At 58.9% G+C, this 232090-nt stretch overlaps 17 protein-coding genes across 40 annotated transcripts; 10 read left to right on the top strand and 7 right to left on the bottom strand.

Annotated features, from left to right (window-relative positions):
• Positions 1 to 1112: 1112 nt before the first annotated feature.
• LOC139602249 (mucosa-associated lymphoid tissue lymphoma translocation protein 1-like) lies at positions 1113 to 8712 on the bottom strand. Its single transcript, XM_071451912.1, has 17 exons — positions 8465 to 8712; positions 7636 to 7777; positions 6881 to 7047; positions 6250 to 6380; positions 5994 to 6141; positions 5483 to 5661; positions 5276 to 5372; positions 5082 to 5129; positions 4952 to 4987; positions 4372 to 4575; positions 4045 to 4222; positions 3681 to 3755; positions 3122 to 3249; positions 2908 to 3054; positions 2491 to 2648; positions 2268 to 2402; positions 1113 to 2182 (listed from the first exon to the last, which is right to left on the bottom strand). The coding sequence occupies exons 2-17, from the start codon at positions 7770 to 7772 to the stop codon at positions 1928 to 1930; spliced, it is 2223 nt and encodes a 740-aa protein (XP_071308013.1). The 5' UTR covers positions 7773 to 7777; positions 8465 to 8712; the 3' UTR covers positions 1113 to 1927.
• Positions 8713 to 9713: 1001 nt separating this feature from the next.
• Positions 9714 to 10835, bottom strand: MRPL54 (mitochondrial ribosomal protein L54). The gene is made up of 3 exons (XM_071451607.1): positions 10610 to 10835; positions 10118 to 10274; positions 9714 to 9846 (listed from the first exon to the last, which is right to left on the bottom strand). The coding sequence occupies exons 1-3, from the start codon at positions 10833 to 10835 to the stop codon at positions 9714 to 9716; spliced, it is 516 nt and encodes a 171-aa protein (XP_071307708.1).
• APBA3 (amyloid beta precursor protein binding family A member 3) lies at positions 10558 to 17747 on the top strand. 2 transcript variants are annotated; one of them, XM_071451921.1, is made up of 10 exons: positions 10558 to 11973; positions 12340 to 12379; positions 12785 to 12930; positions 13070 to 13156; positions 13713 to 13871; positions 14215 to 14394; positions 14601 to 14813; positions 15772 to 15891; positions 16623 to 16763; positions 16858 to 17747. In XM_071451921.1, exons 1-10 carry the CDS (start codon positions 10834 to 10836, stop codon positions 16927 to 16929), a joined length of 2298 nt encoding a protein of 765 aa, XP_071308022.1. In that variant the 5' UTR covers positions 10558 to 10833; the 3' UTR covers positions 16930 to 17747. The 2 variants fall into 2 exon arrangements, with proteins under 2 accessions (XP_071308022.1, XP_071308021.1); XM_071451920.1 differs by having other exon boundaries at positions 10561 to 11898.
• A 225-nt stretch (positions 17748 to 17972) lies between these two features.
• TJP3 (tight junction protein 3) lies at positions 17973 to 29375 on the bottom strand. Of its 2 annotated transcripts, XM_071451915.1 has the most exons (21): positions 28540 to 29370; positions 28058 to 28157; positions 24973 to 25140; positions 24758 to 24882; positions 24453 to 24555; positions 23860 to 24274; positions 23468 to 23571; positions 22422 to 22581; positions 22246 to 22333; positions 22003 to 22067; positions 21797 to 21872; positions 21502 to 21658; positions 21193 to 21301; positions 20537 to 20756; positions 20032 to 20228; positions 19733 to 19828; positions 19466 to 19536; positions 19053 to 19364; positions 18660 to 18929; positions 18386 to 18429; positions 17973 to 18278 (listed from the first exon to the last, which is right to left on the bottom strand). In XM_071451915.1, the coding sequence occupies exons 1-21, from the start codon at positions 28731 to 28733 to the stop codon at positions 18179 to 18181; spliced, it is 3174 nt and encodes a 1057-aa protein (XP_071308016.1). In that variant the 5' UTR covers positions 28734 to 29370; the 3' UTR covers positions 17973 to 18178. The 2 variants fall into 2 exon arrangements, with proteins under 2 accessions (XP_071308016.1, XP_071308014.1); XM_071451913.1 differs by having other exon boundaries at positions 17973 to 18429; positions 28540 to 29375.
• A 200-nt stretch (positions 29376 to 29575) lies between these two features.
• PIP5K1C (phosphatidylinositol-4-phosphate 5-kinase type 1 gamma) lies at positions 29576 to 82447 on the top strand. Of its 6 annotated transcripts, none has more exons than XM_071451923.1 (19): positions 29577 to 30019; positions 55193 to 55224; positions 58007 to 58093; positions 58396 to 58526; positions 59139 to 59256; positions 61354 to 61506; positions 64040 to 64339; positions 64857 to 65062; positions 66546 to 66629; positions 67128 to 67176; positions 68115 to 68199; positions 71051 to 71212; positions 71372 to 71401; positions 72161 to 72299; positions 72585 to 72617; positions 74938 to 75042; positions 75289 to 75421; positions 79533 to 79616; positions 80456 to 82447. In XM_071451923.1, exons 1-19 carry the CDS (start codon positions 29920 to 29922, stop codon positions 80456 to 80458), a joined length of 2034 nt encoding a protein of 677 aa, XP_071308024.1. In that variant the 5' UTR covers positions 29577 to 29919; the 3' UTR covers positions 80459 to 82447. The 6 variants fall into 6 exon arrangements, with proteins under 6 accessions (XP_071308028.1, XP_071308024.1, XP_071308023.1 ...); XM_071451922.1 differs by having other exon boundaries at positions 72158 to 72299; XM_071451927.1 differs by lacking the exons at positions 79533 to 79616; positions 80456 to 82447 and adding an exon at positions 75889 to 79526 and having other exon boundaries at positions 29576 to 30019; positions 72158 to 72299.
• A 1933-nt stretch (positions 82448 to 84380) lies between these two features.
• Positions 84381 to 90062, top strand: CACTIN (cactin, spliceosome C complex subunit). 4 transcript variants are annotated; one of them, XM_071451919.1, is made up of 11 exons: positions 84381 to 84648; positions 84709 to 84804; positions 85323 to 85824; positions 86676 to 86771; positions 87151 to 87296; positions 87380 to 87542; positions 87647 to 87764; positions 87946 to 88138; positions 88466 to 88588; positions 88698 to 88990; positions 89388 to 90062. In XM_071451919.1, the coding sequence occupies exons 1-11, from the start codon at positions 84521 to 84523 to the stop codon at positions 89876 to 89878; spliced, it is 2349 nt and encodes a 782-aa protein (XP_071308020.1). In that variant the 5' UTR covers positions 84381 to 84520; the 3' UTR covers positions 89879 to 90062. The 4 variants fall into 4 exon arrangements, with proteins under 4 accessions (XP_071308020.1, XP_071308019.1, XP_071308018.1 ...); XM_071451918.1 differs by having other exon boundaries at positions 84381 to 84677; positions 84708 to 84804; XM_071451917.1 differs by having other exon boundaries at positions 84381 to 84804; positions 88722 to 88990.
• A 1777-nt stretch (positions 90063 to 91839) lies between these two features.
• On the top strand, positions 91840 to 98849 carry TBXA2R (thromboxane A2 receptor). Of its 2 annotated transcripts, none has more exons than XM_071451667.1 (3): positions 91840 to 92509; positions 97111 to 98020; positions 98433 to 98849. In XM_071451667.1, the coding sequence occupies exons 2-3, from the start codon at positions 97214 to 97216 to the stop codon at positions 98682 to 98684; spliced, it is 1059 nt and encodes a 352-aa protein (XP_071307768.1). In that variant the 5' UTR covers positions 91840 to 92509; positions 97111 to 97213; the 3' UTR covers positions 98685 to 98849. The 2 variants fall into 2 exon arrangements, with proteins under 2 accessions (XP_071307768.1, XP_071307767.1); XM_071451666.1 differs by lacking the exon at positions 91840 to 92509 and adding an exon at positions 92521 to 92934.
• A 185-nt stretch (positions 98850 to 99034) lies between these two features.
• Positions 99035 to 101804, bottom strand: GIPC3 (GIPC PDZ domain containing family member 3). The gene is given in 6 exon segments (XM_071451672.1): positions 99035 to 99349; positions 99607 to 99688; positions 99817 to 99929; positions 100359 to 100820; positions 100823 to 101012; positions 101457 to 101804. Coding segments are annotated over 6 exon segments (1248 nt in total). The 5' UTR covers positions 101706 to 101804; the 3' UTR covers positions 99035 to 99197.
• A 187-nt stretch (positions 101805 to 101991) lies between these two features.
• HMG20B (high mobility group 20B) lies at positions 101992 to 111681 on the bottom strand. 3 transcript variants are annotated; one of them, XM_071451668.1, is made up of 11 exons: positions 111543 to 111681; positions 109256 to 109529; positions 108313 to 108373; positions 105982 to 106081; positions 105542 to 105745; positions 105234 to 105354; positions 105073 to 105125; positions 104722 to 104797; positions 104316 to 104531; positions 103810 to 103942; positions 101992 to 103120 (listed from the first exon to the last, which is right to left on the bottom strand). In XM_071451668.1, exons 3-11 carry the CDS (start codon positions 108348 to 108350, stop codon positions 103108 to 103110), a joined length of 954 nt encoding a protein of 317 aa, XP_071307769.1. In that variant the 5' UTR covers positions 108351 to 108373; positions 109256 to 109529; positions 111543 to 111681; the 3' UTR covers positions 101992 to 103107. The 3 variants fall into 3 exon arrangements, with proteins under 3 accessions (XP_071307769.1, XP_071307770.1, XP_071307772.1); XM_071451669.1 differs by having other exon boundaries at positions 109273 to 109529; XM_071451671.1 differs by having other exon boundaries at positions 109293 to 109529.
• Positions 111225 to 121541, top strand: MFSD12 (major facilitator superfamily domain containing 12). The gene is made up of 10 exons (XM_071451665.1): positions 111225 to 111711; positions 116359 to 116569; positions 117395 to 117518; positions 117733 to 117930; positions 118180 to 118272; positions 118357 to 118449; positions 119136 to 119306; positions 119539 to 119633; positions 120299 to 120429; positions 121007 to 121541. Exons 1-10 carry the CDS (start codon positions 111423 to 111425, stop codon positions 121099 to 121101), a joined length of 1500 nt encoding a protein of 499 aa, XP_071307766.1. The 5' UTR covers positions 111225 to 111422; the 3' UTR covers positions 121102 to 121541.
• Positions 121542 to 123098: 1557 nt separating this feature from the next.
• LOC139602227 (GRAM domain-containing protein 2A-like) lies at positions 123099 to 127078 on the top strand. 6 transcript variants are annotated; one of them, XM_071451870.1, is made up of 12 exons: positions 123124 to 123885; positions 124209 to 124402; positions 124496 to 124571; positions 124773 to 124946; positions 125038 to 125136; positions 125263 to 125334; positions 125411 to 125470; positions 125731 to 125794; positions 126038 to 126139; positions 126243 to 126345; positions 126545 to 126652; positions 126718 to 127078. In XM_071451870.1, the coding sequence occupies exons 1-12, from the start codon at positions 123148 to 123150 to the stop codon at positions 126731 to 126733; spliced, it is 1806 nt and encodes a 601-aa protein (XP_071307971.1). In that variant the 5' UTR covers positions 123124 to 123147; the 3' UTR covers positions 126734 to 127078. The 6 variants fall into 6 exon arrangements, 4 of the variants coding, with proteins under 4 accessions (XP_071307973.1, XP_071307972.1, XP_071307971.1 ...); XM_071451874.1 differs by having other exon boundaries at positions 123761 to 123885; positions 124203 to 124402; XM_071451871.1 differs by lacking the exon at positions 126718 to 127078 and having other exon boundaries at positions 123101 to 123885; positions 125416 to 125470; positions 125926 to 126139; positions 126545 to 126651.
• Positions 127079 to 128201: 1123 nt separating this feature from the next.
• Positions 128202 to 153225, bottom strand: FZR1 (fizzy and cell division cycle 20 related 1). Of its 2 annotated transcripts, none has more exons than XM_071451594.1 (14): positions 153066 to 153225; positions 141454 to 141593; positions 140959 to 141084; positions 140672 to 140735; positions 139367 to 139494; positions 138870 to 138952; positions 138256 to 138439; positions 137991 to 138056; positions 137502 to 137604; positions 135711 to 135895; positions 134117 to 134350; positions 133430 to 133534; positions 132188 to 132280; positions 128202 to 131161 (listed from the first exon to the last, which is right to left on the bottom strand). In XM_071451594.1, exons 2-14 carry the CDS (start codon positions 141520 to 141522, stop codon positions 131120 to 131122), a joined length of 1482 nt encoding a protein of 493 aa, XP_071307695.1. In that variant the 5' UTR covers positions 141523 to 141593; positions 153066 to 153225; the 3' UTR covers positions 128202 to 131119. The 2 variants fall into 2 exon arrangements, with proteins under 2 accessions (XP_071307695.1, XP_071307697.1); XM_071451596.1 differs by having other exon boundaries at positions 153062 to 153188.
• Positions 153226 to 156431: 3206 nt separating this feature from the next.
• Positions 156432 to 159325, top strand: LOC139602213 (uncharacterized). The gene is made up of 2 exons (XM_071451841.1): positions 156432 to 156851; positions 158013 to 159325. Exons 1-2 carry the CDS (start codon positions 156657 to 156659, stop codon positions 159129 to 159131), a joined length of 1314 nt encoding a protein of 437 aa, XP_071307942.1. The 5' UTR covers positions 156432 to 156656; the 3' UTR covers positions 159132 to 159325.
• Positions 159326 to 160127: 802 nt separating this feature from the next.
• On the top strand, positions 160128 to 163871 carry DOHH (deoxyhypusine hydroxylase). The gene is made up of 5 exons (XM_071451842.1): positions 160128 to 160275; positions 160581 to 160909; positions 161284 to 161360; positions 161533 to 161770; positions 162784 to 163871. The coding sequence occupies exons 2-5, from the start codon at positions 160636 to 160638 to the stop codon at positions 163098 to 163100; spliced, it is 906 nt and encodes a 301-aa protein (XP_071307943.1). The 5' UTR covers positions 160128 to 160275; positions 160581 to 160635; the 3' UTR covers positions 163101 to 163871.
• Positions 163872 to 165704: 1833 nt separating this feature from the next.
• On the top strand, positions 165705 to 166280 carry SMIM44 (small integral membrane protein 44). The gene is made up of 2 exons (XM_071451605.1): positions 165705 to 165945; positions 166066 to 166280. The coding sequence occupies exons 1-2, from the start codon at positions 165705 to 165707 to the stop codon at positions 166278 to 166280; spliced, it is 456 nt and encodes a 151-aa protein (XP_071307706.1).
• A 1240-nt stretch (positions 166281 to 167520) lies between these two features.
• On the top strand, positions 167521 to 168917 carry SMIM24 (small integral membrane protein 24). Its single transcript, XM_071451844.1, is given in 6 exon segments — positions 167521 to 167538; positions 167540 to 167576; positions 167579 to 167737; positions 168131 to 168248; positions 168363 to 168401; positions 168516 to 168917. Coding segments are annotated over 6 exon segments (468 nt in total). The 3' UTR covers positions 168613 to 168917.
• Positions 168918 to 169538: 621 nt separating this feature from the next.
• On the bottom strand, positions 169539 to 213944 carry NFIC (nuclear factor I C). 5 transcript variants are annotated; one of them, XM_071451837.1, is made up of 11 exons: positions 213406 to 213944; positions 194545 to 195076; positions 184542 to 184613; positions 183993 to 184067; positions 183733 to 183856; positions 183096 to 183220; positions 181293 to 181421; positions 180994 to 181178; positions 179506 to 179665; positions 177847 to 177932; positions 169539 to 175663 (listed from the first exon to the last, which is right to left on the bottom strand). In XM_071451837.1, the coding sequence occupies exons 1-11, from the start codon at positions 213406 to 213408 to the stop codon at positions 175646 to 175648; spliced, it is 1509 nt and encodes a 502-aa protein (XP_071307938.1). In that variant the 5' UTR covers positions 213409 to 213944; the 3' UTR covers positions 169539 to 175645. The 5 variants fall into 5 exon arrangements, with proteins under 5 accessions (XP_071307938.1, XP_071307937.1, XP_071307939.1 ...); XM_071451836.1 differs by lacking the exon at positions 213406 to 213944 and adding an exon at positions 211156 to 211715; XM_071451838.1 differs by lacking the exons at positions 177847 to 177932; positions 213406 to 213944 and adding an exon at positions 211156 to 211715.
• Positions 213945 to 232090: the final 18146 nt, after the last annotated feature.

The following is a 232090-nucleotide window of genomic DNA, read 5'->3' as shown; positions in this document are numbered from 1 at the left end:
CCCCAGCACCCTCACCGACGGCAAGGGCCAGCATGGCCCCAGCACATGGCTGAGCCCACAGGGGCTTTGAGGTGTTAAGCACAGCTGGGACAGCAAGACAGGGGGGCTTATCCCTGGGTGAGTGGGTGCCCCGGGTCCCTGGGATGCCCTGAAGTGTCCAGGGTTCCTGGGGTGTCCCAGTCCCTGGAAGAGCCAAACGAGGGACAGCCCACCCCCCACCAAAGGTTTTCTCCAGAAAATCTTCCCACTCGGGACCTGGACAGAGTCTCCAGCTGCATCCCCCCGCGTCCCCACCGCGTCCCCCGGCCCAGACCCCGCTCAGTGCCCCCAGCCCGGGGTCTCAGCCCGATCCAAACCCCCCCGGGCCGGACTCTGAGGTCTGCAGAGCCCCGGGGTCGGGCGGGTCTGCCCGGGATGCCAGCGGGCCGCGCGAGGCACTGACCCCGGCGAGACCCTGCTCCTTGTGCCCCGTCCCCCGGCTGCTGCTGCTCGTCTGTTTCGTTAGCGACAATTAAACCTTTAACAACCCATTAAACGCATAATCGATGCTCCCCGGCTCCCCGGCCCAGCTAATGGGGCGAAGCGCCCCGGCCGAGGCGAGCTCCGGCCGGCAGATAATGAAGCAACGGCTGCGGAAGTAATGGGGTTTGATCCGGGGGACGGGACGCGCTCAATGGGGGCTGCGCTTTTCACATGACATAATTGCCGAGGCTGGCGCCAGCCCGGGGCACCCCTCGGCCTCCCGAGCACCAACAAAGGCCGGCTGGCGCTGGGAGCGGCAGCGCCGCACCCCCGGCTCGTTTGATCGGAGCCTTAATTGGGGCGAGGGTGCTCCGGGCCGGCCCCGCCACCGCCGCCCGGCAGCGCGGAGGGGCCCCGGCGGGAGGATGGATGGATGCGCCTCCCCATCCTTGGGGCTGGGGGCTGTGTGAGTGATGGAAATGAGCTGTTTTCCTTGGGGTGGCACGGGGGATGTCGGGGTACCCGCACTTGGTACCCCCCTTCCCTCCCGTGGGTGCGGCCGGTGCTGCGCTGCATCTCCTGCAGGAAGGGGCAAGATTTCTGACCCCAAAAATGCCATTTAAACGCAGGGAGGACGAAGAAGCACTGAGCCGCCTGGCCGGACCACTTTATTGGTGCTTTCCCCAATGGATACCCACTGGAGCCTGTCCCAGCATGTGGGAGTTTGTGTGGGAAAAATTCAAGCAAAAAGGGATTTTTTTCCCCTTAGATCCCAATCCTGTCCTGAAATCGCTCACTGCCCAGATGGGGCTGGTTCCTGTACTGTGAGGAGTGGGTGCTGCTGGCAGTGCTGGGGGTACCAGGGGGTGCTCCCACCCCCTCGTGGCCGAGCAGGAGCCCTCCCGCTCCCACCCCTGTAATCTCCTCCCGCGGGATTTGCCCCCTAAGCTGCTTATTTCTCTCTATTTCTCCCAGGCCTGAACGAACCTAGCCCTGCCCTGGCACGACGCCTCGAGCCTGCTGAGCCGTGGTCTCTGGCACTGTGCCCCTGCACTGCCTGGTGGTGGCCTGGCATGTGGGGCTGGCACTGCTCAGGGATGTAGGGGTGACACTGCCCAGGGGTGTGGGGTGACACTGCCCAGGGATTGGGGGTGGCACTGCCCAGGGATTGGGGGTGGCACTGCCCAGGGATGTGGGGCTGGCACTGCCCAGGGATGTGGAACTGGCACTGCCCAGGAACGGGGGGTGGCACTGCCCAGGGATGGGGGGTGGCACTGCCATGCCAGGGACGTGCAGCTTGGGCCCACAGTCCCAGTCGTGCTGTGCTGTGCTGTGAGACCTGTACCCCTTGGCACAGGCCAGGGTGGAGGCCGGCCTCTGTGCACCATGTCCATGCCCTGGTGCCCCAGCAGGGCAGGCACGGTGCCAGGGGGCTGCGGTGATGGGGTGGGGCCTCACTGTCCCTCTACAGGGTGTGGGAGCTGGGGCCCTCGGGGCTCAGGTTCTCCTCAGGGGTGTTGACCCATGAGCTCTCCCCTACCCCCCAGCTCCCGGGGGCAGAGGGGCACAGGGGGCTGTGGGCTGGGGAGGGGGGGGCTGCCCACTGCAGGTTGAGCTTGGCGATGAGCGGCCGCCCCACGTTCACCCGCTGCCGCTCCTCCACAAAGTCATCCATGCCCTGGTAGCGGTACTGCAGGCACACGGTGAAGGCCAGCTCCTGCTGCAGGGACACCAGCACCGTGGGCTCCTGCCCTGGCACGGCCATGGTCACGCCGTGCCCCGACACCGCTCACCATGGCTCTTACCCGCAGCTTCTGCAAGCCACAGATGCGGCTGTAGAGGCAGCAGGAGGGGCAGCCGAGGCTCCAGACAGGTGCCAGCGGGCTGCCCAGCTCCTCTGGGCTCTCCTTGTTGGTGCACTTGAGGTCCACATCCAGCTCCTGCCATGACAGCACCCACGTGAAGACCACTAAGCTCCCCCCCATTCCCCAGCATTGCCCTGGTGGGGGCTTTGGCAGCTGCTCCCACCTCGGGAATATCAGTGATCCGGGCCTCACACTTGGTGATGTCCTTGGGGGCAGCCACCACACGCGTGTAGATGATCATAATGTTGGAGAACTCGGCAGCGAAGCCCAGCTGGACGGTGACACCGCAGTCAAAGCAGAGGTGCCGGCTCTCTGGCAGCACTGGGGAGGGGACAGGGAGCACAGGGCTGGGACCTGCAGGGGCTCAGGACTCGAGCTGTACCCACAGGTGAGGCAGCCACTGGGTCACCCAAGAGCAGGGCTGCCAACATGTTGTTGCTGTCTCCAGGCTGGTGGCTCTGTGCCGGCAGTTTCTCCTCCAGGTGGGAGGAACCAAGCAGATGTTGTTCACAGCCCCTCTCTGCTCCTGGGGCTGTCCCCCCTCAAGATGCCAGCTTGGGACAGGCTGGCCATGACTCACCGTGAGCCTTGGCCCACTGCAGGTTCCTGGCAGAGGACTCGTCCTGGCCCGGGGGGCGGATGGGGTCTGTCAGAGCCCGTCTCTCTGAGAGGTTGCTGCGGAGCTCCAGTGCCTGCCGGCCCCGCGTGATCTCCAGAGTGCCCATGTCTGCAGGGGCACAGGGGGTTGGCAGGGGCCACCAGGGGGTCATTGTTCCCCACTGCTCCTCACTCACCCTCGGCCACCTTGTCCAGCAGCACCGTGATCTTCTCATCCTCCAGCAGCCAGCGCTTGAGGAAGGTGACGAAGATGCCGTTGGAGAGCTCACCCTGGCTCAGCTCATAGGCTTCGGCATCTGCACACCTGTGGGGACAGGGCAGTGGCTGGATCTGTCATGGGGTCTGGCACTCCCTGGGAATTGGCCCCCAACAGGATGACAGCCCTAAGGAAGCCAGAGCTGGGTGCCCAGCACTCTTCCTGCTCCTATCACACCATCTGGCCACTGTGCTGGGCACAGGTGAGAGAATGGCCAGATCCTGGATGCTTAAAGCATCACCAGCCCAAACCCCTGTGCTCTGGAGGAGTCTTGGAGCTTCATGCCTGCAGGTGCTCCCCAAAGCCAAGCAGTGCCATGGGCACCTCCCTGCCCTGTGAGGGACTGGTGGCTGCTGTTTGCCCAACCCCTCCAGCATCAAGGGTGGAGGGATGCAGCTGTGGGGGTCTGAGCCCCTGAGCTGGGCAGGGAGACTCAGCCCCACTCTGCCTGTGCCAGGGGATGGTGGGAGGGGACCCACGTGGCATAGCCAAAGACGATGTTGGCCGTGACCTCCAGCACCCCAACCTGCGGGATGATGTCATCATTGAGGTTCCTGCAAGAGAAGACAAGCTCAACAGAGTGAGAACCAGTCCCCCTCCCAAAACCCACCCCAAAGCACACCAGACCTTGAAGGCTGCTCTGTGCCCCTCTGCCCACCCACTACCGCATTTGCTAGCTCACAGGGGCAGTGAAGTCTTGGGGCATTTAGACAAAGACAATGGGTTTAGATGGGACCCTGGGGGTTCCCCGCTACCCACTCCCAGGAGCCACCACCAACAGGTCCCTGTGCTGGCTCTCCCTGAGCAGCAGCTTGTCCCCAGGTGGTGGCAGGGCCAGGTCACCTCTTGCGGCACATGTCAAGCAGGAAGATGTTGAGGCCGGTGCGGCGCTGCTGCATCTCCTGCAGCACCCGCTGCACACACAGGCAGTGCTCTGACGTGTAGGCGCTGGGCGCGTCGATGGGCACCATGAAACTGTTGCCAAAATTTTCATAGCCGTGCCCGGCGTAGTAGAGCAAACCTACTGGGGAAACAGAGGGCAGGTGACATGGTGACATCCCCTGACCTGCCAGCACCTGCCTCTTGCCTGGCTGCACCCCAAGACTCCACCAGCATAAATCCCCCCCAGCTCCCCCTGGGCTGGAGCCACCCTGGCGGGTGCTGTCCCACCATAGACGCCCTTGTCAAGGAGGAGGAGGAACTCATCGACGGCCATCTGCATCTCAGCCTTGCGCAGGTCCAGCAGTGACACCACCTTGAAGTCGAGCTGGCAGAGGAGGGCACCAAGGGCGTGAACATCCACGATGGGCGCCTGCAGCTGCTTGTGGTGCAGGTAGTGCATGTTGCCAATCAGCAGCGCCACTTTGTCCGTGGCTGCGAGGACGGGAGAGGGAGGTGTTACAGAGTGGGACACACCTGCTCTCCATGCTGCCCACAGCCCACAGAGGTGACACCCAGCTCTGGCCAGCATCACGGTCCCTGGGTACCAAGGTACCCTATGGCATCCCTGGCTCACTGATCCCTGAACCCTCAGATTATGGGTAAGGGCTAGGGTTGGGGATTTGGGTTGACGGTTAAGGTGCTGATCTGCTCTCCTAATTCGGGTTGGGGATGGGCTGCTGTTTCACTCTTCCAGTATGCTGCATCCAAAGCATTCCTGGTCTAGTAAAGCCTTATGGGGTGACAGTGGTGACACTGGCTACAGTCAGAGCCCCCCAGGGCCACCAGCCCCTCCTGGGCAGGCTCTTACCATACAGCTGTCCAGGGCTGCCATGCTCTAGGGAGCCTGGGAAGAGAGAAATGCTGTGCCATGGTCCTTCAGTGCCAGGGGAGCACGGCGGGCAGAGCAGCACAGACCTGTCCGCTCTGCTCCCACCTACCTCCATCCCCCTCCTGCCAGGAGCCTCCAGAGGTGAAGAGCCGTGGGCCTGTGGCGGAGGGAATGGTCAGGGACCCTAAGTATGACATCACCTCCCAGCATGGGCTGCAGTCCCCCCAAAAACTGTGCAGCCATGAGGGCTTTGCTGGGAACAGAGCAGGTGGGGGGTCACAGAGGTTTGTCTGGGGCTCTCACCAATCTCCACATCCACCTCCTGGCTCCACACCTCGTGGAAGAGGTTGAACACATGGCAGGAGTAGCTGCCCCGCTCGGCCGTTGTCACCAGCTTCACCTGCCAGCAGGGCAGAGCAGGAGGCTGGGGCAGTGTGCCAGACCACACTGCACCATGGCAGGCTGTGCCATGCTGTACCATGCCGTGCCATGCCAGAGGTCCCTCCATACCTGGAACTGGGGTGCCTGTGCCCCTTCCACGGGGCGCCGGTTCCTGAACCACTGGTACTGGGGCGGGGGGTTGCCAATGGCTCTGCACTCCAGGACCAGCGTGTCCCCCTCGGCCAGGCGGCACGGCCGCGGCTGCCGCAGGATCTGCAGCCCTGCCATGCTCGGGCAGTAGCCACTGCCTGGGCAAGGGAAGGGTGGGAAATCAGGCACCCAGCCATGGAAGCATTCTGCAGCACTGCTCCAGGCCCCACGTTCTGCAGCCACAGGCCCTGGCACCCATGGATGGCATGAGGCAGCAGGCATGAGGAGGGCATGTGACTCCTCTGTGGGTACCATCACCCCAGCAAGCCCAGAGACCTTCACAGCTGAGCCAGGGCCTTACATGGCAAATGATACCACTCAGGATCCATTCCTGTCCTGATGGGGCAAGAGGTGCCCTGCACAAGATGTCCCAATCAGGCAAGTGGTGCCCCATAGCTGCCAGCCCAGGCACAGAGATTTCAACACCCACCTGAGCTGGGGCTGCTGCTCTTCTCCACCTGCACATGAGCCCACCTGGAGAAGGTGAATGTGGCCCCACAGTTCACCCGGCAGATGTACCACTGGCCCGCAGGAGTGGCTGTGTCAATCACCAGCTCTGAGGATGTGGCTCCAGGCACCTACAAGACAGGAGGAGGCCAAGGAGTAATGTGCTCCCTCACCCATGCAGGTCCCTCACCACAGCCAGGGTGTGGGGCCCTGATCAATGCGGCACAGTGGGACCTCACCTCCTGCCTCCCACAGAACCACTGGTACATGAGCCCTGGCGGGCCAGTTGCACAGCAGGTCAGGGACACCTGTGTCCCCTCCGCCACCACCTGCGACTCTGGCTGCACCGTGATGCGAATGCCATCCTGGACTGCGGGAGAGGAGAGACCAGCCGGGGTTGGCTGAGTCCCCTGTTCTGCACCACCCCATACCATCCAGTGCCATCCTATCTTGCCCCACCCCCACCCACCACAGATTCTCCTCTCCCAGCCCAGCCCATCCTATCACATCCCACACCTCTGTCCTGTCCCAGCCATCTCATCCCACCTTGTCCCATTGGCATATTCAGTGCTATCCCATCTACGCATCTCATCTTGTTTCAGCCTATCCCATCCTACTCTGCTCTATCCTATCCCATCCCATCCTATCCCATGCTGTCCAAATCTGTCCTGTCCCATCCAATCAGACCACATCCCATCCTATCTCATCTTGTTGCATCTATCCCACCCCACCCTGCCTGCCCAGCACCTCGCAACCAGAGCAAGACCCCCAACAGGAATTGCTGTTCTTCACCCCCATGCCCATTTCCTCTTGCTGAGCCTCTGCCCTCCGTGCTCCCCTGCATCCCTCGGTCCCTCTGTCCGTCCCTACCGGCGGAGCTGAGCACCCGGCAGGCCTGTTCGTGCCCCATGCGCTCCAGGCAGCCCAGCAGGTAGCGGAGGGTGCAGTCGCGCTCGGCCAGGAGCTGCAGCAGGCACTGTGTGGGGCTGCCGCGGGGCTCCAGCACCTTCAGCGAGCACATCTCCAGCTCCTCCGCGCTGCAAGCGCCCGCAGCCGTCAGAGCCCCTGCCCGGGCCCCAGCCCCGGCCCCATCTCCAGCCCCGGCCCCATCTCCAGCCCCGGCCCCAGCTCCAGCCCCGGCCCCAGCTCCTACCCCGGCCCCAGCCCCGGCCCCAGCTCCATTCCCGGCCCCAGCCCCGACCCCAGCCCCACCCCCAGCCCCAGCCCCTGCCCCTGCCCCAGCCCCAGCCCCGGCCCCAGCCCCATCCCCAGCCCCGACCCCAGCCCCACCCCCAGCCCCAGCCCCTGCCCCTGCCCCAGCCCCAGCCCCGGCCCCAGCCCCATCCCCAGCTCCGGCCCCAGCCCCTGCCCCGGCCCCGCACCCCCCCCGGCCCCTGCCCCTGCCCCGGCCCCTGCCCCAGCCCCAGCTCCAGCTCCAGCTCCAGCTCCAGCTCCAGCTCCAGCTCCAGCTCCAGCCCCAGCCCCAGCCCCAGCCCCCTCCCTCGGGGCGGATGGAGCCCATCCCGGGGGCAGCTGATCCGTGCGCCCTCGCTCAGCCCCCGGCAGAGCTGTGCCCACGGTAACCCGGTCAGGGACAGCCCCCGGCGGCGCTCCTCCAGCCCTACCTGCACCTGAAGCGTTTCTCGGCCCCGGCCAGCTCGGCCAGCTTGCGCCAGCCCCGGCCGGCGTTATCCAGCAGCTCACACAGCCGGGCCACCACGTCCTCGCCCAGCGAGCCGATGGGCATGCTCCAGTCCCCCATCGCTCCTGGGGACCCGAGGGGACCAGCTGTCAGTGGGTGACTGATGGGGTGCCAGGCCCCCGTGCCCCACCGGAGCCCTCTGGGCACAGGGTGACTCAGAGGGGAGAGCAATGAGATCCCTGGTGCCAGGAGCCTGAGGAGGTGCTGGGACCTGGCTGGATCTGGCCACCGGCAGCCAGCCAGGTGTGACACACATTGCCACTCTGCCAGCTGGGTGGCACAGGGGACTCCACTCACCCCCCAGCCTTGGGCGAGGAGCCAGGGCACTTTAGCCTGGCCCCAGGAAAGGGACCTTCATGGAATGGGGTCTACAGAACTAGAAGGAGGGATAGCTCCCGTCACCTTCCCTGTCCTTTCAGGTGACACAGAGAATGGGGCCCCAGTACCCCTTTTCTTCTGGCAGAGATCCCAGTGGGGCAGCAGCAGCCCCCCCTTGCTGTCACCAGGCCTCTGCATGGTGGCTCTGAAGCCACCATGAGTGGCCTACAGAGGAGTCAGCATAGGGTACATGGGGGTCTTAGGACTGTGACCCAGCTCAGCTTGCCCTGAATCCTGGGAAAGGTTTGTGTGACACAAACCATCTGGATGGGGCAGTTCCCTCCTCCTCCCCTCAGGTCCCTTCCCAAGAACCCACCCCAGAAGGACCCTTGTCCCCAGGACTGAGCTGCCCAGAGCAGCTGGGTGACACTCACCCCAAGCAGGGGGCTCCAAGACAGAGGACAGGGACCCAGGTGCTCCGTCTGCTCACCTGCTGCTGGATTTGGGATCTGGACACACTGGGGGTGGTGAGGGGAGGGTGAGCTGCAGGCCTGGCAGGGATGGGCACTCACCGCAGGGTTTGGCCGAGCCCCATCAGCTCCCAGGCTGTGCATTGACCCCACACAGAGGAAATGAGGGTTCAGCCCAAAATCTCCCCCAAAATCGCCCCCGCGCTGCAGCACAGCACTTCTGCTTCCCTCCCTCTTCCTTCCTGTTGTGCAGCACGTGGGCGCAGAGCTGCCACCCCCCGCCCACGGCCCCGGGGGAGCTGGCACAGCCCGGCCGCGTCACAGGGCACAGCCTGTCACAGGGCACAGCCTGTCACAGGGCACTGGGGCCACTGCCAGGCCAGGCAGAAGCTGCACTGTCCCTTCCTCACTGCAGGAACCCACAGGCACCTCTTTTCCCCAGAGCCCAACCCAAGCCCAGAAGGAGCTGCAGGGCAGTGAGTCCAAGGTGGAGGTGAGCTGAGGTGACTGTGGCACCTCTCAGCCAGTTGTGTCCAACACACAGCCAGAACCGAGGCCAGGGGAAGCTGCTGGGCTTTGCCAGGCTGAAGCTGCCCAAGGAGAAGCAGAGTTAGAGCAGTGAGGCCCCTGTTGCTGTGGGGAAGACCCTGCCTTCACTGTCCAGCCCAGTCAAGCCCTGGCATCCCAGCACCACTGCTCCTGCTGCTGGAGGAGGAAAGGAGAGCATGGTGTCGGGGTGGCACTGCAACAGGCCACCATGTCCCCTCCCTCACCCTGCCTGCTGTTCCACAGCACTGCCAAAGCCTGGCCTCCATCCTTCCAGCCCCAGGGAGCACAGGCTGCTCAGGCCCCGAGATCCACTGGCCAGGGACGCAGTGACACGGGTGGGTCATTCCCCACCCCACATCTCCACAGAGCCCTCAGCCCCAGCCACCGTGGTACAGCAGCAGGACCTGTGTGCAGTGTGGGCTCTCTCTATGACCCAAAACCTGAGCTTCTGTACGTACAAACACACTGAGACCTCGTGGCCTGTGCTGCCTCAGCCCTCAGCATGAGCTTGCAAAGGGTGTGGGGTTGTCACAGCCTTTATAACACATATCAGCCTCACCAGAGATTTATTTTTTATTTACAGCAAGGAAAAGAGACCAAAAGCCAGGGCAAGTTCCAGTGCCACTTGTGCTGGCACACAGGGAAGCCCCCAGCTCAGCAGCACCTACAGCTTCTTGCCCTTCTTCAACCTGTTGCGCTGCCATGTGTTGTACTTCCGCAGGCGCCTCCAATACTCGAGCGAGTCAGGGTCCAGCTCCTCCAGCTTCTTGGGGGGCCCGAGGTGGATCTTAAAGAGCCTGGGGGTGAATGCAGAGGGTGTGAGGCTGCGGGAAGGAGGACAAAGGGACAAGCACAGGACGAAGCAATGGACATGAGTGACCAGGATGTGCAGATCCCTCACCCCACATCCACAGTGCACCCATTCCTGTCTCCTGACCCTGGGGAAGGTGTCTGGGTTGCAGAGGGGCAGTCTGCCTCCTCACAGAACACTTCCCTGTCCCTCTTACACAGCTCCGTGCCCCTGGGATGGCACCTCTGGGACACAGAGGGGAGTGGGGCAGCACGCACCAGTCGGGATACTCGGACTCGGGCTTCAGGGCCACCTCTGGACCCTCCTTGAAGTAGTTGACCCCCATGGCGTGGGTGGCGAGCATGGTGGGGTCGGTGCACACCTCCGGCCCCTTCAACGCCTCCTTCGGCACACCCTTGCCTTTGGACTTGGCGGCTGTGGGGAAAAGGGCAGGGTGAGGGCAGGGGGTGTGCCGGGGGTGAAGGACGCAGGCAGGGGAAGGGATGGGGACTCGAGGACAAGGGCATCGCGGGGCGCTAACAGGGACCGGGGCCGGGTGAGAGTGGGGGGCACGAGGAATGGAGCTGGGCCGGCGGCACCACCGGGGAGGGCCCTGGGACCGGGACACGGGGCCCGGAGCGTGGGCAGGGCCGGTACCAGGGACGAGAGGCGTGGGACCAGCGCACGGAGGGATGGGAGGACGGACGGGGGAACACACGGAGCCGGGACCGAGTAGCACAGGCCGCGGCCGGTGCCCGTGCGGGCCTCACCGGGTTTCTTAGCGTAGCCGCGGGCCGGGGCTCGGAGCGCAGCTCCCGCCACCCGCAGCAACCCCCGGGCGGCCATGGGCGCGGGGCACGGCGGGACGGGGCGGGGCCGCGGCCGCGCCTGCGCACGGCGAACGGAAACGGCGGCGGGACCGTCCCGTCCCGGCTGGAGGCGCCGGTAGTGACCGAGTCCGCCCGGCCTGGGCCCCTCCCGGGCCGCCGGCCCCATGGACACCCACACCACCATGGACTTCCAGGCGGCCGCGCTCCCTGCCCCCGGCGGCGGCAGCGATGAGAGCGCGGAGCCGCGGGCCATGGACACGGAGGACGGACCGGACGCCACTGGGCGCTGTGGGGGCGGCGGGCGGCCGGAGGAGCCCTCCCGTAGCGCCCCGCAGCCCGGCAGCAGCTCCGGGCTGGAGGGGCCGGGGCCCGCCGCAGCCCCGGAGCTCGCGGGAGGTGCGTGCGGACGGACCGAGCTGTGCCGGGGCTCGGTTAGGGCGATGGAAGCCGAGGCGGTGCCCGAGGCGCCGCAGGGCTCTGCCCGCTGGGAGCCCGACGCCGGGATGGCCCCTCGGGACACGGGGCGCCCCCGGAGCCCCAGCAGCGCTGACCCCGCGGGCATGGAGCTGGATGAGACCCCCGAGCCCCGCGCCCGCCCCGCACCGAGGGCCGAGTGGACTGAGGATGTGGAGGACGAACCCTCGGAGATCCAAGGGCTGCTGGCTCGGCTTGAGACCCTCGACCCCAACCTCCGTGACTGCCCGTCCGCCTCAGAGCAGGGCTTGCCATCCCGCTCAGGCGCTGGTGCCCGGCGGGGCCGCGGGCAGTGCCTGGGCCGGTGCCGGCCGTGCCCGCTGCACGTGGCCACGGGCCGGGGCCTGGCGACGCGTCCCTGCTGCCCGCAGCACTCCGCCTGCCACCGGCCCTGCCACGGGCTGCTCTTCGCCGAGGCTGACCGGGAGGACTTGCTCAGCCTCCTGTGCTACGAGGGGGGACTGCCCGAGGCTGGTGCCGAGACCCCCTTGGCCCACTCCAATGTCCTGGCTGGGACCAACCTGGACATGCTGCAGGCTCAGGAGGAACCAGCTGCTGTGGAGAAGCCTGAAGGGCTAGGGAGGCCAGAGAGCTCAGAGGAAGAGCCTTCTGGCAGCTGGTGTTACAGAGAGGGGCTTTGCGAGGACGATTCTGCCTGCGAGGGTGTTCGGGAAGGTTCCCCGGAGCCGGCGTGGGCAGCCCTGCCTTCCGCTCTGGTGCCCGGGACAGAGCAGCCAGCTCAGGGCGCTGTGACCGTGAGTGCACCGTGCCTTGGGCTGCCGTGGGGCAGCAGGAGCCTGGACATGCCCCTTGGCTCTGATCCCTTCTGGGTCTGGGATGGGGGCAAAGGAGAGCCAGGGATGACTTTGCTCAGGTCTTACAGGGCCTTGTGCTGCGAGATTGCCCATACAAGACCCTTGGTACCGGCTTTGCCCTGAATGCATGCTTGCATGGCTGGCTGATTCACGTGTGCTCTGGGGCAGAGGCTGGTGGGTCCGAACAGCCCCTCTGGTCCTGGGATTCTGTGCCGTCTTTCCCTCCAGCCCCTGTTCCTCTCTGTCCAAACCTGGGACCCTATGCCATTTCCCCCATCCTCAGGGACACTCTGCCTTTGCTGTCCCACTGCTCCAGGGCCAGGCAGGCTGAATCCCTGAGGTCCCAGCCACAGCCTCACTTGCTCTCTCATTGCTTTGCAGAACAGGGAATCCCCATCATCCTGCCCAGCCTTCAAAGAGGGTAAGTTGCTTCTGTTCTTGAGCAGCAAGAGCATCCAGGAGTCCTGCCCCACCTGCTCTGACCCTGAATGGGCGTGGTCCGGGGTCCTGATTAGGGAGGGAACAGCAGCTCTGCACCCACCCAGAGCGGGTGCACCAGGCTCCACATGGCTTGTTTGAGGGTTTGCTGAGGAAATGGAGCTGTGTCAGGGATCAGGGAGGGGATATACTGGGGGAAAAGGATGCCATGTGTTGCCAAGGGAAGGGGGAAGCAGCCCTGGTCCCCCGGTGATGCCAGGTGCCCATGTACAAGCACTGAGCTGCTTCATTGTGTGTAGGAATGCAGCTAACAAGGCAGCAGGAGTTGGTAACCCCCAGTTTCAGAGGTGGGGGAGCAGCCTCTGCTCAGTCCCTCCCAACGCCTCAGTTCCAGGCCCTTGTGACCCAGAGGACTTGCTGGATGGTGTGATTTTTGGGGCAAAGTACCTGGGCTCCACGCAGCTGGCCTCAGAGAGGAATCCCCCGACCAGCGTCCGCATGGCACAGGCCCAGGAGGCCGTGGACAGGATCAAGGTGCAGGAGGGATGGGGGGCATGGCTGCCCTGAGCCTTGCCCCTTGTGGGTGTGGGGCAGTGCCCAGGGTCTGCCTGAGGGCACCTGGCTGTGGGGCTGGGTCCCAGCAGGGTCCTGTGACCTCTCCATCATTCTGCAGGCACCTGAGGGGGAGTCCCAGCCCATGACGGAGGTGGATCTGTTTGTCTCCACACAGAGGATCAAGGTGCTCACTGCTGACACTCAGGTGAGCAGGAACAGCAGTAACCACGTGGCTCTGTGGATGCTTCAACATTCCTGTTTGGTCTCAGGATCTCAGTTTTGCTCCCACACCAGCAGGGTCTTGCCCAGTGATGGCTTATGGATGAGGACACATGTCTGGGAGGGGACATGTCACTTCATAGCCATCGTGTGTCATGTCCTTGCCTCTCTGTGTGGCTGCACAAGGCTTCCCATGTGACCTGCACCCTCTGGAGCTGCTGGGAACCCAAACTGAGATCTGGGGAACCCAGGCTGGAAATCTGGAGAGCTCTTTACCTCAGGATTAGTTTCTGCATTATAGCAAAAGGGAAGAGCTGTCCTGTCCCCTGGCGACACCCAGGGACACAAATGAGTCCTTGATGAAGGATCTGTTTGTACCTTTTGGCACAGACATGGTTCCTGGCCAGCATGTGCTGGGCAGCTGTGCCACATCCCAGCACCGTAGCCAAACCCTTCCTGCTTGCAGTGCCAGCAGGCTCACGGTGCCCGTGTGGTCTGACGGCCCTGAGGGGGCTGAACTCTCTGCGTGTTCCCCTTGCCAGGAGGCCATGATGGACCACTCCCTCCAGACCATCTCCTACATTGCCGACATTGGCTCCCTCGTGGTGCTCATGGCGCGCCGGAAGCTGCCGCGGCGCTCGGAGGTGGCAGAGGAGAAGCGGCTCTACAAGATGATCTGCCACGTCTTCCACTCGCCTGATGTGAGGCAGCACACGGGTCCCTGGCGTGGGCGGGTGGCCCTGGGGACCTGAGTCCCATCCCAGTGTAATAACTGGGTGTTCTGGGCTGGGTCTGCAGCAGAGACCCCTCCCTCCCCACTAGGGAGAGGCAGAAGCCCAGCCTGAGCATCTCTGTGCCCTGCAGAGCCCCAGCGAGCAAAGTGGATGGGAGGGTTGGCTCCACACAGGGGCCCATTCCAGCAGGGAAGGAGCCAGGACACCCTGGAGCTCCCAAGCACGGTTCCTGTGCTGGGCACTGCAGGGCACTGGAGCTGTTGGCTCCAGCCCTGAGGCACAGGCAGGAACAGCCCCTGTGTTTCTCCAGGCCCAGGTCATCGCCCAGGCCATCGGGCAGGCGTTTGGCGTGGCCTACCAGCGCTTCCTGGAGGCCAACAGCATCGACCCCAGCGAGCTGAGCCCGCGGCAGTACAGCCGTGCCCTGCAGGACCAGGAGCAGCACAACACAGAGCTGAGCCACTTCTCGCGGCAGGAGAACTGCAAGGATGTAAGAGCTGCTCCGAGGGGTGGGGACAGTGTGGGGAACCCATTGGCACCTCTGTGTCATCCACTCCACGGCTCCCTGTGCAGCTGAGGTGCTCTCTCCAAAACCAGACCCCATCCCAGCCAGCTGTGAGTGCAGCTGTGGGCTGGGACACGTGCTCCATGGCTCTGGTGGAGGTTGTGACCGTAACCCACCTGTTCTCCCCCCAGGTGTGCATCCGGAAGCAGAAGGGGGAGATCTTGGGCATCGCCGTTGTGGAGTCGGGCTGGGGCTCCATCCTGCCCACCGTGGTCATCGCCAACCTGATGCACGGGGGCCCCGCGGAGCGCTCGGGCGAGCTGAGCATCGGGGACCGCCTTATGTCTGTCAATGGGACCAGCCTGGTGGGGCTGCCCCTGGGCACCTGCCAGAGCATCATCCGGGTGAGCCAGGGCAGGGTGACCTCCTGCCTCACCCCACGGAGGAGATGGGGACTGGCCTGAATGATCTAGGGGTGTCTGTGACACCAGGATTCCTTTGGGGCCCCCAGCTTTGGAGACAGGTGTGCAGAGCTCATACCTGTCCTGTAGGCTGTGGCAGTTCCTGCTCAGAGTGCTTGGAGGAAGGCAGAGGACAAAGGGACAGAGCTGGGGAGTGTACTTGCTGTGGCCCTGCCTGAAAAGGAGAGTGGAGGAGGAGGCGGGCACCTGTCCTGAAGGGAACCTGTTGCATCATCTACCTCTCAGTAGGATGGGAAGGAGCTGGAAGCAGGGACAGCATAGCCTCAGGGGTAGGGATGTCTTGGGCTGGGTTGGTAAGTTCTTGTCCCTGCATTTGCATATGCAGTATCCCTTTGTGTGCCTCAGTTTCCCCACTGAAAACAAGTTGCTAATCCTCAGGCCTCACATGAGCAATGCCGGTGTTGGATGGTGGGTGCTGCTGTCTATTATCTGTTCCCAACAAACCTCTCCTGTAGAAAAGTAGGTTGGGTTAACATTCAGGCAATGCAGTCAAATCCACACACAACACTCACACAGCTAGCTCAGTGAGAGAGGCTAGAAAGGCTCCTTTTTGCAAGGTTTTAGTTCAGCAAAGTGTATCACATGTGGCTGAAGGGAACCCAGCAAGAAAGAGAGCAACCACGTGGTGCAGGCAGCTTAAAAAGGGGAAGGGGTGGGGGGCAGAGCTAAGGGCAGGGCAAAGAGGATTGGTCTCCAGGGGAGAGGGGCCAGCCACCAGTGGTACCAAGCCAGTGAGGGGACAGGGAAAGGGGAAACCAGGGGAAGTTGTCAAACAGAACTCCATGTGGGAGTCTGTCTTCTCCCCCAGGAGAACTGCATTGCCCCTCAACCAGTCTGAATAGCTCTCCAAAATCTGACCGTGCCCCATCCCACCTTCCAGGAGCTGAAGCACCAGACTGAGGTGACACTGAACATTGTGCACTGTCCCCCTGTCACCACGGCTGTCATCCGACGCCCCGACTCCAAGTACCAGCTGGGCTTCTGTGTTGAGAACGGTGTGGTGAGTGCCTGTGGGATGGGAGCTGGGCCAGGGTCTGCTGAGGGACAGGCAGAGCCAGCTGTGTCCAGGGACCAGCACCCAGTTCCCACACTGCAGGTGCCTGCCCAGGCCAAGGGGTCACAGGGCTCTGCTGTGCACAGCAAAAAGCTCCTCACAGCCTTTCTGCAGCACTGGTGGTTGTATCCCTGTTCTTGGTGCTCTGTAGCTGTTTGCTTTCAGGGTGGTGGCTTCTTCCTGGCTTTCTGGGCATGACCTCAGTGACAGTTGTTGTTGTCCCCTGTGCCTGAGCTACTCCCTGCCCTGGGCTCTCGTGTGGCTGTATTGGGAAGGCAGAGAGGGACATTCCTGGGCTCAGTGGGAGCTGGGTGGGTGGCACAGCCACCTCGCACACCAACTGGTGCTCCCCCTAGGACTGGAGATGTGGATCTCTCCTGTTGCCCCAGCGAGCAGCTCAGTCTCTGCAGCCCCAGCCTGAGGGGAGCAGGAGGGCTCAGTGAGTCAGCTGGGGGACAAAATCCTGGGGGCTGCCCTGAGCCCAGCTCAGCACGTCACGCTGGTGGCAGCAATGCCCAGGAACATCCCTGCCCTCACTGCATGCCCAGGGGCTGGAGGAGCTGTGCACCCAGGCAGAGCTCTGGTCGAGAGCCTCTGGGGCTGTGAGGGTTTGGAGCAGTGGTGGCAGGGCTGGGCTGTGGGCACACCCCTGCTCTCACAGCCCTCCCCCCTCCCAGATCTGCAGCCTGATGCGCGGGGGCATCGCGGAGCGGGGCGGCATCCGCGTGGGGCACCGCATCATCGAGATCAACGGGCAGAGCGTGGTGGCCACGCCACACGACAAAATCATCCAGATCCTCACCGAGGCCGTCAGCGAGGTGAGCTGGGCCCCACGGAGCTGCTGGGCTCAGAGCTGTGCACCAGCACCCTCCAGCCCAGGCTGGGGTCTCTAATCTGTGCCTCTCTGCCTAGGTGCACATCAAGACCATGCCAGCCTCCACGTACCGTCTGCTGACAGGGCAGGAGCAGCCCCTCTTCCTCTGAGCCACCGTGCCTGGGGCAGGCAGGAGCGAGCCTAGGGCTGCAGGGGCAGGACTGGCTCTGCCTTCCGCCCCAGCCCTGCAGCAGAACCCTCAGCAGGGCCCAAGTTTGCACCTCTTTTGTTTTACTCAGGACATAGTGGGACACTGGGGGCTGATACCCAGCCTGAGCAGCACCAAGGCCTGTGGTGCCACGCTTTGGGCACCTCTCCCGCTCCAATTACCTCTCCCCACCTCACAGTGCCTGCACAGTGCCTGTTCTGCTGCTGCACAGGGTCCCTCACCTTAGCCTTGTACTTGTGGGAGGTGAGGGGGCTCTGTGTGAAAGTTCCCCCCACCCAGTCACTGACTATTGTACTTTAACACTCACCCACGGTGCCTTTCCCAAGGTGGGGATGGTGCTGGAAGCACAGCTCAACTGCAGAGCTCAGCCAGCAGAGCCCCAGAGTAGCACTGACCCCACACAGCCATGTGTGGGTGCACACTGGCACCCCTGGGGGATACCCAGCAACTCCCAGACTCAGCCTTAAGGGCAGAAGCACTCTTGGCACCTCCTTTACTCCCATGGCTTGGCCAGAGGCCTGTTGGGGTGCAAACCTCAGCTTTTCCCTGGTGCTGCCTTGCATCGCTCTGCATGCACAGCCCGGCCCAGAGCCACAGCCCTTGGAGCAGCAGAAGGGAACATGGCATTGCCCAGCCCACATCCTGGGAGTTTGGGGCTGTGAGCCTTTTTGTGAACAGCTCTCTGGGCCCCCAGGGCTGCAGCAGTGCTGGTTGTGCCTATGTGCTTGGTTGCTCTAAAAATAAAAATTCTGGGAAATATGGGAGGCTGCATTTGAGGAGCTGCAGGGGCACTGCAGCAGAGGGGGCTTAGCTCTGGGGAGCACATCCCAGGCCTGCCTTGGTGCCAGGCCCCAAGTGCCCCCGCAATGCCTCCTTGTACACAGGGCCACTGGCCAGGGAGGTGCCTGGGTCCCAGCAGGACCAACCTGCTGCACAGTATCCCCTGTATGCTGCCACCCAGCACCCCAGAAACAGCCCATCCTGACCCAAACATCCCTTTTATTCCAGTAGCAGTGGCTGTGGCCAAAAGGGAAGGAGGCACGTGGTAGTGCAGGCACTTGGTGATGCAGGATATAGCAGGATTGGGCCCAGCCCAGCCTGGCCACAGGGGCACCACCTGAGCTGTCAGCTGCACCCAATTGTGCAGGGCTGTGGGAGGGCTGGCCTGGCAGGACAGGCCAGCTATGCCACTACACATCTGTGGCTGGGCCCCACTCGTAGCCTTCATCCTGGTCTGAGTCATCCCTGGCCCGTGTGAACCTCCTCCTCACCGCCTCGTGCTCGTATTCCCTGGGGAACAGAAGGGTGGTGATGGCTCTGTGTGACAGGGACAGTGCCCTTCTGGGACTGTCCCCAGCCCTGGGCAACTGCCATCCCCACCCCAGGGCACAGGGTACCTGATGCTGTCATAGCGCCTGCCCTGCCGTGGCCGTTTGGGCACCTGGGGAAGAAGAGGTGGGAGAGGTCACGGGCAGGACAGGGGCTGTGCTCCAGCCTGGGGTGTTTGCCCCTGGCCACCCAGAGCTGGGCATAGACACACAGCTGGACCCTGCAGCAGCCAAAGGTGACACCCTGCCTGGGCCATGAGAATGGGAGTTATGCGCCAGAGCTGGGCACTGTGCCACTCTCTTCTGCCCCACCAGGCTCTTGTACCAGTCCAGGACAACCCACCTGTTCACTCTGGCTGTGGCTTGGGGCCAGCTGTGCTGGCTCAGAGAAGTCCAGGCCCTGGCTCGGGGCCAGCTGTGCTGGCTCAGAGGAACGGGCCAGCCCAGGCTGGTCATAGGCCTCCTCTGCCTCGCCGTCAGTGTAGGCGCCCGCCTCCCCATCCGTGGTGTCATCGTAGTCGCTGTTGGCACGGCTGTCACAGGTCAGGTAGCCTGAGGGCACTCTGCTTGGTGGGTTCAGCAGGTCCAGACTGTCCTCGGTGGCTACATCTGCCTGAGGGGTGGGGATGACAGAGACATGGGACCTCAGCCACGGGGGGCCATGTGCAGCCCCATCACCTGCCTGGCTGCAGCCCCAGGAGGCCAAGCCTTGCCACAGAGAGCCTGTGCCCTGTACCTGCTCTGCTGTTGTCCAGACTGGCTGGCTTTGCTGTGTCCTTATGATGTCCTGGATCTGCTCATACCATGCATTGCCGCTGCCACTGAGGCTGATGGTGGCCGTGAAGAGGTGGCTGCAATACTTCTTCATCTTGTTGGCCTGGGCATAGAGGCGCCGGGAGCTCTTCCTGGAGTCGGGTGCCAGCCACTGCCGCATGGCCTTGATGCCCTGGCGGCTCTCGGGCTCACAGAACACCACCACAGGGTAGTACTGCACGTAATTGAGGCGCTCTACAGCCGAGGGCGTGATGTCCAGCAAGGCGTGCTTGTTCTGGGGCAGGGCACAGCCATCAGCCCTGCTGGGAGCAGGGATGAGGGCCATGGGCTTGCCACAGGCCCCAGCTGGCTCCAAGGACGTGGGAAAGGTCTCACCTTTTCTGCAATCTGCCGCACTGAGTCCAGCTTGATGACCTTGGACGATGCCCCATCTCGGGGCACACTCGCTGCAGGACACAGAGATGGGGCATGAGAGGGGCTGCACCTCCCACAGCCCCACGCTGTGTCCCTCAGGGAGAGGAGGGGAAAGGGTGAATTAGCCCAGGAAGGTGTTGGGGTGTCATAGGGAGGGAGCCAAGGTAAAGAACTCTCACAGGGTCTGGCTGCTGGATATAATTTTCTCCCCAGTGTGGGGGCACTTACGGGCAATTTCGAACAGCTCGGGCAGCTCCCTGCTCAGCTTCTGCACAGCGATGTCTGCGATGGGGCCCAGGATCACCACGGGCCGCTTGAAGCTGGCTGTGAGAGGACAGAGGTGCTCAGGGTGCCTGGGGGCAAGGGCAGAGCTCCCAGCACCCAAGCACCCAGCCCCACTCCTCATGGTGCCCACAGGCCTGCGACTCATCCTGCTCCTCCCAGGAGAGGAGGGCCCATCAGCACGCACAGCAGGGCAGCCCCAGGAGCCGTGTCCCCAAGGTAGGTCAGGCTGTCCTGGTGCCCACCTTCCTTGAGGACCACCCTCTCATAGGGTGGGTAGCGCCCCTGCTTTGTGAGGGCAGACAGGTCCTCCCGGCTCTTCCGCAGCATCTTCTTGGCTCCCCGCAAGCCCCGCAGCTTCCAAAACTCAGCCCTTGCCCCGGAGGGGTTGGCACCAGACGTGGCTTTCAGCACCGACTCCAGGCTGGCAATCTGCTCGGCCCTGGGAGAGGAGAGGGCTCAGGACCTGCAGCCTCTGGGTTTGAGGAGCAGGTCAGGAGAAGCTGGCACCCTTGCTCGGTGGCACAGCCAGGTGAGGCCATGCTAGACTTCTCTCTCTGGGACTTTGGACAACTTGACAGTCAGCTGCCTCACCACCCTGAGAAGGGATTTCACCACCTCCCGCTTCCCATCACTGTCCCACCAGCCCTTGCCCTGCCTCTCACTGAGCCCACCATCCCTGTCCCCGGCTCACTTGGGAGCCTTCTCTGACTCTGCTTGTCCAGTGGCTGTTCCTGGCTCCATCCTTACCTACTCCGGTTGGGGATGATGCCCTTCTCCTGCTCCTGCAGGTCTCTGCCCATACGCACAGCCAGCCAGCTCCCCAGCCTGCCCCGGTACATGGTGTCCAGCACGTGGAACACGTCCCCACGGACAAAGCTGAGCCCTGATGGCGTATCCTTCTCAAAGTCAAAGTGTGTCCGGATGTAGAACGAGTCACCCACGTTGGACGACACCATCTTCCTGTAAACTGAAGCCCAGGGTAATAGGGACCATCAGGGGAGGAGAGGGCTGAGGAAGAAGATGCTGGAGAGATTTGGGAAGGCACTAGGCTGGCTGGGAGGTTGCAAAGGAGCCCCTGCTGCTAAGGAGGGTATTAGGGACGCTTTTTCCTCCCATGGCACTCTCAGGCATGCTGGGGACAGTAGGATCTGACTCGCCAGCACATACTGGCCTCTCCAGGCTGAGCCATGGTCCCAGAAAGCCCCTGTGCTCCAGGAAGCTGAGGCACAAACAGGGCTGGGATGGTCTGGACCCCTCCCATCAGCACTCTGGAGGAGAAGGGGAAGAAGGACCACCCTGAAGGGACAAGAAGGGCCATGGCAAGTCCAGCAGGTCTGCTGCTTGCCCAGAATAGACAGAGGATGGAGAGGCACAAGCCCAGCATGAGCCTGGTCACCACTCACTGTCCTGCTTGCTTTGGATCCACAGCGTGACCTCCTCGCCTGGGGGCAGGGCCATGAGATATTCCACAGCCTCCTCACGGGTCACGTTCTGGAAACTGGTGTCATTCACCTGCCACAGAAAAGCACTTGGACATGGTCCTGCCAGCAGGACAGAGGGCATGGGCAGCAGCAGGGGAGCCAGGGACAGCAGTGCCCAGGGCAGAGTGGGAGAGGGAAGTGGTCCTTGTCACCCTGGAGAGATATTGGACCCAAAAGTGCTGGAGCTAGTCCAGGTGCAGCGGCATATGGAGCATTTTCAGCCTCGGGTACCTGCAGGATCTGGTCACCTTCCTGAACACCCTGGCTGTCAGCCAGGCTCCCCTCCTGCACGCTCGACACGAAGATTCCCACATCGTTGCCACCCGTCAGCCGCAGCCCCACGCTCTTGGCCTTCACAAACTGCACAACCCTGGAGTTGGTGCTGTACCTGCCACAGGGAAGTACAGTCAGGCCAGTGGTGACATGCAAGGACAGGACAGGGAGGTGCTGACCCTGTCACCCCAACCCTGTGACACAGCAGCTCCTCATGTCCCCCAGCCATTCCCCCTGCCTCTTGCAGACATACCCATCCTTGTGGGCAACTTGGGCAGTGAGGCTGGTGTGGGGGCTGTGCCCATCCTGCTCCATGGTTTCCAGAAGGTCTGCAGGAAGGAGAGTTGGTCTAGGAGCAGCAGTGGCTGTGCCGAGGCACAGGGAGCCCTGGCATGGCTCCATGGGGCTTTGGGCAGTGGAGATGCACAGGAGCATGGAGACCCCCCAGTGCCCACTCACCTGGGCCCTGAGCATCAGCTACAGTCACCTTGGCCACAGGCTCCCTGTTCGATCGTCCCCTCTCCCTGGAACAAGGTTGAGCAGGATTTAGGCAGGGCAGTGGAGAGGGCAGAGCAAGCTGGGCATGGCAGTACCACCTCCAGGGATATTGGCTTAGGAATAGAGAACGTCCCCAGACAGGTGGAGAACACAGAAGGATCTCTCAGGAGACAGAGGGGCTCATGGGGACAGTGTGGGCCTTACGGTGATTTTGTCCTGGCAGCAGCTGGAGATCGTGGGGAGGCCTCTGGAGATGGCGGATGGGACAGCTCAGAGTCGATGTCTGAGATATCTGCAGGCACAGGAAGGGAGATGCAGCAGTGGCCATGCAGTCCCTGTGCTGTGTGACTGACCCTGGCCCCAGCACCGTGTCCCCTCACCGTCCATCCGGGAGCTGTCGCTCTGGCTGTCAACGTCAGGGATGTTGACCAGGAACTGCCGGTGGTCACGGAGGATGAGCAGGGTCAGGATCCCCTCTGTCTGCTCAATGAGCTGCTGGGTTTCAGCCAAGGACATGTCCTGGCTGGCTACCCCATTGATCTGGAGGGGCAGAGTGGGAGGCCTCAGGGCACCTGCTCCTGGGAAAGTCACCCCCAGGAACACCCCACAGGGGTGGGATACTCTGACTGCCATCTTCCTGCTCCCTTCCCAGCTCCTCCAGGCCAGCCCCAGCTCCTGCAGCTTCACCTATTCTGTGTCCCTGTTCCTAGCTGCTTCCCAGTGTGACCTCATTTTGTACAGAGGAAACCATTAAACCATTACCATGGTTTGTTAACACCCACTTCCGCCTGCCTGGGGCTCTGCCCACAGGCAGGATTGCAGGACCCCTCAGACATCTGAACCTCAGTTTTTCTTTGCCCTGGGCCCAGCACTGTCCTTCCATGGCCTGGCCTGATGCAGGGAGTCAGGCCCCAAACAGGCTCTGGGGCTGAGATCTCCCTGAGTGGTAGCTGCTTTTCCCAAGAGACTGTGGGATGAAATCCCTTCTGTTTACCCCAGAGTCACTTTGGCACTAGATCCCAGCAGCCATGGGTCTGCCTTGACCAGGTGTGCAAACAAAGGGTCTCCCTCCCTTCTATTTCCGCCTCCCCAAGTACTTTAAGCACTGTTTTATCTGACAAACACCTGTGACTGTCATCCAGTGGGGACATGGACACACAGTGGGGGACCACACACCGTGGGGACAGTGGGGTAGACATGTGCCCACTGTGCCAGCAGGACATGCCACCAGCCCTGGCAGCAGGGAGCTGGTCCCTGGGACAGCCAGGGGGGCTGGGGCAGGGAGTGGGCACAGGCAGAACTGCCTCCAGCATGGCCATGGCTGGGCCCTGGCAGTGACACCAGCCAGGGACGAGCCCTCCAAAGAGGGGCAGATAGGGGCAGATGAGACTCCCAGTGAGTGCCCTGCACCCCGGGGCCCCCATACCTTCAGGATGAGGTCTCCCTCCTGCAAGGAGTTGCCCTTGGCCGCCAGCCCATCCTCCACTATGTGCTTGACAAAAAGCTGACTCCCCAGCTTCAGGCCATACTCTGCAGCAGAGAGAGCCGTGATGGTCACAGAGTCAGGCAGATGCAAGACCCCCTCCAGGTCCCTGCTCAGCACCACCCCCACAAGCCCCAGCTCCCCTTGGGGTATTGGCTGAGCTCTGTAGCCCCTAGCTGAGGGGAGGAGGTTTAGTGCACCCAGCATGGCATGCAGTGTCCCCTTGCTGCAGCCAGGCCCTGGCACCCACCCAGCCATCATCTCCTCCCTGGGAGAAGGCATGGCCAGAAATCAGGCAACAAGACCCAGGGACAGCAGGAGCAGGAGGGCCTCACCCTCATTCTGCTTCTGCTTCACCAGGACCGAGGTGATGGGCTTCATTGGCACATCCTGGCACGGCAGCCGCTTGAAGCCCGACACCAGGGCCAGCCCGTTGGTGTCCCCGTCCTGGTCAAAGGAGCAATGTCTGCCCTGGCCTCTCCGATCTGAGCTGCTCTGCATCCGGTGGCTGCTGTCCTGGCTCCGCCTCCGGCTCCGTGACACCAGCCTGTGCTGGCGGCGGTCATCGTGCTGGTGACCAGAGCTCCTCTCGCTGGACGAGTCACCATCGTAGCCCTGGCTGTGATCCAGGTCATCCCGGGAGTGGTGCAGCCTGTACTCCTCATCTGAGTGGTAGTGCCGGGGCACGGCAGGGGACCCAGGGCTGCTCTTGCTCACAGGGAGCTGAATCTTCTTTGGTCTTTTCAGTGTCTGCAGGTGCACAGTGAGCAGAAGAGGATGGTGGGTACAGCTGTGTCTGCCAGGAGATGTCCCTGCAGCAATTCCCAAGCCCCAAACCTTGGGCACATGTGGACAGGGGATCTGGGATGGGGACAGGCACCAGCATGAGCGTGATGCCAGCCCCCATCCCACCACAGAGCACACTCACAATGTTGGCGATCTTGCCACAGGTTTTAAGTGTCTGGATGGCAACAGAGGATGGGACGTTCTCCATGGAAAGGCCATTTACCATCACAATGTGATCCTTCTTCCTGGGAGGGAAAATGCAGCTGAGATGCTGTCCCAGGCACAGCTCCCAGCCCAGGGAGCTGGTGGGGTGGTGAGTGTACCCCAAGGGATCCCATTCCAGCCAGGCAGGGCAACAGTGGTGCTGGCCCTGTCCCAGCAGGAGCGATTCTCCATCCCTCCCACCCTTGCTGGCAGTGATCACCCCCTCTGGCCCCATGCACTCACTGGAGCTGACCCATTGCTGGTCCCCCAGACACCACATCTGAAACAAACACCGCTGTGTCCCCGGTTGTCTTGTTGGGACGGTCACGGCCTCCAGAGACAGCAAATCCAAAGCCCCGGTGAGGGTCCTGGTGGGGGTGGGCAGAAGGGGGTCAGGCAGAGTTGACCCCACAGACCCCGTCCCCTCCCACAGTGGGGCCACCCCAGGAGACACTGACCTTGCTCAGTGTCACCGTGTGCTGCTCCCAGATGACCATCTCTTCCATGGTGGGCACCCACCAGCACAAGCTGGGCAGGGGCTCGGTGGCAGCCGCACAGCCGGGGGGCTCTGACCGGCTCCGGCTCCTCTTCGCAGCTGCCGGCCCCTTCCTCAACCCAACATCAGGCTGCAACACAGAGCAGCAGCAAAACTGAGCCATGAGCACCAGGGACTGTGAGGCTGCAGGGGACAGAGCCCCACAGTGCCAGGACACTGGGGCTGGCAGCTGTGGCACACCCCAGCTAACCCTGCATGGCTCTGAACCCAGAGCTCTGTGCACCATGACATCCCCCCTGGGGATCCATCTCCATCCCCTCAGACATGAGTCCATGGCAGGGGGGGTTTTACACAGGGCAAGCACAGGACTCATCTCCATGGCTGGGACCCGCTGTCCAAGCCATCCTCATGGTCTGACTCCCCTCTGTCCTCCTGGAGCTGGCAGGCCTTGGGGTGCTTCTCTGGATGGTGTTTTAGTGTCTGTCCACCCACTCTGGGCTTCAGCAGCTCTGACAACTGGTTTGGTAACACCACTGCCCCAGTTTCACCATTTGATTGCTCTGGGTTTTCCCCAAATCCAATGTTTTCCACCTGAGGCAAACAAGCCTGACAGAATAACGTCCCTTTGAGGCTGAAACTTCTGGGATGGGCCCAGGGATCTCCACCAGCTCCTGGTTCCCTGTAGGTAATGTCAGCATGAACCCAGAGAGACATGGTGGGAGACAGCACGACCAGAGCCTCCCACCAGTTCCTGTGGGGTGGGACAGGGACAGGCCCCTTTGTTCAGGACCTCACAGAATCACAAAATCATCAAAGCAGGAAGAGGCCTTCAAGATCATCAAATCCAGCTGTCACTCCAACACCACCATAATCTCCCCTAAGCCATGTCCCCAAGTGCCACATCCAGATGCCTCTTGAATGCTTCCAGGGATGATGACTCCAGCACCTCTCTGGACAACTTATTCCATTGCCTGACCACTCTTTCAGTGAAAAAAAAAATTGTCTAGTATCTAATCTGAATCTCCATTGGTGCAGTTTGAGGCCATTTCCTCTGGTCCTGACACTTGGCAGAAGAGGCTGATGCCCACCTCACTACAATCTCCTTTCGGGAGAGCAATGAAGTTCCCTGAGCACCCTTCTCCAAACTGCACACCCACAGTTCAAATGGCACCACGTGGCCGTGATGTCTGTGGGCTCTGGAGTGCCTGTGCTCATTCCTAACAGCCCCTAACACAGCTCAGCCACCCTCAGCCCTGCCAGAGATGCCTACATTGGTGCCACAGGGAGCTCAAAACCTCCACAGGCCCTTTGGGAATTGGCCAAGGGGCAGCTTTGGTGGGACAGAGACACCTCGTGGGCAATGCCAGGCTGGTGCCACATCAGGGATGTGGCAGTGGGCAGCCAGCCCTGGGCAAGTGAGACAGCACAGCCCTGACACCAGGACATCCCATGGGTAGCCCTGGCTGGAGCGGGGCTGAGGCAGCCGGGGCTGCCCCCAAAATGAGACCAGCCTGAAACAAGACCCAGCCCACTGCAGCCCAGGGAGGGCTGGGGGAGGCCTGGGGTAATCATTCACCCGACAGGCAGGTGAATGCTGCAGCCACGGGTGTGGAGGGCAGAGTCCCCTCTGCGTCACCAGCTGCCGAAACCAGCCCGAGTGCCTCCCTGCCACCCAGGGACACGTGGGACCAGGGGTAGCTGGGGCTGGGCAGGACCCCAGTGTGGCAGCACCCACTGTCTGGCACTGGGAAAGCTGATAATGAACAGGAACTCCCAGAGTGGCATTGGGGTGGCTTCAGCTGTGTCACCAGTGTTGTTTGTGCTCCGTGGACACCTACAGGTCACACGGTGTGAGCTATAGGTCCAAGAGAGACCAACCTGGAGCAGCCAGATCATCCCCCTCCCTAGGGTGGTGACATCTGCTGGGCTAGAGCTACCCCTGATGCCACCCAATACAGCCCCTCACTGTCCCCACCTGGCTCCCACTACTGTCCCACCACCGTGGTGCCACAAACTGGGCACAAACTTGCGTTCCACTGCTGCCCGTTGGTCTCTCCAGGCAGTGGCTGGAGCAGAATGGGGATGGCAGCAGCTCCAGTGGCACAGGCAGCGTGCCTACGGTGCCACCAAGCCCTGTCCCTGTCCCCAGTCTCCCCTCAAGACCTGGCGTAGGGCCTGCACCTGCCAAAGGCCGAGGCTGGCAGCAGGAGGAGCCGGCTGAGCCGGTTTCCGACAGAAACCAGCGCGCAGCTGGAATGGCCCCGCAGGGAGAGGCAGTATCTGGGCAGAGCTGACCGCGACACACCCAGCACCGGACACCGGCAGCGCTGGGAGCCCCACACCGCCCCACACACGGACCGTGGCACCACTCCCCAGATGTCTGAAGCCAAACAAAGCCAAGCTGTGCTGGGGCAGCTCAACCCACGGCCAGGTCCCCAGTTCGGGGCTGTGCCTGGCCCCGGGTGACGCCCCCAACAACGCCCGCCATGGGGACAGCAACGAGTCGGGGGGTCCTTTATCGGGAAGTGACACACACAGCCCACCCCAGCCGTGCACACAGCCAACCCCATCACCCAAAATGTTTCCCAACCCCCCTCCCCTGATAGAGCTCCTCATCCTGAGAACCTCAAAGCCTTCCTGGGATCAGCAAGGTACCTGCTCTCAGCCAGGGCTGCAAAACCACTCGTCCCTTGTCTGGTCCTGGCCATGCAGCACTGAGGTCCCGGATCCCTCCAGGGGCTGCTCTGTCCCAACCCTACCCAAAGAGCGATGGGCTGATCCCGACCCCCTGCCCTGGGAAAGGTCTCTGGAAGGGCTGCCCCGGAGCGAGTGTAAACCGGCAGCAGAGCGGCACGTCCTGCAGCCCTGGGGCGGGGAGCTCCGATCCTCCGGGTATCTCCGTGCTGTGGGGCAGAGCCCCAGGACGGTCACTAGGTCCTGGAGCCAGCCAGAGAGGGACAAAGCACGGCCAGTTCCCCAGGTGAAAGCACAGCTGAAAGCCAGAAAGCAGGGCTGACAGATCCCGCGGGACAGAATTAGGCACTCACCGAGCCTGGGATCCGACCAGGAAGGAGCTGAGCTCCCGGGCTGGTGGCAGTGGTGTCACTCCAGGGTGCCTTGCGTAACCCTTTGTGGCCCAGACTCTGCCTGCAGCGGAGAAGGAGCAGGAAGGGGGTTCCGGGGGCAGCTTCCCGGGCACAGCAGGTCTCCAGGAGGGCTGTCCCTGGTGTCCTCCACCGTGGTGGTGGCTCAGCCACCTGCACTCATCGCCGTCCCAGCGCTGCACCGGGACAGGCTAACAGGATGCTGGCGGTGCTTGCAGACAGGGGTTCCTCTGCCCCAGTCCTCGTCCAGTCCAGGGAAGCGGTGGGACTCTGTCCCAGACCCCCAAACCCTCCCAGCGTTACCCATCGTCCCACGAGGGGACAGACACGGGGGTCAGCCTTGATATCCCTGTCCTGGGAAGTGTGGGGGAAGCTGGTGATGGCTGCTGCCCCCTCTCCTCCCCTTCCCTTGCCCCTGTCCGCACCTGAGGACCAGGCCCCCGTCATCCCTCGTCCCACGGGGCCGCTTTCCGGCGCTGACAGCGATCAGGTCCACGCCGCGCTTCTCCGCCTCCCGCCGGGGCCGATACCGCTCCCAGCCCAGCGCCGAAGCGGCGTGGGGGGACCATTTTCTGCGGAAGCCCCCGGCCCGCAGCCGCCAGCCCGGAGCCGGAGCCATGCCGCCGCCAGCCCCTCCGCTCGCTGCTCGGCACCGGCTGCTCTCGCCCGAGCCCCGCGGGGAGCCTGGAGCGGCTCCCGCCGCTCCCCAGGACCAGCCACAGTCGGGAGCCCCTCTGGCAGGGCCCGGCGCCGCCAAGCAGCCTCATTAGTGATGGTGGCCTCGGCGTTGCCTCCCAGCAGCGGCTCCCCATGCGGGGCACGCGTGGCCCCGGGGCTCCGAGAACTGGCGGGGCCGGCCCGGGCTGACCCGCGCCCCGGGGCTGACCCGGGCCGGGTGGCGCCACTAGATGGTGCCGCGGGGACGGGAGGAACCGGGCCCCGGCTTGGGCTAGGAATCGGCGGCGCTGAACGGCGCCGGAGCCGCGCAGGGAGGAGGGAGCGTGTCCGGGTCCCGGTGCACGGCAGGCCCGGTCCAGCCCGGGGTTGTCCGGCTACCGGGAGCTCTCGGAGACGACTGGGGGCGGAGCGAGGGGCGAGAAGGCACCACTCGGCACCGGGAAGCTCGCGGAGAGCCCCGGTCCGGCCGGGGCAGCGCGGTGGGAACCGAACCGGGACGGGACGGCGGGCGCGGGCTCCGCCCATATGGCGGGACACGCCCCCGCCTGGGCCCCGCCCCTCCGCCTGGGCCCCGCCCCTCCGCCTGGGCCCCGCCCCTCCGCCTGGGCCCCGCCCCCGCTGCCATGGGCACCCACAGGCCATGCCCCCGCTGCCATGGCGACCGGCAGAGTCCCCGCCCCCGGGAGTGCCGCCTCCACTGCCATAGCAACTGGCAGGCAGGCCCCGCCCCCGTGGAGCCCCGCCCCGGTGCCATGGTGACCGCAGGCCCCGCCCTCCGACCCTGTGGTGTTTCCCCCTCCACCGGAGGTATCGCGGCTGCCGCACCGTGAGGGATCGGCGGGAGTTGCTGTGGCCTCTCTTGTCCCTCCCCGCCCCTGTCGAATCCCACAGCCCGCCGGTTATCGCGACAGCCCTCCGCCGCATCGCAATTAACTCCGGCGGAAAAGCCCTGCTGTGCTTCCGGCACTGTTCGGGGCGTGTCTGGCCGCGGCGCCACCCGCGTTCTATGGTCCGCGGCGCTCCCAGGGTCCCCCGCGCCGCGGCCGGTACCCGGGAGGAGAGCGGCGGCGGGCGCTGGCCTGTCCGGGGCCTGTCTTGCCCCGGGGCTGCGCCTGCCCGCGGCCGCCATGGAGCTGGAGGTGCCTGAGGAGGCGGAGGGCTCGGCCGCGGCGAGTGCCGGTGCCATCACTCCGGAGGCCGGCGTAGGGGGACCGGACGCGTCAGGAGGTAACGCGCCGCGAGCACCGGGGGCCGTCCCTGGCTGTCCCCCATCCGGCCGGGCCCCGGCGTGTCCCCGTGTCCCGCCGGCCCGCAGTGGTTCAGCCGAGCCGTAACCCCGGCCGGTCCCCCCCGCGGGGCGCTCGGAGTGGTTCGGTCCAGCCCGCCCCCCCTACCCGGAGTGAGCCCCCCCCTCCCCCCCCCGACACCGCGTGGTCCCGTCCAACTGCTGCTTCCCTTCCCCCCTTCTCCCCCGGCCCCGGGTTGGTTCCGCCCCGGCAGGGACACCGGGGGACACCGGCATGGGGCTCCCCCGTCTCTGTCCTCGGCAGTCTCGGGGCTGCGAGGGGCAGCGGCGACGCCCGGACTACCGCGCGAGGCACAGGCCGCCCACCTCGGGCACTACTCCCGGAACCGGCCCCGGCTGGGCCTGGAAGGCCGTGTTGGGGCCGTCCTGTCCCCTCCCCTCTCGGGGGTCGCTCCCCGGAGATCACAGGGTCGGGGGGGCAGGCAGGCCCTGGCAGCGGGGGCGGGGGGCTTTGTCGCCGGCCGGGTCCCTCCCGCCGGAGGGGGCCCGTTTGTCAGGGCTCAGCCCGGCAGCGGCATTAGCAGAAGGTTTGGGGTTCCTGAGTGGCAGGATGGATCCATGGGGCTGCGCCTGTGCACCTGCCCCCGCCTCCACCGCTGCCTAATTATTTCTAGTTCATTAACAGCCTCAGGATTGCTGGCTGAGCCGTGCTCGTGATGTTCAGCCCTGCTGCTGCCGGGCTGACACGTTCCTGCGCAGGCCCGACGCGGAGCTCCAGGCACCTGCCGGAGTCCGGGCTGCTCAGAGGGCTTGGCTGTGTGATGACAGCGATCTCCGTGTCGTCAGGCCTTTAAATGAGCATCATTAGATCTTCTGAGAAGCAGCTAATTACAGTGGAAACCGTGCTCGTTTCGCAGATGCCATCTGCCCTGCTGGGGCTGTGGGTGTAGTGTGTAACTTTGGGTAAGGTGCTGAGGTCTGGGCTGGGGGAAGCTGCCCCAGCCGTTCTGTTGTGGTTCCTCGGTGCTGCAAAGAAATGCAGGGGCTGGCAGCCTGCAGCCTGCCTTCCCGAGGCTGCTTGCTGTGCTCCCACACACCCTTGGACACATTTTTGGGAGTGTTCTCCAGCACGGGCAGGGGTGGCAGATGATGCCAAAGGAGTGAGAGAGAACCTTCTTGCTGCTCACTCACAGAACAGTTTGGTCTGGAAGGGACCTTAAAGCCCATCTTGTTCCATCCTTCTGCATGGGGAGGGAGACACCAATGAACAATTAAAACACAGTTTGTCCTTCTGATTTCGCTGTCATATATCTGGTTTATCGAGAGGATAGGGGGTTGTTGCTCAGGACTAGGCAAAGTGTTTATGGAGACTGTTGCTCGGGAAGGGTTTAAGCAGGGAGAGTGTATTTATCTTCTCCCATGAGCAAGTAAATCTGAATTTATGAACCTGTGGGCTGTCTTACCTCTACGGTGATAGTAAAAAAGATGAAATGGAGCCAGTAATCTCACCAATGCTTTGATTTCTCAAGTCAAGTTGCTTACTCCTCACTTGGGTAGCGTCCAAATTGTGTCACTTGGCCTCAGCTGCTCCTGCAGCTGGAGCTCCCGGGGGGCTGGGGACAATGTGCACAACAGCGAAGGAGTTTTTGCTGGAGAAGAGAAACCCTGGGGGATGGAGGTGGCCTTTGGTGGGCTGTGGGAGGGCATGGCTGCACCCACACAGGGTAGGCTGTGCTGTGGGTCTGGGCTTGTCACTGTGCTCCATGGTCTAAACTGGGTGGCAGATCCCCATAGCACTGGTGCCTGTGCTGCTGTGTGGAGGTGTTGAAGTGCCCATGGCCCACCTACACGGGTGCTTTGTGCTGCTCCCCTTGTGCTCACTGCTCTGCATGTGCTGTTGACGAAGGGTCACCAGCATGGCTGAAACCTGGCAGGAGAGGAGGCATCTGGGTGCTGTGCTCTGCCTGAACAACATGGCAGGGTTAATCCAGACTGGGTCAGGCCAGCAAACACCTTCCCCAAACCCCCAGTAATTACAGAAAAATTACAGTTAGTCTGGTACAGGAGTAAAACTGCCTGGAGAAGGGCTGGAAGTCAGGGAGGCCTTGGCAGTAGGTTGACTTAAGGTACAGAGTATTCTGAAGGGAACTTTTGGAAATGTCATGCTTTGAGGGAGAAAACCTCACTTATTGCCAGCAGCTCATTCATGAAGATACAGGCCCAATTCGTTCATTCCTGAGACCTTGGCTTCAAAGTTTTTAAAAGTTTTGTGACCAGCTAGTTGAAAGGGAGTTTTAAAATCTAATGGATGCAGATGCTTGCTGTGCCTTCTCCCTGAATCTGTACCCTCATGCCCTGGGGAGGGACTCCAGGGAGTAAAAGAGGCTGCTCCAGGGTTCTGATGAGCTGTGGGCAAGAGCAGAGGTGGTGTGGGGAGGTATGGTGCTGTGGGGTGACAGCTGAGTACTAGGCTCGTTTAGGCTGGGGTGCCCTGATCCCAGGGATGGTTGGGTAAGCAAAGGGTGCGTCACCATTCCTCTAGCCAGGTGCAGTCTGGAGACACAGGGTCTGGAAACCTTTTATTGAAGGGTGGTTGGGTTATGGGAGAGCTGTTACTGCAAAAGAACTGGCACCATCCAAGTGTTGGACAGCAGAACTGGCCTCCAAAGTGGGAATTCTCAGTGGGGAAGTAGAGTTGACTTGAAGTTGGATTTATTTCCATTGGTCAGGTCTCCTGTTGCACTGGCTTCAGTCTGCCCATCACTTCTGGTCCAGAGCTGGAGCAGAAGCCTCCAATGTGTTCTTCTAGGTTGGATTCTAATGCTGTAGGGAACTGAAATGATTTAACAAGGATTCACAGTTGTGTTGGACAACTGTCTTGCTGTACCTCAGGCTGAAGGAGCACAGTGAAGATGCCAGCCCCTGCCAGGGGAGAGCCAGGTGTGCTGTGTGCTGGTGGCACCTGTGTGGCTGTCTCCAAAGCACTGCAGAGCGTTGATTGCAACAGCCCAGGAACAGGATTGCAGCTCTTCCCTCTTAGCAGTGATAACTTTGAAGTGACTTTTGAAGGGTTGCTGGAAGCAATTTTTTCAGTGAGCAGATTAGAGATAAGAGAAGAATTCCACCCTGTGGGGCATAAGCAGTTCAATTCATACCAACTCGATGGAGAGGGGAAATTGAAGAGAGCTTATCAGCTTGAGGAAAAATCAAATGTAAACATCATCCCCAGCATGATTATGGTTCACAGCTTAGTTGGATGTCACATGCCTCTGTGGCGTGAAATGGTGCTGGCGAGGATGATTACAGAGGGAGTCAGCCAGGCAGGAACAGGCAGAAAAACACCCTGTGCCTTGAACTCTTAAAGACCCTGCAGTCACTTCACAGTCAATAAGTCACAGCTCAGCTGCAGGGAAGGAGGAAGGCAATGAAAATAGAATTCAGGCTGCTCTGGCAAATTAATTGTTCTTTAAGATATGAATCGGCTGGAAGCACGTAGGGAAGCTGGGATGGTGGAGCCTGGGAGCTGGGAAGGGCAGTGTGCACAGCAGGCAGATGTGGGCACTGCCCTAAGGATGCTGAGCCTGCCTGTATCGGTGTCAGGGCAGGCTGCAGAATGAGTTTCTGAGAACACACAGGATGGGGAATGATTATTCTCATTTTCATTAACCAGCACTTGGCATTGACCTGTATGTAACAGCCCATTCCACCACTGCTGGGCAGAGCTGCCACTGCCCCGTCCCACTCGGGGGGCACATGGGCCTCTCTGGAAGGGCTCCTCAGGGAGTGACCTGAGTGGATTCAGTATGAACAGTATATATAATTTGGGAACTATTATTGAAGTGATTCACTGACATGACCATTATGGGCTCTCGCCAGATGCACAATCATAAGAAATATGGTGTTCCCATATAAGGTGGTTATAGCCTGAAAGGCAGCAGCAGGAATTCCAGCACTCTCTTCCTTCATGGACACATCTTTCAGTTAGCACCAGTTGACTCCAGAAATAGTCCTGCCATGGCTGTGTGATACTCTGATAAAGACTTGAGAGCTCTTCTCATCACTTGCTGCTTCAGCTTTGTCAGTGTTTGATTATTCCCATCCATCCCCTTGGGCTGCCAAGCTTATTCCCATGTACCATAATTAATCTCTAGAAGCCTGGCAGGTTCCTCACTCCTGACATGGATGCAGAACCATGTGGTTGCTGGGACCTGCTGGTATGAGATCTGTTCATGCGCATGTGGGAGCTGCAGGTGCTATGTGGGGTCACTAACTTGTGACTCAAAAAGCAGAAATCACTGCACCTTTTGCACTGCACTGGGGAATGTCAGAAGCAGAGTGGGAGAGGGAAATATTTGCTAATCCCAGTGCAAGGAGGGTTGCCTTTGTTTAGGTGGAATTGAACGCTCAATGCTCCCATCCACAGCATGGGGAAGGAGCTGCTGGCCATGTCACTGGCATGAGATCCTCCCTCTGGAATCCTGGCTGCAGGAAAGTGGGAGCCAAAGCAGGTCCTGCCTTCCCCAGATGGTCTGATCCCATGGATACACTCTCACAGATCTCCCCTGGATCCCAGGGAAGACAGTGGGAGCAGCAGGTACTGGAGTAGGCTGCCAGTTTTGGGACACGCTCTGGTTTAACACAGAGGCCTTGGAACCTCCTTTTCCCCAAGATGTTTATGTTGAGAGAGAAGTGACTCAGAATGTTTGAATCACAGAATGAAAGAATAGTTTGGGTGGGAAGGGACCATCTCATTCCAACTCTCTACTGTGGGCAGGGACACCTTCCAGTAGACCAGGGTGCTCCAAGCTCCATCCAGATTGGCCTTGAAGCTCATAAATAGCAGCAGAACAGCAGGTGGCAAGGTGGGGTATTTCCTTTCCCATTAAGTCTTTCCAAGTCTCTAACCAAGATCTCTGATAGTCCCCTTTGATTTGTTTAATAACCCAGTGACAGTGTTACTATCCTTCACCCATCTCCCAGGCCTACACGCTGGGTCAGCTCATGAATGTGCCCAACAACATAATTTTTTAGTTACATCAAACTGATTGTCTGATCATGTCTGTGGGACCAGGCAGAAGCGTTGTGCAGGTGTTTGGTGTGGATTCCCTGTAAGTACTTACTGATAGATAGATAGATAGATAGATAGATAGACAGACAGACAGACAGATGCACCTCTGTGGTATTTCACCATTTCTAAATCCATGGTGAGTGCAAGAACTCAAAGGAGAAAAGTACTGTTGTGTTCTGTAAGTCTTTGGCAAAGCAGAATTCCTGGCCAAGCATGGTCTGGATGTTTGCTGCTGGCTGAGGGTGCCTGTGCAGCTGCTTGTGTTTCCCTGAGTGCTGGGATGAGGACACACACCATGCTGAGCCCCTGCTGCTGCTGTTCTGCCACGGGAATGCACTCACAGGCAGGGAAACACATGAGCACAGCACAGAGGAAATCAAGGCACTGCCTGGGACCCAAAGACTGTTCAATGCTGAAATGAAACAAAAGCACAAGAAGGAAGAGGATCAAGTAAAAGACCAAACTTGTGGCCTCTGTGAAGTGGGCTTGGTCTTGATCCCCAGCAGTGCAAACCTCAGCAGAGCCCAGTGTTGCTTACCTGCCTCCAGGGGAGCATGTGCCAAATGGAAAGCAGCTGCTGGCCATCCCAGGCTCTCCCCCTCTGGGGAGAACTGGCAGACTGAGTCTGTGGACAGGAACCTGGCTTCTCCAAGAGCCCTGTAAAAGCCAGTGATCGTACAGTGATGTTGGGGCTTTTCCTTCTTAGGTAGGTCTTTGAAATACTCACTTCCTAAGCAGCCTGGCACTTGTTTGCTTGACCTTTTCAGTGATGCCAACAGCTGGGTTAACCTCCAGACTTTCTGGAAAGCATTTTTTTGTAATTAAAAAGCTAAAAGTGATTAGAGCAGCTTTTCTGTTACTTTGTCTCCTCACCCACATATTTAGCAGAAAATGCTGTCAACCCCAAATTAAGTGTCATGATCTTCCATGGTGTGTTCTTGTGGCTTCCCCAGCTTACATGTGGGTTTTGGCACTGGCTTGTGGTGAATTACCAGGCTGAGTCAGAGGACATGCTGTGGTGGGGAGGAAATCTGAAGCTGGCAATGTGCTGGGTTGTCCCAGTGTTCCCAGCCCTGCCCATGCCACTGGTCACCATTTACCATGACTTATTTTTATCTCACAGCTCTGGGGAGAGGCTGCGAGTCCCTTTGCCTCTCTTTCAGCTTTCTTTGAAAGCTGCAAGCTTTCAGCTGTGGCAAGCATACTGCTCTTTTCTAATTCTATTGAAAAAACCACAAATGTGTACAGCTAAGGAGTTGGTGTGTGATTTGAAGGTTTCTCTTCAATATTTACTGTAACACAGAAGCAGGCTGGAATAATCCACATGTGTAGAAGAGCTGTGTTCTTTTATAGCATGGAGCTGGCATATTCTTTACAGCTGCACCTCTGGCAGATGCCTATGAGAAGTGCTGTCCCTCTGGATAAGTGCTCGACTTTGCATCTGGAGTTACAGGAAACAAACTTTGCTATGTCCAACCACTGCCTGTGCAGTTTGCATTCATGCTTTGCAGACTCATCAAGTCAGCCCAGTCCTCATCTCCTTTGTAATCAGCAGAACCTGCATGTTCTCTTTGCAGAAATTGCTACTAGAGAGGGTGGGGAAGACTTCCTGGGAGAAAAGAGAAGTTGTAACCAGCTGTTTGCCTTCATCATTGAAGACCTGCCTGTTGCATGAGGAGTGTTTGAAAGGCTAGGGTCCACATTCCAGGAGCACAACTGTAGCTGCTCCTGCCGCCCAGGGACTCCTTGATCCAGGAAAGGGAACCAGGTCATGGCCTGGGGTTTGTCACAAGACCAGCCCAGGCACATCCACGTCCATCACTGAAAGGGCCTGGAGATTAGCTGAACATGGGAACAGCACAGGCAGCAGCTCATGTCTTTGTTCTGGGTGAAACAGCTCAGTCTCCTGAACTGGGAGGAATTAATGGATTACAAGACAAGGGCAGCTTTGCCTTTTTTGTGGTCATTCAAACACAGCAGCGCTGCTGGGACAGTGCCACTGGTGCCGTGGCTGCTGGGGAGCTCAGTCAGACTGGTCAGACTCCACTGAGCTCCAGCGCTGCTTTTCTCTTTACTGCATAATGTTCACCTCTGCTTTTCACTTTACTGCATAATGTTCACCTCTCCCAGGCATGCTGGGGAATGAGGCTTGATTCAGCTTCTGCCCTGTGCTCTGCTGCTGCTGTTAAAGCTTTCCTGCTTCTGCTCTCCTGTGGGAGCTCTTGCATGGGTCTTGGTGGCTCCTGCAAAATGAGTTTTCCTGCTCTGAGGGCCTGTTTAGGCACAGCAGCTATAAACTCTTCAGTTAAAGTCAGTAATGCTTTTTCGGACAAAGCTCTGTCAAACTGCTGACTCTTCACATTCAAGTTGTCTGTGTTCCTGTATCGTGGCAGACACCTCCTAATTTCTTTTCCAGAAGATCTGGTAGCGCTTTGACCTCAGCCATCTCCGGAAGAAAATGCAGCTCACCAGAGGAAGGGAGTGCTGGGCTGGGAGCCAGTCAGGTCTCTACTCCTTCACTGAATTTAGTAAATCAGAGTAATTCCCCAGCTGTTTCATGGGGTTTTTTTCTATAGGAGAAGTGTTCTGCTGCCTTTGGGGCCGGGGACCTGAGCTCACAGTCATTTAGCAGGGCTGGTGTTAGAAGCATGTCCTTAGTGTGACCCAAACTTTGGGCACATCAGGATGCTGCCCTTCAAAATGGGTGTCTTGGATGTGTCAGACTGTGCTGGTGACCATGTTGTGCTTCTGCAAGAGTAGAATTAGTCAAGACTGTTTTGCCTGCTCATTTTTGGCCTGACAAGATGTTGTTTAAATTGCTCGTTAGACTTTTATTTCCCTTGGCATTTGCTGTTCTCAGTTGCTATTTTATTTTCTGTCACCCCAAGTAAGTGAAGGTCTGGATTTCCAGTGGCTGAGACAACCACTGGGGCTGGTGAAGTGCAACCTGATGGAGTTGAGGACATGTGTCGTGTCCATTGAAAGAGCACTGTTTGTGAAGTCAGTCTCTTGGGAATTCAAGCTTGATGCCCAAACTTGCTTTCTGCCTCCCTGGTTAAGGTTGGGTTCACCTCACCTGGGCAGAGGGGTCTTGCCAAACCTATGTGGGACAGGAAGGCCAGGGAGGAATGAAGTAGGTAGAATAAAAGCAATTCTCCTGTATATTTAAAGCAGTAGTAATTTAGGTCACCTTAATCTGCTCTCCCTCCTCCCCTTCCTGCGGGATGGGAGAATATCCCAGCCACGTGTGCTGCAGGGTGATGATGAGGGGGGACCACCTTTGTCTTGCTGCTGTCGAGCTGTGGAGCATCCTGTGGCCTTGGAAGGCTCCTCTACCTGTTTATTACCTACCAAAATAATCAAATATAGCTCTCCAGCAGTACAGCAAAACAGTGTTGTTTCTGTGCATGAGATGAATAACTTCAAGGTGATTTAATTCAATTATTTCAATTATTTTTTGGGGTGGAATTCCTGATTTGTGGATGGAACTGTGATTCTGGTTTAAGGACAAGCATCCTCCTGAGCTCTAGGAATTTACCTAGTTTTTCACCAGCTATAGTTGGGCAGCAGTACAGTCACAGCATTGCTTCAGGTGCTGTTCAGTGCTGGTCCTGTCAGCCCTCCAGTGATGGAGTTGGCTCAGAATGGCTGTGTATGGATTTTTATCTCATTCAAGGCTGAGCTCAGGTAATTCAGGCCACTTGGCACCAATTTGAGCAACTTGAATGGAGCAATTTGGGTTGGTGCATGGATACAACTCACAAAGGGTTCAGAGCACTTGAGTATTTTTATGTAATTGGCAAGTTTGGAGAAGTTTCATGAAGTCCTTTCAAAGCTCAAGACTCATCTTCTAAATCCTGTGAGGCTCTCAGAAGACCACAGTGCCGGAAACCAGAGTCATAGAATCTCCTGGGTTGGAAGGGACCCATGAGGATCATTGAGTCCAGGTCATGGCCCTGCATAGGAGAACCCCAAGAATCCCACTGAGTGCCTGAGAGCATTGTCCAAGCACTTGGGAACTCTGGCAGAGTTCAGGCTCAGCCACCAGCAGTGCTGTGTCCTGCTTTGTCCAACACACTTGATAAAATTTTGGCAGTCACAACAGCTGAGGTGGGACATGGCTGGTTTCTGCCCTTGGAAGCCTGCTTGGTTTTGTTACCACTTTTTCCACAGTGGATCCCACAGAGGGGACAGCCCAGCTTAAGTCAGTTACCTCTGGTGTCTATTGATTTTACTTGAGGTCCTGAAAAACTGAGGGATTTAAGAAAAAGCTTCAGGCTTGGCATAAGGCCTAGAAACACACGTGTGCATAGTACAAAGTAAAGTGAAGGTGATGAGCTGGAGCCTGCCATGGCCTCTGGCTGGGTCCTTAGGATGTGCAGCTCTCATCCCAGTACAGGGCTGCGAACTGGAGCTCACCCTGGCTTTGTGACACTGATGGCATTTTCCATGGGGGGAAATGGGGGGAGAGGGAAGAGTTCTCTGCAAGGCAAAAGTGACTTTGTTAAAAGTCTGCTGCTCTAAAATACCAGGGAAGATCTGCCCATCTTTCTGCTGCCTTGTCGTGTTTGGCACATTCTGTGACCTGGGCCAAGACACAAGGAAATATTGCCAAAGCCTCTGCTTTGAGCAGGATGCAGGAGCTGAGGACAAAGATGTTGCAGTCGTTTTTCTTCCTGCAGTTTCTCTGCACATCTGATGGACCAGATTTTGTGGATTTTTCAGTATAAAATTGTCCATTATTGCATTTTTCAAGGGGAGGGAACTGGCTAAAATCCTCCTCTGGCTGAGTGCTCCTTCCCTGAATGTGCTGATGGCACTTCAGCAGTCACAGTCACTCCACTTGGATGCTGATGTGGAACTTGGTTGTCTCTGTGCGTTCTTGATTCCGCAGTTTCTGTCAGTGTAGCTGGTTCTGCATCCCTGTGCCAGGATGAAGGGGTGGTGTGCTCAGTCCCACATGCAGCCCAGAGGGCAGATGTAATACCTGAAACCGTTTGTCTTCTTTTTAAATGTCACTTTTAACTGGCTGTCATCTGCAAAGTGACAGTTTTCCTCCTCTCTGTACGTGTTGGGTGCCACTCTCTCCATCTGGCTGGCTGTGTTGACGGGGGCAGTGTACAAAATGCAGAGCATTTGCTGGCAGAAATGCAAACTGTAGAGATGTAAAATAGTCCCTGACTTCAAAGCTGGAATAGAGAGAGCAGAAAATGAAGTCTCAAAGCTGTGCTTGTCACTGTTAATGACATGCTCAGTTACAGACACTTGCTGAGGTGGAATTCAGAAACAAGGCCTTGGGTTTCACTCTTGCCTAACAGGTGGGGATTATTTGGGAGTTGAAATAGCACATGTTATGGGGTGATTTTTGTGGTTGGTGAGGACTGTTTGTTCAGTGATTAGAGCTGAAATCTGGAAGATTAACAATTGCCTTTGCTTAATGGAATGTTTTTTCCCCCTGTAATTCTGATTTACATTAAAAGACAATGAAGTTTTTCAGGAGGTGGATATTGTGTTGCATTTTGTAGCTTTTCACAGAATCCTGGAATATCCTGAGCTGAAAGGGACCCACAGGGATCATTGATCCCAGCCCCTGTCCCTGCCCAGCCACCCCAACACCCCCACCCTGAGCAGCCCTGGGAGCTCCTGGAGCTGGGGCAGCCTTGGCACCATTCCCTGGGGAGCCTGGGCAGTGCCCAGCAGCCTCGGGGGGAAGAACCTTGCCCTGAGCTCCATGCCAAGGCCTGGCCCAGCTCCAGCCCTTGCTGGGCTCCTGTCCCTGTCCCAGAGCAGAGCTCAGCCCCTGCCCCTGTGCCTGCCCTGGGCAGGAGCTGCAGCCCCCAGGAGCCTCCCCTCAGTCTCCTGGGCTCCAGCTGAACCAGCCAAGTGCCCTCAGCTGCTCCTCAGCCCTTCCCCAGCTCCGTGTCCCTCCTTTGGCCACTCTCCAACAGCTTTGGCTCCTTCTGATCTTGTGGTGCCCAAAGTGCCCCCAGAACTCAAGGTGAGGCTGCAGCCTCATACTGATTGATATACATATGGATTTTTTTAATTCCAAGATACTTCTTCTCAACCCCGCATCTCTTCAGGCTTAAATTAATTTTGATGGTAGAGAACTGCTGACAGTTCTTTCTCCTCTGTAGTCTCAGAGGGTTGGATGTTTGTTTTCATTTCAGTATTGGGCAGGAGTCACTGGTGGATTAACTATCTGGGACACTCTTTTGAGTAAGTGGCTTCTGGACTGATAATGCCAGAAAATGCTTATTAAAGAAAATGAGAAACGTGGCAATTTGGGAGGAACTTGATTTAATATGTGCAGGCTCTGGTTTTGCATGGATGGGATGGCAATGCACTTCCACAGGGGATGAGATTTAAGGTTTATAACAATCTCAGAGACATACTGTGGCTCCCTGAACTCCCAGATTTTAAAACACAAAGATTGGATTTATTTTTAATCTTTTCTGAGCTGAAAACTGGGAGTGAAAGGAGGCTAGAAGTGCCCAGCATGAAGAGCAAACTGTGACCCAGAGAAACAAGGTGGGTTTTTACAGCAGCTGAAGAAATTAAATTTAAATGCCGAGTTTTGCTGTGAAGTGGGTTAAAAACTTAATCTGTAAGGGTGAGGTGGGGTGAAAAATGACTTAATTCAAGGCCTGTGGGAGGGAGGGATGTGTCTGAATGGCAGCTGCTCATCTAAAGGAAAAAGGAGTGTGTTGCAGGCAGAAGTAGCAAGTGCTGCCAGTACTTCATGTTTTCTATTAGAGCTCCTGCTTTTGACTTGACAGGAAAGCAGTCTCCAAACCTCCTTTGCCTTATGACTCGCCTTTATGTGCAGGCAAAACCAATGCACCCATTTTGGTGAAGAGGAAGCCAAGACTGAAGCCCATCCAAAACCGTAGATCTTGGTCAGGCCCATCCTTGAAAGGGGCTGTGGTAGCTGCAGGATGGTTCTGTTTCATCACAGCTGCCTTCTCCTGTTCCCACGGGCACCTTCCCCCTGCTGCTCTGAGCCTCCAGCTGCCCTCCTGCCCTGCTGTGGGAAAGGAGCTCAGACCTGCTTTGGGAAAGCAGCTCAACCTGGGCCTTGGTGGGACAGAGCTGGGGGCTGAAGCCATCTGGTTTGGAAGGAGGCTACTGGATTGGGAGCCAGGAAATGTAGACCTTAAGCCATCAGACTGCCCATGTCAGCCTGCAGAATCCTTTATTCCCCACTGAGAGCTGCTGTGTAAGTGTTGGCCAGTGACACCCCACACCTCTCTCTGTTCCTGCCTGTCCACAACCACCACCATCAACCAGACAGCTGGTGGCTGGGAGGAGAAGCCTGAGCACACAGCTGGGTTGTCCTCCTGGAGATGCTTTTCAGAGAGAATATTTGATGTCAGTGTGCCTGGCTGTGGCTTGTGTTTATCTCCAAACAGAGGAGCAGATTGTGCTGTTCCCCCTCTCTTTTGCAGGTCAGTGGTAGTGTGTGTTTGTTTGATCCAAACTTGTAGGGTTCTGGTTCAGGGGAGCAAATTTATTTCTTGTTTTATTGAAATCTTAGCAAACAGTGTTAAAGAATTCATGAGGTTCTTCTGTAGTTCAGAAATGCTAAGCTGAAGTTCACTCCATGCTGCTGGCTTGAGTTGTGTGGCCAGCAGGACCAGAGCAGTGACTGCCCCCCTGTGCTGGGCACTGCTGAGGCCCTGCTCGAATCCTGGGGTCACTTTTGGGCCCCTCACAACAAGAAGGACATTGAGAGGCTGGAGTATGTCCAGAGAAGGGAACAGAGCTGGGGAAGGGGCTGGAGCACCAGGAGCAACTGGGGGAGCTGGAGGGGCTCAGCCTGGAGAAAAGGAGGCTCAGGAGGAACCTTGTGGCTCTGCACAACTTCCTGACAGGAGGGGCCAGGCTCTGCTCCCAGGGAACAACAGGGACAGGAGGAGAGGAAACGGCCTAGGGGTGGTTCAGGTTGGACACTGGGAAAATTTCCTCACTGAAAGAGTGGTCAGGCCTTGACGGGCTACCCAGAGCAATGGTGGTGATGATATCCCTGGAAGTGTTCAAAAAACAAGTAGAAATGGCACTTGGCTGTATGGTTTAGTGGGCATGATGAGCTTCAGTAGAGGTTGGGCCTGATGATGTAGGAGGTCTTTTCCAGCCTTAGTGATTCTATGATTCATATGGCATCCCAAGTTTTTCCTTGTGTTGGGCAGGTGCTGAGTAAAGCCCTGAGAAGGGCACAAGTTGTTCAGGGCTCTGTTTGAGAACCTCGGAGACCAGAAGTTGTTCCCAGTTTCATCTGGAGCTTACAAAGTGATTTCAGTGCACATTTATGAGCTGTGTAGGCAGCCAGCCTAGGCTCTTCCTGAGGTGGTCACTTGTGTTTTTGCAAAGTCATTGTCTTGGGAATTCAAGCTTGATGCCCAAACTTGCTTTCTGCCTCCCTGGTTAAGGTTGTGTTCACCCCACCTGCACATCCCACCTGGGCAGAGGGGTCTTGCCAACCCTGTGTGGGACAGGAATATTCTTAGTTGTAGTCAGTCAATATTCTTTAGTTGTAGTTCTCTCTGTTTAAGGCATGCCTTTCCTCCTCCTCACTGGAGAAGAGCTGCCCTGAAACCCACAGCACAAGATCTGGAGGCTCTGGAAAGCTGGGAAGAGAGCTGACCCAGCTGGCTGGGGTTCAACTCCAAGGTAGCTTCTTGTCTTTCATCTGTCAGACACATCCTAGAAACCACATCATTTCAGAGAGACCTTGACCCCCCCTCTGTCCTGTGCAAATGCAGGAATACCAAGGTGAGGCACATCCTGTGGCCTCTGCAAGCTCAGCCCAAGCTGGTGCTGCTCCCTGAGGGTTTTGTGGCTGTGCTGGGTACAAGTGTGTGCTCAGCCTTGGGGAAAACAGTGCCAGCAATCTGCAGGGTCCTCAGCACCTTGGGGCCTGCAGGAGTTTAGGAGAACAAGCTCAGCAACAGCCTCAGTTCTGCCTGAGCAGCACCTTGGGAGCCTCAGTGCTCTTTTGGATTTTGCTCTTTCTTCTTTTGCATCTTTGTTTGGGTACGTACCTGTGCAGAATCTGGAGATCTGGTTCCCAAATGAATAAATAAATGGGCATTGCTGCACTTGGTTAAATAGAAGTAATGAATTCCTGGCTGAGCCTCTGAAGTGCAGGTCCTCCAGAAGAAGCTCCTTTTCTGCCCCAGCTTTGAGCAGGCTGCAGGTGTGTGCCAGAGCCAGCCTGTCCTTCAGCTCTGGCTTCCTGCACTGCAGGAGGCTGTCCCTGGTCTCAATGCAACTGAGACATCCCTGTAGCCCAGCATGGGCAGCAGGCTGTGTCTTCATGCCCTCTTTGTGCGTCTCACCTGTTTGAATTTCCTAGCAAGAGCTCTAGAAGTATTTTTTGAAATGTCATTGTTTTTTAGGTATCTCCTTTTCAGCTCCTAGCTGAGTCACTGGCTACCATGCTACAGCCAGGATCCCAGGGAGAGGAGAGACTTGCTGAAACTTTGAGTTACAATTTTTGGCAGCACACTCCATCTTTGGAGCTTGTTCTGCTGTGGTTTGTTTTCTTCCATCTGTTCAGGTGCCTTTGTGAGAGCAGAGCAGGAGCACCTGACCCAAACACTTGAGTCACAGAGAGCAGAAGGCCTTAGCTAGGCTGGTGAGAAAAGAACATGGTAATGAGCAGAAATGTGAATTTATTCTTAACTCCAACTCCTCACACCCTGTGTCAGTAGCTGTTGCCCTGGAGGTCATTCCTGAGTGTGACAGCACAGTGACCTGTCTGTCCAGAGCCCTGGGGAATGTTGGCTCACAGAGCCCCAGCTGGGGTGGACACTGGAGGCTCAGAATCTCTCCTGGCTACCAGCCCCCTCAGTCTGGGGAAGAGAGAAGGTGTTGGCATGTCCAGGGAGGGGAGGGATCATGGAATCACAGAATAGTTTGGGTTGGAAGGGACCTTAATGCTCATCTTGTTCCATTGCCTGCCATGGACAGGGACACCTTCCACTAGACCAGGTTGCTCCAAGCCCCATCCAACCTGAGCTTGAGCATTGCCAGGGCTGGACAGCCACAGCTCCTGAGGACATCCTGTGCCAGGGCCTTACCACCCTCACAGCCAAAAATTTCTTCCCAATATCCCATCTAACCCTGCCCTCTGGCAGTGGGAAGCCATTCCCCCTTGTCCTGTCCTTCTAAGCCCTTGTCCAAAGTTCCTCTCTGGCTCTCTTGAAGCACCTTTAGGCCCTGCAAGGGGCTCTGAGCTCTCCCTGGAGCCTTGTCCACGTGAACACCCTCAGCTTCAGAGCAGAGGACCTCCTGCTCTTGCTCCAGGTCCTCTGGACTTGTTCCAGCAGGTTCATATCTTGTTGATGTTGGACCCCAGACCTGGAGGCAGCTCTGCAGGTGGGACCTCACACGAGTCGGGTGGAGGAGCAGAATCCCCTTCCTCAACCTGCTGGTCACAATTCTTTTGATGCAGCCCAGGATCCATCTGGATCTACCTGGAGGAAAGAATTTGCAGTAGCTGGAATGGATTAAGCAGAGTTTGCTCCTAAAGAGCTGGCCAACCCTCACTTTGTTGTGCTCTGGGATCTGGATGGGTGGTGCAGGAGAGGCACAGGCAGCCAGGGTGGTGAGGTGCTGCCAGGCAAGCACAGGACATGCTGATGGGAAGGAGTAGAGTTGGAAGAGTTGAGTTTTGAATGAGGCCAAGAAACCAGCTCAGATGAGCTGTATCTGCAGCCTGGAGAGCTTGGGTGTTTCTCCTTTTTACATCAGCAAAAACTCAGGTTTATTTAGAAGTAGGTCACAGAATCATGGAACTATTAAGGTTGCAAAAGACCTGCAAGATTATCGAGTCAAACCTTGACTGGATGTGTCACTGCTCTGCTTTTTTAAGTGTGTTTTCTTAACTGTGTGTTTTCATTGGTACCTGGTCAACTTGAAAACCATGTCTGAGTAGTGCAGAGGATGTGCTCTTTGAGGGCTGTATCATAAACTCACACTCTAAAAACTGGAAATGCAACCTAATGCTTTTGCCTGGACATCTGGTTTTGAAACAGGTAGAAGTTAGAGATGTCCCTGCCTCCTTTCCCACCCAGGCCTTGTCCTCAGCATTGGGATGCAAAGCTCAACATTGCAGTGTTGTCAGCAGGACTTGTGGCAGCCTGGAAGTGTTTGGTGAAGGAGTTTGTTGGCTGCTCCCATCAGGCTGGGTACAAGGACTTTATCTCCAGTGACGCATGTTGCACGTAACCTTGCTCTGAAATCCCCTTTCAAGTCTCCAGTGCTTGAGCACCCTCAGAAAATCTCTGTCAGGTGATGTTAGCCAGAGTGGAATTAAATCTTACAGGATTTAGCCGAGCAGCTTTGGCTACAGAGTAAATCAGGAAATGCCCCACTAGGTAAAAATCCAGGTGCACCTTTGGGATGTCTTGTGAAGCGTGGCCTGCAGTCAGAACAGCGGTTTTCCCTTTGGGGGCTGCTGTTGCTTGGGATACTGGCATCCCACAGATTTAAAGCTGTGCTGACTGTGGTGACATCTGTGTCCTGGTGTTGTGGTAGGTGATTATTGGGAAACCTTAAATAGATTTCCTTACCTTCTTTGACTGAAGTGGCTGGACTTCAACATGTTTTTTTAGAATGTCAGAAAATGGTGGATATCTTTTGTGGGTTGCAGTCTTGTATTCTCAAGCTAAATTAGATTAGAATAATTCCTGCTGGTGAGTGAGCAAGGGGCTCAGGCTCATTTGAGAAAGACACTTTTAAATAGTGGAAGTTATGAATTATCTGGCCAAGCCCTCCTGGAGGGAGCCAGGGCAGAGAGATAAAGTCAGGGGGATAGTTTGTCACTGTCTCGTGCAGCCTGCAGTCCAACTCTCGTGGTGTCTGCTGTGCTGCTGCTCCTGCAGGCAGCTGGAATGATTCCTTTGCATTGCCAGTGCTCCCCCAGACAGGCTTAGATCCTCTGCAAGATACCCAGAGAAGGAATATTGGAAAGGGAGCCAAGCTGATGTTCAAAGGCATCCTCCTGCTCTAGTTAAAGGGGCTTTGTCCTCTCAATAACAATATTCTGCACTGTTTATCAGCATAAGTAGTTTTGGGATTGAGCACAGTGAATACATCCTTTTTCCAGCTAGCAGTTCCCTGTCCTTTGCCTGGCACCTGCCTTGAGGTGTCCTCACAGAGCCAGAGAGTTCCAAAAGGAGCCTGGCTGGTGCCAAGGCTCCAGCAGCACTAATCCCTACCTGGCTGGGAGGTGCTATGGGCTGACACTAAGCCCCAAGCAGCCAAAGCCCTGAGCTGTGCCACGATGGAAACCCTGGGTATTTGGGACAGAACAACTGTTCTGGCTGTAGCAGGCAGGGTGTAACTTCAGATTAGTCAGGTCAAGCTTCTCCCCCTTTATTAGTGGCATTGGGAGAGCAGCATATTGGAGTATGGAGGTGAGCCTCCTTCCCTGCACATTGGTAGGACATGTTAAAGGTCCTGCAGCCTGCTTCTCAGCAGGAGTCTGCAGGCAGGGGGGATGCTTGGAAAATGAAGGAGGGAAGTGAATTCCTTCACTGCCTTGTGCTTCTCTGACCTGGGTTTTGGAAGTGGCTCTCGGGGACCTTGTGGCAGCTGGAAACTCCATCTGAACACACAGAATAGAGTCCCAGGGGCTGCCTGGGGTCATGTGCTACATTCAGGTCCCCAGTGGTTTTGCAACACAGCTAGAAAGGCAGCAGGAGGTTCTGTGTCCTCTCTTGCTGCCAAACCACAGCTCTGGGCAGGCAGGACATGCTGGAGTGAGCAGAGTCAGTGGGTTGTAACCTGCTAGTAGGGGATTTGAAGCTTATCCTTCCCTTGAACAAAGGTAAGGGCAGCTGAATGTTGCTCTGGCACTTCTCGATGATTGTGAGGAATGTGGCTTCAAAGTCCTTCAGCCTTTTATGGCCCTGCTCTAAATTGGCGTCGTGGTTTGAGTGCGGCACCTCTGTGCCTGAGTGTCATCACAGGCACAGAACTGGCTCTGTCCTGCAGAGGTGACACTTCCTGCTCCATGTTTGCTGTCTCTAGTCCTGCTCCAGCTTTGTTGTGAGTGCTGGTAGGCAGATTGGGCTTGCAGGTTGTAATAAACAACAAAGCCAGAAGGATGGAAGAGGCCGGCATTCCCAGGCTGCTGCTGGGTGTCTGACCTTGGGAGCCTCCCCTGCCTGCCCCCAGTGCCCCGGGGGGACGTGCTGGGAGCCTGTGTTCCTCCCTGCACAATCCTCCTGTGGCCAGCGTGTGGAAGGGAGCAGGAACACGGTGTTCAGATAAGGCTGCACCTTTCCCATGGAGCAGATGTTTGCCTGAACATCCCACTGGATTGCATAATTACTGAGGCGAGTGGCTGCAGCCTGTTCCGCTGCTGGGTGGCAGCTATTGTGTGCTGCTTTTGATGAGATTTTTGTTGTGCTTTTTGTCACTGTGTCACACGCTTTGGGCTCAGCACTCCAAAATTGTCCTTTTTCTACATGCAGCTGATCCAAAACAAGAAAACAAATCAGTTCTTTTTGAATTTCATTTCCCTGGTCTTGTCCTGCTTGTTCCTCACTGTAATTGGGCTTTGGTGCTGTAAGTGCTTTTCCAGGGAGTTGTTAAGGAAATGTTCCAGCGTGGTGATGTCCTGGCTCAGCTCCCCGAGGAGGGCTGCACCCGGGATGCTGCACCCCGGATGTGCTGGCACCTGCAGCTGACGATGAGGAAGGGACGTGTTAACTCCCGGCTTGCGTCTTCAGCTTCTGCCCTGCCTCTTGAGCTGGGATAAACGGATTTATTTTTGAGGCAGAAAGAGTTTCTGCATAAACCCAAAAATAAACCAGGATGGTAGATGCCTTTACTGCAGAACATCCTTTTGTGGCAGTGTCTGGCAGTGCTGATGCTCCATAAGCTGGAAGTTTGCTTTGATCAGCGGAGCTGGGCTGTAAAATACAGGTTCAGTGCTGATCCCTAGGAGCTAGCAGGGGAGCAGCTTCTGGAGTCTGGGGGTCAGAAACCTGAGGGGGTGGCTGGGGCTCCCTGTGCCTGTCTGTCTCCACTTAATGGAGGAGCATGTCCATGCCCGGGGTGGAAAGGAGGGGTCAGCCGTGTCACTGCTCTCAGCAGGTAGCACAGCAGTGCCCCGAGGCCCAGCCTGCACATTAAGCTCTTTCCTTTCCTTTGTACAAGCCATTTATTTGTATAAGCCTTGCTGTTCCCATCCCCAGCGTTTCTGCTGAGGAAAACAAAAGGCCATGGGAAGGGTGCAGCAGACGGAGCTGGGGCAGCAGATCCTGGTGTGCAAATGTTGTTTTATGTGAAGGTGGCTCCTGTGTGCTTCAAACAAGGTACAGAGCCCACGTGGGTGACAAGAAGGAGCAGAGGACAGGGAGGAGGTCAGGGTGGTTGAGGTGGGATTAAACAGGATTATTTATCTCTGGCTACTCCTGGTAGCCCAGTTTGGATACTGCCCATGCTGCCAGCATTTCTGCTGCAAAGAGCTGCTGGACTGTGGATGCTGGCTGAAGTGTCCTCAGGAATGTTGAGCTACCTGTGCTGCAGGTGCATCAGAGCCGGGCCTCTCCTCCCCCTGTATGCTTGCCCATAGGGATGGAGCCAGCCTTGCCTGAGCACTGGGATGAGTAGTGGGGTGAACCAGGCAGTAGAGAGGGTCAGCTGGGTTTGACCAGCACCAGTTTTGTGTGAATGATCCCAAAAGTCAGTCAGTCTGGCCATGCTGCAGGGAAAAATAGATACATTTAGATGGTAAAGCTTTATGTAGGTTCTACATAACAAGCAGAATTTATCTCAGGTTGCTTTATTTCTGTCTTATTTCTCCAAGCTCTCAGATGGCAGGAGCAGTGATCCACACCCAGGGTGCTGAACAGCTACAGCTCCCTATACCAAGAGATGGCAAATATAAGGGGAAAAAAACCCCAACATTTTAATTTAATTTTGTGCCTTACTTGATGATTCTCATCTGAATAAAATTGTGTTGAATTATGGGAAGAAAATATATTTAATGATCAGAAGTAGATGCCTAGGAAGGGCAGGTTGTACTCAGCTGCCTTCTCTGGAGGGTGGCTCAGCCAGCTCCTGCCCATGTGGTGTCCCCTCCCCTCCCAGGACTGCCCTGTGCTGCTGCTCCATGTGCTGGGAGCTGGAGCCACACATGTGGCGTGTGAGAAAAAATTCAGGGATTGCTTTTGCCTGTGCCTTGAGACACAGCCTGATGCTTCTGCTGGCTGCTTGGGAAGCCCAGCTGGCTGCTGCTCTGGCTCAGGGGCTGCTTCCCAGCTCAGGAGTGTTTTCTGGCTTACAAGAGAGCTGGAGAGGGACTCTGGTCAAGGGCCTGGAGGGACAGAACAAGGGGGAATGCCCTGTCAGAGAGCAGGGATGGATGGGATATTGCGAAGAAATTACTCCCTGTGAGGGTTCTGAGGCCCTGGCACAGGGTGCCCAGAGCAGCTGTGGCTGCCCCATTGCTGGAAGTGTCCGAGGAGGGAGCTCAGAGCACCCTGGTCTAGTGGAAGGTGTCCCTGCCCACAGCAAGGGGTGGAATGAGATGAACTTTAAGGTACCTTCCAACCCATACCATTCCATGATTTGCTGAATCACCTTCCCCCAGTCTCCCTTAATTTTAATTTGTTTTTACCAGCAGTCTCTTTTGATGGATATGTTTAATTTCCATCCTTTCTGCCTGTATATATAGCAATACATGTGTAGGGACTTTTAACTTCCACAGCTCCTGTCTTGGCATTCTTGTTCCTGCCTTTGCCTGTAAGGCATTGACTGAGCAAGTCTATATTAGGGGTCAGATGGAACAGGGAATCATGTCCTGGTCACAGTCTCCACATCCCCTCATTGTCCAAATGGGCTGCTCAGCTGTGTCACGTTGTCTTGTTCTCAATGGAGAAAGTGAAAAATGAGATAGGCACACTCCTTTGGGACACCTTCCACCAGACCAGGCTGAGTGCAAGTGGCAAACTGCAGGTCTCTGATGTGCTGGATTTCTGGGAGAGTCATGCTGTTGCAGCCTCCAGCCAAGAAGCTTATGTAGCATTTCCATTTTCACATATTTTTAGTTCCAGTCACATTGTATGTCCTTATAAACCCTTAAAGAGAAGCTTTTAGTAAAGCTGCAGCAGCAGTTCTGATCAGAGAAAGGAGTCCACTGGTTATTCAGATTTGTTTTGACTTCTCTAGGGCATCATAAAGCATCTAACACTTAAAATTTATAAATATATGTCTGTGTATATAAAGAAAACTTCGTTATTAGATCATGTGGGCACTGCCCAGGCTCCCCAGGGAATGGTGCCAAGGCTGCCAGAGCTCCAGGAGCTCCCAGGGCTGCTCAGGGTGGGGTTCTTGGGGTGGCTGTGCAGGGACAAGGGCTGGGATGGTCCTTGTGGGTTCCTTCCCATTCAGGATATTCTAGGATCCCACTAGGATATTCAGGATATTCTGTGATCTTAAATTAGGCTTCTGCTGGATTTTTGTAAACCTTTTAAGGAATTCCTTTCCAGTGGACAGAAGCCTCTAATGTCTGTTTTGATGATGAAGGGTTTTGGCAAGTCAGCCTGTCTCAGCTGCTTTGGAGGGAGTGACAGGGACACCTTCCACTATCCCAGTTTGCTCCAAGCCTCATCCAGCCTGGACTGGAACGCTTCCAGGGATTCAGGGGCAGCCACAGCTGCTCTGGGCACCCTGTGCCAGGGCCTGCCCACCCTTACCTTGTGGAAGTTTTGCTCCTCTGGCTGGTAGAGCTGAAACTTGAGCTCTTTCCTGTGCAGAGGCTTTCCAGGAGGACATTCCTGCCTGTCCTGCAGGGCGTCAGCTTAGTGGTGGAGATGTCCAATATGACTGTGAATATGGAAAAAACACAAGTTAAGTCTGAGATGGGAATTGCTGAATGCCACAACTGAAGTGTTTATTTCAGAGGCTGCACAGAAGCTCAAGCACTGGGACAGGGTCACTCGAAGCCCTGCACAGATGAGAACAGAACTGAAGGCAGCAGGTCAAGCGTGCATGAAGTGCCTGGCAGAGCCCAGGCATAGACTGGAGGCTGGGCAGAAAGTTGGGGTTTCATCTCAGGGTTTCCCTCCAAGAGCCTCTCATCCCATTTCTGAGCATGGTCTGGTAAGCCACCCCAAATCGGATCAGTATTATTTCAATTAGCTCATTAAGTGTCGAAACTTCCCGCAGCAGCGCTCCCGCAAACCCCAGCGCTGCCTCGTGGCTCAATAACCCCTGGAGCTGGAGTTAAATCAGATTTTGCCAGACCATCTGTCAGCTTGTTTGAGCTGAGCACAGCCATGTGCCGTGCACAGAGGAGCCAGGGGATGATTTTTACATTTTCTGACTAGACAAGTTGATTTTATAAAGCTGATTAATTTTTATTAGTGGTGGGGGCAGAGGGAAGTTTTGCTGGGGTTGCTCTTGCCCACGTCAGGCATCTTTTGTCCCTGAAATCTGTGGTTTCTTCCCTCCAATACCTTTCCTTTGTGTGGATGGTTGGTGTTGATTCCACATTTGGTATGTGTACAGCAGCAGACACTTAAAAGCTGGGAATGAAAGTGGCTTGTGGTAATTATCACAAATTTAAAGATAATCTCCTGTTCTGGAATTGTGACAAAGTGCAGAAACGAGCTTAGTGCAGCAGGAGAGCAGTGGCAGCCGTGCAGGGAGAGCACGTTCCCCTGGCCCAGGGCTCTCAGCTGTGCTGTGTTTCCAGTGATTTCCAGTGCTCAATCTGGAGCAGCATTAGCTCCTTTGGATTCCCCCATGGTCTGGAAGTGCTGCTTCAGCTTGTGCCCTGCAAGTTCATTAGCCAAATGCTCACTCAGAGCTGTATTTCCCTCTCTCTGGGCCATTGCAGGGTGTTTTGTTCAATGATCACAAAATTGTGTTGGCTTAGGCCAAAGAAGGAATTTTTCAGCACAGTTTGAGCTCGCGGTGGTCCTGAGCCATGTGGTGCTGCAGTCTGAGCTGGAGGAGTGACAGGGTTCGTGTCCCTTGTGGTGTGTGTCACCCACCTGTGTCAGTGACACCCCTCACTGAGGGCCCAGCCTCAGTGTGTGCCCAAGGGGAGCTGCTCTGCACCCTTTGGGGTCCCACTCTGCTCTCTCCTCTCTGCCCCTTTGCAGTGCAGCACAGGGAGTGGCATTTCAGCAGCTGTTCCTGAGGCAGGAGTTGGGCACTGTTTAAAAGAGAATAACAAGAAGTGACTCTTCCCGTGCCACCCTGGCTCTGCCCCCAGGCCAGGCTGCAGCCCCAGGGGTGCTCTGCAGACAGCTCCAAATGCCACCTGACAGGACCTGTTTCACGTGAGGGACTGCCCAGTTTGTGGAGATCAGGATGGTGAGACACCTGCAGCACTTCTGAGTCAGAGCAGCTTCATCTCCCCTGTGATCACCAAGGGTTTTTTGTTGGGTTTGTTGTTTATTTGCTTTCCGGAGTCTGAAATATTTTCCAAAATGTGACTGAGTCACACACTTCCCTGGTGTTGTCATCCCATTATCGTGGAATCTTGGAATGTTTGGGGTTGGAAGGGACCTTACAGCTCATCTTGTTCTACCCCCTGCCATGGGCAAGGAAACCTTCCTATAGACCAGGGTGCTCCAAGTCCTGTCCAGCCTGGCCTTGGGCACTGCCAGGGATCCAGGGGCAGCCACAGCTGTGCTGGGCACCCTGTGCCAGGGCCTCACCATCCTCACAGGGGAGAATTTCTTTGCAATATCCCATCTAACCTGCCCTCTGGCAGTAGGAAGCCATTTCCCCTTGTTCTGTCCCTCCAGGCCCTTGTCCAAAGTCCCTTTCCAGCTCTCCTGGAGCCCCTTCAGGTTCTGATGCCCAGGTTCTTGCTCAGGCTCCTTCTGAAACAAGCCCTGGAGCAGCATCTCTGCTTCTCTTTGAGGGGGTTGAACAGGTACCATGGGTAAACCCTCAAAGTTCTTCCTTCACCAAAAGGGGGAGATGCTGAAGCAGCAGAAGTTGGGGGCTCTTGGGCTTTTCCTGCTCTCCAGCCAGGAGGGACAGAAGACATCCAGTCCCTCCCAGAGAAGACCACCCCCTAATCTGAATGTAGATGAACTCAAAACTGCACTCAATGGTCTTTTGCAAATTAAGCCCTTTCTGAAGGATTATGGGTTGCTAAGGATCTGTGCTTGTAGGAACACTGTAGGACAGGAGCAGGGAGTGGCAGACTCATACGTGGAAGTAAGGCCTCAAAGCTGTCCCTTGAGTTTGTGTTCTGTGCAGGAGATTCTCCCATGAGGACTGCTCTGTGCACACAGAGGTGCTGGGGGCTGCTGGGGTCGTGTGGGGAGCTCCTCTCCAGCAGCTCCTGATCCTTCATGGTCGCTCTCAGGAGCCAGCTGGGCTGGATCTCACGTTCCCACGTTCTGCACAGGAGCCTGTGCTCTCTGCTGTCTGAAATCGAGGAGCTTCTTGCAAACTTGGGCTCAGAAAAACTCAGAAAAACAAACTCAGGCTAGGAAGTGGGAGATGGCCTCATGTCAGAGGGTTTGGGCCTGTGTTTCCAGCTCTGATTTTATACCTAAAAGCTTAAGGCAAAACCCTGATTTCCACTGTTGGCTGTAATGGAGCAGCAGTGGCTTCTCCTGAGGCAGCGACAAAGATAAATGATGCATTCATTTGTGTGATATATTTGGACATAGGATTCTATAAATATATTCAATTATCAATATAGTTTGTCAAGTGCCTTCTGAGTGGCTGGAAAACAGCTTCAGGAGTGTCTCTCTGGGTTTTTGTGGATCCAACTCTTCAGTGTAGTGTGGACCCATTGCTTAATGGGGCAGCAGAGATTCAGCAGACCTCTCTGCTGAAGCCTCTAGGAAATGCTGTTGCTGGGAAAAATGTGCATTTTTGTGCTTCTGAATATGAAATTGTTCGGGTGACTCCTGTACCATCAGATTCCTGAACTGGTGAAGCTGAAAACTGAGTAAAACCAACTGCTCTAAAGGCTGGCTGGTGTACTTGAAAAGACAAAGCTTGGAGCTGTTTTCTGAGAGTTTTGGTGGTTGGGTTGGGGGTTTTTATTGATGTCCCTACTTCTCCTGATGCTCTTCCCTTTTGTCTGCAGGTCTGGGCCCAAAGAAGACAGCCATCACTGAGGTGAGATTTGTAAAGCTGGGTTTGACAGTCCTGTGTTGAGAAATGAGAACACAGAACTCTAGGAAACTCTTCTGCCTGTCTTCCTGTCTTTTCTGAGCAAAACTGCATTTCAAAATATTTAGAAGATTACTACAAAATCTGTATCTGTTATTTTGGAGAAATAAAATCAGTGGCAGGTCTCTGGGGTCCCTTCATTGCATCACTGCAGCCACAGAAGGGATATGGAGGGACTGTGCCCATCATGTGGCCAGTTTTGGCTGTGTGATCCATGATGCCTCTGCGTCAGTGACTGAGGGCACCTCTCCCACACCAGCACCTGGAGGTGGGAATTGGTGGGTGCATGCATTGGGCATTCCCAGGCCTCTGTGGTGGGTCTCACCTGTCATTGTCACTGCTTTTAATGAAGGGATGGGACTATTTTCTGGCTAAGAACAATTTATTGCTCAGATGAACATCAATCTCAGAGCCGTGAGATTTTAGAGGAGCAAGCAGTCGGCCATAGCTCAAAGTACTCACAAGTTCTTTGTTACAAGACAATATATAACTTTTTAAACCAATAGACAGTTGCCACAGGGTTTATTTTTGCTTTTCTAAGCTATCACCTTTACCTACTTCTGCTGCACTGTGGATACTTTTATCCAATGGGCTGTTATCACACATTTGCACATATGCTTCTATTATAACTTCTAAACTCTTAGCTTACTCTATACAACCACACCCCTACATTATAAACCCTTCACTGTCTTATCCAGTAGTTTCTCACTTACTTAAGGCATATTCTTACTTACAGCTACAGAAATATAAGTTCATGTTTTTTCTGCTTAATGTCTGTGTATTGTATTTTTACATCAATCCTAGCTTCTCCCAAGGCTGCAAATCAAACCTTTCCATGTTTGTGGAAGTTTCTATTTTTCTTATTCCCACACTTACCCACTGGGAGTGAGTTGGGGAGGCTGTGATTTGTGAAGCCCTAAAACAGGGGAACATCTCCAGGGACTCATCTTCTCTTGTAGATATTCCAGGTCACAGGTTCTGAGTCACTGTTACCTTCTGGAGCAAAACTCTTCACAGTTGGCAGCAGGGAATCTAGTAGGAGGCTCTGTGCTGAAAGCTGTTCCCTGAAACCCACACTCATGGTTTAGGGCATCATGTTCAAATGATTTTTGTTTGATCAATTTTTTTTTATATCCCCCATCCCATTCTTCACCTGTGATGATGAGCATTTGTATACACGAACAGCAAAATCTTCCCAGAAAATTGCCTGGAATGTGACACTTGATTCTTTTGTACCTGCACAGGAATATGTGTAGTGAGAAGCTCAGCTGCTGTGGTTGCATCATTCAATGCACAAATAGGGCCACTTTTCTTGTCCTGGAAACAACCACAGGCAGAGCAGGAGACTGGAAGAGACTTTTGTCACTGCAGTTCCTAGGATGGCAGTGCCTTCCCCTGCTGTGTCTGCTCATCACGTTGGGAGGATGATGGGGAGCCGTTGGCAAGGCAGGACAGCACAGCTGGGGCTTGCATGGAGTAAGATCCAGGGGGTTGGTAGAAGGAGAGGCTGAGCTGTGCTGCTGCTCACAGCTGCTGGAGGAGGAGTGCTCAGAAGCAAGGCTGGCCCTGCCAATAAAATAGGGTAGGAAATAGGATTTTTGAAGGAGAGCTCAGACTGCCCCTTAGTATGAGAAGTACTAGCAGATTGACCAGAAATAACTGCAAGCTCTTGATCAAAAGCTAAAGTACAAAGAACTTCTTAGTCTGAGCAAAATTATCCATTGTCTGCTGGAGCAGTTGGTTTGGAGCTGGGTCTGTGCAGCACTCAAGAGGGACAAGGATGGAACAGTGTCACTTGGGAAGTGACCTTGGATCTCTCTGCATGTTGTTCAAAGGAACATCCAGAGCTGTTCTGCAATGTAGCAAACCCCAAAATGGTGCTGGTCTCTAACCAGCATTTCTGGCTGTCTGGTGGGCTCCAGGATCCATGGGGGTGTCAGCTGGATGAGAGCTTGGGTGTGGGTGCAGTGGTGACTGGTGGTAGAGTAGAGTCCCTAGGGCTGCAAAAGGAGCTGCAGGGAACTTCCAACACATGGTTACACCAGGCTGCTAAAGAGCAGCCACAGCCTGCTACCTTCTGGCTTGGCAAAGAAAGGCCTAGGCAGACTCAGAGGTAGGAGAGGAGAAGGGGACAGGAGCAGGTTTGTTGTCACCCTGAAGTGCTGGCAGTCTATAGCATTTCTGTAAACTTCAAAACTTGTGGAAGAGACATTCCTGTGGCTCAGCCTGTGTGGGCTCAGCCTTGGAATTGTAAACAGATGAGATCTTGCTTAAATGGATTATCTCAGTGTGAGTGGGGCTGGGCTGTCCCCATCAGCTGGCTCTGATCTCTCCAGCAAAACCCGAGGTGTCAGTGTGACACCTGAGGGCGTGGGATTTTAAGAATAAGTCTCTGTGGCTGTTTGATTTAATACATCACTGTTTTAAATCAATGGGAACTGCAGTCAAGCACCAGCAATCTTGGCAGCTGGATCTTTTCCGAGCTCGGCGCCTTCGCTGAGGGCTCTGCAGTGAGCAGTGGGGGTGTCAGGTGGAGTGTTGCTATTCTAACTCATCTTCAGGGGTGGAGGTATAATTCAAAGAGCTTCACTTTCACCTGTTGGCACTCTGCAGGGTGTTCACCATGAGCCCTGTGTGCAGTACAGTGTGGGAGTGTGGCTGTGCTGCCCTGTATGTGCTTGGTGGCAGCTCAGCCTGTGCCCTGACTGTCCCTGTGCTCTCCTTGCAGGGCCCCTCACTGCCAGGACAGCCAGGCCAAGGAAAGAGGATTGGTCATCGAAGTGTGGATGCTTCTGGGGAAACCACCTACAAAAAGGTTTGGGTCTGGGGAGTGGGGGATGGCACCCAAGTGGGTGACAGGCTGAGAGAAGTTCTGGCCCAGTAGTTATTAATCTGGTTGAGATTTTTATGCAGCACTCTTGGACAGCACAGTCCTGCAAATAGCAAATCTGAAGCCCTAATTGATCTCTTCAGCAGCTGGGTAAAACTTGGTTAGTAGCATGTGGTGCCTGAGATGACCCCACAAAAGTCACAGACATGACTGTGTGGTAATGCAGGGGATGTTATTGTGATTATCTGCTGTGAAATGCTCACTGACTGCTCTTTTCCTTTTGCCAGACCACCTCATCCACTCTGAAGGGGGCCATCCAGCTGGGGATTGGATATACTGTGGGAAATCTGAGTTCCAAGCCAGAGAGAGATGTCCTGATGCAGGACTTCTACGTGGTGGAGAGCATTTTTTTCCCAAGGTAAAGGAGAAGGAGAAAAAAAAAAAAAAAAGGCATTAATTACTTCTTTTCTTTTCCTCTCACTGATTTTTCAATAGAGCTTCCATCTGTCTGTCTTAAAATCAGAGTTGCATGCTCTGAATGTTTTAAATCTGCTCCCTGATACACAAACAGAACAGTGGGAAGTGTTGGAATCTGCAGTGCACTGGCCTGCAGGGAAGCACAGTGAAGGATGCAGTACTGTGCACTCCAGTTTGTTACCCTTCCTACATGCTTGTCTTCCTAGCTGTCCATCTAGAATTTCTTCCACAAAATTATACCATGTTTTAAATGGAAGCAACTCCTTCTGGGAGCTCTCTAACTGTGAATAAACAAAGCTCATAAAAGTTATGTTCTCTGTGTAAATATATTCTGCTTGGCAAGTGGTTATTCCTTTAATCTCTGGAAATAGATTTTGGCAGATAGTTTGAAACCTGTTTTCCTGTTTTCCTACCACAGAAGAAAGGTGGTGGTTGTTGTTCCAAAGATGTCTTTTTGCAAGGCTCAGTGCATCTGGAGCACACAGTAGCTTTGGTGTGACTGTCCCTGTCTGGTGAGTGCTAACAGGCTGTGCCATGTGTGTGTTCTGTGCAGCGAGGGCAGTAACCTCACCCCAGCTCACCACTACGCTGACTTCAGGTTCAAGACCTACGCCCCAGTGGCTTTCCGCTACTTCCGAGAGCTCTTTGGGATTCGTCCAGATGATTATTTGGTATGGAGATATTTTTAGATTATGCTGTTTTGTCTTCCTTTATTTATCTTTACCATGAGGGTGGTGAGGCCCTGGCACAAGTTGCCCAGAGGAGCTGTGGCTGCCCCATCCCTGGGAGTGTTCCAGGACAGGCTGGATGGGGTTGGAACAGCCTGTTGTAGTGGAAGGTGTACCTGCCCATGGCAGTGAGTGGGATGAGATGGGTTTAAGATCCTTTCCAGCCCAAAACATTCCATGATTCCAAGTCTGAGTTTGCTGAATGGCAGCTGCCTCCCATGGAGGGAGGCCATGCCCTGCACACAGTGTGAGCTGTGTAAGCCCTGCAATGGGCTTCCCTCTCTGCTCCTTGTGGTAACAATAACTTACTGTGTTTACAAGCCAAAGGAGTTGTGTTCTGCTGGGTGCAACCCTGTAATGTCCCCTGCGACTCTAAGGACAAAGATGGGAATTTTTTCTTGTGTACTCACTGGAGAGCTATGTGAGAGTAGTTATTTTAATCATCTTAAAAAGACACAATAAACCACAGCTTGTTCTTGTGCTTCAAAAGCTCCTCAGAGCTAGAAAGGCTGGTTTTCAAATACCTTGGAGTACAAGCTGTTGGGGCTTCAAGTGCCCTGTGATTGAATTTGGGCCCTTGCCTTTATGTGACATCCTGTTCTGTGTGAACTGGGGAAGGAAACACATCCCTGGGAGCACATCCTCCCCTTTTGGAACAGCCCTTTTTGTGTGACTTCACCTGTAGATAGGGGTGGTTAGAGCTGAGGACCTGCCAGTGAAACAAACCTGTGCCAGTGCCTGATGGGGGGGTAACAGTGATCTCCTCCTGTGCCAGCCAAGGCAGTGCTGCCTGATGGATGAGTGTTCAGAACTGAGGACAGGCAAGGAGTTTGCCTCAGTTGCAAAGGTCATGGCTCTGATTTGTTGTTTCTGCTTCTCCTGACTGTCTCTTGCCTGCCACAGCAGCAAATGCCTTTAATTATGCATGAGATGATTAGCTTGATCAGGTCTGGGGTTGTTAATCTGTGCAGAGCTGAAAGCTGTTTTCATTACATAATGATGAGCATTTTATTTATTGTTCTGATCACCTCCCTCTCCCCATCTCACCTCTCACTGAGCAGTTCTGTGATCCTGCCCTGAACCCACCTGACCCCTGCACTATCTGGGTGGGCACTGAGCTAAAATGTGCAAATGTACATCTGCCTGCCTTGCTTTCTCCTTTTTTTTTTTTTTTTTCCTCTGCTGCTGGGCAAGTCCTTATTTGAGGACCTGTTTCTGTCCTTATGACCAGACGTGCTCTTCCAGTTCAGATCCCAGTGCAGATCTCTTTGCTGTGCTTTGCTGTGCTTGAGCTCTTCCAGTTCAGATCCCAGTGCAGAACTCTTTGCTGTGCTTGAGCAGGGCTTGTCCCTTTTCATTGCACACCTGGGATAAGATCTGTAATGTGTTTTTAGCAGGATTGATGGAGTGAGGTATGGCTGTAAAAATATGGCCAGGTTGGATGGAGCCTGGAGCAACCTAGTGTAGTGGAAGTGTCCTTGCCCATGTATGAAATGAGATGAGCTTTAAGGTCATTTCCAGCCCAAATCATTCTGGGATTCTGTGAATCTGGCACTGACTTTTGCAGAGAACAGGGGAGCACAAGGCCAGGGGAGCTGCTGAGAACAGCCAGTGTGTTGTGTTCCCTCCAGCACAGTGATATCTGGTTCCCTGAGCAGGCTGTGGTGTCTCCTGGAATCCTCTGTGCCCATCAGCCTGTGCTGGGCTGTGCTCAAAGAGCCTGAATGTGATACGTGCGTGCAGGCACAATGGGAACAGATAAGATGTCATTATGAAGGCTGGATGTTCCTGAAAGCAGATGATTAGTTGGATACTGAGCAGTTGGGATGCTCTGAACTGTAATCTTAGTCTGTAATTATAAATTGTCCACCAGTTTGGTTGCTCAGACCAAACCTATAATGAAAATAGTTCTCACTTGAGCTTTGCTACCCCTTAATCTCCCAGGGAGATGACATGATGGGGAAGGCCCTTGAGGGCATAGAACTCAAATCTGCAGTTAATGGGGGATGAAGCATCACCTTGTTTTCTTTTTCTCGCCAGTATTCGTTATGTAACGAGCCTCTGATCGAGCTGTCCAACCCCGGCGCCAGCGGCTCCCTCTTCTATGTCACCAGCGACGATGAATTCATCATCAAAACTGTGATGCACAAGGAAGCTGAATTCCTGCAGAAGCTCCTTCCTGGATACTACATGGTGTGTATCACCCAGGACCTCAGACCCAGCTCAGCTTTGTCATGGCAGCTTTTCTGTCATGGCAGAGCATCTCACAGGGCATGTCCTCCACCTGCCCCCATGCCAGGGACAGTGTTAACAACATGTCATGAAGCCAGTCCCAGAAGCACAAATGCTACTGATTATTTGCAAACTCTGTGGGTAAACATGAGGCAGATAATTGTGCTGTAGTTTGGAGGCATGTTCTGGCCTCAGAATGGCTTCCCAGATGTGTGTTTCTGAGTGCCCTTTTCCCAGAACTAGTTTGTTCCTTTTTCACTTGGCAGTGTGCATCTGCCCCAGCCTGCATTTGGGGATGGCTGCTGATTGCAATCGTAGAATAGTAAAACTCTTAAGTTTGGAAAAGACCACCAAGATCATTAGGTCCAACCTTCAGCTCAGCACCATGATGGTCAGCTTGTCCACAAGTGCCACAGCCACACATTATTTGAATGCTTTCAGGAATGGTGACTCCACCACTGCCCTGGACAGCTTGTTCTAATCCTTTACAACCCTTTCCATGAAGAAAATTCCCCTAATATCCAACCCAAACCTCCCCTGGCACAACTTGAGGCTATTTCCTCTCATCCTGTCCCTTGTTGCCTGAGAGCAGAGCCTGACCCCCACCTGGCTGCACCCTCCTGTCAGGGACTTGTGGAGAGCAAAAGGTCCCCCCTGAGCCTCCTTTTCTCCAGGCAATAATGCAACCACCCTGGTTTTGTGGGGAAAGCACTGATGTCCCTGAATCTCTCCCATTCCTGCTGTTTGACCATTACTCTGAGGATTGTCCTGACTCCCACTGGCAGCAATTCCAAGCTGGAGACCCCCAAGGTACCAGCCAGCTTTGCATATCAGTCTGGCAAGGCAGGATATTGAGACCCAGAGACTTGCATTGGGTCAAGTAAATTGGACCCAAACCTGCTGTTCTGGTGTAAAAACCAGGAGCTGGTCTCCCTGCACAACTGTGCTGGAGGTCCCAGATTTATGGATGAGGACTCTTGACAGTCAGTTACAACGACCAGGGGTTTGTTTGTTGTGGAGATGCCAAGGAGAAGGTGATGAGAAGCAATGCTGCTGCCCCATCTGTGTGCCTGGTGCAGTGGGGTTGTGTGATCCTACACTGGTTCTGTGAAAATCCTTTCCTCACTCAATATTTACCCGAGGGAAAATTTACCCGAGAGAGGCAAATTATGGGATGTCTGTGTGTGAGTAACAGCCAGGCCAGGAAGAAATTTTTCCCTATGAAGGTGGGGAAGGCACAGGTTGCTCAGAGCAGCTGTGGCTGCTTCATCCCTGAGAATGTTCCAGGCCAGGTTGGACAGGGTTTGGAGCACTCTGGGACAGTGGAAGGTATCCCTTCCCATGGCACAGGTGAAACCAAATGGTCTTTACAGTCCCTTCCAACCCAAACTATCCTGAGATTCTGTGAATCACTTGCTTTTGCAGGTGACACTCACATTCCTGGACAGGATGAGTTTTCTTGGAAAGCACTGCCTGTTGCCTAATGTGTGTGGTAAATCAGGTGTGGGGTTTTGAGTGGGAATGGAGTTGCATTGTTAATCCTGCCTTCATCAGTCAGTGAATTAAACTGAACTTACCTGTCTGATGCAGAGTTCTGAGTGACCTGTTGCAGCTTTCCACTATCTGTGGGTTCTGTGGTGCTACCCCTGACCACCCTGCTGCTCCTGGGAAACCACCTGTGTCAAAGGAGTCAGGGAAAGGAAGCAGGGTGGTTTCATCCTGAGTTACTTTAAAGCTGTTTCCATTTACCTGCCTCCATTACTTTGGCACTCTCCAAGAGGGCTCACTGCTGTGCCCAGGTGGGTGAGCTGAGGGGAATGAAATTTTAATACAATCACGTTTCTGCTGTCTGTCAGAACCTGTCAGGTCTGTCTTTCCTGCCACAGCGTGCAGAGAAGTTCTGTTTCCTTCCCAAATGTGCCCAAAGCTGAACAAGCAAATCCTGCCTGTCATGTCATTCCTAATTATTCTGCTGCCTAAAAAAAGGAGATGACAGCAGAACAGGATATCCGTGCTTTCTGGTTGACTGCTTTATAAAGCAGCTCTGCAACAGGAGGAAAACATTTATGTTGTTTTGTTTAAAAAATAACCCTGTCCGTGGTTTATTCTGGGCTGGAGAACAGCTCTTGATTCTGACACTGGTGGAGAGATAAAGAGAGCTGTTATTTTTAAGCTTGAAGTTCCCACTTATTGTGTTTATTTCTCTCCCAGTTTGGTTTCCTTTTTTTAGCTGCTGTACTTGGGGAAAGCAGGGGATTTCCGGACTTGGTTATTTGCCCAGAGAGTGCTGAACATCTCGGTCCCTGTGTTTTCAGGTCCTAAAGCCACTGAAATGCAGGACTTTATCAACTGCATACACTGAGCTCCTGTTAAGTTCAGAAAACTTCTCAGCAAAGAATCCCTAGTCCAACTGTTGACATGCTTTGTGGTGAATACAGCAGGAAGTTTCTGCTCAAATGACCTTTCTCTGTGCTTCTTTCCACCCTTGCTGCAGAATCTGAACCAGAACCCCCGGACTCTGCTGCCCAAGTTTTATGGACTGTACTGTGTGCAGTCTGGGGGCAAAAACATCCGCGTGGTCGTGATGAACAACATCCTGCCTCGAGTGGTGAAAATGCACCTGAAATTCGACCTCAAGGGTTCAACCTACAAACGCCGAGCATCCAAGAAGGAAAAAGAAAAGTCCAGCCCTACATACAAGGATCTGGACTTCATCCAAGACATGCCTGAGGGCCTGATGCTGGATGCAGACACCTTCAGTGCTTTGGTGAAGACGTTGCAGCGAGACTGTCTGGTAAGGAGGGGGCAGCTCAGGGACAGGGTAAGGAACTCTGTGGCTCTCGAGCATGAGGAAGAGCAATTCCTGATTGAGAACCTTGCTACTGAGCCCAGAGCAGGATCAGTCCTTTCTCCTGCACTTTTCCCTGAAAGCCAGGCAGTAGAGTTGGATCTCATGGCAGCCTCTGAGGACTGATGCTGTGCTCCTTTGCCTGGTCCATCATACTTTGGCAGATGCTCCCCTTGTAGCTGCTTTGCTGGAGCATTTTCCCAGTCACTGTGCAGCAGATACAGTGGTGTTGTTTGCAAGTCATCAGGCCTTTGCTGTAATTGTGGGATGGCCAAACTTTTTACAGTCAAGCCCAGAGGTCACTGTTGGTTCAGAAACTTTCAGACTCTGTCAAATGAGTTGTTAGTGGGGATGTGGACGGGATGCTTTGCTTTGATTGCTTTGATTCCATGCTTCAAGGTCTGTATTTCTGCTGCTGGCTTGATACTTTCTCTTTGTTCTTGAACTCAATATTAACCTGTAGGTATTGGAAAGCTTTAAAATCATGGACTACAGCCTCCTGCTTGGGGTTCATAACATAGACCAGCACGAGCGGGAGCAGCTGTCAGAGGGAGCCCACAGCACGTCGGATGAGAAGCGTCCCGTGGGGCAGAAGGCCCTGTACTCCACAGCCATGGAGTCCATCCAGGGAGGGGCTGCCCGCGGCGAGGCCATAGACACCGACGACACGTAGGTGAAACCTGGGCTCCCTCCTGCTGCTGGGAGGTGGAGGCTGGAGTGGGAAATCCCTCAGGAGGCCCACACGTGTTGCTGTTCCTTTGGGGGGCTCCCCAAGCTGTCTGTTCACTGGTAGCAGCAGGCAGGCAAGGAGACTCCACACGGCTTCTGGGGGTGCTGATTAGATGAGGGTTTATTGGGGATCCCACCCCCGGGAACAGCAGGGTTTCTGAGGGGAAGGGAGGGGGAGAGAGGGAGAGCCTGGGGGGAAAAGGGGCCAAGAGAGACTCTGTGGTCTCCCCCCACAGCTTAACAGGGAGATTCAAGGTGGGCACAGAATCAGATTTGGGCCAATGGGATTACAGATACCTGATACTTCAGGGGAGGATCACAGGCTTGGAATAAACCCTACATTTTTGAGGGGTGAGACAGAGCACACCATTTAACTAAAATGTAACTAAATTGTTCAAGGAAGCAGCTCTCCTGAGGTTTTGGTAGTGCTGCCATTGTGGTGGGAAAGAGGGAAGCCAGGGTGGGAAATAGTTGTGTAAGGCTCTGGCCTCACAGCAGTCTCTCATCTTAGGGCAGGCTGTAGGTTGTCAGCTTGTGTAACAGCCTCTAAATATCCACCCATTCCCTGGGGAGGAGACAGTTCTCACTCAGCACCCAAATACTGGAGCAGAATAGGGATCAGTCTGTCCCTAGGAGCCTGGAGTTCTCCATCACTCCCACCTCTGGAATTCCTGGCAGTTCCCTGAGGCCATCCCAGTGGGGTTAGCAGACAGCAGTGTAGCCAAGTGCTGGGTCACTGCTGGAGCTGGAGGCTGGGGGTTGTCCTAAGCCTGTGCTGTGCTTGACCTGGGATTCTGCCTGGCTCCCTGGCTCTTGGGCCAAGGAATGATGGCATTTGCTGCTTGCTGCTGTCTGAAACCAGCTGCTGAGGCTTTGATGGAGGGGCAGTCCTGAGAGCTGAGATAATACTGTGGTGTTTCCAGTCCTTCAGGCAGCATCAATAATTGCAGTGGCTGCCTGAAGGAGTATCTGGCACCCCTGTGCTTTGGTTGTGTGCTGGTGCCAATGGTTGCTGCACTTTGGCAGGATGGCATTAGTGTGGACAGGACTGGAATCCTTTTTCCTTAAGTATTTACTCCCCTAATGACAGACAGCTCTCACTGACCCGATAAAAAACCTGATCCCCAGAATAAAGCAGGCAGGAGAAAGCTCCATGGTGCTTTCTGGCCCAGGCAGAGCTGTGCCACACAACACAGGTTCTGTCAGGACAGTGGTGTTTGGCCATGCAGGCAGTGACCCTGGGACACTGGGGTCAGGCCAGGTCACTCCCATGGTTGTGCACAAAGTGAGCACACCAGTTTTACAACGTGTCTGACACCACACCAGAGCCCCTCAGCACGGCTGCTGTTGCCCTTCCCCAGAGTTGGGTGTTAGAGGTGCTCTGGCTGAGGCTGCACCTGCTGAGGTTCTGCTTTACCTGCAGGATGGGAGGGATCCCAGCAGTGAATGGCAAAGGAGAGCGTCTCCTGCTGCACGTGGGAATCATAGATATCCTGCAGTCATACAGGTAGGTAACCTGGCAGTGTGGGTTGGTTTTGCATTAAATTGATATTTGGTGAGGAGAGAAACCACCACACAGTGTGTCTTTTGTGGCTGATAACATCTCTTTTAGTACCAAATGAAAGCAGGAGGCATGTTCTCTCCTGGAGACTGTGAGGATGAGTAGATACAGCTGCCCCAAGCTGACCATGGGTTCCATCATGTCCTTAGAACAGCTGGGGACACTCAGCCCTTTGTCCAGGATGATGAGCTGCTCATAAAGTAGTTTCCCACCTCAGTGTGGGAAGCATATCTCCAGGGGTGTAAGGTGTACCTCTTCCAGCCCAGCTCCTCCTTCCCTGTGGTGTTCCCAGGCAGTCCTGACCTCCTGGGGGAGATGCTGGAGAAAGCTCAGTCCTGGTGACATTGGCAGCTCAGGGATCTCCCTATAGGGTATGATAGGGGGCTTGGCATGAAAGTGCATGCCTGAATCTTTATTTTTCTCTCCACTTCTCCTTGGAATTAGGTTCATCAAGAAGTTAGAGCACACCTGGAAGGCCCTTGTCCATGATGGGGTGAGTGCCTGTGCAGAGGCAGGAGTTGTCCAAGCCTCACAGGATACTTGGTGTCTATTTGTGGAGCCTGACCTAGCACAGCTGCAGCTGATGAAAGGAGCAGTTCTTGCCCCTCATTCCTGCTCAGCAGGGTGGTGCCACTTATTCCCAGCCAGGTTTCCTTGCTCAATCCAGCTCCTCACACGTTGAACTGTTGTGATCACAGCTTTCCTCCCCTGCTCTGTCCCCCATGACACCAGGAGCACACACCCAGGTGTGTGTGTTCCTGGGCTGTCAGGAGCCCTGGGCTGTTCTCTCTGGTGACTGGCTGTATCCACCTCAGCAAGCTCTCTGCCAGCAAATCCCTTTGCATGTTTCCTTGCTGGCTTCATTCCTGCAGCAGCCAGGTGTGTGTTTCTGAAAGAAGCTTGGATGTGGAAACCATTTTTCAGCCTTGCATTTCCTGGCTTCCCTTAAAGTGGCAAAGGAAATGTGGAGATGCCAAGTCATGGAAGTGCAGTCAAACATCAGAAGCAGAAAGAGTTTCAGTTTTACTATTTTAAACAAGAACATTTGAAATGTATGGAGACCCTTGGCTGAATTTGGGTGTCTGTGTGACATGCAAAAGTATCCAGGTTTGATTGGAATGGCAGCTAGCAAAGCCAGAAGAAATTTCATGTATGCAATCAGGCCAGTGTTTAAAAAAATCCAGGAAGTCTATAAAGGAATAAAATCACCAAAATCCATTATAAAATCACAGCAAGAATATAATCAAACGCAATCAGAGGCAATGCTTCAGGGTTATTTATAGCATTAATTAGAGTGTTTCAGTTAAGCCTTTCCATTTTAAGGCTCTATCAGTGCTAAATGTTGGAATAAAAAAGACTGTGTTGGTTGTTACAGAAATTCTGCCTTGAGGGATCATTTTAAAATTAAACAATTGCTTCTTGCTGTTGTAGGACACGGTGTCAGTACACAGACCCAGCTTTTATGCAGAGAGATTCTTCAAATTCATGACCAACACGGTGTTTCGAAAGAATTCCTGTAAGTACCAAGTTCTGGGGCTGCTGTGCTCTGAGCTTTTACCTTGGCCTTGCTGCTGCAGGCTTCATGAGGAGTCTGGTCTGGAGCCTGAGCAGGGTTTCCAGTGTGGTACAGCTGTGATAGCTGGGGGTGTATAGCCTGGAGAAGGCTCTAGGAGACTTTAGAGCCCCTTCCAGTGCTTAAAGGGGGCTTAGAAAAAGGAGGGGGAAGGACTTTATATACAGGCAGATAGTGACAGGCAAGGGACAATTGTTTTGAGCTGTCAGGGTTAGATGAGAAGTTAGGAAATCTGAGGGTGGAGGCCCTGGTACAGAGGGCTCAGAGCAGCTGTGGCTGCCCCATCCCTGGAAGTCTCCAAGGCCAGGTTGGACAGGGCTTGCAGCAACCTGCTCTAGTGCCCATGTCCCTGCCCATGAAGGGGTGGAATGAGATGCATTTGTAAGGTCCCTTCTAACCCAAAACTTTCCATGATACAGAGCAAAGCCAAGAACTGCAGAGCCCTCAGATTGTCACAGCTTGCCTTGGTCTGCTCAGGCTTCCACCCAGTCCCTGCACCTGACCTGGGTTCAGCCCTGACGGGATGTGTGTGAGGGCAGAGCCTCTCCTTGTGAAGGGAAAAACACCTTTGGTGTGACAGTAGCTGGTGGTGGTGCTTTGACTCTCAGGTTTTCTGTGGTTGAAATGGCTCCCGAGGTATTAAAGAGTTTTTTTCCCAGCCCTTTGACCAAAGAAGAAGTCGAGATTCCTCAGCTCTGCTTTTCAAGGTTGTTTATTTGCTCTTATCTATCACATTCTTTCTCTGACCTGCTGAGGTCTGTCCAGCAGGTTGGTTTGTGGCACACTGACCACCCTTGGGGTGGTGTTGGCTTTCTATACTAAAAACTATGTGTACTTTATTTACAATAATTTTCCAATACCTATCACCTATGTTAGACAGTCTGTCTCTACTCTAAACCAATCCAGAAGTGTCACCATCACAGCAGAAGATGGAGGACAAGAAGAAGAAGAAGGAGGACAAGACACACCCAGATTCCTTCATCTTGCCTCTTGAACCCCCATTCTAAATCCCCAAAATTCTACTTTTTCACCCTGTGACAAATTAACTATCATTCTACTCAAACTTTTGTGGCTGGTAAATCTTCACACAAAGTTTGCAATTTTCTCCATGGGCTAAAATGAAAGGCACAGGTACTTTTGACTCAGTGCCAAGGTCTCTGAGCCCCCTGCCAGAGTCTCGAGTCCTCAAGGGCAGAGGAATGTCCTGGGTTCCGACATGTCAGAGTTCAGGACATCCCTCTGGCTGTCCTGGATTGCCAGAACCCCTGCCAGAGGGCTCAAAGACCCTGGCACAGAGCCCAAGATACCTGGGATTTTGATTATGACCCATGGAGCAAATTACCAACCTTATATGAAGATCTGCAAGCCACAAAAGTTTAAGTAGAATAATAATTAGTTTGTCACAGGGTGAAAAAATAGATTTTTGGGGGTTTTTAGAACGGGGGTTCAGAGAGCAAGAGATAGAAGAATCTGAGCACGTCCAGCCTTTCTCCTTCTTGTTCTTAGCCTCCATCTTCTGCTGTGATGTTAGCACTTTTAGATTGGTTTAAAGTAAAAGCTCACTGTGTAACATAAGTCGAAACCCAAGCGAGGTACTTACGAGCTGCTATTATTGAGCTAACCCGTCTCTGGCAAAAGAGTGGGATGACTTGTTAGTAGAGGTGAAAAGCCAGCCAAGCTGGGTGATAGCTGGTTGCCTGTGAAACGAATCTAAGTTCACTCTTAATTCTCCAAGGAAAACCCACGAACCCTAATGAAGCGAATTAAGGGTGATTTAAAGGGGGTACAGCTCCTTTAAAAAAGAATACAAACTCTATGAGCAGATAAATATTAATTTCCCAATTACACTGTGGGCCCTCAAGCAGCTATCAACAAAGAGTGCGTTAAAGCTCTACACTACAAAAATATAAGAACTTTATGACTCCCTCCCCATTAACAGGCTAACCTGTTGCAGACATCTTTTATGGAAAATCCTTTCCTTAGGATTTTTCCTCCTGAGAAGCTGAGAGGCCTCAGGAACAAAGTGTAAACAATGGTTATCTGCTGCTGTGGAATGCAACAGATGGATCTGTGATTGGCCCATGTTGGATGTTTGTAATTAATGGCCAATCACAGCCCAGTTGGCTGGGACAGAGCCCAAGCCACAAACCTTTGTTATCATTCTTTACTATTCTATTCTTAGCTAGCCTTCTGATGAAATCCTTTCTTCTATTCTTTTAGTATAGTTTTAATGTAATATATATCATAAATTAACAAATCAAGCCTTCTGAAACATAGTCAGATCCTCATCTCTTCCCTCATCCTCAGACCCCTGTGAACACTGTCACACTAACCTATATTTAAATAGGAGAATTAATGCTAGAATGAGTAACCAGGGTCCTCCCTCTACGACACAAGCTTACATCCGTACATTATTAACAATCACCAATATAAACAAATCAAACAAGCAGAGTATTAAATATCTTGTTAACCCAACAGAGGAGCGTCCATTAACATAAGTGATAGGTATTAGAAAGTCACGGTAAATAATATACACATAGTTTTTAGTATAAAAAGATAACACTGCTCCAGGCGTGGCCAGAGTGCTTCTGTCTGTCCTGAGGAGTGGACCTCACCAGGCCAGAAGAAATAATTTTATAGATAAGAAACAATAAACAACCTTGAGAATGAGAACTGAAGAGTTGTGACTCCTTCTTTGCCCGCCGAGCTGAGAAGAGACTTTCTGACACATCTCAGAGTCACTCTGACCAGCAAAACCCTGAGACCGACATTTGCCCTTCTGTGCCTCCCCCAGCTCTGAAGTCGTCCCCCTCCAAGAAAGGGCGCAGTGCCTTGCTGGCCGTGAAGACAGCGGGTCCCACGGCGGCGTTCTCTGCCAGCCAGCTGGCCTCCGACAAGGACGACACCCAGTACGACCTGCGGGCGGCCAGGAGCTACCCCACGCTGGATGATGAAGGTGACAGCCCCGCTCAGGGCACTGCCTCTGTGCTTACCCTCTCTTTCCTAGCAGTTCTTTAGGATCCTCCCTTGTTCTCATCAAGTTCCCCACTGTGCACCAACTGCAGATCTTTCCTCATGGATAGCTCTTCATTGCATGTCTTGCTGTGCTTTGCAGGTGCTAAACCTAACCAGGACAGGGAAGAAGGTAAGAGTGCATTGTTTTGTCGCAGCACCAGCAGGTACTTGATGCGACATCTCTGCATCAAAGGAGACCAAATCCCTTCTTTGCAGCACTCTGGGGTTCTGCAGTAAAAATGGTTGCCTGTGTCACTGCTGCAAGACAGCTGCTGCCAAGGGGCACCATCAGTCATAGCCCAAAGCCAATAGAGAGTTGCATTTTCTAACCTTTAAAAAAAAAGATTGGGGGGGGTGACTGGGAACTGCAGCACTCCAATGACAGCGTTTGGGCAGTTATAACAGGCAGGATCTTTCCATTGGAAAAGAGGAATGGGCTGGTTCTGTGCTGCCTTTCCTTCACTTCCATCTGGCTGCATTTACAGCTGAGTGCTGGAGGACAAGCTCCTCCAGTGCATGGGTGTTGGATTGCTCCCTGTGCAAAGCACTGAACACTCAGTGCATCTCTTAATTCACTTGGATATTTATCCCTGGTGATCCAAGCCTTTAATCCAGCTTTGGTCACCAGTGAGAAGTCTTCACTGGCATTCTATTCTCTGCCTGTTGTGCTTGAAGCGGTGCTGACTGGCTCTCCCCAGAGGATGCCTTGGGAGAGGCTGTCATGACCCAACTAAACTTCTGCCTGTCTGTTTGAGTGCCCAGTCCCAGGTGTGGGTGTGCAGGTTCATGGTGGAACAGCCTTGCACGGGGCTGGTGTAGGCGAAGTGTTGGTGTTTGACTTAATCATCTTTTCTTCCTGCCTCTCCCCTGCCCTGCTCTGGGCCAGCAGGCAGGCCAGACCTGCTCCCTTGCACTCCTCCTTCCTTTGAAGAAGCTACCACGGCCTCCATAGCCACGACACTATCGTCAACATCTCTGTCTGTTCCTGAGCGATCCCCCTCGGAGACCTCTGAGCAGCCCAGGTACAGGTGAGGAGATTTCCCTGCTCCCACTGGTGCTGAGTGGCTGCTCTTGGCTCTCTGTGCTGCAGATCCCGGCAGGCTGCCCTGCACTCTGCAATGCTAATGACCGATTTTAATTAAATCTCTCCTGGGAGCAAGCAGACACAGCTTTGATGGGATTAATTATTGCTGGAAGAAGTGTCAGCTGTTAAGTAGAACATCTCCCTCATGGGATGTGGAGGTAGATTTGGGGACAGTGCAGGATTTCTGGCTTAAATTGCTCCTCCAAACTCTCCTGTTTTCTTTCCACAGGAGGCGCACACACTCCTCAGGGCAGGATGGCAGGTGAGAAATGGGTCTCCTGTCTTTTGTCTCATCTTCTCTCTGCTGCAGAGACCTCATGTTTATCCCTGTGCAAAGGTCACTTAGAGGGCTGAGTGGGAATTTCAGCAGCTCCAGGATTTTGGCATGGATGCTGAGCTGCTTCTGCAATCAGATGATCCCCATTTCTTACACAGAATTTTCCTTGCAAAGCAGATCTCTTAGTGCTTTGAAAATACCAATTATTTGATAGGGAAGGGGACAAGAGTATTGTCCAAATTTACCCACCCAGCCAGCACCAGAGTCAAGGAAGGTCATTTATAAGTCCCTTTAAGTGAGTAAGTGAGCCCTGACAGCAGGAACATTCCTCCTCTCAGCATCTGCTTATGGCCAGGGTAAAGTGAAAGGGCTTTGACTTTATGAGGCACTGAGCACCCTCAGTCCCCACAGAAGTAGCTTCCAGTGTTTTCAGAAATCTGTGAGGCTTTTTTCCTCCTGTGGTATCTCAGAGCCAAGGGCAAGGTAGGACAGAAATGCTGTGCTGCAGAGGAGTGTCTGATTTTAGAGGCTCTTATCATTAAATTATTGTGCATTATTGTGGAATTATTTTGCATCAGTAAAAATTACCCTATTGCCCATGTCAGCAGGATCTGCACGAGGAGCCAGTGGATGCTGCTGGCTCTGCCCTCTCTTTCCAGGACATTGTGTAGGTGTCGTAGGCTTTGAAATGACATCAGAGACTCAGTCCTAGGATGTGCCATAGCCAGAAAAGCCTGACAAGCCTGACAGGCTGATGTCCTCTCTCCCTGCAGTCAGTGTTTGGTGCTTGGAAGGAAAGGTCTTTGGAAGATGAGGGTTTGCCCCACATTACAGGCATCTGCTGTTGTTCCAAGCTTTGAGTGATTAACTGAGTTCAGTTGATAAGCACTGTGAAAAAAAAATCCCTTTCTGTGGTATTTCCTAATGAAAATACCTCTGGATGCTGCATGTTGCTGAATCCTGCCCTGGAGGGCAGGGACCTGCTCACTGTGAGAAGTGCCAGGGACTTGTGAAGCACCTCATATCCTGCAGAATCCAGTGTTAGAAATTGCTGAAAATTGGAGACTTAAACCCAGGCCCCAGTGGTGGGGCCCATGTGGCAAATGCAGTAACTTCATCCAAAATAGTTCAAACTCACTGGTACCTCCTGGAGGGAGGGAGCTGCTGTAGTTATGTGACTGCTCCTCCAGAAATGGCTCAGGTGAGTCAGAGTGACCTGGGAGCGTTCAGGGAGCTCAGTGGCTTGGTCAGAGTAGATCTGTCTGTCACAGATTTGCCAGAGATACACTGACTGTCTGCAGGTGTTTTGCTGTTTTTTGCCTAATTTGTCCCTTTCTAATACCAGTGCTTCCATGTGCCCTTCCTCAGAGAGTAGGGACCTGTGCACATGTGGAGCTCTCTGGGATCTCCTGGTGAAAACCAGTGCAGACACAAATTTATTAAAGCAAGAATTTACATTCCTGAGCTGAGATGGAAAAAACCTTACCCAATTTGCTCTAGAATGTGTCATGCCTCTGGTATTCTGGTCTGCTGGGGAATTCAGTCCAGGTTTGAGGTCCAGCCCTGTGAGGAAGAGTGTAGCAAGTTCTGTGCATGGAGCTGGACTGAAGTGCTGCCCACTGGTGAGAGCCAGCCTGGAGCAGGGCAGTGCTGTCAGTGAACCCAGGGCTCAGCCCTTCTCTGACAGCTGCCCCTCGGCTGGGCAGGCTCCTGCTCCTCCTTCCCATGGGGACAGCCCTGCTGGCACAAGTAATTACTTTAATAGCATGAGGTATTAAAGTGAAGATTGTCAGAAACAGTTCCAGAGTGTGCAGATAAATCTCAACCCTGGAACAGCTTTGGTGTGCTGGGAGTGTTGGAGGTGGTCAGAGGCTCTGGCCTGGTGCCAGGCTGACTCTGGACACAGGATTTCCCTGGAGGTCACTTCTCTTTGCTCCCATGCTCCATTTGACACTGCCCATCTTTCCTGCTGCACTGGCTGTTTAACTCCTTTGCTCTTGTCCTCTTTTCCCACCTTGTTATTCCTGAGTGCTGTAATCTTCCCTCTCTTTTCCCTGGGAGTTTTGGTTATCCAAACCCTCAATCCTGGGAGGTCTGAGTGCTCCTTCTGAGCTGAAATCAGCCACTGAGTCTGTGCTGGGAGCCCAGTGCCACAGTAGCAGTAGCAGCAGCAGCTGTGTGCTGGGGCAGAACTGCACAAGAGGCTTGGCTGGCTCTGGACTGATTCAGGCTGACTTAAAATTGAGGGCTATGTATAACTCATGTCCAGCTGAGTCTTTGGGCCTGTCTCCCCTTTGGTTTCCAGGTCACACGAGGAGGTGCGGGTCCAGGAGGAGGTTCAGCAAATCAGTGTCGAGCTGGAACCCAAGTGTGACGTTGAGATTGTAGCTCCTGAAGAAGAAGTCAAAGAGTGAGTGTTTTAGAGTGTTGCAGATCCCACACAGTGGGTTTTGAGCTGTGGCTGCTTGTGCTGGAGGCTTTGCTGGAGTCATGGGTGTTCAGTGAGGCTGAGCACAGTACTGACCTGACCTGCCCTGACGTGACCTTTCAGGATGTGATAGCATAGCATCTTCAGAAGCTCCTCTGTAATAAATCCGTTTTGCTTGCTCCTGTCCTGACTGCAGTGACTAGACTGTCATTTCTTTCCCCTGTGCAGAGAGGCAGCTTCTTCAGCCTGTGCCATTGTCACATCCACAGCCACCGTAGAGGTGGAGACAGCCAGCCAGGCCTCGGAGCCAGCCAGCCAGGCCTCGGATGAAGACGACGTGCCAGTCACAGACATTTACTTTGTAAGAGACCTTCTCCACCTGGCCCCTGGGGGGTGATGGGAAGGGTTGGACAGGGCTGTCAGTATCGTTCCAGGCAGTCAAGGGGCAGTGGCTGCCCTGCACCATCTTGGTGTGAAGCACCTGAGACCTCGGTGCTGGGTGGGTTTTTGAATGCAGGGAACTGGATTAAACTTGGAGAACTCAGAACAGCATCTAGTGGGGATCTAGTGGGGCTCATACAGGTGGCACTCCTGCTGTGGATGTAGATCTAGCTGTGCTGCTCTACTTCCAAGCACAAGTGTTTGTCTAGGCCAGCACATTTGCTCCTGGGACAAGCCAAGGTGATGTGGGTGCAACAGAGAGGTTTTTTTTCTCAGCCAGAGACCTTGGCTGCTTTCCTGACACAAGCATGGCCTAGAGCCAAAGGGAGGTGGTTGCAGAGGGCAACCCTGGGCTCTGGTGAACTCCGGCTTTTCCTTTCCCTGCAGGCTGCATTAGGTGATGCAGTGGGAGTCTAGTGCTGAGCCAGGGAGTAAGTTGGTGGTTGGCAGCAGAGTGCCGTGGAGCCTGGCGCTGGTCCTCACTCAGCTCCCACAATGGCTGAGCAACTCCTGCAGACCAGAGAAGAGGTTTTTTAGCAACATGTACCTGTCCCATGGATTCCCAGAGCACAGCTGAGTGCCTGTCCCGTGAGAGCTGAGCTCTCTCTTGTGCCTGGGCACTGGAACCCTCATTAAAAGAGGTGCCCGGCTCCTCCCTGCTCGGACTTGTTGCTGTTAGTTCTGTGGTGCTGGAGACAACCTGAGCCCATGCAATGGGCTCCTTCAGCTAAACTAAAATGCAGCATTGGCCTTCCCCTGGACTCTTGTGACTCTGCTGCAGAGCTGCTCACTCATTGCCGAGTTGCTCTGAGGCTTGTGGGAGCTGTGGAAGGAATCAGCCCTGTTTTACAGCTTGTTTGGGGTTGGATGCATGCTGTTCAAAATGCAAACGGCTCCTCTAACACTGCCCTCTCCTTGCCTGTGGATGGCAGCTGTGTGCAGGCAGATCCTGCCTGCTCCCCTGGCAAGTGTCTTCTGGTGGGTGAGGGTCAGCTGCTCTTCCTCCCTGTCCCTGGGCATATGGACTGCTCCCAGCTTGAGGGGCACCTCTCTCCACGAGAAAATTCTGCAGAGTGTGTTCACAGAGAGTGTGACTGCTCATCAGCATTTCATACTTCATCTGAGTCTGAGTTTTGCATTAAATGTGTGTTGTGTGCTGTGGAGTGTTTTTCACTGCTGGGATGAAGGGAAAAGCTGATTTGAGTTCCCATGGGCGCTCTCCTTGGAAAAGCACTTGAGCTGGAGCTCAGGTGAGGCTGCACGCGTACGCTCAAGTAGCACCACAGCTGCTCCTGCAGGAGCGCTCAGGGGCAGTGGTGGGTGAAGGGATGGTGTGTGCAGAGGAGGATTTGCCCAGTCCCAGGAGACTGTGGTCTGATGACTGAAGTCTGCTTCCGGAGAGCTCTTCATTCTCCTGTTTATCCCCAGGGAATAAAAGTGCAGAGTGTGGCAGGGCCTGGGCGCTGCTCTTCCCTGCACGGCTTTCCCACCTGCTCACCCGTTCAGGCCCAGAGTTGCCCAACCCCTTGTTTTTTGCTTTCTCTTTCATCCTCTCTTTCACATCACCCTTTTTTTCCTCTGTTTCCTTTCTCACCTCACTTGTCCTGGGGCCACTCAGTTCACAGATGGGAGGTACTGGATTTACTCTCCCCGCCAGCGCAGACTCCGAACTACCTCGCATTCCTCTGGGATTGTAAGTGACCACACCAGCACAGCATGTAGGGGAGCAGAGCTGCAGCTTTGAAACACTGGGGCCAGCATCCCATTTCTCTCAATGGCTGGGGCTCTGGATTGAGTGGGCATTAGGAACCAGCCCAGCAGAAATGGGGGAAGCATATTGAAATTACACCAGTGGATCTCCTTGTAGGATCTGAGAGAATCATGAGCTCTGTCCCTTTTCTGCAGAGTGGTGACACAGCTCCTACCCTGGGATGGGCTGTAGTGTCACCCAGCCCTTGGAAAAACTGAGAGCAGTGAGGCCCTGGCACAGGGTACCCAGAGAACCTGTGGTTGCCCCCTCTCTGGAAATGTCCAAGGTTAGACTGGATGGGCTTGAAGCAGCCTGGGATAGTGGAAGGTGTCCCTGCCCATGGCAAGGGGGGATACTGGGTGATCTTCCATCCCAAACTGTTCCATGATTCTTAGTACCAGATCTGGCCAGAGAGGCACCAGGGCCTCCATAGGTGATGTCAGGCTCAGCTCCCTTAGCCCAGAAGGAGGGTTTTAAAGACACCATTAAGATGTTTTGAAGGTTCTAAAACTCCAGTAGCAAACAGAACTGTTTTAGTTTGTGGGGAGCATCTCATTAACCAAATGAGGCAGGTGCTGGTACTGAGTTAGGGCTGGTTTCAGCTCTCCAGCCTTTCTCAGCATCACCAGTGTGCTCCCTCCTCACTGAAGGTGTTCTGTGAGCAGGCAGGATTTTCCTTTCCAAAAGATGCAGGGAGGCATTTGAGCTTTTAGGGGCTGAATCTAGAGCTGAGATTGTTCTGGGGTTTAGCATTTAGCTTCTCATGCTTTGGGAGAGCTGCTGTCCCCAGGGGGTGGTGGCAGTGCTGCTGCTGGTGCAGCCTGGTGCTCCCATTTGGGTTACAGGCAGGCTGCATGGGGAAGCAGGGGCAGGAATGTGCCCCTGGCTGTTGCTGATGGCATGAGGAAGGTGCTGCTGGGCAAACAGGCAACTCCTCCTGCAGCCCCTCCTGCGCCTCAGCTGGGTTTGGCTGCTCTGGCACCGGGAGGGGTAATTCCAAGCACTGGGTGCTGTTTTATCTCCTGCAGCTCCCTGCATGCATCCAAGCTCCTAAAAGGTTCTGAAAGAAACTGGCTGGAGCATGTGGTTCAGTCAGGATGGACAAACCATCATGGATGAAAAAGAGGATGTGGGACAAGCTTGATGTGGTGGGAAGGTTTCCTGTACCTCTGACAGAGCCCTGTGAGAAGCTCCAGACAGTGGCTTCTCAGCCTTCCTTCCTCCCAGCAGTCTCTACCAATGGAGCTGCAGTTACTGGGGGGTTCAGCATGTGGAGCCCAGTGCTTCAAAGCTTCTCTGGCTTCTTTTAGTTCCTTGTACATTGTAGACTGTCACGCTCAGTTCCTGGGCTGGGAACACTGCAGGCTTCTTCCAAACACCCAGTTCTGCACTATCTTCCTTTGCAAATGCCAGGCTGGGTCAAAGGGGGCAGTTTCTTCTCTGTGGGAGCTCCTCTGGAGACAAAAGAGCCTGTTTGCAATGTAAATGGGGGACCCCTGGGAACACTGGCAGCAGAGACCAGCCCTTGAATCTGTGCTGTGTAGGCAGCAGTGTGTGTCTTCTCACAACAGTGCCCAGTGCTATGATAACTGTCCCTCAAGGCACACCTCCTTCCCCTCATTCTTTCCAGGGTCCCGTTGTGTTTTGCCTCCTGTGTTGTACTTGTTCCCATCACCCCACTGTCCCCAAAATCTCAGCAATAACTGTTTCCTTTCTGTGGCCACCATCCTCCATGGTCTCACCCCAGCTCCACTGCCTTCTGCAGAGAAGGAGGAAGGCACAACAAACAAATCCAGTTTCCCTGTAAAAGCCCTCCTGGATATCACTTTGTAGCATGCACAGGGCTCTGGAAATGGGAGGGTGAGAGCAGGTAGCAGGAGCCAGGAGCTGTCACTGTTCTTAGGTAAGTCACTTCCCAGATCTCTCAGTTTCTCTGCAGCCAGGATGATGCCATGGCTGGGAGCTGAGGTTTCCCTGACATCTCAAAAGCTCTAAAACTCTGTCCCTACGAGAGGAGAGGGTGTGCCACCCCCACTGCAGCTGGCACAGGTCCCCTGTCCCAGTTGGCAGGGAGCTGGTGTGTGCTGAGGATGAGGAGGGCTCCTCTGCTGAGAGCTGCCTCTGGGCTCAGTGCTCTCCCTCCAGGTGGACAGCTGTTCTTACTGTATTGTTTCCTGCTCTTTTTATTTTCTCCTTTTATTTTTTCCTCTTCTCTCCTTTGCTCCCTGCTCTGCTGCTGCTCTCCCTGCATTCTCCCTGCCGTCTCTGGCCACTCTGGCAGCCGACAGACGAGAGGAGTTGGGTTTACTCCCCGCTCCACTATAGCACTCAGCTGCACTCTGTCTCCGATGAGGAGAGCGATACAGTAAGTGTCCCAAGAGCCGTGTGTGGGTGCCCGCTGTGTCGGGCTCGCAGTTTGTGCTCCCCCTGCAGGGTCAGCGCGGCCTCTGGCAGCGTGGGGCTCCTGCATGGCCGCCCGGCTGCCTCTCAGGTCAGCTCTGTGTTGGCAGAGCCCTGGCCTGCTCAGCAGGGGCTGTGGCTCATTCCCAGTTGTTTGGTGCAGGAAAAACTTTGGGGAGCTCAGGTTTCCCAGACATGTTGCCATTTCTGGAGGATGTAGAACAGCCTCTGGTTGTGCTGGGAAGTTGGCGGGACAGAGACCTGACTGATGTGGGCACTGGTGCTCAGGGGTTGATCCTCTTTCCTCTCACAACCAGAAAGATATGGAGGGGCTGGGGCATGTCCAGAGAAGTGAGTGGACATGTGGAAGGGGCTGGAACACAAGTGTGATGAGGAGCAGCTGGGGGGGCTCAGCCTGAAGAAAAGGAGGCTCAGGGGGACCTTGCTCTCCACAATTCCCTGACAGGAGGGGACAGCCAGGGGGGAGTCAGGTTCTGCTCCCAGGGAACAAGGGACAGAAGAGGAAACAGCCTCAAACTGCGCTAGGGGAGGTTTAGGTTGGATAGTTGGTAAAATGTCTTGACTGAAAAGGGGTTGTCAGGTTGAACAGCCTGCCCAGGGCAGTGGTGGTGTCAGTATCCCTGGAAGTGTTCAAATGACATGTGGCTGTGGCACTTGGGGACATGGGTTAGTGGTGAACATGGTGGTGGTGCTGGGCTAATGCTGAATTTGGTATTCTTGGAGATCTTTTCCCACCCTAATGATTCCATGATTCTGTGACTCTGTTCTCTCTGCCTTTTGCAGTAATCTCTATGCAGACACAGAAGTCCCAGAGAGCAGCGATTCCCTCTGCAGGTCGATGTGTTCCCTTTTCGTTGATGCAGCCATTCCAGTGGGATGGGGAAGAGCTTGCTGACACCAGTATTGCTGCACTGCAGGATCCCGGGCACTCTGTTTCAGAATGGAGCAAAACTATAACCATGTATTTCTACTCACCCCAGACGTGGGCAGCAAAGAAACCACCCTCTCACCCGCAGCTCCCAGCAGAGAATTCTAGCTGGGTGTAGAGAATCCTGGGTAGTAACACAGTGTTTTCCAGATGTGCACTACCATAGCTACCTATCCATGTGTGATACTGTGAACCTTTTTAATTTTTTAATCATGTATTTATTTCTTTTATCTTTGCACAGAGACAGCACAAATGTGCTTTTTTAAACATTTAGTTTACTGCACTTTTTTTTTTTCTTTTTTCTTTCTGTTTTTTTTTTTTGGTCATATATTTGTGCATCAAAAAGGAGCATGAGACTTCACCGAAGAATGGGTAGGAGCACGTTGCTGGGGAGGGCAGGGAGTGGAGTGGCTTCATGTGAGGCAGCAGTGTGGTCTCACCAACTGAGGGAGTCAGGAGGTTTAAGGCTGTCCAGACACTGCCACGGTTTTTCCAAGTGGCCCAAGGCAAATCACTAAACCACTCTGTGCCTCGGTTTCCCCCGTGCTAATGGGTGCACAGTACCTGCTTCCATTACAGCACTTAAACCCTGGGATGAAAGGTGCTATGAAAATGAAATGTATTAAAGGCCATGGAATAGAATTGCTCCCATGTTACCATAGTCCAAAGCAGCCATGCCAATTCACTTGGATCTAAACTCTCTAGTGACTTCTCCTGTCTGTGACACCGTGCGGGCCAGCACACAGTTCCTGGTGACAGTGACGCGGACTCCTCAGCTCTCCCCGAAGTCCTGATGGGTTCCAGCTCCCCCTGTGCTGCACTGCTGCCACCCCTCCCTCTGTGCTTGGAGTCCACACCTCATCCAAGTGGCCACCGCCTGCTCCAGCTCCACAGGCACGGACAGATGGAACTGGGCACCTCCCGAGCCCGGCCACGCTGGAGGGCAATTTCCCCACTCTGCCCACCCCACGTGGGGCTTGTCCAGACCCTGCATCCTCCTGGAGCCACTCAGCCCCTCACGTGCTCGTGGGTGTACCCTGGGGTCACGGACACTGGGCTCACATGTCCCCTCTGCCCCGCAGGGCAGGCAGGGACACAAGGGCACGTCCAGTCCCTGGAGGCAGCAATGGGAGCCTGGCTCTGCCACGGAATTGTGCCAGCACTGCTGTGCTCACGGACTCTTGGACAGAAAGCTGGGTGACTGGGGTGCTGCCTGGGGTCGCATCTGCTGCTGGAAATCCCTGCTGTGGGTGAGAGGGTTTGCTTTGCAAGGGCTGTGGGCTACAGGTGAGAGAATTTGATGTCAGGGGTAGTGCTCAGGCTCATCCATCAGCAGGACACATATCATAGCATAGTTTGGAATCCAGCAATCCTGTCCTCATCTCCCAGAGAGAAAACAGGAAGTCCTTTAGACCAGAGGGAGACAGGTCTTGTTTGTGTGCTTTATGAACCTCGCTTGAGAAAGAGTCTCTTTATTCCCTTTACAATCTTCACTGTCCTTGGGATTCCAGCTAGAGGGGTGGGGAAGCGGGACCCTCCTCTCAGGCCTCAGCCCCCACAATCTCTTCACAGCAGCACTCAGGAGTGGTTATGTTGGGTCCCAGAAGGTAGCTGGGCTGATGGGAAGCTCTTCCTTCTGTACTGTACTGAACTTAGTGAGAATCTTCAGGAATTGATGTTTTTTTCTTGCCCAGAATACAGGACCTGGACTTCCCTTCCCTGCCTGTAGATGCAGAAGGCTGTGAGTTGTGCTTCTTGGAAGCACAGTTGGGGGATTGTGCAAGTTGCTGCTGTTCATGTATCCATGTATTTACCAAATAGTCTATCAAAAGTCTCTTGAGAAACTCTCCCCTTTCTGTCACTGCTTGGCAGCTCGTTCTCCCAGCTGCAGCTCCTGTCCCATCCCACTTTCCTGTGGCACCAAGGGAGCTCTGCAGGCTGGGGGGCTCAGGGGTTGGTGGAGGGGAATGGGAGCCATGCAATACCTACAGCCTCACCTGCCTTTGGGCTCAAGGCAAGGGGCTTCAAAACGCTAAAAATTCAAAGTCTTTTTCCTCCAGCAGTGTGTGTAGAACGGCCAGAGGGAGCCACATCCCTGCTGCAGCTGCTGCTGTTGGGTGCTGTGCTGGAGGAGGGGACTCTGGGGGGGAACCAGGGTGGGCTTCAGCTGTTCTGAGCCAGGCCCCTGTCCTGGGACCACCTCAGTCAGGGGCTGGAGGGTTTGGCCTCATCAGGACTTTCCAGCCACCTGAAATCAAGCATCTTTTTTGAGGTGGTTCAAGCATCGTTGGTGATTTTATTCCTTCCCCTCATTTCTAGGGGGTCTCTAAAGCTGCTTGGTGTGTGCAGGGAGTGTCCCAGAGAATGAGCTTTATGCTTGGGTCGTGAGAGGGGGTGAACCCAGAGCTCCTGCACCATGTTCATTCAATTCAAAGAATTGTCTTCCCTTTTTGAGATTATCCTTGTGGCATTCTGTAATGCTGAACCCTTCGGAGCAGGTCTGGATGGGCTGGGGTGGTCCTGTAAGAGGACAGGCAAAGGCTTAGAACAGCTTTGTCAAGGGGACAAGGAGGAACCTTCCTGTAAACAGATGTTGATCTGAAATGGAAACTGCCCCTGTTCAGGCTGGCACAATCCCTGCTGTCACCTCCTGTGCCCCCAGTGCTGGGGAACTGCTTCCCAGGGAGGCTGGAAGGACCTTGGATTTTAGAGCTCATTCTTGGCCCCCTGTGCATGGCACTGCAGGGGAGCAGCAGAAGCTCTGGAGCATGTCACAGGCACTGGCACTGCTGCCTGGGCAGGAACAGCACTTGCCCATAGGAGAGAGCATCCTTGCTCTGAGTGTTCCTCCATCGGCACCTCAGCTCATTCTGGGCTTGAGGTGCTGTTCTGTGCCAGACTCCCTTTAATGACCCAGCAGGTGCTGTCCAGGCTCTCCACCATTAAAGGAGGCACCACAAGTCCTGTACTCTGAGATTTGATCCCGCAGGACAGCCCCTTCCCACACAGGTCTGTGCCACTGCTGTGCCACGGTCCCAGCTGGGATCTCAGACTGTGGGACATGCCCTGACCACTGCCTGGAGCTGGGGCTGCGGGTGAGCTCTCCCTGCCAGGTAAGGGGCTGGCAGGAGAAAATGGGCATCTCTGTCCTTCAGTTTGCAGTCAGGCTCCTGTAAAGGCTCTGGGGGCAAACCCAGGAGCTCGCAGAGACCCTCAACAGGCGCACAGGGGATGCAGCGTTTGCATCCCCAGCCACGTGTGCTGGAATTACACGGTGGGGAGTGTTTTAATGAAGCCAGAGCACTCACAGGCCTCGGTCCAAGGCGGGCAGAGGCGTTTGCAGGATTCCATCGGGCCCCTCCTCATTGCCAGCCACTGCTCCAGCGCTTCCCGAATGGACAAGGAGACAGCCAGGTCGTGGCTGAGGGGGTTTCTGTCCATGGCTACCCCGCCAAGTCTCTCCGGTGGCTGTCCCCGCGGATATCGCTGATCCCCCGCGTGTCCATGTCCCACCGTGTGTCCGTGTCCGGCGGAGGGGGCGCGGCCGGACGGGGACGCCGCTGTTGGGGCGCGATCCCGCCTCTGCTCCGGAGGCTCGAGACCTGGGCCTGCTTTTCTTTTCTCAGTTGTTTTGAGGGTTTTTCCCCTCCTTCTCCGGGGAGCCCGTTTCCAGAGCTCTGTACCCGCTCCATAAAGCGTTCCGCAGTCTGTGCTGAGCTCCGCGCCCTCCGCCTCCCTCTGTGTGCGCCGCGGGTACGGCAACGGCGGGGATGGGCCAGGCCCCGCCCCCGCCCAGGGCTGCCCGCCGCCCGCCTGCCCGCGCCGGGGCCGCTGCTGGGGCGGGGCGGGCACAGGCGGGCGGCGGGACAGCCTGGTGAGCTGAGGCCCCACGAGGCCCCGGGGCGGAGCCGCCGCTGCCGATGGGCTCCGGGTCGCGCAGCCCGGGCCGAGGCGGCCGCTCGGAGCGGGACCGGGATCGGGATCGGGATCGGGACCGGGACCGGGACCGGGATCGGGATCGGGATCGGGACCGGGACCGGGACCGGGACCGGGACCGGGACCGGGACCGGGACCGGGGCAAGGATAAGGATCGGGACCGGGAAAGGGAAAGGCGCTCGCGGTCCGGGAGCCACGGGCGGCGATACCGCAGCCGGAGCAAGAGCCGGAGCCGGAGTCGGGGCCGACCCCGGGAGCCCAGCTCGGGGTGAGTGCGCGCCTGGCCCGGAGCGGCCGCGCCGTGACTGTGCGGAAGCGGGCCCGGGGCAGTGGGGCTGGCGTGCCGGGGCCCGTGCGGCCCCAACCGGCCCTGTCCGCACCGCCGGGCCCGGCCGGGGACGGGAGAGGGAGCTCGGCCCTGCCGGTCTCGTGAAGGGCCGGGGACTCAGGGCGGGCGGGCGGCCCCGAGCGCTGTTCGTGACACCGGCCTGGGGCGATCGAGATGGGGGGTGCAGGTACCAGGAGTAGTCAGGGGTGGAAGATGCAGATACCGGGGGCGGTCAGGGGTGGGGGTGCAGGTACCGGAGACAGTCAGGGGTGGGGATGCAGATACCGGGGGCGTTCAGGGGTGGGGGTGCAGGTGGTACCGGGGGCGGTCGGCGGGGGGGGGATGCAGGTACCCCTCGCTGTCTCGGTGCTGCCGGTGGCGCCGGTGCTGGGCCGGCCTCACCTGTGCCCGGCACGGCCGTGCCCTCCTCCCGCTGAAGCCCGACTGTGCCCCCCCAGCTCGGAGTCCGGCGATGAGAGACAGAAATGGAAAAAGAAGAAAAGAAGCCGCAGCCGGGAGCGGCACCGTAAGGACCGGAAGAAACAGCGCTCACGGTCCCGCTCACGGTCCCGGGGCCGCTCCTCCGGCTCCAGCCCGGAGCGCGGGCGGGACAGGGCAGCGCGGAGCCGGGAGCGGCGCCGCAGGAGAGATGGATCCAAATCCTCCGTGTCCTCCGTCAGCTCCCCCTCCCCACCGCGGCCCCGCGGCCGGGAGGAGCCGGGGCAGCAGCTGAGCCTGCAGGAGCGGCTGAGGCTGAGGGAGGAGAAGAAGAAACAGGCGGCTCTGATGAAGGCCCTGGAGACGCCCGAGGAGAAGCGGGCACGGAGGTTGGCCAAGAAGGAGGCCAAGGAGAGAAAGAAGCGGGAGAAGATGGGCTGGGGTGAGGAGTACATGGGTTACACCAACACCGACAATCCCTTCGGGGACAACAACCTGCTGGGCACGTTCATCTGGAGCAAGGTGAGCTCTGCCCTGGCCATGCAGCCAAATGGAACAGGCAGGGGCATCCAGGGGGATCTGTGCCTCAGGTGGGGTCTGTATCCAGGGTGAGGAGACAAGAACATGGGTGGAGGACGGGAGAGGGTCCTGGAGCTGCTGGGAGCTGCATGCTGAGTGCTGGGCACCATTTACTGAGTCAGGGATGTGGAGATGGTAATGGAGATGCTGCACTTTTGCTATAGGAATGACAGAGAGCTGGGGGTGGTCAGGGTTAGGGAAAAGAGAAGGCTCTCTGGAGAAGAGGAGGCTCTGGGGAGACCTTAGAGCTCCTGCCAGTGGCTACAAAGGCTCCAGGAGAGCTGGAGAGGAACTTGACAAGGGATGGAGGGACAGGACACAGGGAATGGCTCCCACTGCCAGAGGGCAGGGCTGGATGGGATCTTGGCAATCAGGAATTGTTCCCTGGCAGGGTGGGCAGGCCCTGGCACAGGGTGTCCAGAGCAGCTGGGGCTGCCCCTGGATCCCTGGCAGTGCCCAAGGCCAGGCTGGACAGGGCTTGGAATGACCTGGGACAGTGGGAGGTGTCCCTGCTGTGGCAGGGGTCGAATGAGATGATCTTTTAGGTCCCTTTCCCTCATGATTCCATGGTACTGTTGTCCTGGCACTCACCTCACCAGGTCGCGTGGGCTATGTGGGCTGAACCTGGGTTTGCTGAGGGGCTCAGGAGTGGTGTTTGAGTGATCTAGGGACTTTCACCAGCATCAGACCTCACTGGAGCACCAGAAACGGGTGAAGGGAGTAGCATTTGTTGGACAGCAAGGGGCTGTGGAGGTCCTTGGGTTCCACAGCTCCCCTTGGCCATTCTGTTTAAGGCACTGGAAAAGAAAGGGATCAGCCATCTGGACGAGAAGGACCTGAAGGAGAGGAACAAGCGAATCCAGGAGGACAATCGCCTGGAGCTGCAGAAGGTGGGATAAGATGTCCTTTCCATGTCACTGTCTGATGGAGAGCCCTGGTTCTCACTGGGAAGGCCCCATTTTCTTCTCCTGGGTGTGTCCAGTCTGTAGGATTGTGACGGCCATAGAACCTTGGCTTCTGCTATTCCAGGATGAGAAACCTCTTCCCTTAGGTTTGAGCCCAGGAGCTCAGGAGGTGCTGAGGAGGACAATGCCAGGTCACAACACTGAGGCACTCAGTTGTGCCTGTGTCCCCTGTCTCACACAGGGCTGGCAGGAGCCAAGGCCGCTCGGGGACAGGACATGTTGTGGCTGTGTCCTTGAACAGGGGTCTGTGGTGTCTGCACAGGGGCCCATCCACAGTGGCCTCACAGCTCTGTCACCTGGGCAGGTGAAGCAGCTGCGCCTGGAGCGGGAGCGGGAAAAAGCCATGAGGGAGCAGGAGCTGGAGATGCTGCAGCGGGAGAAGGAGGCAGAGCACTTCAAAACCTGGGAAGAGCAGGAGGACAACTTCCACCTGCAGCAGGCCAAGCTGAGGTAGGTGTGCACCTGCTCAGAGCCAGGCCTGGCAGGGAGCAGAGGATGACACTGCTCACTGTCCCCCACTGTCCCTTTGCCAGGTCTAAGATCCGGATTCGGGATGGGAGGGCAAAACCCATCGATCTTCTGGCCAAGTACATCAGCGCAGAGGACGATGACCTGGCTGTGGAGATGCACGAGCCCTACACCTTCCTCAACGGCTTGACTGTCTCTGACATGGAGGACCTGGTGGAGGACATCCAGGTGCCTGCTCTGCTGGCCTTCTGCCTGGGCTCAGGGCTTCTCTACCAGCTCTGCTCTCCTGCCTCTGGTGTGGAGCAGGTGCCTGATGTATCTTCTGCCTGCAGGTGTACATGGAGCTGGAGCAAGGAAAGAACGTGGACTTCTGGAGGGACATGACCATCATCACAGAGGATGAGATAGCCAAGCTCCGCAAGCTGGAGGCCTCTGGGAAAGGAGGACCAGGTGAGCAGGAGAGCAGAGTCTGGTGTGTGCTCAGGCTCAGAGGGGCTCTCTCAGACCTGCTGGATGCAGGCTGTGGGTCTGGCAGCTGTCCCTGGCTGGGGCCCAGCCTCCTGCTGTCAGCAGAAGTGGGATGGGTGCAGCTGGGTGCCTGGACACTGACCGGCTGCCCTCGCCTGTCCAGGGGAGCGTCGAGATGGTGTCAACGCCTCGGTCAGCTCAGATGTACAGTCGGTGTTCAAGGGGAAGACGTACAACCAGCTGCAAGCTCTGTACCAGGGCATCGAGAGCAAGATCCGGGCAGGAGGGCCCAACCTGGACATCGGGTACTGGGAGAGCCTCCTGCAGCAGCTGAAGGCTTACATGGCTCGGGCCAGGTGAGAGCAGAGTGGCAGCAGTGCAGACCCTGCAGTGGGCAGAGCTGAGAAGGCATAAACCCAACTGGAGGAGGAAATGGGGGAGGATGTTCTGTGTTTTCTGAGATGGCTGATTTCCAAGAGGGGAGCAGGGCAGGACACACAGGCCCTTTTCTGCAGTGGTGATGTTTAGTGAGGTCTCCAAGAAGGAAGTGAACTGGGGCTTATTCAGCCCAAAGCCATCCAAGCCTGGCAGGTTTCTGCCCATGGAGGTGGTGTCAAAGCTTTGGGCAGTGGGAGTGAGGTGGTTCTGCTGGGTAGGACCCAACAGCTCCTCTCCTCTCTCAGGTTGCGGGAGCGGCACCAGGACGTGCTGCGGCAGAAGCTGTACAAGCTGAAGCAGGAGCAGGGTGTGGAGAGCGAACCGCTCTTCCCCATCATCAAGCGGGAGCCGGCTTCCCCCAGTGACAGGTGAGCAAACACCTGGGCCTGTCCCCGGGCACAAAGGCAGTCTTGTGCCCTCACCCTTCCCGAGGCAGAGCTCAGGTGAGCAACCAGCGAGGGTACCATCCCCGTCCAGTCCTCTCTTCTCCCTTCCATGCAGGCTGGATCCCGAGGAGAGCCTGGAGGCACAGCCAGGGCCATCCTCAGAGCCAGAGGCAGAGCAGGACACAGAGGCCAAGGGAGAGGCAGAGGGGGAGGCCGTGCTGATGGAGGAGGATCTGATCCAGCAGAGCCTGGATGATTACGATGCGGGCAAGTACAGCCCCCGGCTGCTGGGCCCCAACGAGCTGCCCTTCGACGCCCACGTGCTGGAGGCCGAGGAGGACACGCACCGGCTGCTGCTCCTGCGCCAGCAGCTCCAGGTGACAGGTGAGCCCCAGGGCAGCTTGCCCAGCATGGGGGTGTGCAGTGATTTGGGGTGCAGGACTGGAGTGGACACTGCCCTCAGGAAGGGCAAGAGCTGGATCTGAGTCAGGCACCCAGAGCTGAAATGGTGCTCAGGCTGCTGGTGCTCCCTGGGAGACCTCCCTCAATACCACCAAGGTGTTTGGGTGCAGACAGGCAGGAGGGATGTTTTGGTTGAGTTTTCCAGCACAACTCAGCCCAGTGCCCGGGCAGAGCCCACAGGGCAGCCCGTGCATTCCCGTATGCAGTTCTGCATGCTCTGCACAGCAGCTCCTTCTCTCTGCGTGCCTTGGAGCAGCATTGCATGGGCCAGGCCTGGCCTGGCACTGCAGAACCTGATGTCCCTTCTCCTCCCCTATAGGTGACGCTTCTGAGAGCACCGATGACATCTTCTTCCGCAAGGCCAAGGAGGGCATGGGCGCGGACGAGGCGCAGTTCAGCGTGGAGATGCCACTCACGGGCAAGGCCTACCTGTGGGCTGACAAGTACCGGCCCCGCAAGCCCCGCTTCTTCAACCGCGTGCACACAGGCTTCGAGTGGAACAAGTACAACCAGACCCACTATGACTTCGACAACCCCCCCCCCAAGATTGTGCAGGGCTATAAGTTCAACATCTTCTACCCCGACCTCATTGACAAGCGCTCGACGCCCGAGTACTTCCTGGAGGCCTGCCAGGACAACAAGGACTTCGCCATCCTGCGCTTCCATGCGGGGCCACCCTACGAGGACATCGCCTTCAAGATTGTCAACAGGGAGTGGGAATATTCCCACCGCCACGGCTTCCGCTGCCAGTTTGCCAATGGCATCTTCCAGCTCTGGTTCCACTTCAAGCGTTACCGGTACCGCCGGTGAGGCTCAGCACCCTCGGACACCCGGCAGGGGTGGGCAGGGGCTCATCCCATGGCACAGACACTGCTCTATGCATGGCCCCAAGGCCTGGCCCAGCGCTGGGCACATTCCTGAGGTTTTTCTCTGTCCTTGCATTTATCATGAAGAACACTGAGACTTTGGTATAAATAAAATAAGGGTTGTTTTAGCCATGAGATCCTGGGCATGGGCACCCCCAGTGCTCCTGCATGACAGCACCAGCCAGTGCCACACTGGGAACTCCCCTGGGGACTGGGTAGTGCTTGGGCTGGGTGTCCTCACCCCACCCCACAGAGTCAGCCCCTGTGCTCCTTGGCCCACTCCAGACTCCTCCCAATCCCAACATCTCCCTTTACCAGTCCAGCTGCTGCTCCCCAGCTGGAGTCACAGGGCCCTTGACTGCACCAGCTCAGCACTGCCCTGTGTCCTGCTTCATAGAGGGGCCCCATTCCTGGCATGTCCTCCCATGGGATCTGACTTCCCTAGCCTGGGAGCACTGCCACATCCCTCAGTCCTGCCTGGGGCATGGGAGGCTTTAATGCTGCACGGCGCCTGCTCTGGTGGAGCAGAGGAGAGGGATGCTGGTTGAGATATTTCCTTACAGGGGAAAATCCGGATTCCAGAGCCTGCAGTCCCTCCCACGCTATGCCTTTGAGGCTCTCCCTGCCTGGGTAAGAAGCAGTTGCAGTCCTCAGTATCCTGTTGATGAGGTGGGAGTTCCTGAGGGCCTCTAATGATGTTCAGATGGGTTTTGGGCACCTTAGGGGCACTTCAGGGTTGAGCTGGGACTGGCTGATGTTGGTCCCACCACATGATGACCAAGGGCACAGCCACACTCTTCTGGGATCACCCCACATGGCTCCATCCCCACAAGCTCCCAAACCCCAGGGTGTATGCCTGTTCAGGAAGGCAGGATGAAGTGCTGGTGAGTAGTGCCCAGGAGTGCAGGAAACCTCTGCCCTGGCTTCACCAAGAGACCATTTCCTACCTGCATCCACTCTCTCCCCAGTACAGGCCCATGGTGAAGGGACTTAGGGGTCTGCCCAGGTCCCCCAGCAGTAGGACAGAGGCAAGCCTGCTGTGCAGGGGCGTCCAAGCCCTTGGGGGCTGCCCCATGGCTCAGGGAAGTTGCCTTGTCCTGCCCCTGGCTCTGCTGCAGAGCTACCATGGGTGCTGGTGCTCAGGGGGCTCCTGCTCCTGCCCTGGTCACCCACACTTGTGGGGCTTGCCCTGCCTGCAGATGGGGGGGGACCTGTCCTGCACATGGGTACCCCCTCCTCATCCCGCCGGACATCCCCAGGGCCTGCACCGGACACGTTCCCTGGCCTCTCCTTCCTGGCAGTTGTTTCCTGCTGCTCCCTGTGCAGGGGGGGGTTTGGGGCTCGGTGCAGGAAGTGAGTGAAGGCCTGGCCAGGGAGGAGGAAATGGGGAAAAAAACCCAAACCCCAAAACTGGTGGTTGGTGCCCTCCCTGCTCAGCTGCCAGGCAGAGCCTCCCTCCCCACAGCCCATCCTTTTCCCTCTTGGGCACACACAGAGGTGGGGGAGCTCCCCCAAAACCGTCCCACTGTATCTCCAGCTGGAACAGGGTCCATGTCCTCTTCCAGGCACGGCGTTTCCCTGCACGTCTGACTGCAGGCCCTGGATGGGGCCGCAGGAGCCTGAGCCCTGAGAGCTGCTGCAGCCTCCAGGCCTGTGCTGGGGCCAGATCAGGATCTGAATCCGGCTGAAGCCCCTGACGGCTGTTCCTTGACCTGGCTGCTCTCAGTGCTCTTCCCAGTCCTCATCTCCCCCGCGTTTCGGGACAAACAGGGCACGCAGCGGCTCGGCCGGGTGGTGCCCGGGCGGGGCAGTCGGTGGAGCTGCCCCGTGTCCCATCATCCGTGATGGGCTCAGCTCTCCCGGGCACACCCGGCCCCACCTGGGGCAGCAGCGGCTGCCGAGCCCCGCGTTCCGCTGCCGGCGGGGCCGCTCCTGTCCCGGCACTCGGGCCAGCTACGATTCAGCTCCACGGGCCTTCCGCCGGGGCTCTCGCTGCCACAATCTTTGCTCCAGCCCAAGGGCTGGCGGGATGATGGGCTCTGCAGCCCCTCACTGCCGAGCCGGGGCCAGGAAAACCTGCCCGGGCATCCAGCTGAGCGCGGAGCCGCTGTGCCCCTTGCTCGCTCGGGGTGTCCCCGCGGACCCAGGCGCTCCCAGCTCCAAGGCCAGGGCCGAGCTCTGCCCTCCTCGGCGGAGCACGAGCAGCAGCGATGGAGGCTGTCGCTCCTGAGAGCATGGGAGGGAGGGAACGCTGCCTGGGGACGTGTCACCCCAGCTGGTCTCGGGTTTGGACAGCGCAGCGACATCCCGAGCTCGGAGCTGCCGGGCTGGGAAAAGCCCCGTGAGGCGAATCCCGCAGGGCAGGGACGGCCGGGGCTGCGGGAGCACCCAGGGACCTCAGCCCTCGGCCACCCCAGCGCCCGGAGCCGCCGCCTCTCCCCGCTCGGATCCGGGGTCGCTGCGGGGCTCGGGGGGACGCCCCCTCTATTGGACCCCACCGCGGTGCGGGTCCCGCCGGGGGCGGCACGGCCGGAGCACCCACCCCCGCCTCCCAGGGACTCGCCCGAGTAAACGAGTGAGTAACGGGGCGGGAGCGCAGCCCCGAGCGGACCCAGCCGCGGGTGCCTCCGCCAGGGGGGCTCCGGGCGCCGGCACCGGGGGGGCTGCACGGAGCGGGGGCGATGGGGCCGGGGGCCACCCCCGCCTGAAGGCCCGTCCCGAGCAGGGAGGGAGCGGAGAGGGACGGGGCCGGTTCCGGGGGGCGCGGCGAGCCCGGCCCTTCCCCCGCCCCGCGGCAGAGCCGAGCCGGGCCGGGCTGAGCCGAGCTAAACTGAGCCGAGCCGGGCTGAGCCGAGCCGGGCCGGGCTGAGCCGAGCCGAGCCGGGCTGAGCCGAGCTAAACTGAGCCGAGCCGGGCTGAGCCGAGCCGGGCCGGGCTGAGCCGAGCCGAGCTAAGCCGAGCCGAGCCGAGCCGAGCCGGGTGGGTCCCGCCGGCAGCGAGGTAGGGCTCGGGTCTGCGCGGGGAGGGAGGCGTTGGGGCGAGAGATTCGGGGGGCCAAGGGACAAAGAGCCCCGAAGGCTGGGATGGACGGACAGAGACGGGGATGGGCGGACAGACCGCCGGGATGGCTCGGCGGGGCTCCGGGGGCTGTGTAGGACGGTCGGGTCTCCAGTGGCTCCCGGGGCGCTCGGCTCCTCCAACAGCCCCGAGGATCGGGGGCGTTTCGAGGGAGGGGAAGCGGAGACCCCATCGTGGGGGACGGACGCGTGGTGACCCCGCTCCCCCCACTGTCTGTCTGTCTGTCCCGGGACCGAGGGTCCGCGTCAGGAATCTTCGGCGTCCCGTCAGAACCAGGATTTGCTTTCGGGGCTCCCCCGCCGGGACGGGTCCCCCCCGCCGGGACGGGTCCCCCCCGCCTGCCCCCGTGTGTCGCTGGCTCCTCCGGGAAGAGCCGGAGAAGGACGAGGAAAGGCTCAGGAAAGGGCCGGGAAAGGAAGGGTCCATCTCCGGCTGTCGGAATGGGCGGCCCAGCAGCCTTGAAGCCCTCGAGATGCCGCGGCGCTGCGGGCGGAGGCAGCCGCGGGGCGGGGGTCCGGGTGCCCCAGGGCTTCTGCACTCCAGGACACTCGGGCTGATCCTCCAGCCACCGCCTGCCCGGCTCCGGGGCCCTGGAGAATGGGGATGGTGCCAGCTGTTTCCCAGTCAGACAAGAGGTTGGGGACCTCTGCCCTGGGCCACAGCAGGGACAGGGAAAACCCCAGGGAGGACAGTTACCATGCCTGGCAGGAACCATCCCGTGTGTCACTGCTTCCCAGAAATGTCCTCTGTCCTGGGAGTCCCTGGGATGTCTCTGCCCTAGACCAGGCTAACTTCTTCAGGAGCCAGTCCTTGTGATTATTGTGGGTCCAGGGAGGAACACTGATGCTCTGCCAAGTCCTCATCCCCATGGCCTTTCCTGTCCTGGATGATGACCTCGACCGTGATTTGATACCCCGAGCCCCAGGCTGGAGGGAGGTGGCAGTGGGACCACAGCCATCGCTGACAGGTGACACAGTGTCCCGTGGGACCACCTGTACCAGGGGGAGGAGACAGAAGGGATCGTGCAGGAAGGTCATTGTCCTGGAGAGGACAGCGAGCAGAGAGAGGGATAAGTACAAACTCAAGGGATAAATGCAGACGCCCTGCAGCATCCTCTGCGCGGCTGCCCTGTGGCTCAGCACCACATCCAGGGGCAGAGCCTAGGCCGAGGGAACCATGGGGTGTGGGGGGAGTCACTGCTGTCTGGTTTGGGGGTCCTTTGCTGGTGTGTGGTGCCTCTCCCAGCCCCCACCCCGGCCTGATCTTGCAATCCCTGTCCAGGCCCATGCTCCTCCTGCCTGGGGGAGCCTGGGGAAGCAGCAGGCTGGGGCAGAAGCTGATAAGGAGCAGCCTACCACACTCCCCATCTGCCTTTCCCTCCCTCCCCTCGGATGTGGCCAGGGCAGGAAGCAGTGCCCAGCAGGGGCAGGACAGCCTTGGTGCATCTGCAGCAGGACTCAAACCTGCCAGGAGCCCCCCACACCCCGCTGCCAGTGCCTCACAGCCTCCAGCAGGACATTTTAGAGCTGGCTCCTCTCCTGTAGGATTTTACCCCAGTACCCTTTGCCAAACCCTTGCTTCCCAGGCACATCCATTTTTCTGGGTCCAGAACCCCAAACCTGAGCACAGGGGGTCAGTGGGGGCAGTCCCTGGGCTCAGGATTTCTCTTCTGCAGGACCTGGTGTCCCCACATGCATCCTCCTGCAGTGACTGCCCATGATGGGGGGAAATGGCAAGTGGGGACCCCCAGCCCCACAGGAGCCCCTTCCCAGAGGCAGCATTGGTGTGTTCTGGCACAGAAGAGGCTCCCTCGCTCCCAGCCCTGCAGCTGCTGGGTGGCCCCTTGTAAATATTTGGCTCCCTCTGAGTGCTGTGTCCAGCTGAGGCAGCTCTGCACAGGGGGGTCCCAGTGCTCAGCCCCTGAGCCCAGCTCACAGTCCCCCCAGCCCCAGGGTTTCTGTCCAGGCCCAGTGGGGTCCAGGCTGTGCTTTTGTCAGGGCAGGAGGTGCAGGGAGGACAAGGAGGGGATGTGGAGAATGGTGGGATTTGGAGCTTCTGGGGCTGCTGCCTCCTTGCCTGGCCAAGGGGCCACTGCAGGGAGACCCCCCTGCCACTGGACACTGTAGGGAGGGGTCATTCTCTGCCCCAGTGAGGCAGCCAGGAGCACCCTGTGGCTGGGAGCACCCAAGTAACAGGGACAGCAGGGGGGCTCTTGGACCCCCATGAACAGAGGGAGCACCCTGGGACAAGGGGAACATGTTGGGGACAGCACCCAGAGCAGCGTGGGCAGGTGGGTGGCAAGGGACAGCTGGAGTGGGACTGGCACACCAGGCACTCGCATGGCACCGCTGTGGGGCAGGGGTGACTTTGTCACCTCTCAGAGGACATGGGAAAGGCTGGTGACTCCTCAGGGTCTCAGAATGTCATGCTGAGGCCTCAGCACGTGTCTGCAGGGCCGACGCCTCTGGGGCTGAGGCAGTCCCTCGGGGAGCAGTGAGAACAAACAGCAGCGAGTTTTCACTCTGGGCTCATGGAAAAAGCCAGGCCCACCCTCACAGTGATTCACCAGCGTGCTCTGCCAGCCCCCCACACAGGACAGGAGAGGGATGGGGCCGAGCCACCACTGCCATCCCTGGCCCCTTTCCCTGCCCCCAGGGCTGCAGGTCCTGGGCACGGGCAGGGTGCTGGGGCAGGAGCAGGGTGCTGGTGCTCTGTGTGTCCTTATCCCTGTGTGACACCAGGATGAGGCCCCAGAGGATGTTGCAATGCCTGGCCCCATCCCAGCCTGGCCGGGCTGTGGGATCAGCGCCTGCCTCGGGTGTGTGCAGGGGCTCCCAGCCCTGCGGCCACCCTCACACCAGGGGCTGGCAGTGAGGGGTGTCCGGGTGAGGGACAGGGCGTGGGGATCCAGAGCCAGGCCGGTGATGGACCAACAGCCAGGGCAGGCAATGATCAGAGTTGGTGTGAGGTTTGACTTCTGTGAGGGACAGAAGACAGGTGGCAGTGCCATCGTGCACAAGGGAGGAGCAGTGCAGTGGAGGCTTTGCAGGGGTGATGTGTTGGGGCAGGGCTGGGCATCCCACTGAGCATTCTACTGGGGCCACTGGGCTGAGGACCATGTCAGCCAGGAGGGTGGGCTGGGGCAAGTGGGGTGGCAAGAACATCCACAGCTTGGAGAAATGGGTCCCAGGAGGACAGGAGGGGTGTGGTCCCTGTGGGGGTCTGTGCCCCAGGTTGTCCCCACTATTGCCATGTCTGTGTCCTGCCCCACATCATCCCATTTGCAGCCTGGACTAATTTGCAATGCTCACAGCCATGTAGCACCAGGAGTTGGACTTGATGAACCTTGTGGGTGCCTTCCAACTCAGGATATCCCATGATTCTATAATTTTCAGATGCTTCCTGGCCCAAGCAAGGCAGAGTGGCACTGACCAGGCTGTCCACCACCACAGCCATCCCCGTCACACCCTGTCCTGGTGACAAACCCACAGCTCCCACTGTGAGGGATGCCAGGAAGCCAGAGCCGGTCTGCCACCCACACTGGCTGTGGTTTGGACACAGTGCCAGGGTTGCAGCACAGCCTCAAACCTGTACCTCAGGTTTCCCCAGCACACTGGAGGAATGGGGCATCTTCACAATGAGCCAGGGGTTTATGCTCAAGGACGGGCAGAGTGTCAGGATCATGCCCTGGTGCCGCCACTCTGTGCCTGCATCCTTCAGAGTGTGTCCCCCACTGTTATGGAGGGTGATGGCCCTGAGTCCCCCTGGGGCAGGAAGAAGCCAGGCTGTCAATGCTGAGCTTTCCCCAGCACCCTCTGTGCCAGGATTCAGACTCATGGCTGCAGCCCCACGTGGCTCCTGGCCCGGGACAGTTAATCCCAGCAGCTGGAGGGCTGCAGCCCTCGGCACCCTCTGCAGCTGCGCCTGGGGGCGGCATGAGCTGGGTCCCGCCCGGGTGTTCCCCTCCATGGGCTGGCGTCCCACCCTGGTGTCCCTCTCCACAGCCCCTGGAGGACCCCATATCTGCAAGCTGAGGATGGATGATGGGTGGGCCTGGCCATAGGGAGCAGCCCTAAATTCCCTCTGTTCCCCCTGCAGGGCAAGGCGGGATTGGTGCCGGCAGCAGTGGGAGGCTCCAGCCATGGAGCAGAGCCAGGCCGGGGCCTGAGGCTGCTGGAAGGAGCAGGAGGGGGTGCAGGACATGGAGCCCCCCAACAGCAGCACGGCCGGGCGGGCAGCCTTGTGCTTCGGGGTGTTCAACGCCAGCGATGGCCGTGCCAGCGCACAGAACAGCATCGCCTCTCCCTGGTTCTCCACGGCCTTCGGCCTCATCGGCCTCTGCTCCAACCTCTTTGCCCTCTGCGTCCTGGTCAGCTCCTCCCGCAAGCTCTCCAGCCAGGCCCGCTCCTCCTTCCTCATCTTCCTCTGCGGGCTGGTGGTCACAGACTTCATGGGGCTGCTGGTGACAGCCTCGGTCATCATCCCCTACCACTTCACCAAGTTCTCCTGGGCCAAGGTTGACCCTGGCTGCCACCTCTGCAACTTCCTCGGCTTCTCCATGGTCTTCTTCGGGCAGTGCCCACTGCTGCTGGGGGCCACCATGGCCGGGGAGCGCTTTGTGGGCATCAACCGCCCCTTCTCCCGCTCCACCAGCCTCTCCAAGCGCCGCGCCTGGGCCATCGTGGGGCTGGTGTGGGGCTTCTCCTGCCTGCTGGGACTGCTGCCGCTGTTCGGGCTGGGGCGCTACACGCTGCAGTTCCCTGGCTCCTGGTGCTTCCTCACCCTCCTGCCCGACACTGGCGACGTCGTCTTCTGCCTGCTCTTTGCACTGCTGGGCATCCTCTCCGTGCTGCTCTCCTTTGTCCTCAACACCATCAGCGTGGTCACGCTCTGCCGCGTCTACCACGACCGCGAGTCGGTGCAGCGGCGCCGAGACAGCGAGGTGGAGATGATGGTGCAGCTTGTGGGCATCATGATCATTGCCACCATCTGCTGGATGCCCCTCCTGGTGAGGCCTCTGTCCTGGTGTGCCCCATCACCACCCCTCCGTGTCCCTCCTGGCTCTTCATGTTCCTCCTGTTCCTCCTTGTGGGGCCTCAGTCTTGGTGTGCTCCCCCCAGTGTCACTCCTGGGGCTTGGTGTCCCCCACCCCTCACAGTGAGGTCCCAGCTTTGGTTGTGTCCCCTCCATGTCCCTGCTAGGGAGGTCCCAGATCTGCAGATGTCCCTTTGGTAAGACTTCCCCTGCTGGTGTCCCCCTGCCACCTCTTTACACCCCGAGTTGGCCCCTGGTGACAGAGCAGTGTCCCAAACCAGGCCAGGACTCCTCCCAGGGGCTCAGTGCCTTGACCTTCATCACTTCCCCACCCTGGAGCAGCTCATGGATCCTCCACTGACACTTTTGTCCCCTTCTCCCCCCAGATCTTCATTGTGCAGATGGTCCTGCAGCACCTGCCTGGCCAGGCCCAGGTGCTGCCCACGGACACGCAGGAGATGCTGCTGATCTACATCCGCATGGTCACCTGGAACCAGATCCTGGACCCCTGGGTGTACATCCTGTTCCGCCGGGCCGTGCTGCAGCGTGTGTACCCCCGGATACCCCCCCGGCCCTCCCTCGCCTCCCTCAGCCCCTCCCTGCCCCGCAAGCTCACCGCCGGCTCCGTGCTGCAGTAGCACCAGGGGACGGGCACTGGGCAGGGGGACACGGCCATCCCCCCCTCACCCATGGTGGATCCTCATCACCTGCATCCAGCCCCTTCCCCCCACAAGCCCGATAGCCAAGGGGCTGTCAGGGGGCTGCTTCCCCCTCCCCGTCCCCAATAAAGCACAGCTGGTGCAGCTCTTGGTGCCTGCTGGGGGTGACCACCCGAGGGGGGCCCAGGGAGGGTACCTGGGGGGAACCCACGCTGCTGACAATCAGAGCAACAGCCCTTCTCCTCCTGTCTCACCTTTAATGAGCCACAGACACTGCCCACCACATTCAGGATTGTGCAAGGGGGATCCTCAGGAAGATGGGTGGGTTGGGTGCCTTCTGCCCCCTAAGCCAAGGGACAGATCTAGGTGCTGCTCAGGAGGGTGTGGGGGACAGGATGGGGACCTCCACCAGCATCTCAGCCCCAGATAGGGTGGGGACGAGGTGGGAGTGTGGGGAGAGGATAAAAGTGAGGGGCAACATCTGCCCCCCAGCTACTCCTTATCCCCCTTGGGGTGGCAGACAGCTGCCCACACCTCGGCCACAAACTCCTGGGGGAAGGCAAACTCGCCCAGCACCGAGTCCAGCCCCTGGGCAAGCTGGGCCACACTGGGGCTGCTCTTGGCTGCCTCCACCATCGTCGAGGCTGTTGGGGAGAAGAGGGAGGTCAGGTCCAGTGTGAGGGGCTGGGACAGGAGCAGGGGCTGAATCAGGAGCTGGAGCTGGAGCAAGGGAAGAGGCAGGAGCTGGGGCAGGAGGAGGAGCTGGGGCAGTGCAGGGGCTGGGGAAGGGGCAGGGGCTGGGGCAGGGGCTAGGGCAGGGTTGGGGTGGGAGTGAGGGTCAGGACAGGTCAGTGCCCCAGGGTAGGGGCAGGGTCAGCTCCGTGTCCAGGCCACTCCTCACCCAGGTCGCTGTCGCGGATGCCCATGTAACTCTCCAGCAGATCATCCACCCGCCGGGCGGCCTCTTCCTCGGAGGGGCTGGGCTGGGGGCGAGGCACCCGGGGTGAGTGCCAGGCAGCACAGGGGATGCTGATCCCCATCCTGGCACAGGGTGAGCAGCCAAAGGCTCGGGGTGGGGGGCTCGGGGTGGGGGGCTCGGGGTGGGCCTTACCCCCTCCTCCAGCACGGCCGGGCCCTGTGTCCGCAGCCGCAGCGTTTCCTTCCCGCTGGCCACTCTGCCTTCGCCTGGGGATTTGCCTGTCCGTGTCCGCTGCCCGATCATGTCTGTGCCCCGGGGCGGGGGTGAGGGCACAGGCAGGACCAGGCATCCCCAGCCCCTCGCTGCTCACTGCCCGGGCATCCCCAGCCCCCAGGGGCACTCCAGCGTGAGCTGTGTGTGGGACGGGGGGGGTGTCGGGGACACCCAGGGGTGCAGGGGGGGGATGCTCGTGGTCATGGGGTGCTCATGGATGCTCAGGACAACACTCACAGAGCAAGGGGGTGCCCGTGGGGGCACGAGCAGGTGTAAGGACTCCCATGTGAGTGCCCCAGGGCTGTGGGGTACACACACATAGTGGGGGTGCAGAGGGGTACACACAGGGGCAGTACACCCTGGGAGGCACTCAGTCACTGGGGAGGGGCTGCAGGGCGACAGGGGGCTGGGGACGATCCCAAGGTCCCCAGGGCAAGAGCAGGGGAACCTTCCCAACTCACCAAAGGCCTTTTTCGGCTGGACCAGGCGGAGGGTGAAGGGCTGAGCCCGCGGCAGCTCCCGCAGCATCCGGGCCACCTCGTAGTGCCGGCAGCCCACGATGGTGTGGTCGTTGATGGCCTCGATGCTGTCCCCCACACACACTGTCTGCAGCCGGTTGATGATGCTCCCCTCCTTGATCCTCTGGGGACCACGGTGGGACAGGGACACACGGCACAATGGGACAGCCAGACACAGCCCCCATCCCGACCCACACACAACCACCTCGAGGGTCCCACGCCCTTTGGTAGCCAGGTCCGGCAGGGAAACCCTCCCAAATGTCCCCACAGCAGGGGAGATCCCCAGGGCCAGGACAGACCCAGGGAAGGGCTGGTGTGGGGAGTCAGGGAGGAGCCTGGTCCCAGGGAGAGGATGTGCAGGGGATGTCACCTGCAGGGCCACAGTCCCCAGGGCTGCCCCAGGGAGTTCACCTTGATGAAGGCGTAGCCAGCACCGTTGTCTGTGATTGTGAGGCCAAGCGCGTCCTCTGTCTTGGTCACCTCCACCTCTTTGGTCTCACCCCGGACATGGGCGAAGATGAAATCCTCCAGGCCAATCTGTCCCCCCAGCAGCTTCTGCATGTCCACTTTGTGCGTGTTGAGCGTGCAGAAGAGGATCTGCCCCAGGGAGCCCCATCAGCAGGGACTGGGGATGCCCCAGTAGGGAAAGACGTGATGGGGAGCCACAGCCAGCTCAGGGGGACTCAGTCATATCTGGGCACCGCTAGAACAGAGGGTCCCAGGGACCCCCAGCCTGCCTGGGGACCCTGCACTGCCCCATCCCTGCGCACTTTCCCCCAGCTCCAGGCAGCTGGAATCAGCCAGGAACTGGCAGCCACAGCTCCCTGCCCACATACGGAGGGTAAACTGAAGCACAGAGCCCCCAAGCCCTCCCCAGAGGAGCCAATACAACCCTGAGGCCATAACACCCTTGCAGAAAATTTTGGGGACTACATTTGCAAACATCTGGGGCCTTGGGGGAGCACAGGCCACAGACAGCACCTCAGGGTGGGTGTCCCTGCCTGGGGCACAAAGACCCCGCCTCGGGCCGCAGCCCCTCACCTCGGTGGGCGAGATGTCGAAGACCTCGGCGATTTTGGCGTAGAGCTCCTTGACGTTGGTGAAGCCCTCGATGCGGCCCGTGGGGCTGCCGTGCGCCAGCTGCGTGTGGAACACCAGCCTGGGCCGGGCGCGGGGAGCCCGGGGGGCTGCGGGCCCGGGCGGCTCGGGGGTCCCCGGCTCCTGCCCCACGCCGTTCTCCATGGGGCCGCCCTCGGGGGGCTGCCGGCCGTGCCTGCCCGCCCGCTGCATCCCTGCGGCGCTGCTGAATTATGGATGGGGCTGGCTCCCCGCCGGCCGTAAGGCGATCCCCGCACCCGGGAACCTGAGCCGCTGGTGCAGGTCACCCGCGGGGATCGGGTGAGCTCTGCCACGTAGAAGAGCCCCGGCCCCGAGCCAGCACCATCACATCCCCCCCAGGCGGGGCTGGGGGCTGCAGTGATGGGCTCAGGGCTGCCACCCACGGATCCACCCCAAGAACCAAGCCCGGGATCAGCTCCAGAGCTCCCGCTGAGCACAAACACACAGGGACCAGAACGGTTTTCTCCCACATTTATTTGCTCCCATCTCCATCCCCAGCCCCGCGGCAGCAGGAGATGGCAAATGGCAGATGCACAGCGCAGGCCCGGCAAGCGAGGGAGGGGTGGGAACACCCCGGTCCCCGGCAGAGCCAGGGCCAGGGCCAGGCCCATGTAGTGCTAAGTAAGAAAATAAGACACTCTCTAATTACACAGTCTGAGATTAATGACAGGCAGTCCCGGGGACACCAAGCCTGACCCCGGTTGCCAGCACAGTGGTCCCACAAGAGCAGGGGGGGCTCAGGCAAAAAGGGCAGGAGGCAAAAGCCAGTGCAGCACACCCAGGGTCCCTGCAAGCAGGAAGGGGTCGGTCACAGTCCCCTGCTACAGGGTCCCCACCCTAGGACAAGGTGGTCCCAGCTCCCCCCTACCACGGGAGGGGGTCAGTCCCAGCTCTCCTCTGCTCCTTGCCCCAGGAGGGCGTCACAGTTCCAGCTTCCCTCTGGCCTAAAGAGTTTTATTGCTTTCAGGAGCTCACTGCCTGGTCCCAGATACAGAGGGGAAGGAGGGGAGCCAAGCAGGGTGACAGGGCAGAGGCTGAAGGCACGCATCAAATAAAAGCTGAGGCAGGTGGTGGGAAGGAGCTGCCCTCCAGCCCTTGCAGGGATGGGACCAAGAGGTTCCCAGGGTAGCCAGGGGACAGGAGGCAGCACCAGGACCAAGGGGGTCCCAGTCACCCCCCACTGCCCCCATTCCCCACAGCCCCAGTTCACCCTAGAGGGGTGTGTTCACTCCAGGCCCAAACCCACCAGCGCCTCCCCTGCCCCAGTCAGGCTTCAGGGAGCCCCTGGTTGGCAAGGCAGGGCTGGGGGACCAGGGGAGAGCCAGGGGTGCTCACACTGATGCTGACCCTCTCCCAGCACTGCCCCAGCTGGGCTTTCAGCCCTGTCACCACTTGTCCCCCAAAGCTCAAGGTCCCTGGAGCTGGTGCAGCCCTGGGTCAGGCAGTCCAGGCTGCAGGAAGGTGCAAGGGGCAGGGGGAGCAGCCAGAGCCCCTGCAGAGACTGTCCCTTGAGAGAGCTCCAAGGGACAGGCCCGGGGTCCAGCCAGGTCCGGGGTCTGAAGGACTGGTCCTCTCACAAGTGTTCACTGAGAAGGGAGAAAAGCACAGCTGAGTCACAGAATCCCACAATGGCTTGGATTGGAAGGGGGCCTAAAGTTCATTCAGCTCATCCCCCTGCCATGGCAGGGACACCTGCCACTGTCCCAGGCTGCTCCAAGCCCTGTCCAGCCTGGCCTTGGGCACTGCCAGGGATGCAGGGGCAGCCCCAGCTGCTCTGGGCACCCTGTGCCAGGGCCTGCCCACCCTGCCAGGGAACAATTCCTGATTGCCAAGATCCCATCCAGCCCTGCCCTCTGGCAGTGGGAGCCATTGCCTGGCTCCTGTCCCTGCAGGCCTTGTCCCCAGTCCCTCTGCAGCTCTCCTGGAGCCCCTTCAGGCCCTGCCAGGGGCTCGGAGGTGTCCCTGGAGCCTTCTCTTGTCCAGGTGAGCACCCCCAGCTCTGCCAGGCTGGCTCCAGAGCAGAGGGGCTCCAGCCCTTGGAGCATCTCCATGGGCTTCTCTGGGCTTGCTCCAACAGATCAGCACCTTTGGACATGGGGACATCTCCTGAATTCAGGGACTGGGCTTCCCTCTCCCACAGCTCCCTGGAGCAGCTGCACCATCTCCGCCCATCTCTGTGCACACCTTTCCTGCTCAGTTCCCATCACCACCAGCTGGAGCTCAACCCTGCAGTGCCATGGGGACACCTGTGCCAGGCTCCCAGCCCTGCACCCACCTGGCAATCCGGGACAGGATCTCCTTGACACGCAGCACCAGCGGCTCGTGCTGCAGGGGGTTGCTCTCAATGGCACTGTGCAGTTTGGCCATGTAGAAGTCCAGGGTGCTCAGCGTGGGGGTCTCCCCAGTGCCTGTGAGGTGACAGCCCAGTGAGCAGGACCAGCAGGTCCCCACCCCATCATGCTCATGTGCTGGGGACTACAGAAGGGGTCCCCGCACCAGATGCCATCTCCTGCAGTGGCACAAGCCCAGGCACACAAGGATTTTGGCCAATCTGGGGTGCAGCTGTGAGTGTGACTCCAGAGAAAGAGGGAACAGAACACTGTCACATGCCTGGGCTTCCTGGACAGCTCCCCATGTGCTGCAGGATGCCACCCCAGCAGCAGAAGGGCAGTTACCACCACCCCACTGCCCCACAGTGCTCCCCTGTATGGGATGGGGGACCCCTCAGTGCCCAGGCAAGGGTCCCAGCAGTCGGGGGGCCCACAGCTGCCCCCAGCTCACCGGGGATGGGGAGGGAGGCGAAGCTGGCAGTGAGGGCCTGCCGCACAGACTGGAGCTGCTGCTGCAGGGCCAGGGTCTGCCGCTCCTCCTGCACCAGCTCCTGCTCCAGCTTCTCCTTGGCGCAGTTCATGCTCTCCGTGTGCTTCTGCAGGATGGCATTCTGCTCCTCAAACTCCGTGTTCATCTTGCGCAGGCGCCGCAGCTCAGCCTCCCGGGCTGTGGGACAGCACCGTGTCCATGGGGTCCTGGGGAACCCCCTCATCCCAAACCCAAACCCAAACCCAAACCCAAACCCTGGCCCACACACGGCTCTAAGATCCCAGCAGCTCTGTGTCCCCAACCCCAGGCTCCAGCCAGGACCTGCTCCCTCCACACAGGCTTCCCAAGGACCCTCCACAGCCCCTACCCTTGTTTTGGTCCAAGAACTCCTCGGTGAAGATGGGCACATCGAAGGTGGAGAAGGTGTCGCTGCACTCACCAGCCTGAGGGACAAGAGGGAGGGGTTGGGCAGGGCTGGGCCCACCAGAGGGGACCCCAACACCTTGGGGCTGGGCTGAGGAAGGGCACCAGGACAGGGTGAGGGTTGGCCCCATCTGGCAAGTGGGGAGGGAGGACGGCTGTGCTCTGCCTCCCACCCCTCCAGGAACCTGGGACTCACAGCCCCAGAACTCCCTCTGCCCACCCACACCTGCAGCCAGGCCAGCAGCGTGATGTGCCTCAGTTTCCCCACACACAAGCAGATCTGACAAAGCCTTACCTTGTGTGGGTGCCCGTTGAGTAGGGTGTTCACACCCACCGTGCCCACGTCCTCTGCAGGGGAGGAAGGAGGTCACCCAGGGCCCAGCCTCATGTCCCCAAAAGGCTCTGGCAGCACCTGGCTGGATCCTGGATCCTGCAGCCACTGCTCCCACAACCCACCTTTTTTGATCTTTTTCTCCTGGATCTTCTCTGTGCACATTTTGTAGGCCTCTGACTGCTGGTACTCCCGCAGCTCCTTCATGTACTGCTGCTTCTCCCGCTCTGCCTCGTCCAGGTACCGCTGTGGTGGGTCACAGAGGGGCCTCAGCCTGACCCCACCCAGCCTCCCAGGAGCTGCTGACTGTCCCTGCCCAGCTCCCACTCCCCATCACTGTGCCCAGCACCTTTCTTGGAGCAAGCTCAGGGGTTTGGGGAGCAGGCTCTGGAGCTGCCCAGCCCTGGGGGGGGTCTCCCCTGGGGGCGAGTACCTGCTTCTCTGAGAGCTGCAGTTTGCTCCACTCTGCTCCCAGCATCTTTGTGATCTCTGGGAAGGGCAGGTCGGGGTGCTGCGTGCGGATCTGCTCGCGCCGCTCGTTCAGGAAGCGCACGTAGCCCGTCACGGGGGCTTTGGGGCCGTTGGGAAGGATCTTCTTCCTCTTCTTGCCCTTGGGCCAGCCCCTCTTCTTCACCGGCTGGAGCAGGGACAGCCCATCAGGGATCAGAGCCATTGCAGCAGGGGGACACAGGAGCAGCCCCCAGGCCCACCTGGGCCATGCAGCCCTCAAGGCAAAGTCTGAGCCCTTCCCTGGCCCATGGCCACACGTGGGCTGGTGCAGGGCGAGCAGAGGAGCAGAGACAGCCCCAGGCTGGGCACTTGGGCCCCACTCTCAGGGATGCTGTGAGAAGGGACATGGGCTCTGGCACTCACCTCCTCCTCCGGCTTCTCGCCGCCCACCCGCGCCGACTCTCCCTTCTCCTGTTTGATGGCCACCAGGAAGTTCCCATGCTGAGCCTTGCCCGTGGCGTGTCTGCAGCCAGAGAGCGCCATCAGAGAGGGCTGGGACACCATGGGGACCAACAGTGACACATCCCCCAGCAGCATGAGCTCACACTCACCAGATTCCCCAAACCCCCTGAGTCAAACAGCCCAAACCCAGCACTGTCCATGGAGCCCTTGTTCCCATGAGGGGAGGCTACAGCAGAGCCATGGCACTGAAACAGAGCCCAGCACCTGAGCAGGGCAGCCCTGCACTCTAAAGCTGCCCTGAGGTCTGGGGGCAGCCCTGGGACTCCTCAGGGACATTTGGATGGGAGTTGGCTCTTGGGGTCAGGAAACATTGACAGTCACATCCCTGCCTGTCACCTGGGCTTGGGACACACCTTGGTGGGGAGTCCCAAGGGACTCTGCAAGGGAGCAGGAGCCACAGGGGTTTGGATCCTGGAACCAGGGGCACCACCTGGAAGCATCACCCACACCCCAGGAACCCTGGAGGCAGAGGGTGAGGGCAGGGCGCTGGCTTGAGCTGCTCCAGCCACAACCACCCCAGCAGGTTTGTGCTGCCTGTGACACCTCCCCAGCACCTCGAGTGGCTGCACTGCAGGGCCCAGCCCCTGTTCCCAGGGCACTGCCACGGCTTCATGGATCAGCAGCTGCTTCAGGCAGAGCCTCCCTGCCCCACTGAGCACCCTGGGTGGGTAAAGCCTCCATGCCCCACCACAGCATCACCCTGGGGCTCCTCCCACTGGCTCCATCTCCCATTCACACCCCAGGGTCCTCAAGGCAGCTCCTGCTCTGCTGGAAATGTCCTCACCACGTCAGGGGAGCCACAAAGGGCTCCTGAGTATCACCAAGTGATGCTCACTTGGGTTCCAACCAGGTGCCCAGACTTGGGAACCAGCTCAGGGCCAAACACAAGCCCTGGCACAGACATGTGCCAAAAGCCACAGCGATCCCAGCCTGCTCAGGATGCACCTTGGAATTTCCCTTGTGTTTGCCACATCATGTACCTGGAGCAAATCCCAATCCCCGCAGAGACCCCAAGCTACTGGTATCCATTTATCACCCAGACAAGCCATCCTTGCAGTTAATTTAGGGGGCTCCTTCTGTGGGCCCCCAGCACAGAGCCTGACACTGCAGTGGCCCTTGTAGAGAAAGTGGGACAAGTCCCTCCACCAGGATCAGAGGCAACCAGTGCCCTAGACCCCCACATTCACAAAAAACCCCACAGGAAGGTGTGAGACCACCTCTGCTTCCAGATCCTGGGGAAAAAGAACCCTCTGAGGCTATGCAGGGTCATGGCCAGCCTTTGGCATTATTAGCTGCAAGAGCAATGTTCCCAGTGATGTCCACAGCATCATCATGTTCGCCAGGAACACACTGACACCCTCCAGCACCAGAGAGATCACCCTCCCCCCTTGTGATCCGGATTCCTCGAATGCCTAAGGATGCTTTAAAAAGTAAAGTTATCTCAGGCAAGATTCCTCCTCAGCCACTTTGCTCTGGCATTCACCTCCCTCCACCTCTGAGGAGCCTCCCCATCCACCACCCCCGTGTCAGGAGGGCCAAGGACAACTCAGGACAGTACAAATCTCAGAGGATTTCAGCCCTTGCTGATTCTGATCTCCCAGTATGCTTAGAATGACAGAATCCTGGAATATCCTGAGCTGGAAGGGACCCACAGGGATCATCAGTGCAGTCCCTGTCCCTGCACAGCCACCCCAAGAACCCCACCCTGAGCAGCCCTGGGAGCTCCTGGAGCTGTGGCAGCCTTGGCACCATTCCCTGGGGAGCCTGGGCAGTGCCCAGCAGCCTCGGGGGGCAGAACCTTGCCCTGAGCTCCATGCCAAGGCCTGGCCCAGCTCCAGCCCTTGCTGGGCTCCTGTCCCTGTCCCAGAGCAGAGCTCAGCCCCTGCCCCTGTGCCTGCCCTGGGCAGGAGCTGCAGCCCCCAGGAGCCTCCCCTCAGTCTCCTGGGCTCCAGCTGAACCAGCCAAGTGCCCTCAGCTGCTCCTCAGCCCTTCCCCAGCTCCCTGTCCCTGCTTTGGCCACTCTCCAACAGCTTTGGATCCTTCTGATCTCGTGGTGCCCAAAGTGCCCCCAGCACTGGAGGTGAGGCTGCCCCAGGGCAGAGCAGAGTGGGACAATCTCTCCCCAGCACACATAGACCTCCCTCAAGGCTTGGAAGGGGGTGAGTTTCTGCTGCTCTTTCAGCAGGGGCACTGACACACAGCAGGGTGACCAGAGGAGGTTCTGGTACTTACAGCAGGGCGGCAGGCGGCTGCTTGGTGCTGTGGGCCATGGGCAGGGGTCTCGGTCAGCACCCTGTGGGCAGAGCACAGTTGGCACTGTCATCGGGCAGTGATGCCCCTGCCAAACCCCCCAAGGAGGTGTCTCCCTCGTGGGGAAATCACAGAACCTCTCCCCAAATGGTATCTCCTCCCCAACCAGCCCCTTACTGGCCTCTCACTCACCCCAGCCCCAGGATCCCCACAAGCTCCAGCCCGCTCCCACTGACCCACCCCTCCCTGGGGGTGCCATCATAGCTCCCAGGGGCTCCTCCCCCGTGCCCCCTTCCCACCGCGATCCCCAGCACCCCCTGAGCCCTCCCCCGCAGAAACCCCCCCTTCCCGAGACCACCGCCGCCCCAAGAGCTGCATCCCGGGAACACCCCGCGCCCCTCGCACCCCCAGTGCCCCCGGCACCCCTCACCGGCCCTCCCCGTCCCGCCCTCTCTCTTGGGGTCCCATCGCAGCGCCCCAGTGGGCTCGCCCTCAAAACCTGCCCTCAAAACTCGCCCTCTACGCCCGCCTCCCCGAGCCCCCCCAGGAGCGCCCCTTCCATAGGATCCCCCCAGAGGAGCCCCCACTCCCAGAGGATCCTCCCACAGGATCCCCTCACAGGCTACCCCTCCCCAGGAACGCCCCTCCCAGAGTATCCCTTCCCCCCCGCCAGGATCCCCTCACAGGCTCTCCCCCACACGATCCCCCCAGGAGCACCCCTCCCAAAGGACTCCCACAGGATTCCCCCCTCCCACAGGATCCTCCCAGAGGATCCCCCCCGCCCAGGAACGCCCCTCCCAGAGTATCTCCCCCCAAGATCCCCTCACAGGCTCTCCCCCCACAGGATCCCTCCAGGAGCACCCCTCCCAAAGGACTCCCACTGAAGCGATCCCCCCCCCCCCCCCACAGGATTATCCCCCCTCACAGGATCCCCGTCCGGACCCGCCGCCGCTGCCGCTCACTTGACCACGCCCCTCTATTATTATGCAAACGAGGCTCCCGCCGCACCGCCCCCGATTGGCCGCTCGGCGCCGACTCGCTGAGCGCAGCCAGACGCGGGTTGGCTGGATGTGATGACGTCAGAGGGAAGCGGCGGAAGGGGGATCGGGGCTGGCGGGCGCGGCGCGCGCGCGCTGCTGGCGGCCCGACCAATCAGCAGCCAGCGTGGGGACGAGGAAGTGTTGTGAAGAGGGCAGCGTCTTAAAGGGGCAACGACAAAGAGGAGGGGGCGCATCTCCAGTGGCCCGATGTGGGCAGCGCCTTCAAAGGGCAACGTCATGGCGGGGTCCCTCGGCCGCCGCCCCATCCCAGTGAGCCCAGTGTGTTCCCATCGCTCCCAGTAACCTCAGTGCCCACCCTGCTCCACCGCTCCCAGCAGCCCCAGTACCTACCCAGCAGGGGGTACCCATGACACCAGTACTTATCCTAGAGTCCCAGTGCCCCCAGCACTCCCCCAACACTGCTTCCTGTCAGCCCAGTACAGTCCATACTGGTCCCAGTGACTCCATTAAATACACAATGGGAGGTCCCCCACGACCTCCAGTCTGCTCCTAATGTCTCCAGTATTCACACAGTTGGGGATCCCCATGATGCCTGTGGTCACCACAGAGTCCCAGTGACCCTAATACTCCTCTCTAGAGGGTCTCAGTGCCTCCAGTACTGGTCATACTGGTCCCAGTCACAACACTACCTACTCAACAGGAGCTCCCAGTTGCCCAAGAACCTACACACTACTCCCAGTGACACCAGTATTCACCCAAGAGGGGGTGTCCCATGACTCCAGTAGCCACCCCAGAGTCCCGGTGACCCCAGTCCTCTCCCCCACACTGTCCCCAGTCACCCCAGTACCCCCATATGACTCCTACTAACCCCAGTGCCCATCCAAGCAGGGGGTACCCATGACATCTGCAGTCATCCCAGGGTCCCAGTGACTCCCAGCTGACTGGTTCCAGTGCCCACAATCCCTGTACCCCCCACTCCTGCAGACTGACACTCCCCACTTGGTGCATACTGGGGTATGGGGTGACTGGGAGCAGTGTGATGGTGTACTGGGATCACTGGAACTCAGGCAACTGTGAGCATCATGGGGATCCCTCACTTGAATACCGGGGTTGCTGGGAGCAGCGAGGGTGTACTGGTGTCACTGGAATTCTGGGGTGCCTGCTGGCAGCATGGGGACCATCACCTTGCTGGGGTGGGTACTGAGGTCACTGGGAGCAGTGTGGAGGTACTGGAATGACTGGGTCATTCCCTTGTGGGTAATGGGACTGTTACAGGCAGCACTGGTGTGACTGGGAGCTGTGTGAGGGCTCTGGGGTCTGTGGTACTGCTGTGGGCAGGGCAGGAGTGACTGGGAGTGTGGGAGTGTTACTGGGATCACTGGGGACAGCACTGGTGTGACTGGGAGCAGTACAGGACAAGTACTGGCGTGACTGGGAGCACTGTGGGGACAGCACTGATGTGACTGGGAGCAGTGTGGGGGTAATACTGGTGTGACTGTGAGCACTGCCATGGTACTGGTGTGACTGGGAGCAGTACAGGGCCACTACTGGTGTGACTGGGAACGGGGAGGGGGCAGCTGTGATATGTCTGGGAGCAGTGTGGGGACAGCAGCGGAGTCCCGTGGGGTAGGACTGGGTGTAACTGGATGCTCGGATCGGTGGATCGGAGTGGGGACAGCACTGGTGTAACTGGTGTAAGTGGGCACTCGGGTGGGTGGATCGGACTGGGGATAGCACTGGTGTAACTGGTGTAAGTGGGCGCTCGGGTAGGTGGATCGGACTGGGATCAGCACTGGTGTAACTGGTGTAAGTGGGCGCTCGGGTGGGTGGATCGGACTGGGGACAGCACTGGTGTAACTGGTGTAAGTGGGCGCTCCCCGTCCCTCCTCGCCCCGCCCGGGCCGCCCCCCGCTCTCCCCGCCCAGGCCGGGTCCCGGGGGATGCGGGGGATCGGCGGCGCCGGCCGGTCCCTCCCTGTCCCTGCCATCTCCTCCCTCCTCGCTCCGTGTCCCTCCCCGTCCCCTCCCATTCCCTGGCGGTGCCTCCCGCCGGGCCCGTCCCGCCGCTGTCCCCGCGGGCTCAGGCCGGGCCATGGCGGAGCCGCCGCTGTCCCCGCAGTCCCCGGGCCCGGCGCTGCCGCTGCGGGCGCGGCTCAGCTTCGCGTGCGGGCACTTCCTGAACGACGCGTGCTCGGCGCTCTGGTTCACCTACCTGCTGCCCTTCCTGCACGCCGTGCTGGGCTACGGGCACGCCGCGGCCGGGGGGCTGCTGCTGGCGGGCCAGGCGGCCGACGGGCTCTGCACGCCCCTGCTCGGCTTCGAGGCCGACCGGGCCCACGGCTGCGGGCGCTGCGGGCGCAGGAAGGGCTGGCACCTGGCCGGTGGGTGCGGGGACCGGAGGGACCGGAGACACTCGGGCGGGGGGTGCGGGGACCGGGAGCTCTGATGGGGAAGCCGAGGGGAGAGGGTTGACCCCGGGAGAGCCTTTTTGGGGTGTCCTGAGTGGGCGACATCCGAGGGGGGACTTTACTGGGATGCCGTAAGTAGAGAGGGATGACCCCGGGGGAGCTTTCCGTGTGTGGAACAACCGGCAGAGCCTTTCTGGGATGCTCTGAATGAAGAGGGATGGCCCCGGGGGAGAATTTCTGGGGTGTCTGTGTTGGGGGACATCCAGAGCCCTTCTAGGATGCTCCAAGTGGAGAGGGGTGGCCCCGAGGGACCCTACTGTGTTCTGTGTTGAAGGACACACAGGAGAACCTTGGCGTGGCCCAAGGGTACCTATCCAAGGTGTCTCGGGTGAAAATGGGTCGCCCAGAGTGGCTTTTCTGCAGTGGCCCAGATGGAAGTGAGGGGCCATGGGGAGCCTTTCTGGGGTGCCCTTGGGTGGAACACACTGTTGGGGTGCCAAAGATAAGAGACAGGTAACCCCCGAGGGGCTTTGCTTAGGGGAGGGCAGGAGTATGGCTGTGAGGGAGGGAGGGAGACCTTCTGAGGTGCTCTGGGTTGGGGGTCACCGCGGGGAGCCTTTCTGGGGTGCTCTAAGTGGAGAGGGTGGCTCTGGAGGGACCTTTCTGGGGTGCCCTGAGGGAGTGACCGAGGGTGCCTATCCAAGGTGACATGTGAGAATGGGTGACCCTGGGGGAGCTTTTCTGGGATGCCAGGGGTGGGAGACCCTCGTGGGGTGCCTGAAGGGAGAAGGGTAGCCCAAGGAGCCTTTCTGAGGTGCCCTGAGTGGAGGGAACCCAGGAGAACCTTTCTAGGATACTCAGGGCAGGGGACAGTGGGGGATGCTGGGTGGAGGGGATTGGCCCCAAGCAGCTCTGCTGGGGGGGCACGGGTGGGGGACACTCTGCTGGGGGACCCTGTGGGGACATGGAGGAGCCTCTCTGGGGTACAGGATCAGCCCCAGGATACCTTTCTGGGGTGCCCTGGAAGAGGAGGAACAAGTCCAAGAGTGCCTTTCTGGGTTGGGGGATCAGCCTTGGGGGTTCACTGGAGCGGGGAGGAATTGGGGTGTCTTGTGGCATGGAGGTCTCCCTGAAGATGTGGGAGCCTTTCTGGGGAGGGGGACCATCATGTGGCAGTGAGGTCGGGACAGGGTCCCCCCAGCTGGAGAGGGGCAGCCCTAGGGGTGAGCAGAATTGTATGCCCTGGGGTGGAAGGGAGCAGCTCCTCCATGGAAGGGAGGGCTGTCCTGGGGGCTTTTGGGGTGCCCTGTGGAAGGTGAAGGGGCTCTGGTGTGTTGGCAGTGCCCTGGGTGACAGGAGATGTGTCTGGGGTGCCTTGTGAGGAGGGGATAGCCTGGGAGGTGCCTTTCTGGGATCCCCTGCAGCAGCGAGCTGGGGACAGAGCTGCTGCATGTGTAGAGGACAATGGGATGCTGAGACTGGATGGGGAAGGGGCACCATGGCATCCCTGTCCTGCCTGGGCACCATCCCATCCCGGAGGGCTCCCTGCTGTCCCTCAGGTTTTCTGTATGTGGGTGGCAGCAAGCAGGGGTGAGAGCCACGTGCTCAGACCTCGGAGCTGCAGCAAAACCAAGACCATCAGTAAAATCTGGGCTTTCCCAAAAGCCCAGGTGCTTCCTGAGCAGCTCTCAGTGTCACCAGGGTGGGGGCCCTTGGCTGTGCTGGGGCTGTGTACCCCAGGGGCCAGCAGTGGGGTATGGCATGCACAGGAGGCTCTGGCTCGCAGGAATTATTGACAGGTTTATCTTGCATTCTGCCCTGGGTCAAAAAATGCAGCGAGTGCAGGGGTTGGTGGGGACCCATCTGCTGAGGTCCCTCTCTACAGTGTGGTGTAGAGAGGGGTCCTTGGTCCTTCTCTGAGGGGACAATGTGATGTGGAGAGGGGTCCTTGGTCCTTCTCTGAGGGGACAGTGTAATGTGGAGAGCAGTGTGGTGTAGAGAGAGGTCCTTGGTCCCTCTCTGAGGGGACAGCATGGCCTGAAGGGGGTTCCTTGGTGCTGTGACTGCTGCAGGAGCCGGCACATCCTGCTTAGCTGGCACTGGGGACGGAGCAGTTGGTGGAAGAAATGGCCATTGATAACAACCCTGGGTAACGACCTGCCTCACCCAGAGCAGACCCACGGGGGTGGGGGGAGGACGGTTGCAGTGTAGGTCCTCTTATCTTGATCTCAAATTTATCTCGACCAATGCTTTGTGCAACCCAACGGCAGCCTGATAAGGCGCCTGACCTCGCCGGAGCTTGGCTTTGTGAGTCAGGGAGAGCGCAGGAGGGGCAGCTTCACCCCTGCCCCAGCGTCAGCGCCCTGGATTTGGGGAAGTGGCCGGAGCTGTTTCCTCCCGCTGCTCCAGCCGGGTGCTGCCCGGCGAGCACAGGGGAAATGCTACCTCGGGCCTGCAGGGAGCAGAGCACAGCCCGGGCAGGCCGGAGCAGGGACGCAGGCTGTGTTCCAGGCTGCAGCGTGGGTTATTCCCAAGGCAGGGGCTTCCCCGGCCCCACCTTGGCTGACCACAGAGTGACCAGCGGCGGTGGCAAACCCACCGGATCCGGCCGTGCCGGGGCCTCTCTGTTCCCTGGATCACGCTGCAGCGAGGGGTGCTGTGTGGGAGCGGGGTGTCTCGTCCGGTGGCAAACCCGTGCTCAGATCAGAGGAAACGTTGTGAAACCGCAGCCTCGGGGCGGGGGAGACACCACGAGTTGCTATCGTGGCATCTTCCCACCGCGGCCGCGGCCCCGGGTGTTCCCACAGGCGCTCCGGGTGTCCCTGCCTGCTCGCCGGCTCTTTTATGGGCTCCGGCCTCCTGACGCGGTGTGGAGGAAGGGTCAGCGTCTCTTTGCTGCCTGCCCCAGCCTGCCCGGCAGTGCTGTCCTAAAATCCCTGCCCCGGGCGCCTGTGCTGAGCAGCCCGGCGTTCCCGTGATCTGCCCCGCAGGGCCGGGGACCAGAGGCCGGGCCTTTGCCCGCCCGGGGCGCTGCAGGCCTGGGTGGAATGGTCTTGGGTGGGCTCCCATGGCCCCACTTGGGAGAGCAGGGGCTCCCCAGCACCCCTCTGACTCAGTGCAGCCACTCTGGGCACTTGGGGTACATGGCTATTGGGGTGCAGCCCTGTGCCAGATGGGCACAGCTCCGTGGGGTGGCCGGTGGGGTGACCCTGGTGCTGGACACTGCCTGTCCCAGGGGGCCACGAGCAGGAGGTGACACTCCTGTGGTTGTGCAGGTGCCGATGGCGCATGGGTGGGCACAGGAGCAGCCCTGGAGGCTGCAGCAGCCGGGTCCCACAGCTCCTGTCCTAGTGCTCCCCTGGCAGCCCTCACAGCCCAACAGGGCTGCAGAGCCTGACCCTGTGGGGCCCTGGGACCCTCACCCCTCACCTGGGCCCAGTTAAAACCCAGGGAACAGAGAGGATCTGGGCTGGCTGGAGCCTTCATGGACCTTCCCGTGCCTGTGGTTTGTCTGGGGCACAGGCACCGCATGTGCCTGAGTCCCCTGTCCTTCAGAGGTCCTGGAGCACCAAAGCCAAGCAATATGAGCCAGTGTGGAGACCCAGCATCCCTTGGGAATGGATGGGGCTGGGCTGGGATTGTTACTGCTACCCTTGGCTTCGTCCTTGGCTTTGCCCTGGCCTTCATGGCTGTGCTGTGTAGGAGCAAGGAGGAGGAGGAACAGGAGGAAAACCCCTTCATGGGGGGGAGGAAGAGGAATCACTCATGAGGAATAGAGGTTCTTGCAAAGTGGAGAGGGTGCCTTGGGGACCTGGAAAAGCAAGCTTCTCTCAGCTGTAGGAACAGCTCTTCATCAGCACACAGTAAAGCTGGGGACATGTAGGACAGTACAGGGGGACATGTGGGACAGGACACCAGGCTGTGTCGGGGTCTGGGGGTCTGTGGAGTCGCTTGGCAGATAGACTCTGTAACTCTGGGAAGGGGCAGGGCGAGGCCAGGCTGGCCCCACGCAGCATCCCCAGGCTGTGTCCTGTGCTGGACAGCAGAGGGAGGAGCCTGGCTCTGCTGTCCCTGACTCAGCGGGCCCTTCCCGGAGCCCCCATGGCTCTGTGTCACCCTGTCACACTGTGGATGATGTCTGAGCGTGGTGGAAGCATGGCTCTCTCTGCCAGCCCCTCTGCCAGCCCCATGGGAGAGGGGACATGGAGACAGACAGGGTGCCAGTGCCCCTGGGACAGCCAGAGCCCTCCCAGCCTAGGGGTGCCATATCACCACGGGCAGGCAGCAGGGATATCTGACTGGATATCTGCACCTGGGGACCTCCTGCTGCCTGTGGGTGTGACTGAGGGTCTGTCACGGTGTGTTGAGGGGACAGAGCAGTGCTGGGGAAGGACCTTGACTGGGGGTGTCTGTCTGTGCTGGGTGCCAGAGGGAAGGACATTCCCTGTGCAGGACAGGCTGAGGGGGTGTCCGGAGCTCCACGTGTCCCATCTGGCTGGGGAAGGAGCTCACCGCCCTCCCCAGCTCTGGGGTAGGACTTGTCCTGGAGAGGGCTCTGTGTGTGTCACATTGGTGTCCCAGCCAGGTGTGCAGCCTCTCACTGCTCCACTCTCTCCACAGGCACCACCTGTGTCCTCGTGTCCTTTCCCTTTGTCTTCAGCCCCTGCCTGGCCTGCAGGGAGAGCACTCCACAGTGGGCAGCCTTCATCTACTACCTCCCCTTCATCGTCATCTTCCAGTTTGGCTGGGCAGCCACGCAGGTGTCCCACCTGGCCCTCATCCCTGAGCTGGTGAGCAGTGACCATGGAAAGGTGGAGCTCACGGCTTTCAGGTGAGCACAGCCACTCCTGGAGGTCACCTGGGCCTGGAGAGCTGCCCTGGATCCCATCACTGTGTGACAGGAGGTCCCTGGGTGCTGTGGCACACCAGACTCCTCGGCATGGCAGGACAAGGGCAGGGCCATGTGGGTGTGCACATATGGGATGTGCCATAGGACTCTGGTCCTGGGTTGGTGGCCCAAAGCCTTTGCTGCCAGGAGGGAATTTCTTGATGCCAGGGATGTCAGTGACACAGCCCGTGGGACACTTCCCTGAGCTGGGGATGCTTCTCCTTTGGGAATGGATGGTGGCATTTAGGGGAGGGACTGTGCCTCCCAGATGCCCTCAAGGAGAGGCGGACACAGCTCTGGGTACTGTTCTGGAGGTGAGATGTCTCCAGGGCCAGGTGGGCAGTGCACTTGGCTCATCCCTGTCAGGACCAGGATGTGGGATGGGATGTTTATTCCATGGAGCAGGGTGAACAGGGAGGATGTGGGGTAACCCTGGGTCCCCACTCTGGGGGTACCAGGTCAGGCAGCTCCTGGCATCCTTGAAGCAGAGGTGAGCTGTGCCTGGAGGGGGAGCAGACTGACCTGTAGGGATCTTGGTTTCCTCCCAGTCATGCCCTGAGGCTTGGACTGGGCACACTGGGAGTTGCATCAGTAAGGCTGAGGCCTGGCCAGGTGCCTTGTGCCCTCAAAGGTGTCACCTCAGCCACAACACTGGGGTGCAGAGGCTGTAGCACATCTGGCTTGGAGGGCAGCCGTGGGCAGAGGTGTCCTGCTGTGCTGTCCCCATGCTTGTCCCTCTGCATCACCCCAAGGTTTCCTTCTGCTCAGGTATGCCTTCACTGTCATGGCCAACATCACCGTGTATGGCCTGACCTGGCTCCTGCTGAACTTCCAGACAGACCAGCCCGACCGCATGGAGCACCTGGGCCCACAGGACATCCCTGTGTTTCGGGTGAGTGGCAAGGCACAGTCCCTGGGGTTCCCTCTTCCCATGGCTCAGCTGGGGAGGCACTGCAGGGAGTCAGGGGGCAGTGCCCTAAAACCTCACCAACTGGGCCAGAGCTACACCTCCGTGGGGTTTGGGCACCCCTCCTTACTCTCCAGACTGCTGGGGGGCTGATGGGGGGCTGCCCCCACTGCTGTGCTCACCCCCACTGCCTCACCAGAACTTGGCCCTCATCGTGGTGGGGCTGGGGGCCGTGTTCTCCCTCATCTTCCACCTGGGCACCAAGGAGAAGCCATACCCACCGGGGGTGCTGCCCGAGCCAGAGGAGAGCACCCCGCTGCTGCACAAGGAGCCCCCGGGCCCCCCACGCCCGCTGCTGCTCTGGAAGGACTGGCTGCTGGAGCCCTCCTTCTACCAGGTATGGCTGGGCAGGACTCCCTGGCCTGGGCTGGCTGCTGGAGCCCTCCTTCTACCAGTACAACTAGGCAGGACTCCCCTGCCCTGGCTGCTGCCACGGTGCTTGCCCAGGTGCGGGTGGGGATGGAGAGGGGAGCTGTTCTGGGCACCCATCCATCCCCTTCCTGCTGGACACCTGTGCCATGACAGTGGGCAGGGCAGGTCCTTCCCACAGGCTGAGCTGTGATGCCCTGGCCCTGTCCCCTCCCAGGTTGCAGTGCTCTACATGGCCACCCGCCTCATCGTCAACCTGTCCCAGACCTACATCGCCATGTATCTGACCAACTCGCTGCTGCTCTCCAAGGTGGGTGCAGGGCAGGTCCAGGGCCACGTGGGAAGCTGTCCTGACATGGCCTGTGGTTCATCTCCCTGTCCTTGTCCCTTACAGAAGTACATTGCCACCATTCCCCTAGTGATGTACATCAGTGGGTTCCTCTCCTCGTTCCTCATGAAGCCTGTGAACAAATGGATTGGTCGGAACGTGAGTCCAGGGTGCTGGAGAGTTGGAGTTTGACCCCAGGAGAGGACCAGGGGCCAAATCCTGGCTGTGAACAAAGCTCCTGGCACACCTGAGCTGGAGAGCAGGGAGCCCTCATGGACCCTCTGCCAGCAATGACCCACTGCAGGGTCTAGTGGGGAGGGATGGGGATCTGTGTCCTACTGGGACTGGGGGTGGTGGGCAGGGATGGTGGCAAGGGCCTGTCTTGTACATCCCTCGGGCTGGGAAAGGCAATGCTGGCCCAGAGTTGCCATGTCCATGCAGGCCTGACTGGGCTGCAGAGCCAAGTGGTGCCCATCAGGGGCAGAGGGGAGGGTCTGGTTACACTGGCCGGGGTGGGCACAGGGTCTGCAATGCCAGCAGGAGGGACCTGCTCCCCCAGTGTGTCCCCTCCGTGCTGTTGGGTGGCACTGGAGTGTCCCCTGCCCTCACAGACAAGCTCCCACAACTCTGCCTGGGCTCAGCCCTTGGGCTTCAGGACAGCCTGGAGCACAGCAAGGACCTGCTTTTGGGGTTTCCTTGTTTAAATACAGCTGGCACAGAGCCAGGGCTGTCCCTCATGGATCCTGGGCAGTGCTGGCCTCGTGCCCTCCCTGCTTGCTCCTTCCTCACCAAGTGCCAGCTGATGCCTGAACTCCCCTTTCTCCCTCTGCCTGTCCCCATCACAGCTGACTTACTTTGTGGGCATCCTGGTGGTCCTGGCCTTTGCCTCCTGGGTTGCCCTGGCCAGGCCAGTAGGAGATGAGATCTATGGGCTGGCAGTGCTGCTCGGGGCCGGCTCAGCCACCATCCTGGTCACCTCCCTGTCTATGACTGCAGATCTCATCGGCACCAACACGGTACGGCTGCTCCTGCTGGGACGGAGGGGGGGCCACGGTGGGCACAGCACCCACGGTCTGGAGCAGGCACTGGTCAGGGCTAGGGGATGGAGACGCTGGGAGGGGGCTCTGCTGGGCCCCGTGTGCTGTACCCGTGCTCTGCTGCTCGGCTGCAGTGAGGGCTCTGCCCATGAGAGGGCACACGGGGCTGCGTGCCCAGCACAGCACGGCGCGGTTTTCTCTCCTCCCGCAGCACAGCAGCGCGTTTGTCTACGGTGCCATGAGCTTCACGGACAAGATGGCCAATGGCCTGGCTGTGATGGTGATCCAGAACCTGCACCCCTGCCCGTAAGTGCCTCTGCAGAGCTGGGACCCCCATTGCCTCGGGGCCATGAGGAAACATTCCAGGGTTGGAGCAAGAGACATGGGAGGGTCTCTTGGATTTGTAGAATTCCAGAATGGTTTGAATTGGAAGGGACCTTAAAGTTCATCTCCTTCCACCCCCTGCCATGGGCAGGGACACCTTCCACTACACCAGGTTGCTCCAAGCCCTGTCCAACCTGGACTGGAACACTACCAGGGATAGGGCAGCCACAGCTGCTCTGGGCATGCTGTGCCAGGGCCTCCTCACCCTCAAAGGGATGAATTCCTCCCCAATATCCCGTCTAACCCTTCCCTGTGGTAGTGAGAAGCCATTCTCCCTTGTCCTGTCCCCCCATCCCTTGTCCCCAGTCCCTCTCCAGCTCTCCTGGAGCCCCTTTAGGCACTGGAAGGGGCTCTGAGGTTCCCTGGAGGCTTCTCCTGTCCAGCTCTGATTTGTCTTAAACCCTTCTTCACCTTGTCTCCTGGCCTTGGAGGGCCCAAGCCATACCCTGGGGATATCCTTGCCCTGGACCTTTCCCTCACGCCCCAGTGCAAACCAGTCCTGACTCTGATGTGAGGACATGGGACCACTGCCCATAGCCTGGGACCCCAGTCCTGGCCCCCAGCCACATCCCTGCCTGTCCTCACAGGACTGAGCTGTGCTGCCCTGCCTGTGTTGGCTTCTACCGCTGGGTGATGGTGCTGGTCACCGGGGGCATCGCTGTCGCCGCTGTCACCACCCTCTGCTCCATCATGGTGTGGCCCATCCGGATCCGCTGCCGTGAGTGGGGCTGGGGGCTTTGGGGCAGCCCAGCGTGGGGCTAGGGGCACTGGGAGCACTGTGGTCAGTGCCAGCCTGGGCTAATGCCACAGTGTCTTTGCAGATGGCCCCAGTGGGGCAGTGGTGGGAGCGCTGTTGTTACTGGGCTGGCTTGTGGCTATGCTTGCAGGGGAGTCCTCATGGTAGGACACAGGGCAGGGCCATTGTCCCACTTCCCTGCCACCCCCAGAGGGGCTCTGTTTGCTTGCTGGGCCTTTCTGGGGGGCAGCATCCCCTGGCCCAGTTATGGCCACATTGGCTCTGGGGCTCCAAGGGGTGTCAGAGTGTGGCAGCAAATGTTGGGTGCCCTTTGCCAGGCTGGGGAGCCAACACCTCTGCTCAGTGCCTGTTCTGCCTCTTGGGGTGCCAGTGCCTCTCTGTGGGGTGGGGAAACAGGACAGACCCCTTGTGCTGCTTGGGCCCCTGCTGGGTCAGGCCCCTGGTGCTAGCAGGAGAGTCCAGGAGGGCCAGGCCAGCACGTGAGGGTCACCCCACACTGCCATCTCTCCTGACCTGTCCCTTTCTCTTCTTCCTCCAGGTGCTGTCAGCCTGCAGGGGCTGAGGAGCACGAGGACCCCTGAAAGTGGCACTGGGAGCACTGAGGGAGAGAGCCACAGCAGCACTGTTAACTGAGCGGGGCTGTGTCCTTGGCCACCGTGTCCTCAGGGCTGTGTCCCCAGGGCTGTGTCCTCAGCCACCTCGTCCTGGGCCACCGACATCACGGTGCCACACTCTGAGTCTGGAGGGTCCCCCGCACTGGGGGCCACTGGGCTCTGGGGAGGGGGTGACCCCACCCCGTCTCCTTGCACTGGACTCGTATTCCCACCCTGACCTCATGTCCCCATCCTGGACTCTGGTGTCCCATGAAGGCTGTCCCTGGTGCGGTGTCACCGGTGCAGGGTCACCTGTCACCTCTCACCTTCACAATGAACACTAGAAGGGCCTAGGCCAGGCCGGGGCGGCCCCAGAAGAGGGGAGCGCTCGGGGGTGGCCCGAGGTTTTAACCTGCTTTTTTGTAAGGTCAATACGTACAAACGGCACTTTATAAAGGAGGAGAAAAAGAAAAGAAAAAACCCGCAGCGCTGATGGCTCCGGGATGGGAGTGGGGGCTGCGGGACCCACAGCAGGGGTCGGAGCGGGTTTGGGGGGCTCGGGGGGGCCCAGCGCGGCTCCCGCCCGGCCCGGGCGGAGGGGCGGCCTGAGGGCCGGGGGGGGGAGCAGGGACGGGCCCTCAGCGGCCATTGCAGCCCCGCGCGGAACGGAGCGCGCGCAGCGCTGGGGGCCGGGGATTGGTCCGTGCGCGGGGCCCCGCCCCCGGGACGGGACAGCCAATGGGAGCGGGCCATGCGCGGAGGGGGCGGGGACTGAAGGGGGAGTGTGTGTGACACTGTGTGTGTGTGTGTGTGTGTGTGTGTGTGTGTGTGTGTGTGTGTGTGTGTGTGTGTGTGTGTGTGTAACACTGTATGTGTGTAACACTGTATGTGTGTGAGAGTGTGTGAGTGTGACGCTGTGTGTGTGTGTGTGACACTGTGTATGTGTGTGTGTGAGTGTAACGCTGTGTGTGTGTAACACTGAGTGTGTGAGTGTGACACTGTGTGTGTGTGTAACACTGTATGTGTGTGAGAGTGTGAGTGTTACGCTGTGTGTGTGAGTGTGTAACACTGTGTGTGTGAGAGTGTGTGAGTGTGACGCTCTGTGTCTGAGTGTGTAACACTGTCTGTGAGTGTATGAGTGTGACACTGTGTGTGTGAGTGTGTGTAACACTGTGTGTGTGAGTGTGTGAGTGTGACGCTGTGTGTGTGTGACACTGTGTATGTGTGTGTGAGACTGTGTGTGTGAGACTGTGTGTGTGCGAGTGTGACACTGTGTGACACTGTGACTGTGTGACACTGTGTGTGTGTGTGTGTGTGTGTGTGTGTGTGTGTCCCTGTGTGTGTCCGTACCTGTGTGTGCCCCCGTGTGTGCAGGGCTGTTCTGTGTGCACACCGGGTGTGAGTGGGAGGGTGCTGAGGTTATTCCATAACCCCTGGGATGGTTTGGGTTGGGAGAGATCTCACAGCCCTGGGAGGGACCTCATCCAGTGCCACCCCTGCTATGGCAGGGACACCTGCCACTGTCCCAGGCTGCTCCAAGCCCTGTCCAGCCTGGCCTTGGGCACTGCCAGGGATGCAGGGGCAGCCCCAGCTGCTCTGGGCACCCTGTGCCAGGGCCTGCCCACCCTGCCAGGGAACAATTCCTGATTGCCAAGATCCCATCCAGCCCTGCCCTCTCTGGCAGTAGGAGCCATTCCCTGGCTCCTGTCCCTGCAGGCCTTGTCCCCAGTCCATCTGCAGCTCTCCTGGAGCCCCTTCAGGCCCTGCCAGGGGTTCGGAGGTGTCCCTGGAGCCTTCTCTTGTCCAGGTGAGCACCCCCAGCTCTCCCAGCCTGGCTCCATGGCAGGGATTCTCTCTGGGCCCCCGTCCGTGCCCTGTTCCCGCACCCTCAGCTCCGTGTGTGCCCCCCGGCTGGGCTGGCACGGAGCCCCTGCCGCGGGAGCTGTGGGGTCGTGTGTGCACAGAGGACACGAGTGTGGGGTGAGGGGGCTGCAGGGGGCTGGGGCGGGTGACAGGGTGTGGCCATGGGCAGAGAGGGACACCTCGAGTGTGCCCGGTGTGGGGGAATGGAACGGGATCCCGGGGGATGGGGCGGGAGCCGGGCCGGGCGGGGTGCAGCCCCTCGGGCCGGCCCGGCTTTATGGCGGTTCCTCGCCGCGGGAAGGGCCTTATCAGCCGCGGTCCAGAGAGCAGGGGCCGAGCCGGGCTGGCTCCGTGGCCTTCGCCCCTGCCCAGGGCCTGCGGCGAGGGCGCGGTCCCGGCTCTGCCCAGCGCCCCCGGCCCGGCCGTGCCCCCTCCCCACCTCCCTCTGGGGGTGCCACGGCGGAGACCCCCGGGGCGAGGGGCGGCCGTGCCCCCAGCGCTGCCCGGCCTTGGGGCAGGAGGGAGGGGAGCGGGCACCGGGCGGACGCTGCCGTGCGGTGTCTCGGCACTGCGGGATGTCCCGGGTTTGCGGGCTGCCCATGGATTGCGGGGTGCCCCCTGTGAAATCGCAGAGTGCCGCGGGACTGGGCTGTGCCGCGCTGGTTCTCAGCGCTGCTGGGGCTGGGGGCGTTTGCCGCTGTTTGGGGGCGGCTCGCTGGTCCCGCATTCCCCGGGGCCGGGCCGGGCTCACCCCACGCAGCCCCGAGGTGTCTTGGGCTGGGGCTGCCCCGGCCGCTCCCTGCGAACCTGCCGCGGCCCCGCCCGCTGCCTTTCCTCGGGAGGAGGAGGAGGAGGAGGAGGAGGTGGCAGCGGAGCAGGAACGGCGCTGGAAGCAGTGAGAGCGGGACAGCTCCAACGGGACGTGTCCCCCAGCAGGAACCTCCGGCTGTGTCCCCAGCAGGTACCGCGCGGGGCCGGCCCGGGACGGGGTTCTGGGGCCGCGCGTGGGTCTGGGGTCGCCTTCCCGCCCCCTCTGCAGCCAGGCCGGCCACGCACTCCCGCGCCCAGCGCCGTGACCCGCGCGGGCAGCCCCGGTGCGGGGATCACTTTCCCCGCCACCCGCCGATACAGGGGTCACCCCTTCCCCGTCACCCCGCTGCCCACGGGGGTCGCAGCCAGCACAGGATACCATGGGACAGGGGTCATGAGACCGGCTGAGCTCTGAGGTCCCGGTCCCGGCGTGGCCTGAGCCGTGTCCCTGTGTCCTCCCCGGTGGAGTGACAGGTTGGTGACACTGGGATCTGCCGTGCTGCAGGAATAGATTGTTCCCACAACCCGCCCCCTCTCCCGCGGCTGTCGGACTCATCCCTGATGCCGGGGAAGCTGAGGCGCAGCAGGCGGGAGGTGTTGGGGGAGAAGCAGTGGCGGAGCGTGGAGGAGAAGGGAAGTGCCCAGCGGGAGCAGCCCAAGCTCACCAGGTGGGTGCTGCCCCTCATGGGGTCACATCCCGCACCCCAGCCCCACCTCCCACCTGTGCCCCTCGAGTCACCCCCTCCGATGCCTCCTTCCAGATCCAGGACCTATGAGTCCTCCTGCAAGGACACAGAGGAGGCGGCCGCGGGCAGTCAGGGACCCCCATCCCCCTCGGTGAGTCTTGGGGTACCGGAGCTGAGGAGCAGGACCCAGCCCCAGCTCCAGCCCCTTGAGCTCGGCTGGACGCTCTCTTGGGGCGGGCACCGAGGGAGGGCTCGTCCCGGTTCCGTGGCAGGCGTGGTGACGGAGCAAGGGGCTGCAGGATGCCCGCGGTGCCAGGCCGGCCCCGAGCACCGACCCCCCGACCTCCCGCAGCTGACCAAGCAGAACAGCAGCTACCGCCGGGCCTTTGGGGAGCTCGCCGAGCAGGACGTGCTGCTGGGCTGCTTCTCCTGCGCCTGGCAGAGAGAAATGCCCTACCACGGCCGCCTCTACGTGTCCTCCCGCCACATCTGCTTCCACTCCAACCTCCTGCTCAAGGACATCAAGGTGGGGCTGGAGCGGGCGTGGGGCCGGCGGGGCAGGCAGGACACAGGTGCCAGCCGGGAACGCGCTGACACAGCCTGTCCCCCCGGCACAGGCCGTGGTCCCTGTCGCCTCCATCTCAGCCCTCAAAAAGACCAACACGGCGCTGTTGGTGCCCAACGCAATCAGCATCCGCACGGTCAAGGGGGAGAAGGTGAGAGCGGGGACAGTGCAGGGGCAGCCTCCTCTGGGGCTATCTGGAGTGTCTCGGTCCCCGCGGGCTCTGGGCCGTGACCGAGGGGGCAGCTCTGGCACAAATCCCCTTCTCGCTCCCCGGCAGTTCCTCTTTGTGTCGCTGCGCCAGCGAGAGGCCACGTACCAGCTCCTGAAGTCGGTGTGCAAACACCTGCAGGTACGCGGGGACTGGATGGGCAGGGGGGCTCCATCCATCCGTTGCAGGGCACCTCCCTTCATCTCTCCTTGTCCAGGGCAGCGGCCAGAGCCCTCGAGACTCATTGAGCTCCGAGGAAACCCTTGGGAAGTCTCAGGTAAGGCAGGGAACGGGGAGCAGGAGGGTACAACAGGAGGAGGGGTGGTCCCAGCCCCCTGGATGGAGTGGGCTGGGTGCAGTGGCTGGGAAGATGTGGGGGGGGGGAACATGAAAAGCCCCAGCCCGAGGCAGCGCAGACCCCGGGACCCTCCCTTCCTGTGGGTGACACAGGTCCCATCAGGTCCTGCCCATGTCCCCATGGCAGTGGGGCAGGTGCCTCGGGGACACACATCGTGACTGGGGCTTGTCCTCTTCCAGATCTCGAGCCAGTCAGCCCTGGAGCAGAGCACCCCGGAGCCCAACAGCCTCCCCGAATCCCTGGGTGAGCGGCGGCCCCGGTGCCCTCCCCTGTCCCCGCCCGCAGCCGTGCCCCACGGGCAGCTCTGGGCTCTGCTCCTCCCCACACACGCCTGGTCTGGGGGAGACTGAGCGGCCCTCGCCCCCCCCGACCAGCATCCCCACAGCTCCAGGGAGTGCAGGATCAGCACTTTGTGGCCCCGTGTGCCCCCAGGACACACAGACCCCTCCCTGGGGCATTCATCAAGTGTCTTCTGGTCACCTGCAGATGAGCCCAACCCAAGATCAAGGCAGGCAGAGGATGAGGATGGTGAGGTGGCCCTGCTGGTTCCCAGATGGGTGCCCTCAGCAGAGAAACACGGCCTCTGGGGTGGGTCAGGGGGCTCGGGATGGGGGGATGATCCTGGGGGTTTACACCCTGGTAGAGCCGAGCACGGACTCTCAATGCCACTAACATTGCCTTGTCCTGGCAGGGAGAGCCCACGCTGTGCTCTGGGCCTGGGCCACAGCACTTTGGTCCCGAATAAACCCCCAGCTGAGCTCTCTCAACATCATCATCATCATCTACCTGCTGCTGTGAGTCCCCAGGACCTACTCCCAGCCCCAATTCCCATCCCTACCGACACAGCCTCTCCATGGACAGGCCAGGGCTGTGTTCCCCGCAGTTCCTCTCAGACCCCCATCCCCAGGGAGAGCACACGGGGGCCTGCCCGTGGCACTGCTCCTGCCCCATGTGCCACCCTGTGCCCCCTGGCTGACGCTGGCCTGTCCCCAGCATGGTGGCCTTGCTGCTGTCCTCGGGGTACATCGGCCTGCGCATCGCGGAGCTGGAGCAGCAGCTGTCCTTCGCGGGGGCTGGGCCACACCTCAACCTGTCACCGCAGTGAGTAGGGGACATGGGGGGCCCTGTCCCCAGCACAGGCTCCTCCTCACCCTGCCTTCCCCCAGGTACAAGAGAACGTGAGGCCACTGAGGACCATCAGCAGCGCTCCAGCCGGGGCTCAGGGCCTGCTCTGAGCCCATCCCTGGCCTCTCGGGGCGGCTCTGTCACCAAGTGCCTTCCAGCTCCCCACGCTGCCTGGGAAACCCACGGGCTGAGAGGCTCCATCTCTCCCTGTCTGCCCACCCTGAGCAGCAGCAGAAGAGACCCGGGGAGCTCCTGGCAGGGCAGAGAGCAGGGAAGGGGGGCTGGAGTCAGCAGCAACCCCCAGCCAGCCCTCCCTGCCCAGAGGGAGAGGAGGTCAAGCCCCAGGCAAGGCACGGGCACAGAGAACAGAATATTTTATTAATAAAGATTAGTAAAAATCTATATTATTTTAATACTTATTATTTGCTGGGCCAGATGCCACAGGATGAGCACAAACTAGTCCCCCATGCAGCCCCTGCTTCCCAGAACAGACCAGGACCCAGAGCTTTGACTCTGACTGGTGTGGGGAGGCAGCTCCAGGTGCTGATGTCCCAGGGGTACAGGGAGCAGCAGAAGACCCTGAGCAGCCCCCTGGGGCACTGGCTGCTGGTGATGATGGGAGGTGGGGGAGCACCAGGGAGCCCCAGGGCCCTGCAGCTGGCCAGGCCCTGGCTGTTACCCTGCTCCTTCCCCAGGACAGGGTTCAGCTGCCAGAGGAAGGTGTAGGGTCACAGGTACACGGGGGGGACAATGGGTTCCCACAGGCTCTGAGCATAAACTGGGGATGAGAGCAGAGCTGGAGGCAGAGCAGAATCTGCACCCCACAAAACAATCCACCAGCCCAAAGTCCTGGAGCTTAATCCATTTCTAGGCCAGTTAAGGGGCCCTGGGGCTTCCCCCAAGCACCAAGATAGGGAAACGGAGGCACTGTCAACTCCTTTCTCTGTGCTATTTCCTCGGCCATCCCTTCCTCAGACCTGCAGCTCAGCTCAGCTCCTGGGGCAGCAGCAGTGGGAGATGCCAAGGTCAGGGATCTTGGCTCTCCTGCTGCCCAGCCCCACGGAGCAGCTCAACCCCACAGCACCAGCCCGAGGGGGTTCTTCCAGCAGCAGGCGTGGGACAAGGCACAGGTCTGTGGGCACAGGGCTGTACCCCACTGGAGAGGTCCCCTCCCCCCCCATGAGGGTCCCACCTGCGTGGGGACAGCAGGACTGAGGGGCTCTGCACCCCCAGCCTCATTGCAGCTATAGCCTGGCAACTACCCCACACCAAGGAGGGGCTGTGCCAGGCCAGGGACCCCTTTTCCTCCTTCCTGCCATGCCTGGGGCACAGGGCAGGGCAGGGAGGGTGGCTGTGCCCTTTCCCAGCAGCAGGAAAGCAAACAGGAGCAGGAAGCTGGGAGCAATAAACAGGTGAGATCTGTGCCAAGAAAGCTGGTACCTGCAGAGGTGGGGTGGGGACCCTGGGGACTTACTGCAGCCTTCGCTGTGGAGAAGCAAAGTGGAGCCATGGAGACCAATCCCAGTAAATTCATAACCTGTTTAATGACAGTTCAATTGCTTTACATGAAAAAGTTACAGCGTGCTCCATGTTTGTTTTCCATCACATGACACCTGGGATACAACGATGCTGTCACCCAGCTCTGGGAGGACCCTGTGCCCGAGCCAGTGCCCACGGGTCACACACACTGACACATCACCTCGGCTCTGCCCTTTTCTCTCTTGAGCAGCAGGTGACAGTGACAGTAACACCCTGAGACACTTGCACAAACCCACCTGCACACGGATACAACTGGGAGCCCCTGCCTGGCAGCAAGGCAGAGAAGGTGGCGGTACCGGGCTGACAGTGAGGTCAGGGTGAGCAGCCTGTTCCTGCCATGCTCTGTCACCAACACGTGTGGCCACACAACAGCCCTGGCCTGGCAATCACTAACCCTGGCCTGGCAAGCACCAGCCCCCCTGCCAAGTGCAGTACACGAGCCAACCTTCTCCCAAGGCGGATAGAAAAGCGAGATGTAGACACAAGATGCAGTTTGGGAAAGTCCTTGGCAAGAAGGGACAATGGTGGGGGACAGAGCAATGAGGAGCTACCCCTGCTGTGCAGCTGGGAGCACTGGGCAGTGCCTGCAGTGCCCACCTGGCACTGCCCACCCCACAGCACTGCCACTCCCCCCAGCATCTTCTGGGACTCCTTGAGGAAGTTCCCCCATCACAGGGGGAGAGGCAATTCCACTCCTGTGGAGTCCCAGGGCGCTGGGGAACCCAAACATCACCACACTCACCATACACCCCAGCTGGGTGCCCTGCTCCCTCCTACTCCAGAATGGGCTGAGCCCTCCTGTGCGCCCCCAGCCCAAGCACCTCCACCCTGCCAGAGGAGAAAGCAGTGTGTCCTGGGGGTCTGCACAGTGCTATTTAGTAGGAGGCAATCCACAACAGGAAAATCCACAGCACAGCCACCAGGCTCCCCAGCCCCCCTGATGGCCCTTTCCCCAGGTGATGACACCCACAACAGACCATCTCTTCCTGCAGATGGCCCTTTACTTCAAACCCATTCCTCAACTGAATGATCCAACTCAATTTAACACCTCCTGGGTGCTTTGGGGTGCTCCCAACCCACAGTGATGTGGAACAGAGCCCACAAGTGGAACAAACAACACAAGACAGGCCTGGGGGTGACTTCAAACCATGCCTCACATCCCATGGCCAGAGCTACACTAAAGCAGTTGCACTTAAACAGTGTTTCAGAAACTCCATGGTAATTTCATTTTGGTGGCAAGTGAGACTGTGAGATGACAAAGTGGCCTGTGGGCCTGGGAGACTCAGAGCTGGCAGGGGGCTCCCAGCACCAGCTCCTCACCAGTGACTGCCAGTGTGTGTGACACAGGCACAGCACCAGCAGCCTGATCAGGCATGGGCATGGTGGCACACGTGGTCCAGGCTGCACTGGCCTTCTCACACCTTGGCTCACCCTAAGGATACTAGTGGGACTGGGGACAGGCAATCATATTCCTACCACCTGGTTTTAGGGAAAGAAGGGAGAGCAGACAAAACAACAAAGGGAAAAAAAAAAAAGAAAGGGAAAGCATTACCTATGCAATCTACAGGGAGAAGACAAGTCTATATACACAGCCAGAGAATTCCACATGGTAACAGGAAGCAACACTCAGAGAGGGCAAGGAGGCAGGCAGGGTCTGGGCAAGGCAGGCACAGGCACAGGTCAGATGGAACAGGCTGTGCAGCCTGACAGCTTCTCTTAAATTAAAAGCACCACACGCACACACACACACACAGAGCATTTGTGATACACCCCATGGGCTCCAACACCAGCCAGAACTCTTGTCCCACACAACCTAAAAACCCCAAACCACACACCAAAACTCAACAGCAGGGCCCTGTGTGGGACTTGGAGATAACAAAAAAGCAACGCTGCAGCCCTGCTTCAGGAGAACCCCTCTTCCAGCCAGAAGAGGCCCTGCTCACCCCAAAAATCAGATCTTTAGGATTTATTTTTTTTCTCAAACACATCCCAACTGCTTTTGGCCTCATGGAGACTCCAGAGCAAGGCACCCACACAGCAGCACCAAAGGAAGCTCCACATGCACAGGTGGTTGGGTGGGTTTCTTTTTTTATAAAGTCCTTGCTTCTGCTCTCTGGTAACTCCCAGGATCAGCCCAGAAGATGAAACAGCAACTGCAGAACTTCGCGAATCTGCTCCCTTAGAGGTGAAGTTTTTTCAAGTCTCCTCCAAAGTCTAGAGCCACAAAGTGTATTTGTTCGGAGGCAGCTGTCAAGCATGCCCAAAAAACCAAGCTGTCTTATGGAATGATCATGTCAAGTACTACAGTACCTGTCTGGGGGGAAAAATAAAGAAAAAAAAGGAAAATAGGCAGTTCTCCAGTTTCTTCCTGGAATGGGGATACCAGGCTATGAACAAAGCCCTTAGATGCCCAGCCTGGAGCTGTGCCCCTCGCACCAGCTGTACTGGAGCAGCCTGGCTGGCTCCTGCCTCCAGAGATGGCACTCTGGGACACAGGGCAGCACGTCAAACCCCTTCCCACAGCAGCAAGGATATGCTCCTCTCTCGCAGGAGGCACACCATGGCAGTGGGATGGCCTCGGTCCAGTCTCAATGGTCCATGTCACACGAGTCCTCCCCAGCACCATCCCGACGGGCGGAGGATGCAGGGTTAACATTGCTCTTGTACCCGTTTCCCTTTATGAAGGATGAATCCAATAACCTTTGGCAGTTCCCTCCCCTCCCCACCCCATCCCAAATACTGCCCAGCCCTGTGGGTCACAAGCACATATTTAATGAGCTGGGTCCTCCTGCAGTCCCACAGCTCTCCCTCCCCTTGGCTGGGCTCCGGAGGTCCATGCACGCCGAGGGAGTGGTCTGATCCTGGAATGTCAGGCTGTAGGTTCCCGGGGCACAGGGAGGGGGTTTATCGTATCCTGGTGAAGAGGTTGAGCACAGATACAGACTCCTGACAAGGGAACACAAAGCAGGGGGTAAATAGCTGTTACTCCACATGCTTCTGGGTTGGTTTGTTTTTAACCTGGTATCTCTAGCTCAGGGCACGATTCCAGCTCACAAATCAAAGTCCAACACCATAAATATTCCCATGGGTTTTTTCCAAATGGTAACATGTGTGCAGCTGGCCAGAGTGCCATTCCCAGAGCTCTGTAGGCAGGTGTACCCCAGAGATGGCAAGAACTGGGAGACCCCCGGGATCAATGCCAGCTCGTCACAGTCCCCTCCTCCAAATCCCTCTGCCAGGGATCCAAGAAAGTTCTCAGAGCATCAGACACAATCTGCTTTTGGTGATGCCAAGTTGTCACTGGCAGAATCCATGATCCCATTTTCATCCAAACCCCCATTTTAAGCAGTTTTGTAAAGAGGCAGGGGATAATCATGGAATCACAGAATGGTTTGGGCCTCAAGCGGCCTTAAAATTCATCTCCTTCCACCCTCTGCCATGGGCTGCTCCAAGTCCTATCCAACCTCGCCTTGGATCTTCCAGGGATCCAGGGGCAGCCACAGCTGCTCTAGGAAACTTGTGCAGGGGCCTCTCCACCCTCACAGGTAACAATTCCTTCCCAATATCCCATCTAACCCTGTCCTCTGGCACTGGGAAGCCATTTCCCCTTGTCCTGTCCCTCCAGGCCTTGGTGCAAAGTCCCTCTCCAGCTCTCCTGGAGCCCCTTTAGGCACTAAAAGGAGCTGTAAGGTCTCCCTGGAACCTTCTCTTCTTCAGCTGGACACCCCCAGCTCTCCCAGCCTGCTGTCACCCGAGGGCTCAGCTGCTCTGCTCTGCTCAGCAGCCTAGAGAGGGATGTTGTGTCACACCAGCCTTGGGCACAAAGGGCAACCTTTTACTTAAATCTCAGCAAAGTTGAATCCTTCACTGCCCCAGCCCTTGATCTGCAGGAAGGGATCAGGGAGGAGGCAGCAGAGCAGAGCCAGTGTGGCCTGAGCTGCCCCAGGCAGCAGCCCCCATGCCTGGCCTTACCTTTGTCGAGCGAGTTTTACTGAAGACGTTCCAGAAGCGTAAGGTTTCGTCTCCAGCTCCTGTGACAATGGCCTCCCCATCAGGGGACATTGCCTAAGGACAAGACAACAACCTTTAGCACCTGTCACATTTTTGAGGCTGAAAACAAGACTTAGTTGGAATGCAGGAGAGATTTAACTGTCCTTCCTACTCGTGGTGAGAAGCCAGCTACCTCCACTTTCAGGTGCCTCATGCAGCCTCAGGTGCAATTTGGGCCCTGGCACCTTATGGTGCAGCTGTGGAACACATGGGGGGAGTGTTGTGGAAAGAATACTTGTGTTAAGAAATCCAAGCCATGTGTAACTGAGGCTGTTCCTCCCAGGATTATCAACCTGCCTGAAGGCAGGAAGATGATATGACTGGATTTTCTGGCTGTATTGGTTGCTTACATTGGGATCTACCTCCCAAAACATTATCAGCATTTGTCAGCTCCATCATGAACTGCTGACACCCCCATGTAACAGTAACAGCAGATATGAGATGGATCAGGATTACCCGCAACAAATGTTGAATTCCCTGGGCAGCAGTCATCAGTGAAGAGGTGTGAAAGTCTTCTGGGAGCAAGGAGAGAAGCTTGTGTTTCATAAAATCACAGAATCCCAGAATGCTCTGGGTTGGAAGGGACCTTAATGCACATCTCATTCTGCTCCCTTCCACTATCCCAGGTTGCTCCAAGCCCTGTCCAGCCTGGCCTTGGACACTTCCAGGGATCCAGGGGCAGCCCCAGCTGCTCTGGGCAACCTGTGCCAGGGCCTGCCCACCCTCACAGGAAGAATTTCTTCCCAATATCCCATCTAACCCTGCCCTGTGGGAGTCTGAAGCCATTCCCCCCTTGTCCTGCTATTCCAGATCCTTTTCAGAAGTCCCTCTACAGGTCTCCTGGAGCCTCTGAGGCACTGGAAGGTCTCCCTGGAGCCTTCTCTTCTCTAGGCTCAAAAGCATTTTCTTAGAAGAAAACTCAGATGTTTCCTCAGGAGAGTTTGGCAGGCTTTACTATCATTAACAAAGCCTCACATTTCCATAGCAGCAAATCCAAGTGTCCCTTGCAGGCACGGAAATGTGTCAGAGTTTTGCAGTGCTCATGGGGAGCATTTACATTCCCGCCCAGGCAACTTATGGTGCCACTGGCACTGCTGCTTTGGGTGCCAGCTGGGCACACCTACAGTAGCCAGGTGAGCAGCCAGAGCCACGGCCATCACTCACCAGGTACAGGACTCGATAAGAGTGCCCTGTGAGCTTTGCTACTTGAGTTAGCGAGGGGTATTTCCAGACGAGGATCTGGTTCTGGGAGTATCCGTGGGTGCTAACCTGAAAGGGGAGAGGGGAACACGAATCATAGAATCATGCAATCGTTAAGGCTGGAAAAGACCTCCAAGATCATCAAGTCCAACAGTCTACAGACTACACCACTGCTCTGGGCAGCCCATTCCAGGCCTGACCATCAGGAAGAAATTTTCCCAATATCCAATCTAAACCTCTCCTGGTGCAACTTGAGGCCATTTCTTCTTGTGCTGTCACTTGTTACCTGGAAGAAGAGCCTGAATTCCACCTGGCTCCACCCTCCTGTCAGATGAAGAGAAGGTGCCCCCTGAGCCTCTTTCTTTCCAGGCTGGAGCCCCTCAGCTGCTCCTCAATAGATTTGTACTCCAGCCCCTTCCCCAGCTCTGTTCCCTTCTGCAGACATGCTCCAGCCCCTCACTGTCTTTCTTGTTGTGAGGGACCCCAGCACCTGAGGTGCCTCAGCAGTGCCCAGAACAGGGGGGCAGTCACTGCCCTGGTCCTGCTGGCCACACCCTTGCTGGTACAAGCTGGGATGCCCTTGGCCTCCTTGCCCACCCGGGCACACCTGGCTCATGCTCCCCACGCTCCCCAGCACAGGGAAGGACTCACCAGCTCGTTGGCGTGTTTGGACCAGGCCAGGTTGCACACCTGGGAGCCGGTGTCGATGCACTGCAGGGGCTGCCCCGTCAGCGTGTTCCAGAAGCGGATGCAGCGGTCGGCTGTGCCCCCGCCCGAGGCCAGCAGCCCGTGCTGGTGTGGGGACCAGGCGATGGCTTTGACTGCTGCCAGGTGCTCTGTGTATTGCTGGACGGGACTCAGGCTGGAGTGATTCCAGACAAGGAGCTGGCAGAGAGAAGAGACATGATCAAACCTATGCCTCAGCCATGTGTCCATTACACCCACGAGGCACAATGGGACTGATGAAGGTAGCTGGGCAACAAGCTGATTTCCCATAGCTCTGCTCAGACATGCACAGCTCCACTCTGCACTTCACAGAATCATGGAATGGCTTGGGTTGGTTCAAGCTCATTTAGTTCAAATCCCTGCCAAGGGCAGAGACACTCTTTAGCAGACCAGGTTGCTCTTAGCCCCATCCGACCTGGCCTTGAACACTTCCAGGGATGGGGCAGTCACAACCACCCTGACACCACACTCAGCTGAGGAGCTGTCCTAACCCCAAGCCATGTGGCAGGAACAGGCCCTAAGATAAGGGAATAAATCTAAAGAAACAGCATCACTGAAGGGGGCCTCAGACCCTGCTGTTGTCTTTCTGGCTGTATCATTCCAGAACACATCCAGGAATCTGCTCAGCTCATTAGGAGTTATTCTGAGCAGGAGGAACTCGATCCAACCATGCTGTCACACAGGCACTGGGCACATTCCTACCTAGCAACCCGCTCCAAAGGGCTTGGAACCTGCTTTTTTGTGACAGATGCTTCTCCCATATGGTGCTCAGTGAGCTGCAAGCCTGCACTACAGGTATGAGAACTCACAGAGCTCTACCTCAGGTTCCTGCTGCATACAAACATTACTGCAACAAACGTGACCATACACTACCCAAACAAAGCCAGGAAGGGCAACTTAGCAGTGGCTTTGTTGAACTCAACCCCCTGAGCCAAGCTAGAGATTTAATTAGCCAAATACAGAAGCAAAATTAAATTTGCCTTTTTCATTTTATTAGGAAGAGAAGACTGAGTAGAAGCTTAGCATGATTTATATTTGGTCATGGTCCAACAACCAAAACAAAAGTCCTTTTCAGAGAGGCCAAACATCCTTAAAGAATCACCGAACCATTAAGGTTGGAAAGGACATTTAAGATCGAGTCCAACCTTTGACCTAATCCCAACGTGCCCAGTAAACCATATTGCATATCCACTTGTTTTTTGAACACTTCCAGGAATAGCAACTCCCCCACTGCCCTGGGCAGCCTGTTCCAATGCTTAACCACTCTTTCAGTGAAGAAATTTTTCCCTAATCATAGAATCATACCATACTTTGGGTTGGAGGGGACCTCAAAGCCCATCTAGTTCCATCCCCTGCAATGGGCAGGAACACCTTCCACTAGACCAGGTTGCTGCACATCCTGTCCAGCCTGGCCTTGAACACCTCCAGTGATATAATAACGTCCAACCTGACAACATTTCCCCTCGCCCTAGAAAGAAAGGGGTGTGACATTTCCCATGACCCCCTGGAAGGAATGTACCTTATTATCGTTCCCTCCAGAGGCCAGGAGCTGGTGGTCCGTGGACCATTTGAGCCCACAGACCTCCTGCCTGTGTCCCTGGAGCCGGCGCTCCGACTGCAGGGGCGGGGTGCGGATGTCGCGCTGCAGGATCATCCTGTCCCGGCTCCCGGACGACAGCTGGTCCGCATTCCACGCCAGGGCACCTGCAGCAGGGACAGAGCTCCAGAGGCTGCTCTAGGAGCCACTGAGGCTGCAGAACACCTCTGAGGTCACCAAGTCCAACCCTCAACTCAGCACCACTGTGATGGTGTTCACAGGGGCTCTTGGATGAGGGAAGAGACGAGGATCTGACTCCATGTTTCAGAAGGCTTGATTTATTATTTTATGATATATATTACATTAAAACTATACTAAAAGAATAGAAGAAAGGATTTCATCAGAAGGCTAGCTAAGAATAGAATAGCAAAGAATGAAAACAAAGGTTTGTGGCTCAGCTCTCTGTCTGAGCCAGCTGGGCTGTGATTGGCCATTAATTACAAACATCCAACATGGGCCAATCACAGATGCACCTGTTGCATTCCACAGCAACAGATAACCATTGTTTACATTTTGTTCCTGAGTCCTCCCAGCTTCTCAGGAGGAAAAATCCTGAGAAGGATTTTCCTTAAAAGATGTCTGTGACACACCACCGCCACGTTCACCACCAAATCATGTCCTTGAGTGTCACATCCCCATGACCTTTAAACACTTTTCAGGCATGATGACTCCAGCACTGTCTGAGGCAGCCAGATCCCATGATTTGTAACCCTTTCCATGAAGAAATTTTCCCAGTATCTAATCTTAACCTCCTCTAGCACAGCTTGAGGGCACACCCTCTCATCCCTGGGAGCACAGCCCAACTCCCACCGGGCTCCACCCTCCTGTCAGGGAGTTGTGCAGAGCCAGAAGGTCCCCCTGAGCCTCCTTTTCTCCATGTTGAGCCCCTCCAGCTCCCTCAGTTGCTTTTGGTGCTTCAGTCTCTTCCCCAACTCTGTTCCCTTCTATGGACATGTTCCAGCCCCTCAATGTCTTTCTTGTTGTGAGAGATCTAAAACTGAGTCCAGGATTTGAGGGGGGACCTCAGCAGTGCTCAGCACAGAGGGATGGTCACTGCCCTGGTCCTGCTGGCCACATTATCAAGTCCAACCTTTCCAGTCCTGCAGCAGTTGGTAAGGAAAATGCAGCCATCAGAGCTGCCAGGGTTTAAAAACAAAAAATGCTAACAAACCTCAAACCACTCCTTACAGACCTCCCTTACATCCACTCTCTGGAGTCCTAGGATCAGGGAACAAATAGAGGTTCCCTGAACAGACTGACTGCAGGTATTACCAACCTCACATCATAGTGCAGTAAAGCACAGAAACATTTTGGGATGTGCATGGATTTCCCAAATCTCGCCCCAGAGCTTAGATTCACAACATCTCTGAGTAGAAAAAAACAGCCCTCCAAAAAAGGGAACTGGAAATCTCAGTGTGAAGCTGCCAGCAGAGCTGGAAAGTGGAAGCCAGCAGCAGTGAAGAGATGTTGTAACCAAACCCAAAAAGCCTCAAGCAAGGAGGAAACACCTGCTGCAACACCCAACCACCATCACACTGAGATCAGAACACCAGAGTTATGAGATGATAATATTTTGAACCTGCTCAAGAGGACAGCAGGGGATAAATATTAATGCTGGTACTCTGAGTTCTCTATTTCCAGCAGATCCCTGGCTAACAAAGTTCCATCAGGAAGAAGTGACCCCTCAGAGCCCTCTGCATCCCCACTCCTTACCAACTCTGGCTGTGTGTCCCTCCAGCATGGAGAGCTTCTTTCCTGCAGCTGCATCCCAGATCTGTACAAAGCCCTTGTGAGTGCCAACGGCCACCAAGTTTCCCTGCACAAACAGAGAGCCAGGATCAGCACAGCCAGGAAGTACAGTCAGAAAACTGAAAGTTGAGAAGACTTGACATAAATCCCACGAGGTGGAAAGCATCCAGAGTTCTTCCATTTGACATGTTTTTCCCTACTGAGAGGCCCAAGCAGCCTGTCTGGAATATATTTATTGTAACATTTTATTGTCAAGAGCTGAAGAAGCAAACTGGCTCTTTCTCCCTCCCACTCCTCTTAGCAACACCTGGAGAACTTCAAGATACAAGAGGCTGCTCTCCATCCCCTCCCTTTTAGCAGAGAAAAACCAGCTCAGGGAGCTAACTACAGCTATGATGACAATGACTACGTGACCCATGTGTCAGCTGTCCCTGCTGACAGTGTCATACTGACCCGCTCTGACCAGCCCACGGATGTCACGGAATCGCCTTCCACAGAGAGGTCACACAGCCGCGTTACCTTCAGAGAGAAGAACGGGGTAAGGAACGTGGCTTTGTCACACTGGCTGTCCCACAAACCAGAGCTGTGCTGGGGATGGAGCGTGACAAGTGCTGAAGCCCTCACACAGCACATTCCATAGCCCTGGAATGCTGGAAAAACCCTGGAAAAACCCTACATCAATGGGCAATTCAATCTTCAGACACTCGTGACCATTTACCTGACTTGTACAAGCACTCCACAGGTAAACACAAGTCCCAAGGCCAACGCTGAGGACATTAAGAGAGGACCAGTCCACCAGGTTCAGGTAGAAGTCATCCTGCAGCTCTGGGGCATCCAGCACTTTGAAAGGAATCTTGGAGATTTTCCGAGTTGGTTTTCGAGGTGATCTTAGCAGCTTCTGACTGTTTACAAAAACAGATAAAAAAACAACTACAGGAATCTGCACATCATAGCAGATGGGAGGCACAGGTGCAGCCATTCTTTATAGAGCACTCTGAAGTTTCTATAGAAATGCAGACAAAAAGGCTGCACAACCCTTTTTCAACAGCAAGATTGGAAGGAATTAGGTTCTGCTTCTACAAAGGAGCTATGAAGCAGAAAGGTAAACTGATTACTGAGAGCTGACCAAGACATGTCAAGCACATAGACAGGTTGGGTACCTGAAGAAATTCTTAGAACTTGACTGTTTTATTTACTATCTCTCCAGATTTCCAAACCCAATTCACATTTATTTTAGAGCTTTAGGCAGAAGTCCTAGAGAACCTCACTGCACCCTCTGTCCCCTCCATCCCAGCTCTTCCCTTCTTTTAGTTTGCAGAGGATCAGTGTTACCTTTTGTTGCTGACAGGAGACAGGGAATAGGGTGAGACCTCATTGCCATCATCCGGGCTGGAGCGCTTTGTGCTGAGTGAGTACTGCATAAAGAAACACCTCGTGAGGACCCTGGCATTCCCGAGGCCTGGGGCATCACTCCCAACATGCACTGGTGCCAAGCTAACTCCAACATCCAGTTTTTCCTTTCCCAGGTGCTCCAAAACCATACAAAACCCCTCAGCAACGCTCCAAGTCCAAAAGCCTGATTTGGCCACTCACCACACTGTCCAAAAAGCCTGGCTCACACAGCTTTCCTGCCAGCACAAACACAGGAAGCACACTGCTTGCTGCACACTCAGGTTCCCTTTGCAGGCCACCACATTTGTTCTGAACAGCTTATCTCAGCCAAGCCACAACACCAACTCACTGCACGAGCAGCCTGGCAGAGCCCTGTGCTCTGGTTCTTGTGCCCCACACACAACCTCCACTGGTGCTAATGCAAGTAACCAACTCACAGTGAAGAGAGATTTCTTCTCTGGGGTGGATGGCTGCAGCCTCCTGTCCTCTGTCTGGGGGTCCTGCACCTTCTCGATCCCTGCTCCCAAGAGTTCATTCTTCAGCAAGGCAGAGTAGGCAAGGCCATCTGTAAACCAAACAGGCACTGAGCAGAGAGCTCAGAGCAGGAACAGCAGGGAGTATCAGGATCATGTGTGCCTGACCTGGAGAAGGGAAGGCTCCAGGGAGACCTTAGAGCCCCTTCCACTACCTAAAGGAGCTCCAGGAGAGCTGTAGAGGGACTTGGGACAGGGCCTGGAGGGACAGGACAAGGGGGAATGGTTTCTCACTGCCAGAGGGCAGGGCTGGATGCCTGGGACAGTGGAATGTGTCCCTGCCATGGCAGGGGGTGGAAGGAGATAGGCTTTGAGGTCCCTTCCAGCCCAAACCAGCCTGGGATTCCATAATAAGGCCTCGATCTTGGCCTCATCATCGAGCGATGCAAAGGAGTCCGGACAGCTCAGTCCCTCTGGGAGGCAGAGTGCCTGAATGCCCAGTCAGCTCGCAGCCGGCGCCGCAGGACACCCGCAGCGAGCTCAGTGATTGTCATCTCTTGAGTGATTGTCAGCTCTCTTAGGATTTCACTCTTTGCTTGCTCACTAGGGCTCCTTTGGCTGAGGCTGAAGCAGACATGAGAGAGGAGAAGGAGAGGTCCTGGTGTTCCACAGTGATGGTTTATTGGGGGCTCTGTGAAGGGTTCCAGCGACAGCTCTTCTTCTGTCAAATGGGCTAAACCAGCCCCTTTTTATAGGGATAGGGGGATCCAAACTTGTCCAATAGTAAGGGTCAGGGAGAATGGCCTATGAGGTTACAGAGATAAGGCTAAGGGGCGAGGGGTTGGAGACAGGAGCTTATTTTGCTGCCTCATCATGACTCAGCAGCTCCTACTGTTAAGTCTCAATCCTCCATGGAGCTCTCGCCAGCTCCCTGGGGTCTGCTACAGGATTCCACAACTTGTACTCTCACAGAGTCTCTTAATAAGCCTGGGCCCCCATTTAAAATCAAGGTTAGTAGCAAGTTTCCCCTCCTTCCACTCCAGCAGGAAAGTGATTTCATGACACAATAAACCAAGGCATAGAGACAGCCTCTTGCATCCAGACACCCATCAAAAGCAGTGAGCTGGTACTCACTCATGATGTGGGCATTTCCCAAAACACCAGCATGAGTTTTGGCATAAGCATGAAAGTGCCAGCATGGCCTTAACTTCCCCAGCAGTTTGCAGTCAGAGCTCTGGGCACTGCCAAGCAGTAGAAGGGTGGTCTCACCTTTGCCAGTGTCTGATGTAGCATCTTTTGCTTTTCTGTTTTGGCTTGGTGATTTTTCATTTTCCTGAAATGGAGAAACATGCCATCACCATACAGAAACCTCAGGGTATATGGTGAAATAGCAACTGCAGGGAGCATAGGGTTTGAGGACACACATCAGTGGAACTCTTCTGGGGCTGCAGAAGAGCATGGTGCAGAAGGTAAGCAGAACAATCATGCCAGCCAAAACAAAAGTACCACTTCCTCGGTTCCAAGGCTGAGCTGTAGGAGAAGGGAGCAAAACTTACATTTATTCTGTGGAAGTTGATGCTCCAGTTGGCCCCAGCTCTTGAGGGAATGAATCTGTCACCATGCTTACTAGGAGAAGACATTGGAGAATTGGAAGGTGTCAAGGTTCTTCTCATCTCTGCTACCTGAATTAAAGAAAAAAAGACACTGAACTTACTCTTGTCAAGCCTTAGAGTTGGTTAGTTTGTTAGGCCTCAATTGTTTATGTTACACGTGTAGTTGCTGAGATTATGTATTAAAAAGGTATTACTGAACTCCACAAAAATATCTTCACCCCTTTTTGCAACCTGAACTGAGGTTATATATTCAAAAGCTCTCTTTAAGTGAAGCTATTTGGGTATTCATAGAACAGCTGAGGAGTTCACACCTGCTCACAACACAACAAAAGACTGTGGTTTGCTTTGAGGAGGTGCCAGGTCTTTCAAAAGCTGAAGGAAAACAGTCACAAGTGAGACAGTCAACATAACAGTGAGCCTGAGCCCATCTGTACTCACACAAGGCATTGTGTTCTCGTTCTGTATGTTGATTTGGCGTAGGAGACGTCTCTCATAGTCCTGATCCATGGTGGAAGTGGCTGGAGAGATCAGCCGGCTCAGGAATTTATGTTTGTGAAGTCCAAGCAGTAACTAGTGTGCTGCAACAGACAAGAGAGAACAACAAAATGTTACACTCTTCCCTGCTGAAACAGCCTCCCCAGTCTCCTAAGCCTGTTCTTTGAACTTGAGACTACTTTTCCTATCCAGAGCATTGGTGCCAAACTTGTGTGACACTGAAGAATGCAGGCAGCCGGTATTTTGTGTCTGACAGGATCTCAGCCAGTCCCCACCCCACCTGGAGCAGGGACTGCCCCGGGGCCCTGCAGCAGAGTTTGGCAATCCTTCAGAACAAGGGCATGAAGATTCCAGAAACCTGCAGCCTGTCAGGTCCAGGCACTGGCACCAGCTGCACAGAGAGGTGTGGCTGCCCTATTCATAAAAGTGTTCAAGGCCAGGTTGCACTGGGCTTGGAGCAACCTGGTGTACTGAAGGTGTCCCTGCCCATGGCAGGGGGTGGAATGAGATGGGCTTTAAGTCATTTCCAACCCAAAACACTGTGAGATTCTGTGATCCCACTGCTCAGGTAAGGGGTACAGGAGCAGTGCTGAAGGTGGGATGCTTTTAGCCATGTCAGAAGTACTGCAGACTTTTAACACCACCCACTGGAGAAACACACTAGGCACACTAGGCATCTAGTAGTCCAATGAACATTCCACGTCTGATGCCTGCACTATCCCAAATACTCCTCCTGGCTGGCACAAAGCTTGCTCACTCATACAGCTATACAGTCTATAAGCAACATTAACATCATTTAAGCACATATTTTAAGCATACATTTTAGGACAGAGCTGCTTCATAATGGAGATTTGCCTGGTAAATTAACATGTGCATCAATAAAAAATAGATGAGCTGACACTTGTGTGAGAATACACAGTCACAACCCCTGCCAAGCCCCAAGGGCAGAGAGCAGCACCCCCAGGGTCCAGCCTTACCCATCACACACCTTGTGTGCCTTGTCCACAGCTGACATGGGCACAAAAACACCAGAGGAGATTGGTCAAGTTGGTCTTTCAACCCAAGATAAACATGTCCAAAGGCAAAGGTACAGCTAACACATAAGCAAATTCCCACAACACACAGGCATCTGGAGGCTGTGCAGAACATAAAGAGATTTTCATTCCTGTTATTGCATAAACATTTATGGCACCTGGCCAGAGTCCCAGCTACACAAATGGAGGCGCCTCAAGATACAAACTTGTGGTAGAATCTCAGAGGCAACTGCACACAAAGCTGTGCTGGGAGGAGGCTGCCCAGGGAGCAGCTGCACAGTGCCCCACTCAGGGACAGCCCTGCACTGCCTCCCACTCCCTCCTGGGAAAAAGCTGCCTCCAGGAGCCACAGACCTGCCCAGGGCTTAACAGTTAAAAACTCAGGGCAAGTCACCAAGCTGCAAGGGGTCCAGCAGTACACGCTGCAGTTCAGTAAGATGTGATGAACTTTTACAATACTCTGTGAAATAAGCTTGAAAACAAGGCAAAGCACACGGACTCCACACTACAGAGCTGATGGCCCTGCACCTCAGAAAGTTACAGGAAATGGGGGGACATCAAGGTGGTGACCACTGGGGTTCCAAGGGCTCCACCTTAGGGCCAGTTCTCTCAAATGTCTTTTTAAGTGACTTGGGGGCAGGACTGGAAGGTCCTGAGTAAGTTTGCCACTGCTGACATTCTCAAGGGCAGAGAGGCCACACAGAGAGACCCTGACAAATGTGAGGACTGGGAAATCCCCAGCCGTGTGGTGTTTAACAGGGCAAGTGCTGGATCCTGCCCTGGGATGGGGCAGCCCTGGATGCAGGGACAGACTGGGAATGAGAGGCTGGAGAGCAGCGCCGTGGGAAGGGCCCTGGGGGTCCTGGTCAGGGGCAAGTTGGATCTGAGTCACTGCTGGGCCCTGGCAGCCCCAAGGGCCACCCTGTGCTGGGGGCACCAGGCCCAGGGAGGGATTGTCCCACTCTGCTCTGCCCTGGGGCAGCCTCACCTCCAGTGCTGGGGGCACTTTGGGCACCACGAGATCAGAAGGAGCCAAAGCTGTTGGAGAGTGCCCAAAGGAGGGACACGGAGCTGGGGAAGGGCTGAGGAGCTGGTTCAGCTGGAGCCCAGGAGACTGAGGGGAGGCTCCTGGGGGCTGCAGCTCCTGCCCAGGGCAGGCACAGGGGCAGGGGCTGAGCTCTGCTCTGGGACAGGGACAGGAGCCCAGCAAGGGCTGGAGCTGGGCCGGGCCTTGGCATGGAGCTCAGGGCAAGGTTCTTCCCCCCGAGGCTGCTGGGCACTGCCCAGGCTCCCCAGGGAATGGTGCCAAGGCTGCCAGAGCTCAGGAGCTCCCAGGGCTGCTCAGGGTGGGGTTCTTGGGGTGGCTGTGCAGGTACAGGGGCTGGGATCAATGATCCCTGAGGGTCCCTTCCAGCTCAGGAGATCCTGTGGTTCTTTGAGCCATGCCATTTTTCAGTACCAAAACTTGGACTTTTTACAAATGCTAAAATGCTAAAATGCTTTTCTTCCTTAACATTAAGCATGCCAACACTTTTACAGGAGCATCCCTGAAATAGACAGTGCCAAGCTGGTTCTGATCACACCTGCTTACCTCTACCACCTCCTCCCCCAAGCTTTTCTCTTTTTTAATTTAACACATTACTCCCATATGTTCTTTCAGCGTCAAAACTGGAGAAAGCTCCCAAATTTAACAGAGATCAGCTTCCACCAAATGAAGCAGAGTCAGAGACGACATAATTGCAGTGAAAAGTTAGAAAAGTCTGTGATGCTATTAATAAAGCAGATTTAGAAAATAAAAATTAGTGCATACCATATCAAACACTCTCCCTCGTTTTGAAGTTTTCTTACCACCACCCTCACCGACCCACAAGCTACCAAATGTGTGTCTCAAATGAAACAGTTCACCAAAATGCCCCCTCCCCCCTTTTCTTTTTTTGGGGTGTTGTTGTTTTAACACCATGAGTAAGAGAGCTCAGCCTGCAGAACCCACACGAGGAGCGTGATCAGCCAGGGAACACCACACATTTAAGTGTTCTCCCAAAATGGCTCAGCACAGTATTCGTGAGATCCAGATCCAGTTACACAGCAAAGAGACATTTTAAATTCTGCATCTGAAACACATTCGACTATCAAGCTTTCCAGTTCCCATCTGCCCAAATTTCACCTACAACTTTCACTCAGAAACACAGCACAGATTGTTCAACAGAGAGACCGCAGAGGCAGAACACAGCAGTGAATGTTCAGCACCTGAACAGTGACATGTTTTTACCCCAAAACTTGTGCCACTAACAAGCCCAGGGAGCAAGCAGCACCTCTGGTTTGTGGTATGCTCTTGCTGTCTCTAAATTTGTCCATGGGAAGTGAGTGGAAGTGAGTCCATTTCCCCCAAATCAGGTACAAAAGGCTTTGCCAGAAGGACTTGGGGGTGTTGGTGACAGCTGCTCAACATGACCTGGTGTGTGCCCAGGTGGGCAAGGCAGCCAATGGTCATGGCCTGTATGAGGCACAGTGTGGCCAGCAGGACCAGGGCAGTGACCATCCCCGTGTGCTGGGCACTGCTGAGGCCCCACTCAAATCCTGGCGACAGTTCTGAGCCTCTGCTAAGAGGGCTGGAACATGTCTGGAGAAGAATGGAGCTGGGGAAGGGGCTGGAGCACCAGGAACAGCTGCAGGGAAGCTCAGGCTGGAGAAAAAAGAGGTTCAGGGGAGACATTCTTGCTCTCCACAATCCCTGACAGGAGAGTGCAGCCAGGTGGGGGCCAGGCTGTGCTCCCAGGGAACAAGGGACAGGACAGGAGGAAACAGCCTCAAGCTGTGCTAGGGGAGGTTTAGGTGGGACATCAGGAGGAATTTCTTCATGGAAAGCATGATCCAACACTGGCACAGGCTGCCCAGGGCAGTGGTGGAATCCCCATCCCTGCAGGGACTTAACAGCTGTGTGGATGTGGCACTTGGGGACATGGCTTAGTGGTGGCCTTGGCAGTGCTGGGGGGATGCTTTGAGTTGATGTTAGAGGGCTTTTCCAGACTGAATGATTCTGCAAGCCAATGATATGTGGGCTTGAAGCTCCCTTTAAGTTGAAGAAATAAAAGATCTTGAGGAGCTACATGTGTTACATATTCTTCAGACACTATTTTGTCACTAATTATGCAGTTTATGCTTGGAGAAGAAAGGTGGGATTTGGTGGAAGGGTTTGGATCTCATGAGAAGAATTTGTATTCTGACTTTATGTTTGTCATGCACCTTCTGTCCTGTCTCTGAATTGGCTGGATTCTCTCACAGCTTCGGAACAATACTTACAGGCAGAGTTACAGTGCTGAACAAGTGCCTTTTGTTCTTTTTATTGACCCAACCTTCATGCATTCAAACACAAAGTGTTTTTTGTTGGTATGGCATGTTTTTAATAAGCCAGCATGCAGAACACCAGGCCTGGCAGGGAAACAAGGGCAGTAATTTTGCAAAATTATTTCTGTGGTTTGAGGCAGGCTGTACCTGTTTGGATTCTCCAGCACACACTGAAGGAAGTGTAAGAGATGCAGGTTGGTTCTGTCAATTCAGACATGCTCTGCTCAAGGAGTTCAAGAGCTGGATGATTCCTGACCCTTTTTTATTCCAGAAATTGTTCATCTGCCTTCTCTTCTGGAAGGTATTTGGGTGGGTAAGTGTTTAACACAAGAAGCGCTGATGAAAGTGAGAGACTTGGAATACCAAAGACAGGATGTAAATGTAAATGTAAATGTAGATGTAAAGCTGAATATATTTCCTAATTTACACAGGGCCAAAGGGGGGGGGGGGGGGTAAAGGATGCCTTGGTAACTTCAATACCATCAATGTTATGTTGATGCTTTATTTTGAAGCATTTCAGGTCTGAAAAAGGTTGCCTGGAGCTTTTCTTACTAGTGAGTCCTAAATAGACCCCAAATTTATAGTCAGCAGGTGCCTGCCCACACCCAGAGATGCTGCCTGCTCTTTGGGCCTGTATGAAATGGCAGAGGCTTTAAGGTAAAAACACATCACTACTCAAGTGTTGAATGTTTTCAAGATCTCTGGAATAGCCCCATCATTTGCTAAGGAGAAAATTACACAAGTATTTAGTCCTCCAAGTTATGACCAGCAGGGCTTAAAATCAAACCTGGACATCCTGCTTCCCCAAATCCAAAATTTTCATCTTTTGATTTGACTGAACCTGATCACAATACTTGCAAATCAATAAGGCAAAGCCCTCAGCTGGCAGCAGAAGTGGCAGTTCCTCCATCCCTGGCAGCTGCAGTGTCCTGGCCCTCATGCCAGCTCCAGGTACTGACCACATCACACAAAAAACCTAACTTGGCCCCAAAGGGTTGATGGTTTTGGCTGGTTCAATAAGCATCTCCTCCTCCTCAACCTGGACTGCTGCAGACTATTACCAGTTATAGATTCCTTTACAGGCTTTTGAACAAGCAGTAAGGGAAAAGAGTTAAAAAATACCACCAACAAAAAAAGCCAGGCCATAGGTTTTAGCTGTGTAATAGTCAAGACTATTAGGAATGCATTCATGCCAAGACTTCACAGGACAGCCTTTGGGAATGAGCAAAATACTCTGTGCTTGGCCAAGCTCAAGCAGAGCTTGTCCACATTTAACCCACAGGAACATTACACCAACCAAGCAGGAACTGGCCTCCTTTCAAATCAGCAAGAGCACCAAAAGTTAAAGTTGTGTGTTTTACCAGTATTTACCTTTTTAAAGTTACAAGGATATAATTTGTTACCCAGAAATTTACTAGAGTATAGTGTGAGAAGCATTTCTAAAATCAGCCATTTACCCCTATGCAATGGGAGCAGCTAAAGCTTTATTTCAAAATAAACTACAACTTCTGCCGCCTTGCCCTCATCAGAGAAGCACATTCACAGCTCTGTACAACAGAAATCACACTAATGACAAGTAAAAAATTACTCCAGTGTTATGGTGTCAGATGGGATCTTCACCATTAGTCCTCACACTCCTGAAGATGCAATACTCCACCAAAATCCAGGATGCTGGACTATGGCAAGAGCCATCACACCACAGCAGTATTCTTCAGAGCATAGGATGTAGGTGACTGCTCTTCACTGAAGGTCCTGCAAAATTCCACATTTTTCTGCCTTTCCAAAGCATCTTGCTGAGCACCTCGTGCCCTGGGCACTCAGAAACACATTTATGCACTCACTGCCATCAGTCTTACAGTGCCCCTGTTCCAAAAGTGCCAGCTCTTAGTGACCAGCAATACACACAAACTGAACTCCAGTCTCATTTGAAGGCACAGTGGTTCAAGGGCAGAGCCAAAACACTGACTGCACGTCCTGCCTGCACTCAGCCACCCAGTCCGGAACAGGAGTACAGAAGCTGGAGATGTAAGTGAAATGCACAGTGATCTGTGCTTCCCTTCAGTTCCCATGGCAGAAAACATCTCTCCTTCCTCACAGGCAGAAAATACTCCCCTTTCCTCACAGGCACAGGCCCAACCTGCAATCCAGATCAGAGGTGACAAACATTTGACCTTCTGTACCTCCACCTGCACTCACAGACAAGCTTCAAGTCTTCCCACGGCCCTCCATGACAACTTCAGAAGCTCAGGTAAAGCTTCACGTCCACCATCCCAAAGTGATGCACAATCCCACCACAATGACAGAGAAACTCTGACTGGCAAACCACAAAAATTTAGGGCACTCTGATGACCAAGGCTGCAGGAAGCCTGCAGGAGCCAAGAATGCAGTGCTCATGACACAGAGCTCTGCTTGTGGCCTGGACTATCACGAGCCAGCAGAAACTCAGGGTTCTAAGACCTTCAGGAAACAGCAAAATCTCTGTCTCTGGAAGGGCCTTTAGCAAAGATAAACATTGGCAGCACTAATCACAGAATCCCAGAATGGTTTGGGCTTGAAGGCACCTTGAACCTCATCTTCTTTCCCCCCCCTGTCACAAGCAGGGACACCTTCCACTACCTCAGGTTGCTCCAACCCCAGCCAACCTGACCTTGGACACTCCCAGGGATCCAGCCACAGCTGCTCTGGGCACCCTGTGCCAGGGCCTCCCCACCCTCACAAGGAACAATTTCTTCCTAGTGTCCAATAAATCTTCTCAATACACCATTACAAGCCCAAAAGGTTTTCACCAGGATTTTTGTATACACAACAGTTGCTCTTAAACGCAAGTGCTCCTCGAAGAGGACACTGCAGAAAGCCCACCAGGAACATGACTTGCTGCCTCTCACACAGATGATGTTTAGGTATCACCATTGCTTTCAGCACAGATGTTCTTTCTAAATCCCTTTTTTCTCCACAACTAAAGGAAAAAAAAAGTGAAGATGATAGTCAAGTCTGTACTCCAAAGACCAGGCTATTTTCAACATTTCAACTAAAACTCAAATACAAGTGATGGCAACTACAGCAATCAGAACCAGCAGCTGCCCCACCAATGCAGCCACACAGCAGCCAAGCCCCTCACTGAGGGGTTCCAAATTTGCCTCAGCCAGTTTTTAGTAAGTCAGGAGAATTATAGGGTTGTTATTTTACCTTCATAAACGACGTTTTCATTCAATACACATCCCACTGCAGCGTAGCATTGTCTCTTGGCAGTGCAGAGCTTATCCAAGCAGACATGACAACCACACACTCAGCAGGGGATTTCTCAGAAAATCACCACTATTAAGCCTCTATTTTATTGCTTGCAGGTGGTGATTATTTCACCTTTTCACCATGATGCTCTGTAAATAAGAGGGACACACTTGTTCCCAGGGAATACAAAATACAGCACGAAGCCCTCAGCAGCACAGGAAGCCTTGCACTTGGAAACAAAGCACAACACACAGGATCACTTTGATGGCACCTCTTGCCCGTGGGCCAAAAGGCCCCTAATTAACAGGAAGTCTCCTTAAAGAGCTTTATCTGCTACAAAAGGAAAACAAACAAGAGGCAGCAGCAGGAACACTCCTGTTTCAAGATGCAGTAATTGGCCAAGGCACCTGGTGAAGCAGCACCTGCAGCCCTGGGCTGTGCTGGCTGGGGATGCTCCAAGGGCTGGGGTGAAGAGCAGGTTCAGCTCCTGCAGGTCTTGCCTGAGAAACACCAAGTGCTGAGCAAGTTCTACTGCTCCCATTTGCCAATGGAAGAGGCTCCTGCTGGTCCCCATATGCTCAGGCAGCACAGCCCAGGACCCCATTCCTTCTGCAGGCTCATTCCTGCACTGGGGAAGGGGCTGGGTATGATTTCCCCAAGCTACATCTTGCCAAGGAAAGGACATGTACAAATCTTACAATGTTCTGCTTTGAGATTTCATCTCAGTCCAGGACATAACCAGTGCCAAACGAGGCAGGGCCCGATCAAACCCCACAGTTCTCTCCACACTGCCGGGCCCCCAGAACTCCCCTTAGATACAGGAGCTGAGATCTGGGTAGTTGCTGGCCTCCACAGAGGGCCAGTTACAGCCACAGCACTTCTGTTTCCACCCTCACCTGGAGGCAGTTTTCCCCACACAAACACGTTTTGTACAAGTCACTGGACAGACAGGAAAAAGAAAGGTTCTGCTTTCAACCAATATATAATGACACCTATTTTGGTAATCACCTAGAAGACACTGACTTATTTAATTATTCTGTGTAGATTCTAAGAATCATTTAGGTTGGAAAAGCCCTCTAAGACCAGAGTCCAGCTGTTCCCCCAGCACTGTCAAGGCCACCACTAACCATGCCCCAGGTGCCAGATCCACATGTCTGTTAAATCCCTGCAGGGACGGGGACTCCACCACTGCCCTGCATATCCCAGTGTTACAGGAATCACAGGGTGGGACAGGTTGGAAGGAACACAGTGATCATCTGGTCCCACCTCTCTGCTTAAACAGGGTCATCCCTGAACACACAGCACAGGATTGTGTCCTGACACTTCTGGAATATCTCCAGTGAGGGAGACTGCACTCCTTCCCTGGGCAGCCTGTTCCAATGCTCAGTCACTGCACAGGGAAGTTCTTCCTCACATTCAGGTGGAACTTCCTGGGTATGAGTTCCTGCCCCTTCCTCTTGTCCCATTGCTGGGCCCCATGGAGCAGAGGCTGCTCTCTACTCTGAGCCCTCCCTGTGGACACTGAGAGAGAGGATGAGGGCTGAGGTCCCCTCTCAAGGCTGAACAGACACAGCTCACTGAGCCTTTCCCGAAGAGAGAGATGCTCCAGTCCCTTCAGCATCTCCGCAGCATTCACTGGACCTACTCCAGGAGCTCCACGTCCCTCCTGCTAGAACTGGACACAGCACTCCAGATTTGCCTCAGCAGGGCCAAGCAGAGGGGCAGGATCAGCTCCCTCAGCCTGCTGTCAATGCCATTCCCAATGCACAGCAGGATCTCCATGGCCCTTGGCCCCAGGACACAGTCTGTGGTTCACCAGGACACCCAGGGCTCTCTGCAGCTGCTCCCCAGCAGGTCAGCCCCAGCCTGGACTGGGCTTACTCCTCCCCAGATGGAGGATCCTGCACCTGCCGTTGCTGAAGTTCTGACAGTTCCTTCCTGCCCACCTCTCCAGTCTGTCCAGGCCCCTCTGCAGGGCTGCACAGCTCTGGGGAGGACTGGCCACTGCTCTTGCTCTGTGTCAGCAGCTCAGGAGGCACCAACCCCTTCATCCAACCATGAGTTAAACAGCACTGGGCACAGGAACCTGGGGGGGCTGATAAAAAGGAAGTGGGGATGGACAGAGTGAAGTACTTGGATCTTAGGGACACAGGGTCCTTAGAAGTTTTTTAATAAGTTTTTACATGTTGATCACTCCAGACTCAAAGAGGACTGATTTATGAGCAGAAAAAAGGACAAAAAAAGGCTACAGAGTCTGCATTTTATAACAACTTACAGAACCTTCAGGGATTTTTGTTTGCTTATGTTTAGTAGTTTCTATTCTCGGTCTAAGCACATTTTTCATATGGCTACTGACTTTAATAACATTCAGTTTCCCTTGAAAAAAATCCACAGAAGACAGTTGTCCAATAATCTTGTACATCCAAGTGGGTAAAGACAGCTGAAAGCAGCAGATTTATAGATACACACTCTGGTAAGGCTTCCAGTAAAGGAGAAGTCAGTGCACTATAAGCAAAGATTAAAAATTCCCTGTCCTCGGAGCTTCACTGAAAGGTCAGGCACCCAAAACTCTGCTTCATCATAACACCTAAGGTACTGAAGATACAACAGTGCCCCTGGACAAACTTCAATAATAAACCATAGAATTTACAAAACATGACAGCCTCAGTCAACAGCCCCAGAAAACTCTGCTTTTGTATTAATTATAATAATCAAAAAAACTAAAATCAGACTAATACAAGATTATAGAACCCCACAATGGTTTGGGCTTGAAGGCACCTTAAACCTCATCTCCTTCCACCCCCTGCCATGGCAGGGACACCTCCCACTGTCCCAGGCTGCTCCAAGCCCTGTCCAGCCTGGCCTTGGGCACTGCCAGGGATGCAGGGGCAGCCCCAGCTGCTCTGGGCACCCTGGGCCAGGGCCTGCCCACCCTGCCAGGGAACAATTCCTGCCCAATATCCCATCTAACCCTGCCTTCTGTAAGTGGGAAGCCATTCCCTCTTCTCCTGTCCCTCCAGGCTCTTGTACAGAGTCTCTCCATCTTTTTTGTCAGCTCCTTCAGGTTCCAGAACTCTGCAGTGAGGTTTTGTTGCTCACAGCCCAACAACACCTTCCGAGGTGACGCCAATGTGACCTGACAAACCTCCCTGCCCCAGCAGAACCTTCTCACCACCTGAGGACCTTCAGCTCAGGCTGATCCTGCATACAAATCCCACGTGCAAAATGTCAACAACAGGTTACAAACACCCTGACGAAACACACAGTGATAACGAGCTCCCTCAGACCCCAGAGCCATCGGGTGGGCAGGGGTACATCCACCGAGCTGTATGTAAACAACAGACTGCTGGCCAAAGTTTCTGCTGCTGCTTGGCAAATCCACCCCACTAAAATCTCTGTTACCGTTTGTGTTATCAACTTGATCAAGAACCCAGAGTTAATCCAAGCTCTGGTTTTCTGCGTCTTTCCCCAGCGGTCGAGGGCACACGGACCGAGCGAAGGGCTCACACCGTGAGCTTCCAGGTGCTTTGCACAGCCCCGGCCCCGGCTGCAGGTGCGGGATGCCCGTTACCAAACACACCGGAGCGTTGGGGCTCACCGGCCCCGCCGTGACGGGGCACAGCCCGCTTGGGCCCGCAGGAACTGGCACAGACTGGGCCCATCCCCGCCGCAACGGGCGGGGAGGGAGAAGCGGGGCTGCTCGGTCACCGGCTGCCGAGGAACAGAGGGAAGGAGAAAGGGACTAAAGGAGACAAGGCACCCACAGCCCCGCCCGGCCCGGCCCGGCCCGGCCCCTCCGCACAGCACAGCCCGGCCCAGCCCGGCCCGGCCCGGCCCACAGGCCCGTGCCCTCGGAGGAAAGTGCGGCACCCAAGCCTGCCGCAGGCCCCCCGCCTCACCGTGCCATGCTCCGCACGGTGCCCCGGGCGCTGCCCCGGCCGTACCTACCCCGGTGCCGGTGCCACCAGCCGGCCCGGCCCGGCCCAGCTCCGCCTCCTCCGTCAGCACCCGCCGGCCCCGCCGCTCCACAACATGGCGGCCGCCCCCGCCCCCGCGCGGGGCACGACGGGAGCGCGCCCCGCCCGCCACTTCGAACACACACAGGAAGCGGCGGCGCGCGGCGCCATGGCAACGGCCCCGCTGACGTCACAGCCGGGACATGACGTCATGGCCGGCCCCGGTGTTTGAGTGTCCCTCCCGGGAGGGCACCGGGCCCGCACTGCTGGGGCTCTGAGGGGCCCTTGGAGTCCTTGGGGGCAGCTCTTGGGGCCTTAGAGGGTTCCTTCGGTCGCTGTGTGTGTGTGTGTGTTCTTGGGTGCTTGAGGGAATTCTCTTGGTCCTTGAGGGTCTCTTAGGAGCGCGTCTTGATCCCGGGAAGGGACTCACCATGTCCCTGAGGGGCTCCCTGAGTCCTTAACGGGGTGCTTGGGTCTTTGGGGGGCTCCTTAGTGGGAGTTTCTTGGTCCCTGAAGGGGTTCTTGGGTCTCTGGGGGAGGTTCTTGGGTCCTTAAGGGGGCTGTGTCAGGTCCTTGGGGGGCCTCTTGGGTTCTGGGGGTTGTTCCTCGTCCCTCCAGAGGGTGTGGGATTCCTGTGCCCCCCAGAGATTGTCTGTGACTCAGTGTAGGACCCCCCACGACCCCACAGAGTGTCTGTGCCTCCCCCATTCCTGCTCTCTGATCCCCATTGCTCTTCCTAGAGAGTTGTGGGGTCAGTGGGGGAAGCCAGTTATGTGTCCACCCCCTCTTGGGAGGGCACCGGGGCAGAGTCTGCTGCTCAGCCCCACATGGCCTGGGAGGAGCCGGGGCAGGTGCTGCAGGAGGACTCTTGGCTCTGTGCCCTTCTCAGTGCTGCTGGAACCCCCCAGTTCCTGCCCATGCCCACAGAGGGGCTGGTGCTGTGGGCCCGGGGTGCTTGTTGGGGGGCAGAAGGATTCCTCCCCCCAGACTGTCCATGCTCTGGTGACCCCAGTGAGCATCTCACTGTTACCCTGCACAGCACAGCCACCCATTCTGGCCCTACTGCAGCAATGCAGCGAGCTGCATGCAATCCCTGATATTAACCTTGGACTCCTGGATTATCAATCATGCAGCTCAGCCTCCCATAATAATCAAGTCTCTCTTTAAGGCTCCCTTGTATGTTATTTTCAACAAGAAACAGCTCATAGCTGCAGTCCTGAGAAGGAACAGAATCATTCATAGAATATCCTGAGCTGGAAGGGACCCACAGGGATCATTGATCCCAGCCCCTGTCCCTGCCCAGCCACCCCAAGAACCCCACCCTGAGCAGCCCTGGGAGCTCCTGGAGCTGTGGCAGCCTTGGCACCATTCCCTGGGGAGCCTGGGCAGTGCCCAGCAGCCTCGGGGGGAAGAACCTTGCCCTGAGCTCCATGCCAAGGCCTGGCCCAGCTCCAGCCCTTGCTGGGCTCCTGTCCCTGTCCCAGAGCAGAGCTCAGCCCCTGCCCCTGTGCCTGCCCTGGGCAGGAGCTGCAGCCCCCAGGAGCCTCCCCTCAGTCTCCTGGGCTCCAGCTGAACCAGCCAAGTGCCCTCAGCTGCTCCTCAGCCCTTCCCCAGCTCCGTGTCCCTCCTTTGGCCACTCTCCAACATCTTTATGGGTAATGGATCCTTTGGATCCTTCTGATCTCGTGGTGCCCAAAGTGCCTCCAGAACTGAAGATGATTCCCTCTAGCAGACCCTGGGCTTGGGCCGTGAGGAACCCAGAAACTTCCCTGCAGTACCCCCACATTGTCCATTGCCTCAGGAGACCTGTGGGATCTGCCCTGCCATGGCAGTCTGGAAACCCAACAGACTTCGGGAGAGTAGGCACCACTTTTGGGGTACCATCCAGGCCCTGGCATTACTCCCAGGTGTACAGAAAAATTCAAGATACCAGAGGTTTATGTCCAAAAAGGAGACAGGGGAGTCCTGTAACTTTATTCATGAACAAAGGGAGAGACCATGGGGCATTTCCCATGGGGCCTCTCAAATTATTGGGGGATGCAGCCTCCTTTTTATCCTAATTTTCATGGCCACATCAGCCTCTCCCTTTCTCCACTGGCTGAGGTGGAGAAACTTCAAACTTCTTGAATTGCCTACTGTATGTCCCCCTCTAATATGCATCCCCCCCTTGTTTAACATATGATATTCATTCTATTGTCTTTGTTCCTCTTCTCCAAGTTCAGGGATTTAGCAGAACCTTGGCTGAGCAGCAGTCCTTGTGAATTAGTAACACTTTCTGAAACTGATGGTTTCTCCAGTTACTTCCTTATCTACAATTCCCTGGCCCTATCTACAAACAGATTCACACAGTCGGTTTGTAAAGACACATTCATCTTATTCCTTTCATCGGGCACCAGCAGGGCACTGGCACTGCCTGTCTGTGGTTGGGCCTTTTGTCACTCTGGTGCCAGTCCTTGCCCAAGCTGAACCCAGTGAGCTTTGTCCAGTCTTTTCCAGCCTTTTCTAGCCTTTCTGCAAATCCAAGGCAGATTTGGGATTTTATTGTAGCGGTTTTCCTTGTTTCTGTAGTGCCAGTCCTTGCTGCAGCTGAGCCCAGTGACTCTTTTCCAGCCCAGCGTGGAGGCGGGAAGGGAATGGGGTGGTATGGGGATGGTGGTGAGGGTGGGGATGATGGGATAGTGTGGTTTGGTGAGAGTTGGTGATGGTGGTGGGGATGGAGATGGCTGTGCAGAACAGTGCAGAGAGGCAGGGATGGGGATGGGGATGATCGTGCTGTGGGGATGAGAATGGGGATGGAGATGATGGTGCTGTGGGGATAGGGATGATGGTGATGGTGCTGTGGGGATGGGGATAATGGGGATGGGGATGGTGGTGCTGTGGGGATGGGGATAATGGGGATGGGGATGGTGGTGCTGTGGGGATGGTGGTGCTGTGGGGATGGAGATGTTGGTGCTGTGGGGATGGGAATGGGGATGGTGGTGCTGTGGGATAGGGATGATGGTGCTGTGGGGATGGGGATGTTGGTGCTGTGGGGATGGGGATGGTGATGCTGTGGGATGGGGATGGTGGTGCTGTGGGGATGGAGATGGTGATGCTGTGGGGATGGGGATGTTGGTGCTGTGGGGATGGGGACGGTGGTGCTGTGGGATGGGGATGGGGATGTTGGTGCTGTGGGGATGGGGATGGTGATGCTGTGGGATGGGGAGGGTGGTGCTCTGGGGATGGGGATGGTGATGCTGTGGGGATGGGGATGTTGGTGCTGTGGGGATGGGGACGGTGGTGCTGTGGGATGGGGATGGGGATGTTGGTGCTGTGGGGATGGGGATGGTGATGCTGTGGGATGGGGATGGGGATGTTGGTGCTATGGGGATGGGGACGGTGGTGCTCTGGGGATGGGGATGGGCAGGACGGTGCGGTGCGGTGTGGACGGGGTGCCTGTACGGTGAGCTGCAGGCAGGGATGGGGATAGCTGTACGCTGCCGTGCCGCGCGGAGCGGAGCGGCACCACCCCGTCCCGCCCCCCGGTGCCACCGTGACCCCGCCGCCGATCACTTCCAGGGCGGCCCCGGCTCCCGATTTGAAAATGCGGGAGCGGCTGCTGGTGCTCCTGTGCGCGCTGGCGCGGCGGCGGCGGCGGCGCGCCGGGGCCATGGCCGGGAACGGCACCGGCACCGGGAGCGGCGGCGGCAGCGGCAGCGGCGCCGGGGGCTGGGACGGGCCGCAGCGGCGCGCCTGGCTCCGACACTACTACAGCCAGCGGCAGAAGCGGCTCATGACGGTGACCGGGGCGGGGCCGCCGGGACGTGGGGACAGCCGCAGGCGGGGACGGGGTCACGGGGGACGGAGGGTGCGGGGGGTACGTGGAGATCGCGGGGACACAAAGGATGGGAGGGTCACGGAAATCACGGAGACACAAAGGGTGGGGGACACGGGAGACAAGCGGTGGTCACGGCGACATGGAGGGTGGGGGGATGCGGGACACATCCCGGGGACACAGGATGGGGATGTAAGACACGGAACACATGGACATGGGGGATTTGGGGCGCGGGGTACACAGGAGCACAAAACATTGATTGGGGGCAGGATGCAAAGGACAGTGGTGGAAAGGATGGAGAGCATGGGGAAGTCACAAGGGGGAAATAAAGGGTGGGGGACATTTGAGACCCAAAACACGGGATGTGGGACAGGAAGGACACATGGACACAGAGATCACAAAGGATGAGGAACGTGGGGGTTCTGTGGGACACAAAGACAGGGACACAAAGGATGGGACTTGAAAGACGTGGGATATGATCCTGGACACAAAGGCTGGTGGATGCTGCGGACATGGGGGTGACATCAAAGGTGGGGGATGCAATTGGGGATACAAGGGATCCCTCGCTGCAAGGACAAGCTGGGGGGGAACATGAGGAACCTGCTGGCCTGGGCAGCAGCTGAAGAAGGTGACTAAAGCCTCTTTTTAGTTTAAAGTTACATTGTAGAATTTAATAACAGAAAAACAATTCCTGTGGAGAGGCCAGGAGCTTCTCCTTTCAAATCATGAGGGATGATCCCCTTTGTGGGATGCTCTCTCCCCCTTCCAAATCAGGACTTAGCTCACAGTTCCCTTGGTGGCTGGAAATCCCGCAATGCTCATTAAAATACAAACCCCCAGAGGGAATGGCCACCCCAAAAAAGGGCTTTTCCAGAAAGCTCCATCTGCAACACCTGAGCATCTTGTCTGGAGTCACACGTACTGCCTGGTGGGTTTGCAGTGAGGTTTCCCAGGAACAGGAAGATTTGACTGGTGTTAGATCAGTTGGGACCACTGGCCACCTGGCACTGGCCATCCTCCTGCCTTGAGCAAGTCTCTTGAGCTGGGTGGTCTTCAGAAGGGGGTCCCAGTAAGGTGCAGGGAAGTGCTGTCTCACACCGCTCTTGTCTCCCCCTTGCACTGCAGCTCCTCCTCGCTCACCGGAGGAGAACCAGCTGCTGCTTCTACCCCCGCGCCTGGCCCAGCCTCAGGAGCACGGACTGGTGGGAGCAGGTGGTCCTGAAGGAGTTTGGGCCCCAGGACTGGCTGGAGAAGTTTCGGATGTCCAAGGAGACTTTTTTCTACATCTGCAACCAGCTGCGGCCTGGGCTGGCTCCGCACAGCGCACACTTCCACCCCACCCTGCCACTGGAGAAGAGGGTGGCCGTGGCCCTGTGGCACTTGGCCACCAACGTGGAATACCAGACTCTGAGCCCGCTCTTCGGCGTGGGGCCCTCCACGGTGCAGAGCTGTGTCCGGGAGGTGAGCTATGCCGTGGTCTTGCTGCTGAAGCCGCTTTACCTCCGGCTGCCCGACGAGAAGGAGCTGGAGAACATGGCGCGCATCTTCTGCACGCGCTGGGGCTTCCCGCACTGCATCGGGGCGCTGGACAGCCTGCACATCCCCATCCACCCGCCCCTGCGCCTCACCGCCGACTACTGCAACGGCCAGGGCTGGCACTCCATCCTCACACAGGCCACCGTGGATGGGCTGGGCCAGTTCTGGGACGTCTCCACCGCCTTTCCAGGCAGCATGGAGAACAGCGCGGTCCTGGAGAGCTCCAGCCTGTGGGTGCTGGCCAAGGAGGGCCGGCTGTGCCCCAACCCTCCCAAGCATTTCATGGGGAAGGCACAGAAGTACGTGCTACTGGGCGATGCCACGTACCCCCTGCAAGACTGGATCCTCAAGCCCTACCAGGAAGACAAGAACCTGACCCAGCGCCAGCTGCAGTTCAACTACCGCCTGAAGCGGGCCCACAGCGTGATCGAGAATGCCTTCCTGCGCCTCAAGGCGCGCTGGCAGATCCTCCTCAAGTGCGACGATTGCAGCCTGGAGCTGCTGCCCACCCTCGTCCTCGCCTGCTGCATCCTGCACAACGTCTGCGAGGCCCACGACAACCCCTTCAACGAGGAGTGGCTGGAGGGCACCGAGCCCACCGAGCTGCCCAAGCCCTGCCAGCCCGCGCCGGCCGCCATGGAGGACAACCGGGCCGAGCAAGTGCGGGAGCTGATGTGCCAGTACTTCGAGAGCTGCGGGGAGGGCTGATGGGCCCGGGGAGCAGCTGCCCTGCACATCCCTGCTTGCAGACTCACCGTGGACTCTGGCAAACTGGCCCAGGGCTACCAGCTGTACCAGGCGGGCCCAGGGTGGGGAGGGGCGGCTGTGTCACGCTCGTGGTGGGTTTGCTGTGCAGGTTTCAGGCAGTGGAATGTATTTTGTGCCCATTCTCTCTCCCAGGATCTAAACTGTTTGGTGGTGTGTTGTGTGCTGCAGGAGTACAGTGGGGATTAGGGCTGGGAGGGGGCAGCTGCTGGGATCTCCCTTTGCTCTGTCTCAAAGCCTCTCCATTAGACCAAAATCAGCAGGAGCCTTGAAATAAGGCAAAACTCCTTTGGAGGTTTGAAACTTGCTGCGTAAACACATATGGGAAGGAGAGGGAAGGAAGAGGCGGAGCAGTGGCTTGCAAGGGCTGACACCAGCCTGGAATTAAACTGCATCCACAAACTCAGGGATGTGCTGCCCTGAGGGCTTGTCCAGCCTAGCATCCCCCAGCCCCTCTCCAGAGGGGTTTTGCTCAGCCTGGCTCACCTGGCCTCTCTCCAGACAGGTTTGCCCAGCCTGGAACACCCTGACCCCTCTCTGGAGAGGTTTGCCCAGCCTGGCACCCCTGGTTCTTTCTCCAGTGCGATTTTGCCCAAGCCTGGCATCCCTGACCCCCTCCTGAGGGATTTTGTCGAGTCTCGCACCCCAGGTCCCTCTCAGGGTGGGGTTTGCCTAGCCTGGCACTGCCTGAACCCTCTCTGGCTTTCTCCCAGCCTGGAACACCCCCAGGCCCTCTCAGGGTGGGCCTTGCCCAGCCTGGCACCTCCTGCCCCTCTCCAGAGGAATTCTGCCCTCCTTGGAACACCGTAGCCCCTCTCAGGGTGGGCCTTGCCCAGCCTGGCAGCCCCGGCCCCTCTCTGGAGCGGTCTGTGACTCAGTTCCGCGGCCCCGCCCGGCTCTGCTCTCCGTGACCGGGCCCGGCCATGGCGGGCAGCGCCCCTGCCCCTCCCGCAGCGCCCCCTGGCGGCCGCAGCGCCCTCAGCCGGAGGGGCGGCAGCGCCGCCTCGCGGGCGGCCCCGCCCGTGCGTACTGCGCAGGCGCGGCCGCCGGGCGGTCACGTGGCGGAGCGGCAAGATGGCGGCGCGCGGTGAGTGCGGCGCCGGCACCGCCGGGCCCTCCCCGAACCCCCCAGGATCCCCCGGCCCCGCGGCTCCTCTCGGGCCCTGCTCCCGCTGACTCGGCGGCTCCATCTGGCGCGGTCGCGGCAGGCGGTCTGTGTCCGCCCCGGGTATCCGGTGAAACCGAGTGTCCGAGGACACGCGCTCTGGGGTCAGCCCCGGCCCGGGGTTGTCTGGCACAGGCCGGGCCGCGGCCCTTCCCGCCCGCCCTGCCCCCGGCCACGGGACCCGCTGGCGGCTGAGGGCGCACCTTGACTCCCTTCCCCGGACGCAGGAGTGTGACCGAGGAGCTTCCCGGAGCCCCGAGCGTGCCCGGAGCCGCCCGCGCCATGGTGACGGAGCAGGAGGTGGAGGCCATCGGCCGCACGCTGGTGGATGCGGCGCAGCCCCTGCCCGCCCGGTTCCGGGCCCTCTTCACTCTGCGGAACCTGGGCGGCCGCGCGGCCGTGGAATGGATCAGCCGCGGCTTTGGGGACGGCTCGGCGCTGCTGAAGCACGAGCTGGCCTATTGCCTGGGCCAGATGCAGGACGAGGCGGCCATCCCGGTGCTTATCCGCGTGCTGGAGGACACGGCCCAGGAGCCCATGGTCAGGCACGAGGCAGGTACGGGAGCAGCTCCTGCGGCTCTGGGGGCAGGGGAGGGGGCTGGCTGGCAAGTGGAGCTTGGGGTGCTTCTCCCACTGTACAGGACAGCTCACGGGGGCCTGATCCAGCTTGGATGTCAAACGCTGAGTCACGGAACACCTCACCTGACAGGACAGGTTGGCCAGGCTCTGCTGTTCCTGCTGGCCAGGCTTCTCCTGTCATGTTTGTCCTGTTTGGAATTGGTCAGTCTGGCCTGTGCCCACGTTTGCCCCATTTGGGATCGGTCAGTTTGGCCTGTGTCTGTGCTTTAGAACAAGGCAAGGCATTGCTAGAGGACACAGCAGGGTTCTTCTCACACAGACACCCTGATTACATCCTGATCCATCCTTCAGGTGAAGCCCTGGGTGCTATCGGGAACCCCAACGTGCTGGATGTCCTGAAACGCTATTCCCATGATCCTGTGGTCGAGGTGAGATTCCCGAGGGGTCATTTCCTCTGGGATCAGCACTGCTGGTCTCAGAGGCGGGTCCCGCACTGGCCACGTGGGTGGGGACATCGCAGTGACATCTGCTGTGTGCTGGGCTTCTCCTGGTGCTGTCCAGTGCTGTTGTGCAGCCAGGGCCATGTCCCTGTCCCCACAGGTGGCAGAGACATGTCAGCTGGCTGTGAGGAGGCTGGAGTGGCTGCAGAACAACAAGGAGCAGCCAGGCAGGAGCCCGTACCTCTCTGTAGATCCTGCTCCCCCCGCAGAGGAGACGGATGTTGCCAAGCTCCGGGAGATCCTCCTGGATGAGTCCCAGGAGCTGTTTGAGCGCTACCGGGCCATGTTTGCTCTGCGGAACGTGGGGGGCCAGGCTGCTGTGCTGGCGCTGGCAGAAGGTGAGGGCCTGTCCTTGCTGTGTCCAGGCTAATCTGGGACGAGCCCTTCCCAAATCCAGGACTGCCAGAGCTGCTCTCACATGTTTGTGTCTAGGGCTGCTGTTCCCTGCTGCATTACAGAGTGCTGGGTGGTCTCTGGTGTTCCAGAGTCCCCTTGCCACCCTCCAGACTCCCTTCCCTGAGGGAAGGAGGGCACTGGCTGTGATCGGGGTCTGGGACCAGTCTGGCCTGGGGTTTTGGGGTCATGCTCTCCTGGCCTGGAAGGTCAGGGGCTTCTGGTATTGGGAGAGGAGAATGTCCCTGAGTGGGAAAGGGGCAGACCACAGCCCAGGAACTGTTTGGACCCAGCCTGAGGCAAGTGAGTCAGGCTCTCCTGAGTCAGCCATCTGGGCCTGTTGAGGTCCATAAGATGGGATCTGTCAGCTCCTGCTCCAGCAGCTTGGTCCCGGAGGGCTGGAGTTTGTGGCCATGCTGCCCTGGAACATCATGTGGTGGGGCAGAACCTGGGCAAGCAGGGGGCAGCAGCTCTGCTGGGGGGTAGGTGCTGCCATCAAAGGAGGCACTGGGACAGGGCTGGGATCAGGGAACAAGTTGGGATCAGGGAGCAGGGTGGGATCAGGGAGCAGGATGGGATCAGGGAGCAGAGCGGGATCAGGGAGCAGAGCGGGATCAGGGAGCAGGGTGGGATCAGGGAGCAGGGTGGGATCAGGGAGCAGGGCTGGGATCAGGGAACAGGGCTGGGATCAGGGAGCAGGCTGGGGCAGGGAGCAGGGCTGGGATCAGGGAGCAAGTTGGGATCAGGGAGCAGGGTGGGATCAGGGAGCAGGGTGGGATCAGGGAGCAGGATGGGATCAGGGAGCAGGGTGGGACACCTCTTCCTGTACATGGGGCTGGGGCAATGACCCTTAGCGTCCCCAGCTTTCAGGCGGGGGCTCCATCCAGGCATCCTGGCATGTTTTGGGGCATCCTGGTGAATTTTGGGGCGTCCCAGCTCACTGTGCCCCCTCTCGCAGGGCTGCGCTGCGGCAGCGCGCTGTTCCGCCACGAGATCGGCTACGTGCTGGGGCAGCTGCAGGACGAGGCGTGCGTCCCCCAGCTGACAGCAGCCCTGTGCAGCCGCGCCGAGAGCCCCATGGTGCGGCACGAGTGCGCCGAGGCGCTGGGCTCCATCGCCCGGCCCTGCTGCCTGCGGGCCCTGCGCGCCTTCGCCGGCGACGAGGAGCGCGTGGTGCGCGAGAGCTGCCAGGTGGCCTTGGACATGTACGAGTACGAGAACGGCGCCCAGTTCCAGTACGCCGACGGGCTCTGCAAGCTGCAGGCCTCCTCCTGAGCCTGGGCTGGGGGCAGTGAGGTGGGTGTGTGCCTGCCACCCCCTCCTGCTGCCGCCGGCGGATCCGTGCCTTGCAGAGCTGCAGGAGGGACTGGGTTTGCTCTCTGGCACAATTACAACCACCTTTTCCCTCCAAATCCGGGCTGAGCTGCTACTTGCCTCCCCACCGCTCCTCGCCAGCCACTCTTTCCTGGATCTGCCCCTTTTCCCTGCCAGGATCGGCGCTGCCTGCCCGCAGCGTGGCTTGGGGCTTGGACCAGGTGGGCTCTGCTTGGCACGTCAGAGCCTGCTGCGGCTCTGCAGGGCCTGGGCCTGCCCTGGGTTGGTGCTGCCCCGTCGGCAGCTCCATTCTCTGCAGCTGAGCTTTGCTGGGGGCTAGGATGGGCTTTGGGCACCCGCTCTTGTGGGCTGTGGTGTTGGGATGCTTCGAAATTGCTCTCAGTGGTGGTGCCGAGCCAGGGCCCTCCTCGCCCGTGCTGCGGGTTTGCCTTCTCCTGTTGAGACAAGCTGGAGCTGAGCCTGTGGCAGCCTCTGCCCCAGGATGGGGGTTGTTTCATGGCAAAGTTGGGAAGATATGGCTGGGTTTTTTTCTGCAGGGAAAGGTGCTGCCATTAGGGTGGGCAGGGTGAGGCAGAGCCTGCCTGGGCTTTCCCCTGTGTTTAACCAGGGCCAGGAGAGCTGAGGCTGCTGCTGGCACCCAAATCCTTCAGTCAGCCCAGCCTGGGCACTGGGGTTTGGGGTTTGGCAAGGAATAAAGCACTGGCACAGGAAGCTGGAGTGAGTCGAGCTGTGATTTACCTGTGCCCAGGTGTGCAGTGCACCCACTGCCAGGGGTCAGGACCTGGGCAGGAGCCTGGGGGCTGCCAAAGTGGAGTCATAGAACCATTGAGATGGGAAAGGACCTTTAAAATCGAGTCCAGCCATATTGGGAGGAGCAGGGAGTGGGGTCCCTGATGGCATGAGGTGAAACCCCCAGCCCTGGGGAGGAGGATGATCTGTCTGAGGTGCCCTGGTAGGTCCCAGTGCCCTGCAGGGCCTGGCATCCTGCTGGGCATACCTTTTCCCTTGTCCAAGGGCTCCCTGTGAGTCACTCCCAGGCTCAATCCTCTTAATCCCTGAAGCCAGCTCAGCAATCCCAGGGCTCTGGTGCTCAGGACCACAGCCAAGGGGCAGCCCTGGCCATGGCCCAGTCTGACCCAGTTCAGGACTCCATGGAAAGGGCTCTTAGTCAAGATGTGACCAGTTTTGGTCACCTGTACACACCAAGAGTCAGTGACATGTACCTGAGTGCTGTGGGTAGGGTCACCTGTGTGCGATGTGGAGGGTGAGAGGCTCCAGACTGCACTTCCCCAGCACTGGGGACAAACATCTGATGTTTTCACACTGTTTGGAGTCAACAGCTGTTATGGGTTGCTTGTCCCCCTTCCCTCACCTTCCTCAGCCCCTGGGTGATGGGCAGGACCCAGCTGGCACTTTAGGCTCAGGGGTGTCCCTGTGTCATATCCATCCCTAGCAGAGTGAGATGGGTGACTTCCCCAAGGCCACGTTATCATTTCCACTGTTCCCTTCCTGGCACATGTGCTCCAGCACCCTGGAGTTTGCCAGGCTGTTTGTCCCCACTTATCACCTCGGCTACCCCCACCTTTGCTCTCCAGCTTTGCCACCGGTGACTCACTCAGACCTTGCAGGGTTGTTTCCCAATCATTCTGTGTCTACGTTTGTCTCTATTCTCCAACACCTTTTAAGACAAAATTGGAACAAAATGCATTTCTGAGGCTGGGATCTGGGAAGGGGTGACCTGGTGCAGCACAGCTGGGAGGTGCTGGACTGGAGCAGGACTCAGCCTTGAGCCTTGACTCGGCACTGAACTCCACCAGCACCTTCAGCCTGTGCTGGAAGCTGCTGGTGGTCTGGCCTAAAACCTGCACCCTCTTGGTGTGGGGAAATTGCTTTTGGGGGGAGCATGGACTCGGCCCCCCTCTGCAGGCTGCTCTGCCCTGGGGAGGTGGCAGTGGGTGCTGGGGTGACACGTGGCAGCCATCTGGGAAGGTGACAGCCTCTTGCCATGGGCTGCTCCCCTGTACAGCAGAGGGGGCCCCGTGGGAGGCACCCCCATCCCCTCTGCCCATGGGCTCCAAGGGTGCTGTGTCCTCTGGGATCTCAGCCATCTGCTCCAGGGATCCGGGGCCTGCTGAGGGATTTAACCCAGCCCAGGGGAGGGAGGAAAGCCCTCGGGCATCCCTCCCCATTCCTGTCTTGGGGAGTTCTCCAGCTGCCCGTGACTCCCCACTCCCAGGGGGTGGGGGTACCAGTGGTGCTCCCAGAGGGGCAGGATTTGGGGACCCTGACCCACATCAGAGCCCACTGGTCACCTCCCATGCTGAGGCAGCCAGGCTGTGCCTGGATTAGCAGGTGCTAAGCTCCTCAGCAGCACAGCTCTGTCGCTGGGTGAGTGGCACTGCCACCAGCTGTAGGGACACCACTGTCCCTGTGAGCTGCCGGCACCGAGGAGCCTTGTGGAGCCTGATGCCACTTCCCCCCCTGCAGTCCCCTGCGTGGCAGAGGCTTCAGTGGCTTGGGGTGGGGCTGCAGGGATAGCTGGCCATGGCCCTGGCAGGGGGTATCCCCCTCCCTGGCACCGGGGGGGCACAGGGGCCACGGCACTTGCTGCAGTCCCCCCCTGAGGAGGACGGGGTGCTGTACGTGGACTACAGGCCCCCTGCCCTGGACAGCATCCACCTGCCCCGCTATGTGCTGTACCTGATGATGGCAGCAACGCTGGTGCTGGTGGTGGCATATGCCATCGTGGGGCACCTCATCAAGGACCTGGTGCACGACTTTGCTGGTGAGTGCTCCCCACAGCGGGGTCGGGCTTTGGGGTGGGCAGGGGCCAGGGGGATCCCCCACCTGAGGCTGGGCTGCAGCAGGGCTGGTGCTGCTGACAGCTTCCTCTCTGCTCCTGCAGACTGGGCATTTGGGCCCAAGCCAGAGGAGAAGGCAGAGATGGCTGAGGGCCCCATGCTGGAGGCAGAGTGGCTGGAGGAGGACGAGGTGCTGGTGGAGCAGAAGGTGGAGGATGAAGGCAGTGGAATCCTGCCTGGCACGGACATCCCGCTGCAGCTGCTCGCTCCTCGCAGCTCCGTCTCCTTTGCTGACCCCCCCAAGAAGAGAATCTTCTAGGCTCAGGGGACACCCCTGCTGCCAGCAGGACCCTGCAGCCCTGCCTGACCATTGGGTCACAGCGTGGCCCTGGCTGTAGGCACAGCCCAGCCCTGGCACACAGCCTCCCCCTCCCTCCCAGCCCTAGCGCAGCTCTCAGGCTCCTCTTGGCCTGTCACACCAATAAAGTGTGACACCACTTGCCCCAGCCCTGCTCACCCCGTGGCCCAGCACAGCATGGGGGGTGGCAGGGCTAGGGCATCCCAACCTTTGCCTGGGGTAACAGCACCCCTTGGCACAGCCATGCCACCCCTGGCCATGGGCACATGGGTGTATAAAGGGGGTGCTTGGGGCTGCAAACCCACGGTGTGGGGGCACAGCTGATGGTGGCAGGGGGCACAGGCACGGGTGCACACAGAAACATGGATACCCCTCTGGATGGGCCAAGTCAGTGTGGGCACACAGGTAGGGACAGCTGGATGGACAGCTGGATGCTGAGGCTGGCTGTGCCCCCACCACCCCCTCAGTGCCTTGGCACTGCCAGAGGTGGCCCCAAACCAGTCTTGGGGGACAAAGCACCCTGAAGCCTCACTTGGGTTCTGTGACCATGTACTGGGCATGGGGGCTGTTTTATGGACCTGCAGCCTCTGACTAAAACCCAGGCTGAGGCTGGATCCCTGTGCCCCCAGTCTTCTTCTTAAGCCCTTGAGGAATTGCCAGAGGCAGGGTGGCCCTGCCAAGTCCACCGTCCCTCCCTGGGGTGCTGGTGGCCACCCTCTGCCTGTTTTCCTTGTGCCCTGGTGGGTGGGCACCCTGCCACAGTCTCCTTGAGCTAACCCTGTCAGTGTTTCACTCTTGACAGTATGTGGGCACACACTCCCTGAGGACATGATGGGGTCCCACCTGGGATTGTCTGGGGGCAGCTGGCTCGTGCCCAGGGGAGGGCTGGGGGTGGCCTGGCATTGCCCACCCCTCTGTGCTGCCCTGACAGCTGGGATAGGGGGAACCAGGCAGGGTGGGCACTCCTCCACCCCATCACCCATCTGTTCTTCTGCCTGTGCCCCCACCCACCCACCCACCCACCTGTCTCTGCCTCCATCCACCTGCTCACCCTGGGGTGGTCCCGAGTCCTGGGCACAGGGACATGCCTGTCCTTTGCCACGGTGCTCCCGGAGGTGGTGGCTGCTGGGTGTGGTGGGGTGACACTGCCTGAGCCAGGGGAGTGGTACCACCTGCCAGGGGTGACAGGAGTCACGTTGCCATGGTGCTTGGTGCCACTTTGTCCTCTTGGGGCCAATAAAGACGCCTGCTGCCTTGGGTACAGAGTGCAGGCACGATAGCAGCAGGTGACAAAAGCTCGCCTCCAGGAGCAGGCTCCAGACGTTCCCCAGCCCTCTGCCCAAAAATGCAGAAGCTCTTGCAGCCCCTGTCGCTCCTGGTCCTGCTTGTCCTCGCTTCCACCGTCCAGGGACAGACTGGTAAGTGCCCCCGTGCCACTCTGTGCCCTTGGGTACCTGGGCAGGTGGCTGGGCCTCCCCCCAGGCATCAGATCAGCCTCTGGGAGACCTTTCCAGTGGGACCAGTCCGTCCCAGTGCTCCAACAGTAACTTTTGGGGGCAGAGCAGAAAGATCTGGAGACACCCACCTGCTGCCCCAGTGCTCCCCACTGCACTGGGGACGGGTGAGCTGTGTCAGGAGTGGCTTCCTTGGTACCCAAGGGACACTGGGGAGGGGGAACAGTGAATGTCTGCCAGTGTCCCATCCCATGGGAGGTCTCATCTCGTGGGGGGGTCCCATCCCCTGGAGGATGGAGCTCCCCTGAAGCTGTCCCCATCCCTGTCTTTTCCCTTGCCTGTCCCCTGGCCATGCAGGCACGGGCCCCAAGGTGCTGCAGCCGTGGCTCATTGGCCTCACAGCCGTCGTCGTCTTCCTCTTCGTTGTCTTCATCGTGCTGCTCATTAACCGGGTCTGGAGTCTCAGGAAGAAGAGGTTGGATTGGTGTGGGGGGCGGGGGGTGCTGGCCAGGGGAAAACTGCGTGGAAAGTTGCCATGGGCTGGGGCAGGGTTGTCCCCGGGCACCGTTTAGCCTCTCTCCCCTCGCAGGAAGGAGAACGACCATCCGGAGACCCTGGAGACTGACAGGTACCACAGCCCGGGTACCGCGGGCAGCACCAGGACCCCCCCGCACACCGGGGCCACGGCCCCGGTGCCGGAGCAGTGCCCGGCTGACCGACGTTCCCTCCCTCCCTCCCGCAGGCTGGAGCGCTCCGGCCACGTCAACCCGGCGGCTGAGGACTGGGAAGAGATGAGGGACGACAAGCATGAGAGCAAACCCGCGGCCACATCCCTCTGAGTGCTCCCGCATCCCTGTGCCCGCTCCGGAGCGCCTCTGACGGGCGCCGCACCCTCACCCCGTCCGCGGGCCGGGGATCCGCGCCGGGTTTCGGCGACAGCCGCGGCCACTGTGGCACCTCCCGCCCGCGGCCCGCCCGGCTGGGACCAAGACCCGGCGCGGATCACCCGCTCGCCGGAGCTGAACGGGAGGGCGGCGGCAGCGGGGCCTCCCCGTGCCCCCGACCTGGGCCGGCGGGGTCCCGGCCCGGGGGCACGAGGAGAGCCCCATCCCCAGATGTGCCCACTAAAGGTTTCCCCAGCCTACTCCGGCATCAGGCGTGTCGTGTCACCGCGCGGGGAGGGGGCTGTCCCGCAGCCCTGGGTGCCACTCGGGCAGGGAACAATGGCCGGTTCCTCGGCAGGGCGGGGGCCGGTGTCCAGCCCCCATCGCTGCCAGGCCAGCCTGGAGCGAGGGGGGTGGGCACCGAGGGGGACACGGGGGCGTGGGGACAGCCCTGAGGCTGTCCTGAGCACTGCTTGGGGACCGTGGGCACCGCGAGGGTGAAGCGCAGCTTCGGCCAACGCCGATCTACGGGTGACGTCAGTGACGTTACACCCCCAGGCGGTGACGTCACGCGCATGAGGTGGTGACGTCCCGTGGCCAAGTGTGAAGCAGAGGAGGCGGCGGCAGCTCCGAGCTCCCACGTGAGCCGCGGCTGCCCCACCCGTGTCCTGTCCCCTGCGGGCTCCCTGCTCCGTCCCCTCCTCTGCCGGGCCAAGGGCGGCCATGGGGGGGTCCCTCCTCTGGGTGCCCCCCGCGGGACAGGGCTCTGCTCTCCCCGGTGCCCCCCGTGCCCTCCTCCCCCACTGGGACACCCGTGTTCCCCCCGCTTGGGCACCGTGCCCCAGTTCCCCCGGGGCAGCGAAGGAAGGGCGGAGGCCAGCTGGAGTTGAAGCATAGCTTGTTTAATTTTTATACATTTTTTTTTTTGTCTTTTTTTTTCGTTTTCATTTTTTAATCTTTTTTTGTGTGTCAGTTTTTTCTTTTTTGTTTTTTTCTTCTTTTTTGTCTCTTTTTTCTCTTTTTTGCATAGGGGAGGGGGGGGAAACAACAACAACAACAACAAAAAAAAACAACGGGAAAAAAAACCAAAAACAACAAAACCAAAACAAAAGAAACAAAACAAAAAAGAAAACCAAAAAAAAAAACCCCAAATCCGTATCAGGGTCAGTAAGTGTATGTAGGCAGGAGCGGCGCTATCGGTAATGGCTGCGTACAATGGTATAATCAAATATCGTGAAGCACCAGGGAGGCGAGCGGGGGTCGGGGGGGGTCATGCGGGGCCAGGGGGCGCGGGGGGCGCGAGGGGCCCGGCCCCGGCCCGCGGCCCTGGTGCGCTCGCGGTGTGTATCGGCTGCGGCAAAGCGAAAGCGAGAATCCGGCGAACGAGTAAAATATAACTGCGGGGAGGGGGCACCCCCGGCCCCGGGGGAGCGGGGACCCCCCGAAAAGGCGGGCGGGGCAGCCGGCGGCGCGGAGGCACTGCGGCGGGATTTTTGGTTTGGGTAAGAGGCGCGGTCCGGCCGGCTGCCGCCTCGGCGCCTTTTTGGGGCGGTTTCTGTCCTTTTGCCGCTCTTTGCCCAGGGGTGGGATTTCCCCCAACCCCGGCTCCACCTCCCGCCTGCCCCCGGACATCGCGCGGGGCGCCCAGCGGGGCACGCGGTACCCATGGACCGGGCACCCCTGGGCATCGCCTGGGGCACCCGGAGGGGCATTGGTGGGTACTGCTCGAGGCACCCTGCGGGGCACCCGTGAGCACCACTTGGGGCACCCAGAGAGGCCCCCGTGGGCATCACCTGGAGCACCCAGAGGGGCATCATCTGGAGCACCCATGGGACCCCCACGGGCACCAGATGGGGCACCCACGGTGATACTCACGGGCACCCAGAGAGTCACCATGGGCCTCTCCCGGGGCACCCATCCCAGCCGGTGGTGGGATACCCGGGGGGGGCAGAAAGCAGCAAATTCCAAACTCCGAGTACAAAAAAAAACCAACCAAAACAAAACAAAAACAGAACCAAACAAAAACCAAAATTAAAAATAAAAAAAAAAAAAAAAAAAAAAAGGAAAAAGCCCAAACTCCACCAAACAAGACATATATATATATATATATATATATACATATACATATATATATATATGTATGAGATTTTATATATATATATATTCCTTTGCGATTTAAAGTACCTTAACTGTGTGGGGGCCCGCGCCCCCCCCCCCGGCCCTGCAGCCCCATATATATATATGTGGAGATATATATATATATATATGTACAGGTTATTTGTTTTATTTATAGGTCACAAGGACTATTTTTAATTAATTTTTTTAAGCCGACGAGCCCGACTAAAAACCCTCTAGGAGAGACTGTAGTGCATGAAACCCCCGCGGTGATTGTCGAGCGGAGCCCCCTCGTATCCCCATCCTGCGGGGGCCCCCCCAGAGCTTCCCCAGGGATGGGGTGTTCTCCACCCCGGCTTTGCGCTCACCCGACCATCGAGGCCGCCAGAAGATAAAAAAAAAAGAAGGGAGAATGATTAAAAAAATAGAAATAATAAAAATGAGTGGTGCCCCCCTCCCCCGCGGAGGGACCGGGGGTGTTGCATATTCCCTTTGGGCAGAGCCGGGGGCGCGGCCCCGGGGGTGTCGGGGGAGCAGTGCAAAGACCCCGGGGGCACGGGGGGCTCCCCGGCCCCACAAGGGGAAACCCCGGCACGCCCCCCCCAGTGCCGCCCTACGGGCTGGGGGGCGTCGAGTTGATTCTTTTTTGCCTTTTTAAATTTGGTTTTAAGGTGCTTTTCTTGCCGAGGGCGGGTTTTGGGGGGCTGCGGCCGCAGCCCGGCCGGACTTGCAGCCGGCCCGGGGGGTGGGGAGGCAGCAAAGAGGGGGCAGGGGCGGCCCCGGCGGGGTCCCCGCGGGGACCGGGGGCTCCGGGGCTTCCTCGGGGCGGGGGGCCCAGGCCCGAGGGGCGCCAGCGCCCCTCGCCTCCCCGGGGCTGGCCGGAGGGGCTGCCCCGGTGCCCCCGCTCCCTCCCTCCGCTGTCACTGTCACCGTTTAAAAATGCTTTTTTTTTTTTTTTTAATATTTTTTGCTTTGAGCTGAGCCTTTTCCAGCTTTAACCCCCCCTTCTTTTTTTTTTTTTTTTGTTGTTTTTCTATTAAAAAACCCTCTCTCTCTTTTTTTTTAAATTTTGTCTTCTTTTCCCCCTCTTTTTTTTTTTTTTTTTAATTCTTATATTTCATTCCTCCGCCCCCACCCCCCCGCCCTAGCTGGACACCGCCCCCACTCCCTCCTTGCATTGTCCTTGCAGAAATCAATACTGCACCTTGCATAAAGAAGCGTCTCCCAAGGCTCCCCCCAAGGGTCTGGGACCCTCAAACCAGCCTCAACTGTGGGCGAAACCCGGCGGGACGCGACCACTCCGTCACCCCCTTCTAATACTTTTGGACACCAAAAAAAAAAACCAAAAGAAAAAAAAACAAAGAACAAAACCAAAACAAACAAACAAACAAAAATTAAAAACTGTTGACGACGACGTTTCTTCATGCCCGAGCAGCAGCGATGCCGGTGCCACCCACCCACCGGTGTCACAACCCGCGTCACTTCTCAGCCCCAGGGAGCTCGGGGGTCTCCAGCCGGCGGAACGCTGGGGTTTTAAGGCAAATTCAGGGTTTTTAGGAGGTGTCGGGCCCCTGCTCGGCAGCGGGCACAGCAGGGACAGGCGGCAAGAAGGCACCTCCTGCCGCTCCCTGCCGCGCCAGCCGCACCCCGGGGATGAACCGCTGGGGTGGAGGTGGGGGGAGGCTGCGACCCCCCTGTCCCCAGCCCGGGGGGGCTCAGCTACATTCACACGGTTCCATTCCTGTCACGAGAGCAGCCGGGCTCAGCCCTCCTGGCCCTGCGCCCCGCTGAAAACCAATGAAAAACTGGGGGTGCCCTAAGGGGGAGCGGGGGGAGCTGTGCCCGGCCCGGATCAGCCCCGCGGGTCCCGCCCCGCTCCGCCCGCACGGAGCCCCGCGCACCCCGCTCGGCCCTGCCCCGCCCGGACACCGCGTCCCCCCCGAGGGGCTCCCTGCCGCCTCCCGCCTCGCTGCCTTTGGTTGCTGGAAGCAGAAAAAACAAATCAAAACCCCCCAAAAGGGAAGGAAAACAAAGAAAAGAGAGGCAAAGCAAAGGGGTGGCCGCCCCCCCGGCCGGCCCCCCCACAGCTATTGCATATTCCGGTGTGTTGGCGCAGAGGATGCATCGGTATTACCAACTGGAAGACGTTTCTGAGGGGGAAAATCGGTTAAAAAAGAAGAAGAATAGAGAGAAAAAGGGACTTTTCCGGCCGAGAAGAAGCCATGCAGGAGGCGAGGGGGGGGCAGCGGCCCCCGGCCCCCCCGGCCCCCCGGGAGCCCCGGGCATGCAGCGACTCCCTCGCACTGATATCGGGTCCAGTAATACTTAGGCTTCGAAGGCAAGGCACATCATGTGGTATAAAATTTCGTGCAAATTAGGAAAACATGGATTTTTTTTCTTGTGTGTTTTTTTTTTTTACGGCTTTTTTTTTTTTCTTTTATACAGATTTTTTTTTGTTGTTTTTTTCCTCTTTTTTTTTTCTCTTTTGCTGAAGGGGAAGGTAGAGCCGGTTAATAAGAGTCTGCCATGCACAGCATCAGCCAGCCGCGGCTGGGTTGAGCCAGGTCACCAGATCCTGTTAAAGCACCATGCAGTTTATTTGTCTTTTTTTTTTTTTTGTCTTTTTGTCTTTTTTTATGTGTTTCTTTTCTCAGATCTTTAAAAAAAAACAGGTTTCCCTCTCCGCCAAGCGCTTTTTTTTGTTGTTTTTTCTTTTCTTTTTTTTCTTTTTTTTTCTTTTTTTTTTTTTTTTGGTGGGTTTTCTCCTTTTCTTGTCCTTTTTTATTATTTTTCTGTCTCCCGGGATTTCCTGCGTCAGCCCTTTCCCCGGTGTCCCGTTGTGCCGTCCCGGGGGGTGGGAAGCGGGGGAAGCGGGGGGGAAGCGGGGGCCACTGGGATGGGGGATGCGATGCCGCTGGTCCTCCTCGGGGCAGCTCTGGGTGCCAGGGGACAGGGCCAGGCGGGTGGCGACGGTGGCCTCGGTGACATCCCCTGGAGCTCCTGGACCTCCACGGTGGCGTCTCTCCATCAGCACCTTCGGGTGTCCCCTGGGCCGGAGATCCTTTGGGGATCAGTCTCCTCATCTCGCGGGGGACAACGGGCACCTTCGTCCTCTTCCTCCTCCTCGCCTCGGCCGTCGCGGGGGTCCCTCTGCTCTAAGGCACTGCCACTGCGTCCCCTTCCCGGCCACGCTGTCACCGCACGGGACGGGGGCGGCCGAGCGCTCCCTCCCGCGCTGCCCCGGCCGGGGGCTCCTCCGGGACCCCTCCCCGCCGCAGTTCAGGCACTTGACGCGGGGCCGGGGGCTCCGGGGGGCTCCGGGGGGCTCCGGGGGGTTGGCTCTGCCCTCGCCGTCGCTCGGGCTTCTTTGCTCCATCCTTTTGTATTAAAAAAAAAAAAGCAAAAAAAAAAAAAAAAAAAAAAAAGCCAAACCCAAAAAAAAAAAAACAAAACCACCAAACCCAAAAACGCCAAACCAGCCGTCCCGGCAAGCCGGTGCTGGGGACTCCACCTCCTCCTCCTCTTCCTCTTCCCCTTTTTTGTGATTTTGTTTTCTTTTCTCTTCTTCTTTTTCCTTTCTTTTTTTTTTTTTTTTTTTGATGATTCCCTCTTAAAAGTGCATTTCCTACAAAATGTGCAACACGAGCGCACCCTGCCTCCCCCCGGTACCTGTCCACAGGAATGCATAGCTCAAACACACGGACGCACGCCCCCCCTCCCCAGCCCCGCGGAACCCTCGGGCGCGGGGACACGGCTGGGGACACAGGGACACGGCTGGGGACACAACGGGGCCCGGGCCGGTGCAGGCTTGGGGGAGGAAGGCGACCAGGGAGAGATGGTGACCGGTGCCTCGGCGCGACGGTGGCCGCCGGGCTGCGACAGTCCCCGTGCCGCGTCCCCGCTGGCACCCGGGTGCCACCGCCGCTGTGACGCGTGGGGCCGGGGTGGGAGCGTCCCGACACCGTGTCCGAGCGGGAACCGAGGTGCCACCGCCGCCGCGACCATCTCTGGCCGTGCCCATGCACCCTCTGTGGTCACAAGCCCCCTCCTCCTGTGCCACCCGCTCGATCCACTGTGCCACCGCACAACCGTCACCGCAGCGCGATGTCACCGCAGCGCGATGTCACCGCAGCGCGATGTCACTGTCCCCGGGGCGCTCGCACAGCACCGAGCGCCACCCGCCGACCGGGCGCCCCCCCCTCCCCCGCGGGGCTGCGGCAGCGGGAGGGGCTCCCGGGAGGGGTTCCCGAGAGGGGCTCCCCGGGAGGGGTCCCCGGGAGGGGTTCCCGGGAGGGGTTCCCGGGGTTCCCCGCCCCAGCCCCGCGAACCCCCGACAGTCTGGGGCCGGGGGGTGGGCGGGGGAGGTTTTGATCTTTTTTACTCACATAGAGGCAAGAACGAGAGAGTCAAAGCCGTTTGCATATTCGGCGAGCGGCCGGCGGGGCCGGGAGGCGGTGCTGGCACCGCTCGTGTCAGGTCCCAGCGCGGCGCCGGCCCACGGGGTAAATAATAGTGTTTTTTCTTTCTTCTTTTTTTTTTGTCTTTTTTTCCTGTTTCTTTGTTTTCTGGCGCATCGCCGAGGTGGGGGGAAAGGTCCTCCTGGGATGGGTTGTTGGTTTGTTTGTTTTTTGTTTGTGGGGTTTTGTTTTTTGTTTTTTCCATTTTTCAACAGTTTGACCCTTTTCCTTCTTCCTTTCCCTTGCTCTTTCCTTCGGGTGTGGGTTTTGCTTGTCGTCGTTGTCGTCGTCGTCGTCGTGAGGCCGCACTCTCCGTCGTCACCGCAAGGCTGGGCCTGGTGCTCGGGGACGGGGATGTTCCTCTGGGGGTGCCTAAAGCAGAGGAGAAGGGAGGCGAAGGGGCGGCACGGCGGCGGTTATCCCAGGTACCAGGACTGCGGGAGAGAGGAGAGAGGCCGGCGTTAGTGCTCTGCCCCCGCAGCTGCCCCGTCCTCCCGCCGGTCCCCAGAGCCCGACACAGCTGTCCCTGCGCTGTCCCTGCGCTGTCCCTGCGCTGTCCCTGCGCTGTTCCTGCTCGGCGCACGGGGCTCGGTCCCCACTCCTGCGCTGAGTTTGTCCGTCCTCTGCACCGCGGCCACCCGCGTTCCCCTGGGGCTGGTCCCTCCGCACCTTCACGGCAAAGGGAGGCTCTCCCCCAGGGCCGTCTGGGGACAGGTAGGGGGGTGGCACGGCTGGGGACCCCGCGAGGTGGCCCCCTGCCACCCTCCCATTGTTTCCCCCCCAGCCCCAAGTTCAAGTTCATTCCCGATTACCTCATGTCTGGTTTCCGTTGGAAACGAGACAGCTCGGGGCCGCTGCTTCCCTTAACCCTTCCAGGCCCCACCACACATGACCAGAGCGTGGCAGGTCTCAGCTGCCCCTCCTGGGACACCAACTCCTACCCCCGTGCCTCAGTTTCCCCAGGCAGAGCATCCTCGAGCCCTGGGGAGCCTCCCTGAGCATGACTAGGGACACCCATTCACAGGGACCCTGGGGGTCCTGGGACTGCGAGGGGCTCTGACCCCTATCTCTGGACAGGGACTCTGGCCCCATGCTCCTCCAAGGCTCTCCTGGTGCTGCCCCAGGTCTCCTCTTTAGGGACCCAAGGCCATTGGAGTGCTGCCCACCCCGTGTGCAGGACTGGGGAAACTGAGGCAGGCTGGGGGGTGTGATCAGAGCCGGGTCCCCTGTGTTTTTCCTCTGGAACGGCACAGCACCCTCGGGTGTCCCAGCTCATGGTTCCCAAATCTCACAGCCTGGCACAGCACAGCACCCCCAGGTACCCTGTGTCACTGCTCACAGCCCCCAGGTGCCCACCCGGCACAGCACAGCACCCTGAGTCTGAGTACCCCCCCCCCCCCCCCCCCCCCAGCCAGGGCAGCACCCCAGGGTGCCCCAACACGGCACTGTCCACACCCCATCCCTCTGTCCTGTCACCTGCCAGGCAGGACTGCAAGGACTGCAGCTGCCCCTGCAGGGAATGCTGAGGCCAGACCACTCGTGTCACAAGTGAGGCCAGGAGCTGCCACCCCTGTCCTGGCACCATGGCACTGCCTGCAGCACCAGTGCCAGCTCCAGAATCCAGGACTAATGGAAAGCCCCTGGAAAGGCACACACGACCTCCTGCTGCAGCTGGAGTGGCCACGGGCACAGCTGAGCGAGAGCAGTGCCCGTGCCCACACTTGAGAGGGACCCACGGCCCTGGTGCTACTCCTTTGGGGATGTCCTGGGCACCTAGGCAGGGTGGTGCCAGGGGGTGCCAGGCAGGACGCAGCCAGAGCACAGCAGTGACCTCCATGATGGATGACTCGTGGTGGCCCTGAGCCACCAGCAGTGCCTAAAGCCCTGGCACCGGGTGCCCGTAGCGAGGATGTCACGGCAGCAATGCCCATGGGCTGCAGCGGTGATGCCAAGGCAGTGATGCTCACAGCAGCAAAGCTGGCAGTGACAGTGCCAGAGCTGCAGTGCCATGGTGGTGATGCCGATGGTGGCACTGCACATGGAAATAACCCCACAATGGTGACGTACACAGCAGTGGTACCCAAAGTGGCATTGCCACAGTAGCAACACCCATGGCAGTGATGCCATGGTGGGGATGCCCACAACAGCAATGTCTGCAGTGGCCAGGCCAGTGGTGGCAATGCCCACAGCGCTGATGCCACTGCTGTGGTGATTCTCCTTGTGGCCTCAGACATGGTGGCAAGGCCACAGCAGCGATGGCCACGGAGGTTACATCCACAATGTCCCACAGCAGTGATGCCACAGTGGCGATACCCACGGTAGTGCCCACAGGAGCAATAAACATGGCAGCAATGCCACGGCGGTGATGCTGTGGTGGCAAGGCCCATGGCAGTGATGCCATGGTGGCAATGCCCTCAGCAGCGATGCCATGGCAGGGATGCCACGGCACCATGGCATGATGCCAGGGGCACCATGGCCGGGAAGCCCACATCAGCAATGTCACATCAGCGACAGCCACAATGGCAATGCCAGCACTGGCCATGCCCACGGTGATGCCATGGCGAGGGTGCCCGGGGCGAGGGCAGGAGGGTCCCCCCAGCAGCATCCCCGCTCTCACCTGTGCCTGATAGATACTCCCAGGATCCCTTGGTCCTAATCCCACGAAGGAACGGTTCGCAGGGGGCGTGCCTGGTGCAGAGTAGGCTGGGGAACAAACGAGAGCTCATTAACGGGGCTGTGGGTGGCACTGCCATTGTCCCCCCAGGGGCCAGGCCCGGCCCTCTCCCTGGCACTGTTGGGACGGAGCTCCCTGGCACCCGGTGCTGGCGACCAGGCGACGTCCCTGGCTGTGACCTGCTGGCAGGCGAATGGACCCAGGGGTGCTGCACCCAGGGGTGCTGTGCTCGGACGGTGCCACCCTGAGGCTGGAGGGGCGAGGTGCCCCGGGGTACAGGCGCAGATGGTGCCCCTGGCTGTGCCCGCGCTGTGGCTCCCAGACCTGAGCTGCCACGGGGGGAACAATGGCAGTCTCCAGTTCCACTTGGCCTTGTCACCCTGCTGCCACCTCATCTCTCAGCTGGGGATCCCTCAGCAGTGGGACCTCCAGCCCGGCTGAGCCTCTGGGTTCAGACCTGCTGGAAGCAGAGTGCTGCCAAGCGGAATGGGGGATTTGGAGCCAGCTGCACCCCCTGGGCACAGCCAGTGTCCTCCTACCGCATCCTGCCCTGAGCCTGCAGGAACTTGCACTCCTCTGTCACTCCCCAAGGCTGTGACCCCATTATCAGCCAGGCCATCCCATGCTGTCCCCTCCAGATTGTCCAGGCTTTGGCTTCTCCATGCCATGGGATCTCCACCCCTGCTGACCAGCTGCTGGCAATCAGCCATGGCCCATTACCCAGGGACAACGGCTCCATCAGGCAGGGCTTGACTGTGTGGGGACACAGCAGCCACTCGGGGTACCATGTCCCATGGGTACAGCAGGATGGGAACAGGAACACCCCCCTCACAGAGTGTGGCGACGGCACAGTGTCCCACCACTGCAGCACACACCCCCGTGCCAGGCTGGGGTGACACCAACTCCCCTCTGGCTACTGGGCCCAGCACCCAAAACCCTCCTGGCCAAGGCACTTATGGCCCCTGAGGTGGAGGGGAGGCCAAGGAATTTGTCAGCCACCATGCTAACAAACCCCCAGGTGCCACCTGCGAAGCGCTCTGGGGGACCCACACACAGTCCCTGCTCTGGTGTCACCTCACATCCCCAGCAAGACCAGAATCCCCGGCGCCAAGGACCCCCATGGCAGCAAGAGTACAAGAGCCCACACAACACAGCAGGCACACTGTCCCTAGTCCCAGTGCCACCCGCGTGCCAGCTGCTCCCCGTTCCCGGCAGCACAGCCACCACCATGGTGGGATAAACAGACACGGAGAGACCATGGCCTCCCCCACAGCACTGCCCACACCGAGGGTCTGGGCAGGACACTGCTTTGGAGAGCCCTGCCACGGCTCCACTCATGCTCAGAGGGACAAGGGGCTCGAGCTGGTCCCTGGGACCAGCACACAACCCCTCGGCTCAGCGGCCACCGGCCCAAACCCTGTCCACTCCGACCTGCCTGAGACCCAGCAAACTCATGGCGTGCCGGCTGCCGCCCTCTCCCCGGCTGCGGGGAGGCCACCTCCGCCAACATCCCCCCAGCACGGGACAGGGGGACACCCTGGGGGGCTGTGAGAGGAGGGGCCAGCCGGGCCGGGGAGCAGGGTGGGCGCCGCGGGTGCTTACTGGGTGATGTCGGCGAGGTCGTCCCTCCCTCGGAAGTTGTCGTGGTGGATTTGGTGTCAGGAGAGACGGCCAAGCGGGGCATGCCGGGGGGAGGTGGCGGCGCCAGCATCTGCGTGGGCAGGTAGTGGCTGGGCACTTTCACTTGACCACTTCCATTTAACTGGGGACAACACAGACAAAAAACAAACAGCACAAGCCATTAGGATGCACGCGCACAGCAGCACGGCCGGGGAGCCCCGGGGACAGTCCCGGCACAGGCACGGGGTGTCCCTCACTGCACACATGAGTTTGGTGGGTCTCAGAGCAGCCCTGAACGGTCGGCGCTGGCAGCAGGCAGGAAATGACGGCGGGACAGGAGGGGTTTGGGGGTTGTGGGGGCCATGCTCCGTGGGGGTCATGACGCAGAGTGGCGCATGCTGCAGCTGGGACCCCTCTCTACAGTGACAGGGGCGTCTCTGAAGCACTCCTTGGAGGGGTAGGGGCACCCAGAGCCTCCAAAGGCTCCTGCACCAGTGCTCCGTGCCCAAGCTGGCCGTGGGCTGCTCCTGATCCGGTTCCAACAGCCCAGCACTGAGCCACCACACAGGGGAACAGTGGCCATGCCCCTCACCCTGGCATCAGCCCCTGCTGGTGAGGGGAAACAGGAAAGTGGGGGGCAGAGGTCAGTCAGAAGGGCTCCCCAAGAGCTCAGCATCTGGGAGGACAAAGGGGGGCACAGGACAGTATGGGAGCAGGAACACCCCCAGGCTCTGGCTTCGGGTATGAAGGGTGCCCTCCATGGGGTGTGTTGTGTGTTGTGGGCTCTGGGTGTATGGGGTGATGGTTTGGGTGCTGCACTCATTGGGTGCTGTGTGTGCACGGTGCTGGTTACAGAGGCTGTTTGGTGATGGGAGCATGGGCTGTGGGGTGATGGCTGTGTGGGGTACCATGTCTGTGGGGTGCATTGGGTGCATGGGAGTGCAGAGCACTCTGACAAGGGAAAGCCCACAGCAGCACAGTGTGGCTCTGCCACCCCTGTGGGGACACGAGTACAGCTCCAGAGGAGCTGACAAGTCACCCGTGGGCTCTGCAGGTGGATGGGGCACATCAAGCCCATCACTCTCCAGGACACGCTGGCGGACAGTGATTCCAGGAGATGGTCACACACCCCTGGCAGACACCTTGCTCCCCCCAACACCCCAGCACCGGCTGACGGCTCAGCCCCAGCACCCCGACACCCGCAGTGCCCCGTGCTGGGCCGGGGCACAGCACCTCCATCGCCGCAGACACGAGGTGCCAACACGGAGCAGGCGCAGCAGCGCTCCCGAACCAACGCACGGCACGGCTGGAGCTCAGCCCCAGAGAACACCCCGCCGGTGCCACCGGAAGACCCCGATCCCCCCCATGCGGCGGCAGAGGTGACAGCGGCGGCGCCGGTGCAGGGGACTCTCCTCGGGCAGCCCGGCTGGCAGCAGCCCCCGGTGCCCACGGACAAGGCTGCGTCCTTACCGGTCCGGGCTGCTGGTTGGACGGGTCGCAGGCCAGCGAGACGAGATCTTTGAGCGGGTCCTGCGGGTTGAGATGAGGCGGGTACCGGATGGCCGTGTGCGGGAAGTAGGTGGAGGCCGTCTGGGGAAGGATGGAGGTGGTGGGGAAATGCAGCGCAGACGATGGGTGCGGGCTTCGGGCGATACCTGCGGGTGACAGCAAAAGGGGACACACACCTGTGTCACTAGCTAGTGGCTGCCCCAGCCCCCCGACCCCTCAGCGCTCACTCTGTGCCTCGGTTTCCCTGGCAGGACACTCACCACTGTGCACAGCGATGACGGGACGGTGGTGCTGCGTGAAGCTGCTCAGCCGGGGCGAGGAGTCCTGGGGTGATGGGCTGTTGAAGGGGGACTTGTCCATCTCTGTCTTCTTCACAGTGGGGGAGATGCCTGGGGAAAGCAGGGGGCAACGTCAGGACCTGCCATGGGGCCCCAAGTCCCATGGCTGCTGCCATCTCAGTGCAGTGTTGGGGGAGCTCATTCCGGGGGCAGGGGGCACCCCAGGGCCAGGGTGGGCATGGGGAGGGTGGTGGTGTGAGCGTGTGTGTGAGCCAGCAGGAGGGTGGGCACCTCTGGGGGCACACATGTGTGCATGAATGTGTGTGCATGTGTGTAATGTACCAGCACAGCTCCGTGCCTGTGTGTGCACACACACAGCTGTGCACAGATGTGTGCTCCTGCAGGTGTGTGCATGCAGGTGCACACAGCTCTGTGCGTGTGTGTCCCACCCTGGTGGCAGAAGTGGATGCCCTCACGGATGCCACTGTGACCCTGCAGCCCCCACATGGCACCCACCTCCCCTGGCACATGGGGCTGGGGGCTACAGCAGCTCCTGGGGAGGCAGAGAGGTGCCAGCATGGGGGTGACCACCCCAGAGACCCCTGGCAGTGGCGGCTGCCCAGGTCCCCGAGGCCACCCCAGGGCATGGGGCTGAGAGGGGGGGGTTGGCAGGCACGTTAATCCCCTGCCTCCGTGGCTTTAGCTCTGGCCATTTGGCCCAGGCCTGGTAATGGGTTTAGCCCCTTCTCAGTCGGGCGTTAGGAGGATTTCCCAGAACATCCCGTACAGGATTGCCAAGCCCCCTTCCCGCCGCCAAGGCTGAGCCCCCCCTGCCAGCCACCCTCACCCCTGCCCGGGTCAGGCCACTGGCAGGGGACAGATGCCCTGGCACAGCTCCCTCCTGCCTCCATGCACCATTTTGGGGAGGGGGCTGCACCTTCCCCAGGACCCCCCCTGCACCAGCCCCACGGGCAGGATGGGGTACAGTCCCTGCACACACGGGACACAGTTTGGGGGCTGGACCTGCATCCCCCAAACCTCCTTCCAACAGGATTGGTGCCTCCAGCCCTCCAGCCAGGCACCCTCAGGCTCTGGTAGGGCTGGGGGGCTGCTGTGGAGCCCACCCCACCGCTGGGGGAGGAAGGAGAAGAGCCAAGAGAGGAGGAAGAGGAGCAGCTTCTTTGCCTGCACCTCGGGGTGCGGGAGCTGCTGTGCCAGCCCTGCAGCATCACTTTAATTAGCCCAGCCCCCCCTTTCTTAATGAACAGCTAATTGGGGCTTGTCTAGACAGGAAAGGGAATAAAACCACCAAGCCAGAAAGCTGTCCACAGTGATGTGGGGCTGGGGGAGCTGACTTGGGGCTGGGAGAGGCTGGTGTGGGGCTGCCAGACAGACATGGGGCTGGAGGCTGGGTTGGCCCTACAGAGAGAACCTATGTTGAAATAGGGGTCCCTGTAGCAACACCACAGTCCCCACAGAGCCCTGCCCACAGTGGGGGGCCACAGACACGCCTGGGCACTCATGGAAAGCCTGTGCCTAAATTAGGGGGGCTTGACAGCAACCCCACAGACCCCATGGAAAAGCAGCAGGAATGTTCTGGGGGACTTGAGGGTGGCACTGCAGCCCCCATGGCCGATGTGTCTGACCTTAAGGCCCACAGGGACACTGGGGCACAGAAAGGGCCCAGATGGTCACACGGGGTTCTGGCAGTGGTTTGCAGAATGCTGGGAGCAGGATGGGGGCCCCAGGGCACTGGAAGGGCACTGGTAAGGAGGTGGCACCTACCCCCTTCCATGTCTTCTGTCCAGTTGCGGCTGCTGCTGGTGGGGGAGTTGGAGGAGGTGTAGTACTCGCCCCCAGGGCTGGTGTCAATGTCATCCTCCATGGACCCCGACTTGTGCCGTTTGCTCCTGGGGACAGGGAAGGGTCACAGAATCACGGAATGGTTTGGGTTGGAAAGAACCTTAAAGCCTCTCCCATTCCACCTCTGCCATGAGCAGGGACACCTCCCACCATCCCAGGCTGCTCCAAAGCCCCGTCCAGTCTGACCTGGGACACGTCCAGGGATCCAGGGGCAGCCACAGCTGCTCTGGGCACCCTGTGCCAGGGCCTGCCCACCCTCCCAGGGAAGTGAATCCATCTAGCCCTGCCCTCTGGCAGTGGGAAGCCATTCCCCCTTGTCCTGGCACTCCATCCCTTGTCTAAGTTTCCTCTCCAACTCTCTTGGAGCCCCTTTAAACACTGGAAAGGGCTCTGAGCTCTCCCTGGAGTTTTCTTTTCTCCAGGCTGAACACCCCCAGCTCTCCCAGCTTGTCATGGGTCAGTGCCAGCCCGTGGCAGGACCTGGCTGGCCCTTGCCTTCCCTACGGCCATGCTGGGGCTGGCCCTGGCACCACCCTGGCACAGCCCCAGTGGCACCTACCCGCTGGAGGAGGTGCTGGGCAGTGTCCTCCTCATGCCGGTGCTGGAGGGGTTCAGGTCATAGGCCAGGTGGCCCTGCAGCTCCCCCAGGGAGAAGTTTGGCCCTGTGCCCGTCACCACTGGCGCTGCAGGGAGAGAGGGGGGGTCACTGGGGCTCGGTGGGGAGGGGAGCCCCAGCCCACTGCGGGCTGGGGGGGCTGTTGGGACACTGCTGTGCCCAGGCAGCCAAGGGTTGGGCTGTGGCATCACAGTCACACTCACTTCGGGACACCTGGATGAGCTCGGTGACACTGAACACCCCCGAGGTGACGAAGCTTTCCTGGAAGTCTGTTGAATCTGTGTGGGAGAGAGGAGGGTGTGCTGAGGGGGCAACAGGACCACCCCTCCCACCCTGCACTGCCTTGTGGCGATGCTTGAGGGCACCCCAAATCCCATCTGTCCCCCTCCTTAGCTTCCACTCCACTCCCTGCTCCAGCAAGAGACCACCTCAATTGGTTCTGTCTGCTGAAGATGCCCTGGACCTGCTCAGTGCCTCAGTTTCCCTGCGCCTGAGAGTGCTGGCACGGCTTGAGGCTTCACCCCCACCATGGGAACTCCATGGCAGCTGCTGTCCCCAAGGGCTGTGGCCTCTGTGGGACTCTGCTGGGTGTAGGACAAGGCTAAGGCTATGCCCAGCTCATTGCAGGGACCAGGCAGTGGCTGGCAGCTTGACCATATGTCATAGGCCCCCATCCCCCGCCACGGCAGGGACCCTGGGGACAGTCTGGGGTGTCCTTTGTCCTTTTCCCAGGCCCTGCCCTCTGCACTCACCCAGCGTGATGGGTTTGCTGTCCTCCTGGTCCGAGCCAATGCCTGTCCGGGGGCTGCTGCTCTGCTCTGCATCTGCAAGAGGCAAAGCCCAGGGTGAGCCCCCTGTGCCAGTGGCAGCCTCCACACCGGTGTGAGCCAGGATTGCCACCAGCTGACTGCCCTCCCGTTGCCCTGCTGGGGGAAACTGAGGCATGGGCTGCCCAGCAGCTCTCACCACACAGCAGGGCCACCACCAAGCTGGCATGTCCCCAGCCACTGAGGAACAGTCACCAACCAGCCCCCCTTGTCCTCCCTGCCAGCGACAGGAGCAGGGACAGCCCCACATGCAGGGTCTGGGCAGTGCTCCCTGCAGGAGGGGAACCCCAGGGCAGGGCTGGGTGATGGTCCCTGGCCCTGCTCCTGCCTCTTCTCCTCTCTCCAGCCACGGCCTTGACCCAGTGCTGCCCCACCAGGCAGTGTCACCGAAGCAGGGCACAACCTGTGGCACCTCGTTCTGCCTCTGCCCAGCTCGTGCAGGGCAGAAGGGCTTGGGAGAGCACCTACTCTGACCCCTGGAGCCCTGTCCAGCCCTGCTCCCTCTTGACTAAAAATATCCTGGCTCAGACACTGAGCTCAGCAGCCCTGGCACGGCATGGCACAGCCCAGACCCTGCAGTCAGGAGCATCCTTCGTCACCTGGCTGCTCCCAAAGCCCCTCCATAACTTTTGCCATGCATTTCTCCCCCATACTCCTTCTTCCCCCTGTTTCTCCATTCTCCTCTCCCACCCCTTGGCCTCCGGCATTTCTCTCTGGCAGCCTTGGCAGATGTCAGGAAAGGGCTGAGACAATCCAAAAACACCAACAAAACCACGCAGCTGCAACTGCCAGCCCATGTGCCCGCCTCGGGATTTTTCCCTTTCTCCCTGCTTTTCTCCTCCTTTTTCTCCCCTCAAGTACCTTGCACTCACACGTGGCTCCCAGACTGGCTGGGCAAGTTATCCATGTGGGCCCCATGCCACCCTCCACCCTGACACCCCTGTGTGCTGCCCACCAGGCAGGTTATCCATGGGGGCAGTGGGACTGTGCCATCTCCCAGCCTGACACCCCGTTGTGCCCACACTCCCCGGTACTGCTCAAGGCCGATGCCAAATCAGCCATTTTGTCTCCCTGCCCAGCTGCCGCCATCCCCTCCAGCCATCCCGTGCCAGCCTGGCACCACGCTGGCAGCGCCATGGCATCCTGCCCTGATGCTGCTCACCGCCACCAGCCCCCCCGTGCCCGCACCCCAGGCTCCCTCCAGGCAGCCATTTTAGGGAGCAGAAACTCCCCCTGGAGACGGGCGCAGGGTTTTTTCCTTCCCTTCTCTCCATTTCTCTTTTTCTAGCCCTATTCTCGCATTTTGAAGCGGCTGCACGCTCAAGTATCGGGGTGTGGGTGGTGGGAGCGAGCGGGGCACAAGCCAGCTGGGATAGGGGAGTGGCTGGGGACCCCCCCGCGGATTCATGGGCACCGTGTGGCCGGACACGGCCCCTCCTCCCCTCTAAAAACAACAAATCTGGCGGTGGCTCTGGAAGTGGTTAGTGTGGAGCCCGGCCAAGGCGCGGGACGGAGGCTGGCGGTCACAGCCTGAGGCTGGCCCAGCTCCCCACAGCCCCCAGCGTGGCCTCAGGGCTCCCGGGGACCCCAATGCCTCCCAGATGGCCCCACCTGCCCGGCCCCGGGTGCTTGGCCTCTGGGTGCCTCCCCAGGCCGTGCCCTCGCCTGGTGCCTCTGAGGTGCCTACGCAGCCTTTGGCTCAGCCCAGGGACCCCCACCACTCGTCCTGAGGTGCCCCACATGGAGCTTAGCCCACACCAAACCACCCAGCCTGGTCCCTGTTCCCCCAGGGCACTCAGGAGGGCCATCACCGGCCCTGGGTGCCCCAGGTGGGCCCCACGGCCCTGTACCCCCACACCGTGCCACGGCACCGCCCTGACCCGGCATCGCCAGTGCCCCTCACCGACCCCTGCTGCTGAGGGACCCTGGGGAGCTGTCCCCAAACCGAGCACTCGGCTCCCCCCCGCAGGAGCCCGAGCAGCAGCCGGGACTTTCCCAAGGAGCTCGGAGCTCCGGCAGCAGGGCCGGCCCCTCGCTGCCCCCTCTGTCCGGGCTGATGGAGGCGGTGGGTGCGAGGCCGGGACCGGGGCTCGGCACAGCCGGGGCTCGGCACCCCCGGCGCTCCCCGTGGCTGGGCGGGCGAGCTCGCCAGCAGATTTCTGGCTGCCTCCTCGGCGCGGGGCGGCCGGGCCAAGCGCTGCTCTCACCGCCATGTGACGGCCGCCTGCGCCGGCTGGCGCGCTAAAATGGCGAAGGGAGCCCCGGGCTCACGGGCCGCGCTCCCCACAAGGGGTGTTTGGGGGAGACTGCAAACCCAGCAAGTGGCCCGACTGCACCAGAGAGGAGAAAGAAGCCTGTAAAGCTCCCCCATGCCCCCGCTGCTTCGTTGATCCTGCGCCCTCCACCCCCTCAGGAGGCCGGGATGGGGGATGGAGGTGGGGTAGTCCTGCTGCCAAACTGTGGGGAGCTCAGCGGGGAGGGGGTTCAGTGCCGGGGTCGTCTCCGGCGAGGCAGAGGAGAGTGCTCAGTGCCCAAACAGGTCGATCCAATCTCTTTTAAAAATAGCCAAGTGTGTGCCCGGGGGGGCGCGGGCTGCCTGGGCTCCGGGCCGCGCTGGCAGCCTGGCCCCGTGCCATCCATTGAATTGCGGATCCCGCACCCCGGCCCCGCTGGCTGGCACGGTGCCCCCGGGCCCCAAGCGACACCCGCCCGCGGTCTCAGCGCGTGGGAACGACCCTCGGGCAGCAGGGCCGGCCCTGGGGGGTGTCACTGCAGGCCGGGTGCCCCCCGGGGCTGGCGCAGCTGCGGGAGAACCCTGGCTCGGTGCCCGAGCGCTGACGGTAACAGGGCACGGTGTTACCGGCAGCGGCGCGGGCGCAGGCGCAGAGGCTGGAGGATGCCGGGGGCTGGGGGAGCTGCTGGCGCCGGTGTGTGCAGTCCCAGCCCCTCATCGAGGGCAGCAGCCTTCCCCCTTTTTCCCAGCTCTGCCAGTCGAGGGCAGGGAATGGGAGAGAGTTCAGCACTGCTGCCTGCAGGCTTCTGCCCCGTGCCTCAGTTTCCCTTGGGGCTGGCTGGAGGGAAACTGCCCCCCTGCCTCATGTTCCGTGGCACAGAGCCCCAGCACCTCCTCAGGTGTCACTGCATTCCTCCGGCTGCCCACGGCGACAGCATGGACCAGTAGGGCCTGGACTGAACAGCCTAGTCATAGTGGAAGACCCCTGGAGACCGGAGGGAGCCAATGTGCGGTGGGGCAGATCCCACTGCAAGGGCTGGGGCGAGTGAGGTTGCGGAAGGGTGTGATTTGGGGGCCCTGCCCTGTCAGACCCCCAGAACTCCTCATCCCAGTCTCGCAGTGACCCCAGGTCCGAGCGGCACGGCCTGTTCCGCTGCCCGTCCCACTGTCCATCCATCCCTCTGCCGCCAGGCTGGGGTGGCCCTTACATAAACCCGGAACAGTCCTGCTTGTGTAACCTCCTTTATATAATACCCTGAACCGCCGCGTGTGCCGGGTAAATCCTGGCTGAGCCAGGCCGGCCGGCGCGCCGGGGCGCGGGACCCCCCCCCCTCCCGCTCCTCGCCGCGCCCCCCGCCATGCCCGGAGCGCTGCGGGGCCGCGGGGTGAGGCGGCTCCGCTGGGCCTTGGCCACCAGCGCTGCGGGGGCGGCAGCTCCTCCTCCCCCTGCCGAGCGGAGCCCCGGGGAGGTCCTGGCCGGAGGCATCCCCCGAGGTGGCGGGGCGGTGGCGGGGGGGACGGACGCGCCCCGCTGCCACGTACGCCGGCCGCGGCCAGCTGGCCCGGGCGGGAGCCTGGGAGGCGCGAGCACGTTGGCCGGCGGCTGCGAGCGAGCGGCGCTGGGAGAGAGCGGGTTTGTCCTCGGCCGACCCCGGCCGGCACGGGGAGATGGCAGCGGCCGGGGGGAACCCCCCCAGGAGGGCGGCGCGGCCTCCCCCTCGCTCAGCCCTGCCAGGCCTGGGCTCCATCCAGGGCTGCCGGCGTCCGCGGAGGCGAGCGGGGACAGATGGCAGCGGGGAAAGGCATGGGGAGAGCGGGACAGACAAAGGGAAGGCTGAGCCCCCCCTTCCCTGGGACTCTTCCCTGCGGGGTGCTGGCATCCAGCCCCCGCGCCCTGGGCTGGGGGTACCTGGGGGCGCAGCTGCAGGGAGGGGGTGGGAGAGAGGACAGACGGATGGGAGAGGGAAAGGAGAGAAAGGAAGGGAGGGAGAAAGGAAGGAAGAAATTAAGGTGGAGAGAAAGGGAAAGGAAAAGGGACAGGGACAGGGAAATATGCTGCCACTATCTTGCTGCCCCAGCAATTCCAGCCCCGTGGCAGAACCCCACAGCACAGCCAGCGTCCCCCCCCCCCCGAGTCCGATGTGCCCCAAACACGGCCCCTCCGATGCTCCCCCAAAAGCAGCCCCTGCATCACCACCACGCAGGGCTGAGGCAGCAGTTTTCAAGTCCTTCCCCAGGACTGGCCAAGACCCCAGTGCAGAGGCCAGTGTGACAGGGGACCGTCCCCGTGCCCCAACTGGCAGTGCCAACCCTGATCGGGGGTGTAGGGGCACACAGGGGGCTTGCCGGCGTCTGTTCCCCCCCTCCCGCGGCCACGGGCGGGAGGGAGCACCATGGGCATCTGCCGCCCCAGCTGTCCCTTGCCAGCGCAGCACGAAGCCGGGCACCCGGCCAGGATGGCAACTGCGGCCCCGGGGAGGGCACGGCGCTTGCCAGCGCGGGGGGACGGCGGGTGGCGAGGGCGGGGGACGGCAGGTGCTCGTGAGAGGAGCTCGCTCATCTTTTATTCATCGGGTGCCTAACGGTGCGCGGAACCGCTCTGGCCCCTTGTCCCCTCGGGCGGCACAGGACGTGGCACCCCGTGCCAGGTGCCCGGCAGGCACCGCTCACGCTGCCGGGGCCGGCGGGCCGAGCACGGCCCCGCTCGCTTCGGCGGTGACGCGAGGCCGGGGCTGGCAGCGGGCACTGCGGGGAAGCCGTCCGGCTCCGGCACGCCGCCGGCTCGGCGCACTGCGGGAGAGCCGGGGAAGCCCTGACCTCCCCAAGGTCGCCGGCACATCGATCCGGAGAGCTCGAGCACATGGAAACCGCCCCGGCCGTGCCAGCGCCAGGCTCGCAGCGGGGCCGGGCTCGGGAGCAGCGGCACCCCCGGGCAGTGACGCTGCAGAAGACGGGGGTGGCGGGGGGGTGGAAGCCTGGGGAGCCCCCTCCCATCCCGCTGCTGCAGCACACAGCCGTGGGGGCAGGAACCCAGCCCCTGCGGAGTCTCTGCTGTCTCGTACCCTCGTGCCCTTTCCGGGGGGGGGGTCTCCTCCTGGACTTGCTGGGCTCTGCCTACCCCGTTCCCCTCAACCCCGGCCTCCCTGGCTGTTTGGCTGGGAGTAGAGATACCGGGAACAGGGGGAGGGTTTGCTCGCGTTCATCTGTGTGCTGGGGGGGTTCTCCAGCCTGCCTGCCCGCCGGTGCCCAGCTCTGCGAATGACAGATCCCAAATATTGTGAACCCCATCAATCTTCTCATGACCCTGGCGATAAATATTTGCGCGGGGGCTGGCGGAGCGGCGGTGCCCGGGGAAACGCCTGCCCCTCCATCTGGAGGGGCTGAGCAGACGCTTGGCACGGCCGGCCTGGCACGGCCGCAGCGCGCCTGGGACGAGAGCCCTGGCACGGGCTCCCCGGCAGATTGGTGCCATCTGCCTCGCGCCGCACCCAGCGGTGAGGCTGGTGGGGGGAGATAAGGGGCTGCCAGGCGGTGGGAGACGCAGATGCTGGCACAACGCGGGGGTCCCTGCCTCCCCCCAGGTGCTGTCCTCTGGCGGCGGCACGGCCGGGGCTGCCAGGAGCTCGATGCCACCCTGGGGCGCACGGCCTGCTTGCCCTGGGCACCCATCTGCTCCCACCCCGCTCGGCCTGGGGGCTCAGCCGAGGGGCACTGCCGGGAAAAGCTCACTGCAGGGCAGAGCCTGAACCCCCTACCCCCTGAGCATGACGGCTGGTGAGGGGGGTGCAGAGAACCTCAGAGGGTGTGGGGGGCCAGCACCGCCCCTGCTCTGCCTCTCCCCGGCTCTGGGAGACTGGGTGGGAGGGGGGTGGGGTCCAAGGATGGGGGCTACCAGCATGGGGATACAAGGATAAATAGATGGGGCTGCAGGGATGGAGGCACCGTGGTGAGGGCGCAGCAAGGGAGCCCATGGAGGTGGGGAGCACTGGTGGGAGGTGCAGGGAGGGGGGCACTCTCCCGTCCCCCCCCCCCCCCCCCCCCCAGACTGGCTGCTGCCGACAGGAGCTGCTGGGAGGAATCTCTCCGTAATGCTCCGAAGGTCCTGGCACCATCGGCTGGGGAGATTGATTACCATTTTACTGCAATGCTTTTGACTTTCACCAGCGACCTCCGAGCTCCCCCAGCCCCCCCGCCCCCCCCCCGCCGCACACCCAGCTCTGGGCTGCAGCGCCGTCCCCTCCCCCACTGCGGTGTGCACAGCCCAGCCCTCACCCAGCCCCGCACTCATCCCGCACCCATCCTGCATCCAGCCCTGCTCCCATGCTGCATCCAGGACGGATCCAGCCCTGCTCCCATCCCGCATCCAGTCCTGCTCCCATCCCGCATCCAGGATGGATCCAGCCCTGCTCCCATCCCGCATCCAGCCCTGCTCCCATCCTGCCCCAAAGGTGCCGGGGGTGCTGCTCGCAGGGCTGGGTGCAGGATGGGAGCAGGGCCGGTGCTGCTCTGGGACGACCCAGCCGCCCGGCACTCCCTGCACCCCACGGCCACCCCCAGGGCCAGCAGGGCTGGGACGGGACCTCCCCGCAGCCTGGCACAGGTCCTGCCTCAGTTTGCCCACCCGGGGGCACGGAAAGCCGAGGACAGGGGGAAGAGCCGAGGGGCAGAGCTCGCCTTTGACATGGGCTCGGGGGGGCCGTCCGGGCGCTCAGCCCCTGCCAAGGCTGCCCCAGACCGCGGGTGGGGAGCGCAGGGCCGGGGGCTCCTCCATCCCCCCCTCCCCGGCGTTGCCAGAGCAGCGGCTGGGAAATTGTGCTGACACCGGCAAAACCGGGCGGCGGGGGCGGGGGAGCGCGGGCGCACGTGCTCGGGCTGATAACGGAGCTGCGGGGGCTGCGGGGAGCCCGGAGCGCCCGGCCGGGGGGGCTCTGTGCGGGACAGACCCTCCCAGCCCCTGCCTGTGAGGCTGGGGATGCTGCGGGCGCCGCGGGGGAGCGGGCAGGCAGGAGAGGGCAGGAGCGGGCAGGCAGAGGGAGCGGGGAGGAGGCAGAATCAGGCAGGAGGGGGCAGGAAGGAGGGAACATGCAGAATCAGGCAGGAGGGGGCAGGTAAGAACGGGCAGTGTGCCGGGCAGGAGCAGGTAGGAGGGAGCAGGAGGGCAGCATGTCGGGCAGGGAGAAGCTCCCTGAGCCCACCAGGCTGTGGTACAGTAATCCCCAGCACCCCTCGAGGGCTGTCAGCAGCCTGGCCATGCCATGCAGGGTCCCATAGATGTGGTGGCTTCTTCCCTGCCTCAGTTTCCCCACCAAGGTGGGAGGCCGGAGACCCCTCTCATCAGCCACAGCCTGACAGAACATGCCCACCGTGGGCAGGGACCAGGCCATGCCGAGCACCCAGCACCCTGCAGCACCCTAGGGGTCCCACGCTATTGCTCCTGGCCCATGCTGGTCCCCCTTAACCAGGGCCAGAGCGACCTTAACAGTGAAAGTGAGAGGCTGCCAGGCCTTATCAGGGAGTATTTACAGCCGCTGTGTTCCCAATTAGACAGTCAGGTGACTGCGGCTGCTGGGGACCCAGACACCGGGGTCAAGGTCGCCGGTGGAGGGGCGGGGGGTGGGAGAGGGGCAGCCACCTCCCGGGGACAGCAGCTGGACACGGCATGGCCAGAGAGGCACACCAGGTGGCAGTGGGGACCCCGTTGCAGAGGCTGTGGGGGTTCAGGTCCCTGCCTTCAGCTTGGCCACTGTAGGGCTCCCAGTCCAGCATCAGGGTGCTCCCAGTTCAGCCCAGTCCAGGGTACTCCAGCCCAGTGTGATGCTGCACCTCCAGCTGAGCCAGCACAGGGTGCCCCCAGTCCAGCCCAGTGTGCAGCAGCCCCATCCCAGTGAGTACAGGGTGCCCCCAATTACAGCGTGCAGCAGCCCAGCCCAGCCCAGCCCCGCCACATCTCAGCCCAGCACAGCACACCCCACTCCCTGTCTGGGTGCACAGGACACCCCCAGCCCCCAGGCTGCACCCTGGGCCCCCGTTCCCAGCAGAGCACCCACCCTTCCCAGTGCCCTGTTGGGTCCCTTGGTGCCACGGAGCAGGCGAGTCACGTGCATGGGCACGGGTCCTGGCAGCACACGTGCTCACACGCTGGGGGCATGGCTGGGCGGGCAGGTCCCGGCTGCACACGTGTGTGCAACCACGGATGTGCCCCACGCCAGCCCAGGGTCCCACCTGGGGCAGGGTCTGGCCCTGGCTATTCCCTGCTGGAAGCTGTGCCCCATTTTTCCCCAAAGCCACGAGGGCCTGGCAGTCCTGCCAAACCCCTTCCCTGGGTAGTGGGGGAGGTCACATGCCTGCCATGCCTCAGTTTCCCCAGTGACACCCAGCATATCCCACGGATGGCTGGGCAGAGCGTGTGCCCACCATGATTCACAACACTGGCACCTGATTTGCTGGCACTGCCGGCACCACAGTGGCCTCTGTGGTGTCACTGTCTGTCCCTGGGCTCTGGCCAGTACCAGGCAAAGAGCCACAGCCCCACGTTCCCCCTACTGTGGTGCTGATGAGGCTGGGCTCACAAGGCTGGGGGACATCACCTCGTGCTGTGGGCATGGGCAGGAGGTGCTGCCAGGAGGGGACCAATATCCTGCCACCCCCACGCACCTGGGTAGCCTGGCCTGGCCAGAGGTGGCCACAAGACCCTTGATCACCCCTAAGGCTGCAAGTCACAGACCCTCCTGTCTGTGAACCAGCCCTGTGCAACAGCCCAGCCCAGCCCTCAGATGGGATCACACAGCAGCTCCCCTGGCTCTTCACACAGCTGGGGGTGCTGGCGGATGGCAGAGTGAGTGGGGCACCCCAGCTGCTGGCAGCGTGTCTGTGCCAGCATATCACCAGTTGGGGACAACAAACCTGCCCAGGTAAAATCCCTACTTCTGAGCTTCCCCCTCCCAGCATGTGGGGAGGTGACGTGAGCTGGTGGAGAGGACAATGGCTCAGGGACCCAAACTGAGAGAAAGAGCTGCTGCCTGTGCCGCACTCCGTGACTCAGTTTCCCCCTTTGAGAGCAGCTTTGACCCTCCTTGCTGCAATGAAAGCAGCCAATTCTCCCAGCAAGTCCATGGCACTCCCAGGCAGTTGAAGGGCCAGGACTAGTATCCACAGCAGGAGCTGCCCCCACCAACGTTATTGCTGTGCCCTCCCCAGCCAGCCTCACTGCCATGTCCCTGCTCTGGCATCGAGGGGTTGGCACCATAGTCCATGGCAAATGGGCACTGCTGGACCTCTTCCAGCTCCAGCCCTTGGGGATGCACCAGGAACAGGCTGCCCCTTCCCTGCCCAGGCTGCCCATCCACTCCTCTCAGCTAGGCACAGGATGTGGGGTTAGCTCTGGGTTTAACCCCAAAACTCCATGCTGGGAATGCACAGAGGCAGCTCATCCTCGGGGACCTTTGTGTGCTGCTCCTGGGCAGCTGGGATCAGCCCTGGCTGGGGGAGAGGGGCCAGGGTGGGGGGCACCCACCCAAGAAGCAGTTTGGAGAGGGAAGCACTGCAAGGTCTGCAATGGGAAAGGTGTTTGGGAGCAGTGTCCCCAGCTGGAGACGGGGATGGGACAGATGGGGAGGGACAGCTAAAGCAAACCCCCCAGAGGTGGCCGTGGCAGAGCACAGCCAGGCTCTGCCCTGCAGGCACACGAGCACCCACCTCTCTCACGGACGAAGTAGGCCAGGTAGAGGTCGAGCTCCTTGACGGAGACGCTGATGTGGTGGGGCTGGACGCAGAGGATGGGGTTGGTGCACTGGCCCGACTTGACCAGGCGCTCGCCGTCGGTGCTCTCCAGCGGGATCCCTTTGAAGAGGATGACCATGACCAGGTCCAGCCGCCACACCTTGTCCGCCTGCCGCAGGCAGTCGATGCGGCGCATCTTGCCCTTCTGGTCAGGGTTGGAGAGGACGCAGCACGAGGGCTTCTTGCCCGTGATGGAGAGCACGAAGTCCTCGCGGCACTCAGGCCGGATGTCCTTGCGCAGCTTGGCCAGGAGGCGCGAGGCCCATTTCTGCTTCACCTCCGGCTTCTCGCTCAGCAGCTCGTCCTTCACCGCCCTCTCCTCATCCTTCGTCATCCTCTTCTCATGCTTCTTGAAGTACTTGCGCTTGCGGGCCTGCAGGTTGAACCAGGTGTAGGCAAAGGCCCTGACGTGGGGGAGCAGCGCCTCGATGAAGGGGTGGAACTCATCCTGTGGGAGCAGAGGAACAAGGGGTCACTCCTGGCCGAGTCCCTCCAAGCTCCCTCCCGAGGTGGCTGTGGAGCCCTGGGGACCTGCCAGGCTCATTCCCACTGGGCTGCATTCCAGTGCAACCAGAAGAAAAAGCTGTGGCAGAGGCACATGCCCACCAGGGTCAGGGATCCTCTCACCACCCAGCGAGGTTTCCCCCATTCCAGGAGACCTCCATAAATCCCACCGGCTGCAATTTTCCCGAGCCAACAACCTGCAGGGATTGGCTGGGCAATACAGGAGCAAGTGCCACAAAGAGACAGGCTCCTGCACAAGGCTGGCCACCTCAGCAGCACCCAGACCCTCTCCCCTTTGCAGGATCTGCTCCCACCAGGTGCAGAAATCCCACCTGAAATCCCAGCTGACACTGTGCCCACCGGAGCCGCTGTGCGGGCGTCAGGCGCTGCCAGACCACAACACCCCAGTGCCGGGTCCCCCATGCCTGCAGCATGCCGGGTGCTCCCACTCGAGCTCTGGGTGCCTTGGACCTCTCCACTCCCTCTGGACCAGTGAGAAACTCCCCCAGTTTGCCCCAGTTGCAGCCAGCCCGGCGGCTGGCGCCTGGCCCGGCACACAAGACGTGCTCTGACTGCCTTTTTCCATTTGGTGAGCGCTGCTGGATGAGTCCAGCCCCAAAAAGAAAACAAGGAAAATGCATCCCCATCCCTGGCCCCTCCTTCCCGCATCCCATTTTTTTTTCCAATTTGGAAAATCAGTGCTTCCTGGCTGGGGGCCCACAACCCCACCATGGGATGGAAAGGTGTTGGGAGCCTTCCTGGCGAGGAGCAGCACAGCTTGGAAAGCAGCAGGCAGAGGGTTGAACATCCCTGTGTGTAGCCAGGGCAGCACCAAGCTGGCCCCCAAGGGCAGGATTTGGCCCTTGGGGTCCCTCATGACTGTGGGGAGGAGGAGAAGGAAGGGGCTCAGTTGGATTCCTGCCAGGGCTGAGAGGGGGGTGGCTGGGGATAACTGCCACTGCCATGCCACAGGGACATGCCTGGGGAGGGTGCCAAGGGCAAGTGCTGCTCTGAGGTGAGGAGGTGGCCACGGGCAGGAGCTGGGAAAGGACAGAGCTGTGGCTGTGGGATGGGGTGAGCACTCCAGATCTAGCCCCACTCATCCCAGAGCAGCGATGCCATTCCCTGGCTGAAGCAGCTGTGTCCCAGAGTGACCCTGCCTGGAGGGAACAATGTCCCCTGAAACAGGCTCCCAGCAAGGATTGGCCCCATACAGACCCTGCTACTCCCATTTGTTCTCAAGTCCAGCACAGATCCCATTAACCCTAAATCTGCTCCCCCAGCACAAACCCTGACAACAGCAAGCGTGAGTCCCTGGGTGTCCCCTGAACCAGTGACCCCTGCACAGACCCTGCTGTGACCTGGCACAGACATCCCAGTGCAGACCCCACTGTCCCTGAACCCAGCACAGACACCAGTAACTGCCAGCCCCAACCCCCAGCACAACCCCACTAATGCCCCAAAAGTCCCTGAACGCACAAATCCTTCCTCATGGGACAGACCCTGCCACCTCTGGGCCTGCCCCTCTCTGGACAAAGAGCTGTAGCCCCACAGGTGTCCCTGCCATGCCCAAAAAGGGACAGGGGACTGTCCCCTCACTGGGGAGCCCATTGTGCCCACAGGGACCCAAATCTGCAGGCAAACCCATCCTAACCCTGGGGACCCCTGCCCAGGGGACTCATCCTGCCAGAGGAACCCTCTTTGCCTGGAGGACCCGACTCTGCCTGGGGAACCTGTCCCCACCGGCTGCTCCCGGGGCCACCACAGGATCTGGTTCCCTCTTCCCTCCCCAGCAGCAGCCGCTAATTCAGTGCAGCTGGGCAAGGGCTGGGCATGTGTCTTAAATCAGGGAAGAAGGTCAAAGAAAAGTAAGACAGGAGCCGAAAAAAGCAGCAGTGAGTTCCAAAAACAATACTTGGCCGGGGCGGTGGGCGGCTGATCTTCCTTGGTGGCCGGTTATTCAGACGAGCCCGACAAATTGCTGCCATCCCCTGGCCCCGCCACCCTCCCCAGGCAGCCGGCGGCAGGGCTGGCCGCAGGGCCGGGGGGACACCGCGCCATTGTCCCCATCCCTGCTCTCCCGCTTGGGGAGTGCCACCCCGGGCACCCCTGCAGGGAAGCGCGGCCGGAACCAGGTTATCCGGGCTGGGCTGGGTGAGGCAGCACCCTCGGGTGCTGTGGGGGCCGGGGGCTGCTCTGCCTCGGCACGGCAGCAGTAAACCCCAGGTTCTGTGCCCCCCCCTCACCGTGCCGAGAATTTACAGTTCTCGCTTGGACCCACAACTGAGACCCTCCAAAAACCCTTCTGCGTGCAGAAGGCCCCGCAGCCCTCGGTGCCCCCGAAGCCGTGGCAGCCCCCCCGCCCTGGCCGGGATTAGGGCAGGCCGGGAGCTGCACCCAAAGCCAATCAGCCCCTCGCCAACTTTCCCTCCCGCCCGGCTTAACCCGCGCCGCGATGCCGCCGTTAAGCGGCTTTAGCAGGGCAGGCGAGGGCGGCTGGGGGGCATCAGGACACGCACAGGGAGACGAACGGCGGCTGCGGGGACACGCTAAAGGACGGGGGGACCGTCCCCACCGTGCGGGCAGCGAGCCCCGCAGCCGGGCACACCGTCCCGGCTGGCACCGGCCCGCTTCACACCGGATCCACTGGGGAAGGCAGAGGCAGGGATGCGCTGTCTGTCTGTCCGTCCCAGTCCCAGATTCCCACCGGGTTCCCCCAGCCCAGTAGCCCGAGCGCCGGCAAAAGACTGGTTAAGTGTTTCTCCTGCTGTTTTTCCTTTGCGGGGCTGGGAAGCAGAGACGTGCTGCAATACCCCAGACGAGGCTGCTCCCGGGGCATTTCCGGATGGGAATCTGGCAGCAGAGCCTGCGCTTGGGCCTCATCCAACCCAGGCTTGTAAAGCCCTGCAACCCAGGCAGGAGCACGCCTGCGCCGGGCGCTGCCGGCCCCGCTCCGGGCCCCCCTGCACCCCCTTTCCAGGGGCTGCAGGAGCGCTGGCTTCCCATGCCAGGTGCTGTGAGGGGAAACTGAGGCACGGGTCAAGTCCGGCTCTGTCTTGCGGTGGAGCGGGGAGAGGAAGGAGGGATACTCTGTGTGGAGCTGGGCATGCCATGGAGGATTAACTCCTCCGCAGCCCAGGGTTTGGCAGCGCCAGGGATTGGGAAGGGGCACAGCTGAGGCGCTGCCTCTCCCCGTGCTTCTGCCGCCGGCTCGGCAGCACCGGGGGACACTCCGGGGACAGGGGGGATGCTCCGTGCCACGCAGGGACATGGGCTGGCCACCCTCCGAGCATCCTCCGCTCCAGCGCCTTGTCCAAACAGGTCGGGCTCAGTGAAACAGCCTGAATTTTCCAATGAAAAAAAAAAAACCCCAACACGTTTCCTCAGGAAATTCCCGAGCAGTTTTCACGGGGGAGGCGCTGGGGTGAGGGGCGGAGGAGGAGGAGCGGGACGGGAGGGGTCAGACACCTCGGCAGTTGGTTTTGCTCTCCCACCAGCACGGCCTCGGCTGCGGGGAGGAGCGGGACGCTCCATCCGCACCGCGGGCAGGGAGCGACGCGGGACAGCCTCGCTGCGTGGCGGCCCTGCAGGGACCACACAGGGTTCTCCCCATGCAAGGATGCTCAGCCACCCCTCCAGCAGCCGCACGCCTCCGAACCGCTGCCGGCTCCCACGGCCGCCGCTCCTGCCAGGTCCCCGCGGCCCTGCGAGCCCGGGCAGGGGCTGGCAAGTCGGGCCCCCATGGGAAGCCTTGGCGTGGTGGCAGGGGGGGATGCGACTACAGAGGTTCCGGTAATCCTGAAAATCCCGGTACCTTAAAAGGGCACAGCGGGGACTTGCTTTCTCCTCACCAGAGCCCACAGATGCCCTTAGCACGGACCGGAGCCTCCGGTAGCCGCTTATAACTGTTCGCCGAAGCGGCCCTGGGTAATGAGTTAACCTGGTAATGAGACCTGTTGCCGAGACAGATGCAAATGATTGGGAAGTGCTCATTAGAGGGGATGGAAGGAGGCACTTAGGCCCTGAAAGGCACCCAGCCCTTCCCGGGGCCGCCCTGCACCCTATTAGAGCCCATTTTGCAATAATTGCTCCAGAGGAGGAAATCTATTTGGATTCATCATAAAGTATTTATTAACAAGAGCTTATTCATAATTTTTGCTGCTCGCCGGTGTGGCGCGGCCGGGCGTCCCGGCCTGCTCTGCATCGGAACGCGTTTCCCCGGCCCGGGAGAGAGAGAGAGCGGCAGCGCTGGGGCGGGGCAGCGAGGGGGCACGGGGGCACCTGGGGCTCCCGGGCAGGTACGAGCTGTGCGGGCCTTGCCTGTGCACACCCGGCCCCGTGGGCAGCACTTTGTTACAGCCACGTTCTCCCCTCGCTCCTGTCTGACCCAGCCCCTCACTTGCAAAACCCCTCCTGCAGCCCACGCCGGGGCACAGAGCCTCGGTGCCCAGGGCACCTGGCTGGCACCACCGGCACAGGTGGAGGTGAAGGCAGGACACTGTGCAGCCTCCTCGCAGTTTCTCTCTCCGGATCCTGCGGTTTATTTTCCCCCAGAGCCAAGAGCATCCCCCAGCCAACACCCACACACGGCTGGGGGCTGTGGGTGGGCTGGACTGTTCCCACTACGGGTTCTGGTGGAAGGGTGAGCACAAATGGAGCAGAGAGGGGCTCCCAACCCTCATTTACTGCCGCGATGCTCAGCCCCGCTCAGGATCAGCCCAGGAGCGGGGGGTGGGCTCGTACAGCCCCTGGTGCTCTGCACTCACCCCAGGAGCCGGGTGACCACGCACCCCTCACTGAGCCGCCCCGGGGTCCCCACACCTGGCGCTGCCCAAAACCGCCCGCCTGGCCTGTGAGCCCCCCGGAGCAGTCGGGTCCCGCCGCCCCCGGGCCGGGCCGGTGCCCACCTGCCCGCGCCTACGTGCCGGGGCGGGAGCGGTGCCGGCGCTCGCCCTCGCAGGTGCTGCGGCTGCGAGCGGGGGCGCGGGGAGCGCGCCGAGGCCGCGGGTCACAGGAGGCCGCGGCGGCACAGAACCTGACAGTTGCTTTGGAAAACATCAGGAAGAAAAGCAGCTCTCTTGGCAGCCCCGGGCTCCGGTGCCAGCGCTGCCTGGGCCCCCGCCAGCCAGCACAGCCCGCCCCGCAGACGGCAGCCGGGGGTGGCCCAGGTGGGATGGAGCCGGAGGGGGCTCACGGTACGTGCCCCGACACCGTGCCCAGCACCGCCTCTGGTCTGCCTGCGTGCACCCCCACCCCAGCAACAACTGGCACTGCCGGTCCCCGGGTTTCCTGAATGCGCCCCAAACTGGGGAGCAGCGTGCCCAGCATGCAGGGAGGGGTACGGATGCCCCAGGGATGTACCCGGTGGCAACACGGCTAGCACTGGGTGGTGGAGGGGCCAGGAGGGTTCTGCTAAGGGAGACTAGATAGTGTGAGAGCCTAAAGCCACTCGCTGCCTTCCTGGAGACTCACTTGGACTTCCCAGGTGCCTCAGTTTCCCCAGGTGCCGTCTCTGAGCGTCCCCTTTGGCGTTTGGGAGCCGACGGCTTAGCTACTTTCCCAGGGTGACCCCACCTGCCCCCAGGGTGAGGCGCTGCCTTTCCAAAAATAAGGAAACTGAGGCATGTCACCTGCCAGGCCAGCCCACAGAAGAGGCAGGATGCGACGGTGACTGCTGAGCTCTGGGAGAAGTCTGGAAGCAGCACTGGGGGACCCAGCCCATGGCCACGGAGATGTCCCCTCGTCCTGGGAAGCATCTCGTGGCCAGCAGCGCCAGAGCCACGTGGCTTCCCAGCCAAAACCCCCCCGGGGCTCCAAGGAAGGGAAATGTTTTATGGAACTGGAAGAAAAAAAGAGCTTTGCCAACGGGTCCTGGTGCTGCTGGCTCCTCCGCCCTGCCCTGCGTCAGCGCGGGGCCCTGGGGGTGCCCTGTCCCCCCATCCCTGCTCCTGGCACACGGTGGGGGCTGCAGTGTCCGAGACCCAGCGCTTTGCCCATCCCAGACCCCAGGGTCAGCCTGGGAGCTGCCAGGATGTGACCCGGGGATGGAATTTGTTCCCAGGAGCACAGAGGGAAACTGAGGCAGGAGATGTGTTGGGGCTGGCAGCACTCTGTTCACTCTGGGGAGGGGGCACCACCAGAAAGGGTCCCTCCAGCCCCCCATGCTGGGCCCAGGGCTCTGAGCCCGGCTTTAGCCCCTGACGCAGGAGGTTTTATTTCCCTCCCAACATATTTTTAGCCCTGCCTGCTTTGTCCTGGCCTTTCCGAGGGGGATTAATCGTGCACCATTAAAGGTGTGGGGGTGCAGAGAGGTGTCCCCAGCTCCCTCCTGGGGGTGCTGCTGGGGGGGTTGGTGCTGGGGGTATCTCTGCACCCCATGATGGGTAGTGCTGTGATGGGTTTGTGGGGCTCACTCTGCTGCAAATCCAATCCCTGGAGCAAGTCCGTGGTTAAAAATAGCCCTGGCCTTTTGCCACGGCATTGGCGACCTCGCAGGAGGATCGGCCACGCCGGCACCCTGGAGGTGAAGAGTTCATGGCCCCCCCACCGCCCCAGCGCCTTTGCTGTGCCATGGATGTGCCAAAGACTCAGCCCCTCCTCCAGCATCTCATCGGCTCCCTGGGTGCTCGGGACAACCTGCCAGGACCCTCCACAGAGAGAGGAGAAACTGAGACACGAGGTGGTGCCTGGAGATCAAAGGGGCCGGGCGTGTCCCCAGAGGGTCAGCTCCGAGCCTGGCCAGACCCTGCACGCCGAGCACTGAAGGACGGGACTGGTTCAACGGGGTGGAAGGGGAATGTTCATCTGCTTTCGGCAGCTCAGCAGAGCCTTCCTGGGCAGATTCAAAGGCTGAGCCCGGCTGGGTCCTATTTCGGGAGGGTTTTGGACGCCTCCCAAGTGACAGAAGTGGGTGGGGGCTGACCTGCACAAAGGGACTCTGTTCGGGACTGGGCTCGGCGGTGCCCGGCGCGGGGGCCGGTGGCTGTGGCCGGTATCCCCTTGGCCCCCCCGTGATGGGCCAGCAGCCCGGGCTGGGCAGGGGCGAGCGCCCTCCTCCCGTGCCGGGTGCCGGTGCCCACCTGGATGTAAACTGAGGCGCGGGGCGGGACTGCCCTTGCCTCGCGGGTGCTGCTGTAACCGCTAAGTGACACTGCCATACCGCGGAGACGGCCGTGCCAACCTGCCTCGTGACGTGGGCTCCAACAGCCACCCGCCCTGGGCTACTTGCCCAGGCTGGCCCCGAGCCATCCTCTAGGGGAGTCCAAGGTCCTGCCGTGGGGTCGGCGCTTTGGGAGCCAATCCCCCTGTCACAGCTCCACGAGGGAACAGGAAAAACCCTCGGACAGGCCGGATCCCAGCGGCTCCGCGCCACCACAGGGCACACTGGGGTACCAGCACCACTGGCCCTGGGACTGGGAGCCCTCCTGCATCACCTCACCTTGCCCCCGCTGGCCACCTCGGGGCCTGGGGGCTCCAGAGAGCTCCAGGGCCGCGGTGCCAGCACCGAGCCGAGCACATTGTCACCGTGCCTGCCAGCAGGGCTGTGAGTGCCCACGGGCACCGGCAGCAGAGACCTGGGATGGGGCCTGAGTCCTCACCAAGGTCATGCTGGGCAAGCTCCCGTCCCTGTCCCCACATGGGACACAGCAGTTGTGGCTCGGCCCCGGCTGCCGCTGGTGTCTCCTCTCTCCAACCAATTCCCCACCGCAAGGCGAGGAAGCTGCTGAGCGCGTCCCGGTTCCCTCCGGCGGTACCTCAGGATGCGATGCAGTCATCGTTAATGCATCTGGACTCATTTATGGGGATGAGAAAATGTTTCCAGGTTTCCCACAAAGTCCCATTAAGATCCCAGTCCCACTCTATTTTTAGTGCCCTCATCAACAACGCCTTTCCCAGCCACCCCGGCGCTCCGGAGCCCCATGGGGCTGGCGGGGGCACCCTGGGCACACACCTGCCTGGCTCTGTGGGGAGCTGAGCTGCACCCAGACCGGGCAAATGGAGGGGGCAAACCCTGGCCCTGCCCTCCTGACCCAGAAGCTTTGCACCCATGGGTGAACCTGGGGTTGGGGGTGCCCCAGCCTGGCATTTGCCTGGGAGCACAGAAAGAAAGAAACGCAGTGGGATGCAACAGGAAAAGCCACCCCAGGTCACAGCGTCGGCTGCAGGACCCCAGTCACCACGGAGGATGGAGAGCGGCTGGGTCTGAGCATCGCTGCAGGTGTAGGGTCACGCCCTGCAGCACCAGATTGTCACCTGGCGATGGCCAGTGGCTGTCCCAGCCAACCCGTCCCTCAGCAACCCCCGGCGCCCTGGCAGCGTCTCCTCCCAGGCAGCGGGTGCCCACAGGGCTCTCGGTGCAGCTGGCAAGGGCGCCTGGATCCTGCCCTCGGCGCTGCGCCCTCCCGGGCTATCTATAGCCATGACCTCAGCGGGAACCGGGGCAGGACCCGGCCGCGCATCGTCCCTTCTTGGCAGGGCCACCGCCTCAGCCCCCACCCGGCACAGAACTGCCGCCAAGCCGAGGCTTTTATCCCGTACGTTCGCTAATCCGGCGGGATTCGATGTCAGGGGCTGCCCACGGGAGGCTCACAAAGGCCGTTTCCAGGGGTGCCCAGCCAAGCGATGGAGAACGCCAGGCGGGAAGGGCAGACGGCGGTGCTGGGTGTCACCGCGTTGGGTGACAGGCTCTGACCCCGGGGCTGGACGGGAGGGAATGTGTGTGACCCGCCCGCGAAGAGGTCGAGCAGGGGACGTCCTTGCGTAGGCAGGGGTGACATGAGGACACCCCGCAGCTGCGCCCCGCAGGCGTCGGGGTCACAGCCACCCGCAGAGCCGGGGGTCGTGGGGAGGACCTGCTCGCTCTGCGCCGGCTGCCCCGGGGGAAGCGGGAAAGGGGTGGCCCAGAGGAGGGGAAATTCCCCAGCTTTTTTCTCCAACAAACTCCTTGGCTTGTGCAATTAGAGAAATTTGTTTAACAAACTCCCGGGGGAGCGGAGCGGGAAGGTGGGGTGGCGCGCGGCCAGGGCGCTGCTCACACAGGCCCGCGCCCTCCCCGCCTGCGCCTTTGATCAGCAGCGCACGGCGCAGGGGGACGGGAGCCCTTTCCCGATGTGCCACGGAAATGCCCCGGACCCTGCGGACACGCTGCCCGCGGCAACCCTTTGCCACGTGTCCCCTCAGCTGCTGCCTCGCAGCCCCCTCCGCTCGTCACCCCCATTGCCATCTCCCTCGGGCTCGCCGGGGTGGCACGACCCTGGCACCGTGCCACGCTCAGCCTCCAAGCTCGCGGCCGCAGGTGCGCACACGTGTGCGCCCCGCTGTGCCCGCGCCCAGCGCAGGCTCCGGGCGCGCACCCGCCCGCTCGCTCCCGCTCTCTTTCTCATGCGATGCCATTTCCATCAAAAACTCTTTACTCGGCACTTTTCCCCTCATTGGTATTCACGCCGCGCTCTCGCTGTCCTGGCGCACAGGTTACTAAAGGAGATTTTGCGGCGCAGCGTGGCGGGGGTCACATTTCAGCCTGCGCCGTCTCGCTTTCCCAAATCGCTGGGCAGCAGCCAGGGACGGCGGGAGGGGGTGCAGGATCCGGCACATCACAGCTCCCGCCAGGCAACCGTGGGACCGAGCGGCCTCGTCGCCTGTGGCAGCGGGGCGAGGCGGGCTGGCGGCGGCGGCTCTGCAGCACACAGTGATGGGTGGCTCCCTGGGGACAGCCAGCAGGTCACCGGCGCTCGCCGTCCTCCCGGCAGCCCCACGTGCCTGTGCAATGTGGGAGCACCTGGAAAAGGGGGTCTGAGCAGAGAGGGGGGCACGCATTTGGCGTTGCCATGACTCATCAGCACCCAGATGAGCCCTGGGTGACATCCACAGTGAGACTGTACCCCCAGAATGACATCCTGGGTGTGGGGGGAGCAGTGGTGCCTCTCTTTTTTAGGGCTGGTTTGGAGAAAGGGGAAATGTCTGGGTGGAAAATCAACATTTCTCTCGTATGGGGTTTTTTTTTTTCCTTTGAAAGCAAAAATATTTCTTGGTTTTTCGTGATCAGAAACATGTTGGGGGTTTTTTTGGACAACAGCCGGTCAAATACCATTTCCCCGTGAAGGGAATGCAGGGGCCCTTTGCAAGGAGAGCGAAAACCTTCTTAAAAAACAAAGTAAAACCCTCAGTTTAAAAAAAAAATCCACCCGGCTATGGACTTGAATAAGCTCCCAGGGAAGAGGGGTCAGCAGGAGGGCTGGATCCCGGCGTTCCCGTGCCAGGCAGTGCTGCTGGAGTGGTGCTGGTGGTGGGGAGGGCAACGTCCACGGCAGGCAGCCCAAAGCTCAGACCTGGGGATTTCACCCAAAACGCTGCCCAGCGCTGGCTGCCGGCCGGGGAAGGAGGATTAATGCGCTTTTAGAGCAGTGGTGAGTTAACGGAGAAATCAATCCTTGGCAGTGGCTGGCCCCAGGTCCCCCAGCGCGTGAGCGCTGCCGCACCTGAGCCACGGGATCCTTTCCCAGCTCCTCTCCAGGACTTGGGAAGCTCCGGGTCTTGGCGGCCGGCGCAGGGCGCTGGGTCCCGGCCAAGCTGGCACAGAGCGCCCGGCCGCGGGGGATGCCTGCCCAGGGCCGACGTGACGGACGGCGAGCTCAGCCGCCCGCCCGGGTGCGAGCCAGGCCCGGGATGCCCGGGGGTACCCTGTGCATCCCCTCCCTGCAGCTGGCACGTCCCAGGGGTCTGCATACCCCCCTCGAGGGTGAGATCTCAGAGTGTCTGGCTGCCAGGGCAGGGAGGGAGGCTGAGCTCAGGCTTTTGCCTGCACCAATTTGTGCAGGCAATCCAAAAGCATCTTGGTACCGAAAATCCATGAGGATTTGGTGCTGGGTGAAGCTTTGCCCCACTCAGACTCAGCCCCAGCAGCAGCCCTCAGCCATGCCGCGTGGACGTCACCAGTGATGCCACATGATCCTGGCAGGGCTCGGCACCCACTGATGCCCTGGCTGCTCCCATCGCCTTCACCACCCTGCCTCGACCTGCCCGGCACACCCCAAGGTGCTGTGGGAGAAATCCTCTCCTCATGGGTCCCTGAGGAGCACATCCCCAGCACCCCAGGGCCCTGCCTGCACTTCCCAGCTTGGGTGCAAGGACTGCTGGGGACAGCAGCCCCCCCAGCCCCTCCCACAGGCAGCCAGCCCCCTCGGAGATGCTCTGTGCTGGCACTGCCATCCCTGCGCCGAGGAGCCACAGCACGGCCGGGGGTGGCAGGCAGCGTGCCAGCTTCACAGGGAGGGATTTTATCTCCCCAACAAGTCTCCTTTTTCCTCTCCAGTGAGGGACTCTGGGGATGCTCCCCACCACCGTCCCCATCCCCATCCTGCCACCAAGGGCTTGGCTTGTGGCTAGAACAGGTGCAGGCACAACGACAGTGATGGGGGGAAAATGGGCACCCCTTGGGCTGCAGGGATGTGTCCAGGGGCCAGGCACTGGGATGGCTGGCACAGGCACCATCGGGCAAGGAAGGTGGGTGAGCAGACAGGGCAAGCTGTCCCTGTCCCTGGGGCCATTCCCAGAGAGCCCTGCCTGGCAGGGACCTGCCTCCACCACCTCCAAAGACAGGACACACAGACCCTCCCTTTCCCCGGGAGAACCAAATCCCTATTCAGGCCCTCCCCACCATGCCCAGCCCGGGGTCGGGACAGATCCCTTGGTGCCACCGTGGCAGCTCTCCCCCAGGCCCCTGAGCTCCCCTTTCCAGGGCTGCCCAGGCTCCTCGGGGAGCCGCCTTTCTCTCTCTTTGCTGTGCCCTGATAAGGGCTAGCTGGGCCAGCCCATGCCATGGTTCCTCTGCCCAGCGAGCCTTGCCACGCCAGCACTGCCTTGGCCACACCGTCCCTTCCACCCCTGCAAGGGGGGAACACCGCCGGGTCCAAACAGGATCAGGCTGCTGGCATCCATGCCCAGCCCTGCCAGGCTCAGGGGAATAGGAAAGGGAGCTATTGCCAGTTGCTCCAAGAGCTCCGGGCAGGGCTCTGGGCTCTGGCAGCTGGGCTTTGTTCAGCAGTCTGCAAAGGCGTGCGCACACCCGCAGCGCTGGGCACGCGCTGGGATCGCTCCCTGCCCCGGCACAGAGGGAACTGTGGGCATGAGGGGCCTGAAGCACGGTCAGGGAGGGAACCGTGGGCAGGGCGAAGCTGCCCAGGGAAGGGAGAAATCGGCAGGTACCTGGAAAAAGGGCGGCTGATTTACTGCACGAGGCCCCAGACAAGTTCAAGGTGATGAGGGGGAGAGCGGCACAGCGTGAGCGCCGGCCAGCAGCCCCTCACGCAGCTGCCTTTATCCCCTCCCTGCCCGTGTGCCCTCCGACCCAGCATCAGAAACCCCCCTGAACACAGGAGCTATTTTTCCCGGGTGAGGATTTAAGCTGGGATCGGGCAGGAGCAGCGGGGCAGGGCTCGCCAGGGCAGGCGGGCACGGCGGGCGCCGCGGGGAAAGCGAGGATCTCCCGAAGGTTGCATTTAAAGAACAGCCTCATTGTTTTTCCCAAACAATACTCAGCAGATGGGAGAATTGAAAGTGTGTTGCAACCTTCCCTCTCTTCCCCCGCCATGCCCGGCTTGCTGCTCCCATCCTTTGGCAGCCGATCTGAGCTCCCGGCTGGAAACCAGTTCTCCGGAGCTACTGGTGGAGGGGGTGAGCACCGGTGCTGAAAAGCCCCGGCGCTTTCGGGAAGGGGGCTTGCCAAAGGATGCCCCACGAGATGTGCCCAGCAGGCAGCTCCCTGCCCCAGCCACATGCCTGCAGCAGTGGTAGCAGCCCAGGGATGTGTGGAGCCCAGCCGTGGCCGGGGAGAGGTGGGATCCCCTCGGATGCCTGGAGATGTGGCTGTGACCGTGCCACGTGGCTGCAATGCTTCTGGCAGCCCAGCTCCACCCCCCAGGCCCGGAGCTGTGCCCGTTTGCTGATACCAAGGTTTGTGCCAGGCCAGCTTAGCCAGGTACTCCCCGGTGCCCCTCAGATCCCGAGCCACTGACTGTGGCACACACGGGGGTCCGTGCCTGGGCACTGGCTCTCGGTCAGGCAGTGCGGGTGCATCGCCTCTGCCATCCCAAAATCAGCTCTGCACCCCTGGCATGGAGCCTGGCAGAGGGAAGAGTCTGACCAGACCCTGCTGGGATGCCCAGCTTCCAACATTGTGGCGGCCTTGGAGGACGGCGCCCATCTCACTTCATTCCCATCCTTCAGGAACCAGGGTGGGGAGCTGGGGGTGTGCTGGGGGCACTGCCAGGTACCAGGCATGAGCCAGAGGTGTAGGAGCATCGCCAGTCATAAAATTCGCAATAATCCCCCACAAGAAGTATCCCAAATGTCCCCCAGTGCGGATCCAGGAGCCAAGGATAACTGTTACCACTTTGGAAATCCCTTTGGCTTCTCGGGAGCAGCTCCCAGGGGACACACGTGCAGGTCCCTGGCAGGTGCTCAGCCCCGGGGTTATTTTGGGGCCTGGGCAGCCGGACACCCCCGGCCCCCGCCCCGCTCCCCGTGGGCAGGGTGAGGCCTCGTGCGTGGCGGCGGTTCCGGCGCTGCTTCCCTGCTAATCTCGGCAGTTCCCTCTTGGCTTCCCGGCCTGGCCCCGAGCAGGGACAGAGGTGAGCTGCGGAAGCGGGAGGAAGTCCCCAAGCAGGGACACAGAGCTGGGAGGGCACAGAGCCACCCCCCAGCCTGACGGGAGCTACGGCCGAGGCCGCGGCCAGGAGCGTGTCCCGGGCTATCAGCCCTTTGCCAGGGCTATTTTGGTGCCGCTGGGCTCCCCAGCTCGGGCCCGTTCCGGCCGGGAATGTCGCCTGCAGGGTCCCGCGGTGCCAGGGCCGTGCCGGGCTCCAGGGGCTGGCGGTGCTGCTGGCGGGGAGATGCGCAAAGGCCAAGGCAGGGCGGCTCCCGCGCACGTTCCAATGTATCCACATCACCATCCGCAGCTCCCGAGCCCGGGCGAGCCTGCCCGCCGCGCGGGTGGGATGGGAACGGGAACGGGAATGGCTGGGCTGGAGCTGGGGACGAGGGCTGGCCCCAGCCGAGCCGGGCTCGATCGGAGCTGAGCCTGTGTCGGGCTGAGGGGGAGGACACCGGAGCCTGCCCCGTGCCCGGGCAGTGGGAAAAACCAGGTCCCCTCCGCCGGCCAGAGGAGAGCTGGGAACAGCGCGGGTTTGTGAGGAGAAAGGCTCCGGCCGGCCCCGGCCCGGCCAGCGACCGCACGGCTTCCCACACCACACCAGCACTGTGAGCTGGCAACAACGGGCGCTGCCAACCCAGCACCAGCTGGAGACTCGGAGGGTTGGGACCCCTGAGAGGGATGGAGTCAGGGTGGGAAAGGCGGGATGGCTGGGAAAGGAAAAAAAAAGAAACAAAAAAAATGGGAAGAAAAAAAAAAAAAAGAAAAGAGAAAAAGCAAGCAAGAAAGCAAGCAAGAAAGAAAAAGAGCAAGAGAAAAATTAAAAAGAAAAATTAGAAGGTAAAAAAAGAAAAAGTACAAATAAAAAATAGAAAGAGAAAAAGAGAAAGAAAGAAAAAGAGTAAAAAAAAAAAAAAAAGAAGAAAAGAGAAAGGAAGAAAGAGAAGTAAATAAGCCAGATTGAGGTGTGACCCTTGCCAAGTCAACCACACAACAGGGAGCACCACCTCAGGGTCATCTGAGCAGCCCTGGCACTGCCCACCCTGGCCGTGTCCTCACCAGCCTCACGCTGCGGCCGGGGGGAGCCGGGACCGGACCCCGCGCTGCCCCCGCACCCCAGCGGGCCACGAGGGGACCCCCGGACCCCCACGGACCCCCCGGACCCCCGTGGGCAGCGCAGCCCGAGCTCCGAGGCAGCCCCGCAGCCCCGTGCCGAGGGAGGGGGGCTGGCAGGGCAGGGCAGGGCAGGGCAGGGCTGGGCTGGGGGTCCTGCAGCAGCAGCCCCCCCTCTCCTGCCCTCCCCCCCAGAGCAGAGCCCGGGGGGGCAGCACGAGGCCGGGCCCCGAGCGGGCAGCGGCCGCCAGCAGGGAACAGGTTACGAGGCAGAGAAAGCTGCCTGCTCAATAATTAAATAAATACCAGCGATCAATAAGCACGATGCAAAGGCAGAGCCGCAGTGGTCGCGCCGTGGACAGGGGGGGTTCCTGGGTGTCCCCCCCACTCCTGGGGGGCTGCAGGGACGCCCCGCTCGGAGGCACCGCGGGCCCAGCGCGGCCGCCCTGCCGCGTGCCACCGGACCCCGGCGTGGCCTGGGGTGACATCAGCGTCCCCACGCACGGCCGGGGCTGCCCCTCGCCACCCCGACGGGGGCTGGCATCGCCCCTCGCCTGGCACAGCGCGGGGTGCCCCCACATCCTGCCGTGCCCGGCCCCCTGCCCTGGCGGCGCAGCGTGGCACGGCCGGGCGCGCGTTGGCCCAAAGTCGGAGGGTTCTGCACGAAACGCCCGTGCCCCCCCCACCCCCTGCACCCCACCATGTGCAGCCAGGCTGGGGGGAGGGAAGGAAAAAGTTTCACGCTACGCAAGAGGCGGCACGGCCGAGCCCGAGGCTGCAGCCCCGACCCCCCCCGGGCTCCCCGAGCCCACCGGGGACCCCCCGCACCCCACGGAGCCCCCCCTGGCCCCCAGAGCCGGCGGCTTCCCCGCACCACCCACCTCTGGGTGCAGCGACCAAAAAATAAAACCCAAACCACAACGCAATCTTCCAACCCCCCCACGCCCCAAGTGAAAGTGAAGGCTGAAAAAACCCAAAAAGCACCAGAAACACCATAAAAAAAAACTGCAAAAGGCGAGGGAGGGGGACAGGAGGGGAACGCGGCTCCTCTGAGCAGCCCTGCACGGCCCCAACCCGCCTTTCTCTGTTATGATTATTTTTAGGGAGGGAGGTGTTGCATTTTCTTGGGTTTTCTTTTTTTTTTTTTCTTTTTTCTTTCTTTTTTTTTTTTTTTTTCTTTTTGTATTGCAACTGCTAAAGTCTGTTGCGGCGAAAGGAGCAAATTCGGGGGGGGGGGGGGACGCGGGGGGGGTCCCGGTTACCTGGGTCAGGCAGAGAGGAGACGAATACATCCCGAGCCGTGCTGGGAAAGTGCCTAATTGCAGGGCTGAGACTCGAGGCGTAAAAGTTACTGAGTCATTTCGGAGGCTGGAGCAGTCCGGGCGTTTTTTCTCTCTCTCTCCTCCGGAGCGGCTCTGCGGGGCCCGGGGGGGGGCAGCCGGGCACGGGGGGGCGGCCCCGCGGGAGGGGGGGCCGAGGAGGAAATAAAAAGATTCCAACTTCCACCCCCCGCCAAAAAAACTAAAAAAAAAAAAAAAAAAAAAAGAAACCAAACCAAAACAAACCAACCCTTAAAAAAAATTAAAAATAAAAAGCAAAATTATCCCCCCCCCCACTTTGAAAATAAAGCGCTTTTTTGTTGTTGTTGTTTGTTTGGGGTTTTGGGGGGGCGGTTTAAAGAGGCAGGAGGGTCATCCTCGCCCCGGGGGGGGGTCGGGGGTCCGCACCCAGCCTGCAGGCACGGGCGGCGGGGAAGTTAGAAGGGAAGCGGCTCCATCCGAGACCCAGGCAGCGGAGAGAGAGAGGAAAGAAAGAATGAGAAAATGAAAAAAAAAAAAAAAAAAAGACAAAAAAAAAAAAAGAGCGAGGAATGAAGTGACGTTATGAAAAAAGCCCATCCCAAAATATTACATCCCATTTAAAGATGTAGGAACCCCCTTTGGCTCGCAGGGCCGAGGCGCTGCGGGGCAGGGGGGGCGGGGGAGGGACGGGGCCCCCGCGGACGGCGAATCCCCCCCTCGGCCCGGCGCGGAGCGCGCCCGCCTTTGCTTGTTTTGGGGGTTTTTATTTTTTAATTTTTTTTTTTAAACTAAACGGAGCCAATCCGGCGATGGGAGAGAAAAAACCCTGCAGATTCATGTGCAACTTCTGAGCAGCGGCCCCGGCGCGGGGGGGTGGTGGTGCTGGTGTTACTCCCCGCACCCAGCCCCGGTGCGGGGGGGCCGCCCCGCGCTGCCCCCGCCGCATCCCGCTCATCCCACGGAGACGCTTTTCCCCCCCCGTCCGTGTTATTTAACCACCGGCAGCATCACGGAGCCACGGGGGAAGAAAGCGCCACGGGCAGCCCCGCTTCTCCCCCCGCGTCCCGGGGAGCCCCGCAACCCCCCCCGCACAAAGAGAGCGGGAGGTGAAAAGAGCGGAGCCTGCGCCCGGCAAACTCCAAAGCGCAAGTTCTCGCTCCGCAACCCCCCGGCCCCGGCCGATCGCGGGCGCTAATGACGCTAATTAGAGAGCGCGCGGGGAGCGCCACGGGCGGAACACAAAGGGGATCCCCGGGCACCTCCCGGCCCGGGGGGGCCGCGCCCCGCTCCCCTCCCGCACCGGGGGTCGCCCGGCCCTTCAGGGACCCTGACCCGCAGCGCGGCCGCTCCTGGCGCGGGGCCGCGGCTCCAGCGCTGCTTCTTTCCCCCCCAAAATAAGAAAACCGCTTTTTTTGGCTTTTTTTTTTTTTTTTTTCCCCTCTGCGGGGATGAGCTCCCGCAGCGCCTCTTCCCGCACAACTAATTTGCACTCTCAACTTCTGCCGACCCCCACGGCCCATCCCGGCCCGGGGTTGGGGTTCGCCCCGCACCCTCCCCCCACAGGGACATCCCCGTCCCCGCGGGATGCGGCGGCTCCGCGCAAACTTGGCCGGGCGGGCCCGGTCGCCGCATCCTCCCGGGGCGGCTCGGGCCGCGCCGCCGCGCTCCCCCCGTGGCCTGGCAGGAGGAGAAGCGGGAGAATCCCCGCACAGCGGGGCCGGGGGCAATGTTTTTATTCTCACACCGAGCACGGTGATTCCCTTCTCCCACCCCAGTACGGGCAGGGCGGCCCCGCGCAGCGCGGACTTGAGCGCGACCCTCCCGGGCGTCACTTCCAAGTTCAAGTCGGTGCGGCTGGCGGCCTCTCCGCCCCTTTTTTAGCGGCCATTTTCAGCTCCATCCAGTCCTCCGCTGGCTGCGGAGCTCCCCCCGCGCCGCGCCGCGACCTCCCCGCCGGGCGGCTCCCGCCGCCGCCTCCGCCCCCCGGTACCGCGGGGCGGGTGGGCAGGGGGAGGAGAGACGGCGGCAGCTCCCCCCGCCCGCCCCCGCCGCCCCGCTCCCCCCCGCCCCGACACCGTATTAAACTCGCCCCGCCGCCCCCTCCCCGGCAGCAACTTTTGCTCGTGGGGGCACCCGCAAACACACGCACACGGGGGGGTGAAGGGGAGAGGGGGGAAGTAGAAGAGAAAACGAAAGTGTCATGGGACCTACCATCGCCAAGTGCAATTAACGGGCTCCAAGTTGCTGCGAAGCGCAAAGCAAAGAGGATGGATGGGCTGGTTTGGGATTTTGGTCTAAAACGTGTGTTTTCCACCGCGCCGAAGGAGGAGGAAAAAAAAACCGCTGCCCCGCGAAAGAATTAAAAAATTAAAACCCCAATAATAATAATAATAATAATAATAATAACAATGATGGCAATTATAGTAAAAGTCCTCCGAGGCCAGCGGCACGGCACAGTGTCCCCCGCGGGCGGTCACCCTCGCTCCGGCTCCGTGGCGCTGCCGGGGGCCATGCTCCGGCCGGGGGGCCGGGCTGCGGGCGGGGGGCGCGGGGCGGCGGTGACGGGCGGCGGGAGCGCGGAGCCCGCGCCCGGCCCGGCCTTGTGCGCTGCGGGGGTGGCGGGGCTGGGGGATGGCGAGGGGGGTGCGATGGGTATTTTTGGAAGGCAAGCAAAAAAAAAAAAAAAATTTTTTTTTCTAAAAATTAAAAAAAAAAAAAAATTTAAAAAAATTAAAAATAAAGCCCGGGAGCGGGGCGGGCGGGCGGCGCCTACGGCAGAGCAGCGCGGGCATCCCCCCCGCGCCCCCCCGGCGCAGCCCCACTCCGGCCGGGCACGGCTCCTCCTCGCAGCCCGCAGCGCCCCGGCCCCATCGCCGCCGCCCCCGCCTCCTCCTCCTCCTCTGCCTCCTCCCCTCGCCCGGGGCACCGGCGGCGTTGCGGCGGGGACGCTCCCGGTGCGGGGGCGGGGAGGGAGGAGGAGGAGGAGGAGGGAGAGAAGGAGGTGGAGGAGGAGGAGGAAGGCTCCGGCCCCGCTCGCCCGGCAGCGCGACGGCGGCCCCCGGATGGTGCGGGTAGGTGGCGGGGGCTGCGGCGCGGCCCCCCCGGGCCCGGCTGGCTGCGGGGCCGCCCCTCCGGCCCTGCCCGGCGCGGGGGAGGCGGGGGGGGGCGCGGCCCCGGTGCGGAGCTACCGCAGCGCGGGGAGGAGCCGCGGGCAGCGCTGGGCCCACCGCCCGCCCCCGCCCCGGGCATCCCCCGGGCACCCCCGGCCCCGCTCGGCCCGGGCCGCCCGCTCCCAGCGCGGGCATTCCCCGGGCACGGCCCCGGCTCCGCGCCGCGGACGCTCGCCCTCGCCCTCACCCCGGCACACGGACACCCCCCGTTCCACGGACACAGCTCTGCACCCCCGGTGCGGACACCCCCGGTCACTCCACGCCCCGTGTGTCCCCCCCGCCACCCCCAGCCCCGGGTGCGGACACCTGCCCTGCTCACCCTCCCTGCCACCCCCTGTCCCTGGGGGCAGCCACCCCCGGCTGGGTCCCCTCCAGCCCTCTCGAGCATCCGCCATCCCCTCCAGGGCTCCCCACCCAGGGCTGTCCCGCCACGCTCCCGTGTTCTGTTCCCTTCACCCTTCCCCAGGAACACCCCCGGGTTCCCCCCGTCTCCCAAGGCTGCTCTGCACCGGGGCTGGGCGGGTCGGGGCTTTGCCCCCTCCCCAGTCCCACTCAAAAGTTGGCATTGCCCCGGGCACTGGGCTTGGTGCGGCTGTGGGGAAGGGCTTGTTGGGGGGGGGAGAGCGATTCCCTCATTTCTATCGACCCCTTTTGTGTCTGGACCTGGATTTTTAACCCTTGTTATTGAGTAATCCTTTAATCTCTTAATCCTTTCAAATAACCATATTTTTCTATAGGAAGGCAACAAAAATTAGATATTTTTTCGGTTTGCTGAGGGCCGAAGCGTGCATCGTGTGCCTGGATTTTTCGGCACGCTCCGTAGTCCTGAACAAACAGGAACATAATCTCCATCTGCCTTGAGCTCAAATGGTTTCAGTGTGATAAATAATATGCTAAATAATTTATTGTATATTTTAAAAATAAAATTAAAGCAAACTACTCAGTCATTTCACTAGTTTTTATTCCATAATTGTCCCCTCTTTTTTTTATATATATATATATTTTTAATTTTTTTTTTAGGGGGGTACTCTGAGCCTGATCATTTTTACAATCTCAGCTCAAATTTAGCAGGGATTTTGGATACATGGGAGGTTTATTTTATCCATCCCCCATATCCCCTTTGCCTGCTAAACCCACCACATGCATACCAAGATACTGGACATTAATTTGTACATTCATAGGGTATTATTTTATATAAATATATATATATAATATATATGCATATATTTACTGAGTTATTTGTCAGACACAAGTATGGCCATCGGCCTTATGGAAATGAGATCTAATTTTATTCCAGCTGTCTATAAAAAAAAAAAATCTTTAAATTTAAAACCTCTCGAACTTTTTTCACGTTGTTTTTTGGGGTTTTTTTAAATCACCATCTGCTCCCCCCCAAAAAAAACCCTTCCCTGTTTTAAAGCTTAAAAAAAAAAAAAAAAGGCTGAAATGAGCAGTTCCCTCGCCTCGTCCCAGCTCCAGAAGCCTCGAGGAATGTAAACTCGGCGGTAACTCCGCTCGCCGAGCACAGTTTGCATTTTCTGCCCGGCTCTGAGCGCGATACGGCGCAAAAATAAACCCTGGGAAGAATTTGCCAATTTTTAACCGCTTCCAAGGCCGCCATGGTGCCCGCTGGCAGCTCCCTCTCCCTGCCAGGGTTTTATTTTTCTCCAGGGATTCCTCGTCTCCCCTGCCTGGCGGGTTTGGGGGGACGGGGATATTCGGGCTCAGGCCGTGGGAGACTCCGGGCCGTGCCAGGCTGGCAGTGCCAGGGTGGGCGAGGAGGGACAGAAGGAGAGGGCTGGGATTTTATTTTCCCTTCTGCGAGGCTCTGGGGTGCAGGGTGATGGGGAAGGGGTAATTTATTTCTTCGTGATAAAGAAGTTATTATTTATAATAAATAATTGTTTATATTTATTTATTATAAATAAACAACTGCCGTGGTTATTTATTTTTGTAGTGCTGTTAAAAGTATTTCCTGGGTGATTCAAAGCTGGGGCTAAAGAGCTGCTGGCCTTGGTTTTGAGATTTCCCTGTGGGCTTCCAGTGGCCCAGGGGCACACCTTGTGTCACCCCAAATTCATCCTGCAGTCTGTGCCCCCAAATAATCCCATTTCTCCTCTGGCAGTGGGGACTCATCCTGCAGGAGCCGAGGGTGGAAATAATTTCAGAGCAGTGAGTGGCACCTGTCCCCTGGCACTGGCAGGGGCTGAGGCAGAGCAAAGGGCACCCCAAATGCTGACCCCTGACCCAGGGGGTGCTGCAGGATTTGGGGTGCCTGGGCTGTGCTGCCCATGGGGCTCAGGAGCTGCCACCAGACCCTGCAGCAACCGTCCCCACTCCCCCTGCTCCCTGCAGCCCCTCAGCCTGAACCCCAATTCCTGGTGTAACTCCCAGGCAGAAAAACACTAAAAATACAAAAATAATAATTTTTTGTGTGTTTCCAAGCTGCCTGCAAAGAGTGTTTTGAGGATGGGGGTGGAATCCAAACCCAATTTAATTTTCCCGTGCAGGCCATCCCTGCTACCTCAAATAAAACAAAAAGAGCGGGGTGGATTTGGGGTGCAGTTCTGTTCCTCCAAGTGGTTTTTCGCAAGGATTAATGCCTGGAGGTGGAAGCTGAGTTACCCTGATTCCAGGGAGTGGCTGGATCAGGCCCTTTGTTCATTCCCTGGGTTTTTATCCCAGCTTGTTTGTGAGCTCACGACCCCCCGTTTATAAAACCAGGGCTTGGAACAAGTGGAAATTTGTGGGGCCCCCCTCAAAGCTGGATTTTATTTCTAAAGGGCATTTCATGGTTGATTTGTGCTGCTAAGACACCTCGATGCCAACTTTTGGGCTCAGCCAAGGGGGTGCAGACACCCATGGAGCAGCACAGGGCTGGATGCCCCCCCATTGCCACGGGAAAACATCCCCCAGCCTCATTAACCCTTTTTTGGGGCTCATTTTTAGCATTTTTACAGTTTTTTTTCCAAAGTCCAATTCTGCTGGGCGCAACAGCACGGCTGAGCCACGTCCCTCTCTGGAAAGAGGGAGAGAAAGGGAAATAATCTATGTTGGGATAGTTTTGTTGCTGCCTTTCTTTGCTTTTAAAATAACTTTTAAGGAGAATATTCTGGTTTTGACCAGAATTTATTTACTTTATTCCTGCATATGGCTCTTGGCCTGGGTCCCAAACAGGCAGAGGTCTGGCCTGGCTCGATTCAAAGCCAAAACGTGCAATGAAAAGAGATTTTTTTTTTTCCCCTTTTCTCTTTCTTTCTAAAGCAGGTTTTTAACTAGTGAAATTGTTGCTGACAAGGGGGGGATTTCAGTTTAAAAATTGCTAGCAGATTTCAGGGAATTATTCTGCAGGAATTTCAAGGGGGTTTAGGATTTTTGCTGTGGATTTTTATTGTTTTTTTGGCTGCAAGGTAGATGTAAAAAAAATAATATGAATCCCCAGTTTCCCCCCTCCCACTCTGTATTTTTTCCATTGGCTCAAACATCACCTTTTCCTCCTGGATTTGTTGGAACCAGCCCTCAAAGAGCTTGTGTAGCCCTTTCCCTGCTCTCACACAGTGTGGCACAGGGAACCGTGACCTCACTGGAGCAAAGCTTCCCCAAAATGACCCTAAAACTTGGTTTTACATCAAAAATGGGCTTTAGGGGGTTTGCCAAATAGCTTCAAAAACCACCAGGGGCCCATGGTGCTGCTGCCCTCCCTGTGCTGGGGGCTTGGGCCAGGACTTTGCAGCCACATGGGGATGGAGGCACCAGGAATTCTTGCAAACAACAAAATTTCACTCGTTAAAAAAATTCCCAACAACAACCAAGCCCCAAATACAAAATGCAACCAGGAAACGTTTCCTCACTAGTTTTGGTTTTGTTTTTTTTTTTTTGTTTTTTTTTTTTTTTTTGTCCACAAAAAGACATAAATCAAATCTGGCCACTCTCCCAGGGCTGGTTTGTCGTGTTGGTGTTGGGGAATTTGGGGAAATTTCTGGAGTGGGAGGAATGGGGAAGAATATGGCCCTGACTCTTTGTTTGGAGTGAGTGAATCCCAGTTTGGTTTTTGTCTCCTCCAGCAGACACAGCTGGCACAGGGGGGTCCTGCCACTGTCCCCATGCCATGGTCACCCTGCCATGGCAGCACCTCGGCCCCTGCAGCTCAGGTTAGGGAGCAGGAGCACCCCAGTGCCACGACCCCGGTGACATCCTGGCACAGGGATGTGGCTCTGCCACCACACCGAGCCCAGCAGCGCCCCAGGGCCAGGGGGGCTCCCCAAAACGTTTGTGTGCCAAGGGGAGCGGCACCCAGGGGTGAGGGAAGGACAAAAATCCCCCCAAATATGGCTTTGCTGGAGGGGAGGGCAGAGGAGCAGGGAAGTTTTGGGGAGCTGAAAGTGAAAGTGGCGGGCAGTGGGTGCGGCGAGCACGGCCGGGGTTTGGGGACCCAGCTGGCACCCTGTCCCCTGGGGGATTCAGGAGCTGGGCCTGGCAAGGGCAAAAGCAGCTGCTGGTGGTGTTTTGGAGCCCCAGCAGAAGTGGGAAGGAATCCTGGGGGAATTTTAATCAGTTGCCAAAGCAAACAGAAGCGCGGGGAGGTAACGAGGTACCCGCTCCCGCGCCGGATCCAGCACCTCCGGCTCAGCCCCCGCCCAGCCCCTTCCCACGGTGTGTGCCCGGCGCTCCAGAGCCATGCCAGGGCAAACACCCGGCAGCAGCAGCCATGGCAAACCACCACAGCCCATTGCAGCAGCTCCACAGCGGGGCCTGGTGTGGGGCTCACACTCCCAGCACAGCCCTGGAGCCCAGAGCTGGCCTCGGACCCTCCAGCGGCCCTTAGATGAGGCCTTTGCTGTGGTAGGAAATGGTTTCTCTGAGGATTTTGTTTGCCAGAGGAGAAAACTGGGCTGGAATTTGCAAGAAGAAAGTTTGAGGGGAATGGCAAACAATTATTATATTAGTTTTCCAGAAGGAGCTTCCAATTGTGCCGGCACACAGCGATGTGCCCCGGAGCGACACAAACGGGGGCAATACCCAAAAGTGATATTAGGGTGAAGGGTCCCTTTCCCAGGAAAAGTTTGGCAACTCACAGACTCTGTTGCCAGCCTCTGTCTGCAGCTAAACCAATTACTGCAGACAAATTGGCATGGACATTCGCCTCAGTGAGCTCTCGGCCGCACAAAGGGCTCGCCTTCCCTCTTCGCCTTCCCTCCTTGCCTTCCCTCCTCGCCTTCCCTCCTCACCTTCCATCCTCACTTTCCCTCCTTGCCTTCCCTCCTTGCTTTCCCTCCTCGCTTTCCCTACTCGCTTTCCCTCCTCGCTTTCCCTCCTCATTTTCCCTCCTTGCTTTCCCTCATTTTCCCTCCTTGCTTTCCCTCATTTTCCCTCGCTTTCCCTCCTCGCTTTCCCTCCCTGCTTTCCCTCATTTTCCCTCCCTTTCCCCCTTCCCTGACACGATTTTACGAGAGAGGAAAATTACTCGGATGCTGAGCGTACTGTAAGTAATAAAGGCTTTGAAAATAGGCTCCTAATTAAAAATGATACCACTGCTCGTTTGTTTTTAAGCACATATTAAACTTTTTTCCCTTTCCTGCTGCATTCAAATGTTGGGGTTGCTGGCTTGGGTCTTTTTTTGTGAAAACTGGCTTTCCATGCCGTGATTCTGGTTTGATTTGATTCCCCCCTTCTGCCCCCCCCAGGGTCTGCTTCGAATTAACGAAAGCCAAATCCAAGAAGCTGGAAAGGGATATTATAGAATTTTCCATGTCCTTATTATTTTTTTTATTAGCGGGACCAGGCAGCTCGGCAGAGCAGGGAGTTTGTGACTGGGGGGGCTGCGTGAGGCACTGGTGGGGGGACAGCAGCCCCCACCTGCAGCTCCAGGGCCTCAGCCTTGGGGGGCATGTGGCCCAAGTGTCCAGCACACGGCATTGAGCTGCACCAGGAGAGGGGATGTTCTGTCTAAACACGGGGTTCGCAGGGTCACCCCCCCCTGCAGCACCCCAGGTTGGTGGCAGGGGACCCCCAGAGCTGGCATGGCACCCTCCCCAGGGTGTCCTGGCATGCACCAGCCTGGGCACACGGAGCAGGCACCGAGGGATGCTGTAACCTGCCAGGGGCTCCCTGGAGAATGTGCTGGCACTCAGGGATGTGGGTGCTGCTGGCTGTGACAGGGCATTGTCCCCAGGCAGGTGCCCAGCGGGTGGTGGGCACTGTGAGACCCTGTGGGGTCGGTGCCAGGACCAGGCACCCTCTGCAGGGTGGGAGGCCTTGGATAGCCCTGGGAAGAGGGTACAGGGGCTGTTTCATGCTCCTGATCCGGCCTTGGCTCACAGACCCCAAATTATTGCTGGGCAAGGGGCTGGGGGCATTAACGAGCTGCGTGGGGACAAACACCTCACCCTGCCAGGGCGAGGGAGTTGGGTGGGTTTGGGTTTGTTCCCCGCCTGTTTCGCGCTCAGAGCAGGGCCTGGAGAGTTAACACCAGCCACGCCAGCTCTTGGCCGCCGGCACATGCTCTGCCCGGCCCTGAACCGCCGCCAGCTCCCGCTCCGGCAACAACAGCCCCCATTGTGTGCCAGGCGCCCTGCGCCAGCACCCAGCTGCCGCCCGGGCCCAGGGTGCAGCGCAGGGCCACAAGTGGACTTTGTATCCCCGCTTTGGGCTGCTGGGTGGTGCTTTGCTGCTTGCTTTTTTTTTTTTTTAATAGGAAGCGAGGAAAACAGGGCGTTCGGCTCCCGGCGTTTCGCCCAGCCGCTCTGCAGCGAGCCGGGAAGAAAATATTTTTTTAAAGACAATTGCTTGGCTCTTTTTGCATTTTATTTTGCTTTCTTTTTTTTTGTTTTTTGTTTTTTTTTCTTTTTTGCCTTTATTTTTCCTTTTTTTGGCCTTTCATTTTGCTTTCTTCCCTTTCATTTTCTTTTTTATGCCCTTTTTTTTTAAACTTTCCCCCTCTTTTTTATTTTCACCTTTCCCCCCTTTTATTCCCCCAGCTTTTTTTTTTTTTTTTAAACTGTTTTTTTTTTCCTGGTTTCTTGGGTCTCTCCCTACGGTGGCCCCGGCTGCATCGCCTCCGAGGGGCTGTGTTTACCCAAGTGGCACCATGTTTGTCACCGGGGCTGGCTTGCTCCGGTGTCTAAATATGTGGTGGAGGCACGTGACAGAGGGAGCAAACATCCTCTGCTGGCTGCCAGCATCAGGGCTGTTCCTTCTCCTGCAGGATTTGGGCTGAAGCCTCCCAGCTGCTGCACCCAAAGACTGCCTCGGGGCTCAGCCCAACCCTTCAGCTGTTTTGGGGTGAGAAGGGGATCTGTGCTCCCCACCCCAGGCTGCCTCGCGGGGCCCAAGGCAGGATCTGTCCCTGCTGTCCCTTTCCCATGGAGCTGCAGGAGAAGCACCACGTCCCTCTGTGTTCCAAGTGGGGAAACTGAGGCACAGCTCCTTACTTGCAGGAGCAAATCAGACTCGTGGGGGAGGATTTTCCTGCTGGATCCTGAATCTTTTAAAATCAGCATTTTGGGGCCTTTTGGGGTGAAGGCTGTTGCCGTGGCAGAGACAGGGGTTCTGGCACACTGCTCCTGCTCCCGTGGCACTTTGGACATGCAAGGCACTGTGCAAGGAGCATCCCTGGCCGAGCAGGGGGTGGTGGGGAAGGTGGCCAGCCCAGGTGTGCAGGAGGGCACTTGGCAGCACGGAGGCAGCAGGACCCAGGCTGGCACTCCCCACCTGCCCAGCCATCCTGGCCGTGCTCCCAGAGCGGGGAGGAGGGGGAAGGCAGTGCCACGGGCCAGGAAGCCGAGCCAAATCTCAGCCCAGTGATAATGTTGAACATTGATTTCTGTATTCCCCTTCCTCCGGCCTGGCAGGACTGTGGGATGTGTGGAGCCAACAGCTCCTGCAGCCGGAGCCTTCATCGTGGGGCATCCTGCGTCTGTGTGTGCCCTGCATCCCAGCCAGCTCTGAGGCCCAGACCTGCCAGGGGGAACTTCAAGGCAGAAAGAGGCTCCAAACAAAGGGTATTTTGGAGGAATGGAGTCACCATGTCAGAATCCAAGGGGGGGTTGGCTGAGAGCAGGCCCTTCTGGGTGCTTTGCTGTGTCCAGAATGTGCCAACCTGGTCCCAAATCCCAGTCCTGCCCTGGGCTCTGGATACCCCTAACACCCCAGACACCCCAAACACCCCAGACACCCCCATGCTGCACCTGTGTCTGACACTGAGATGGGAGCAGGGCTGTGGGGAGTGCAGTGCAATCCCTGGGCTCCAAAGTGTCTCAGAAATGTGGGTTTCACGTCACATTCCCCAATCCCTGCAGCCCCAGCCTCCTGCACAGAACATGGCTCTGTCCAGGCTGGTGCATCCCAGACCTGCCAAGGTCCTGGTGCAGGTGCCACCCTGCTCCTGGCCAACCCTTCCACCAGCCATGGAGGGGCCACAGCAGCACTGGCACCCCAGAGCAGCCCTGCAGCACCATAAACCCAGCTCCAGCCTTGGAACTGGGAAGTCTGTCTCGAAACTAGTCCGACTAGAATAACTGGGAAGGCAACTGTGGTTTCTTTTCAGGAAAAAAGAGATCTCGAAAAAGAACTGAAACTGTTTTCATTTGGACAAAAATATTCCTAGACATTTTTCCACATTTTGCCAGCAAGAAAGAGCATTTGCTTTTCATTTTTCAATGGAAACCCAGAGAAATGTAATTGAAAATGATGTTTTCCCTGAGAAAGAAGAAAAAGGCAATTACTGTTAAAAATCCATTTTGGTAAAAACAAAGCAACTTGGTGAAAGAAAACCCTCCCCAAAGCAGCCTGGCCTGTGCTGACACAGTTCCCCCTGAGCCCTCATCCTGCCGGGTGCCGCACGCCGGCCGCTGGTCACTCTGAGTCCCTGGTGGCCGGAATGGCCGGGAGCTGGCAATGGCCAGGAGCCAGCACTGGCCTGACAGCAGGAGTGGGACACAGCAGGACACCCCCACCACGTCCCACCACGTCCCCACAGCCCGCCTGCATTTTGGAGCGGGGTGTGAAGCAAACATGAGACGACCTCAAACACTCAGTCCCATGGTGCTTTTTGGAATAGTGATAATTAAATTCAGACTTTTTTCCTTTCAAAATGCCCTGGAAAAATCCAATCACTTTGCAAATCAAAATAAGCATTTCCAATTAATCCTCTAACTTGAACCACATGGCTTTTAGGGAACGCGGTTGCACTCTGCTGAGACGCTATTTTTAAACCGGTGATGGCTCCGGCGATGTTCCGAGCGTGCTGCAGACAGGCACGGCACGGCCCAGCCCGCCGGGGGCTGCCCGGGCAGCTCGGGGGCTTTTGTTCCCCTGGCTGTCCCCCCGGTGTGCAGGCGGTGCCCCCCGGCCAGCACAAGGGCAGGTGACAGCTCTGGCTGCGGGGACACGGCCTGAGGCTCCCTGAGCTGTGCTCCTCCAACCATGGTGGCCACTGTGGCATTGGGGACAGACAGCCACAACCTCCTGTGCCCTCCAGCTGAGGGGTCCCAGCAGCAGCACTTCCACATCCCTGCCCTGGTCGGGGGCTGAGGCTGCACAAATTCATCACAGGCTGCCTGGGCACCGAGGTGGTGCCAGGGACAGGGGTGGCTGGGAGGGTGAGGACAGTGCCGTGTCATAGATGGAGCATAAGGACACTAAAGTGTCCCCCCAAACTCCCTCCAGGATTACTGCAGACACTCTGCCAGTGGGGAAAAGCCCCTCTTGCAAGGCCACTATACCAAGCACCACTCCCAGCTGTGCCAGTGGGAGGAACTGGTGGCCTACTGGGTCACCTTCCCCTCTGACACCTCTTATGTCCCTGGGGACAGGAGCCTTGAGCCCATGATGGACAAAGGCACCCAGGTGAGGGATGGGGCCAGCTCCTGCCTCCTGGTCCCTGTCCCTGCCCCACTCCAGCAGTGGCATTTCCAGGGCCCCTCCCTGGCGGTGCCAAGGCAGTGCTGAGCGGTGCCAGCTGCCACCCGCCGGGCCTGGGGGTTATTTTTAGCCCTGGCTGGGGATTTGGGTGCTAAGCAGCCGGCACCTCACAAGCTGATTTGAGCACTAAGCTGAAAAGCTGGGGACGTGGCCAAGGCAGGCAGGGATCTGGCCCCGGCCCCCACCTGCCCCTGGTGCTGGGGAAAGGGGAGCTGAGCCCTCTGGGAGGGGGCCATGGGTGAGCCTGAGGAGCTGTGGGCTGGTACCCCCATCCAGCTGCCGTGCCTGTCACCCCCTGATGCCCAGGGGTGCCAGGGGCAGTGACACAGGGGAATGGGGCTCTTGGATGCCTTCCAGGCCGTGGGGGCTGGCGCTGGGAAATGCCGCCGTGGGCTGGGTGAGGCGGGAGCAGGCCCCAGCCAAAGTCAACTCAGCCACCGACATTCCCAGGCTCCATGTGCTGACGGACGCCCCAGTGCCCGGGGCCAGGGCAAACAGGGTGCTAGCCACCCCTCCAAATCCTCCTCTTCCTCACACGTGTGCTCCTGCACGTGTTTTTCCTCTGGGACTGTTTTGGGAGCAGCCAGGAGCCTGCAGCATCCCCTTTGCTCAGAGGCTGAGGCTGTGGCGGGGCCAAGGTTGGGTTTGGCTCTGCTTTGGGCACGGAGGCAGCACCTGGAGCTGGAGCCATGGAGATGCTTGGGGCCTGGTTCATCCCCCTGTGGGGATACTGTGCAGCACCCACATCATCTGTGCAGGGAAAAATTAGGGTGCTGAGGTGCTCTGGGAGCTGTGGCAAAGGAGGTTCATCCCCCTGTGGGGATACTATGCAGCACCCACATCATCTGTGCAGGGAAAAATTAGGGTGCTGAGGTGCTCTGGGAGCTGTGGCAAAGGAGGGATGGCTGGGCGAGACACTGGAGTGCTGAGAGTGCCCTTGGCCTCAGCCCAAAATTCTCGCTGTGTCCCCTAACCAGCTCCTTGTCACCTTCATCACCTCCTGCCCATTCCTTGTCCCCCATGCTGGGGTCCTTCCCCTGGGGTCACCAGCACGGTGACATGCTGTGGGTGGCTCATCACAGCAGGTGAATGGCAGGAGGGCTGACCTCGGCCTGTCCCCCCGTCGCCCCTCAGCAGCTCCAGGGTGGTGCCCGCTGCTCACAGAGCCCGCAGCCTCCCCGCCATGCCAGCTGGCTGCCAGCCCTGCCCGGCACCGGGGCCTGCCCGCTCCTGCCTGCACATGCCAGCGGCAGAGCCGGGCGCAGCCCCGCTGCACCGCACCTGTGCCAAGGAGGGCAGCCTGACCCTGCCAGCCCCGCGTCCAGCCCCGCACGTCACACTTGGCTGTCACCCCACGATGGGCTCACTCCCCGCAGCGGGCTCATGGCACCCAGCACCGCCATGCCTGTCATGGGCAGCGGGAATGCAGCTCCCGAGTGCTGGTGGGTGTTTGGCAGACGGGGTGGAGGCGGCTCTCGGCACTGTACCTGTGCCAAGCAGGCGGCTCCGAAACGCTGCTGGTGCCAGTGGGGCACGGCTGGACCCCAGCAGTGGCCCGGGGGAGCTGATGGGGGTGAAAATGGGGAGCAGCCCCAGCCCTCCCCTGGTCCTGCCAGGCAGGGTTAGGGGGGTTCTGCGGGAGAAGGAGGCGGCGGCGGCCGGCCCTGCCGTGTGGGCTTCCCAAGCTGCTCGCCGTTCATTTCAGAGCTTATTAAGAGCTGGGCTTTGTCAATAAGGCACCATATAAAGCACATTGTTGTCTCTTAGCAACCTTAACTAGTTTAAGAAGAATTTTGTTTGGTTTTTTTTTTTTTTTGAATATAGAAGAAATTCACCAGGAAACGGCTGCGCCAGCCGGGTTCATCCGGGAGCACCCGCTCTTCCCGCACGAGTCAGCGGCTCAGCACAATGGCTTGGCCACAGCTCCAGCCCCAGCTCCCGGCGAGCAGGGCCTGCTCCCAGTTACAGAATGGGAGTGCAGGGAGCACTGGGAGCCTGCTGGGGAAGGACACAGATCCAGGGATGGTGATGCTGGTGATGGGGAGATCACCAGGCTCTGCCAGACCCCCCCCGGGCAGCCTGCAGGAAGGGGGGGAGGGTGTGGAGTGACCCTGTACCCGGTTTGAGGACAGGAGGGAGCCCAGGCCATGCCCCATTTTTCCCTGTGTCCTCCTGCACAGGAGCTGATGGGGTGCCATGGCCAAGGGCACCAGGCAAGTGGTGGCAGAACCACAGGTCCTCCACTCCTGCCAGACTGGGACCAGAATGGGTGGAGACAGGGCTCCCACCACATCCCTGCCTGGGCTGGACTGGGATAACTGGGCCCCAGCCTCTCACTCTGCGTGGTGCTGGAGCTGGTTAATGGCAAACGGCGCCTGGGAGCATTAACCCAGGCGGGGGGGTGGGAAGGGGGGGTACAAACAGGCGCTGAGGGTGAATCTGCAACCGCAGGAAGTCAGTTATTAATTCGAGGGAGACGTTTTGCCCCTTGATTTACTGTCATCAGGCTTTATGTAACGGTAGGGCAAGGGTGGGCAATGCTGTGGGGAGGGGGTGGACGAGGGGGGGTGCAGTCCAGCACCCCCCAGTGCTCCCTTCTGCTGCTTCCTGAGCCCCCCCATGTGAAAGGAGAAGGGGACCAGGGTGGGATCCCACTGCCTCAGTGTGCCACTGTGTGCCAGGGGAACATGGGGGACCCCGGGACAGCCCTGTGCCTTCCCCTGGGAGTTCCTCCTCCCCGCCGCCCTAGTTGTCAGGCTGGGCCCCGGCAGGCTGTTGACATGGCTGGGGCCTCGTGTCCTCGTGTCACCTCCTGGGTCGGGGGACAGGAGCTGGCAGAGCAGCTGCTGCCTGCGTGGTGCTGGCGTGCAAACAGGGGGGCGTTTGTGCACGGATGCACTCGCACATGTGGATGGAGGTGCACGTGTGACCACGTGGGCACGTGCACATGCCTGTGCGTGTGCAGATGCGTGTGCACACGGAGGTTTAGCACACGTGTTCAGGTGTGTGTGTGTGCACACATGTGCAGCACTGTCCTCTCAGCACATACCACCATGCACACGCTGAGGAACACGCGTGCACACGCAGGGGGACAGGGGACACGCGGGGTGTGGGACCCCCAGCAGCCCTGTGGCAGCACTGGGGAACACGGCAGCCCTGTGGCAGAGGCCATGGGACGTGTCAGAACCGCAGGGCTCTGTGGCAGGGGGACACGTGGGGTTCCAGGGGACACAGCAGCCCTCGGTGCCGGCTGGTGGGTGGCCCGGCCGGGAGAGGGCTGGGGGATGCAACACTCCCCTGCCTTCAATTGGCTGAGCGATAAATAAATAAAAGGGAATTAAATAAATAGAGGCGAGTCGGTTTATATAATCGCTGGTACAGTTTGTCCTGAACCTCTGCACGGATTAGAGAGCTGGCACCGGCCGTGGGTCATTAGCAGCTGGGCTGAGCCCCCCCAGCGCGACTGCCCCGGCCCCAGCCCCGCCCCGGCCCCCAGCCTTGCCCCCTATTTACCTATCCGGATACTTTTTAACGAGAAACCTTGGGAAGGGCCGTGCGTGTGTGTGCATGTGTGAGCTCTGCAAACGTGCACTGAAGGCACACGGCTGTGTGCGGGCACCTGCCTGTGCCCAGGTGTGCCCGAGCAGGTTGGTGTGTGTGCAGGGAGCTGTGTGTGTGTGTGTTTGTGTGTGTGTGGGTCTGTGCACAGGACTGTGTGCATGCACATGTGTTTTCAAGTTTGTGTGCATGGGGCCAGCACACACATGTGCCTCAGCACGTGGTGTGCATGTGCAGACGTGTGTGTGTGGGCACCTCACACCTCTGTGTACAAGCACGTGTGGTTTTTCCCCCTCTGCTCAGGAAAGCACCTTTCTCCCGCAGCTCCAGTTTCTTCCTGGGTGCTGGGGTGTTCCTGCAAAACCTTTTGGTTTCTTCCCTGCCTTTGGAGCAGCACCTGGGAGGTGTTTGTTGGGGTGTGTGGGGAGCCCCCCCACAAAGTGTGGCACCCAGGGCAGGAGGCATCCGTGTGCCCCAGGACACACTGGGTGCCAGCTGGCCAGGGTGCCCATTTACCCCCTCCCCAAACACCCCCACACCCCCCCGGGCCCACCATCACCCACACACCTCCACTCCCCTTCTCAGCTGCCCCAAATTCTCTGCGTGGCCGCGGCCGGGGATGGCCAGCGGGAACCCCTGATGTCCCTGGGCTCATGCCGAGCCGTGCCCGCAGTGTCCCACGGGGCGCCCCGAGCCCCGCGCTGCCGCCCGGTGCCGGGGCTGAGTGTGCCCGTGACGCGTCTGTGCCCGTGGCTGTGCCCGTGTCGTGCCTGTGCCCGTGATGTGCCCCTGTCTGTGCTGCCGCCGGTGCCGGTGTCCGTTCCACTGTCCGTACCCGTTCCCGAGCCGTGCCCGTTCCCATGCCCATGTCCGTGCCGGTGCAGATGCCAGTGGCCGTTCCCGTTGCCGTTCCCATGCCCGTGCCCGTTCTCCATGCCCGCTGTCGTTCCCGTGCCTGTTCCCAGTTTCCGTTCCCGTGCCCGTTCCCGTGCCCGTTTCCGTTGCCGTTGCCGTGCCCGTTCCCCGTTGCGGTTCCCGTTGCCTTGCGCGCTCTTCTGCTGCCATCTAGTGCCCCACCCGCACGCCGAGTCCCCGCAGGGCGCTCATCGCCCGGGGCCTCCCGCCTGGGCAGTGCCTCGGCTCGGTCGGCCCTGGAGAAGCCACCTGTACCTCGGGGACACCTTGGTGCCCTCTCTGGGGATGCCAGCGGGCCCCGTGGCTTTCGGGGCTCTGGGGGACGGGGAGCAGCATTCCCCCTGGAAACCGGGAGAAAGCCAGCAGGAGCTCGGTGCCCGGGAAGGGCTCAGTGGCACGGGTTGCTGCAATGGCTCTTGGATGTCCCGCCACGCCCTTCCCCGCAGCCACCCCCATCTCACCGGGCCCAGGCTGTGCTGGTGCAGCATCCCACCTGCTGGCCCAGGCTGGAGGAGTGCAGCACCCTGGTTTTACCCATCACTGACCATCCTGGTGCTCTTTGTCCCTGAAGGGACCGTGCCATGGAGGGGCCACGGGTGGCACCAAGCCCAGGCAGCACCAACCACCCTGATGCCACTACAGCCGTGAGTGCCCGACCCGCGGGTGTCACCACAGCATTCCTGACAGAGCCATTCAGTGCAGGATGATGGAGAGCAGCTCTCCTGCCTCTCTCCTGCCTCTCTCCTGCTTCTCTCCTCCTCTCTCCTGCCTGTTCCAGCTCCCTGAGATGGATGGGCGCCTCTCCCTGCGCTCGATACCTGCTGACTCAGGGGCTTGGGCTGCGCACGGCTGCGGGGCTCGGCAGTGAATGCGGAGCCAGCCGAGGCTGTGCGGCTGCTGGCCCTGCCCAGTGACTGGGGCTGATCGATGGGGTGTCAGCAGAGATTCAGGCTCCTTGGGGCTTTGCTCAGGGACGTCTCAGCAGGAGATGCCGCAGAGGTATTTTTAGCCACGTAATTCATAGCTACCTCCAGCCTGATTAATTTTTTTCTCCCTTGGTCAATCCATCACACACTCTGCCTCGGCGGATGGATGCGTGCCGGGAGCTGGGCGTGCTGGGAGGGGCTGAGGCAAGACCTGGACACTGGGTCCATTTCAGAAAGCTTCATTTGATTCTGTTTGCAACGGAGTAAAACAAAACACCTGTATGAGGGACCCCAAATGCTGGGAAAACCCCTGCCTCAGGTGCCCCCCAGCAGGCCAGGGTGGGTGCAGCAGTGAACACCCATGAGGCAAAATTGGTTCTGGGACTGTGCTGACCTGGACCAGCTCCTGGGGTGCTCCAGCCTTTCCCAAGACACTTCCCCAGCCATAGATGCCAAAATGGGAGCCAGGGAGGGGCTGCAGCATCCCACATCTGTTGTCTCTGTGAAAGCATTTCCACTTAGGCCTGATTCAGCAAAACTGTGTTTTCCCAATTGCTACTGCACCCAGGATGAGGACACACAGTCCTGCGGGCTGCCAACATCTCCCAGGGACGCAGGCACAGGAAATGGATCAGGCAGCTGATGTGATTGTCCCCTCGCTGGGAAATGTGAGCTCAGGGAGCTCAAAGGACAGCTCTGATTTGGGCTTTAGGCTCCCATTTGTGCCTGCACCCACCGCCCTTCTGCACCCTCACAAACTCAGTGAGTGCCACGGCTCCAGTTGCCCGGGTGGGACCCAGCAGTTGTGGGTGCAGCGCAGGGCACGCAGCAGTGGGGTCATCCTGGCACCCCACGGGGGCCCTGGGCTGCTGCCAGTGCCCCTTTCCGGCCGCCCAGCGTCACCCCCGCCCCCGTGTCCTGGCGCGCCCCGGCGTCCCTGCACAGCGCGGGCTGCGGGGGCCGCTCAAAGGAGCGATTTTCTCGCTCTGAAGCCCCGGCTCTGTTCGGCGCCAGGCAGGGCACTGGGATGCTGGGGCAGCGTGGGTGCTCCCGAGGGAAGGGGCACCGCGCTCCCGCTGGGCACGGCCCTGCCAGTGCCCCCCACCTCCGGCCCTTTGATTCCGGCCCAGCCTCTTGCCCTGGAAACTGCAGCTGCCCACGGCGGGGTCGAGCAGGGCAGGATCTGATCTCTCCCTGTGCTCGGTGCCTGAGCCACAGCAGAGCTGGCGTGATGCCAGGCACCATCCCTGCATGAGGAGGGGGACAGCTCAGTGTCCCCAGGGCTTGTCCCTGACTAGGTTTTTGGGGTTCCTGCAAGCCTGAGAGGCAGTGGCTTGTGCTTCCCAGTGGGAATCTGCTCAGCCTGTTCTGCTTCCCGTGATCCTGTCCTGGGAGATCTGTGGGGCCCCTTGCAAAGGGTGATGGGTTCTTGGGAGCTTGGGGACTGCATCCCCTGGCTCAAGATTTTGCTGTGAAGCTGCAGAGAGGTTCCTCTGCTTCCCAAAACCAGTCCAAGGTTGTGCCCAAAGCAGTCTTAAATCCAGTTTAAGGCAATTCACAGCCCCTGCCTTGGGCCAGCGCTGGTGCTGGGGGATGGACAGACAGACAGACACCCAGGCCCCCTTGCTGGCGCTGTCTCAAGGACAGGAGCTGAAGGGATTGGACAGGGCTGGCAGAGGTGGGAGGGGGCTCACACCAGCAGAGACCTTCACTGCAAAGTAGGGAGATGCTGTTTCTTGCCAGCAGCAAAGATTTCTTCAAAAACATGTGAGTAAACCCCCCAGGAGTGAGCTGGGCCAAGGACAGCCAGGTTGGGACCCAGGGCAAGGCTGGGATCAGTGGGAAACAATAGAAATCCAAACCCCTGGAACAGCGAGATGACCACTGAGCACACGTGGGCTCGGGTTCCACCCCAACCCTCCCTCCCTGCCTTGATCCCAGCCAGGGCCATGGCACAACCTTCCTGTCCTTGGCCCCAGGTCTCTCTTTTGCCCACCATCAGCTTCCCCCTCCACAATCAAACAGCCGAGGGGTCCCTGCAGCCCTGACCCGGCCGCCCTCACTCACCATCCACCAGGTCTTGGCCCTCACGTCGTAGCAGAGCTGCCACCTCACGGAGCCCCCGGCCGGTGCCGCTGCCCTGCCCGCCTCCATGCCCGGCGGCTACTCCGGGAGGCGGCTGGCATGATGCCCTGCCCCCGGGGCCATCGCAGGCACTTCTTCCCCTCGAAAAGCACCCAGGGCAGCTCCCAGCCCTGGGAAAAGCAGCTGGACGGAGGCGAGGAATAATCCCAGCCCCGGAGCTGCTGGGCTGCCCCCGGGGAGGCGGGGAGGCTGCTCCGGGTGGGCTGGTGGGTGGTCACTGCCGGGCAGAGGCTGTGCCAGCGGCGGGGCACGCCAGAGGGA

The sequence above is a fragment of the Agelaius tricolor genome, unplaced genomic scaffold, assembly GCF_023055355.1.
Source record: "Agelaius tricolor isolate 1412-34295 unplaced genomic scaffold, bAgeTri1.0.p SCAF_33, whole genome shotgun sequence".
NCBI classification, from domain to species: domain Eukaryota; kingdom Metazoa; phylum Chordata; class Aves; order Passeriformes; family Icteridae; genus Agelaius; species Agelaius tricolor.
Note: the sequence above shows the minus strand (reverse complement) of the source record. Positions and strands in the feature narration are given on the sequence as shown.

Excerpts from the sequence above, each read along its gene's own strand:
- CACTIN (XM_071451916.1), top strand. The coding sequence starts at position 84,521 with ATGGGCTCCGGGTCGCGCAGCCCGGGCCGAGGCGGCCGCTCGGAGCGG. Across the intron at positions 85,825-86,675 it reads GCACGTTCATCTGGAGCAAG|GCACTGGAAAAGAAAGGGAT; the intron begins GTGAGCTCTGCC and ends ATTCTGTTTAAG. Across the intron at positions 87,297-87,379 it reads CTGCAGCAGGCCAAGCTGAG|GTCTAAGATCCGGATTCGGG; the intron begins GTAGGTGTGCAC and ends TCCCTTTGCCAG.
- LOC139602249 (XM_071451912.1), bottom strand. The coding sequence starts at position 7,772 with ATGGGGGACTGGAGCATGCCCATCGGCTCGCTGGGCGAGGACGTGGTG. Across the intron at positions 6,142-6,249 it reads GGTTCTGTGGGAGGCAGGAG|GTGCCTGGAGCCACATCCTC; the intron begins GTGAGGTCCCAC and ends CCTGTCTTGTAG. Across the intron at positions 5,130-5,275 it reads GGAGGTGGATGTGGAGATTG|GCCCACGGCTCTTCACCTCT; the intron begins GTGAGAGCCCCA and ends CCTCCGCCACAG.
- LOC139602213 (XM_071451841.1), top strand. The coding sequence starts at position 156,657 with ATGCGGGAGCGGCTGCTGGTGCTCCTGTGCGCGCTGGCGCGGCGGCGG. Across the intron at positions 156,852-158,012 it reads GGCAGAAGCGGCTCATGACG|CTCCTCCTCGCTCACCGGAG; the intron begins GTGACCGGGGCG and ends CTTGCACTGCAG.
- MRPL54 (XM_071451607.1), bottom strand. The coding sequence starts at position 10,835 with ATGGGGCCGGCGGCCCGGGAGGGGCCCAGGCCGGGCGGACTCGGTCAC. Across the intron at positions 10,275-10,609 it reads CGGCTACGCTAAGAAACCCG|CCGCCAAGTCCAAAGGCAAG; the intron begins GTGAGGCCCGCA and ends TTTTCCCCACAG. Across the intron at positions 9,847-10,117 it reads GAGTCCGAGTATCCCGACTG|GCTCTTTAAGATCCACCTCG; the intron begins GTGCGTGCTGCC and ends ATTCACCCCCAG.
- TBXA2R (XM_071451667.1), top strand. The coding sequence starts at position 97,214 with ATGGAGCCCCCCAACAGCAGCACGGCCGGGCGGGCAGCCTTGTGCTTC. Across the intron at positions 98,021-98,432 it reads TCTGCTGGATGCCCCTCCTG|ATCTTCATTGTGCAGATGGT; the intron begins GTGAGGCCTCTG and ends TTCTCCCCCCAG.
- HMG20B (XM_071451668.1), bottom strand. The coding sequence starts at position 108,350 with ATGGCCCACAGCACCAAGCAGCCGCCTGCCGCCCTGCT. Across the intron at positions 105,355-105,541 it reads TGCAGCTCTCAGAGAAGCAG|CGGTACCTGGACGAGGCAGA; the intron begins GTACTCGCCCCC and ends GACCCACCACAG. Across the intron at positions 103,943-104,315 it reads CGCCTCCCTCCCCATCCCCG|GCACTGGGGAGACCCCCACG; the intron begins GTGAGCTGGGGG and ends GTCACCTCACAG.
- APBA3 (XM_071451921.1), top strand. The coding sequence starts at position 10,834 with ATGGACACCCACACCACCATGGACTTCCAGGCGGCCGCGCTCCCTGCC. Across the intron at positions 14,814-15,771 it reads CCTGCCAGAGCATCATCCGG|GAGCTGAAGCACCAGACTGA; the intron begins GTGAGCCAGGGC and ends CCCACCTTCCAG. Across the intron at positions 16,764-16,857 it reads TCACCGAGGCCGTCAGCGAG|GTGCACATCAAGACCATGCC; the intron begins GTGAGCTGGGCC and ends CTCTCTGCCTAG.
- TJP3 (XM_071451913.1), bottom strand. The coding sequence starts at position 28,733 with ATGGCTCCGGCTCCGGGCTGGCGGCTGCGGGCCGGGGGCTTCCGCAGA. Across the intron at positions 25,141-28,057 it reads CTGGTCGGATCCCAGGCTCG|CCTGATGTTGGGTTGAGGAA; the intron begins GTGAGTGCCTAA and ends TCTGTGTTGCAG. Across the intron at positions 21,302-21,501 it reads AAGGTGACCAGATCCTGCAG|GTGAATGACACCAGTTTCCA; the intron begins GTACCCGAGGCT and ends TTTCTGTGGCAG.
- LOC139602227 (XM_071451870.1), top strand. The coding sequence starts at position 123,148 with ATGGGGCGGGAGCCGGGCCGGGCGGGGTGCAGCCCCTCGGGCCGGCCC. Across the intron at positions 124,572-124,772 it reads AGGGACCCCCATCCCCCTCG|CTGACCAAGCAGAACAGCAG; the intron begins GTGAGTCTTGGG and ends GACCTCCCGCAG. Across the intron at positions 125,471-125,730 it reads AAACCCTTGGGAAGTCTCAG|ATCTCGAGCCAGTCAGCCCT; the intron begins GTAAGGCAGGGA and ends GTCCTCTTCCAG.
- PIP5K1C (XM_071451922.1), top strand. The coding sequence starts at position 29,920 with ATGGAGCTGGAGGTGCCTGAGGAGGCGGAGGGCTCGGCCGCGGCGAGT. Across the intron at positions 65,063-66,545 it reads GCCATAGACACCGACGACAC|GATGGGAGGGATCCCAGCAG; the intron begins GTAGGTGAAACC and ends CTTTACCTGCAG. Across the intron at positions 75,422-79,532 it reads CAGTCACAGACATTTACTTT|CCGACAGACGAGAGGAGTTG; the intron begins GTAAGAGACCTT and ends CCACTCTGGCAG.
- DOHH (XM_071451842.1), top strand. The coding sequence starts at position 160,636 with ATGGTGACGGAGCAGGAGGTGGAGGCCATCGGCCGCACGCTGGTGGAT. Across the intron at positions 160,910-161,283 it reads CATGGTCAGGCACGAGGCAG|GTGAAGCCCTGGGTGCTATC; the intron begins GTACGGGAGCAG and ends TCCATCCTTCAG. Across the intron at positions 161,771-162,783 it reads TGTGCTGGCGCTGGCAGAAG|GGCTGCGCTGCGGCAGCGCG; the intron begins GTGAGGGCCTGT and ends CCCCTCTCGCAG.
- FZR1 (XM_071451594.1), bottom strand. The coding sequence starts at position 141,522 with ATGGATCAGGACTATGAGAGACGTCTCCTACGCCAAATCAACATACAG. Across the intron at positions 141,085-141,453 it reads ACGAGAACACAATGCCTTGT|GTAGCAGAGATGAGAAGAAC; the intron begins GTGAGTACAGAT and ends TCTTTAATTCAG. Across the intron at positions 138,953-139,366 it reads AGAAGAAATCTCTCTTCACT|TACTCACTCAGCACAAAGCG; the intron begins GTGAGTTGGTTA and ends TTCTTTATGCAG.
- MFSD12 (XM_071451665.1), top strand. The coding sequence starts at position 111,423 with ATGGCGGAGCCGCCGCTGTCCCCGCAGTCCCCGGGCCCGGCGCTGCCG. Across the intron at positions 118,450-119,135 it reads ACAAATGGATTGGTCGGAAC|CTGACTTACTTTGTGGGCAT; the intron begins GTGAGTCCAGGG and ends TCCCCATCACAG. Across the intron at positions 120,430-121,006 it reads GCCCATCCGGATCCGCTGCC|GTGCTGTCAGCCTGCAGGGG; the intron begins GTGAGTGGGGCT and ends TTCTTCCTCCAG.
- NFIC (XM_071451836.1), bottom strand. The coding sequence starts at position 211,185 with ATGTATTCGTCTCCTCTCTGCCTGACCCAG. Across the intron at positions 181,179-181,292 it reads CGTCATCGCTGTGCACAGTG|GTATCGCCCGAAGCCCGCAC; the intron begins GTGAGTGTCCTG and ends TGTCACCCGCAG. Across the intron at positions 177,933-179,505 it reads GACCTCGCCGACATCACCCA|CCTACTCTGCACCAGGCACG; the intron begins GTAAGCACCCGC and ends TTTGTTCCCCAG.
- SMIM44 (XM_071451605.1), top strand. The coding sequence starts at position 165,705 with ATGGCCCTGGCAGGGGGTATCCCCCTCCCTGGCACCGGGGGGGCACAG. Across the intron at positions 165,946-166,065 it reads CCTGGTGCACGACTTTGCTG|ACTGGGCATTTGGGCCCAAG; the intron begins GTGAGTGCTCCC and ends CTGCTCCTGCAG.